Source organism: Eretmochelys imbricata, chromosome 6, assembly GCF_965152235.1.
Source record: "Eretmochelys imbricata isolate rEreImb1 chromosome 6, rEreImb1.hap1, whole genome shotgun sequence".
NCBI lineage: Eukaryota > Metazoa > Chordata > Testudines > Cheloniidae > Eretmochelys > Eretmochelys imbricata.
Window position 1 is genome coordinate 9497711 of NC_135577.1, and position 278606 is coordinate 9776316.

At 55.8% G+C, this 278606-nt stretch overlaps 5 protein-coding genes across 6 annotated transcripts; 2 read left to right on the forward strand and 3 right to left on the reverse strand.

Annotated features, from left to right (window-relative positions):
• Window positions 1-39027: 39027 nt before the first annotated feature.
• On the forward strand, window positions 39028-65371 carry PLEKHG3 (pleckstrin homology and RhoGEF domain containing G3). The gene is made up of 19 exons (XM_077819803.1): window positions 39028-39091; window positions 42375-42739; window positions 43403-43503; window positions 44788-44857; window positions 45949-45995; window positions 46768-46918; window positions 47341-47472; window positions 47890-48072; window positions 48614-48706; window positions 49422-49508; window positions 50609-50642; window positions 51042-51146; window positions 57045-57134; window positions 57591-57629; window positions 58332-58342; window positions 59824-60129; window positions 60705-60785; window positions 62097-63423; window positions 64132-65371. The coding sequence occupies exons 1-19, from the start codon at window positions 39028-39030 to the stop codon at window positions 64926-64928; spliced, it is 4083 nt and encodes a 1360-aa protein (XP_077675929.1). The 3' UTR covers window positions 64929-65371.
• A 5932-nt stretch (window positions 65372-71303) lies between these two features.
• SPTB (spectrin beta, erythrocytic) lies at window positions 71304-203766 on the reverse strand. Of its 2 annotated transcripts, XM_077820756.1 has the most exons (35): window positions 156527-156724; window positions 151172-151323; window positions 149659-149832; window positions 148222-148313; window positions 147589-147669; window positions 147069-147184; window positions 146027-146139; window positions 141540-141727; window positions 140543-140660; window positions 139094-139252; window positions 136839-137141; window positions 136075-136225; window positions 134179-135049; window positions 133497-133634; window positions 127564-128320; window positions 125739-125941; window positions 125467-125557; window positions 117036-117182; window positions 115848-116111; window positions 113609-113824; window positions 112914-113003; window positions 111496-111774; window positions 107601-107731; window positions 104428-104632; window positions 103476-103850; window positions 101607-101851; window positions 100839-100977; window positions 100195-100279; window positions 99288-99484; window positions 98685-98794; window positions 96050-96128; window positions 80304-80566; window positions 77792-77965; window positions 76602-76644; window positions 71304-74752 (listed from the first exon to the last, which is right to left on the reverse strand). In XM_077820756.1, exons 1-35 carry the CDS (start codon window positions 156672-156674, stop codon window positions 74585-74587), a joined length of 7065 nt encoding a protein of 2354 aa, XP_077676882.1. In that variant the 5' UTR covers window positions 156675-156724; the 3' UTR covers window positions 71304-74584. The 2 variants fall into 2 exon arrangements, with proteins under 2 accessions (XP_077676882.1, XP_077676881.1); XM_077820755.1 differs by lacking the exons at window positions 71304-74752; window positions 76602-76644; window positions 77792-77965; window positions 80304-80566 and adding an exon at window positions 203738-203766 and having other exon boundaries at window positions 95761-96128.
• Window positions 203767-214028: 10262 nt separating this feature from the next.
• CHURC1 (churchill domain containing 1) lies at window positions 214029-223442 on the forward strand. Its single transcript, XM_077820760.1, has 4 exons — window positions 214029-214117; window positions 216870-217005; window positions 219557-219627; window positions 223258-223442. Exons 1-4 carry the CDS (start codon window positions 214043-214045, stop codon window positions 223348-223350), a joined length of 375 nt encoding a protein of 124 aa, XP_077676886.1. The 5' UTR covers window positions 214029-214042; the 3' UTR covers window positions 223351-223442.
• Window positions 223443-227799: 4357 nt separating this feature from the next.
• On the reverse strand, window positions 227800-229798 carry GPX2 (glutathione peroxidase 2). The gene is made up of 2 exons (XM_077819804.1): window positions 229577-229798; window positions 227800-228150 (listed from the first exon to the last, which is right to left on the reverse strand). Exons 1-2 carry the CDS (start codon window positions 229796-229798, stop codon window positions 227800-227802), a joined length of 573 nt encoding a protein of 190 aa, XP_077675930.1.
• A 9043-nt stretch (window positions 229799-238841) lies between these two features.
• RAB15 (RAB15, member RAS oncogene family) lies at window positions 238842-261373 on the reverse strand. The gene is made up of 7 exons (XM_077820106.1): window positions 261250-261373; window positions 246491-246551; window positions 245067-245127; window positions 243905-243982; window positions 242379-242468; window positions 242054-242119; window positions 238842-239000 (listed from the first exon to the last, which is right to left on the reverse strand). The coding sequence occupies exons 1-7, from the start codon at window positions 261371-261373 to the stop codon at window positions 238842-238844; spliced, it is 639 nt and encodes a 212-aa protein (XP_077676232.1).
• Window positions 261374-278606: the final 17233 nt, after the last annotated feature.

Sequence of the window (278606 nt, forward strand, 5' to 3'; positions counted from 1 at the left end):
CTGGAAGCCAAGCCCTGGGCGGGAGGCCGCCCACTGCAGCCACAGCTAGGCACTCCCCCAGGCCGCGTCCTGCAGTGGCCCTGTCCCGCTCCCTGCCCGGCTCCGGCTGCCAGAGACCCCCCCATGCACACACACAGGTAAGGCGGGGAGGAGACACGCGTCCTACCCATCACCTTATAATGTGGGGCTGGGGGCACCAGTCATTTATTGTGCAAAATAGCTGGCTGAAGCACAATTAGGATGGCCAACTTTCTAATTACACAAATCCGAACACCCTTGCCCTGCCCCTTCTCTGAGGCCCCACCCCCCAGTCACAACATCTCCCCCTCACTTGCTCTCCCCCGCCCTCACTCACTTTCACTGGGCAAGGGTTGGGGTGTGGGAGGAGGTGTGGGCTCCAGGGTGGGGCTGAGGATGAGGGGTTTGGGGTGCGGGAGGGGGCTCTGCGCTGAAGCCAAGGGGTTTGGAGTGTGGGAGCAGGCTCAGGGTTGGGGTGTGGGGTCCAGGCTCCAGGTGGGAGTTTGGGTGCGGGAAGGGGCTCAGGGCTTGGGTTGGGGTGCAGGCTCCAAAAGGGAAGTTGGATGCGGGAGGGGGCTCAGCACTGGGGCAGGGCATTGGGGTGTGGGATCTGGAAGGGCGTTAGGGTGTGGGATGGGGTTCCAACTTGGGGCTGGGTTTTGGGGTGCGAGCTCCAGCCAGAGCTTACCTCAGGCAGCTCCTGATTAGTGGCACAGTGGGGCTAAGGCAGGCTTCCTGCCTACCTTGGCTCTGCGCGGCTCCTGGAAGCGGCCGTCATGTCCAGCCCAGCTCCTAGGTGCAGGGTGGCAGGTGGCTCCGTGCCAATGGGAGCTGCGGAACTGGCACTCAAGTCAGGGGCAGCACACAGAGTTTTCCTGATGGCCCCTGCACCTAGGGGCCGCAGGTACATGCCAGCAGTTTCTGGGAACCGCGCGGAGCCAAGGCAGGCAGGGAGCCTGCCTTAGCCCTGCTGCACCACTGACCAGACTTTTAACGGTCCGGTCAGCAGTGCTGACCAGAGCCGCCAGGGTCCCTTTTCGATCGGGCGTTCCCCAAGCACAACTGGGTGAGCTCTCCTGGGCAGCCAAGGCTCTAACGGAGGTAATGCAGGGTTTTCCCCAGACACCTCAGTACTATGTGGTTAAGCCCCTTTGTTTTCAGTTTAAACTGATTTTTACCAAAAAATTCTCAGATTTACAACAAATATTAATCATTTTTTTTATTTTCACCCTGCTTTTGTATCATTCAAATATATAAAAAGAATAACTTGTTTGATTAGGAAAATACAATATATGGCATGAGCTATATGTATTACACCAGGGGTCTCAAACGCACAGCCCACGGGGTTATTTTCTGCTGCCCACCAGCTCCCCACGGCACCCCTGCCCCCCTAGCATTTACCTAGAGCACCCTGCCCTGCCCCTGCACCACTCTGAGGCCAGGACCTGGGGGGGGTGGGGGTGAAGGGCAGGGGTCTGTGTGTTGCCCTGGCCAATGGGAGCTTCGGGGAAGGTACCTGGAGGAGAGGCTAGGGCAACACACAGACCTCTATGTCCCCCCTTCCCCCAAGGTCCCAGCTGCTTCCCGGAGCAGTGCAGGGGCAGGGCAGGCGGGTAAGCAGGGATCCTGCCCTGCCCCCGGTGCGCGCCAGGCCAGACCTGCCCCCTGAACTCCTCCTGCAGCCAAACCCCGTGCCCTGAGCCCCCTGCTGCATCCCACATCCCTCCTGCACCCTGACCCCCTGCCACACCCCTCCTGCACCCCAACCCCCTGCCCTGAGCCCCCTGCCACACCCTACACACCTCCTGCACCCCAACCCCCTGCCCTGAGCCCCCTGCCACACCCTACACACCTCCTGCACCCCAACCCCCTGCCCTGAGCCCCCTGCTGCACCCTCCACCCCTCCTCCTGGGGGCAGGGAGGGGGTGGAGTTGGAGTGGGGATTTCAGGGAAGGGATTGGAAGAGGCAGGGCCTCACAGAAGGGGTGGAGTGGGGGTGGTCAGTGGTGCAGCCCTCCGGCTAATGTACTAGTCCTCATGTGGCCCTCGTGGTCATTTGAGTTTAAGACCCCTGTCTTACACTAATACATTAGTCTGTGTGTATATGCAAAGCTGCCTGTTGAAGTAAGGCTATGTATTAGTCCGGAAGCTACAATAAACAAAGAGGCACACATGCACATCTGAACGTACTAATGAATCTCATGTCCACCACGTACACATTTCAAGCTTTTAGCAGATAGCGGTTTAAAGAATTGACACACACTAAAACGGGAAGAAAACAAAGATCTGTATCAGAACATGTTTCAGAACGCAAGCAATTATTCAAAAATTTTAAAAACAAAAACAGGAGAAAAGGATGAAGTTGAGTGTATGCGCTGCAAATAGTGTGGCCCAATTATTAAATGTATTTATAGGCTAATAGTTCTAAATCTCCAGCAGTAAACTGTTTATTCAAATTGTCATAAATATAAAGGGAAGGGTAAACCCCTTTAAAATCTCACCTGGCCAGAGGAAAAATCTTCTCACCTGGAAAGGGTTAAGAAGCTAAAGGTAACCTTGCTGGCACCTGACCAAAATGACCAATGAGGAGACAAGATACTTTCAAAAGCTGGGAGGAGGGAGAGAAACAAAGGGTCTGTGTCTGTCTGTATGCTGCTTTTGCCGGGGATAGAACAGGAATGGAGTCTTAGAACTTTTAGTAAGTAATCTAGCTAGGTATGTGTTAGATTATGATTTCTTGAAATGGCTGAGAAAAGAACTGTGCTGAATAGAATGACTATTCCTGTCTGTGTGTCTTTTTTATAACTTAAGGTTTTGCCTAGAGGGATTCTCTATGTTTTGAATCTAATTACCCTCTAAGGTATCAATCACCTCTGTAAAATCAGGATGGTACCTTTACTTCTATTAAAAGTCTTCTTGTAAGAAAACTGAATGCTTTTTCATTGTTCTAAGATCCAAGGGTTTGGGTCTGTGGTCACCTATGCAAATTGGTGAGGATTTTTACCAAACCTTCCCCAGGAAGTAGGGTGCAAGGGTTGGGAGGATTTTGGGGGGAAAGACATGTCCAAACTACGTTTCCCAGTAAACCCAGTTAAAGTTTGGTGGTGGCAGTGGAAATTCCAAGGACAAAGGGTAAAATTAATTTGTACCTTGGAAGTTTTAACCTAAGCTGGTAAAAGTGAGTTTAGGAGGTTTTCATGCAGGTCCCCACATCTGTACCCTAGAGTTCAGAGTGGGGAAGGAACCTTGACACAAATAAAAAGTTTTATTTGGGGATTAGAGAGAGATTGTTTTCTTAAACTCAGAGGTAGCCTTGGGTTTTGAGTTCTGTTTTAATTCTGCAGCAAATCACATTGATTAACAGAATTCAGAGCATTAAGCTACTGAATACTCTCTTTCCATCCACCAATATAAATCCCGATATTTACCCAAGAAAATCATAAATAGTTTTTTGCACTGATTTTCACCTGTTTTTGTTGTGGTAATAAAGATCGATAAATTCCTGCGGAAAATTAAATAAAATAAATAGGGCTGGTGAAGCAATTAAAAAAATGAATCGTGATTAATTGCACAATTGTGTGATTAGTCACACTGTTAAACAAAAATAGAATACTATTTAAATATTTTGGATGTTTTCTACATTTTCAAATATATTGATTTCAATTACAGCACAGAATACAAAGTGTACAGTGCTCACTTTCTATTTATTTTTGATTACAAGTATTTGTGTAATACCAGCAGGCAGGATTGAACCTGGGACTTCTGGAGCTTAGTGCATGAGCCTCTACCGCAGGGGTCGGCAACCTTTCAGAAGTGGTGTGCCGAGTCTTCATTTATTCACTCTAATTTAAGGTTTCGCGTGCCAGTTAATTCATTTTAACGTTTTTAGAAGGTCTCTCTATATAAGCTTTTATTATATAACTAAACTATTGTATGTAAAGTAAACAAGGTTTTTAAAATGTTTAAGAAGCTTCATTTAAAATTAAATTAAAATGCAGATCTTATCAGTTTAGTGCAGTGGTTCTTAACCTGGGGTGCACACACCTCCTGGGGGTGAGAGATGCCCTTTCAGGAGGTGCGAGACATGCAAGATTTTTTTAGAAGGTAAATCATCAAAAACACAAATTAAGCACAGGCACATAGGTACAACTACTTTGTTTCATCAAGCCTATGTAATTATTATTATACATTTTTTAACGATTACTGTAATATACAAAGTTTTTAAGCTAATGGTAGTGTAATTTTTGATAAGGGCTGCAGAGCTCTGGGCCCAGGCCAGGAGCAGAGTCCTGGGCTGGCTGTCGGTACCCCAAGCCAGCAGGAGGGCTGAGCAGGGCCAGAGGCCCAGACCCCAGCTGGCAGGGGGCCAGGGGCCTGGCAGCTGGAACCCCAGACCATCAGCGAGGTGAGCAAGGCCGGCGGCTGGTATCCCAGGCCAGCAGCAGGCTGAGCAGAGCAGATGGCTGGGACCCCGGCTGGCAAGGGGCTGGCGGCTGGAACCCCAGACTGTCAGCGGGCTGAGCTGGGTGGCGGACAGAACCCCAGACTGGCAGCGGCTCACCCACTGCCGGTCTGGGGTTCCGCCAGCTCCTGCCAGCCGGGGTCCCAGCCGCCAGTCCTGCTCAGCCTGCTGCTGGCCGGGGGTTCACGCAGGCCAGCAGCGGCTGAGCGGGACTGGCGGCCGAGACCCTCTCTGGCAAGGGGCCAGCGGCCGGAGCTCCAGACCATCAGTGGGCTGTGCCAGGCCGGCGGACAGAACCCCAGACTGGGAGCGGGCTGAGCATCTCAGCCCGCTGCAGGTCTGGGGTTCCGGCTGCCGGCTCCTGCCAGCCGGGATCCCGGCCGCCAGCCCTGCTCAGCCTGCTGCCAGCCTGGGGTTCCGTTCACCCAGGCAGGCAGAGGGCTGAGCGGGGCCGGCGGCCGGGACCCCGGCTGGCAGCAGCGTGTCAGTAAAAATCAGGTCACGTGCTGCAGGTTGCCGACCCCTGCTCTACTGCATGAGCTAAAAGGCAACTGGCTGGTAGCTAAGGCTGTAGAGCAAACTCATTGATCTCTCTCTGTAAGTGGTCTAGATGGGACACAACACCCACTCCGAAGGTGTGTGGGTTACATTCGCACTGTAAAAAAAACAAAACAAATAGTATTTTTCAATTCACGTAGTACAAGTACTGTAGTGCAATTTCTTTATCATGAAATATGAACTTACAAATGTAGAATTGTGTACAAAAAAACCTGCATTCAAAAATAAAACAACGTAAAATTTTAGAGCCTGCAAGTCCACTCAGTCCTACTTCTTGTTCAGCCAATCACTCAGACAAACAATTTTGTTTACATTTGTAGAAGATAATGCTGCCCACTTCTTGTTTACAGTGTCACCTGAAAGTGAGAACAGGCATTCACATGGCACTGCTGTAGCTGGCATCGCAAGATATTTATGTGCCGGGTGCTCTAAAGATTCATATGTCCCTTCATGCTTCAACCACCATTCCAGAGGACATGCATCCATACTCATGACGGGTTCTGCTCGATAACAATCCAAGCAGTGCAGATCGATGCATGTTCATTTTCATTATCTGAGTCAGATGCCACCAGCAGAAGGTTTATTTTTATTTTTTTTCTGTGGTTTACGTTCTGTCTTTTCCGCATTGGAGTGTTGCTCTTTTAAGACTTCTGAAAGCATGCTCCACACTTCATCCCTCTCAGATTTTGGAAGGCGCTTCAGATTCTTTAACCTTGGGTCGAGTGCTGTAGCTATGTTTAGAAATCTCACATTGGTACCTTCTTTGCGTTTTGTGAAATCTGCAGTGAAAGTGTTCTTAAAATGAACAACATGTGCTGGGTCATCATCCGAGACTGCTATAACATGAAATATATGGCAGAATGCGGGTAAAATGGAGGGGACACACAATTCTCCTCCAGAGAATTCAGTCACAAACTGAATTAACGCATTATTTTTTTTAACGAGCATTATCAGCATGGAAGCATGCCCTCTAGAATGGTAGCCGAAGCATGAAGGGGCATACGAATGTTTGCATAAATACTTTGCAACGCCAGGTACAAAAGTGACATGTAAATGCCTGTTCTCACTTTCTGGTGACATTGTAAATAAGAAGTGGCCAGCATTATGTCCTGTAAATGTAAACACACTTGTTGGTCTTAGCAATTGGCTGAACAAGAAGTAGGACTGAGTGGACTTTGTTTTGTTTTTATGTAATAAAAAAATCTACATTTGTAAGTTGCACTTTCATGGCAAAGAGATTGCACTACAGTACTAGTATGAGGTGAAGTGAAAAATACTATTTATTTTGTTTATAATTTTTACAGTGCAAATATTGGTAATAAAAAATAATATACACTTTGATTTCAATTACAACACAGAATACAATTATCTATGGAGATGCAGAAAAACATCCAAAATATGTAATAAATATCAATTGGTATTCTATGGTTTAACAGTGCGATTAAAACTGCAATGAATCGCAATTAATTTTTTAATCGCAATTAATTTTTTTTGAGTTAATCGTGTGAGTTAACTGTGCTTAATCGACAGCCCTAAAAATAAACATTGAAAACAAAGGGCCCTAGCTGTGGCCTACAGAGAAGGGACAGCTGTAGCTGCTGCTGCATCACTGCCCCAATTCTGAGAGCCTCTCAACTCTTGCATGGAGCTCTGACGCTTCAGTTCCACTCGTGAAGCTGTGACTCTCCTGAAATAGAAAAGGGGACAAGAGAAACTCTAGCTTGTGATGCTGAGACAGTAGTACAGATCCTGGGAATAAAGTGAGAGAAGTGCCTGGATCCTCTTTCTAAAGATAGCTGAAGAGCAGCGAATGGGCTGGATGTGGAGGGAAAGCTGATGATTTGAGTTGGGTTGAACGAAAACAGTGCAAGCGCAGCCTTCAGCCAAGCGAGGGCTGTGATCTTCACAAGCTCTGCAAGGTTGGGTGGGCATGCTCAGTGGAAGGGCAAGCCCCCTGTAGAGCAAACAGTGTGCTGCCAGACTCACTAGGTAGCACTTAACGCCTGAGCATTAATACTAAAGAGTCCAGAGGTGACATACTAAAGCAATAATGGCTTTATTCAGAAGCTTATTTCCATTAGCTGGTGGAAGTGGTGTGCCCTGTATACTGGCTGTCATGAAACTCTGCCAATGAATAAGGAAAGAGGAACATGACCTTATCAGAATGACACTTGTTAGGTAATCAGTCTTACCAAGGGGAGGACAAATTATCTATTAGTAGGGCTTCCTGCAGCCTGCCACTTCCATGACTTCCTGCAACTGCAATGACTCCTGCAGCAGCTGATGTGGCTGACCCAGGGCTGCCCGAGCAGGGCCATGGAGGCTGGAGAGGCAACGGGCCCCCCGCCCCCGTGGCAGATACACATTAGCCTTTCTGGAGGCTTTTTGTTCTATTTAGACCTTGTTTACTCTTTAGGCCTAAAATCAGGCTCTGAGCCCAGTATAAAATCTCACGCTCTCCTTGTTTGTTTTTGATTCAATAGCATTTGCATTCATGTCACCATTGGCCTGGGCTGTAATTTCCCAAGCATATCCAGTCCCATTAGACTCTGCAGATGCCTTCAATTGTGTCCCACAGATAGTTAGTATCTGGCTGACATTGGACACCTCTCCCATTACTTCCACTAAGTACGTTACTAGACCAAAACATGTTTTTCCTTCCCTTGTAAAGGATTTCCTCTGTTTTAAGGAGAACAGTTTGCCAGGATTGAACCCACAACCTGTGAAACTGAAAGCCTCAGCTCTGTTAGCTCACGAGGAGCAGACTCATAAATCTCTTTGTGGTGAAGCGACTAGAAGGGGCCAGACAGCCACACTGTACAACATGGGTTGCATGTTCATTACCACACAGCTGTTCTGACAAAATCAAAGGGCCACGGCCAGCTGGCATCAATCAGCAGAGCATCAGGATCCTTTGCTCCATAGCTACATCTGGCAGCTACCAGATACAGTCACCATTCTCAGAGTTTAAAATCTTAACTCTGGGTCGATGGTCAATTATCAGTGTATATCTTCCCCCGTACAAGTATTTGTGAAATGTTAATAACCCAGATGTTATATCTAAGGCTAAAACTGGGAAGAATTCCTTTCTTTGTCAGGGCATGTGAAGCATAGACTTTACAGGGAGGCACACTGAGGCGCAGATCCACAAAAGCCCTGCAATGGAAGTTAGGAGCCTAAATACCTCTGTGGATCTGGGCCTGAAACAGGGATGGATAAAGGTATAAAACCCAAAGATAGACAGACTGGACTTCTCCCTGCCACCTGGAATCAATGCCACAGGGCAGGTGTCACCAGCCAAAATTACAAATACAGCAGGGTCAAAATGCACCTCTTCTTCTTGTTAGCTGCATCCCGTGTTGGGTTTTTTGTTTTTCTTTTGGTGTTCCTGTTTCCATTAGCATTTTATGGCAGTTCACTCAGGGGTTAGAGCGGACAAGCGTGACATGAATTTTCCATTGTCGTTTACTGCTGCCAGGCAAGGTCACAGATCGGTGACTCTGAATGTATTGATATTGCTTGTTTTACCTGTTTAACTGGGTAAATTCCTCTAGCAATATTGCAGTGAATGTCCTGGAAAAAAAAAGAACATTCACACCGATGCTTGATTCTCTTGTGGGGAGCCTTCCAAGCTGTTACTGAACCTATTGCTCCAGCACGGTGCTCGGAGGAGCTGTGACCCCAGAGGCGTTGCCCCTGTGCAGGGGAGACAGTGCTGAGGGGGGCCTTAATTTGTAGTAGTCATTAAAGATCCAGCCACATGCCAAATTTAGAGTTTTACAGGTCACATTTTTTAACTAGCGTAGGAGCATTAAGCCAGATGTTTTAGACAGACCCTAAATGTGGGTCATCCTTTATATTCTGCCTCCCTAGGTTCCCTATGCAATTTCAGTTTGATAGCATTCACATCCCGTCCTAAACTGCTGTACATTGTCAGCACTGTTCTGCTCCAGAGATGGCTGCAGTCTTGGGCAAGTCCTTTCCCATTTGTGTGTGTCTCTTTCCCCTCCCACCCGGTCTTGTCTATTTAGTTTGTAAGGTGGCTGGAGCAGGGGCTGTCTCTCACTGTGTCTATGCAGCGCCTAGCACAATTGAGGCCTCTAGGAGCAATAAGAATAGTTCAGAGCTGGCATTTCCATTCTAACCCCCTTCTCAATCACTGATTGCTCTCTGCATTTTTTTCTTTTTCCTCTGAAACCAGCCATGTCTGTTCTCAGCCCAGGAGCACTTTCCATTGACTCCTAGAGGCCACGGCCAGCAGGTAGGCTGTGGTGGTTCCAGCTGGGACGAGCGGGGTTGTACTAGGAGCTGGGACTCTCCTAGCAGAGGGACAGAAGAGGAGCAACAGGAGCTGAGGAAGAAGGCACTGGCCTGTGGGGCATCACATCATGGGATTTTAAGGGCTACATATGCTGGGGTGATCAGTGGACTGTGTATGGACAGTGTAACAAAGCAGGCCTTCTCTCCCTGCCCATAGGCAGTTTTATCATCCAGAATTAAACAAAAAGTTCCTTGGCTCCCCCTGGGCAGCAGTCACCAGGGGATTTTTCCCATTTACCTCTCAGGCTCTCACTTCCTCCCCTCCCAGAAGAGTCTGACAGAATTTCCTGCCAGAATCCAGCAACTTCCTAACCCCAGCACCAACTCTCTCCCATCCCCAGGCCCAGCTAGGTGCTGCTTTTTGAGTCCAATTGGGGTCAGCTGACTCCCTGTTAAAGGACCAGTGTCTCCCTATAAGAGACTGATTTGTGCTTTTGATAATAAAGCTGCCCCAAGGAAGGGAGTTATTGAAGAAAGAGAGCCTGAAATGGAGTTTTTGGGTTACCTAGGAGAGGAAACTGAGGCAGGTGTGCCGGATGTGTCACAGCCTGCTGCAGGAAGGCACGCCAGTGGGGGCTGCTTATGACCGTGAAGCCCGGGGTGGTGGCCAATGATCTGTTACGGTTGGCAGCCTTAGGTTTTGCAGTTACTGGCTTTGCAATGAGCTGACCCTGCCCACTGCAGAAGGAGAGCTTGTCTTGGCTGCGGAGTGGATGCGGGGAAAGGGCCAGGGCTTTGCCCCTTGAGTGTTTTGCACAACTCCTCCCTCCTCTTCTCCTGTCCCCACCTTGTTCCCCTCCCCCACCCCATTCCCTGCCCTTGGACCTTCCCCAGAAGCGAAAGGTACTTGGCCCTGGCTTCACCCTGCTAGTCTTTGGGAGGAGCCGCCAGTGCCTGCGAGTTCCTGTCTGGAGGAGACGCAGCAGCCGCCAGCACAGCGCTCCCGAGCAGGGCCATGCCCTGCATGCCGAGGAGTGCCTGGTGTCTCTGCAGGAGGGGCATGACAGTGCTGCGCCGCAGAGCCCAGGAGGGGGCGCGGTCCTTGGTGCCGAGAATCCCCCGGCCGAGCCCTCACTGGCTCTTCAGAAGGGCACTTCCACTGGACAGCTCTGCCACACGCGGCCCACTGGACGGGCCCAAAGCAAGGGGGCCCTGATCTCAGGACCGAGAGCGCTGCTGTAGGGACGGGGTCAGGGCCCTGGGTGCAGGGCCGTGACCCCCTCCTGGCTGGTCTAGGGCAGCTGATCGCGGGACCAAGGTCACAGCTGTAGGGATGGGGTCAGCTCGGGTGCAGGGTGTGACCCCCTCTGGCTGGTCCAGGAGCCTGGTTCCTCTCCGCACTCCCCCAGCTTGTCAGGCCAGTAAAGTCCCACCTAGTAAAGATGAGACGTGCTGTCCTGGCCCCCCTCTAGAGGGCAGCAAGGCCCTGGGCATCCATGGTCCCTGCCTGTGCCCAGAGCTGGTGCCTCTGTGCAGAGCTGGTGCTGGCCGTGCCAGGCCTCCCTCAGGCCTGCACTGGCCTCAGGCAGCCAGCAGCACAAGCAGCACTGACCCTGCGTCCAGCCATGTCCCCCCCAGTCTCATCCCTGCAGCCAGCACTGCCCCCCCCAGCACCCCTTGCCCCTGCCGCTAGGGCTCTGGGTGCTCCCCCCACCGCACTCTCCTCACTGTAAAGACACAATGGCGTGATTTATCGCTGCACAGAGCCCACGCCTGCTAGCACACGAGGCTGCACACAGTGCCACTGCACGTAACCCCCACAGCTTGGGGGCAGAGACCCCTTGGGAAAAGGTCACTGCTGGTCACTGCAGCTACAAACAGCCTACAGCCCCCTGCCACCACACCCCTACATACCGCTCAGCCAGTGCCCCTCAGCCCCTGCCATCCCGGCGCGCCACCCCCCTCAGCTCAGCCGGTGCCCCTCATCCTCTGACCCCTGCCATCCCAGCCCTGCCACCCCCCTCAGCTCAGCCGGTGCCCCTCATCCTCTGACCCCTGCCATCCCAGCCCTGCCACTCCCCTCAGCTCAGCCGGTGCCCCTCATCCTCTGACCCCTGCCATCCCAGCCCTGCCACCCCCCTCAGCTCAGCCGGTGCCCCTCATCCTCTGACCCCTGCCATCCCAGCCCTGCCACTCCCCTCAGCTCAGCCGGTGCCCCTCATCCTCTGACCCCTGCCATCCCAGCCCTGCCACCCCCCTCAGCTCAGCCGGTGCCCCTCATCCTCTGACCCTTGCCATCCCAGCCCTGCCAGCCGCCTCAGCTCAGCCGGTGCCCTTCAGCCCCTGCCATCCCAGCCCTGCCACCCCCCTCAGCTCAGCCGGTGCCCCTCATCCTCTGACCCTTGCCATCCCAGCCCTGCCAGCCGCCTCAGCTCAGCCGGTGCCCCTCATCCTCTGACCCCTGCCATCCCAGCCCTGCCAGCCGCCTCAGCTCAGCCGGTGCCCCTCAGCCCCTGCCATCCCAGCCCTGCCACCCCCCCTTAGCTCAGCCAGTGCCCCTCAACCCCTGCCCCTGCTATCGCAGCACTACCACCCCTGCCACGGTTCAGCCAGTGTCTCTCAATCCCCACCCACTGCCCCGTTATCCCAGTCCTGAGCTCCCCCCTCAGCTGTCTCATTGCCCCTCAGTCCCAAGGCCCAGCCCCCTGCCACAACAACCCCCCCCCCCCCCAGCTCAGCCATGCCCCTCAGTCCTGACCCACGGCCCCCAGTTATCCTAACCTGGGATTCCCCCTGCCACAGCCCCCAGCCTGCCCAGCTCAGTGCTGTCCTGCAGCCACCCTTGCTCTGTAATAATGGGGGGGGGGGGAAAATCCCTGTGCCTACCGGACGGGCCTATGCTAGTGGCCCTTTCCCTCTGCGATGCCTTGCCCTTCAGCTCTCTAACCCTCCCACCCCTGTGATGCTCCAGGGCCTTCAGCTTGGCTAGAGTACTTCCTGGGGGTGGTACCTGGCTGTCAGGCCCGGGTGGACCCAGCCTGTGGCTTGCCCCCCTCCCACCCACCACATACCATGGCTGGGCTGCAGAGCTTGGGTGCATTCCTCCCAGCAGCAGCAGGGGAGTGGGAGGGTGGGGTTCATGTCCTTGGGACATGGTGGCTTTCCCCAGGGGGCAAGGTGGAGAGATCACAACATATACAGCCCTGTGCAGGGATCAGGGACTGCCAGCTCTCTTGCCCCCCCACCCCCCATGCCTGCTCCCCCAGCCAGGACCTGGGCAGTGCCAGCCGGACCAGCAGGGGGCCAAGCTTCATGCAGCTCCAGGTAGGAGGGGGATGTTAATTTGAACTAATTTGCATAATATTTTCCAAACCGGTACCAGTAACAGGTTGTTATCCCTGGTGGGGGGACACTGTCTAGAGATGACACCAGACAGTGATCTACAAGTTGTGACTGCATTGGAAGGCTGGGAGTTAGGACACCTGGGTTCTATCCCTGGCTCTGAGAGGGCAGTAGGGTCTAGTGGTTAGAGCAGAGCAGCTGGAAGCCAGGACTCCTGGGTTCTATCCCTGGCTCTGGGAGGGCAGTGGTGTCAAATGGTTAGAGCAGAGCAGTTGGAAGCCAGGACTCCTGGGTTCTGTCCCTGGCTCTGGGAGGACAGTGGGATCTAGTGGGTTAGAGCAGAGGTGACAAATGGAATAACCAAACACATAGCTTTAGCATAGTGGTTCGGAGAGGCAGGGGGCATGAAGCTTGATACTGTCATGTTAGAGACCTGGGCTGTCAGCTCTCTGGACCTCTGCTATAATGTGGGGCTGGGGACTGAGCCCTCGGCACTTGGGGAAAAGGTGTGAGCAGAACCCTGGTCTCCTGCCTCGCAGCCCAGTACCCCTTCCCCTAGGAGTGGCGCTGCAGCCCCACTCCAGGGCACTCTCTGCTGCGGTGACTCTCCCCACACATGGCTGGATACACCAGAGGGGGCCCTATCTGTGCGACGGGGGGACCAGTCTCTCCAGGTGTTTGTAACACCCTAGGCACTATACTGGTCATGGGTGGGTAGGGAGCACAACTGGGGGCCCTAACGCTTCTCTATGCTCTGTGCTGCCCCCATCCTGGCTCCCACACCAATGATCCCCATTGTCAGCCTGCCTCCAGCACACTCTCTCCCCTGGCCTGGGCCACCGTCCAGTTGCTGCCGAGCACTGGAGCAACAGGTGCCATTCTAAGCACTGCTCCCCTGTGTCCCAGTTCCCTCAGCCTCTCCTCATGAGCCATGTGCTCCAGCCGCCTAATCATTTTTGTTGCCTCTGCTGGACACTTTCCAATTTTTCCACATCCTTCTTGTAGTGAGGGGCCCAAAACTGGACACAGTACTCCAGATGAGGCCTCACCAATGCCGAATAGCAGGGAATGATCACATCCCTCGATCTGCTGGCAATGCCCCTACTTATACAGCCCAAAATGCGGTTAGCCTTCTTGGCAACAAGGGCACACTGTTGACTCATATCCAGCTTCTCGTCCACTGTAACCCCTAGGTCCTTCTCTGCAGAACTGCTGCCTAACTATTCGGTCCCTAGTCTGTAGCGGTGCGTGGGATTCTTCCGTCCTAAGTGCAGGACTCTGTACTTGTCCTTGTTGAACCTCATCAGATTTCTTTTGGCCCAATCCTCTAATTTGTCTAGGTCCCTCTGTATCCTATCCCTACCCTCCAGGGTATCTACTTCTCCTCCCAGTTTAGTGTCGTCTGCAAACTTGCTGAGGGTGCAGTCCACGCCATCCTCCAGATTATTAATGAAGATATTGAACAAAACCGGCCCCAGGACCGACCCTTGGGGCACTCCGCTTGATACCGGCTGCCAACTAGACATGGAACCATTGATCACTACCCGTTGAGCCTGACGATCTAGCCAGCTTTCTATCCACCTTATAGTCCATTCACCCATCCCGTACTTCTTTATCTTGCTGGCAAGAATACTGTGGGAGACCGTGTCAAAAGCTGTGCTAAAGTCAAGGAATAACACGTCCACTGCTTTCCCCTCATCCCCAGAGCCAGTTATCTCATCATAGAAGGCAACACTTAAGGGACACTGGTTAGGTTTAATATTTTAATATATATTCTTACTTTGTTACTAACTCTGGAGAGAGAGACCCCATCAGGACTCCTCGGTTCTATCCCAGCTCTGAGAGGGGAGTGAGGTCTAGTGGGTTACAGCGTGGAGTGTGGGGGGAAGATACATTTGGGTTCTATATAAAAACATCAGAATGGCCATAGTGGGTCAGACCAAAGGTCCATCTAGCCCCATATCCTGTCTTCCGAAACTGGCCAATGCCAGGTATGTCAGAGGGAATGAACAGAACAAGTAATCATCAAGTGATCCATCCCGACACCCATTCCCAGCTTCTGGCAAACAGAGGCTAGGGACACACAGAACATGATGCTGGATCCCTGCCCACCCTGGCTAATAGCCATTGATTGACCTATCCTCCATTAACTTATCTAGTCCTTATTGGAACCCTGTTATAGTTTTAGCCTTCACAATATCCCCTGGCAAAGAGTTCCACAGGTTGACTGTGAAGAAATTATTTCTTTTGTTCGTTTTAAATCTGCTGCCTATTAATTTCATTGGGTGACCCCTAGTTCTTGTGTTATGTGAAGGAGAACATAACTTTTCCTTATTCAGTTTCTCCACACCATTCATGATTTTATAGACCTCTATCATATCCCCCCTTTAGTGGTCTCTTTTCCAGGCTGAAAAGCCCCAGTCTTTTTAATCTCTCCTCATATGGAAGCCATTCCATGCCCCTAATCATTTCTGTTGCCCTTCTCTGTACCTTTTCCAAATGCGATTATTTTTTTCTGAGATGGGGTGACCAAATCTGCAGGCAGTATTCAACATGTGGGCGTACTATGGATTTATATAGAGGCACTATGATATTTTCTGTTTTATTATCTACCCCTTTTCTAATGATTCCCAATATTCTGTTCGCTTTTTTGACTGCTGCTGCACATTGAACAGATGTTTTCAGAGAACTATCCACAATGACTCCAACATCTTTCTTGATGGGAAACAGTTAATTTAGACCCCATAATTTTGTATGTATAGTTGGGATTATATTTTGCCATGTGCATTACTTTGCATTTATCGACATTGAATTTAATTTGCCATTGTGTAGCCAAGTCACCCAGATTTGTGAGATCCCTTTGTAGGTCTTCACAGTCTGTTCTGGACTTATCTTGAGTAGTTTTGTATCACCTGCAAATTTTGCCTCCTCAACTTTGTCCAGATCATTTATGAATATGTTGAACAGCATTGGTCCCAATACAGACCCCTGGGGGACACCACTATTTACCTCTCTCTATTCTTACCACTTATTCCTATCTTTTAACTGGAGTGCCTGGCAATGCTTTCAGGATCATGTAAGGATCCTTAATTTAATTTAAGGACAAGCCTTTTGTTATCTTAATCACCCTGCCTCTGTTTATAAACAAACTCCCTGCCCCAAGGGTGGAAGCTGGGAGCAGCACAGAACTCGTCACATATCACATTCACGCTGGGTTGCAGTTAAGAGCTCCATCTGGGGCTAAGGCATGTGCGGTGCGAGACCTCAGGTATGAAACTCGGGGGAGGGGGAATAGAGCCCCCCTGACCTTTTAAGTGGTGCCCCTGCCCCCAGGAGTCTGTGCCACAGTGGCTGGATGTGCTGGAATCCACCGTCCGCGGGTGGGGGTGGGTGGCAGGCTGCAGGCCCTGAACAATGGTCCCTTTGAGCCTGGAGCCCGAGGGCCAGCCCTGCAGCACAAAGCGCTCTGTGCCTTCAGAATAGGCCATTCTAGTGGTCCCAGGTGCCAGCCAGCTGGGCACAGAGCGCCAGGGCACAGTGGGTCAGCACATGGTGTGGGGGGCTCTGGATGCTGAACCCCATTCCCATCTTTCCTCCCCATCCCAGCCCCTAGTCCATCCCCCCCCCCCATTACCACCCTGTGGGCACTCAATTCCCACCCCTAGGCCCCCTCCCCCTCCTCCACTCCCATCCCATGGGTCCCCCACCCCTTCCCTTCTACCTCCCCACTGCATCCCCTGGACCAACCCCTCTCCCCTAGATCCTGTCAAACTAACTTGATATCGTTTTTTGATGAGATTGCAAGTTTGGCTGATCAAGGTAATGAGGTTGACATAATCTATCTAGACTTCTGTCAGGTGCATGGCGTGGTGCCTCACGCCATTTTGATTAGAAGATCTAGAGCGATAGAAAATGAACAGCGTCCACATTAAATGGATTAAAACCGACTAACTGATGGGTCTCAAAATGTCAGTGTAAATGGGGGATCACATTGAAAGGGTGCGTTTCCCTAGGGGGTTCTGCAGGGGTCAGTGCTTGACCCTCCTCTATTTACCATTTTTATTGCTGACCCGGACAAAAACGTGAAATCATCACGGATAAAGTTTCTAGACAACACAACAATGGGGGAGGGGTAAATAACGAAGAGGACAGGTTATGGATACACATCAGGCTTGGTAAACTGGGCGTAAGCAACCAATGTGACAAAATGTAAATGAAATGTAAATGTGTACACCTAGGATCAGAGAATGCCGGATGCACTTAGGATGAGGGACTCTACCCTGGGAAGCAGCAACTCTGAAAAGGATTTGCGGGTTGGGGTGGATAATCAGCTGAACGTGAACGCCCAGTGTGACATTGTGGCCAAAAAGGCTAACACGATCCTGGAATGCATAAACACAGGAATCTCGAGCAGGCAGCACTGGGTTAATGGCACCAGGCCCACACCCAGAAGGGGCCTCAGCGCCTGGGCTGTGCCCCTGCCCCCACTCAGGAGTTGCCTCTTCCCCTCAAGGCCCCATCCACTGCCTGCTCCTCTCTACCCCACTCCCCTCCATGCAAGCAGCGGACAGGGCCCTGGGGGGAAAAGGCAGAGCAGGGGTGGGGCCACAATCCAGAGGCCAGGTAGGGGCCACAAAAGGTTAATCTGGTCCTGTGAGTAGGGAGGTAATTTTACCTCTATATTTGGCACTGGTGCAACTGCAGCTGGAATCCTGTGTCCAGCTTTGGTGCACACAATTCAAGAAGGATGTTGATACATTGGAGAGGGGTCAGAGAAGAGCCACAAGAATGATTAAAGGATTAGAAACCTGCCTTAAAGTGAGAGACCCATGGGGCTCAATTTATTTAGCTTAACAAACAGAAGGTTAAGGGGTGACTTGATCACAGTCTGTAAGTAGCTACATGGGGAACAAATATTTCATAAGGAGCTCATTAGACTAGCAGAGAAAGGTCTAATATGATCCAATGGCTAGAAGTTGAAACTAGACAAATTCAGACTGGAAATAAGGCATATTTTTTAACAGTGAGAGTAATTAACCATCGTACCAGTTTACCAAGGGTTGTGGTGGATTCTCCATCACTGGCTATTTTTAAACCAAGATGGGATGTTTTTTTCACAGCTCTGCTGCAGGAATGATTTGGGGGCAGTTCTCTGGCCTGTGTTATGCAGGAGGTCAGACTAGATGATCACAATCGGCCCTTCTGACCCTGGTACTTATATTAGGGCTCCGTGTTTGTCACGGAGGTCGCGGAAGTCACGGATTCCTTGACTTTCCGCGGCCTCCGTGACTTCTGAGGCGGCCAGTGTAGCTGACCACAGGCTCTGGGGTCAGCTGTTCAGGTGGCCCCGGAGTCAGCCACACCGGCCACTGTTGCAGCGGTCCCGGGGGCGGACAGAGCAGCCACTGTACACGGCCCCCTGGCAGCGGTCCCAGGACAGCTGGAACAGCCGCTGACAGTGGCTCTTGGAGCAGCCGCTGTCAGCTGGCCCCAGCCCTGGCCACCCCTCAGCAGCAGGCCCCCAGGGCACCTCCCTCAGCAGCAGCCCCCCCAGATGTCCCCCCAAGCAGCAGCCCCCTGGGGCACCCCCCCCAGCAGTGACCCTCGCCCCCTCCCAAGATTTAGTCAGGAGTATTCATAGTGTAAGTCCCCAGATAGGCCACGGGCTGTGAAGTTTTGTTTATTGCTCGTGACCTGTCCATGACTTGTACCCCTGACTAAATCGTAGCCTTATTTATAATGCGTATGCTTGAGGGGTGAAGTGAAATTCCAGGGGGCTATTCACCCCCGCCCCCTCTTTAAGCAGTCGGGGGTGCGGGGGGCATAGGGGCCATTGTGTGGCTAAGAATGAGTCCCACAGCTGGGGGAGGCAGGAGCTGGGAACATCTGCCCCGTGATGCTAGGAGGAAATGACTGATGCAGACCCCATTGAGGCGGGGGGTGGAGCTGAGTTTGGGGACCACTGCTGTGCCATGGAAGGACGTGTCTTACTATTCTACCCTCACTCCTTTCCTGATCCTGCTCTTTCTCCTCACGCAGGAGCCTTGTACTTGCTGTGAGGAAGACAGGGAGCAGGGTGTGTGACTGGGGAGATGTCAGAAGTGTCTGTATCCCACGGAGTGGGCCACACTCTGTTGGGAAGGCTGGAAGTGATTGCCCTGGGGAGGACAGTGCAACCCATGAGCTTCAGCCCTGCTGCTGGGAGCAGCTCATGACATAGAAAGGCAGCAGGGTCTAGTGGCTGGAACATGGACCTTGAAAGCCCGTCTCATCTGCCCCCTCTTGGTTAACGAGCAGGGTGCTGCTAGGGCCCCTAGGGCAGGCTTTCAGAAGTGCTGTCCCACCGTGTTCCTTGGAGTGGGATTCTCCACTGGGCTCAGCAGAAGATAAGGGTGAAGACCCCATCTGTAAGTCTGTTCCCCCCCAACTTCTAGCAATGCGGAGTCACTGGGTGACCTTGGGCAGTCACTTAATGGTGACTTGCAAAGGGAAAACATCTGTTTGCCTTGTTTTGCAATGCATAGGGAAAGCCTGGACCTTTGTTTGTTTGTTAAACAGAAGGGTGTGTTTCTACCTTTTTCACGCTAGAAATTCATGTCTTGGCTAGTGTGATTTTCTGGGATGACTGGAGAGCTGGGCAGGCTGGGACAGCACAGACACAAGGTGAGTGAAAGCTGGTTAATGGAGGGGGAAGGTGTACATTAATTGCTTCAAACTGTGTGTGGTGAGGTGCTACCACTTATATAACTCAAATACCAGGGACACACTTGGGAGAAAACAGTTCTTGTAACATATTCAACTGCCCTCACTCTTCAAATGCTGAACTGTCCAGAGTCCTCAGAGGAGATCAGACCTGCCATCCCTGGTATTTCTGAGATAAAAAACAAGCAGGGAAAAGCCCATATAAAACCTATCAGGCCCCTTCATCCATCACAGAAGAGCAAAAGCCAGAGCACAACCCCCTTCCTAGAGATTCCTAGATTCACAATGTGCCCTTCTGGCCTTGGATCAGATAGTCTGACCTCCTGGATGTCACAGGCCAGAGAACTGCCCCCAAATAATTCCTAGAGCAGAGCTTTGGGAAAAACATCCAGTCTTGATTTAAACAACAAGGAGTCCAGTGGCACCTTAAAGACTAACAGATTTATTTGGGCATAAGCTTTTGTGGGTAAAAAAACCACTTCTTCAGATGCATAGCTGAGTCTTGATTTAAACATGGTCAGTGATGGAGAATCCACCACAACCCTTGGTAAATTGTTCCAATGGTTAATTATTCTCATTATTAAAAATGTACGCCTTATTTCCAGTCCAAATTTGTCTAGTTTCAGCTTCTATTCACTGGATCATGTTATGCCTTTCTCTGCTAGATTGAAAAGCCCATTATTAAATATTTGTTCCCCATGTAGCTATTTATCAACTATAATCAAGTCTCCCCTTAAACTTATCTTTGTTAAGCTAAATAGACTGAGTTTTTTGAGTCTATGGCAGGTTGTCTAACCCTTTCATCATTCTCGCGGTCCTTCTCTGAGCTGCCTCCAATTTAACAACACCCTTCCTGAATTGTGTACATGAAAACTGGACACAGGATTCCTCCAGTGGTCACCCCAGTGCCAAACAAAATAACCTCTCTACCCCTACCTGAGATTCCCGTGTACACATCCCAGGATCAGATCAACTCTTTTGGCCGCAGCATCGCACTGAGAGCTCACGCTCAGCTGATTATGCACCACGACCCACAAATCTTTTTCACTTCTTAGATTCGTAGTTGTCAAGGCCAGAAGGGGCCCTTCTGATCAGCTCCAGCCTGTGCTATGCTGGGCTCAGGCTAGGCTCTCTCCCAGCCATGCCTGTAGCCAGCCCATATCTTGTAGGTCAGCCAGGACGGGCAGATCTTTTAGAAAAGAGACTGGTTGTGGATGTAGACTCCAGGTGATGGCAAATCCCCCATGCATAGGGAATGTGCCATGGGGGTGGGTGATCCATCTCGCTGTTAAAAATACGCATTTCCAGTTTGATTTCTTCTAAGATGGGTCTCCAGTCTCTGGTGCAAGAGCCTTCTCCACTGCAACCCCTGCCTCCTCATTGCTGTACCTCTCCTCCTCACCTGGGGCACAGACTAGAGGCCCTGATGGTTGTGGTGGTGAGGTGCACGGGGAGATATTCCAGGACAAGCTGGGGCAGCGGCTGTGACTCTTGCCCCTCCTGCTATTCTGTTCCACCCTGCTGCATTGGCCAGGCTCTTCCTGGGCTCCCCCCGGCCTTGGCTAGGAACCAACCCTCCCCTAGCCCAAGCAGCAGGGTGAGAGGCAGCTGGTCTAGTGGGCAGGGACTCAGGATACCTGGGTTCTAGTTGCTGTCCTGCTTGGTAACTGTGGCAGATCCCCCCCCCTTGCCTCAGTTTCCCCGCCTTCCCTGCGTGGATTGTGGCAGGCCAGGGAGGGTCTCCCTCTGGCACAGCGGTACTCTGTTCCCTACTTCCCAGGCCAAAGGGCCCCAGCAGCCCGGCGGAGGAGCGAGCTCCAGGCCTGGCTTTCCGCGGGCGCGGTGGCGCAGCTGCGCGTTAACCACGAGCCTCCGGCGAGCGGGCAGCCGCTCCGGGCTGGGGTGGGGCCGAGGCTGCTCCCCGCCTCCGCCGCCGTCCCTGCCTCCTGCCTGCGAGAGTCCGCGCCGCACTTCCTGCGCTGCTGGGGCTGGCCGCGGCGGGGCGTGGGGACCTCCGAGCGCGGCGCCGGGTTGTAACGGGGTCCTGGTGAGTGGCGGGGCCGGGGCCGCTCCGGAGCGCGGGGGGGGGATCGGGGCCGCCCGGGGGGGGGATCGGGGCCGCCCGGGGGCGCAGGGGCTGTGGGGTCCCAGCTCTGCCCAGCCGGGCTCCGCGCCCTTGGGGAGGTGCCATGGGGCAGGGGCAGGTGGACGCGGTGCAGCGGGACCCCGTCCTCCCGCCTGCTGCCTTTCGAGCCAGGGACTCGAGAGCAGCCGGGCGCCGCCGCTCCCGGGGCCTCCGTGCAGGTGCTGGGGAGCGACAGGGCGGCCACTCCGCCGCCCAGGGCATGTGGGATGCTGCCTGCCCGCCTTCCCCGCCTGCGGGTATAAGAGGCTTTCTCCGCCCACGCAGGATTGGCCTGTGCGCTTATGTATCGCCTTGTGCTCTGCCCGGGTGGCACAGCCGGCTTCCCTCCTGCGCCCACCGGGGAGCCGGCTGGGGGCCCTTCTCTCGGGCCGGCTGCGCCCGCCGGGGAGCGGGCCCCATCTACAAGCCTCTCTCCTTGCCCCCACTCAGATCTCTGAGATGCTGCAGCCAGCGGTTAGCTCCCCGCTCCCGGTGGGGGTGACCGGGCAATCGGGGACTTTTGTCTTGGGGGAGAAGTCCAGGATCCTCCCAGGAAGGGCTGTGGGTGCTGTGTCCTAGCCCTGCCCCGTGGATAATGCAGAGGGTGGGGTTGGGCTGCAGCTCTGGGGACTTCAGGGTTGCAGCGCAGGGGGCTAGGCATGGACAGCGGCCTCCCTGTGGGCACAGGGGTGCAGGGCGTGGGGGGACTGGGGCTGTTGACTGTTCCGGGGTGGATGGGGGGATTTGCAGTGCCTCCATCCCCTGCCGCTCAGGAATGTGATGGTGCCAGGAGAGCGGAGCCTCCCTCCCCCACCCCTTTGTGACAGGCAGGGGGATTCTGGGAAACCCAGAGGGTGAACTTCAGAAACAGACCAAGCCCAGAAACGTGCCTCCGTCCACCCCCTGGCTCACCTGGCGCTGGTCCGGTTCCAGGCTGTGTGTCGCCGGGGGGCTGGCAGCTCCGGCCGGCTACCGTGCTGCTCAGCAGTGAGATCAGAGGTGCTGGCGCTCTGGGCCCTGTCGCTGCCTGGGGGTTCTGGAAGCGTGGAAGGAGGTGGGCTAGGGCTGTGCTCCCAGGACTGATCCTGGGGACCCCAGGGAGAGAGATGCTCCCCACTTACCTTGCAGGAGGCCTGTGAGAGCCCAAGTCCTGAGGAATAGCCAGCCAGCTCTCTTGGTCTGATGGGGAACCACTGAGATCCCCGCTGTACCCGTGACTGGAGGTCTGCTTCCCTGCCATCCCCCCATGGCCTGTGGGGTGCAGCTAGCAGGCTCCACACCCAGCCTTAGGGCCAGGCCCTTGCTTTGAGGTGGACCCAGGGCAGCCTGGATGCATGGCGCGCTGCTGAGATGGCAGCGGTGTGATTGGCATGCACTGTCGCGGTTGGCTGTGGGTTCTGGGCCCCGCTGGATTGGAGTGGCCAGGGCTTGGCTCTCAGTGCTATGAATCCAGGAGAGGGTGCAGGGCTTGTCCCCGCTGCACCACTCCTGGCACAGGCTGGCTCTGGCCATGGAGTCCTGGTAGGAGCCCACCTGGCAGCACCTGTGTTTTGACTGTGTCTGTAAGGCCAGGAAATCGGGGGTGGGGGGTCTTCTCCTCCGATCAACTCCAGGTGCGTATTCCGCTTCCCTCCTGACCTCTGACTGAACTAACTGCCCTGACTTTGCCCTGTTGGCCCCACAGAGCGGCTGGGGCTGTGGGAGTGGCGGTCGGACAGGACGGCCCATCCCGGTCTGGCCTGCGGTGATACCTGTCGGCAGAGCTTGGGCGCAGAGCGGTCACCGCAGCTGGTATTTCCAGAAGGGCTCACTGTGCACTGATGGGCCAGATCTGAAGATAGGTTTGGTGCCCGGGCTCTGAGCCCACCTGGGAACCTGGCCGTCTGTGTGCCTGCTGGGCTGGTGTGTGAATCTGGCTCAGTCTGGCACAGCCTGTGTTGGTGGGGCTGATGGGCGAGGGGCCAGCAGGACTCTCCAAGCCCTGGTGCATGAGCAGGGCTGGTGGCTAGGAAAAGCTCCGTTGTTTTTCTTGTGAACGGAACCCATTGGACGCGGGGTTGCTGGGAGACGCTAGCCCAGAGCCCCCTCCTGGAGCAGAGCTGGCTGGGCGTAGCAGTGGTGTAGACGGGCCCCCTCCCCGGCCCTCCTGGCTCAGGTCTGCCCTTGGCGCAGGGCCCTCTGGCATCTCGGAGCAGTGGAGGATGGAGCGCCTTCCCTTATATGGCTTCCAGCCCTTGCATTTTCTTCCCCCGGCGCTGGGTTTGTGCCTGTAATTGCCGGACCCACGCGGGCTCCAGCTTTCATGCCGCTCGCTCACTCGTAGGCCGGCAGGGCTGGAAACCCAGGCGCAGGGGAGTTGCCACTGCAGCTGTGGGGATGGCTCCCCCTCCGGTCCAAGACCCCCTGCTCCCTGGCTGGGCTCCGGGAGACAGCTGCTTTCCCAAGTGCCGGCTTCCCCTCCCCCACGGCAGGCCAGCCATGGGAAAGCACCTGGGGCGGGCAGCGCCTTGCTCAGAGTTTCCTGTGCAGAATGTCTGATGGGCCGGTGAGAGAGGCTTCTTCCTGCAGGCCAGAGAACTGAGGGCTGGGCCTGCTCCCGCTTGGCTCTGCTCCCTGCCTGCCCTGGGCCCCCTTCCCCTCCCAATGTCCCAGCCCGGCTACTCCCAGGTATTTGTGCCTGCAACCTGGGAATGGATCCCAGGGTGGATCCCACCACTGCTAGCCGACAGGCAGCTGCTGTCCCCGCCAGCACGCCCTCCCCTGGGCAGGTTGCTGTGCTGGAGAAGCACCACTCCTGGTGAAGGCCAGATTGGGCCCTGGCTCTGAAGCCCGTGGGGCTGACAGGGGCTAGGGCTCCCTGGCCCCGTGGTGCTTGGGCACATCGTCTCATTCCCCAGCTGCGGGCCTCTCCTCTGCCTCCGGCCGAGCAGTGACAAATCAGCCCCTGGCCACCTCCGCAGCTGGGAGACGTGCACGCAGGCCCCCAGCTGCCGGAGCCAGCCCCTCGCAGAGACTGCAGGCTCCCCATGAGCTCATCCCGCTGCATGAAAATACCAGCTGTTCCCTCTATGAGAGCAGCCCCCCCACCGCAGCGCCAATCACTGGGAGTTAACTCACTGCAGTCCCCCTACACACTCCCCCTTGGGTCATGCTGAGCCCCAGAGCTGTGGGCTCCCCCCGGCCACCTTGCCCGGCCTTAGCACCCCTCCCCCTTTAGCTGAGCCGGCTTGCTGCCGTGTGCTGAATGGGGCACGCGCGGGCTAGGCTGGCTCAGAGCTGTAGCGTTGATGGGATTCTTTCCAAATCCAGGACGTCCCTGTGTTCAGGGTGCTTGTGTCTGGGTTGTTCAGGGGTTCTGATGCCGCCAGCAGCAGCCCCTCCCTGGCCAGCGCCTGGTAGGGTTTATTTATTGGAGAAATGCATTGGAGCCTGCAGGGCTCTGAGCTGGGTCCTGTTCCTGGCCCTTCTGCTGGCCTGTGGGCTGACCTTGGCCAGCCATTTCCCCTCCCACCCTCTGTCTGTCCAGCTGTTCAGGGCAGGGACTGTCACCGTGTGTCTGTGCAGCACTCGGCCCAACGGGGTCCTGATCTCAGCTGGGGCAGGGCCTGTCTCTTCCTGCGTGCCTGGGTAGCACCTGGCACAGCAGGGTCCTGATCTCAGCTGGGGTCAGAGAATTTCTCACTGCAGTGCCTGGCACAACAGGGCCCTGATCTCAGCTGAGGTTTCTAAGCATTCACACATGTAACTACTACTAATTATGACTGTAAGATTATTGGCTGAAATTTCGCAGGGCCATGGGGAGTCGGGTGCCCGGCTCAATGGGTGATGAAAAGGAGCTGGATCTGGGTGCTTGACTCCCTGAGGCCCCTGTGCCCAGCTTGGCTGTGGCTCTCCCAAGGTGGCAGAAGGCAGGGGCCAGGTGCTGTGAAGGGACTAGTGTTGCTGAGCTGACGCCAGGGTGCTGCGTGCTGGGGCTTGGAGCCCGGTATTGTGAGAGGGGCAAGTGCTGCCTTTAACTGGGCTGAGCTCAAAGGGCAGGGAGTTTTGGTGTGTGGCTGTATAATATCAGAGCACGTCCCTTTAAGTCCTTCAGCCGGTGCCAGGTTTCTCCGGTAATGTTTTCCCACGGCGAGCACGGGAAGTGGGAGAGGCAGGGCTGAGGGTTGTGTCTTTGGTGCTGCCAGGCGGAGGGCTGCAGACCCAGGGCTGGCTTCCCTCTTGCACCGCTGGCTCTTGCAGCCTTGCTGTGCCAGGCCTGGCACCATGGCTTTGCTTCCCTGTTGCTGGTTCTCGGCTTCCCGCTCCAGCCACGTGCCCAGCGCCAGGGCGAGTGCCGGCAGCTGTGCTCCGCCTCCTGTATCTCAGCCTGGTCTCTGAGGCTACCCCATGTTCTGAGGGTCTGGGCTGCCAGGGCAGGAGCTGGGGGGGAACGCACATCCCGGGGTTAATGTGAGCCCTGCACCGGTCCCGGCTGTGATCGGAAAGCCGAGGTGAGCGGCAGGGTGCTGTCTGGGACGGCTGGGCTCCAGAGGGGCCACAGGGAGCTGGGCGGCACATCCCTCCCCCCCTGACTCCAGCCCTAGGATGGGCTCAGGCTGCCCAATTCGAACAGGGCTCTCCTGCCCCTGCAGAGGGACCCAGCAGCGATGGGCCCTCAGGGCTGTTCCCAGGGTGGCTGTGGGTCTTGCAGCGGAGAGCTGGCGGAGTCTCCTTGCTACCTTGGGGTTCCTCTGGCCCTGCAGCATCTGACCACCTCACAGTGGCTTGGCCCTCTGTGGTGAGGGAGGGGCTAGCCTCAGCTTGCAGAGCCAAGGCACCAGGCAGGTGAAGGAACTTGCCCCACGTTGGTAGCAGAGCTGGGAATTGAACTCAGGCATTCGGCATGCCAGTCTCCCTGCTTGATAGACCCCCTGGGCTGGTGGGGTGGCTTCTGCCCTCTGCCCCACGGTGACAGCCTCAAGGAGACACGTGGGCGTTCAGCTGTGTTCACTGAACACTGGCTGCATCTGCGCACTGCTGGGTTCTACAACACAGAGCCTGCTAGTGGGCTCCCAAAGTATTTAAAGGGGTACTGCCCAATTCCTCTTCACCCCCAGCAGTCTGGGAGCATAACATAGTGAAATCTCATTCCATGGGCGAGTTAGTGCTCGAAAGGTGAGGGAGGGGTCAACTGATTCTTAAAAATCTACAGAACCGTGGTTTCAATGGTGTCACCATCTGTGACATGGGGTGGGGGCTTGCTTCTCCCCCGGCTCCCAGCTCCAGGTTCTCTGGTTGGTGGAAATGTTGATGACCCAGTGTTGTCAGAAATGAGTCGAGCTGGGGATCGTTCGAAAGCCCTTTCTCCCATGGACATATGGTATCAAACCTGACAAACCTAGGACAATGATGTAGATCTACAATCGAGAGAATGGTTAATGATCAATGTTGATTTTAGTTATACTTGAACTCAGGGGTGTCTTGATGGTACATAAAAAAGACATTGATCTTTGGTCATTCTAGGGGAGTTGGCCTTGGCATAAACTCGTAGGACTGGAAGGGACGTCAAGAGGTCATCTAGTCCAGTCCCCTGCACTCAAAGCAGGACTAAGTATAGACACGTAGGACTGCAAACGTTTATTCCCCAAAGTCCTCATCAGTGTTATCTCCTTCCAGCACGCTGCTAGTAGACACTTTGTCATGCTGATCCTTGTCCGTGATGCACTCGCACGGCTCCATACAGGGCAGGCTGCTGGCCAAACATCTGCCGGGCAGTGTGCATCTGGTCTTTGCATCCGAGTATTTGGTTGGCTGAAGGATTGATTTGGCAGCACACGAAAGTGGTGTGATCAATCCATCCATGCCGGATAGGGGAGGGTAGTTTTGAATGTGCTTGGCCATCCTGGAGTCATTCCACTGCTTGATCATTTGCCCTCTTGATAAACAAATACATTGTTGGTGGTGATTTTTCTCTGCTTCTTGATAAACATCCATCTGCAAGCTCCATAACGTTGGTCTTCAAATGATAATCTTGGCATACAAACCGCTCCCGTGCACTTATGGTCTCATCGGTTTTTCTCAGCCATTCTGAACACCTCCAGAGCGAGGAGAGAGTCTTCGGAGGCTGAATCAAATGCCTTCCAGGAAGATAATTTGCTCTTTCCAGGCAGCCTTCCAGGAGTGTCACATCCTGAAAGGGCGTGGAAACCTGGCAGTGGGTGGTATTAATGGTCCGATTGATAAGGGCGCATCTCTGAGAGATATCCAGCGATTCTGTTCCCCAGCAACAGGCACAAAACCGGCATCTTGCAGATATTTTGAGTAATGTCTCTCTGAGAGCACTGGAACATCTGTGTCCTGTGTAAAATCGGGAGTTTAGTAGGGCCTTGCTCCATTGCAGGGATGGCAGGCAAGGTATTTGAGTGTCAGCTGCCTCATGAGACCTAGGGAAAAACTCCTCTGAGTAGTGCAAGGCAGCAACTTTATTGCACCATGCAATGGCAAAATTCTTCCAGCAGTTCTTTGGATGCTGAAGCATTTTCCCTGCAAGGTGTGCAGTTAACTCCTCCTTCATGCTGGTACCACACAGTAGCTTCTGCATTGTGACGCTGGAGATGTTTGTGGAGTCAGTGATTTTTGTATTGGACAGGTGCACTGCCATGGAGTCTCTTCTGTCTGGTAATATTTCTAATGGATTCCTCTGTGTATGTGTCGAACATGAGGTGGACTTTGTCATAGATCCAGTATCTTCCTGGTAGCCTCCTAATGAAGTGTACCTTTGCCATGCCATCTGCGATTGCTACCCTGGAAGTCCTCCGCTGCCACAAGGTACAAGATGTGTGTTAGTTTCCTTTTTGCCTGGCACGTATGCATTGTTCTGTCGCATTCAAACATTGATCCTGGTACCATGGAGAACTTGTACTTTCCAAAGTCTCACGTAGATCAGCATCATGCTGAGATCCGGACATGACCAGGAGACGAACAAACAGCAACCTCTCTGCGGTTAGCTCTTTAATAGTTCCTGCCACCTTCACTCTGACTTTTTTCTTTGCATTCAAACGCACCTTTAGGCTTCTTGGTTGGAGCCTGTAGATTGACACAGCCTTGGATAATTCTTTGGGTTTTGAAAGCTTCAAAACCCAAAGTCTCCGCTCTGGCGTCTGTAGCTACCTCATTGCTGAAGACTGCTTTCGTTGTGATATTAATGTGCTTCAGTCCGTCAGACTCGAATGGGTTGCCAGTGCATGTAAGTTCCTCCTGTAGCTTTAAAATTGCCCCTTTGTGGCATCTAATAATCTAGCTGGCGCTTGGTTACTTGTGGGGAAGCTATCCCAGCAGTTCTTACTGTTTTGTTCCAAATTCGATGGAGTTCTAGGGTTGTCAGGAAAAACCGGGAAAGATCATTTGGCTGCTGTGTTATGCCCACCAACCCCCTAGTGACTTCCATTGCTCTGTTTTCATATTCTATGGCTTCGTCTGAACCAAGGGCCCAGAGGGGATCTGCTGACCTTTTGACAGCCCAATTTCCCTTGCTGGAATTCCTCTGCTATGTCATAGTCAGACTTTTCTATACCTCTTGTCTCAGCAAGGAACTACGCAATCTCATCGCAGAATAGTTGGTTACACCTAAAGCAAAAATGTGTTTTGCAAAGTCTTCCAGTGCTTTGAGGTGCAAATTGCAATGAGCAGTCCTGACAGGTTGAATAAAGCGCAGCGAAGACTCAACCATCTTCATGTGTCTCCACGCCATCCTGAAAGTTGGCTTTGTCACTGATTGCTTGATCCGTTCTGTGCTATTGCAGCTTTCCATTGTGTGCAACAGGTCATTGAGAGCTGGATGTGGAGAACTGGTCTTGCAAGTCCTGTCCCCTTTGGGGAGTGACTTCAAACACATTAGATTGCTTTCCAGAGAAGATATCTAGGTAGCATTTTTGAAGGGCAGCGAGTGTTTGCATGCATGCTTCTATAGCATGTCACAACTTTGTCCCTGCAAGAATTTGGTTCACAGTACTGTCACTGTACCAAATCCCCGAGAGCTCAACAAAGGAGCCGATTGCACGTGTCACTGTGACTGATATGTGCGATTTGCCAGGACATAGAATCCACTGTCAATGAAGATCATTGGGGGCATTATTAGCTGTTGGACAGGCCTGTAAAGGCCCATGTCTAGTGTGTCACCACATTTTGATTCAGTTCCGCAGATCTATTTGCTCACGCATTCCAGCAGCACAGGAAACATGCACTTCTTATAAGTAAGGTGCCACGGAGCATTGTGTTTAACCAGGTCCCTCCATGGTGGTATTCTCCATGAGTTCATCAACTAGTCAGTGTTCTTCATCTCCCCGTTGGTAACTAAAGGTGATCAAGACCAAAGTAAAACCAAGGATTTTGTAATACATTACCTTGGGATTGTAATTAATTCACAGTCTGGAACTGTGGGCATACCATTTGTGGATGGAGTCCAGTAATTTCTGTCTGGAAGCTGATCTCTTAACCAGCACCTCATTACAACTCTTTTGGCATAATAAACCAAACTGGATAATCAATATCACTGCTTTGCCATCGTTGGCAAAAAAGAAGCCATTCAACTTAAAGCCCCCCGTCCACTTATAGTTCTCTGTAACGTTAAAAAAATTAACCGGGTCTCCTGTTCTATGCATTAACTGATCACGCAGGACTGTCGGTCGAGGGCCACCATTTACCTTCGCAAGGGCTGCGGGTTTGACAGGCCAGTGCTAAAGTATAATTTAAAAACACCTTGATTTATAAACCTTTTCTGGAATACAGAGCTGCCTCATTGTTCTAGGCTTGTCAGGTTTGGTATCATCGGGCTTGGGGGAGAAAGGGATTTTGAATGATCCCAAACGCGACTCATTTCCAATGACATTGTATCATCAAAATTTCCACCAACCAGACGACCTGGAGCTGCAGGAGGGTGCAGTGAGTCTCTCACACACTCACACACACACACTCACACACACACAGCCATGCCACAGAGGGTGACACCATTGAAATTATGGTTCTGTAGGGTTTTTTTTAAAATTAATCAGATGATGCCTCCCTTACCTTTCTATTGTGAACTTGCCCGTGGAATTACGCATGCCCCTGACTAAGGGGCATTCCCCTGGGTGTGGTGGGAGGAAGCAGAGATCTGTGGCTGTATTGTCCAGCATCTGTCCTTGGTTCTGTCTGAGGCCTGGGTTGGGGAGAGCTGTCTTGGAAAGGAGCAGGGGAGGCTCTAGGGGGTGTATCCCCTGGCTCTCTGGGTTGGAAGGGGAGGCCAGTCTGAGCGACTGTTTCGGGGGCTGTGAAGCAGCAGGGAGGGGGGAGTGTTGACCTGGGAATGTGGCAGGGGAGTTTCACTGGGGATGGGAGACCTGAGAGCATGTCACCTGAGCCGGGAGGGGGAGGTAACAACTCTGCCCGGGAAACTGGACAAAGGCTACAGGAGAGAGCCTGCTGGGGGGGTTTTGGTTTCAGTTTGGTGCTGGGTGAAGGAACGCAGGGAACCCCAGTTCTGGGGTCTAAGCTCCCTGCCCCCGCAGAAGGATTTGCCTGAGGGGTCCTGGTTGTACCCCCAAGCTCTGTTTTAGACTGTGTTCCTATAGTCCAATAAACCTTCCGTTTTACTGGCTGGCTGAGAGTTGCAGTGAATCCCAGGAAGAGGGGTGCAGGCCCCGGACTCCCCCACACTCCGTGACAGCGGCTCTTTCCAGGCCGGGCTGCATTTCAAAGTGGCGCCTCCTGGGTTTAAAGTTAGGTCTAATCTGGTGGTTGAGGAGGTTGCAGGGAGAAAATCTGCCACGTGCTTCCTGGGGGAGCGTTGGCGGGGGTTAGAGTAAGAGGATAAAGGCTCTCACTGCCCCGCTGACAGGGAGGGACGCTCAGGGATGGGCAGCAGGGAGAGTGCCAGTGGGGCTGTACATAGCCGGGGAGGCACGGCTCCTCCAGCGAGTGGCGACGTTCCCCCCCGGCAGGACCATAATCCCAGGCCATTGTGCTGAGCAGATTAGTGCATCTTGGAAGGACAGCAGGGCTGGGGTGGACCTAGCACTTGGTGGGTGGCATTTAGAGGCGAGCCGCAAAGACTGCTGAAGCACAAATCCCCTCCAATGGGAACGGCCCCAGCCCCACTGTGCTGGGTCAGGTGTCAGTAATGGTAATCCATCGTGCTTTTCAGACATTGATCTCAAAACACTTCACAGAGCAGGTCAGTATCTTTATCCCCATTTTACAGATGTTGGAAACTGAAGGGGGCAGGGACTTGCCCAAGGTTACCCAGCAGGCTGGTGGCGGAGTCAGGAATAGAACCCAAGTCTCCCGAGGTCCAGTCCAGGGCTCTAGCCACTGAGCTGCAGAGAGATGCTTTGAATTCCAGTCCCAGCTCCAGTTTGCCTGTCCCCTTCCCTCTGCCACTTCCGCTCTGCAAACCCTGGGGCTGTTGCCTGAGATTCAGCAGGCAGCGTTAGATGCAGGGCTCTGATTTAAGGCTGAGGGGGACAGGTGCACGGCAAAGGCTGTGGCTTTGTTTGGAGAGATCGACAGTGTCTATTAAGTGCAGGAGGGATCAGGGTCTGAAGCTGGGTTCCGACGTGCTACCTCTCCGAGGAGCGTATCCTGGGACTCCCACCCGGGCCGGGGTTCAGCCCGGTTCAGGGGCAGAGTCAAGCTGGGAGTGGAGCCGGGGCAGGGCTGGTTTGGGCTCTGCCCCGGGGGAAGTGGAATTAGCCGGAGGCTGCTGGCACAAGCGTGGAGGCTCACACGGTTGGTCGGCGAAGGGTGAGTGGCAGCAGCAGCGTCCACAAAGATTGGGCCAAAGGGCCCCGTTCCTGAGTCGGCCCCTGCCCTGTGTTTATGGTCTCTCGCTCCAGCCCTGCCGATGGGCAGCGTGCCCTCGCTAGAGCCTCTCGGGAAGCCTCCGGCTGAGGTGCTTTGCCAGGCCCTGCCCTGCTGGGGGGAGCGATGGTGAGAGTGCTGGTGGTGCCGCAGTACCCCATGCCCCCTCCCCGCTCAGAGCAGTGTGACGTCCTGTGCCTTGCACGTGCCAACTCCCCCAGCCCTGCTGCCTCTGCTGGGGCAGGGCAACCGGACCATGTAGCCCAGGTCCAGAGGCAAAGGTCCCTTCTGCCCCTGCCTTGGCTGGGAAGAGTGGTACAACCCCGGGCTGCTGCCAGCATGCCTAGCTCCTAATAGAGAGGGACCCTCGTGGCTGTGGCCTGCGGCAGTTTCTCCTCCAATGGCCAGCAGCAAGATCTTGCTGGACCACCAAACGCCAGCTGGCACCCCTGGGCGTCCCCCGACAGGCGGAGACTCTGGCAGATAGATCGTGCTCCACATGGTGATGGGCTGGCACGGGGAGAGGAATCTGGGTGCTTGAGGGCCACTGGCTTCAGCTGCTGCTCGAGAGGAGAAACCTCTGTCTGTGACGCCCAAAGGAGAGACTAGAATAGCCTGATGGCCAGCAGCGGACGGGGGTAGTCCAGAGTTCAATAGGGATTTGACTAACTGATCGAGGAAGGGATATTGGACCTCCCGCTTCGGGGCTTAGCTGATCGCCGGCTGTGAGACCAGACTGAGCGCTGTGTGGGGAGCAGGTTATTCCGCAGTAGCCACTGCACGGATCCTACGCCTCGTACCTGCTGCTGCCGGCATGCTGGGCTGAATGGACCACAGCCCAGTCTGACAATTCCCCTGTTCCCAGCTGTCTCCGCCACCCAAAGACCCTTTAAAAGGTGTCCAAAGACCCTTTAAAAGGACCTGATTTTTTTGAGGGGTGGGTGCTCAGCATTCTGAGAATCGGGCCCCCCTGAAATCCCTGGCCTGTGCTCCCTGCCGCTCCCTGCCATGCCAATCAGTGAGCAATGCAGAGAATGTGAGACGCCAGCAGAACAGTACTTCTGAATAACACTTTTATCAGCCTCTTCTCCAGGAGGCGAGTGTTGCTCTTTAGCTTCAAAGCCTCTTCCTAGCCACTCGCATGCTGGCTGTGTTAACCGCTTCCCTGCCAAATGGCACTGGGCATGCTTCTTGGATGGGTGACCTCCCACTGTTCTGCTGGCATTGTCCATAGGGGCCATTCTTCCTGCTGGACCAGTGGCTTAGCATGATGGGAGGCAGTGGGGTGGAATGGATGGGTGGGAAGCCAGAACCTGGCTCCGCCGGTGACCTTGGGCAAGTCCATTGGTCTCCCCGTGCCTCGGTTTCCCCCTTCCACCCTTTGTCTATTTAGCTCTTCACCCAGCTCTGGACTGAGGTGGGTACATGCTGTGATGTCTGGAGGTGCTATGCTGCAGGTGAGATGTAAATAAGGTCATTAAAGATCCCACATCACTTCTCACAAGCACAGGACGTAGGCTTCAGTGTCCTAAATAATTACGTTCCACCAGCCTGAGTTCTGAGCCCATGGTGGTGGGTTCACACACTTTGTCTTTGCTCTTTATAAGCAGCACCTACTTGCTATGGCTGGAGGCGCTAAATAATTTTCCAAGCCATTCCCGTTGGAGCATCCTCTGCTCCTTTACTGTAGTGTTGCTCTGTGTTAAGCAGCTGCCACGTTCCACCCCAGAAGTGGTCACATATCAGTGACAGAGACAGTGCTCCCCACGTGCGGCGTGTCTGCCAGGTGGCTCCATTTGCAAAGCACTCTGGGCTGATACAGCTGTGCGTCTGGGGCCGTTTTCATGTTGTGGGCTGCATCTCCGAGGGTACGTCTTCGCCGCAGAGGTAGCGGGAGGCCGCCTAGCTGGAGTGAGAGCAGCCTCACTGCGCAGTAACAGGGGGCTTGCTGTGTCCACACTGACACTCGTGTGGGGTGCTAGGCCCCCTGGGGTTGTATCTGTGGCTCTCTGTGCTGCAGAAAGCTGAGCTGCTCTATGCATTCTTTCCCAGTGAATTGTCCTTTCCGGGCACGTGGGGAGGAATTGTGGGATAGCTTTGGAGGACTAGCCTGGGTTGCAGTGTGGTCATGTTAGCAGCGGATGCGCTGTGTGCTCGAGTGTTCCCTCGTCCCTGGGAGGGGCCAGCTGGCGTGGGGTAACCGCACCAGGCGCTGGAGGGAAGGGGGTTAGTGTGTGGATGGGACTCGAGCTAGGGGCAGTGCTCTTGTGAACTCTGCAGGGACGACAAGCCCCAAGACAGATCTTCTCAGAGGCTGCTTCCTTCCCCCGGCGGCTCCTTTGCTTGGCCACGTGAATGAGAAGCGATATTAGGGTGGTGCTGAGGTTCGCAGATACACCCGGGATCCCTGCGATGTGCCATTTCGGGGCTGTGCTGCACTTCCAGGGACATGGATTGATGTTTCCTGGTTTCCTTCCCATACCCTCCAATTCTGTAATCCCTCTGGCCCGCGCCACGGTTCGGCTCTCCTCCCGCGTCCGTGCCACGGCTCTGATTTGGGGCCTCGCCGCCAGAGGCGAGTCTGACTGAGTTCTGGCCTTGGGGCAGAGAGGTGATGCGCTGGCATGGGCTGTTGGAGGTCAGTCCACCCAAGCCCCAGGCTGAAGATTCCAGGGCAGGGCAGCATGCCCATGGCGTGCTCAGGAGTGCCCGGAGGAATCCGGCACTGTGGGAATGGCGGTACCAGCCATCGTTCCACCCCGGCACTGTGCGTTCCTAGCTAAGGTGGATGCTCATCCGCTCCCGGCTGTCCTGCCTGGGGCTGGGTGCGGCTCCCCGCCCCTTGTGGCTGTCATTTGCATGGAGGGGGGGGGCTCGGTTGTGTGCTGGGGGCTCCCTGCTGCCATCCAGGGAATGCTTGGAGCCTCAGCATGCTACGGGATGTGCGGGCCAGGCCGTGTCACAGCTGGTCCCTCGCAGGAATCCCTGTGATGGTGCAGTAAGCTTGGCAAAGAAAGCTTGCGCCCTTTCCAGAAGTGGCTGCATCTCAGTGCTGGGGTGAGGATCCCTGTATGGTTGCTGGGGCAGATTTTCCTGTTCTTTTCATGCTATACAAAAGGACCGGAGGTTGACTGCGAACATCTAGCTGGCCCTCCCAACCAGTGGGGGGAATCCCCTCCCCACAGCCCCCCGTATGTGGGGCATGCCATGGCGTGGAAGAGCATGGCATGGGTGCACATTGGCAATCCCTGGCTGGCACCCATGTTGCACTAGTTTGTGCCCGGGGCTGGGAAGAGAATCAGTTGGCCTGTGACCAGCTCCTCCCTACCACATACGTCCCTCACCCATCTCGCTGCCTCTGGGCTGCCTGGGATCTGTGGGCGCTGGCAGGGCTCCCACGGAAGCTCAATTCTTGGACCAAAGTGAGGCCATGAAATTGAAGCCCAGGAGAGCTCTCACCCAAGCAGAGCTGGGAAAGGGGCCTGAACTTCCCAGGAGCCTGGGGGTGGAGGGTGAGTTTGCAGATGAGCCTGTCCCTTCTGGAGTGGACACTGCTGTTGAAAGGTCTGGGGTGGGCAGGAGGTGCAGCGCGTGGCTCTGAGACGAGAGCTGTGTGATTTCCATGCTACTCTCCTCAAGGGTTTCTGGAGTGCCCATCGCCACAGCAACCGAGTGCTTCCTGGGGAAACTGAGTCTATGTTGGCAGGTCCCTGCAGGGGCGTGGTCCTCTTCTCCTTTCCTTGGCTATGGGGGCCCTGCTGGATGGAGCTGGCTCCTGACCCACAGCTGCCTTTGCAGAGGACTGAGGCTGTGAACTAGCTGTGGAGGTGTGGGGCAGCTGTTAGATGCCGGAGGGTGGCTGGCTGCTTGCTGTGCTCCAGGAGGTGGGTTATCGAATCCAGAGATACTCTTTCTCTCTCCCCCGCCTTGAACCCCCACTTCCCTGCTTTTTTAGGCAGCTTCCTGACCCCCCAGCTGAGATCAGGGCCCTGTCACTGCGTGGACATCACCTCTGCTCCCAAGAGTTCCCAGTCTGGCTAGGCCAAGGGTGAGAGGGGATACTGAGGCACAGAGAGGGGAGGGGACTTGTCCAAGGCCACCCAGCAGAATGTCAGGAACAGAACCCAGGTGTCCTGGTGCAGTGACCTAACTGCTGGGCCAGGCTGCCGCCTCTGACCATGCCGAGCACTCATGCCATGGGCCTTTGCTGCTGTGTTTTGCGCCAGGGTCATTGTGGGGCAGCTGCTACTCCTTCAGGCTCTCTGGCGCAGACGGGGTTAAACAGGTTGTTTCCAGTCAGGATCCCTGATGCTGGGAAATCCCCTCCCCTGCCTGGCAAAGTGGCTTAGGTGTCTCTGCTGGGCATTGATTAGTGCCAGGCAGATGCTCTCTGCAGCCGCTGGCCAGCTGGCTCCCTTGGCCAAGGGCCCAGCCGGACTAGGGGCTGCTCCCACTGGAGCCAGGGCCACAACCATGGGCAGGTTCCCACAGTGGCCCCTCTGTGACCACTTGCCCTTAGGGAGCGGGAGGAGCGTTCCCCAGCCGGTCTGACCGGTTCCTTTGCCCCAGGGATCTCCCTCCCCACTGGAGAGCTCTGCATGCTCCAGTGCCCCTGGGGCCCATGCCCCACATCCAGGCTCTGATCTCTCACACGTGCCATCCCCCGCCAGGCTCCAGGGGCTCTGCTTATCGCAGGCGCTTGCTGTCCTGCCTGGCTGGCATCTGGAGCTCCCTGGCTATGTTCATATTGAGCCCCGCCATGCACATGGAGAGACGAGTCTAGTTAATGGTCTCCAGGTCCCTAAGAGGGGAGGTGATTTCTGCTAACCAGGGGCTCTTCCCTCTACCAGCCTGGGGCTGGGAGCTGAAGTGACAAATCCAGGGGGGAGATAAGGGGCCCATGTTTAACAGGGAGGGAAATTAACCATCGGAACAGCGGACCCAAGCACAGGAGAGTTGCCGGCACTTGGCGCCTGTAAATCCAGGCTGGATTGCCTCTCTACAGCTCTGCTCCAGCTCAGCCCAGAGCTCTGTGCTGGCCACAGGGATTGCTGGGGAATGCTGGCTGGTTGTATGGCAGGGCAGGCTGGATGGTCAGAGGTGGCCTGCTGATTTACAAAGGCCCAGATTCTCCCCTCTGCCTTAGAGCTGCTGAAAAATGTAGCCGGTTGTTTTACTGCCCGTTTGAGAGGATTTCCCCTCCCCCAGTATCCCCAGCCTCGGCCATTCAGACATCAGGAGCCTGGCTTGAAAATCAGGAGATCTTTAGAAACGGGGGGGGTGTGTTCCCTCTTTCTCCTGAGTGGAGCCTTTCGGGTCACGGTTTCAAAGAGAAAGCCAAGGTTCTCGCAGCCTCCCCTGACTCCGGGAGCTGGGGATTGAAGGAAGGCACCACGGAGGTGCCACCACATAGCGCCAGGCTTGGGATACAATCATGGGAGCTGGCAGACTCCCAAATTTTGCTGTTCCACAGGGTGGCTATTTGTGCCAATAAACTGTGGCCGTGACACCCCCTTTCCTGGAGAGGGGGTCCCCTTGGTGCTGGGAAGGGCTTCTGTTTTCCGTGGGAAAGCTTTGCCAAATGTCACCTCTGCCTCTGTCCCTGGCAGTGCGCCAGGCATCTGGGGCACATGGGGAGCCCCCCAGCTGTGTTCTGCTGTGGGTGGCCCTGTTCTAGCTGTGCCTGCCCCCAGCTCCAAAGGATCACCAGGGCTCTGGCCTGGCATGGCTCACCTTGAAGAGTCGTCTCTGTGCAGCAGCTCCGAGTCCGTGGTCTGTTTGAGGGTGGCGGGGTCGCATGCCGGGGACCCCTGCTGCAGCGGGCACTCACTGGGAGCAGGCTGCTGCCTGCGGCGGGCGTGCTGTGCGCTGGGTCCTCGGTGGGGGTGTGGGCTGCAGGCCACCTTGCTTTGCAGAGGGGGAGCAGAGGCCGGGACCCCCTGGCTGGGCAAGCAGCCTGGCTGGTGCGTGTGGTGGCCCCGAGGGTCTGGGCTGCGCCTGGTACAACACAGGGGAGCAGGCCCCAGCTCGGCCGGTTCTGCAGGTGTGGCTGTAATACCGTTCTATGAGCTCGGTTCTTGCAAACCTTGGCCCAAGAGCGTGGCAGCAGGGCTGTGACCCCCTCTCCCCCCCCCCCAGGGAAATTAACGTGCTCCCTGTGAGCTGCTCGGACCCTGAGATGGGTCAGAAACAGGCCCCCAACACCCCCCCCACACCTTTCCCTCTATCTTGCAAGGTCAGCGCAGCCCTTCCCGCTCCTGGAGGGTCAATGGGGGTCTGGTGCCGCTCTCCCTGAGGCAGGCCCTCCCGGTCCCCTGGTGCCTTTCCCATGTGCTGTGCCCAGGCAGCCAGGTCTGGAATCGCTCCCCACCCCTCTGGGTCCCCTGGCGGCTGCTCTCCGCCCCAGAGCTGGTTACATTTCAGGGCTGTCAGGGGGGGAGGAGCTGTAGGGACATGCTTGCTGGGTCCCTTCGTGGCCTGAGCGCAGGTGGGCAAGGCTGGTGGGCTCTGGCTCAGGCCCGGCTCTCGCTGTGCATGGCTGGCGGCCTAGCGGGTGAGTTCCCCGTGGGCGTGGCGCTGACATGCCGCTCCTATGGAGGGGGCGGTGCCCAGAGCGGCTCCAGGTGAGGTCTGACGACAGCAGCCTCCGCGCCCTGCCCCACTCTCTCTCGGGTCGCTCCCCAGGAAGGCAGTGCGAGCTCCCCCCGGCCAGTCCCCTGGCCCATCCCTGCGTGCTGAGACGGGCATGTTCATCTGGGAGGAGAAGATCAGCCTGCCCTTGCTCCCTGTCCTCATCTCCAAGCTCTGGGGTAAGGGGGGGAGGCCGAGGCCACGCGTCTGGACTTGGGGCTGAGTCCTGGGGGCGCAGCCCTGGCAGGGGGTGGGGGAGGAGGAGATAGCAGGCACAGCGGTGGGGTGTCACTGGCTGCTAAAGGGAGCCTGAGTGTTGCAGGCCTGCAGCCACACGCCTGCCCTGCCCAGCAGTGGGGGGCGGGGCGGGGAGGGAAGGGAGGGTGTGATCCTGGTTACACATGCTGCAAAGAATGCAGAGCCCTGCTGGGTGGGGGGAGGGAATGGCTAATTGCTGGGGGGGTGGGGGCTGAGCAGAGTCCCGCACCCTGGGCCTGAGAGCAGCAGGTCCCCTTCAGCCAGGCTGCAATTTTAGATCGACCCCATGGGGCTCCCTGACCTTCAGGACTTGGTGCTGGACCCCTGTGATAGTGCTGCAGGCCTGGTGCTTTGGTGATGGGCCGGGAGGCGTTTCCGGTGCTGAGCCCCAGTTCTCAGCCGCGTCTAAGCCTTTGGGCTGGTGTGTCTCAGCCTGCCGGCGGCGCTGTCTTCTTCTGGGGCAGCTGGGTAACTTTCCGTCCAGCTGGCTGCGAGGGGATGAGTCAGACACACGCACACCTGGCGGTCGCCATCTCTGTGTGTCGGTGAGATGGCCTGTGGGGCTGCGTGTGATTGTGTGTGAGACTCTGCAGGTGAGACAGTGTCGCTGCGTGTGACTCTGCGTGAGCCTGTCTGTGTGTGTGGGAGAGACTGCCGTGGCGTGTGCCTGTGAGGGGCTGTGGGAGAGACGGTATCTGTGAGCATGCCCGTGGGGCTGTGAGGGCGCCCGTGGGCTGTGTGGGACTCTGCATGTGTCTCTGGGAGGGAAAGGCCTTTTTGCAGAGTCAGAAATTGCTGGCATTCTTTGCTGCTGTGCACATGGGAAATGGCTTGTTGTTTTCAGGCCGGCAGCGCTGTTGGGATCTCTTGGCCTGGCCTATGCAGCCCAAACTGAGAAAGCTGGCCCAGTGAGGACGGACCTGCCCACCCGTGCAGCTGCCCTCTGCGAAAGGGCCCCTGCTTGCTCCCCGGGCGCTTCTTAGGAGGAGGGGCTGGATGTTGGCATGGTTGTCACTCTGTGGCTGGGCGCAGAAGTCGGCTGGCCATGTGGTTAAGTCCTGGGACTTGGAAGGTCTGCGTCCTGCTCTGGCCCTGACCCCGTTCATGACCTTGGTGTCATTTATACCAGAGGTTTTACACTGATCTGGGGACCCAAGTTTTCTGGGTACCTGAGGAGTGGTGCTGGGGACCCCGCTTTTGAGGGGCGTTGGGTACCCACTGCAGCTGGGAGTCGCGAGGCGCGACAGGGCGGGGCTCTGCATTTCCGACAGTCCAGCCCCAGCTGTGCCCAGATGTCACTAGAACTGCTCAGTGTGAATCTCTGTGCCACATTCCCCATGTGGAAAATGGGGATCACTCCCCCGTGAGCCTATCTGCCTCCCCTGACAGCCCGGCAGAGCCAGCCCGGCTGAGAGGGATGGTGGCTTCCGGTCCTGCTAGTGCACTGTCGGCAGCATTCCCACCCTGTGCACGCCTCTCTGCAGCCGGTGAGGTGCACGGGGGTTGCTCAGGCTGCAGAGGGGTCACCGAGGGCAGATCTGACCTGCAGACCCTTCCTTGGAGGTATTTAAACTACTTGGGCCAGAGGCTGCAATTTTCCATGCCCTGAAGCCAGGCAGTGCTGCCCCCTGTGGTCGCAAGCCGGGAGCTGAGCCTTGCTTGGCCAGCCCCATGGCGGGTACTTTCCCAGCTGGAGCTGCCTTCCCCATTGAGAGAGCATTGAGTCCGATGGCCCCGCCATGTGGCATTCAAGCACTGCCTGTCCATGGCAGTGAGCTCTCCTATCTCCCCGTGTCCCACAACAGTAAGGAATAAACCGGCCAGGCCAGGAGCTGGGAGCCATGGTGCCAGGACTGTGGTGTCAGCCCTCTCCTCTAGGGCCTGGCCAGTCTCTCAGGCAGGAAGGGGGCAGTGGATGGTAGCAGGGTCCAGGTGTCCTCATAGACTGCTGCTTTCTAACCTAGCAGGCTCCCTGCCCCTCTCCTGCCGCGCTGCCATGCGCAATGAACGCGTTCACAAAGTGAGTGTCAAGCTTCTGTCACTGCCATCTCTGTCAGTGAACTGAACAGGGCAGGGCACAGCTCAGAGAGACTCAGGCCCGTCGCTTACACCTGGGGCTGCTTCCACCCCTGCCCAACATGGGCTCAGACGCTCAGGAGACTCAGGCAGTGTCGCTGGCTGGGTTGGTCACACCTGGGATAGCTCCCCTCCCCCACAGCGATGGGCTCAGACTCTCTGTGTTGGGCACCCCTGGGGCACGTTTTGGAGGTTTTCTTGACAATCAGAGTAACTGGAGACTGGTTTGATTCTCTTTCAGTGAAAGCGGGGACCCCTGGGAGTGCTGGTGAGGCCGGTTGCACCCCTCCTGGCCAGGGGAACACAGAGCCAGGGGCTCACCCAGGCCGTGGTAGGGAGGGAGTGGCCTGGTCCCAGCCTTTGGGGAGGCAGGGGCCCTGTCCATGTCTGCCAGCTGGCATGTGTGTGTAGAACAAAGGGCCTGTGTCCCCAGGCAAACGCATCTGGGCAGTTCCGGCCTCTGGGGTGGGGGCAAAACCCTGCCCCTACTGACCCAGCCCTTCCCCTTCTGTGAGGGGCAGGGGCCTCGTTCCACGCTAGCCACTGGCCACCTGGAGGGACTGGGTGCCCGGGACCCTGCCTGTGGGGCTCCTGGAGGTGGTTACCTGCCCCGGGGTTCAGTTGCCATGGTGGCCCCGGGCCAGCACTGAGCTGTTTGATGCACACGATGCATAGCCTGGCACTGTGAGCCCTGCCCCCATCCCCTCTGTGCCCCGTCCTGGCTGCAGTGCTGCAGCCTGGCAGTGGGGGCCGTGAGCGTGACCCACGGGCCGTGTCCAGTGGTCACTAGAGCCGGCCCAGGGCCTGTGGTATTGGGCTGCCTGGCAGCTGTGTCTGACAGCCCAGCTGTGGGGAGCATTGGTCAGACGCTGGGCCTCGAGCAGTGCCCTGAGGTGGCCTGGCCCTGGGCTGCACTGGCACCGCCCGGCCGTGGGGGGCTGGGACCAGGTGGGCATGGGGTCGAAGCATGGCTCTGTCCCGGCCATCTGGGTCCAGCCACTCCCCAGCCAAGCTCCCCCCAGCCACTCCTCAGGCTGAGTCTGCAGGTGTGGCGATGGCATGGGGTTGGGAGCAGGAAGGGCTGTGGGGCCCTGCCCGCTCTAACTACACTGCCTCTCCCCCCCCCAGAATCCCCCCGGCTGCCAGCAGTGCCCTGCCCCGGCAGCGATGACAGGATGCCCGTCTGCGCTGCGGCGGGCGGGCACCCCCCGGAGCGCCCAGTGAGCCGGATGCCCATGGAGGGGCAGGACGAGGCCCCCGGCCACGTGCCAGCCCAGGAGGGGGACGCCCTGCGGGTCAACCAGCTGCACAACAGCAACAACAACGCCTCGCCGGGAGGCTGGCTGGGCCGCAAGGGCTCCCGCTCCCTCTCGCCCTTCGGCCCCCGGGCCCCTGCTGGCGCCAAACGCAAGCTGAGCTACCTGGAGCGCGTCGTGCTGGAGCTCGTGGAGTCGGAGCGCACGTACGTGGAGGACCTGCGCAGCATTGTGATGGTGAGCCAGCCCCCGCCCCCCCGCCCCAGCTGGCCAAGAGACACAGGCTGGCCCGCTCTGTGCCTCGCTTCGCAGCAGCACCCCCTGCTGCCCCTGTGCGGCGCCGCATGGCTCCCCCCGACCCCGTCGTCCCTGGAGCTAGGGGCGCCTGGGGTCTCTGGCTCCGCTGTGCTGTCAGCCCCACTGGTACCAGCACCTGGGAGGGGCACAGTGCCGTGCCAGGCTGGCTGGGTCCATGCCCCTAAACGCCCCGTGGGGTAGGGTTCAGGGGGCATCTTTCATCCCCATATTGCTGGTCTGGCTTCTCCAGGGAGGGGTCTGCTAGTGGGGTGGGCTCCCAGCATGCACCGGGGCTGGGGGTGAGGGAAATGGGCAGGGGGTGCTGGCAGGGTCGATGGGCTCTGTGGGGATAAAGCTGCCCGCAGGGAAGCTTGTCCCATTGGCTCTGCCCTGGCAGGCTCCAGGGCGGGCTGGGCTGGTGTGGGGAATGGCGCTGCCTGGGGCAGCAGGACGGGGAGGGGGGACCCGAGCCCTGCTCCCACCACCGACTGGAGCCCGCTTGGCCTGGGGGAAGCTCCCCTGGATGGCTCTGACGGGAGGGGAGGGCTGGGGGGCCTCTCTGCTTGCTGGCCCGCGCCGTGGCTCACTGCGGGTGCCTGGCAGGACTACCTGGGGAAGATCATCGACACCGAGGAGCTGCTGCTGCGGCCGGAGCAGGTCAGCGCGCTCTTTGGGAACATCGAGGATCTCTACGAACTCAACAGGTGAGCCAGGCCCAGAACCGCCCACTCCGACCCGACCCCAGTAATCCTGGCCCCCTCCGTCCCTGCCCCGCACCTGCTCCGTCCTGACCCCAGCCCCTCCATCCCAGCCCTGCCCTCCGGCCCAGCCCCCTTCATTCCTGCCCCTGCCTGCTATGGCCTGAGCCCCTCTAACCTCTGATCTGCTCCAGCCTACTTCCCCTGACCCCCGCCTGCTCCGCCCCTGCCGACTCCATTACCACCCCCACCTCTTCCAGCCCCACCCTACCCCCTCCACTCCCCCTCTCCAAAGGGGATGAGGAGTAAATGCCCCAGGACAGCCTTCCCCTTAGAATTGGAGAAGTCGGGGTTAGTGCTCGGCAGAAAGGAACTGTGGCACCTAGGGAGCCTCCCGGGCTCCGTGCCCCGGCTTCTGCCAGTGCCCCTCAATCCCAACCCACAGCCCCTGTTCTCACAGCCCTGGGCTCTTCTCCCCCCCCGCCCCCCAAGCTCTGCCAGTGCCCCTCAATCCCAACCCGCAGCCCTTGTTCTCACAGCCCTGGGCTCTTCTCCCTCCCACCCCCCAGCTCTGCCAGTGCCCCTCAATCGCAACCCACAGCCCTGGGCTCTTCCCCCCCCCACCACCCCCCAGTTCTGCCAGTGCCCCTCAATCCCCCCCCTGCAGATTTCTGACTTGTGAGCCAGGGATCTCGTTGCCAGTCTCCAGAGGTGAGAGGCTGATGCCACGCGCTCCCCGGCCCTAGGACAGCAGTGTCAGAGGGAGCCGCCCTAGGAGGGCAGAGGAGCGGCTCCGGTCCGTATCCCTCCCCATCTCCCTTGGCTTGACACTGAGGCTGTCCCAGCCGAGAGCCCTTGGGCGGGGTCGGGGGGGGGTCCTGTCCATTGAGCTCTTTGCGCTCTCTGGTCGGGGCCTGCGTGGCACGACTGTCACACCGGCGGTGTGGCTGAGAGCCAGCCAGGCCAGGGCCCCGGGGAGAGGGGGCAGCCAGTGCGTGCGTCTCCTCTCGTAACACCTGCTTTGTTTTCAAACCCTGCTGGCACTGGAAGGGGCCCTGCCCTGCAGGTGGGTACCACGCCGGGCACACTGCATGCTCCGCTGCCTGCCCTCTGCTTGGGGGTTTGTGTGCTGGGAGCGGCGGGGGGCATGCCTTGTATGCATGCAGCACGTGCCTGGCCCGTGGGTCCCCCGGAGAACACGTGTGCTTGGCAGGCCCGGCCCGTGGGTCACCCGGAGCATGCGTGCTCTTGGCGGGCCCTGCATGACTGCCAGTCTCTCTCTCTGCCCAGCGAGCTGCTGCAGGACCTGGACAGCTGTAACAGCGACCCTGTGGCCGTGGCCAGGTGCTTCGTGGACAGGGTAAGGGGGGCTCTGGAGGTGGCACTCAGTGGTGAGCAGCTGGCGAGATGGCCCATGGCATAGCCCTGCGCCAGGCGGACTGGTGTACTCAGGGCTAGCACCCTAGCATGCGAGCGTCTCCCAGCTCACACGCCTGGTCCTGATGGATTTCATGGGATGGCCCCCGCTTGGCCAGGGTGGGGATGGGGGAGCTCATGGTGCCAGCCGAGGGAGGGGGAGGAGGACTGGCTGGGGCACTCTGGGGACGCTTGCAGCACTGAGGCACTTTTGCGGGCTGCTGTTGCCCTGGCAGGTGGAGTAGTGGGAGGGCAGTGCCCAGTGCAAGCACTTGCTGGCAGCTGTGGCCGGGCACAGGGAGGAGTGCAGCTGGGGTCGCCAACTGTCTAATCGTACAAACCCAAACACCCTTGCCCCTCTCCCTGCCCCACCCCTTCTCTGAGGCCCTGCCCCCACCCCTCCATCCCCCCTCCCTCCATCACTCACTGTCCCCTACCCTCGCTGATTTTCACCAGGCTGGAACAGGAGGTTGGGGTGGGGGTGAGGGGTGCGGCCTCCGGGAGGGTGTTTGGATGCAGGAGGGGGCTCAGGGCTGGGGCAGGAGGTTGGGGTGTGGTAATGGGTGCAGGCTCCAGCCGACGCTTACCTTGGGCAGCTCCCGGGAATCGACTGGCATGTCCCTCCGGCTCCTAGGCTCAAGGGCAGCCAGACGGCTCTGTGTGCTGCCCTTGCTTGCAGGCACCGCCCTGGCAGCTCCCATTGGCTGTGCTTCCAAGCCAATGGGAGCTGCGGAGTCAGCACTTGGGGCAGGGGCAGCGCGTGGAGCCCCTGTGCCGAGGGGCTTCTGGGAGCCGTGTGGAGCCAGGACAGGTAGGGAGCCTGCCTTAGCCCCCCTGCGCCGCCGACCGGACTTTGGCCTATTAAAATCTCCCAGATTGATTTCAGAACCACTGGGACATCAATTCCGATTCCGCCGGGAGGGTTGGCAACCCTAGGTGCGACTCCTGGGGCTAGCGTGTGGGCAGAGTGCTGTGGGAGGGGGGCTCACCCTGTAGACCTCACTCACGGTCTCTCTCCCCCCCCACCCCTTGCAGAGCCAGGATTTCGATATCTACACCCAGTACTGCAACAACTACCCCAAGTGAGTGTGCCTGGGGTGGGCACCCAGCCTCTAGCTGGGGCTGTGCCCGGGGCGGGGGATCCCTGCCTGTGGGGAGGTTGCAACCCACGCTGGGGTGGCCTGGCTCTGGCAGCAGATAATGGGATCTTGCCAGTTTTTTGAGGGGGACGAGGTGGAAGTTGAGCTGGGAGGGGCCAGTGTTCCCTCCTGCAGCAGCCTCTCCCAGCATCCCAATCGCAGGTGCCTCAGTCTGTGGCCTGGGAGAAGAAGGGGCTGTGTGCCAGCTCCCCCTCCACGCGAGCTGTGCACAGGAGCAGGGGGGCTGGTTCTGCCCCCGGGCCTATATGTACTTTGCATCCCTCGCTGTTATGTACAGGTGCTGTGCCAGGCCCTAGTCCCATGTGGATGGGGCATCTCCCATCACCGTGGTGTCTGGGTGCTGTGCCAGGCCCCTGCCACGTGTGGGTGGGCATCCCCCATCACCGTGGTGTCTGGATGCTGTGCCAGGCCCCTGCCACGTGTGGGTGGGCATCTCCCATCACCGTGGTGTCTGGGTGCTGTGCCAGGCCCCTGCCACGTGTGGGTGGGCATCTCCCATCACCGTGGTGTCTGGGTGCTGTGCCAGGCCCCTGCCACGTGTGGGTGGGCATCTCCCATCACCGTGGTGTCTGGATGCTGTGCCAGGCCCCTGCCACGTGTGGGTGGGCATCTCCCATCACCGTGGTGTCTGGGTGCTGTGCCAGGCCGCTCCCCCACATGAGTCTCCCCTCACCGCAGTGTCTGGTCCCTGCAGCTCGGTGGCGGCTCTGACCGAGTGCATGAGGAACAATCACCAGGCTAAGTTCTTCCGCGAGCGCCAGGAACAGATTGGCCACATGCTGCCCCTGGGCTCCTACCTGCTCAAGCCAGTCCAGAGGATCCTCAAATACCACCTGCTGCTCCAGGTAAACGGGGGGTGCCTTCCGCCCCCCACTGCACGGGCATTATGGTGCCCCCCCCACTGCACGGGCATTGTGGCTGCACCCCACCTGTCACACGGCCCCCCTGTTCTACTGTGCGCATCAGAGATCACCGCCTCTGCACCTCCTCCCTCACCCGCTGCAGGGCGCCCCCGTCCCCCTCCATCCCCATCGCTGCAGCATCACAGGCCCGTCCCCTCTCCAGGGGCACTGCAATCCCCTTCCTTCCTTCCTTCCTTCCACCCCACGCTGCATCCCCTCCAGCCGCAGTGCCTAAAGGTGCCCTGTGAGCAGCCCCACGGCTGTGTCCCCCAGCTCAGCCCTGCCCATGCCCTGGGGAGGGCGAAGGGAGCGGGGCCTCTGGTGGGAGTGGGGCAGCAACCCCTCACGCTGGGTGGTGTCCCCAGGAGATCGCGAAGCACTTTGACCTGGAGGAGGCCGGCTACGAGGTGGTGGAGGAGGCCATCGACACCATGACTTGCGTGGCCTGGTACATCAACGACATGAAGCGCAGACACGAGCATGCCGTGCGGCTGCAGGTGAGCACCGGTGTGGGTGTGTCCCGCCCCCGGCCGCGTGAAGGCAGCGCCTAGCACCGCGATCCGGGGAACGGCTCCCTCGTACTGGCTGAGAGCCTCGCGTGCTTCCCAAATGTCCCCGTGGGAGGTGGTAGCCAGCCCCTCCCAGTCGCTGCCTCTGACCCGGCCACATCTGGGGACCCTTCGCTCTGGGCCCGGGGTGGGGACGTCTTGGTGCACCCAGGTGATCCTGGCCCCGTGTCCCTGCCCTCACAGAAATGGCCTCCCGGTGCCCTGGAGCTGGGATGTGGCCTGGCTGGGTGCTGTGGTGCCAGGATTGGGGGCAGCGGGGCTGAGACACCCCCTCGCAGATCTGTGGGGTGTGTGGCTGGTTTGACAGAAGCACCACCTGAGGCCGCCTCCCCCCAACCTCCCCAGGAGATCCAGTCCCTGCTGCTGCACTGGATGGGGCCGGATCTGACGACCTTCGGGGAGCTGGTGCTGGAGGGCACCTTCCGGGTGAGCCGGATGCGCAATGAGCGCACCTTCTTCCTCTTCGACCGCACCCTGCTCATCACCAAGAGACGGGGCGACCACTTCGTCTGCAAGAGCCACATCCCGGTAAGCCCCCCGCACCGTGGCTCCGTGGTTCCCCCCAACCCCCGTGGCTCCGTGGTGCCCTACCCTGTCGGCAGCCGGTCCAGCGAGTTGGATGGTGTGGCCTCCTGCCCGTTCCCTGTACCACCCCTCTGTCCTGGGGCTGGGAGCCTCAGGGGGCTGCTGCTGTGGGGACGGGAGCCTCTGGGGGGAGCTAGTGGTGCCGGCAGCATGGGGAGGAGAGCCCTGAGGGGTGGGCAGGGGCGGCCTGGGGTGGGGAACCCCCAGGGGAAAGGGGAGCTGCTGGCAGCACGGGGAGGGGGAGTCCCGGGAGGGGGCTGGCGGTGGGGGGGCTGGCACAGGGAGGGGAGGGGGAGTCCCGGGGGGGGGAACTGGCGGCAGCGGTCCTAGCACGGGGAGGGGAGGAGGAGCCCCGGGGGGCAGGATGGTGGCAGTGGTGCTGGCATGGGGAGGAGAGGGGGAGCCCCAGGGGTACTGGTGTGGCCCAAGCCCAGCCCCTGGGAGGGGAGTCATGCCTGGGTTGCTGATGCCGCTCTCTCCCCAGTGCTCCTCCTTGATGCTGATCGAGAGCACCAGGGACTCGCTGTGCTTCAGCGTCACCCACTACAAGCACAGCAAGCAGCAGTACAGCATCCAGGTGGGCGCCCTGCGGGGCACGGAGGGGCCGGCTGGGAGCCGAGGGAGGCGGGCTGGGAGCCCTGCGGGGCACGGAGGGGCCGGCTGGGAGCCGGGGGGAGGCGGGCTGGGCGCCCTGCGGGGCACGGAGGGGCCGGCTGGGAGCCGGGGGGAGGCGGGCTGGGCGCCCTGCGGGGCACGGAGGGGCGGGCTGGGCGCCCTGCGGGGCACGGAGGGGCCGGCTGGGAGCCGGCGGGGGGCGGGCTGGGCGCCCTGCGGGGCACGGAGGGGCCGGCTGGGAGCCGGCGGGAGGCGGGCTGGGCGCCCTGCGGGGCACGGAGGGGCCGGCTGGGAGCCGGCGGGAGGCGGGCTGGGCGCCCTGCGGGGCACGGAGGGGCCGGCTGGGAGCCGGCGGGAGGCGGGCTGGGCGCCCTGCGGGGCACGGAGGGGCCGGCTGGGAGCCGGCGGGAGGCGGGCTGGGCGCCCTGCGGGGCACGGAGGGGCCGGCTGGGAGCCGGCGGGAGGCGGGCTGGGCGCCCTGCGGGGCACGGAGGGGCCGGCTGGGAGCCGGCGGGAGGCGGGCTGGGCGCCCTGCGGGGCACGGAGGGGCCGGCTGGGAGCCGGCGGGAGGCGGGCTGGGCGCCCTGCGGGGCCAGCCAGTGGTGGTGCAGGGGCTGGGTTCTCCAGGGGTGACGTGTGGTGCCCGGCTCCATGTCATCACATGTCCTTTGCCTCAGGCCAAGAGCGTGGAGGAGAAGCGGGTCTGGACCCACCACATCAAGAGGCTCATCCTGGAGAACCACCACGCCATCATCCCCCAGAAGGTGAAGAGCCCTGGTGCCACCCACCAGCTGCCCCTGGCCCAAGCCCCCATGGTCAGAGCCCCCACCCCACCCATTGAGTCGAGTGCTTAGGCCTGGGGCGCATGCAGACAGGGCCTGAAGCCAAGCCACGGCAGCTGGCTTCTGAGGCCGAGGGCATGTGGTCTGGGCTTCGGGTCAGCCCGACTGTGCCAGAGCACAGGGATCAGCAGCTACCCGGTGTGGGAAGGAGGGATGGGGAACGCAGCCCCTCGACATGCTGGCGGCCGTACGTCACAGATCCACAGGTCCGGCACGCTTGCCCAGCTCTGGAACAGTCCCTGGGAGGAGCCCTTCAGCTCATCAGCCCCCAGAGGGTTGCTCACTGGGGTGAGCCCCTGGCTTCACCGCCTCCTGGGGCCAAACCTCGGAGCCTTCAGCACCCCGCTTCACGTCATGAGCTCCCTGCAGCGAGTCCATCTGGATTGGATACCTAGGGAAGACTTGTACCTCCCAAGGGAGCGATGCACCCCCAACTTAATCAGGAGGGACTGTCAGCCAGCGCTGTAACAGCAGGAGGGTTTATGAGATGTCTGGAACACAGCCTAGAAAGTCCTCAGTTAGACTCTGCTGTAACTTTCCCTTCTCTATGCTATCTGGGTCAGTCCAGAGTCCTCTGACCCCTCCTCAGTCCCAGTACCCCAGCTTCTCCTTCCAGCAGCCCACACTTAACAAGCTCAGTCCTTTGTCCGCGTTCCCAGGCAAACGTTGTCCCCTGGCCCTCCTCCCTAGCCCTTTGTTCCTCAGCTGGTCACACCCGGCTGGCTTCCTGCGGAGAGTGGGCCCTCCATGGTCGGTAGGTGCCGAATGTCCAGGCAATTGGAGTGGCCATTGTCTTCTGGGACTCTCCATGGGAATGGGGGGCCCAGGCCCCGGACAGCCAGGTGTCAGTCTCACCTGGAGCTCTGCACAGAGCGAACAACCTCCCCAGCCACCACCTAGTTAATCATCCAGCACATAGGGGAAACCGAGGCACACACAGTACTCCTACAAAGCATTATGAAGAATTCCCACCGCTACGCTGCCCTCCCTGTTCGCTAACCAACTGATCTCTGCACCCCTAGGCTAAGGAAGCCATCCTGGAAATGGACTCCTCCCGTAAGTGCTCCCTCCAGCTCTCTGTCTGTCTGCGGGGCAGGGGGTGGGGTGTCTGTCTCTGTTCCTCTCTCTGGGGCGGGTCCCGTGGCTGTGTGCATCTCTCTTGGACTGCTGGACCAGGCCGGTGCCCCATTGATGACCCTGGCAGGGGCGCTGTAGGGATCAAACTGGGGGCTTTTGGGTCTAACAGCACCAGTCCCTATGCCTCAGGTCTGGGACCTGGCTCTGTGAGCGCACAGGCTGTGGCAGGCTCGCGTGCCAGGCCTGGGCTAAGCTCCTGGGGCCCATCTCGCCCTGCGCTCACTCTGGCATGCTGCAGGGGCAGGACTCGTTCCCCACCTCCCTGCGCACTCTGGCGCACTGCAGACAAGCTCACCCGCACTCCTCTGCCCCTTTCAGACCCCGCTCGCTACAGATACAGCCCGGAGCGGCTGAAGAAAGCGAAGTCGTGCCAGCCCCTGGACGAGGTGCCCCCGCAGGCACGGCAGGGGCGCCGACAGTCGGGTAAGAAGGGAGGGTGTGTCGAGGGAGGGTGCAGCCAGAAGGGGCCTTGAGTCAGTGATGGTGAAGGGGCACCGGATTGGCGTGGCACATGGCGCCCCCTGGCACTGGCGAGAGTGATGGCCTGCAAGCCGGGCTGTCTGATGGGACGTACGTCTGGGCTGTGCTCGCACAGTGAGTGGGCAGGTGGCTGACTCGCTCCCTGTTGCTCTGTGGGGGTGAGGGCGGGACTGGATCATCCAGGTGCAGGGCGAGCGCCGGACAGTTTGGGGCTGAGTCCTCTCCAGCTGGCTCAGGCCGGTGCCCCCATGGGGGCACCAGAGATGTGGGGGTCTTTATGTCCCAGCCTGCAGCCGGCTCCTGCCCGTCCTTCCCCCTGGGGTCGTTTTAGGGCGAGCTGTCAGCGCTGGCTGTGATGGTGGCTGTTGCGTGGCCTTGCCTGGCGATAGCTGGTCCCTGAGCATCCAGCCCCGGTATCTGTCCAGGATCTGCCCCGTATCCACCCGTCCTTCTCCGGGTCAGATCACGGAGTTGACTGTCCTACTCCGGCCTCAGCATCCTCCTAGCACGCAGGCTGCAGGGCCGGTCGGGAAACGCGCTCAGATTGGTCAGCTGTCCCTGCCGGTGTGCCTGGACTCCCGGCCACCTTGGCTGCTGTCGGGCCCAGGGCAGCCCTGCCTCCTCTGCTAGGCAGGGCATAGCAGGCCAGGCTGCCCTTTGGTAGCTTCCCGTGTCTCGGAGGGGCCTGCAGCTCAGCCCTGGACACTTGCCGCTCTCCTGGGGGCAGTGGCCTTCTAGCAGGGCAGGAGAGAGACCTGGGCTGTGAGCGCTGCTGGGCCTATGCCTAGATCTCCTCCCCTTCCTTGTTCCCCACGTGTGGTGGAGGCGCGGGCATGGCTGTCTAGCTCAAGCCAGACAGAAGTGATGCTGGGGGAGGGGAAGCAACCCCCAGGTATGCTCTCTTCCCCACCTGTCCTGTGAGCCCATGTTCAGGGTGACAGGGGTGTATGTCTGTCAGGCCCCTGGCTGAGCTGCAGGGACCAGGGTCACCTTTCCCCATCTGCCTCCAGCCAAGGGTATGTGTCCCTGCATAAGACAGTAGCTGTCCCCTCTACCGCCATTGGCTGGCTTGAATGGAACCCAGGAGTCCTGAACCCCAGCATTCCATGGCTGTCAGCCTGTAGCTGTGAACCCCCCCAGCAAAGCGTCTGTCCTCCCCACCATCTGTGCTGCTCTGGGATTCACACCCATGGGGCTAGGATCGCCTGGACCCTTCTCTTCAGGGACCCCTGCCCAGCAGCAGGTGTGACTGGTTCCCCCAGGGTGCCACCTGGAACTGGGGTACTACTGAGCCCACCTGACCCACCAGCCTGGGCGCCCTTTACACTGTGCTGCTGTAACAAGCTACAGAGCCCTCCAGCCTGCACTCTCACCAGCACCCATACAGGTAGGGCTGCACCCAGGTGCAGTTACATGCAGATGCTGTGATCAGCCCTGCATGGGAAGGCTCCAGCCAAGGAACTTCCCAACTACTCAGGCACGAACCCTGCTCTGGAGTGTAAACCTAAAATTATATCGTCTTACACTGCATAGGGAACTGTACAGCGTAAGCTCATGAAATTCGCCCCTTCCCTCAATGGGGAGAGGAATATACGACAGCTTTCTGCCCCGAGTTATGATTGCCACGCAGTGATTTTAGACAAAGCAAAACCAAGTTTATTAACTAGAAAAGACAGATTTTAAATGATTATAAGGGATAGCAAACAGATCAAAGCAGATTACCTAGCAAATAAACAAAACACACAAACAAACTAAGCTTAATATACTAAAAAGATTGGATATGAATAGCAGATTCTTACCCTAAGAGATGATACAATCAGGCTGCAGATTCTTAAGGCACAAGTTATACTTGCTGACAGTGTGGAATCCGAAGGTCTTTCATACACAGGCTAAAAATCCCTTTAGCCTGGGTCCAGCATTTCTCCCAGTTCAGTCTTTGTTCCTCAGGTGTTTCCAGGAGTTCTCTTGGGTGGGGAGTCAGTGAAGAACCATGATGATGTCACTCCCCTGCCTTAAATAGCTTTTGCATAGGGCGGGAACCCTTTGTTTCAAAGCTTGGTTCCCACGCCAGTCAGTGGAAAAATACTGACATCCCAAGATGGAATCCAGCACCAGGTGACCTGGTTACATGTCCCTGTAGTGTCACAGTAGCCAAAACTCGGAGGCTGTCCGCAGCGTCCTCAGGAAGGCGCCCAGGTAGGAGACCAGCTTCTCCTAAGGCCTATTGTTTTCCCTAATGGTCCTTCCCCACCCAGCTTTTCAGAATGAAAGTATCTTTGTCTAGTGGGCGTTCCCCAGTTGTAAACACATTTGAAATACGGAAACATAGTCAATATTCCTAACTTCAGATACATGCATACAAATAGGATAATCAAACTCAGTAAATCCTAACCTTTCTAATGACCCCTCACATGACTTATGTTGCATAAAATACATGATGATTATGTCATAATCACGTCATAATAATATCATTGTGAAGAATATGGGGCGCACTGTCACAGCGGGCTGTTCCCAGACTCTGGAGGGTAGAGGGCTGCTGTGGGCTGGGGTCGCTGACTGCACCGGGCAGGTTGTCTTTCCTGGCCCACTGAAGCCGCAGCTCTGGTGCATGCTGCTGAAGTCAGGTGGTGGATGTAGTGCTTGGCACAGACGTGTCGAGCTTGTGGGAGGGGTCCTCGGTCGAATCGCTGCAAACCGTCACTAGTAAATTACATGCAGCCACTTTCAGGCCACAGCGCTGCGATGTAGGAAAGGCCAGAGAGCAGGTTGTCAAGGCAGTCTTAGCTCCACCCCTACAGTCTATAATGACCTGACAACATGGTTTTTCCTCAGGCCCCCTGCCCTGTTCATTGCACGGGTGGGCTGGTGCTCAAGGAATGAGTAGCTGTTCAGTATTTGCTCCTGGACGTTCAGTGTTTGGCCCCAGGCCTGGCTTCCTGCTCACCCCCCATCCCTGCCCCAGACACCGAATTACTCATTTCCTCCTGGGCGCGTGTATGGGGCTCGTCAGACTGGGAACCAGAGAATTTCCCGGACAGCAGTGAATTGCTCTCTATGACCTGCCAGGTGGGGGGCTGCTATTTATCCCCCTCAGACACGTAGGGACTCAGGCACAGAGATTAAGGTCCAAAGTCTCTGTTAATTTGGGTGCCCAAGTTGAGACCCCTGGGTTTGAGTTTATCAGAGCGCATGGCATCAGGTAGCACTGACATGTTCCAAGCCCAGCCCCCAGTGCCTTCAGGTGCAACTCAGCGCCCAGGGCCCCAGTCACAGTCCCAGTAAATGAGGAAGTGGCACGGATCCACAGGTCCAGTGCTCTGGAACGGTCCCTGGGAGGAGCCCTTCAGTGCGTCAGTCCTCTTAAGGTCTCTCACACTCCCTGGGATGAGCCCCTTGGCTTCACCGCCATCTGGGGCTGAATCTCAGAGCCTTCAGCACCCTGACTTAGCACCGCAAGCACCCTGCAGCAAGTCTACCTGGATTGGACCCTGGAGGGAGACTTGCCCCTCCAAAGTGACTCTCAGCCAGCACTGTGAAAGCAGAAGGGTTTATTAGACCTCTGGTACACAGGCAAGGACTTTCTACACTAGCAAAGAGAATGGAAAGTTACAGCAGAGTCCATCTCGGTCTGTTCGGATCCCAGAGCTCTCTCTGACCCCTTCTTAGTCCCCTTCCAGCCAAGAAGCTTCTCTCTCCAGCAGCTCCACACTTAACAACCTCTCTGGCTCCTCCTCTGTCCTTTGTCCTTGTTCCCATGAAAACATTGTCCCCTGGCCCTCCTCCTTAGCCCTTTGTTCTCCAGCTGGTCACACCTGGCTGGCTTCCTGGAGAGGGTGGGCCTTCCACAGTCACTAGTTGCCAAAATCCGGGCAATTGTTTCTGGGACTCTCCGTGGCATGGCCCCCAGGCCCAGACAGCCAGGTGTCAGTCACACCTGGATCTCTGCAAAGAGTAACAATCTTCCCCCCCTCTCCCCCCCACGTAGTCAGTCATGTAGCACATAGGGGAAACTGAGAGAAACACTCTATTCATATGATGAAAAAATGCTCACTTTGTCACAGGAACACAGAATGAGGGACCACCTGGGAAAACGCTGTTTTGAAGTGTTTTGCCCAGCATTACCCAGGAACTCTGGACAATTCTCTAGGGCAACATTCAGCTGCCCAAGCCAGGAGACCTCTTGTCTCTTCCTGCCATCCCCTGCCTCATTCACCTCACCCCTTCCAGCTTCTGGAACCAATGAGGCAGGGTCCTACAGCCTCCTGCACTGCACCCTTCCCTAGAGCAGGGCCCATCCGGTGCGCTGATGAGGCAAGAAAAGCATAGTATTCTTTGACTGTTGTAATGCATACTTGCACAAGAGACAGGGTTAAGGTGATACAGGCAGCCTTAGATCTGGCATTTCCTAATGTGAGTGTTTGACAATGCAACTTCAATGTTCCTTTAACATAGCTCTTTGCATGTAATTCCTTAGTCTGCACAAAAGCAAACTGAAAAAACCAGCAGCTCCATCCTGCAGCATCATCAAATTGACCCCCAGTGGTCGTCAGCAGGGTTGGAACCTTTAGATTCACCCACAGAACTCTGCTGCTTGAGCTCACAGAGTAACTTGCAGCAGTAGAAGGTTGTCATCCTCTGTGTGAACCTTGCCAGTGGGTTTCACAGCTGTTCGCTGGCAGCAGAGGGTGAGATTCAGGACTTCTGGGTTCTGTTCCTGGTGCTGGAGGGCAGATTGCCCGGCTCCCTGAGCGGTGTCCTCTCTTTGCCCCCTCCGTGGTGGCCTTCATTCCCAGTGATGGGAATTCCCCACCGCGGCGGAGCTAGCCTGGTGGACCCCAGACAAACTGAAGCTTGGCCCCACGCACATCCCCTTTACATGCAATCAGACTGCTGCCCGCCTGCCCGGCCAGGAAGGCAAAGTTCAAGGCCCAGAGCCTTGGGCAAACAACGGTGGGTCCAACGGCAAACCATCCCCCGCTTCCACCCGCCAGCCAATCGGATTGGCTGGCCAAAGGCTGGCGTGGCGCCCTGTCTGTCGTGGGCCAGCAGAGCTCAGAGCTCCCTCATGTCTCCTGTTCTGGGATCGAACCTGGAACCAGCCACCCTCTGATTGCTGCCTCTGTGCAGTCCTGGGCCCAGCTAGGCCCCATAAAGGCACCACCTCCCTGTGGCTGCCAGGAGAGCAGGCAGGGTCCCGCCCCCGTGGGGTCGCTGGCTCTGGAGCGGTTCCCCCCTTCCCTGCAGAGCCGGAGGGTGAGAAATGGCCCCATTCTGCTTGTCCCCGCACCAGAGCTGCCTGGCCAGGTCTCTCTCCCCTGCTGTGCTGTGGCCGAGTCGCTGCCAAACACCCGGGGGGTGGGGTGGGGGGTCGCTGCTGGGCTGGCTCCCAGACCCTGCCCCTCTCACTGGGTTATCGCAGATCCAGCCGGCTGTGCACAGCCCCAGCCAGGGCCAGGTTGGTGAAGCCTTGGGGCACTGGGACTGTGGCCTTGGGTGGGCAGGGCAAGCCCCATCTGTAGGACTGCTTTGGGGCTAGCTGTGGGGCAGGAATAGTACGTGGCCAGCTATAGAGCATCCTGGAGGGACACGCTCAGTGCCCTGCATCCAGCGCCACGCCAGATACACAGGTACACAGATACACAGGCTAGCGCAGCCGTAAGTAGGCCAGCCGTGTCTCGGGGGGCGGTGGGCAGGGCCAGGCGGCGGGGTGCAGAGTACACAGGTGGCAGGACTAGTGCAGCCATAGGTAGAAGAGCCATGTCTTGGGGGGGTGGGGTGCAGGATATACAGCCGCTCGGAGAGCTGCATTAGCTCTAACGGCTGCATCTGTCCTGTCCTCAGAGCCCTTCCACCTCCGACGCCGCAGGGAGAAGCTCCCGGATGGACTGCATGGCAGCGTGGGGTTGGGGCGTGCAGGCCGCAGGAAGTCCGGTGCGAGCTCCGCTCTACAGCCTGGGGCACGGGGCCGGAGCGCGGGCCAGGGGATGGGGGCTGTGGTGCTCTGGGCTTGGTGATTCCTAGCACGTGGTACTCTTGGGACCAATCACAGAGGCGCGGCGAGGGGGCCCGGTGAACGCATCTCTCCAGCCCCCTGTGGCGGGTGTGAGGGGCCGTCGGGTGGCAGATGGGCTGCCCTGGGGCCCCGCTTTCCAGGAGCGGGAGGCGGTGGCAGAGGAGCCGCGGCGTTGGAGAGGCGCGTTCCCGGTGCGCTGAGGTTGCGCTGGGATTGGGTGGTGCCCGTGCCCCGCAGGGTGCGGGGCTGGGCAGAAAGCAGACGTCTCCCAGCTGCGACCCTGGGGGGTCCAGGCCTGCCCCACAGCTGTCGGTCGCATGGCCGGGGGGGCAGGGTACAACTGGCAGGCCTCTCACTTGCTGTTTTCCCCACAGAGCCTGCCAAGCAGATTGTCAAGCAGCTGGGTGAGAAAGGTGAGCGAGTCCCTGGGATGCCCCCCCCCCCCCCGCGTGCCCGCTTTGGGCTGGGCAGAGCTCAGAGCCCTCGTTGCTTGGCCGGCTGGCTGGGGCCCAGCAAGCCTGAGCAGACAAACTGCCCCATCTGCCTTTATGTGGTAATTATAATGGAGCCCCTGGCCCCCCTCCCCCCAGCCTCTTGTGGCACTGCCAAGCCATTCCTGTGGCACCAGCTAGCTCACCCTGTGCGGTGCCCTGAGGGGACAGGACTCGATGCTCTCACCCCAGCCTGCTGGCCTCCCCCTGGCTGCGGGGGGGTGGGGGTGGGGAATCCCCACCGCTCCCGGGCATTGAGGGGCCTGCAGGTGCCACACTCTGCCCTTGGAGGCTGAGTCTCTACTGGCACAAAGGGCCCAGCGCATTTGGGCAGCCCCAGTCCGGCCCCCCCCAGGCAGCTGCTCTAACCTGCCCTGCTGACATGTCAGCTCCCAACACCACAAGCCGGGTGTTCGGCAGCCCGCCCAGCCTCCCGCCCTCAGCCCCCTGCAGCTCGTGGGCCTCAAGCCCGTGTCTGCGGGGATGGGGAGTTCTGCCAGGGAGGGGCGGCGTCGGGGTGATGCGCCATTCACCTGCTCTCCTCCCGTTGCTGTGGCCCTGGTGCACGGTGACCCCTTTGCTAATCGCCTGTCTTCTCTCTTCCATGCGCTGGGAATGCGGCAGCAGGACTGAAGGTAAGATCATAGAGCCACAAGGTGAGACAGGACCGCAAGGGTCATCTAGTCTCGCCCCTGCCAAGAAGCAGGATTTGTTGTGTCTAAGCCACCCAAGACAGATGGCTCCAGCCTCCTTTTGAAAACCTCCAGTGAAGGAGCTTCCTCGGCTGCCCTAGGCAGGTCTGTTCCATTGTCCTCCTGTTCTTACCGTTAGGAAGCTTTTCCTGAGATTTAATCTAATCTGCTGCGTTGTAGTTTGAACCCATTTCCTCTTGTCCTGCCTCCGTGTCAAGAGAGAACAACTTTTCTCCATCTTGTTTATGACAGCGTTTCAAGTATTTGAAGACCGTTATCACGTCCCCTCTTAATCTCCTCTTTTCCGAACTACCCATACCCAGTTCCTTCAGGCTTTGCTCTTCTGACTTGCATTCCATCCCTTTGGTCATCTTTGTCGCTCGCTTCTGGGTCCTTTCCAGTTCTCTACATCCTTTCTCTACATTGGTGACCAAAATTGGACACACTACTCCAGCTGAGGCCTAACCAGCGCTGAGGAGACCGGTACTGTCACCTCCGGAGACTTGCATGCTCTGCCTCTGTTAATGCAACCTACACTTGCATTTGCTTTTTTTGCAACAGCATCGCAGTGCTGGCTCATGCTGTGGTTGTGATCCACCACCACTCCCAGATCCTTCTCAGCAGTGCTGCTGCCAGGACAGTTTCCCCCCATTCTGTATCGGTGCATTTGGTTTTTCTTCCCTAAGTGCAGCACCTCACACTTGTCTATGTTGAATTTCATTGTGTTGGCTGTAGCCCAGTTCTCCAATTTATCAAGATCCCTCTGAATTTTAGCTCTGTATTCCGAAGTGTTGGTAACCCCCCCCATCCAGCTTTGTGTCATCTGCAGACGTGGTCAGTGTGCTCTCTGTCCCTACATCCAGGTCAAAAACTACACCGGATCTGGACTAGAGCCCCGTGGAACCCCACTGGAGACCTCCCTCCAATCTGACATCATTCTGTTCAGAGTCACTCTTTGTCTGCCGTAGTTTAACCAATTTGTATCCACTTCACGGTAGTTCTGCCGAGCCCACATTTCTCCAGCTTTCCTAGTAGAATGTCATGTCAACTGTGTCAAAGATCTGGACGCCGCCCCAGCCTGGGGGCAGTGGGAGGGCGTGGAGGGGCTGAAGGTGCCAGCTGGGTAGCAGTGGGCGTTGGGAGTCTTGCCGCGAGGTTCCTGTGCAGGCTGGGTCTCCTTGAACGCTGTATGTACATCGCACGCATGCAGCCCCCCTTTGCCGGTCGCACGCCCGTTCACACCCATGCGCTTGTGCCCCAGCACGCACGGCCTAGTGGCCCCCAGCTTTTTGCAGACGCATGGAGTTGGGACAGGGGCTGGTGGGGGGACACCCCACAATTGGCCCTGTCGGGGCCCTGCCAGCAGCTCTGGCGCCCAGGAATGAGGTGGCCCTAAAGGGAGCCCTTGTTTGTCCCCTGAACAGCACGCCGACAGCGCCGGGGCCCTCCTGGAGGCTGGGGTGCCCTTGCAGCCAACTGAGGGCAAGTGGGGTGCGGAGGAGGAGGAGGAGGAAGCAGCCATGGGGAAGGAGGAAGAGCAGGCCCTGGGGCAGGGCTCGCTGGAGGAGCTGGCTGTGAGTGACAGCAGCGAGAAGGAAGCCGGGCCGGAGGAGGAGGAGGAGGGCCCAGTGGGCGAGGAGCAGGTAGCGGACTTTGCGAGCTTCCTGCTGGCGGCACTGCACGGCTGGCACTGTCGGGCCAACGCTTTGCTTTTCTCCCGGGGCCACACGGTGAGGTGTCTCTCCAACCCCCTCTTGCATGCTGGCCTGGCGCATGGCTCGGGGCTGCCTGCCCCCCGCTCTCCTCTATCTCCACCTGCCGCCCTGCTTGGGGCAGGCTGATCAGCACCCCCGGCTGGATTGGAGCTTGAGCCCGTCTCTGCTATTAACCTTTCACTGACCTGACGGAGTGGCTGCTGTGACTCCCAGCATGCTTTGCACCCACCCCATCTAACCCCACTCATGGCTGGGTCCCGAAGAGGCTGGCTGGCTGGAGTCTCTCCCGAGGGGAAGCCGGTCCAGTTCCCGTGGAGCGTGAAGGTGACGTGCAGACGATCTGAACAGGGCCAGGTCTCCGCTGGGAGCTCTGACATCGGAACCCGTCTGGGGCTGGCCGGCGGATGTCACTCCACAGCTCTGGTGCCGGAGCCAAGACCTCTGGGCTGGAGGCTGCTGGCGCTTGACCGGGTCGGAACTGGGCTGCTCTGGGGCTCTGAGGTTCTCGTCCCTCGGTGCAGGCACGGTGCCACCAGGGCTGTCTGAGTCGCGGCCCAGCAGTGTAATGTGTCCCCTTTGCTGTGTTTCAGGGCAAGGGGACCAAGGGCAGCCAGGAGCCAGGGAGCCCTGAGAACTGCCACAGTGCAGAGACGGCCTCGGCCATCCTGGAGGTGAGTGAGAGACGGCCCCATGGGGATGAATGGGCCACACCTCCCATTATCCTTCACCAAGACCGGGGGGTTGGGCATTCAGACCCGAGGTCAGCGGGACCCCATTGGGCTGAGGGCTGCCCAGAACACCCCATCGGCACAGCTAAGGGGGGGTGGGCTGTTAGGCCGGGCACTGCACAGACACAGTCCTAGCCCCAAAGGGAGACGGGCACCTCCCTGCTCTCCTCTCTGTGCTGCTGAGGTCTCCCAGCAGGGCAGTGATGGAGCCAGGATAGACCGCAGGTGTCCTGAGTCTCGTCTCACTGAGTGCCCTACCCACGCTGCCTTCATACCGGCAACCTTCTGACGGATGAGCATTTGCGCTTCACTATAGCACCTTCCACCTGTGAATTTCACAGCCCTCTGCAAGGGCCTGTTCACCCAGCGCCGCCCTGCCAGGTAGTTAAGACTCTTGTAAATTGGGAAACTGAGGCACAATGAGGTGGGATGATGCAGCGAGAGAGAAGCAGCACCAGGACCCAGTCCTCTTCTTGTCCTCTGCTCTTACCACTGCTCACAGTGGCTCCCTAAACCTGGGGCTAGAACCCAGGAGTTCTGACTCCCAGCTCTGTGTTTTAACCACCAGACCCTATTCCCCTCCCAGAGCCAGGGATAGAACCCAGGAGTCCTGGCTCCCAGCCCCCTGCTCTAACCACCAGAGATGGAACCCGACTCCTAGTGCATCTCTTGCCACGAGCCAACATCCTTTTCACTGGCTGATGGGTGGGAGTTGCCAAATCTGTCTCCAGCCAGCCTGCCCCTGCACCTCTGAAGGAAAAGACCCCTTTTTGGCTTCCTTCAATGGGGCATTGAAGGAAATCAAAAATGGTAATTTGATAACCAGTGAAAAGCAATTAACCCCCTTTTCACCCAATGGGAGATCAGCCTGTGGAACTCCATGCCACAGGAAGGTTGGGGGAGGCCCAGGAGCTGAGCAAGATGAGAAAAAAACATGGGAGACTTCTATTGCGAGCAATATGCAGCGTGAGACAGCAGCGACTGCTCTGAACATTGAGGCATGAGATCTATGTGAGGGCCAATTATCCCCAGCTGCTGCTGCAGGGCTCCTACCTGTGGCACGGGCCGGGGTCAGAGCTGGGGCACCGGACCGGCAACTCCCCTGTGCCTCAGGATCCGCAGGAATCCCGGGCTGCTTCCCGCCCTGGAGGAGAGGAGCCAGTACCCCAGGGACAATGGGTCAGGCACTGGGTCAGGGTGGGCGGGCTGCTGTTTGGGGAAGTACACGCCTTCACTCTCCATGCTGCCCCGCAGGCTGCCCCGGAGCTCAGTGAGCTGAACAAGGAAGAGCGCCCAGAGGAGCCCCCCGAGGTCACGTGCACCCCCAAGCCAGCCCTGCTGGCCCAGCAGAGGGAGATGGAGCAGGAGCGGAGCCTGGCTATGGCGGAGAACACAGAGGACCTCAAACCCCTCAGCAGCGAGGAGGAAGAGGAGGAGGAGGAAGAGGAGGCCAGGGCGAGGAGCATTCTGCCCCCATCCGTGCTGGACCACGCCAGCCTCATTGCCGAGATGTTCACCAGCAGCTTCTCTCGGCGCAGCAGCCTGGCGCTGGAGGAGGGCCGGCCCGGGGGCTTCCTGACGCCCCGGCTGGTCAGCCGGAGCAGCAGCGTGCTGAGCCTGGAGGGCAGCGAGAAGGGGCAGGGCCGCAGCAGCGCCGCCAACTCCCAGGGCCGCGTCTCGCCGCCGGGCTCCACCCGCAGCGGGGCCGCTTCGCCCGGCCCCGCGGAGCCCGAGCGCACCCCCTGCCACAGGAAGGAGTCCACGCTCTCCCACCGCGACCGGCTGCTGCTGGACAAGATCAAGAGCTACTATGAGTGTGCGGAGCACCGCGACGCCGGCTTCAGCATCCGGCGCCGGGAGAGCCTCTCCTACATCCCCAAGGGGCTGGTGAGGAACTCGGTCTGCCGCCTCAACAGCCTCCCGCCGCCGGAGCAGCACGCCGACGCCAGGCGGGGAGCGGGCGGCATGGGGAGCGGCGGTCGGACAGCCGCCTGGGTGCTGGCGGGCGTCCCCACCGCTGGGCCCAGGGCCGAGCCCAGGGCCCCCGTCGCCGAGGAGGAGTTCCGCCCGCCCGCCGAGATGATCAAGGTGTGGGAGGGCATGGAGCAGCTGAGCGCCGGCCAGCCCTGCCTGGAGGGAGGCAGCGGGGAGGGCACAGCTGGCGGCGCCGCCGTGTGGCCCCTGGGCAGGAGCCAGGAGAACGGCTTGGACCTGCATGAGCCGCTGCTCATCCCGGAGGACGACGAGCTGAGCGCCATCGCGGAGGAGTCGGCCGGGCCCTCGCCCGAGAGCCGGTCCCCCACGGAGCGGGCGGGGCCCACCAGGCTGGCCGGCCAGCTGCAGAGGCTGGCGCAGGAACTGGGCCACCCCGCCAAGCCGCCCCCCCGGGTCCCACCACTCTCGGAGGCCGAGCTGAGCGAGTGCCTGAAGAACAAGGTGTACCAGCTGGCACGCCAGTACAGCCTGCGCATCAGGAACCGCCAGCCAGCCGGGCACAGGCGGTTTGCCAAGCTGGAGGAGCTGAGGAGCTGCGCAGCACCCCCGCCATGTGACGGGCACCAGGACGTGAAGAGAAACACAGGTGGGTGCTCCCCAAGCCATGGGGCTGGGCAGGAGGGCTGGCACGGGGCAGGGAAGGCTCCCCGGCCCGTGGGGCCAGACAGGAGGGCTGGCACGGGGCAGGGAAGGTTCCCTGGCCCGTGGGGCTGGGCGGGAGGGCTGGCATGGGGCAGGGAAGGCGGGCTGGCACGGGGCAGGGAAGGCTCCCTGGGCCGTGGGGCTGGGCGGGAGGGCTGGCATGGGGCAGGGAAGGCTCCCTGGGCCGTGGGGCTGGGCGGGAGGGCTGGCATGGGGCAGGGAAGGCGGGCTGGCATGGGGCAGGGAAGACTCCCTGGGCCGTGGGGCGGGGTAGGAGGGCTGGCACAGGGCAGGGAAGGCTCTCTGGGCGGTGGGGCAGGGCAGGCTTCCCGGGCAGTGCGGCCAGGCAGGAGGGCTGGCACAGGGCAGGGAAGGCTCCCTGGGCCGTGGGGCTGGGCGGGAGGGCTGGCATGGGGCAGGGAAGGCGGGCTGGCACGGGGCAGGGAAGGCTCCCTGGGCCGTGGGGCGGGGTAGGAGGGCTGGCACAGGGCAGGGAAGGCTCTCTGGGCGGTGGGGCAGGGCAGGAGGGCTGGCACGGGGCAGAGAAGGCTCCGTGGGCCATGGGGCTGGGTAGGAGAGCTGGCACGGGGCAGGGAAGGCAGGTGCCCCCGGCTCTGGCCCCTCTGCTCACCAGCGTGTGTGATTCCCCCAGGCCCGCAGAAGCCGGCGCTGTCTCTTGCGGCCTTCGAGCAGGTGGTGCTGCCGGAGTACAGCCCCCGCACGCCGCTCTCAGCCGCCGCCTCCTCGCAGGACAAGTCGCCCAAGCACTTCTCCTTCAGCTCCTCCTGCCCCACCTCGCCCGGCACTGGCGCCTTGCCCGGCCCGTCGTCCTGCAGCCCGCTCAGCCCCATCGTGGCGGAGACGTTCCCCTGGCCCGACGTGCGGGAGCTGCGCTCCAGGTACTCCATCGGCACGGTCTTCCCCAGCCCGCGCCGGGCCCCCCCAGTCAACAGGAGCCAGTCGGCACCAGAGAAGATGGCGGCAGAGCTGCCGGGAGGTGTCCCAGGGCAGGAGGGCTGGCGCAGGCCGGAGCAGAGCCCCGGGAGGGGCTGGCGCACCGAGGAGAGCCCAGACGCCAGCGCCCGGCAACGCCAGAGGAACCAGAGCGCTGGCTCGCTGCACATCACCGCAGAGGCCATGTTGGGCGACCAGCGGATCATCGTCCTGGAGAAGGTGCCGTGCGGCGGGGAGCCACCCGCCCCCGAGGAGCCGCCCGATGCCGCCAGCTACGTGCAGATCCGCTCGCCCACCTCGCGGGAGAGGATCTCGCTCAAGGCCGTGGCGGAGCGCTGCAAGGCCTACCAGGAGTCGGACGAGTACCGGCGGCGGGAGGAGGGCCCGGCCCCCGAGCCCAGCCGGGCCGCGGGCTGGGAGCAGGCAGCCACCGGCCAGCACGGCCGCGTGAGGAACCTGCGGGAGAAGTTCCAGACCCTGAACTCTGCCAACTGAGCCGGCTCCGCTTGCGGGGGAGCTCGCGGATGCCTGGCCTGCCCGGCTAATGAAGGGGAGGCCGGACTCGTGTACATAGCAAGCGCCTTCCTCTCCTCCCCCCCGGCAATCCACCCGTCCCGATGGGACTAAACCCCCAGCACCGGCTGGGCCATGGCCAGAGACCCGCTCTCCTCGGGGGCTCTGCGCTGGAGCGTGCACCTGCAGATCCGGGCTGGCAGGAGCAGCGGGCTCCAGCGGTCCCTGCCCGCCGTGGGGCTGATCCGTGGCAGCCCTGCAATGCCCTGCAGGCATGAGGGCCGGTGCTGCCGGCCAGTCCTGGAGGAGGAGGGCGAATTGCTCGCTGCCGTGCTGTGTGGAAGGGAGCGTGGTGTCCCCGGGTGCCCCACGCAGGGCGGCTGTATACAGTAGGGTCCTGTTGGCTGGACACACACTTCAGTGCAATAATCACACCTCTCGCCACCTGCCTGCCTCGTCATGTCTCCTGCAGCCTCTGCGCCGGTCTTCGGGGAGGGGAGGCAGCGCAGCCTGGGGGGCAGGTCCTGTCTCGCTGTGTGTGCAGCACCTGGCGTGCGGGGCCCCTGCGCTCGGCCCCTGCGCTCGGCCATAGTACAGTCACTGCCCCCATGCGCCATGAGACCTGTCGGGCCACCCAGGCTGTGATCAGTGGGCATGCGGTAGGGTGGGTTCAGTGCCACCTCGGGGTGCTGCCAGACATCACTCCAGAGCCACTCCTGTTTGCTGGGGGCCAGCGGGAGGGAGGGAGGGGCAGCTGAGCCCTGTCCTGCGTATGGCAGCAGCTGGCGTAACCCAGGCTAACAGCGGCCTGCCCCGTTCTGCCCTCTTGTGGCTGCATGGCATGGAGAGGTTGGGCTCCCTTGGCCTGGGCCCTGAGTATACGCAGCCCCCCGTGGGGGTCCCACTCCACCCGGAGCACTGAGCCGTCTCCGGCAGCGTGGCACCTGCCGGGATTTCGAAGGCGGAGTAGCGGCAGGGACCTCGGCCTGGCCTGTGCCACTGTGCCAGGTTGCTGGGCTGTCCCCTCCCCCTCCAGCACAGCATGGGGCCTTACGATCCAGGCCCCGAGCTCATCTCTGGGCAGGTGAATGCCCGGCAGCATCCAGGGCCAGGATGGAAGGGCCTCTCCGGCCCCAGGGAGGCCATGCCAGCGGGTCGGGGGGCCCTCTGGCTGCCCGGAGCCTGGGGTGGGTCTAGCTAATGGTGCCACTGCCCCAATCCCCGACCCCGACCTGCCACTGTGGGATGGGGGTTGGCAAAGAACCCGCACCGTGGGCAGCGCGGTTGGGCCCGAGCCTGGGACGGGTGATGGAAGTGGTTCTGTGTTCTTTGGAGGGGGGACACTAGGCACCAGGCCCCGCAGCCCTGTGGTTTGAAGGGTTAATGCATGGAGGGGAGAAGGCAGAAGCAGCTGTAGAGGATGGGGGGGCAGAGCCAGCTGGGCTGAGGGCTCCCCACCCAGGGCAGGTGGCTCCCCAGGAGCCCAGAACCTCCCACAGGCTCCAGCACCTCCCCTGGCTCCCACGGCTCCGATTCCCCAGGCCCTTTTTGGAGGGGAGCCCCTCCTGGGCTGCCCCCTCCCAGCCTGAGTGTCAGGGCCCCCATCCATCTGTCTGTCCAGCCAGGCAAGGGGCAGTGTCCTGGGGCTGATTCGCCCTCCTCTCCCCCACGCTCCCTGCTGCTCAGCACTGTGTGTTGCACCCCGAGGGCTGGGGGCACAGCAGCCCTGGCACGGGGGCGAGGGGGGGAGGTGCGCTCTCCATGGGGCGATGCCCTGGGAGGCACTCACTCAGGCTCTGAGGTTGGCACAGGCTGTGCAGGGCAGCTCTGGCTTCTTCCCCTGCCAGCGCTCCCCACTGGGAGCTGGGGTGGGAGCCCAGGGCTGGGACACCCAGGCAGCGGGGGGCGCTGGGAGCTCCCCTCCTCTAGGGGCCGTCACTCTTGGATAGGGCCTGGGAAGGGTGCGGGGCCAGGGCTTGTCCTGGGAGACCTGATTCTGCACCCCTGGGGAGGGGCCAGTGCCCCTTTGCTCCATGGGTGCCCAGCGAGGTTCCCGCCCTGAGAGGGACACCGTACCCCCTCCAGCTCCCATGGCAGGGAGGCCGAGCACCCCCCACGTGCCCTTAGCCTGATGGCTGGTTGTAGTTGTGCCCCCCTCCACTGGGTGCTTCCTGCGGTGCTCTTGCCCGGGCAGCTCATGGGCCGAGCCCAGCAATGGCAAGGGGGCAGTGCCATCCCCCTCTCAGGCTGCCTTGCTAGGCCGCGTCTCCAGCAGAGCCAGGCCCAAGCTGGGTTGGGGGAGTTCAGCTCAGCGGGCTGCAGCACAACGGGGGCTCCTGCCTCCTCCCCACAGTGTGACACGGGCCCCCTCCACAGCCCTGCCATCGCCCCCCGAGTGCCCGGTGCTGCGCTCTCCTGTGGGGGGTGGAAGTGGGGTAAAGGGGGCAGGGCGGTGCACAGGGCGGTGTGTGGGGAAGGGGGGGCTGGGTATGGGGTAGGGCGGTGTGGCGTGCCTAGTGCTCCCCTGGCCACAGCAATGCAGCATTGTCCTCTGTGCATTATTCCTGGGGGTGTGCCCCCCGCAGCCCCCTGCTTGCCAGTGGCTGACCCAGACATGCCAGGGGCCCAGTAAGGAATATCTGCGGCCCACCCTGCAGCTCCAGGTTTTGTGGGCAGTGGGGCACCCGGAGCTGGGATCACACCTCGCTGCCCATCCCCACCCTGCCATGGGTACTGGATGAGCATAAACCAGCCTGGGCCGAAGGCTGGGCGCTGCCTGCCTGGACTCTACCCAACAAGGGCCTGCCACGGCCTGTGAGCCAGGGCAGGGCCAGCCCCTGAGCTGGGCTAAAGCAGCGAGTCCCATGTGATCTTTGGGTGACTCCCCACTTTGCCCCAACTACACTGCCTGCCGGGGGACCCAGCAATGGAAAATTCAGTGATTCAAAACCACCTACTCCTCTCCCTCAAATATATCGCTGACCACCCGCCTCACACCTCCCTGGTACATCCTTGACCACCCACTGATATATCACTGTACAAACACCCCAGCCCCAAATCTATCACTGTGAAAATGCCCCCAATCGATCATTGTGCAGCTGCCACATGCCCCCAGATACAGCACTGTACGAATGCCCCACTCCCCCATATCACACTGCAAATGCACCCCTAAAACTTCACTGTACAAATGCCACATGCCCCCCAATATCTAACTGTACAAGCCCCCAACCCCCACTATGTTACTGTGCAAACAACCTTGTCCTGATCTATCACTGTGCAAATGCACCCCCAAAACTTCATTGTACAAATGCCCCCACCCTCAATATATCACTGTGAAACCATCCCAATATATCACTGTATACATGCCTCGCACCCCCTCGCTGTATCACTGTGCAAATGTCTCATTCCCTGATACCTCACTGCAAATGCCCCAGCCTCGATATAGCACTGTGCAAATATCCCAATATATCATTATGCAAATGCCACTCCCCAATATTATACAAACACCCCCAATAGATCACTGCAAATACCCACTGCATGCCCCCACTATCACTGTACAAATGCCCCATATCCCTGATATGGCACTGTATTAACACCCCAGACCACCGATATATCACCTTGCAAACACTCTCCAATGTATCACTGTACAACTGCAACATGCCACCCCCCACCGCTATCTCACTGTGCAAACACCGCAGACCCCAAGAGATCCCTGTACAAATGCAGCATTTCCCCCCCACCCCCAGTATAGCACTGTAGCAATGCCCCTCCCGATAGATCACTGTGCAAAGACTGCAAGCTCCCCTGATAGCTTGCACCACAAATGCCACACCCTCCTGATATAGCAGTGTGAAAACGCCCCCTGTATCTCCCCCCCCCCCCATACATCATTGTACGAACATCCATGGCCCCCGGGTATATCACTGTGCAAATGCCACACAGCTCCTCCAATAGATCACTGGACAAATATCCCATGTCCCTGATATATCACGGTGAAAACGCAACCCCCCCCACCCCACATATCATTATACAAACACCCCCAAGAGATCACTGGACAAAGGCCACACTCCTGCTGGTGAGTGTATGCTGAGCCCTGGAGGACAGGAGTCTGTTACAGCACCTCCCTGCACAGCCCTGGCGCTTTACTGGAAACCCCTGGTTCTGTCTCCAGGGTGGCAGCAGCCGGCACCCCCATGACGGCTGCCGGCCCAGTTCTGTCCATGGCAGGGAAGTTATTGCTCATCTTGGCCTTTGTGTTTCAGCCCTTCTGCCTGGAACTGTCACCAATCATCACGCACATGCCTGGCTAGCTAAAGGCCTTCTATGGCGCCCATCACCATTGTATCTGGGTGCCTCGCCGTCTTTAATGAGCATCTCACCTCTGCGGGGCTGCGATCCCCATGGTACAGGTGGGGAGCTGGGACACAGAGACGTCCGGCTTGGTTTCATGGAACTTGCACTGGGGTGTTTAGCTGGCACCAGCCCTGCGGGGTCTGCATGGGCATGGGCACAATTTGCCGGGGCGCTGGCGAAATTACCCCCCTGTGAGCATGTCTGCACCACAAACCAATGTGTGGTGGCCCCCCAACATGGCCCAGAGGAGATGGGGACTCAAGTCCCTGCTTTGTTACAACCTCCCTGTGGAACCGCAGGGCATGGCCATGCTGCAGCTGGAGAGGGGATTGGGGCACAGGTGTGCCTCCCTGTGCCAGCTTTCATCTCACTCGTGGGGTGATGGGGTGGCCCTGGGGACCCTGGCTAGGTACGTGCCGCCAGCCCTTTGCCGCTATTTGAGCACAATGGGGTGGAGCAGATGAAGCTGGCGTTACAGAGCTAGGTCCAAGTGAGCCACCGTAAGCGTATCCGGGCAGTAATCACACCTGCCTGTGTAGTGCAGAAACACCCCACATCACCTGCCCAGGCCACGCCGGCCGGCAGCCTGAGCCAGAGCAGGGAACAGGGCCCAGGTCTTCCAGTACCTCAGCCAGTGCCCTGACCACTGCTCTGCCCTTGCCATGCTGCAGCATCCCCTCACCCCAAACGAGGTGCCAAGTGCCGAGCGCAGAGGCCTGGGTATTAGGGGTGCGGAGCCTGGCAGGGAAGGCAGGCGGGCTGCTTCCAGCCGCTTTCTAACAGGGCCTTAGGGAGCTGCCCCAGGTGAAGCTCTTCGGGCACCTACAGATGCAGAGCTGCACCTAGGGGCTTTTCAAATCCCCACTCGGCACCTCTCGTAAATGTAGGCACCTAAAACCCTTCATAAAATTGGACCAAGAGCCGAAATCCCCTTGGCTTTCCCAGAGACTTGGGCTCCCAAGTCACTTACCTGCTTTGGGAAACATTCCCCTTGGGCCTCTCAAAAGTCCCCTCCTCTGTGCGTTGCTTTCCCCGCCCCGTTTGTTGCTCAGCCCACGCTCCCTTGCCAGCCATCGCACGGGAGGTTGTTATTGCAGATGCTCTTCCGCAGCAGCATGGCTCCCTGCGGCTTCGGCCGGGATCCCCGCTGCTCGGTACGGAAATGGCCTTCCACGGACCCCTGGGAACGTAGGGCGGCTTGGGCCCTCTAGTCCTGCCCCTGTGCTGAGGCAGAATCCCAGCCCAGCCCTGATGGGCGTCTGTCCACCCGGTTTTTAAAACCTCCACAACCTGCCTGGGTAACCTGTCCAGGGCCTAATATGAAACCTGTCTCTTCTGTGCTGCAAATTAACCTCATTCCTTCCCATGGCGGCACGTGAACCCCCGGCTGGGGGAGGCTAGCCCCCTGTCCTGCCCCCTTCTGCCTGAGGCCCCACCCCTACTGGGCTCCCACCACCCCCCGCTCTCGCTCACCAGGGCCAGAGGAACCCTGAGCCCCACCCCATGGCCAGAGGAGCCCTGGCTGGCCTGGCCAAGCCACCCCGTGCACTGGCCCGCCTACCTGAGCCACCCCGAGCCCTGGCCACCCGGAGGAGCTCTGAGCCCCGCCGCGGCCCAGCCCGGGGAGCATTAACGGAGGTTTACGCCTCCATTATGTGCCGCCCATGTTCCTCCTCTTACCCTCGGTGGCCATGGAGACCAGTTGATCCCTGTCCCCTTTGTACCCACCTTTGACATCTCTGAAGCCTGTTCTCAGGTCCCCCCGCAACCTTCTCTTCTCTAGACTAAACACAGCCAGTCCTCAAAGCCTTCCCTCACAGGCCAGGGTTGCTAAACCTCAGACCATCTTTGTCGCTCTCCTCTAGATTCTCAGACTTTGTCCACGTCTCTCCACGCGTGCTGCCCCAGGCAGGGCACAGGCCTCCAGCCAAGGCGGCCCCAGTGCTCTCGCTGACCCTTGCATGAAACCTGCTGGGTAAAATCGAAACAAGATGCCTCAGCCAGAGCGGGGTTTGGCTTATTTATTTCTTAGAAAAACCATTATTAAAATGCTTCTGCAGCACTGTCTGGAGGTTTAGCTCTTGCTATGCACAGTGGAAGTACGTGACAGCGGGTCGAACGCGGTGCCTAGCCAGCGGGAATCAAAGAACCAACTCGAGCAACGCGACCCCCTGCCCCTCGGCGAGCTGCTCTGGCTGTGCGCCCGTCTCCTGCACTCATTGGGGCTCCAGCCCCCCCATGCATGTCTGCCCTGAGCCCGCGCCCCACATCTGCGCGGGAGCGCTGTGCATGCTGGGAGAGCAGCCCTGTGGAGCAGAGATCCCACCAAGATGAATTCAGCCAGAAGGAGGAGAGGGCAGTCATGGTCCAGGTGTCAAATGGCCCCATGCTAGGTAAAACAGATGATTTCTGGGCAAATCCAGTACTCCTGGGGGGAATCGGGTGGGGGGGGCACTCTGATGAGAAACAAAAGGTGTTTGAACCCAGCAACACACGGAAAGGGCTGGAGCCAAGACCTGCTGCATGGAGCCCTTCCAAAGGAGGGAGTGGTGGAGGAAACCACTCAGCCAAGGACAGAAAGCTGCATGGAAACACGGGCCAGGAGAAAATGCATGTGAAACATAGCACACCCCATGGCACTGACTGACCGCAGTGCCTGCCTGTGCCCAGGGCGACTTCCAACGCGGGGACCAGGCCCCACTCTGGGTTTTCAGTCCCAGTGTGTGTAAATATAGCTACACCTCCCCGAGATACACACCTGCAGTTGGTCTAACTCCACATCCTGCAGGGTGGCTCGCCAAGGCTCTTTGGTTCTTGTGGGTGCCACTGAAAACACCCCATTCCCTGCCCCTGCTGCCTCTGCCAGTGACTTGAACTTGGGTGTTTCTTGGCTTAGAAACGGGGCAGCCGAGAGGGACAGCCCCAAAGACGAAAAGACAGGCTTTTGCAGCCTCAAGCTGCAGGGGGCCCCAGCTCAGTACCAGAGCTGCCAGCACTCCCGTACAGATCTCAGCACAGCCTCCAGCCCCACTGCAGGGCAGGATCAAACCCCAGGGGACCGGGCGCAGCCTCATTCGGGGGGTGCCAGGGCTGATAAACACGGGGCTGACGTTGGCGTGAAGTGGGGGATCCTTTCCTGTTCTGCACCCAGGACGTACCGCACGTGCTGCCAGCCAGCCAGCGCCCCCTGCTCCAGTGCCATGTCCCGGTGCTTTGCTGAGCCAGGCTGGGGGGTCCGGAGGAGCTGATGGGAACCGTCCAGCGCTAGTGGGGTGGAGCTGGGCTCCGGCAGGCCTTGCCCAGCGGGCTGTGGTGGAGGCATGAGGCCAGGCCCCGGGGTGGCTGGCTGCAGGGTGTGCCCTCCTCGAGAGCTGTGTACAACAGGGCCGGTGTGGGAGGCTGGCGGTGCTACGGCCCGCTACAGGGCGTGAACCTTGCCTTGGGCACAGCCTCCTGCCAGGGCCATTTCCCAGCTGCTCTGGTGCGACGTTGCCTCCTGCAGCGCCGCCCTGCCCAGTGCTGACAGCACGAGAGCCCTGGGTCAGCCTGCTGGACTCCCACAGCGTCTCGTGTCATCTGTGCGCAGGGCCCAGGGGGGATTAGACACTGCCCTCCCCCGCAGTGCCGGGGCTCTGTGCTTGTCATGACTGGGAAGGCTGCTCACACTGGCTGGGCTGAGTTGCCAGCCACTGACCCCCACGCCAAGCTCTGCTCTGGGGGGAGCCTTCTCGGCCCATGCCACGGACCCCCTAGCTCAGCCGGCCCCTGCTGGGGGCAGGGATCAGGGGTTGGGGGCTGGGAGCGCCTCTTTGGGGGCACGCGGGGGCACCGGCCCTGGAGTTTTCGGGGCACGGTGCCTCAGCACATGGGGTTTGTTTTCCATTATTGCAGGTAAGGCACTTTCAGGACGGGACCCCCGCACCGCACGCACTGGCATGTCCCCCAGAGCCGGTCCTGGCAGTGCATTTGTTGGTGTGTTTCCCTGCCCTCCGCCAGCAGCGCCACCAGCCTGGGTTTAGGAAGCAGAGAGCCTCCCCTGGCCCGACCTCGCTGGGGATGAGGCCTGCAGTGAATTCAGCAGGCGGCAACAGGGCAAGAGTTGGCCGCATCCTGGCACTGCGTGGGAGGCAGGCATCACAGCCCTGTGTCTCTGGGACCCAGGGGAGAAAGCACCTACTCTCTCGCCCAGCCTCCTCCCCTCCAGGGATGTGCCAGTGGGCATTCAGCCCCGTGGCACCGCTTGGCTGGCTGGAACGCAGGGCCCCCCCGCTGCCACACCCTGCAGGGTGTTCCCCAGCCCCCGGGCAGCAGCAAGGACACCGAGGGGAGGGCTGGGGGCTTTGGAGACGTTGGCTTTTAGGGGGCCCGGCCCAGCCCACAGGGGAGAGCACAGGAACCACAAGGTCAGGGACAGAAACGGGACCCAGGCCAAGAACGGCCCGAGCCCAGGCAAAGCCTGAGCCAGTACAACAGAGTCTACACGTGGGAATTGTGAGCTCACACATGCATGGACACACGTGGTCACGTGAAATGCAGACGTGTACACATATAAACAGACTCAGCTGTGCAGACACACACTCAGCTGCAGAATTATAACGATTCTCTTCCTCCCTAATTTAGGGCAAACCTTTGTTCTCGGCTGCGCATGGCTTGCCTGACAACGGGCTCCCTGTGGGGTGTGGCTTGGGAAGGTGTGGGGGGGGGGGGCGGCCGCACGCACACCAGCCCACCTCACGCCCCCTGCTGGAAGGACCGGCAGAGCTGCCCAGGCGCGTGTGACCGTCACCCCCTAGTGGCTGCAGGCAGCCCTGCCACAGCCGCGGCGCCCAGAGATGCGCCTATGTCTTGGGCCGTCATGGCACCTTGTCAGAGAGGCAGGTCGGGAAGCTCGCTGCCTCCATCCTGGCCTGGGCAGCGCGTCCCCAGCACTGCGTGGTCTGGCTCAGATGGGGCCTCCTCCGCCAGACGCCCGTGTGGCTCGCCCCGGCCGTGGGCGATGCAACGCGTGTCCCACAGGACAGGGCCCCGCACCGGCACGCCCAGCACTGGCCTTCAGCAGACGCCACGCCTCGGCCCCCACGGGGCTGGCTCGGTGCTGCGTGGGAGCAGAGCGGGGCGTGGGGCTGTGCCCCGGCCCTGGAGGCGGGGCTGTGGTGTGAGCTCCCGCGGCTGCTGCCGGAGGTGCATGGGGGTGGGGGGGGTGGCGGGGCCCAGCACGCCCGCGGACGCTCCCCCATGCGCAGTTCTTAGGCAGCTGAGTGGGCTGCCCTCAGCCACCTCTCGGGTTATTTCTTTTTGGGAAAGAAGCTGAATCTTTTCTCTTTGTCTTTCTTGGCCAGGATGACGTCCGGGGCGGTGCTGGAGGGCAGAGGCAGGCTCAGCGCCTTGGCTTTCATGCTTTGGGCTTCTATTATTGCTGTGCTGAGGCCCTGCAGCCATGTGTGCATCTCCTCCTGTCGGACAGAGACCAAGAGAGAGCTCCCCTCAGTCACCGCCCAGGGACAGCGGCTTCTGAGCCTCCAGCCCCCCTAGCGCTCGCCCCAAAGAGCCCCACGCCTTACGGGGTCAGGAGTCACCCCTGTGTCTAACCCAGCTTGCCCTCTCACCCAGCATTCCTCCTCCAGGCGGGGGCCAATGCCACCATTGGGCACTGGGCATTATTACCTCAGTCAGCTCAGTGTCTTTCAAAGGTTCATTGGAACCCAAGCACTGGTAAACAGTACGGCTGGAGTGTTCTGAGACGCCCAAGGGAGTTGGGCACCCGACGGCCATTGCATTTCAAAGGGATTTGGGCCACTCATTCCCATGGGCTGTTTTGGACCTCCCAGCCTCTAAGGCCCAGCTTCTCAAAGTATTTAGACACCTAAATCAATGGGAATTGGGCATCTAAAGACCTAGGAGGATCTCACTCAGGGCTCTCTGTGTCCCAAACTCCAGTACTGCCCAATGGGGCAGGGAGCGAAGGAGAACGTCGTATTCTCCTGCAACTGCAGCCCCGTTGGGGTGGGGCAATTAGGGAGGCAGAAGACAGCTACCATTAGGGGGCCAGAATCCCAGGGCTAGTCACCCATATGGCAAGAAGCCCAGCAAAGTGGAAAGATGGGCTGCTGGGCTGATCCGATGCCCCGAGACAGATGCAGGGGAGCAGTCAGACCTATTCAGAAATCGGAATGTCTGTCCCGGGGCAGAGTCCAATGTGGGGAGGTACCAGGAAAGCTGGATCAGCCCAGCTCGATGGAACGGAAAGTTCAGACATGTTTGAACAGTTCCATTCGCAAGACAGTTCCATGTTAGTCTGTGTCTGGCTGAGTTGATGCAGTGCATCATGGGAGTTGTCGTTCAGGTGTCTCATGCTGACGTTTCCCCCTATGGGCTGGGCTCCCAAGCCAGATTATTGCATCTGAAGAAGTGGGTTTTTACCCACAAAAGCTTATGCCCAAATCAATCTGTTAGTCTTTACGGTGCCACCGGACTCCTTGTTGTTTTTGTGGATACAGACTAATACGGCGACCCCCTGATACAAGACCGATTATATATTCCATGATTCACTGTGGTCTGCTGTCTCACTGAGCTGCCACGGTACATTATGGGAAGTGTAGTTTGGCCTGGGAGCGTGTCCCATAGGGGAGAATGAGGGTGTGAGACAGCTGAATTACAGCTCCCACAACGCACCAAGGCAGCTCAGCCAGATGCAGATGAAAGACCCATTTTGGCAGAATTAACACACTCCTCACGGAAAACGGTGAGTCTGTGGTGTCTCCACAGCCCCCAGAGGAATGATGGCGAGACATGCAGGAGGCAGAGGGAGAAAGCAAGCAGCTTCCTCTGCCGCTGGCTCCGCAGCTGTACAGGCAGGAGCTGGGGGAACCAGACACGGCTGGGTTCCAAGTGAAAGTCAGAGGCAGCTCGCATGGAGCAAGCCAGTGCCTCTGCAGAGCCACGCAGCTAGGTCTGGAAATGAGATGGTGATGCAGGGGCCTTTGGTCCCCATGCCACTCACAACCTGACTGACCCTAGCTCTCTGGAGAGACCCATCCTCAGCCCAGCTGTGGGCATGGCGGACTTCTCTCCCAGCATGCTTTGCCCCAGCCTAGGCCTACATCATAGCTACCCTGTAGGACTATATCTCCAGAACACTCTCTCTACTAGTGGCTTCCCCTTTCTTTGTGCCACCCCCAGGCCAGGTAGCTCTCGTGACAGCCTCTGTTCCCATCTATGCAGCCAGGCCTGGACCCCTGCTCACTGAGACGTTCCAGCCTCCCACGTCCTCTCCAGCCCCGAATGGCCCACACAGGCACCTACCTCGTCTTTGCCATGGAAGAGCCACTCACTGCCATTGCCGAGCCTGGAAAGTAGAGGGGAGATTCCTGGTCATTCAGATGCCCCCTTAAATATACCTTAATTAACTGATTTAAAGCCAGCATCTAGTTGCCTCTCCCTTCTCGGGGCTCCAGACGCTGTGCCCCAGGGCTCCTGAACCCGCAGCAGCAGCTCCCCACCCTTCCCAGATCTCCCAGCCCACAGCAGTCCCTGTGCCAGGTGGTCCCTCATCAGGCGGACCCAGCACGTACTTTTGGAAGTAGTTGCCGGGGGGGTGCTCGACCTCAGCTCCACCCTGGGCCCCGCCTCCACTCCACCCCTTCCCTCAAGCCCCCACCACCACCTTGCCTCTTCCCACCCCATTCTGCCCCCTGCCCTGAGCCTGCCCTGCCCTTGCTCCTCCCCCTCCCTCCCACCATCTCCTGCACACCGCTGAACAGCTGATCATTGGTGGGCTAGAGGCACTGCGGGGAGGGGAGGAGCTGATCAGCGGTGCTCCAGCCCCGGAACACCCACGAAGTTGGCGCCTATGTTTGGAAGTCAGTGTTAATTTTAAGGGGCTTATTTCTGAAGTGGCCAAGATGTGGCTGGAGCCCAAGGGGAACTCCCTGCCAGCTGGTCACTGGCTGAACACCAGGACAAAAAGCCACACTTGCTGGCTGCAGAGCGGGGGCGGGCAATGGGGGGGCAGTGGGCACAGAGAAGGCAGGACCATGATCCTGATGGCAGCAAAGGAACAGGCATGAAGGGGTTAAGGTGGTGGAGGGGACTGGGTTTAGGGCTTGGCCAAGCAATTATCATGATCTCAATGTCCTCCGCCCGACACTGCTTGGCTGCTCCCGCCTGCAGGGGTTGGCCTGGAATGCCCCCCATTCTGTGCTGAAACAGCACCTCCCTCTGGGCCCCCTGCCAGATGCACTGGGCACTCTGCTTCATCAAGGTGCTCCCTGCAAACTCCATGACCCCCATGGGATGGCTTAGGTGCTAGCCAATCTTGCCCTTCACGGTTGGTGTGGGTCCCCTTCCCCCACTGAGTGTGCCATGGGTTATTGCGCCCCAGGTCCCAGCCATGGGAGGTTTATGTGCTGTGATGTACCCGGCGCTGACTTGCGGGGGGCTCCCTGGGCAGGCTGGCTGCAGGGTCTGGCCTCGGGGCTCTGTCTGCACCTCACCTCAGCTTGAAGACGTGCTTCTTCTTCTTGTAGCCAGTGGCTACGTGGCAGAGGGCGTTCCTCAGCCGGAAGGGCTCCTCCCCGTGGTAAGGCACTCCCAAGGCTAAGCTCTTGGCATCCTTGTAGAAGGCCAGCTCGCTGCTCTGGAGCACGCAGTACAGCGTGTTCCAGGACCTGTGTGACAGGCGTGAGGACACATGTTACTCCAACTCCACAGCCCAAATGCACCTCACGCACCATCAGAGCCTGGAACCTGAAAGCCCCGGCCCCTGCTACCTGCTGGCTGAGGTGACTTTCCTAGCACCCAGAGGTGACTCGATTGTGGGCTGTCAGGACTTATGTGGGAGGAGATTTCGGAGCACGGGGGGCTGGTGAATCTCAATGAGTTCTAATGACTGGAAGCTGACGCCTGACAAATCCAGACTAGAGGGAAGGCCCAGTTTTTTCACAGGGAGGGGAAACTATCAGCTGACCCAGCCAGGGGCAGGTTCTCCATCACTTGAAGTCTGTACATCCAGCCTGGCTTCTCGTGGTAAAAGCTCCACTCTGGCTCAGCCAGGAATGACAGGGTTAATACATTGTGTGGGGCTCTCTGGTCTGGTCCCTTCCATGTGCCAGGGGTCTTGAGCAGTGGGGCTGAAATGGTTTCTTCATAGATTTCCCATAGAAGAGACCATTGTAGTCATCGCGCCTGACCTCCTGTATAACACAGGCCAGAGAACGCCCCAAAAATAATTCCTAGAGCAGAGTTTGTAGAACAAACATCCCGTGATGGTGAATCCATGACCCTGGGTAAATTGTTCCAATGGTTAATTACTCTCACTGCTAAAACTGTACATCATATTTCCCATCTGACTTTGTCTAGCTTCAACTTCTGGCCATTGGATCCTGTTAGGCCTTTTTCTGGTAGATTGAAGAACCCATTATTAAATGTTTGTTCCCCACTTATAGTCTGTGATCAAGTCACTCCTTAACCTTCTCTTTGGTCAGCTACATAGATTGAGCTCCTTGAGGTTAGCTCTGTAAGGCAGGTTTTCTAACCCTTTAATCATTCTCCAGGCTCTTCTCCGACTCTCTCCAATGTGGCTATGCCATGGGGGAGCACTGGCTCAGGGCAGTCTAAGAAACTGCACTCGCGCCCACAGGGCTGTGTCTGACATCGTCATCCAACATGCAGAATCGGCTAAGGACTGTTGTGCCAGTCAGAGGGGCTGTGGTTCATGGTGTGGCACCAGGCATCGGGCTGCGGTGGTAATTCTGTACTGAAGTGTAAGGTCTGCGGCCTTTTTCTTTAGTAAGCAGCAGCAGCCATGAGCTAAGAAGCAGAAAGTCACATCATCCCCTTTCATCTAAATTGTGTAAGATCAGGCTGTTAAGAAGATTCCTGTCCTAATAGCACCCACCATCACCAGCTAAAGAAAGGGACCTTCAGATCTTTAAAGAAAACTTTGTTCAACAGTGTTCTGTCCAGCAAGAAACCACTTATCAGCAGTTGTAGTTGTGAGATCTATAAGTCTATTGTTTTGCCTTCATGGTCCCCCCTTCTCTATTGTTTACCTGTTGGGTCTCTGTCTGGTTCTTTGATTGTTTTTGTCTGTTGCATAACTAATTTTGCAAGATTTAAATCAACTAAGATGGTTGGGTCTGATTGGGCTAGGATCGGTGGAAAATACTGGTTTGTAGGACTTTCGTTTAAAATGATTGGGTAAGGTACAGCTAAGCAGGACTCAAGTTTCACTCACTGTATAAACTGGGGTCCAAAGGGAAGTTCTTTGAAACCTAACTCTAGGACACAGTCCAGGATCAGAGCTTCCAGACCCAACACCCTGCCAACCATAAGCATGCAGAAGCTGGAGTTTCTGGACGACCTGACCCTGACTGGCCAGCAGGAAAAGTTCGTCTGCCTTATTGGGAGTGGTGAGCATTGTATGCTTAGGGTGTGCATTCCGTTTTGGTGGTTGGTAATAAATAAAGGATAAGGATATTACTGCGTAAGGCTCTTCCACTCTTTCCACAGAAGAGTACGCCCTGAGCCATAGGAACTGGGTACGGGGTGGTGCCTTTCGCCTGGAGCCCTAAGAACTGGGTACAGGTTGGGTGCCTAATTCAACTGGGTTACGCCTTGAGCCCATGGAAGGGTAAAGGTGGGTGCCGTAGAGTGCGCGGGTAACAGATTTATGGAGTCGTGGGAGGTCGAAGAGTGGCTCAGGGGTCGGGTCGGCTCCTGGGCAGCGTGGCATGCAGTGGCCTTCTTAGGAGGGTGGAGGGGAGCCTTCACCCATGGGTCCCACCCACAGAATCTGTATTTCCCGGCAGGCAGCCTCCATGCTGCTCCAAGAGGCCCTGTGCTGGGGTTGCCCCCCAGCCCAGCGTGCCTGCAACCTCTCCCCACCTGGTCTTGCTGGGGAGCTGCCAATGCCTCTATGGGCCGGGCACAGCTGACCCCCGCCGAGCCAGAGCCATTCCCTATGGGACACGTCCTACAAGCCGAGTGCCCGCCTTTCCCTTGTACCTGTTTGACGCCTTCTTGTTAGGAGCCTCCAGGTCGTGTTTGCGGCCCAGGTAGCCCTCCATGTGGAGGCTGTGCGAGCGGTCCAGCTGTGCGGGCAGTGTGGTGGTCTCGTCAAGCTCACTCACAGGCGTCTGGAGGACTTTGAACAGCGGGTCCATGGTGGAGGGCTCCTCGTTGTCTGCTTTTGTCTTCATCTCGGGCTGCTTGGCCGCAGTTGGCTCCACCGGGGCCTGGGCTGGGTCTGCTTTCTCCTCGTCCACCTGCTGTGATCACGGACACAGCGTGTTACCCGAGAGCGGGGTGGGTCATGAATGCTGCTGGCCACGCTGCCCCTTGTCTGCTCGAGGAGAACTGACACCCGCTAGCAGAGCGGGGAGATGTTTGTGGGGAGGAATCTTTTATCCGACACAAGCCGCAGAGCTGGCCACACGGAAATGTTTCACGGACTCCTGTCAGTGTCGTTGGCTTGGGGCAAAACCAACCGTCAGCCGAATTCCGGAAAATCGGAACGGCTTCATGTTGACCGTTGGAAAGGCAACGGCTTGACTTCTTTCCTGTTCAGAAAGGACCTTGCCTTTCCCACGTCCCTGTCCTTTTATTTTAAAAGTTGTCACAGTCGTCACGGTGACAGGTTTATGTGACCCCACCCTTTTTTTCCCCCTTTTCCAATTTGACAAAAATTTTGAAAAATGTCAGGTCAGCCCCAAACAAACGTTTTCTTCCATTTTTCAGACTTGTCCGTGAACCGAAAAATCCACTATTCACCCAGCTATCGTGCATGGGGGGAGCACAGGCCAGGGGTGAGAGCAGGATGCGTCTGCTCCTTTATTTCTATCCCGGCCACCGTCTTACTGTGGGAGCTTGGTCAGCTCTGCCCTGTGTGTGCGCTCATGCCCACCTAGGTGACTCTGTGCTCCAAGTCCCATTTTGGGTGTAGGAGCCGAAACCCTGTTGACTTTCAGTGAGGCGTTGGCTCCTAAGTGCACAGGTCCCCTTTGGAAAAGGAGAGGCTCACTTTTAACAACGTGCTTCTGTTTCCCTCAGGAGTCGAATGGGGATCTCGCCCCAGAGGAGCTGGGGGTTGGCAGTTGCAAGTGTGACTGAAGGGAGGGGTGCAAGGCCTGTGGAAATGCGTGGCTGGGAGGTGCTAGATATACATGTAAGCGTGATGTGTTCGGCTGACTTAGTGCTTGGAAACTTGCAAAGTATATGCAGACTCTGCAACACCAAGCCGAGATCTGTCTACTTCTCTTCTCTTTCAGGCACCACCTGGCTTAGTCCCACACTAATGCTGTTGCAGACTCAGTGTCGACTCCCTCCTCTGATTGGCCAGTGCAGCCTCTCGTACCCACTCGTTACAGTTGCACAGATTCCTAGAGTCCAAGGCCAGAACGGCCCATTGTGATCAGCTCCTCGGACCTCCTGGATAACCCAGGCCAGAGACCTGCCCCCAAATCATTCCCAGAGCAGAGCCTTAGAAAACCATCCAATCGTGATTTAAACATGAACAGACACTACCGCGACCCTGGATAAATTGTTCCAATGGGTAATTACTCTCACTGCTCGACATTTACACCGTATTTCCCAGCTGAATTTCTCTAGCTTCAACTTCCAGCTACTGGATCGTGTTATGCCTTTGTCTGCTAGATTGAAGAGCTCACTATTAACTACTTGTTCCTAAGTGGATACTTAGGATTGTGATCAAATCACCCCTTAACCTTCTCTTTGTGAAGCTAGACAGTTTGAGTTCCTTGAGTCAAAGGCAGGTTTTCTAATCCTTTAATACAGTGGTCCCCAAACTTTTGAGGGTCATGCTCCCCCCCGTCTGTGCCCCCCTGCCTCCCTGGGGCCAGGGTGAGGAGCGGGGCCATGGCTCCGGGGGGGGGAGGGGAGATGGACACGGATGGGGTAAGGAGGCCAAGGCTGGTGGGTGGGAATGGGGCTGGAAGTGGGGCTGTGGCCAGGGCCTGAGCCTGGGGGCTGGAGCAGAGCTGCAGCTGGACTGCAGTGTGGCCCAGCAGCCAGGCCCACAACCAGGAGCAGCTCACTCCTGGCCTCGGCCCTGGGCCAGGAATTGAGCTGTGGCCAGTGGCTGAGGCTGGGGGTTGGCGCGAGTCCAGGAACAGAGCCGCACTGAGGATAGGGCCAGTACGGGGCCCAGAAGCAGGGGATGAGGCAGGGGGTGGAACCAAAGTAGAGCTGGGGCTGGGAAGCACTCACTCCCTGCCCCCTATGGGGGCTGGCCCGGGCCCCACTGTGCCCCCCCCACCAATGTTCCTCCACACACCCCCCAAGAGGGCACACCCCACAGTTTGGGGACCTCTGCTTTAATCTGAGAAGGATCAGCTCTTCTCTGACCCCTCCAATGTATCAACATCCTTCTTGAATTGTGGGCACCAGAACTGGAGACAGGAGTCCAGCTGCGGTCACACCAGAGCCATATACAGAGGTACAGTAACCAATCTGCTCCTAATTGAGTTTCCCCTGTCTGTGCATCCCAGGATCGCATTAGCCCTTTTGGCCGCAGCGTCGCACTGGGAGCTCACGGTCAGCTGATTACCGACCACCACCCCTAGATCTGTTTCAGTCACTGCTCCCCAGGATAGAGTCCCCCATCCCGGAGGTGTGGCCGACACGCTTTGTTCTTAGGAATATATCTTTACATTTGGCTGTACAGACAAACCAGCACTTTGTCTCATACGGTCCCCTCCTGGTTGGGAGGAGCTCTCTGTAACTAGCCGCAAAGCTGCCCCCTTAGCCTCTGTGATAAATGAAGGGTGGTGGGGGGAGCTTCCTTTTATAGACACCCAGCCAGGCCTGTAGCTGTTTCCATCTTGTCACACTGACTCAACAGCTATTCTAGGCTTCAGAGTGACACTCGGCCAGAGTGGGTGGGGGAATATCTTGTATGGGACCAACTCCTCTCAGTGAGAGAGACCAGCTTTGGAGCTTACACAGAGCTCTTCAGAAGAGGAAGTTGGTCCCATAAAAGATATCACCTCACCCACCTTGTCTCTCTCATATCCTGGAACCAGCAACACAGCAAACCCCGACCGACAGACAGTCCTGGACTCTTACTATAGAGATAAGCTAAAAAGCCAGACTCGGAATGCAATGCTTTGATGGACCCACACCAACCTTTTTTTTTAATAAACTTGGTTTTGCAGGAAATGTCACAATGTGTTGGCTTTCATGCCGATCCAGAACGAGAACCATTTTCGAAAGGCTGGAATTCCCATAGGAGGGAAATTCCAAGTTTGGCCGCGCTCTCAGAGTAGCCAGATTAGGGGCTCGGCACCTAGTGGCATGTCGCTGGTTGAGAAGCCATCGCAGCATGATCAAGGGCCCTCAGCTCTGACTGCCAGGCCCCGACCGCTCCATCGCTATGGGACAATGACTGCTACACAGAAGCCTCGCAGAGGGAAGGGGCTGGACAGGACTTTCCCAGCTGGAGCACGTGGGTGAAAAGGGACAGAGGCTGTATTTAAGAGAATGGGCTCAGTGGGCTTCACTGAGCATGGGGAGGGGGGTATGGCCACTGCCACATGCCAGGAGACTGAGCTGGAGAGAGAGAGCAGGCAGGACACGCCGACCACACACCTCAGACTCACAGACAGGCTGAGCTCCAGTCTGTTTGTTAGTTTGCAAAGCTCTGTAGCTCTAGTGCTTTGTTCAGAGTCAAGTGGCCAGTTTATCAACCCCTTGGCTCAGCCCATGTCCCTGGCTGGCCTGCCACGCCGGCCCTGCAGGGCTCCCACAGCCAGCTGGGCACTGGGACGTGAACCTAAACAACTGAGGAGCTGGTTCTGGGGCCCAGCTGGCCAGGCTGTGTTGCCCTGTGTGCCCAGGAAGGGTAGCAGACATGGGGCCACCCCTGGGAGTGGGCCCAAGAGACCCAGAGCTAGGACAATGACCCGGCTATGCCCAGAGGGCTGGGATGCGCCAGCTCGTCGGGACCCCCGTTGGCATGACCGTGGCAAAGAGGCGTCGTGCTTTCATATTCAGCTGCAGCTAACTCCCTTACAACCCTTCCCAAGTCCACATGCTTCCTGCCCTCGGCGGGCAACAAGCCCCAATGTCAGCGTACAGCCCCAGGGACCCACGTAATCTCAGTGGGAATAACCCCCAGCTCTTTGGTTCCCGGCGCCTACTCCTAGAGCTAGACAAGGACTTCCTCTGCTGCTGGCAATGAACAGCCGATATCTGTTCACCTCCCCCACTCCTCACGCAGCAATGGCTGTGAACGGGATCACCGATGCAGCGCTGAACAAGAGATTGTGGAGGTGTGAACTCTGCCATTCATCTCAGGGAGGGGTTAACTTGCATGCCCAGTGATGGTCTTTTAAGGGCTTGTCCACAGGGGGCATTGTACCAGTGTGACTGTAGGGATTTCAGTTCACACCTTGTCTCCTGGAATGGACACGTAGCCCGGTACAAGGGGGCTTATGGCTTCATAGAGTTCAGAGCAGGAAGGGATCATTAGGCCTTCCTGTCTGACGTCCTGTGTAGCCCAGGCCATCGATTTCCACCCAGTGAGCCCTAGAACGTTGTTACATTTCAGGATCTAACCTATTGTGAGCTGCAGGCAGAGACCAGGAGGACTGAGATGCCACCAATGCCCGAGGCCCCTGCAATGGCAGGGAATGGATTAGGCGATCCAGGCCCAGCTGATCCCAGAGGTGACCTCTGCCCCATGCTGCGGAGGAGGGAGAACCCCCCCACCCCAAGGTCCCCGCTGGTCTGACCCGGTGAAAATTCCTTCCCAGCCCCCATCTGGTCCCCAAGCACACGGGAAGAGCCAGGCAGCTAAGAAAGGACTCTCTGATCCCCCCCATGGCTGGGGTCTCATCTCCAGCTGTGGCCAATCCCGGGTGCTTCAGGCCAGTTGTGCATCATGGAAAAACTACTTCCTGTCCTGATCCCTGGGACCTTTGGAAGCAGATTAAGCTAAACTGTAAAGATGCACTTTGATTACAGCCCAGCCTGTCCCCTGGGGCATTACAGTGATTACACGGGTAAAACATTAACGCCTAGCCACACCCTCCGCGTCACCACTGTAACTTCCCCACGACTAGCAGGGTGGGGGGGAATTGGTGTGTGGGCCTGTGGGTGTGGTGCTGTGTCACACAGCGACACAATTTGCCATGCGGGAAGGCTCATTTTGGGGCCATGCGTGGGTGGCAGTCAGGAGCTGCCTGCAGTTATTTCCCCCCGAACCAAAAAAGAGCCCAGCTGAGCCTGTTCACAGCTCACAAGGGGGAGCCAGGCCCCAGGAGGCCAGAGGGGCTCAGTGCGGGATGATGGACTGCACTGTAGGGTGAGCAGTGTCCCGCTCTGGGTATGTGTGGGCAGAGCTTGGACTAGCATCTCCGCCCCCTTTCTGCCTCCCCTCTGGCCCCATGTGCTCTCTCTCTCTAAGCAGCCTCCTCTGACAGTCTGGGGATGGTGAGATGTTTTTCTTTCCAGTCGCGAATTAATGCACTGAGCTGATCAGGCTCTAGGGCTATTAGCCATGGGGGCTTCTTAACAGGTTCAGGCCACGTTCACCAGCACGCCCAAAGCCCCGTTAGAGACTTAAAGGAAGCGTCTGGATTATGCAAGCACCCGACACCTCCCACGCCACGGCTCCTTCACCCGGGAAGAGGGCGGTGAGCCCTGTGCACTGTATTGCGGGTATAGCCCCAGGACATCACAGCTGTTTATTGCTGTAAGGGGTCGCCGTCGCAATCGATCCGGGGCCTCGCTAAGGAGACGTGCGCGTTGAACATGCAGGGAACCTTGAATGAGCTTCCTTTGAGGGTGCAAGAAGACTGGGCCTCACAGAGACATCTCCAGAGCACCTGCTCTCTGTTGCACGGCCTGGACGAAGGGGGTGGGCGGGGTGAAAAGGTGGGTGTTAAAGACCCAGAAAACAGGCCTTGGAGAGACTGGGTTAAGCTGCCGGAGACAGTTTGGTCCGTGGGTCTGAAAGGAGGGGTTGTGTGTGTGACCCTTGCAGGAAGCAGATGCTGAGAGAGAGAGAGACAGCAGCTTTTTGGGCACAGGGCTGGTGTGTCTGGCTGGAGATTTTGACACAGGCATGTGCTGGACGTTCCCACTCCTGTCCAGGGAAGCAGGACTCTCTGTATATTACTGTAAATAAGCAGCTGACTCCCTGACTCTGGGCTGCCCATTCCTCAGCCAAATGCCGCCGCCCCACCCTCCCCTCCACACACACCAGGCCCCCAGTTTCAGCTCTTTGTGCTGAAGGGCTGGCCTATGGAGCAACATGCTCACCCCATTGCTGTGCATGGCACTTTGCAATTAGCTGCGACTGGCAAAGCGCACTCAGCTGGAGGGGACCATTTTCAAACAGGCCCAAGTGACTTAGGAGCCCAAGTCCCATTGTCAAAAGTGCCGCAGGAAGGTCGGGTCAGCTTGTCAAGGGGGTTTAGGTGCCTAGCACCACAGCTGGGATGTTTTGGAAGTGCCGACATGGGTTTGGTGCCTAATTCTCATTGAAAGTCCATGGAGCCGGGTGCCTGACTCACTTAGACACTGTTGTGAATCCACTAGGCACCATCTGCAGCTGTAGGCACCTAAATCCCTTTGTAAATATGCCCTTGGTGCCAGCGGCCTGAGTTTGGAAATAGGAATAAAGCCCGTGCTGCTGAACAGCTGCTCCAAAGGTGCTGCCTGCCCGGGATTTCCCTGGGTAGGGCCCTGGCCCCAGACAAACTGCTCTGCCCCTCACAGGAACAGGATTTGCTACATGGGATCAAGTCCTGCCTCCTGCCCCTGACAACAGCCTATACTTGACTCTTTAAAGAAATGAGAACCCTTCCCAGAATGCAGCTTGGCCAATGCACCATGCAGCATGGCGGTGATGCAGTCCTTCCGGATCCTGGCCCGTGACACGCACTCCCCCTGCAAAGCATGCGGACACTGGGGGTGGGTCCTCGGCTGGCATCACTGCCAGTGCGGCTTATGGCCCCTAGAAATAGCCAGCTGTGTCACAGCTGGAGTCCTGGGCTCCCCTGCGGTGCTCGGGCTGGGCGTGTATTGCGGTTAAAGGAGCCCGCTTTTCATTTCACGGCATAGTCCTCATTTACGGGCAGGGGACCGGACCAGGGGAATGGGCCAGGAGCCAGCCTGCCCTCTCTAGTGTGTCGTGTGGGTGAGGAGGGCTGGGGGAATGCTGTCTTGAGTCTGTTGCTGCCCGGGGGCTGCTATCGCACTGGAACTGCTGCCCAGTGGGGCTCAGGCGGGTGCCAGGGAGCAGCAGGGCTCTCCGCGTAGCTGGGAGTCCCGGGGAGAAGGTACGGAGCCGTGAGGTAGGTGGGGGGATGCTCAGCAGCCGCACAACGCTTGCTGGCAAGCATGTCCGGTGCCCTGGGCTTTGCCACATTGGGATGCGCCTCCTGCTCGGAGGGGATACGTGGAAACCTGCTGCCCGTCACACAGCTTGACGTCTGACCAGGGACGCGGCCGGAGGCGGCCTGGGGGTCCGGACCGGTTGGGGAACCCTCCACATGGGGCTGAACCCAGCCACGGTGGTACCCACCAGATGTTGCTGCCAACTGATGACTCCTTGGCAGTCAGTGAGAAAGGATGGGGGGGAGGGAGGTCTCAGTTCTGCTCCAGCTGAACGGGGTCTCAGGGGCTGCTGGTCCAGCAGAGTGAGCTGTGTCCCCCTTGTGCCAGGCTGGAGGTCACAGCAAAGTGTTTGGTCTGCGGGGGGGGGGGGGGGCGGCGGCGATCTGGCACCTTTCCCCAGCACTGAATGAACTTAAAACCCAGCGGCCATCAGGGCGGGGATGGCAGATCTCTGTTTTGACAAGCTGAGCCCACGTGCCTAAGTCACTTTGAAAAACAGGCTTTAGGGACTTTGAAAAATCATCCACCCAAGCTCTCAGGAGGGTTAACTCTTGACAGAGGCGAGATAAACAGGGCCAACCTGGTGCTAGCGACTGCTCAGCCCGGAGGGACCTCTGCCCCAGGAAGCAAGTCAGCTGTGATTGATTTTTATTTATGCAAATAGAGGACAAAGGGTTCCCCCGGGGCGCTAGGCACCATCTGCAAGCAACACTAGGAACAGCCACACAGCTAGGGGCAGGTAGCGTGGGGGGGACTCGCCCCCTGGGCCGCCTGCAAGGGGCCTGGCTCTCTAGCGCGTGCATCTTCCCGGGCCGACGTGAGCTTTCCCCAAGGTGGCTGCTCTGTACGATGACGCCACTGGACTGTGTCCGATCAGGGAGGGGGCAGAGTCACCTCCACCGGCCACGGCACTGGGCTGGTGGGAAAAATGTTCCTTGGCATTTTCCGAAGGGCCCAGGCTGGAATTTAGGGCTCCGAGCTGCTGGCTGATTAGATTGTAGCTTGTATGAGAAGAAACAAAGTCCACCATGGCGATTAGGGTGAGAACCGATCAGCTGCATCGAACGGAGCAAGCTTTCCAGCAGGGCGGGACCTGCCTAGCTGAGCTCTAATGCACGGCGCTTAGCAAGGCAGGCCCTGGTTTGGCCACGTGTTGGCCCTGTCCCCGCGAGCTGTCTGGGGCCAAAGTCCACCCTGGTGTAAAAAGGGGAACTCTGCCTCCCCCAGTTCTGCTGCTGCCCATTGCACTCGCTGGGGCGGGACAGCAATGGGGCGACCCACCATCGCAGAACACCGCTGGCCTGGCAGGGAAAGGGCCAGCTCCCTATGGAACAGGCACAAGAGGTGCTCAGGAGGACCCCACATTCCCAGCCAGCCAGGGCACTTGGGGGGGCCACGCCCCCAGGGCCTAGCAGAGCTGGGGATGGAGGACAGCCCGATGCCTAGGCGCTGCCCCAGCTGCAGCTCAGAGAATGCGCCTAGGCTGGGGTTGGGGTAAAGGGGGAAGAAGTTGTACCGACAGGCCCGAGGGATAGGGTGGGGAGGGGGTTTACACCCACAGGGTGTTGGGGTGTGCGTGTTGCAGGCTGCAGATCCCACAGCGTAGTCCAGGCCACAGGGGTTCCCAGACCGGGCATGTGAACAGGTGTCGAGGGGGTGTTGTCACCCTGACATAAGGCTAAATGGGGGTGGGGGGGGACACTTTGGGGAGTCTGTCTGCACAGCTCCAACATGGTGAGGTGGTTACTGTGAAACAACTGCTGTGTCGCGGGCTCCACCACCTGAGCGGGGAAACTGAGGCAGGGAACTTCAGTTCTGGGTCTGGGTTATTGCTTTAGGCTAGAGCTGGGCATTTCTTGCATTGCTAAGTGATGGGTGACGGTGGCTTAGAAACCTGTGGGCAGCGTGTGGGTATACGTGTGTTAGTCACACCTAGCGCATGCCCTTGGAGCGTTAACCTGGTATCCCAGAGGGCCCACACGGCTGCAGTGCTGGGCGAGGTGTGTTCAAGTGATGAGGAAGCTGAGGGTCAGCCTGGGGCACTGGGTAGCTGGACCATGAAGATGCACCTCTCAGGAGCAGGTACTAGAGAGCGTATCTGTGCCCCGAGCGTGGGGCTAGGACCACAACTCAGCTGCTGGAGGCTTCTGTATGTGGGACCCAAGAGTTGGATCCCTTCCATCCCAAGACGGGGCCCTCAGCTAGTTCTGTGATGGGGGCCTGCGGTTCCCAGTATGGTGTGGCTGGGAGTGCCTGGGCTGGGTGGCCTTGGGTCACATGGGCTTGCCAAGGAGCTTGTGTCATTTCTGCTTAGACCAACCCCCGCGGCGTGTCTGGGACCCTGCCTGTACACGCCGTGTGGGGCTCTGGCCTAGAGCTGCTTTCAGCGTGGGCTCTTTCGGGGTGCAGGAGCTGGGCTGAGCCGAGGTGTTTCTGCTGGAGTCAGTGGGAGGAGGCTGGTGGCAGGACATTCGCAGTGCGTTTGCGGGGTGGGGTGTCATCTTTGGCTCTGGAACTCATGAGCCCTAGAGGGGACCCTGCTTTGGAAGGCACCTCCTGGGGACAGGCAACGTGATGGGGCTCCAACGAGGGTGACGGGGAGCCATCTAGTGTGGGCTGAGAGCAGGTCTTTGCAGGGACACCCTTCTGGCTCCTAGCTATGGCTGGTGTGCTGATGGCTGGGCTTGCAGCACAAGGGGGCAGCTCCAGGCGGGGATCAGGGCTCCGTCGCCCCAGGGCTGGTCTGTGACCTGCCGGCTTGTTCTCCAGACTCTCAGCCCTCACAGAAGGAAGAAAAGGCCCCTAGCTCTCAGTGCAGTGAGGAACATTTCCAAAACAGAACCCAATGTGACCGATGCAGCGATGCTGCCTGAGTCTGCAGAGAGCCTGAGCCCGTGACTCCCGGAGGGAGCTGCCCTGGGCATGACTGACACAGTATTAGCTCAAAGGACCCATGCTGCTTAAGGGATACCTTGCTCCAGGGTTGGGTGGTAGAAGCAACTTTCCTCAGGGTGGGGGTAGCATTCCTCGGGAGGGAGGGTACCCTGCTCCAGGGTGGGCCTCAAAGGCCAGAGGGTCACTGCACCTGCCCCAGAGGGGCTCTGAGTGGGTGGGAAGTACGGGCACGCTGCCTAGGGAACAAGGGCCCGGCCTGGAGACAATGTCGCTGGCTACATGGGGCCCGGCCTCTTGGATACGCTGCAGCCAGGGGCTGTTCAGGGAGCGTCCTTCATACAAACCGTGGCCCGGCCGGCTTTGCAGCCTTCGCTCACCCCGGGCCAGGGGGCCAGCACAGGGCGAGGGGAAGGAGGAGGCAGAGCAGGCCCCGCGCATGGCACGGGGCTATGGGAGAAGCCATGGCAGATGGAGAGGCTCTAGCACCCCCTGCAGCCAGTGCTAGCTCAGCAGGGCCCAGAGCGTGACACAAGGCCTGCATGACAGCAGCAAGCACACGGGAGCCTTTAATTCCCGGGAGAGCGAGTGTGCCCGGGACCCTGAAGCAGACGGGGGAGCAGGGGCAATGTCTCAGGGCAGGGCAGCTGTCGGGAGCCGGGCAAGGTGTGCGGGGGGGAAGATTTTAGCAGGGCCGGAGCGGAGGAACGCAGGGAACCGGGGGTGAAGTGGTGCAGAGAGCCACACCTGGTCTGCTGGAAATGGAGGCAGAGGAAGAGACCAGCACACTGCAGCCAGCAGAATAGGGAGCCGGAGCTGGGTTGGAGTCTATTCCAATCACGCAAAGAAACGCCCTCTGCAAGCGGATGAGCTGGAGGAGATGAGGGGGACAGGGGAGTCCCCGAGGTGCAGCAAGCTAGCCCCCGGGAAGGGGGTTAGCTAAGGCCAGAGCTGGAGAGAAGATGTCCAAGGAGGAGAAGGCAGGCAGGCAAGGAGAGCTAAGAACTGGGCTTGGCGCAAGAGGAGGAAGAAGATGCAGTGAAAGGAAGAGCAGGCTGATAGGCAGGAGCAGCGTCAGCTGGTGCTGGAGGCAGCACCGAGGCCAAGCAGCACCAAGAGCCTTTGGCAGCTGATCCAAAGGTTGCCGAGCCGCTGATGAGCCGTCCGTGTCTCCCACTCACGCTGGGCGTGCACCGGAGAGCGCCAGTTCGGGGGGTCTCCACGGGGCCTGCCTCGGACGGGGCACCATTCTTCCAAAGAAAACAATGGCAAGAGGTTAGAATTCCTGCAGGGGAACGAGCCGGAGTCTAAGCCCACCGCGTGGGGTGTCGGGAGAAAAATTACCCCGTGTTCCTCTCCTCTGCTTCGCAGCTGCTGCTCTGGAGTTGAGAGGCTCCCTGCATTTCGCCTGGCTGCGTCTCTGGAACCCGCCGGTCCAATGGTTTGTTGTACTAGGAGAGCTCGTAGGAACACCCAGCCGAATGCCGCCGGGCGGGGGAGGTCACTAACAGGCGTTGGGGGAAGTGACCTAATGTGCAGTGAGGTCCTGTCACCCCTGTGAGCCTCAGCTCCGGAGTCACAGCTCCAGGCACCAGGAGTCACAGCTCCAGCAGGGCTGGGCAGCCTGGAAACCTGAGCCCTGGAGGTGCTGGGAAAAGTGAGCTGGTGTGTCACGGATTCTCCTCGAGCTCTGCCTGGAGAGAGGAGGGCAACAGAGTATCTCATCTCCATCAGCACGGGACCCTGTGGTGCTGGGGGTGTCGCAGAACCCGAGAATCTCAGGGTTGGAAGGGACCTCGGGAGGTCGTCTAGTCCAACCCCCTGCTCAAAGCAGGACCAACCCCAACTAAATCATCCCAGCCAGGGCTTTGTCAAGCTGGGCCTTAAAAACCATGAAGGATGGAGATTCCACCACCTCCCTAGGGAACCCATTCCAGTGCTTCACCATCCTCCTAGTGAAATAGTGTTTCCTAATATCCAACCTAACCTCCCCCACTGCAACTTGAGACCATTACTCCTTGTTCTGTCACCTGGTACCACTGAGAACAGTCTAGATCCATCCTCTTTGGAACCCCCTTTCAGGTAATTGAAAGCAGCTATCAAATCCCCCCCCCTCACTCTTCTCTTCTGCAGACTAAATAACCCCAGTTCCCTCAGCCTCTCCTCGTAAGTCATGTGCCCCAGCCCCCTAATAATTTTCATTGCCCTCCCCTGGACTCTCTCCAGTCTGTCTATGGGTCAGATCCTCCGCTGGTGTAGCTGGTCAGAGCATCTCGCGACACCAGGGGAGCTACAGAGAATTGGCACCACGGGCTGCCCCATGCCTGAGCAGCTAAGGCACAGCCAATGGCCAGCGCACAAGGAGGGGGCAGGACCTGACCAGAATGCACCTCCAGGAGACCTGAAAGCCCCAACTGCCCAGTCCGGGATCTATCGAGGTAGCTCTCAGGCCTCCTGGCGGTGGGTGGGTTTAGCTGCTCACCCTCCATGAGAGGCAGGGAACGCTATCCCCAATGACAGCTGGGCGCTGAGGCCCAGGGGTGGTTGATTTGCCCAAGGTCACCCTTCAGGCCAGTAGCAGAGCCGGGACTTGGAGCCAGTTCTCCTGAGCCCCTGGCCAGTTCCCTGTTTCCTAGGCCATCCTTCCTGGCCTGCCTCCCCCGCATGCACCTGAGACTCTGCGGTGGGGCTGCCAGGTAAGCCAATCTCCTGTCCACACTGGGAGGAGGTCTGGCCTGAATCAGTGCCGAAGCCTCCTGTGAAGGTGACAGCGCAGACCTATACATTGAGGAGGCCACAGCCCAGCTGCCTGGAGCAGGATTCCCAGGCCATGAGCAGGAGCAGGGACCCTTCTTTGGGTGCTGGTGGGGAACCTAAAACACCTCTGCTGAGAGCAATCTTCCATGCGGGGCTAAGGCGGGTGTCTGCCATTTGGAGGGAGGCATAGTTGCTGGAACAGGCCTTCTCCAGAGTGCCCCAGATCCCCAGCATAGGGGGAAGAACCGGAGCGGAACAGCTACGGGCAAGTGCTTCTCACAGTTACAGAGCCCCGGCTTCCCAAGCAGGCTCTCGTGGGAGGGCCCAGCTAGCGTGCGCGTGGGTGAATGGCTCCCCCGGGGGGAGGGGAGCAGGTGCAATGAGGGAAGCCAGGGGCACTTGCTATGAGGTGGGTCCTGCTGCAACCCAGTTGCAAACGGGCGTAGAGCAGATAGGAGGTCAGACTAGAGGAGCACAGTTAGTCTCTGCACGCCCACAGGGAACCGACGGCCACATGAGGCTCCCCGCTCCCTTCACTGTTCCAGCCCCAGTTGTGTCCACGTCCTCCTTATGTTTCACGCACCCCCAGAACGAGCCTGGGTTGCCTAGCTCCTCCCGCTGCCCCGTGGGCACTGGCCTGTGAGCCATGCAGTTTGGAAAGGGGGTGGCTGGTTTCCAGACTGCCCAGAGCACTGAAACACAGGCCAGGTCCAGATGGGGAAGAGCTGGCCTGGCAAACCCCCTAGCGGAGACCCCGTTCACACTGGCAACAAAAGGTTTCGTGCCGGTTCCCTGAGCAAAGGGCGCTGCAGGGGCAGCATTATGCCTACGTTACTGTGCAGGCTCCGGGGCTTCAGCCAGGAGAGAAACGCCACCAACCAATCACCCCTTGTCACGGACATTTCAACAGCCAGGTCCAGCCAGCGATCCGCTCGGGGGGGGTGAAAAATCCACCCCCCTGCGCGAGGTCGTTACACCATCCACCTCGCTCCTGCCACTCAGTGAACTCCAGCAACGGGAGAGCCCCTCCTGTCGCCGGAGCCAGCGTCCGCACGGACGCGCGTTTCTAGCGAAGGAAGGGCCTAAGACAGCAAACCAGCTTCTAGGGAATAGCCAGTGGCTTTTTAATGAGCTGCCCGCGATCCCGCAGTGAGCCAGGAGTGGAACCCAGCAGACCTGAGTTGTAGGCCCCTCCGCTAGCTGTTATTCTCTGTGTTCCTGTAGCTTTAACCTCTTCGCTTGTCCTGGCCAGTTTCAATGTGAATAGACACTGAGCTGAGCATGGGGGCCGGCCTTCTCCCTCCCTGGGGTTCCCCCGGCGTATGGCCAGAGAGCAAGCAGCGCCCACCCAGCCTGCATTCGCCAGGTGACGCAAGGCAGCGAGCCCAGTTTTGTCAGCCTGATGGGGTGGAACAGTGCAGGCTGTACAAATGACCCTTCCCTACCAGCAGCTGTCACTGCGCCCCCTTTCCCTGCTCTACAGACCCGCCTTTCTTCCCCCTGGTGCTCCTGGAACCGCTGGAGTTTGGCAGACACGGCATTTTCCGCAGGGGCGCTGTTTCACCGCACGTGCCGGCAGCGTGGGGAGCGAGGGGTCTCCTAGTGCACCCTTCCAGACCAGCTTACACATATGGCCCTTCCCGGGGAGGAAACACCGGGTGCTTAGAGGGCGGAGAAAGGCAGGACAAGAACCCATGGCTGGAGCAGAAGCCAGATGCATTCCACAAGGCCCTGATGTTTATCCTGTAGGGACAAGCTACCCTGGGAAGGGGGGATTGAAGACATCAAGAGATGGAGAATCCAGACTGAGGCCTTTCTGGAAGATCTGCTTTGGCCAAACACAAGTGACTGGGCTCAACACAGGGGTAACGGAGCAGAACTCTCTGGCCTGGGCTACACAGGAGGTCAGGCAAGACGATCCAATGGTCCTGCCTGCCCTTAACATCTCTGGAGCTAAGCTCTGTCTACATTGCAGAAAAACACCCATGGTAACGAGTCTCAGAGCCTGGGTCTGCTGACTCGGGCTCACACTACTGGGCTAAAAATAGCACTTTGCGTGGCCTGGAGCCCTCTCCGGTGAGGGGTCAGGTCTCAGAGCCAAGCCCGAGCCCAAACCTCTAGGCTGATATTTTTAGCCCCACAGCACAAGCCCAGCAAGCCTGAGTCAGCTGAACGGGGTTCCGAGACTTTCAGCCGCGAGTCTTTCTTTGCAGCACACATGTACCTTCAACCTCCACTCGAGGAGGGCAATGGTGGGCAAGTGAACCCTTCCCCCAACCAAATGAGGGACAGATGTATCAGATGGGACAGATCCACCTCGAGACGAGTGAACCTGGCAAACTACGTCCTTTGCTCGTTGGGGAAATTCTTGCTGGGTTAAAAAAAGAGCATTTTCTGGGGGTGGAAAAATAGAATGTGTGAACCTGTGTATATTTTTGTGGCAAACAGTAAATTATTTATAATGTGAACATTTATTAAGCTAATTAAACAAACAATGGATGAATGCGTGGTACAAAAACCTTTCCACCTGCTTCACTGATAGCAGAGGAAAGAACTAGGGGGACGAACAAACACAAAGCAAATAAGAAAACAGGAGGCTTTTGTCAGAGGGAAACATTGGCACATTGTTAACAGGCTTCGGCAGAGAGGCAACAATTTGCAAAGAGCTTTATAAAAAATCCCGGGGAATTATGCAGCTGGGGGTGGGTCCAGGAAGGAGAAAACTAAAATTGGTAACTGACCAGTGATGAGTCTTCTGTAGCAGGTTCAGAGAGGTCCTGTGAAATTACCCCTGTTTTCTTCTCTTTTTCTTCCTGAGACCTATGGCAAATAACACTCCCTTTAAAAAGAGGGAACTTTAGTATTTTCTTTCACATAAGAGGCCCATAATTTGCTGTTGTAAATGGTTTGCCCAGAATCACCATTGTTATTCTGAATCCGATGCTTTTGTGACTGGGAGTTTCTCAAGCTAAGGGAGTCGCAAATGGCTGTTCCGGATCTGGCCTCTTCAGCTCTCTCCTGGGGCATGTAGATTTACAAACAATGGAACCAAGAAGCACAGCCAGTGTGGCCAAGCGTCTGCTGCAGGCACTGTGCTGGTTCTACAATGCAAAGTGGCCGCTAAATTCTGTATCCCCAAAACACCCCACCCCTGCAGCCTCAAGAGTTTCCCACTCAGCTTACAAATGCTAGATGAGTCACTTCGCCCACAAGGCCCGGCTTGACAAAGCCCTGGCTGGGATGATTTAGTGGGTGTTGGTCCTGCTTTGAGCAGGGAGTTGGACTAGATGACCTCCTGAGGTCTCTTCCAACCCTAATTTTCTAGGATTCTAGGAAATGCAGCTGCCTCTGGGGTGGAACGTGGCAGCTGTTTAATGGAGGACATCAAAACTCAAGAACAGTTTAAGTAGTTAAAAAAAAAAAAGAAAGGAATCTCTTCTGCCATTGACGCTGTTCAGAGACCTGAGCCAGCTGGCTAGAATTACCCAGGCTGGGTTTTAGCAAGGGCATTGGGGCTGCAAACCCCCAGTGCTGCCCCCTTCCATGCCCCTGACCCTGGGCACCACTCCCTGCCCCCTGGCACCAGTCCTCCCTTCTGTCCCCCCTGGCACCACCCCTCTTTCACACCCTCCTGCCCCCTGAACGCGCCCCCTGGCACAGCCCCCTTCCATACCCCTGACCCCCGGCACTAGTCCCCCTTCCACGCCCCTGGCACCATCCCCCCCCAGCACCCCTACCTCCCATACCCCTGACTGCCAGCACTGCCCCTTCCACGCCCCTGACCCCCGGCACTGTCCTCCCCCTGCTGCCAGCACCGCCCCCCTTCCACACCCCTTACCACTCCCCCTGGCTCCCAGTGCCACCCCCTGAAGCCGACCCCCCTTCTGTCCCCACCTCCTGGTGCCACCCCCTCTCCCAACCCCCACACTCCTGACACTGCCCCCCTGCTCCCCTTTCCTCCCTCTGGACCCTGGTGCCGACTCTCGGGTGACCTGATAGCAAGTGTGATAAATCAGGACGGGGGGATAAGCACCTATATAAGACAAAGCCTCAAATATCGGGACTGTCCCTATAAAATTGGGACATCTGGTCACCCTGGCTGATCCCCACCTTCCACACTCCAAAGCCCAGCTCTCACCATCCAAATCCCCAGTGCTGATCCTTCTACCCCAAATTCCAACACTGGCCCCCCTTCAACCCTCCAAAGACCAACACTGGTGCCCCTTTCTCTGCCCAAACCCCACACTGACCCTCTTTCTCCCCCCTGTCCCCAAGGAACCGACCAACAAACCCCGCTGGCGCAGATCAAGCTAACCCCAAGGCAATGGAGAATATCCCCCCCATCCAAGTCCCACATGTCCCCGCAAGCTGAGTTCTGACCCCAAGAAGGGAGAAGAGCCAGCAACCCCCTGGAGTCCGCTGGGGACTTCGCTATTGCCATCGATTTGACACAGGAGATGCCCAGATACCAGGGTGAGGGGAAGCCAGGCAGACTCCTGAGACAGACGGGGCTGGCATCCAGAGAGGAGCCTGAGGGAGGCCGGCGCCTGACTCCAGCCTGACTTCTGAAATGGGCCCAGAAGAAGGTGCTGCTGTGGGGCCGGACCCTGCGGGATGCCACCTCCTCCGGCCCCGATCCAGCGAAAGCTCCAAAGCAAGTGCGGGGCGTTAACGGATGGACAGACCCATTGAAGTCAAGGGCAAAATTCCCGTTGACCTGAGTCACTTGGAACAACTTTACCCGGCAGCTGGACTTGGCAGCTTGGGGAAAACACAAGATATGGCCTGAAGGAACAGAGCAGGGCCCCACAGCTTGGTAGGGGCCAGCACCAAATGCTCCAATGGCACCAGGCCTAGCTGCAGGTTTGCAATCAGTGATCTGCCGGTGGGGCAGCAGGGCTGCACTTCCAGAGCCGGTGACCGAGTGACGCTCTCATCTCCCTGGGCTCTAAGTCACTCTCAGCCTGACTGGCACCTGCATCCTGAAACGCAATGTCCCTGGCAATCCAGCTCAGCCTGGAAACACCCCTTTGGGCTGCACTCCCCAGCATCAGTCTTCGGAAAGGGACTTTTCCATTTAACTAGCACTGGCCGCGAGCTGCAAATGCTCCCAAGTCAGGTGCTACGAAGTGAACCCGTCCCGAGCGTTTCAACCCTGGCTTTGATTCCATGGCTAGAACCCACAAGGCATGGGCACGAGCACGCTGGGATCCCCTGCTGGCAGCTGACTACTAACTCACTAGCCCATCCTCCTTAGTCTGTGGTACCTCCAGGACCTGGTGAGACTCCCGCTGCCTCGTTGGGTGCAGAATCACCCCCCAAAAGGCCCGAAGGGAAGGTCGCAGGTGCAGTGAAACGCGTGAGCTTGTCACTTACTCCAGTGCTTCCAAAGCCCCTGGGTCAAAGTCGTACTGGGGGTCGACGGTCCAGGTTGCCGTGCGCTGCGTGGACTCCGCTTGGAGCTTCCGCTTCCCTAGCAACTCCAGCTGGAAAAGGATTCAGTGGGGAGGATTATTTAAAGGCTGGCAGATCTGCAAACGGCAGAAGGTCCAAGTACTTGGCAGGGAGCTGTGGGCGAAGGGCGGGAATGCCGGGAAGGGAGAGCAGGGGGTTAGGGGGAGGCCGGATGCGGCGCTACCACCAGTGACAGTGCAGTACAAAAGGGTGTCTGGGGGAGATTCCCCCGCTGTGAGACCCACCAGGCAGGGGGACGGTCTCTGGAGGGAAGTGGGGAAGCCCTGTTCTTTGGATCATTGATAACTGGAGTGGCTAAAGCACCCAGGAATGTGCCCAGCTATGCACCAGCCGGGCAAGGGATCCGCCCTGCCTTCCCTGTGCAGCTTCTGCCCGTGGGGGCGGCTCTCTGCCCCCCTCTAGTCGCAGCTCACAGGAGCCTGCTCCTGGCATCCTAGCTGCTGAGGTTCCCCGGTTCGATCCCCGTTGCTGATGCCCGCCCACCTAGGCCCGGGGCACGCTCACCGTGGTCAGCCTCTGCAGGGCGGCGAAGCGCTCCTCCCACGTGGCGGTGGATTTCTCAAAGGCGTTGTGCCTTTTCAGCAGCTTCTCGACGCTGTCCACGGTCTGTCCATAGTCGCCGCTGGCCAGGTACGGCTCCTTGGCGATCAGCCAGGCCTCGGCCACCGAGGCGTCCCTGGAGAACTGGCACACTTCCAGCACTGCCGCGGAGAGCAGAGCGGCGCGTTACATGCCCGCGGCAGGCGGGGGTGGGGGAGCAGGGCCAGTCTCCGCGCTGGAGCTGGCTGGCTCCCCCAAGGAGGAGGACGCTAGTGTCCTGCTCGTTAATACCCTGGAGCACACAGCGCTCTGCAGAGATCAGGGCATGAGCATCGCCCCCCTCAGGGACTGGGGAAAAGGGAGACCCAGAGTGGTTCAGGCCAACCCTCCTGCACCCCAGCGGGGAGTTTTCAGGAGCTGGGAGTCCAGGGTTTTGGGACATCCCTCCCCCAACAAGTGCAACTGCCCCCTCAGCAGAGGCAGGTGGGTCCCTGCAAACCTCACCCTGAGCAGGCTGAGGCTCCTACGCCAGGCCCCAATGCTGACCGCTGAGGCCGATGTAGGCTCCCCGCACCCAGTCCCAGTGCACGCTAGGGGGATGGGGTCCCGTGTTGCGCTGGGGAAAGCACAGCATGCCACACCCATCTCAGCGGGGCAGTATGTTTCCTCCCACCCCCTTCCCCTGGGAGCCGCCTGTCCATGGTTTGTTGCTGCAGACCACAGGCCGGATTTTCCAGAGCTCCCATTTCACAGAGCTCAGGGTCCTGGGGCCAGGCGGGTGCTAATCACTTGGAGGTCTGGGTGAAGTCCCAGCAACTTCCTGGTGCCCATCGACCCTCCCCCACCACCGACATGCCCGTGTGTCACTCACACAGGCGGAGCCAGTCCCAGCGCCTGTCCCACGTCTCCATCATCTCACGCCTCTTCTCCGTCAGCTGCAGCAGCTTCTCCTTGATCTGGAAGGGGAGAGAGGAGAGAAATAACCACGGCGTTTTCCACTCCCGGCTCCGGCGGGGGTCTCTGTAACTGGCTCTACAGGTCTGCCTCGCGCTGCTCCGGAGGGCCCTCAGGCGGGAAACCTCCATCGGATGTTCCTGTACACGGCGCACCCAGGACACGCTGGGCACTTTGCAGGCTCTGAACGAGGAATGACACCTCCGGCCGTGGGGTCGGAAGTTGGGGGAGGGGCTCAGTCTTGACAGAAAGAAAAAAAAAATTCATTTTGAATGTCAATTTTCCACGGAAAAGGTTGCGGTTTTAATGAAAAAAAAAAACCCACCCGGAAAACCAGAATATTTCAATTCAGCAATGCTGCCGCGGTGCCTCCTGGGAGTTGTAGTTTGGGTGCGCCGCGCTCCCCCCGTGCATGGCGGGCTGGGCTCACCAGCCAGACTCCCTCTCCCGTGAGGGATCCCAGTGGGAGGCGTGGCCGCAGGGCACCCTGCAGGATGGAGTTAGGCTGGGCTGCCCCGCCCATGGAGGCCAAACGAGAGCGTGGGGCCCCGCGCGCCTCACCTCGGCACCGGCTTGGTGTCTGCGCTGCAGCAGCCTCTTCCCCAGGTCGACGCAGCTGGCCAAGCTCTTCTGCCTGGTTTCAATCTCGGACTTGATCCCCTGGTGGTATTTCAGCAGCAGCTCCACGGACGAGACATCTCTGCATAGGGTGACCATGCGTCCCGTTTGGGCCGGGACAGTCCCTTTTTTAAGCCCTCTCCCGGCCGTCCCGACTTTTTGGGCAAAAGTGGCCAGTTGGCAACAGCAAACGGGACAAATGACCATTTTTGCCCCGCCCCAAAAGGTGGGGTGCGGAGGAACACATGAGGGGGGCGAGGGATGATACCAGCCCCACTCAGGGTGGGAAGGCAGGGCTCGGTCAGAGGGCAGGCAGGGCTCGGGTGAGCAGCGACGCCAGCCCTGCGTGGGGGGGGAGTGGCGGGAGGGGCCGGGCTCAGGCGAGTGACATGGGCCAGCCCTGTGTGGGGAGATGGGTTCGAGAGAGCGGTTTGGGCCAGCCCCACGCATGGAGCGGGGGGAAGGGCTCAGGCTAGCCCCACATGGTGTCCCTTTTGGAAATATGATCACCCTGTCTCTACAGAAGGGGAGACTTGCGAAGTACAAGGCTGCTTCTCAGTCTCTGATGAGTGTCAGGTGAGCATTTAAAAGCTGGGAATAGAGACTCCACCGTGGCATGTCGGACCCTGTGTGGGGCTTATTCAGGGTCCACGTGTGGGGAGGGGGTGAGTCAGGGCGGGCCAGGGCCATTCCCTCTCAATGGCGATTTACCTGGGCTTCTCCTGAGTTTCGATCTGCCGGGTGATGCTCTCCATCCAAGACAGGAGGTCCCTGACCATACTGAAGAAGCGGAATTTCTCGGCTGTGTCCACCAGCTGTGCCCGCCGCCCGCTGCAGGCATCCAGCAGGGACTTCCAGGCCCTCACCACCTCCTGCTCGTGCCTCTGGATTGCGTCAGCTTTTTCCCCTGCATAGGCTGTCTGCAGCCGCGCTGCTACCTCCCGGAACTGCTGGACCTGCCGGAGAGAGCATGGGGAAATGTGGCCAAGGGGGGGAAAGCCGAGCCGTGGGTTCCATGACTCCTGGGCCCCACTCTACCACCCACCTCTAGTTCTAGACCGGGGAGTCCCATCACAATTCCCGTCTGTCAGACAGGGCTGATCCCAACCACTGGTTGACACAGAGACAAGGAAGTGGTAAATAACAACAAGGATGGGTCACTTGGTAAGCTGGGCACATGCAAACAACATGTATTTTAATATGGCCAAATGCAAGGTTCTATATCTAGGAACAAGGAATGCAGCCCCCAACTACAGCATGGGGGGCTGAACCGGGAAAGTGGGGCCTCTGAAAGTGACTTGGGGATCACACTGGACAAGCAACTCAACATGAGCTGCCAGGGTGATGCCATACCTGGGAGGATTAACGTGAGAATATTGAGTAGGACCAGGCAGGTGGTATTGTGTCTGTGTATGGCACCGGTCCTGGAGACTGAGCCCACTCTGCTCCAAGGATGTTGAAAAACAGGGAAGGGCTCAGAAAAGAGCTACGGGGCGATGTGAGGTCTGGGAACCGGCCGTGCAGCACGAGACTGAAGGGGCTCAATCTGGTTAATTTATTCAGGAGAAGGATGAGAGGTGACTCGATCCTGCTCTATCAGGCCAGGCAGGAGATTTTTGCTAGCAGGGGGCTCTGTAATCTCGTCCAGCCGTTCTCAGATTTCATTGCACCGCGACCCCTCCTTCTGACAACAAAAATTACTACACAACCCCAAGAGAGGGGACCAAAGCCTGAGCCTGCCCAAGCCTGGCTACCCCTGGCGGGGGTGGGGGAGGCAAACCCAAAGCCTAAGGGCTTGAACCCCGTGTGGGAGGACCTGTAACCTGAGATCCACGGCCCAGGGCTGAAGCTGAAGACTGAGCCCCGCCACCAAGGGCTGAAGCCCTCGGGCTTCACTTCAGCCCCGGGCCCCAGCAAATCTAACACCAGCCGTGGTGACCTCATTAAACCAGGGTCGCGACCCACTTGAGGTCCCGGCCCGCAGTTTGAGAACCGCTGATCTGACACCGTCAAAGCGAGAGCCGTGGCTGGGAGCTGACATCAGCAACATTCCAGTTTGAAATGAGAGGCAGATGTTTAGCAGGGAACAGATCGCCCGGGGCATGGCGAGTTCTCCAACCCTGGTACGGCATCTATAAATCCAGGCTGGATCGTCCCTCTCAAAGCTCTGCTCCAGCTCAGCCCGGAGTTCTGGGCTGGTGGCAGGGATCCCTGGGGGAGGCTCTCTGGCTGGTTTACAGGAGCTCAGAGTGGCCTCGTCTGGCCCTGTAATCCATGCATCACCTACGAGCCATGTTCCGCGGCTGGTGGCCTACGTGTGCAAAAGCAGAGCATGGCCTAGCGAAACCCAAGCAGGGGCAGACACGGCACCCCATTTCCCCCAGCTAGCCACACCACAGGGAAAACACTCCCCAGCGAGCCATGGTGCTCCTGTGACGGGACGACCGGGAGCAAGGAGCAGCTGGCAATAAGGCAGCCCAGGGGCATCGCCGGCAGGTGCTCTATCGCGGCAGAGATGAGTCTGATCCCAGACCCCCGGTGCTCTAGGAGCCCCAAGGTCCTGCAGTGGGGGAGCCGTACCTGCCCCTCCAGCAGGTGGATGTCGCGCTCGAAGGCCGTGTGCATGCGGTGGAAGGACTCGGCAGTGTGGGCATCCTGACCCAGCTCCACAGGCAGCTCCCGCTGCTTCTCCTGGATGAGCCCCAGGATCTCGGTGCCATCGTAGAAGTACTTGCGCAGCTCGTAGGAGGTGGCCAGCAGCTGCACGCGCGTGTCAATGAGCTCCAGCAGGTCTGCCCAGCTCTCGTTCAGCCCGTCCTTCCACTCAGCCATGGTGGCGGCCTCCGAGTGGCCGGCGTCAATCAGCTGCTCGATGACCAGGTTCACGTTGTCCACGCGCTCCTGCCCCACGCTGCCCGTCTCCCGCGCAAAGTCCCGGAACTTCTCCCGCAGCAGCTGGCAGAGAAACAATCCTCACCAGGGGCGCTCTCCTCCCAGTGGCGGATTAGCCACTGGGCGAACGGGGCCGTGCCCAGGGGCTCCGGCCCACTGGGGGCCCGGAAGAATGGGCACCCCCGCACTCCGATCCACTCCCCCCACCCGGCGCTCCTGCAGGGGAGTGGGGGAAGCCCCCGCGCCCTGACCCCATTTCCCCGGTAGGAGCACTGGGATGTGGGTGGTGGGGCCCCTTCTTGCTCTGGCCCAGTGCCCCACAGAATGGTAATCCACCTCTGTCTCCTCTGTACCGCCCACCTCACTGTGGGCATGCTCCTCTGTACAGCCCTCCCACCCCTATCCTGGGTACGCTGCTCTGTACACACCCCCCCTTGCCCTGGGAGCGTTCCTCTTCCCTCTGCCCCCATGGCTAGGCTGCCCTACAGCTCTGTTTCCAGAAAGATCCCCTCGCCCCGCCGGGCTACAGAAAGCTCCAGCCTCACGATGCACTGCTGCTGTGGAAACATCAGGCAGGCGTCCCAGGCCGGGGCAGCCGTGCTCTCAGCCCTGCCAGTCCTTGGCCGGCACGCTAACTCACAGTGACATGGTCGTAATCCTGCCCCAACTCCTGGGAGGAGGCAGCCATGTCGCGCTCCGCAATCCACTGCTCCAGGTCGTCCACCTCCCGCTTCAGCTGGAACAGGTGGTACATGTTCTCCAGCTTGTGCCGGCGCTCCTCTGCCAGGTCCTTCAGCCCCGCATACTGCTTATCCACCCGCCCCTGCAGCCGGATGATCTGCTCCCTGGGAGGTACAGACAGTAGGCGGGTCAGCGACCATGATGGCCGGGAGCCCCGTGGTTCGGAAGATGCTGGCATTCCCCGTTGGAATCCAAATTTCCCGCAACACAAAATGTTAAAATAAAAAGTGCTTGGGGGAAAGTGAACTGTCCCAATTTCAACCTTTAGAAACAACATCTCTTATACAGTAACTTACAATACAATCTCAAACTAACCGAGCACTCGGGATGGCCCGTTCCAATAGGATCAAACCGGAATGTTCCCATTCTTTTTCAAAAGGAAATGTCATCGAAATAGACACATTCACAGAGAAAGTTTCAGCATTGTCCACACCAGTGGCTCTCAAGCTTTCCAGACTATTATACCCCTTTCAGGAGTCTGATTTCTCTTGTTTACCCCCAAGTTTCACCTCACTTAAAAGCTACTTGCTTGCAAAACCAGACATAAAAATACAAAAGTGTCACAGCACATTATTACTGACAAATTGCTGACTTTCTCATTACTACCATACGGTCATAAAATAAATCGATTGGAATATACATATTGCACTTACATGTCAGTGTATAGCATACAGAGCAATATAAACACATTATTGTCTGTATGCAATGTTAGTTTGCACTGACTTCGCTAGGGCTTTTTATGTAGCTAGCTATAACACTAGGCAAATATTTAGATGAGTTGATGTACTCCCTGGAAGGCCTCTGCGTACCCCCAGGGGTACACGCACCCCTGGTTGAGAACCACTGGTGCACACGACAGAGACTTCCCTGCTGCCCAGGATGACATCAGCTAAACTGACTGAAGCCCCTGTCTCCCAGCTTAGCTGTACCGACACTGGAGGTTTTGCTGGCTAGGGGCTGAGACTTTTTCCACTCTTAGCTGACATAGCTATGCTGGCAAATCTTCCTAGTGTAAATTAAGCCTCAGTTTCAACAAAATAGCAGGGCAGGGTCTGTCTTTTCCTTCTATGTCTGCCCAGCGCCTGGGCCCTGGCAGGGGTCCTCGGTGATACGATAATACAAATTAATAATAATTTCCCGAGGAAAAACCGTGTCTGTTGGAGAATTTGTAACCAGCTGTATTCAGGACAGTCAGAGTCAGTGTGGCCCAGGGGGCACGGCACTGGGTTGGGAGTCAGGAGACCTGGGTTCATAGATCCCACCTTCTAAAGGACCATGTGATCATCTCCTCTGACCTCCCGTATAACACAGGCCAGAGACCGGCCTTGAATTAATTCCTGACTGAACCAGAGCAGAGCTTGTAGACCAATATCCCATCTTGATTTAAACATTGGGAGTGATGGAGAATCCACCACCACCTTTGTTCCAATGGTTATTACTCTCACTGTTAAAAACTGACACCTTATTTCCAGTCTGAATTTGTCCAGCTTCAACTTCCAGCCACTGGATCATGGTAGGCCTTTCTCTGCTAGATTGAAGAGCCCATTGTTAAATATTTGTTCCCCACATCTGTACGTATAGACTGGGATCAGGTCACCCCTTAAATGACCTTCCCTTTGTTAAGCTTAATAGATTGAGCTCCTTGAGGGTTAAATTCCTAGATCAACCACTGACCTGCTGGGTGACTCTGGGCAAGTCCATTCCCCTCTCAGTGACTCTATTTCCCCTCCCACCCCGGTCTGTTTAGAATGTGAGATCTTTGGGGCAGGGCCTGTCTCTCGCTGTGTGTCTGTGCTGCGCCCGGCCCCCATGGGGCCCTGATGTCACCTGGGGCCTCTACATGCTACTGTAATGCCAACAATAAGTCTGGCATTCCCAGCAAACAGCATCATTAAAGGGAAACTTGCTAGAACATTTATTAACCCCCAACGTGCCAGCCAAACCTCTGTTTCAGAGCTACATGACATGCTAGTTACCCTGCATCCTGTCTAGAAGCTGAAGGCCCACGGATCCCAAGGAGAGTTGCTGGTCACTCTGCATAGGAAGGTTCCCTTTATAAACAAAAAGAAAAGGAGTACTTGTGGCACCTTAGAGACTAACCAATTTATTTGAGCATGAGCTTTCGTGAGCTACAGCTGTAGCTAACGAAAGCTCATGCTCAAATAAACTGGTTAGTCTCTAAGGTGCCACAAGTACTCCTTTTCTTTTTGCGAATACAGACTAACACGGCTGTTACTCTGAAACCTTTATAAACAGGTCCTATGAGGTGAGTCAATGTGTGATGTGTCAATGTTTTAATGAATGGTTCATCAGCTGTTGCAGATTGTTACAGAACCCAGCAGGCAGTTCACAACCACGGTTTATACCCATAGTTTATAAGACCTTCTGACATGGCCTATAGTCACCTGCCACACATCCTGCTCACGGCCTGAGTATCTATTAACCCTTTACAAATGGAACCTTAATATGACGTGGGACGGATTTGCTCTTAGCCCAAGTGGTAGAGGCCAGGAGCCAAAGGCCCTGGATTGGGCATCTCTGAGTGGAACAGGAGACCTGCCATCTGGCTGTCTCTCTGTCCATCTGTGCAGCCGGACAGTCCCGTATAGACACTGAGGGAACGTGTAATTCCAAGCTCCGGTAGATTTACTCTCACTAGCTTTGATCAAGATAGCCCGCTAAATATAGCAATATGGCGGTGGTAGCATGGGTGGCGGGAGGGGCTAGCTGCCCCTAGTGCTATCCCGTCCAAGACCCAAGGTGCCTACATGGGCGACTCGCCCATCCCACTGCTGTGCTGCTCTCTGGAGGGTGCTAGCTCGAACAGGGGTAGTGTATGTATGTCTGCCCTGGCTGGTAGTTACCCATCTAGCTGCAATGTAGACGTACTCCGAACCTACTCAGCAGAGCCAACAGGGCTGGTGCTAGTCCCTGCACATTTATGGGCCCAAGGAGCTGGAATTGAAGCAGCTACCAAGAGCTGGCAGGCAGGCCGCTCCCCACCCCAGTGTCCCTAGATGGGTGGTTCGATGCTCCGGTAGTAAGGGGTTCCCGTGCCTGGCTCATACGTACCCCTCCGGATGGCCCACAGAGAGCAGCGTCTGCGCCCTGCCAGCCAGCTGCTTGATGCTTTTGCCATAGTCGTCCATGGTGCGCTGCTGGCGAAGATGTCTCTTCAGCATAACGATGCTGCTCTCTTCATCCTGCAACCAGACATGGTTAGCACCGGGGCGGGCTGCCAGAGCCCACGCACACCTGGGCAAACATTCCCGTTCTGATGCTCCACTGCCCTCCACTGGCCAGACATCGGGGCAGAACGTGGGCGACAAAGCCGGGAACTGGGCCCTCGCTTGTTCAAAGGGGCGCCTGCCATTCTGGCCTCTATGCAAACTAGTGCCAAGCGCAGGATTCCTGCCATGCTGCCTTGTCCCAGCCATTTCCAATCAGGGGGTTTGTAAGCTCCCTTTGGGGTGCTCTTGCTAAGAGTGTGTGTGTCTTGCTGCACTCGGGAAGCCACATGCAGTACATGGCCATAGCAACCAGTGCTGCCAAACTGCACAATAGTTATGGATTTTTCTTAAATCCCCAGCTCCTGGAGTCACATGATTACCCGGCTTTCAGGAGAACGTTTCCTAGCACCCGTGGTTATGGAGAAAAGCTGGAAATCGTGAGCCCAGTGTGACCCTCACAGCTTAGAAACCAGAAGGCAACTAAAATAATAACAACAACGCCCACTTTCATTATCACTAGATCTCAAAGTGCTGTACAAAGAAGGTTGGCATCATTATTTCCATTGCAGAGGGGAAACTGAGGCACAGAAAGGAGACGTCACCCTGCAGCAGAGCAAGGAATAGAAAGAACCTAGATCTCCTGAGTCCCCACCCAGCACGCGGGCCACTAAGACACCCTGCTTCCCTCGGCCAACATTTAGTATTTATTTTAAATCTCATGATATCGGGGGGCCTGGCTCATGATTGGGGTTGGCTGACACTGAACCATTCTTATTGTTCTGACAAAGCCCATGAACAAAGGTGCGTATTGTGGAGCACCATCTACTGGCACCTGATTTACTAAGTACCTAGTTACGCAGCTACAGACTTCTGTGTGTTACAACGCGCCCCTGGAACAGCCATGTGGTCTCAGGTGGGCCACACCCAGGCTGGGCATTTTTCAATTGCAGTGACACACAAACCACCCCACAATATTCAGCAAGGACAAAATCAGCCTGCTGTATGTAATGACAGGGCCTGGCTCTGAGGGAAATGGCTTAGATCTCCAGGCGGAGATCCTCACCCCTGCTCTGGCCTCTTTCCACCAGGTGAAAGGACGGAAGCAGTGCAAATGGACTCTTAAAGCTCTGGCTCAGGGAGGGTTCTCTCGGTGGGCAGGATAGAACCTGGGACCTCTGAAGCTTAGTGTATGAGCCTCTACTGCCTGAGCTAAAAGCCACGTGGCTCTTAGCTAAGGCTGTAGCAGACTCACAAATCTCTAGCTAGATTAGATGCCTCTAGACAGGGACAGAGCGCCATGCCCAGCAGGCCTGGGTTACACAGGCTGTCCTCTGAAGAACTCCCTCACAGGCCCTGGTATAGGAGGCATGCCAGGGGTGTGGCTGGGGCACACAGCGATGTGAGGGAAGCCCAGGGAGACTGCTGTAACTTAAACAGGGCCCTAGGGCTAAGTTACACCCTAGCCTCTGTGGCCCAGAAGATCAGGAGGTCAGAAATGTGACTTAAAGTCACCTTTGTGCAGCCTGCTCCTGAACCGAGTGTTCTTTGCTGATGGTTAGATTCAGAGATGTGAGAAGGGGGATTCCCGCCCCCATCTTGAAAACCGATTTGTGTGTAAAAATTTGTTTTAAAACTGAGGCCGATGTTTAGGGGAAGGTCGTGGTATTTGGTGCTTTTCCTCAAGCCTGAGCTCCTGGAGTCACGTGATTATGGGAGACTCTCGGCTTTCATTTAAAATCACAGGACTTTTTTAAGCCAAACTCGGGCGTTTGGAACGCGCGGAACTGGCAGTACATAGCCAGATGTGTCCATTGCTGAAGAGCGGAAAGCTATGTACACAAGGCAGGAGCACACCCATCTCAGATGCACATTCACATGCATGCAGAAAGAGGCCTCGGAGTGCCCTGACTAGGGAAGGCATGAAGCCATGAGCACAGCAGAGCCATGTGGAATTTTACTCCTGGGGGACTTCTGCACTACCGTGCACGTGCAGGATTGTTTTTCCCCCCGCAGAAAATACGTTCTGGCCGAGAAGTGCTGCAGTTCCCCCTTTCACCCACCAGAGGCTGCTGTGGCGCCTGAACAGCAAGAAGTAATGAAAGCAGCGGGCTGCTCTGGCACACAGCGGCCTCTGGTGGGCAAAAGATGGAACTGCAGCACTTCTTGGGCAGACTATACTTTCTGGGGGGAAAGAAATTGCGGGCAGTGGTGCAGAATCCCCCCAGGAGCGGCACTGGGGAGCAAACGTGGCTCAGCAGCACAACGCACGGGGCCACACGGAGCCTCTGCAACCAAGCACAGCAGGAGCCTCCGGAGTCACAGCACACCCAATCCCAGACCGGAGCAGCCTCCCGGTGCCGGCATGGTGTCGACATTTGTAGGAGGAGGCCTGGGGACGGTGCTGGGCCGTTCAATGGACACCACGTGCAAACACAACTGACGACACAGCCCAGGGGGTTTGAGCCATAAATGGATCTGGCGGCTACAGCGTCTTCTGTGCTGCAGAGCATCCACCGTTGGTCTGGGCCCGGCTCGTCCTGCCACTGGGGCATGCACTGGGTGGTATTGCAGAGAGGGGGGCCACAGAGTTCCAGAGAGTTCAAGGCCAGAAGGGACCGTCTCGTCTGACCTCGTGCACTGCCTAGGGCACTATAGTTCATCCAGACACCCCTGGATTGAGCCCGACGTCAGTTAAACTGCAGCTTTTCAGCCCTAAACAGACTAAACTACTGTTGCAGGCACTAATCCCCTTGCCCCAGGAGAGGCTGAGGTGCCAGGCAGTTCACTCCCATGCCTGCCCCACTGCAGGTCCCTGCCTCTGTGACCTGAGGAAAATTCCTTCCCATCCCCAAGTCTGAGGATCAGTTTGACCTAGAGCAAGACATGCCAGCCAGGCAGCGAGAAAGAGGATTCACTGGAATACCTGAGAGCACCGTCTACCCCATGCAGAGCCACTGTCCCACAAGGGCTCTTGGGGATGGTCTGCACTGCAGCTGGGAGGTGTTATTGCAGCATGGGAGCTAGAGGAAACAGGGGTGATGGAATGGGGGGGTCAGGAGGACGTCCCCCCCCCCCTTTACTGGCTGTAAGGGTGAGCGATGGAGGGGAAAGGGGGAGGAAAGGAGGTGGAGAGGAGTGAGCAGGAGGCAATGTCATGGGGGGGGAAGAGGCAGCGTGGGGGCAGGAATTCAGGGGACGGGGCAGCGCGGGGGTGGGGGCCTCAGGGGAAAGGACAGCGTGCGGGTTGGGGCTCGGGAAGAAGGGGTAGCAGGAAGCGGGTCCTCAGGGAAAACATACAGGGGGACGGGGCCTCAGTTTGGACACCACTGGCCCCCGCACTTTTAGGGACCTTCTGCTGCTCCTGAGAGGAAAGCTCCTGTAGGGAACCAATAATGGTGACGCTGCGGCAGCCTGGCCTAGCCCCACCTGCCCAGGCCCTGCGTACCCACGCAAGCAGCTGCCATGTTCTGCTTTCTCTTCAGCTCATGTAAATCTTTCGCCTTTTCCTGAAGGCTCACTGCTCCCAAGACAGCAGCTAGCTTGCGTCTACATGTGCTCCACGCACCCCGCTCCTGACTGCAGTACAGACGTACCCGGAGAAACACCTGGGGCCAAACTTAGCGCTGGGCAGAGCTGGGTGACCCCCGGTTTGCTGGCCATCGCCCAGACCCCAGTTCACTGACCGCAGCGGGACCTGCTTTCTGCGTGTTTTATTGCTAAGCGCCAGCTGTTCTCACCTGTGGCTTCTCATCAGCCACCACATAGAGCTCTTGCTCGCTGATCCAGGCCTCCGCCTCGCCGGCGTCCAGGTAGTACTGCTGGGCCTCGTTCGCTTGCTGCAGCCGCTGCCACCTCCTCCCCGTCTCCTCCTGCAAAGCGCTCCACGACTCCTTCAGCAGCCACCGCTGCTCCTCCACGGCGCTGCAGTCCCCCTCGGCTGCTGCCACCATGTGCTCAGCCCTGCACAGGACGTCCTCCACCCGCGGGGCATGGCCCGCGATCTCCTTCTGCAGTGTCTAGTGGGGGAGAGCCCGCGTCACCCCCCAGAAACACGCCCGCTGCCCCGCGGGCATCGCGAAGGCCCAGCGGAGGGGACGGCAGGAGTTCTGCCTTCACATGGGCATGCTAGCTGCTTCCCAGCTAACCACCCCGATGCAGGGGCAGAAGTGGCTTTTTCCTGTTCGGCTGGTGCGCGGGCAATGAACGTGTCCGGCTAGTGCCCAGGCACTGGGAAAATATTGGTTTAAGTCTCGTCATTTTTTCCTGCATTTGTACAGCACCTAGCGCAACGGGGGCCTGGTCCTAGGCTCAATGATAATACAGCTAATCAATAATAATATCAAAATACCCACAGAGACAGAGGCCCCGGAGAGTCACCACAACTAAGGGGTGGGAGGGGCTGATACCGGCCTGTGTGTGTGAAGGGGTACATGCCAAGGAGCGGGAGGATGGTGCTGAAGCGTATGGCTAGTGACGGGGTCACACTCGGCAGGGAAGGGATGAGCCAGGTGGCCTCTAGCTCCGACCACGGCCATGGTCTGTAGCAATGGGACAGTCACCGTAACCATCTGACTTCAGCGTCATTGACAAGCTCCGGGCCTGCGCCCCGGCACGCGGGAGGAAAGAGATGTAGGTGCCCTCTGGCTCTCCCGTGCTGGTGACCCACAGCATGGGCAGCAGCACAGTGGGGACGGCAGCCCTTCTGGGCAGGAAGGGGGCAGAGCCAAGGGAAGAAACGCCTCCCACCCCTAGGTGCCCACATCGCTCTGTGATGTAACAACCCCACAGGGTAGCACAGGGCCAGAGGGATGCACCAGCACGCCACATCACGCAGCTGCTCTGTGATCACTTTGTGGCCCCCCACAGCCCCAGCATGGCTGCGATCCTCCCGTGCTGCTTAGGGGGTCTGGGCGCCCAGCTGCCATTCGTTTTAATGGAAAATGAGTGTCCAAATCTCCTAGGGCTGAAAGCCTCAGTTTATGCAGCTCATCAAGGTACGTGTTACCAGACTCCTAGGGGATGTATCTGGGGCCAGCTTCTAGCCACGTCCTGTACCTGCAGCACCCTGAATGCCTCTGAAAAGGCCCATTTAACCTTTTGCTGCCCGGCTTTGATCTTGGTGCGGGGACGAACAGCCAGTGACAGACAGACTCACCTGATTCTTCTTCATCAGAAGCTGCACAGTCTGGAGGTTGGTGCCGTGGTCAGTGGATTTGGCCAGGGGCAGCCTCTCCTGCACCCAGAGCTGCAAGAGGGAAGCAGAGGAGAATGGAGAGGCTGTGGCCGAGGGGCAGGGAGGACGGCAGGAGGCCACGGCATGGCATGTGGTGCAGTGGGCTGGCGATCTGACAGCGTGGCAACCTGCCCACTCAAGCCCTCTGCCCAGCCAGTCAGACTCCACTCAAGCTTCAGCACCAGCCGCTTGCACCCTGGCCCCCAGACTCTGCCCTGCCAGGGCTCACTCTAGCAATGAGTCCTGGGCATCCCGACCCACTGAACCCCCTGTCAGAGCGGTGACCCAGTTCCCAGGAGCTGGTCTGGGACCTTCCTTCACACTACTCACTACTGAGCAGCAACCAAAGGAGACAGAATGGAAGCTCTGCATGGCAGGGACTGTCCCTTTGTTCTGTCTCTGTACAGCACCTAGCACATCAGAGGCCTGGTCCATGGATACAGCGCCTAGGAGTTACCGTAATACACCTAATAAATTATGTACAAGGCCTTGCTGTGTCACCCAGGGCATGGAGCAGATGCTCGCAAGGGGCTGGGAGGCTTGTGCGAAAGGCCCATTGGGAAGGCAAGGAGCACCAGGAGCCGTAGATGGTGCATGTGGGCTTTCAGGGAGCTCACTGTTTCGTCTGCAAGATCCCGGTTGAGCTGGTACTTGGCTCTGGACGACTCCAGCTCCTTCCTCCTCTTCCCCAAGGGCTCCAGGAGATTGAGGAACCTTCTCTCGATGCTCTGCTGCTTGCTGTCGGCCTCGTGCACGTCCCCTGTGGGTGGAGGGGCCTGTGACAGCAGCTCTTCCATCTCTCTCTTCCGTGTGCTCACTTGCTCATCGAGTCTCTGAAAACAAAGGGTTGATGTTCGTCACTGCCAGCCAGGCGATGGCACACAGCCACGGCCGCAGAAACAGCCACTGGCTAATCAACAGATGTTTGGATAAAGCACGTTGATGCTGCTCAAAGAATGCCAGACCCCCAAACCTCTCCTCCTTTCCCCTCCCCTCCCCAGAGCCTTCCTTTCCCTACTTATGTACGTCTTTTCCTATTTCGTTACTGTGACCCCCACCCCAACGTGTTACATCTCTGCAGTATTGACTAGGTTTGTATTGTCCTGTCTTGCAGCTTTGACAAGGTGTGAAATTGCATAATTCTGTTGGAGATCCCATGAAGCATGCGGTATTCGGAAACTAGGCAAGCTGTAAATCAGTCACCTTTTCGTACTTCTCAGTTTGTTTCCTCGTAAAAATCAAATAATCACCAAACAACCTGTTTTTGGGGTTTTTTTGTTTGTTTGTTTTTTACAGAAAGTTGGGTTTTTGACTAAACTAAATTTTTTGCGAAAAGTGTTTGCTTTCTACAGAAAACATTGATTTTTCAATGAAAAAACAGAATGCCTTGAAAACTGAAATATATCCATTCAGAGAGCCAGCTGCAGTGCCTTATGAGAACTGTAGTTTATTTTCTTCATGCCCATTTTCCTCTATGGACCAGGCTGTCTGGCCAGACCACATCTCCCATGATGCATCACTGCCAGGGATTTCCATGATGTAACCGTTTCATGCTCTATGATGGGACACCATGATGCACCATGGGAGATGTAGTCCAACATGCAGCCTGGCTTATAGAGGATATCGGAGCACGAGGCGCCTAGACTCAGCTCCCATGAGACACCGAAGCTGCGGTTCCCAATTGAAGATTTCAGACTTTGATTTTTCATCAAAAAATTGAACTTTAATGTGGGAAAGCTTTTGACAAAGACTTTTTATTTCCTTTTCAAAGAATTTTCTGTGGAAAAAAGCCCGTTTTCCAGCCAGTTCTCCCAGAGATGCTCTTCATGGCTATCATTTTCCACTGAATGCATCCGATGAAGTGAGCTGTAGCTCACAAAAGCTTATGCTCAAATAAATTTGTTAGTCTCTAAGGTGCCACAAGTACTCCTTTTCTTTTTGCGAATACAGACTAACATGGCTGCTACTCTGAAACCTGTCTTCATGGCTCCTAATTCCAAACATGACCCAGGCTAACCCAGTGCAACTACCCATCCCCTGCTAGTGGCTGGACCATGGATAGGTTTATGAGTCTATTTGTCCCTCTGAGGTGACGGATCTGGCCTGACAGTGCCGGCTCTTGCTTTTAGATCCATAGGTTCAATCCCAGAGAAGACCTTGCCCTGGAGGCAGCATGATACACACATGCTGAATGTTTCTACAGGGTTAGATTGAATTAAAAACAAAATAGAAAAGAGTTTTAAAATGACCAGTCCCTGCGGGATTCATCCCCTTGGAGGAAGGCTGTTCGGATTACCCAGGAGGGAGGGATTGCAAGGGACCCAGGGGACTGAACTAGAGCCCTCTCAACTAAAGTATGAGCGGCTGCAGCTTGAGCTAGAGACCCGAGCCTCTGTAACAGTGACTGCCAGCTCATATGCTCTGTGGATTGGCACAGATGAGGCTAGTAACAGTCTCTGGTGAATCTGAGCTGCTGGAATCGGTGAAGCTCAGGACAGGCTGCCCCAGCCAGTGGCAGTGTCCAAGCTAGCCTAACGCCATGTGGCTGTCTGTCCCCTGCTAACGGCTAGACATCTATGGAAGTTACAAATGCTTCTTTCCCTGAGAGGATGAGCGTCTCCTCTGCCAGCTGAGAAGAGCGTGGGTAGAGCAAGCTGCTGCCAGAGAATCCCTTTCCCCCGCTTCGTCTCTGCAGCCCCAGCCCCTGCAAACCACAGGGGCAAGAGACAGGAAGGGATGACTGCAGACTGATCCGTCCCCTAGTACTGCCAGTCTCCAATGCGCCCAACTCCCCAGCAGGACATCACTCCACCCCCAGCCCCACAGTGCCAGTACTCATGGGAGTTCACCATCTACCATCAGCTTCTTCAGCAGCCTGTTGGTGCTTGTCAGGTCGGTGCCCTGCTCGTCCGACTGCAGCTGCGTCTCCATCTCGCCTATCCACTTGTCCAGGTCAGAAAAGCTCTGCGCGTACAGATCTGAGCGGTTTGCATCGAAGAGGTGCTGAGCCTTCTCCTCTGTCATCGACTGGAGCTTGTCCCAGAGCTGGTGCAGCTCTGTCAGCCGCTGCGAGACCACCGCACCGAACTGGGGCTTCTCCCGGCTCAGCTGCCGCCCCTCCTGGAGAGAGGTCAGGGGAAAAGAGAATCATAGCAATGTGGGGTTGGAAGGGACTTGCAGCAGTTCTCTAGTCCAGCCTGGGCGCTGAGGTGGAACCAGGCAAACCTAGACCATCCCTGACAGGCGTCCATCCAACCTTTTCTTAAAAATCTGCGGTGACGGAGATTCCACACCCTCCCCAGGGAACCTGTTCCAAGTTTTTCCTAATATCCAACCCCATCTCCCTTGCTGCAAACTAAGCTAATTCCGTCTTGTCCTGCCCTCAGTGGACAGGGAGAACAATCGATCACGGCCCTGCTTGTAACATCATTGTACATATTTGATGACTGTTATCCGGTCCCCCCTCAGCCTCCTCCTCTCTAGACTAAGCCAGCCGGGGCCTTAATGCCTTCCCTCACGGGCCAGGCTTGCTAAACCTCTGGTCCTTTTTTGTTGCTCTCCTCACGACCCTCTCCACTTTGTCCACATCTTGCCTAAAGTGTGGTGCCCCCAACGGGACACAGTGTCCAGCTGAGACCCCACTAGTGTCTGGCAATCACCTCCCCTGTCATATCACTCATGTTAAGGGGGGGGCTTTGGATTGGACCACAGTGGCTGGGGAGAGGGGGGGTAGTAATGAAATCCTGTGAACCCAAGGACCCAGCAGAAGGGCAGTGTAGGACCCACTCCTTTCTTCCTGCCCCACCGCTACCTTAGTCTTGCCGCCCGCTACAGCCTCACCCAGTCCTGAGACAGCTCTTTAGCACGTGCTTCAAGCAAAGCATCTGCTGAAAGCCCCATTGACGCGGATGGGAGTGGGGGCCTACCTCAGCCCATGAGCTGCCCGGCCTGCGCTAGCCTCCGGGTACGCGCTGAGCGCCAGGTGCCTGAGGCGCGGCAAGGCCTGGGAAGATGCTCCCCCAGCCCCCGCGGGAGGTCACCTACCTCATCCACCTTCTCCAGCCAGCCTTGGTGAGAGGCCAGCTCGGCCATGAAGGCCTGGTGCTTCAGCCACTTGCTGTGCAGGTTCCGGGCTTCGTCATAAGACGCGTCCTGAGCCGTCAGTATCTTCTCGTCGATCCAGAGGGTGAGCTGCAAAGGCAGGGAAGGGAGCACACGTCACAGCGCCAGCCCCACCACTGCGCTTCTCTGAGGAGCCTCTGGGATTCAGGCACCTCTGGAAATCCCAGCCTGAAATCTCTGTCTGCCCCCTCCTCCACATCAGCAGAACGGTGAGTGATGCTGGCACAGGAGAGTAAGCCTGAGGAATGGGGACACGGATGCACTAAAACATAGGCAGCCCCACACCCTCCCAAGGAGCCTGCCTTGCTGCTCTTACTACGCTGCAGTGGCCAGAGGCTCAGCCCTTAGAGCACAGGACAGAGCGTCTGCAACATGACCACAGCCTGCCCCAGCCTTGCTTCTAAGTCACGCTAACAGCCACAAACCCACCCTTAGCCTCCGTCAGCTCCCTCCTCAAACCCCTTCTCCACCACCTGCTGCTGGGCGCTATCACCCCGCCGAGTGTCCTGTCCTGACGCAAGAGCAGCTAGCCCCAAGTGAGACACGTTCACACACCGATGAAGCTAATCCTAACCCTCAGTGCCAAAAAAAAAAAAAAAAAAAAAGATTCTGTCCTCAAACCAACATCCTCTAGATTCTGTGTTGAAAAGCAAGTCAATAAAAGGGAAGATTGAGGAGTCTAATTTTGCTTGAAGCTTGCCTCGAATTAGTAACAGTGAATGGCAGACCTTTTAAGTTGATGGAAGATGAACTCCTTAACTCCCTCCTTCAAGGTTTCGGCAATAAAAACTGCCAATAAATGATGAAAATATCTGAGACAAAGTCACTGCCCTTCCAGAGTATGATACGAACATAAGCAGGAAGTCAAGGGCAAGCTGATTTCTTTGAAAGTTCATTGTGCTACTGTCAAGGCTGATTCCACACTCTTGCACTTTGAGTGCAGAAGGTGGGGGCCCGCAAGAATTTAAAAAATGGATACTGGCCACTCCAGGCTTGTATTAAACTCCCAAGGTTACAGCTTCTCTCTGACCTTGGATGGGTAGATCCTGCCACCACCCAAGTGCAAAAACCCCTTTTGGAACCCAGGAAGGCGCACTTGGGAATTCCTCCGTGTGGGGTACCCTCAAGCCCTTTCACCCCCACTCCGGGGAAGAGCTGAGAAAGAAAACAAAGGAAATCAGCTGTTGCCACCAGCTAATTAAACAACATCTGCACAAACCTCTTAGGACACAAAAATTCAGTCCTGTTCTTAAAAAAGGTAAATTTTATTAAAAACAAAAAGAAAGAAAATACACCTGGAATTTAGGCTTTTTGCTAGGTTTTAAACAAATAATTACAAGGATTAAGCATCAAGATAGCTTGAAGTTACACGCAAAACAAAAGCACTTGCGGTTAGCACAGAGGAGTCCACAAGCCATAAAGAAATAAAAGAGATAAACCTAATCACATCTTCCTCGACATTTCCTGATCTACTTACAGATCTGGGGTTTCAAATGAGTAGTGTCTAGGCATGAGCTGGTGATTTTCATACCTGGCACAAGCTTTTACTGCATAGCTCCAGCCCTGTCCCTGCTCTCCAGGAGAACAACACAGACAGACAAAGGGGAAGTTTTTCCCCAATTTTAAAAAGTACTAGCCTTCCCATTGGCTCTTTTGGCCAGGTGCCCTCTCACTTCCTTTTACCTATGTATAGGAGTGAGACTTTTAACCCTTTACAGGTAAAGCAAGTAGAGAACAGCTACTAAAAGGGATTTTATAGCTAACTGGCTGGCTGGGTGTCCATAAAAGGGAGCTCTCCCCCCACCTTCATTTATCACAGCTACTCATCTTGCCAGGTCTGCATTAGGAGTTAGTATACAGCAGACTGCAGTTTCCACGGTATGCATCCGATGAAGTGAGCTGTAGCTCACGAAAGCTCATGCTCAAATAAATTGGTTAGTCTCTAAGGTGCCACAAGTACTCCTTTTCTTTTTGCCGACAGAAAATGATCCTCCACACACTTGCTATGAAGCAGATCAATTAGCAGCACACTTCTGAACACCTGAAGGTGACCATATTCGAAGGCAGAAGCTGGTCTGGGATGGCTCTGTAGCATTAGGGGGAGGGATAGCTCAGTGGTTTGAGCATTGGCCTGCTAAACCCAGGGTTGTGAGTTCAATCCTTGAGGGGGCCATTTAGGGATGCGGGGCAAAAATTGGGGCTTGGTCCTGCTTTGAGCAGGGGGTTGGACTAGATGACTTCCTGAGGTCCCTTCCAACCCTGATATTCTATGATTACCACTGATAACGCAGCTAATGGGGCCAAATTTGTCAAGGGTATAATTGAAGAAGAGGAAAAAAGATGAACCTGATGATGAGAGTGAAAAAGAGGGGGACAACAATGAGGACTTTTGTGGAAAAGAGACGCCAGGAGATGCTAGACAACAAGGCCAGCTTCAGGTGACTGAAAAGACAGAATTCAACATGGCAGTTGCCGGTGGAGTTGTTCTACAAGGAGTTAACTATTCTGCTCATACCTTGCAACTTGCTGGTGAGGATGCTATGAAAGAACAGCTCTGTGAACCATATAGTTGGAAAAGCACGTTTGGTTTGCAAGACTTAGGAACCCAAAAATTATGGTGATTAAGAAAAAGCTTAATTTAAATAAGCCAATCCTGGATTGTCCAACTAGATGGCATTCCATGTGCAAAATGCCTGAAAGACTCTTAGAACTCGTGGAGTTTTGCAAGCATATGGTGGCCACTTCTTCAAACCAAGCCCTTGATATGAGTGATGAGAAATGGAAGGCAGTTAAAAAATACTATGGCTGCACTAATGCCTGCTAAATTAACCACAAAAAAGGCACTTCAGCCAGCACAACTTGCTCTGGGAGATTTCTACAGAGCCGGGCTAAAATGCCAACTCGACACAAAGGTGTCTTCTTCACCTTTTACTGAAACACTATTGGCCTCTATGAAGAACTGTGAGAAAATGGTGTCGGACAATGATGCATTTCGATGCTGCATTTACCTGGACCTCAGGTACAAACTGCTTCTCTCAGAGGAGGATAAGGACAGAGCTAAAATTCATCTAACTAAATGTGGGCTAATTGGGAGGTACTAGTCTGTCCAAAATGAGGAACTGACTGATTTTCAGTCAGCCGTGTCTGGACATCAGAAGACGACCTTCAGCTCCTCCTCAAAGCACGAAAGAAGTCCAAGAAGCAAATTTTTGAGGGAAAAAGGCAAAAAACATATTAATCCCTTCCTGGACTCTTTCATTGATGAGCTCTGTCTCACTACAGATAGTCTTCACTACTGGGACCAACAGAAAACGAGACCTGAACTGTATCAATTGGCTAACAACGTGATTGCTGTTCCTGCTACGCAAGTCAGCATAGAAAGGGCATTTTCGGGGCTGAAATTCATTTTGTCACCCAGCAGTCAGACCTGACTGACAGAGTTCTGGAGGATGTTGTGCTAGTGTGTGCAAATAACTTGTTTAAAAAATAAATACTGTTTCTGTACTGAAAGAAATATTGATCATTGAATTCTTTTGCTAGGAGTTAGAATGCAAGCAGAAGTGTGACATTGATCTGCTGGAAATGTATCTGAACTGACTCAAACAGGTTCAAAGTGGTTGAACTGGTTACAGAACCATCATGCTAAGTTAGTGTCTGAACTGGAACTGAACTGGAGACTTAGGAAACACAGATGAATCCGAACTGGAACTGAACCAAAACTTTTAATGGTTCAACTCCCTGGCTGAGACCACTGTCCATTGTTCTGACCAGCTGGGTCTCACTGTCTGGCTATAGACAGCTGTTGTCGCTTGTCTCACACTTAAATTGTAAACCCCTTGGGACAGGGGCTGTCTTTTTGTTCTGGGTCCCAGAACGCAACTGGGTCCTGGTCCGTGACAAGGGCTATGAATACAAAGAAAAATAAAACATGTAGTGACATCATATTGTAGATTATGTGGGGGTAGTTCAACAGGGTTTAGACCACTGTTTGCCACAGGGTGAGGTGTAGCCCATTGAGGGGCGGGAGGACTAGATGAGGGGTGTGAACAGAGTTCTTTATTGTTCTCCAGAGTCTCAGCTTTCCTTAAAAGTCAGTCTCTAGCTATTATGGTTGTGAAGAAAACCTTGAAAATGTGATCCAAGTGTGACCGATGCAATGACATCTGCCTGCGTTTGTAGAGAGCCTGAGCCCATCACTCTGGGAAGGGAGAGCTGCCCCAAGTGTGACCAATGCAGCAACGCTGCCTGAGACTGAAGTGAGCCAGAGACAGGGTCATAGACACAAGCTACGTCTTGTCAGGAATAATTCTAAAGCCCTAAGATCCACATGTAAACTGCTCACAAGGAAATGGACAACTTCCTCTTCCTTACACAGATCTGCCTTTCTTGTGGCTAATAAGAATAAAAGGGGCAAAAGAGACTGAAATGTGAAGATTAGAGTTAGAATTCCCACCTCCAGGGATTTGTTTGGAAACAATGGAAATGGCAGTAAATTCCCATGGTTCAAATGAAATCTTTGTGAAGCCTGCTCAAATGAAGGGAGAGTCCATCCCTGCTCATCCATGGTGCAAACCTTCCCCAATGAGCAACCAAAGCAATGTTCTGAACAGAGCTGTGCAGGGGACGGACATTGTGTTTCACCAAGGTGATGTTGGCATTTGGCTTTGTTCTGATTAGGAACCAAACCTGTCAATTTCAAAATTCTCAGCCAACACCCCCACACCAAAAACCCCATTTCCAGCAATTCAAACATTTTGTTTTGATTTTGCCTTCATTTTACATGAGAAGATATGAGATAGAACATAAGCTGGGGTCTGGATGAGCTCTCTTCTGCCACCTATTAATGAACTGGAGGAAGAAACCTCCAGGAGCAGGCTGCATTTGCATAGATACACCTCCTTTGCCAAGTTGAGCAACACACAGACCGAATTTGCTAACATGATACTTTTTGGCTGTTTTAGGTTAAAGTTCACTTAAGTCCTGGATGAAGGGTAATTAAATGTTGTTATCCTTATTAGATTACTAAAAGGCAGCAGAACTGTACTTAACATGCCCCAGTGGAGGCAGACACCATCACTCTCAAAGCATGGGGTAGTGAAGTAAATCCTGGTGAAAGACCAAGGACAGGGACCAATGTTGCTACTTGGTGGGGTAGGCTCCATGTAAAGAGTCCTAGATGTCATTTGGCTTCTCCCTCCAGTAATTAAAGACAGAGCTGATCAGACTCAATATTCTCTCTGCTCAGTAATCAATAGAGCTGAAATCAATTATAAGCTGGTCGGGGTTGGGGGGGATGAGCCTTAGACCTAGAGAGGAGAAAATGCTCTCATGGAAGTCAACACAGAGGAGAGGGTTGGGCAGTGGGGTTCCCCACTACCCAGCGAAGTCACCAAGAACTGGGTGAGGTGGTGGAGTCTCAGCACACGGCGTTGCAGCTTATGGCAGCGCGGTAAGAGAGGCAGCAGCAGGAACAAAGCCTGTGATAGCTGGGCTAGGCGGCCGTGGCACTGTAGGACCAGACCAGACCAAGGATGCAGCACAGCAGAGACAGTGGCAGCAAAGCCGCTGGTGGAAGCATCACTCGCCGAACCACCCCCAGGGCTGTGGTAATCCCCCCGCCCGCAGCGCAGCCCTACACTCTGGGACTCCACTGACCTCTGACAACAGGCCATGAGTGGGGTGGAGCGGAGGGCAAGGGGGAGTGGTATGTTAAAGCAATGTTCCTCTGCTGGACTTTCACACCACAAGGTGGGAAACTGAGGCAAAAGGCTATTGTCCAAGATACTGCGAGGCAGTGGTGTACACCCTTTTCCAGTCACGCCCTCCCCTTACCTGTAACAGAAGCTGTCTGTGCCCCCCAACCCCCATTACTGCAACTCCACAGTGGAGCTTGGGCTGAAGGTGGAGTTGGGGGCAGAACTGGGGAAGGGGGAGGAGTCGGGGCTAGAGGCGGAGCTGATCTGCGGATGGAGAGGGAATAAGGGCAGAGGTAAGGTGACCAGGTGTCCAGTATTCGACTGGAACACCCGGTCGAAAAGGGATCCTGGAGGCTCCCGTCAGCACTACTGACCGGACCGTTGACTGTCCGGTTGGCGGCACCGTGCAGCAGGGCTGCCAGGCTCTCTGCTAGCCTCCACACCGCACGGCTCCTGGGAAGCAGCTGGCATGTCCCTCCTCCAGCTCCTATGTGGAGGGGCAGCCAGGAGCCTCCGTACACTGCCCCTGCCCCAAGCGCTGCCCCCGCAGCTCGTAGTACTAGGATTTTATGGTTGTATTTTATATAATTCAGAATGAAGGATAAAGAATAATAATGTAGCATGTATTAAATGTATTGATGTGTGATATGATTTGACGATATTCTGCCAGCCACCCTTTCTGAACGCAGAAAGGAATGATTACAGCATGATGGTGCAAAACTCATTGGTCCCAAGGAAGGAAAATCACAATATAAACAGGGGGCTTTGCCATGAAATTTTGGGTTTGTCCTGCCAAAACTTCCCTGGAGCATCGTGTCGTGACCGACAGAACCTGGCTCCTCTCTACCCGCGATCAACCTAACTGGCCACTAGGTTGCTCCAGACTGGTAACTAAAACATCGACTGGCAGGACAGTGTGTGTGTGTGTGTGATTGAATGCATATGCTAATTGTTGTATCTCCAATAAATGCGGCATATTGCCTTTTCCCCTAGAAAAAAGATCCCATATGCTTCTTATAAGCATAACAAGCTCCTGTTGGCCAGGAAGCATGGCCAATGGGAGCTGCGTGGTCGGCGCCTGCAGACGGGGCAGCCCGCCGAGTCACCAGGCCGTGCTTCCGTGTAGGAGCTGGAGAGGAGACATGCCGCTGCTTACGGAAGTTGCTTGAGGTAAGCGCACCTGGAGCCTGCACCCCTGACCCCCTCCTCGGCCCCAACCCCCTGCCTCAGCCCCAGCCCAGATCCCGCTCCCGCCCTCCGAGCCCCTCTATTCCAGCCCGGAGCACCCTCCTGCACCCCAAACCCCTCATCTCCAGCCCCGCACCCCCAGCTGGAGCCCTAACTCTCCCCTATGCACCCCAACCCTCTGCCCCAGCCCTGAGCCCCCTCCCACCCTCCAAACCCCTCAGTCCCAGCCCGGAGCACCCTCCTACACCCCAAACTTCTCATCCCCAGCCCCACCCCAGAGTCTGCACCCTCAGCTGGAGCCCTCAGCCCCCGACCCCAACCCCCTGCCCCAGCCTGGAGTCCCCTCCCACACCCTGAACCCCTCATTTCTGGCCCCACCCCAGAACCCACACCTTCACCCCAGAGCCCGTACCTCCTCCCACACTCTAACCCCCGTCTCAGCCTGGAGCCCCCTCCCATACTCCAAACCCCTCAGCTCCACCCCCCGAGCCCAGAGCCCCCTCCTACATCCCAAATCCCTCATCCCTGGCCCCACATCAGAACCTGCACCCCCAATCGGAGCCCTCACCCCCACACATCTCCAAACCGGAGCCCCCTCCCAAAACCTGAACCCCTTGTTTCTGGCCCCACCCCAGAACCCACACCCTCAGCCCAGAACCCGTACCTCCTCCCACAGCCCAACCCCCTGCCTCAGCCCAGAGCCCCTTCCCAGGCCTGGAGGTGGAGCAGGACTGGAGGCTAAATGGAGTTGCAGGAGGAGCAAGGCAAGGGTGGAGCTGGTCGCTCCCTCCCCACCAGCCACTTGGGGGCTGGCCAGCCCTGCAGCGGGCCCCCACCCCAACGTTCCTCTGTGCCCCCCTAGTTTGAGGACCACTGCTGTGGAGTGAATGTTTTTCTTTTCGATGTGGTGTTTTCCCAAAGTAATGCTGTGTTTCCTCTCCCTTAAAAAAAAAATATTCGGTGGTTATACGGACTCAGTGCTTGTGAGTGGGGAAGGTTTATAGAGGTGCCTGGAGGGTGGTGATTAGTTTTCCCAGATTCCTGGGCAGGGGCTCGAAATGGCTTGGTTTGGTAAAGTTAAGAGGAACCCCTAGATATTGGCCCCAGACGTTATCGCTGCCGATCCCTCCTGGCAGAAGGGTGACAGGAATATAAAAGATAAGGCACAGCAACAAAAAATCAAAACAGGACATCATGGAAAGTAGGCGAAATGTTTCATTGTGACAATGACTCAGTAGGACATTTCGGAACTCTGCCCCGCCCCGGTTTTTCTCCAAAATGAAATTCTGGCAAAAGCAATGTGATGTCACGAAGCGTTTTGACTCGGGCTGAAACAGTGGGAAGAGGTTCCCTCGAGGTTTTCCCGCCCAGCTCTATTTCTGACTGTCGCGCCCAGGGGAAGCAGGGAGTGTCATGGACCGGGAGAACATCTCTCCTGGCCAGCAGTAAGGGCTTGCCCAGCAACCTACCTCCTGGCAGTTTTGCAAGAAGCTCTGCAGGTCGTGATTGTCCTTCAGCAGAACCAGCACTTCCTTTGATTTAGCCACATTCGTCCTGGCCCTGGAAAGGAGAGAGGGACAAGGAGGCTGATCATTGCTGCAGCAGCTTATCTCGTTTGACACCCACTATCAGACCGCTACCACCAGGGAGACAGCTATCTGCCAGCGGTGGGATTGGACAGCTTAACTAGCGGCTAGCGTTCCCGGGGGCCCCCTTGCTGATAGGATGCGGTTCAGTTTACCTCTCTTGTATGAGCTGGGCCTTTTCGTTAATTTTGTCAGCGTAAATATTCCTGTCCGCCACCAGCTTCTCACCACGTTCCACCGGCTCCGTTATTTTCTCCTTGTTGGCCTCCATGGTGGCCAGGAAATCCTCGTATTTCCGCAGGGTAGCTTCCGATGCTTCCAAGGTGTTCGGGGGCTCCATGTGAGCCAGGGTGTACTCCTGGAGTGGAGGGTGGGTCGGGGGCGGGGGGGAGATGTGATTTAGCAGGGTCTGTAGCACCCACCCTTCCCCCCTCCCCACGCAGCTCCAGCCACGCCTGGGACATGCTGTGTTCCAGGAAGGCCGCTGCATTGACAAGACTAAGACTAGCATGCTTAGAATGCAGGGTGCTGGCCATCTCCAGCCATTCCTTGCTCTAGCGTCTGGGTAGGGTGTCCGTGGTGCTCTTGATCCACGTGTAACTCTCCAGGGCATGGCACAGGGCTTTTTGCACTGGCCTGATGTATGCAAATGGACCAGTAGCATGGGAGCATCTGCCACTGAGCTTTCCTGCCAGGCAAAAGCGGGCTGGGGAAGGAGGCAATAGGCCAAAATCATCCCTGGTGGTGCAGCCTAGGGAGTTACCCCAAGGATGGATTCACTGTGTGCCCAAATCACAGCACAGTGCTTACCAGTGTGCTGGGATCTCTGCAGGGGAGGTGATCAGAACGGGCCATGAAATCAAGGGGTCTCTGCTATTGTATCAGTGCAGAAGGGTATTGCCTTGGGACACAGGTGATGCAGCATTCTACCTCGGGTCTTTGTGCCCCAGCGCCATTGTGCCTTGGCACCTCCCAGCCTTTACTGCGTTTATCCTCAACCCCCCTCTGTGCCCTAGGGCAGTTATCCCTCTTGTACAAATGGGAATGGGGCACAGAGCAGCTAAGGCCCAGATTGTTAAAGGTACTGAGGTGCTGCTGCACTGAATTTAGACTCCTAAGTGCCTAATTCCCTTTTGAAGATGAGACAGGCTCCTAAACCAGCTGGGCACAATACCTTTAAAGGTCTAAGTCTAAGGGAGGTACCCCAGGCTGCATGGGGAATCTGGGAGAGAACAAAGAATTGAAACCAGGTCTCCCGATCCCCAGACCTGTGTCCTAACCACTGGTCCATTCCACCTCACTAGGGCTTACTTGTCTCAGAATCCCTGATTAGCCAAACCAAGTCATCGGGCTCCTCCGTGCAGGGTGTGACTGAACGGACTGGGCTATGTAGATCTGACGGGCCCTCTGAACTCTGCCAACCAGCTGATGCAGAGAACATTGCTCTCTTGGGGCTCTGTGTAACACAGACAGACCCCGGTCGCTGGGATCAAACCTGGGACCTCTGAAGCTTAGTGCATGAGCCTCTACTGCCTGAGCTAAAAGCCACGTGGCTCTTAGGTAAGGCTGTAGCAGACTCACCAATCTCTGGGTGGGCTCGGTGCCGCTAGAGGGGGACGGAGCACAACGCCCAGCAGGCCTGGGTTACATCAGCAGAGGGGAAGTGATGTTTGATCTTCACAGATCAAGTCTATTAAATATGATGAAACAATTATAAACACCACCTCACTTGGTAGCCTAGTGCAAGGAAGCCCGAGTGGCAATTCAGAAGCAGCAGGGCCTAGTGGCTAGGGACTCGGGAGATTTGGCTTCCACTCCCGGCTCCACCGTCTACCCTTGGGCAAGTACCATCCTCCTTCTGTGCCTCATTTTCCTCTTCTGTCTATTCAGTGAGCCCTGCAGGGCAGCGGGCTCCCAGTGCACTGAGACAGTGATGCACATCATCATCATCATAACAGACAGATGCAGCCACTTCCCTACCTGATTGCTCAGGATGGCTTCGGCTTGCTTGGCATCCTTGAGGAACTCCTGGAAGCCCAGGCACTGGGCAAGGAACTTCCCCCGGCTGTCCCACATCTTGCACAGGGCGCTCCAGCCCATCTCCATGCCCTGCAGCCGTTGCTGCAGCTGCAGATACTCTGGGTCCGTTTGCCCGTGTGTCACCCTTTCGCCCATCTCCTTGATGCTATGGTAGTCACCCTCGTGCCGGTTGATATCCTCCTTGACGGCGGCGTGCTCCTGCCGGGACTGCTCCGCCTCGGCCAGGGAGCTGGGCACCTCTTCCGAAGCCACGGCCTGCTGCGCCTTGAACAGCCAGACCTGGAAGTCATCCAGGTCTTGCAGGAACTTCTGCAGCTTGCTGGCCTCCCCGAGCGAGGCCTCCTGACTCTGCAGCGTCCTCTGCAGCTCCTGCCAGAGGCCACTGATGGCGGTCAACCGGCTGTAGATGTCGGAGGCCAGGTCAGGGAGCTCCTCGGCCAGCCGCTGGGCCTCCTCCTGCAGCACCCCCAGCCGGGTCTGGATGGCGGCCAAGTCGCGTTCAATGCCGTACAGCTTCCTCTGGATGGCGATCATGCCTGCTAGGTCTCTGCTCATGTCCTGGGTGGATTTGATCACTTTGGTTTTGTCCAAGATCCATTTGCGGGTCTCCTCGCAGTCCACGCAGTAATTGTGCAGGCTCAGCGCCAGGTCCACCGCTTTCCGCCGCTGCCCCACCTTCTCCTGGAAGACGTGCCACCTGCAGAGAACACAGCAGAAGCCCCTGGTTCACGAGTGAGCCCCGCCCTCTGTGAGAGCGCCAAGGAGCAAAGACAGGGAGAGAAGGGATTCAGACGCTCTCCGGCTGGAGCAGGCAGTGTCTGCAAACCCAGACTCTGTAGGAACTCGATTCGTACTGGGTGTGCGTTGGCAGTCTTGGCAGGGATGGCACCAGCCCCAGAGACTCCCCAACCCTACTCTGCTGGGCCAGGGCTGTCCCCAAAGTGGGGCAGTGCTGGCTGGGAAGAAAGCATGGCCAGGGATTGCAGGGGTACCCACCCACAGGCTGCTATGAAGCCAGGCCACCCACGCTCCTGATTTGAAAGGGCAACGCCAGACCCTGACAGAGAGTCTGGCAGCCCCCCACCCCATCCCAGCTGGCCATGCCTCCAAGGCCTTCCTGCCCTTCCTCTCAGCCTGTGAGGATCCTGAGCTGGGGGAGTTGAGGGAGAAGACAGGGCTGAAATGGAGAACCCTGAAAAGGGCTGATTTGCAGAGTGGGAGAGTTCAGCCCTGTGTGAAATCACTTCAGTCCCTTCTCAGGTTGGGCTCTCAAAAACAGAGGCATCAAAATCCGGATGGTTGGTTGTCTGCTAACGGCCAGGAAAATGGAGGCGGGGCTCGCTGAGATACACTGTCCTGCCCCAAATCAACTCTGGGTTATTACACATGCTGTCCTTCATCTGCATCAGTCACCGGGCTCGGCCCCATGCAAAGCACACGAGATGAAGGTGACCACTCACACGTTCCTGGAATGCTAGATGTTTTAGTACCTACAGGAACGGAGTGAGCCACCCCTGCTGGCGTGATGGTGCACGCGAGGTCACACCGCACAGGGAGGCCATTTTTAAGAGCCAGAGGGGGCAGAATGGCACTCCCCCATCCAATACCAGACAAAGCCACGTCCGGTCTTGTCCCAGTTCCGAAAGGGGGACAAACCTTTCAAAAAGGTTTAATACTGGACGAGTTGCCTCTCTAATCGAAATGTGCCAGCACTGGGCGGGTCCTGGTGAGCCAAGTCCCCCTGGAGGACGAGGCATTTGCACTGCAGCAGCTCTGCCGTTGCTCAGACCTGGTTCTGACCTGAGTGAGTTGTGCGGATCAGAGTTTGTGAGCACACAGGAAAATGCCACAAAGTCTGAGCTCATGCAGCTGTTGTAAACGCTGGCGCTGAGTGACACAGAAAGGTATTCTGTACTTAATCTAGTGGAGGAAGGTAGAAAAACCAGTGGCTGGTAGTTAAAGCAAGACAGATTCTAATTAGAAATAAGGCACCGATGTTCACCAGGGAGGGTGGCTACCCATGGGAACAAACTCCCAAGGGAAGGGGTGGATTCTCCATCGCTGATGTCTTCATATCCGACCAGAGGCCTTTTAAGAAGACATGTTAGCCAGACACCAGTGACTGGAGTCAATACAGGGGCAACGGGATGAAATTCTCCGGCCTATGCTGTGCAGGAGGTCAGAGCCGGCGATCAAATGGTCACTTCTGGCTCTGAACTCTATGTGCCCAGGCCCTGTTTGACTGGGCGGCGTGCTGGGAATCGCGGCCCTTGGGCGGTAAGAGTTCTGCAAGCGTAGGTCAGGCTGGGGACAGCTTTCAGAAGTGACTGGGTCCCACTGGCTTCAGTGAGATTGAAGCTCCTAAATCACTTCTGCAAATGGGGGTTTGAAAATGTTCCCTGACCCCTCTCTTGCCTGGGGCTGGCTGTGTCAGGAACTGGAAACATTTGGATTCTCAAGAAGGGAGATTATTATTTAAAATCAGAAACTCTGTTGGTGTCACATGAAAGCAGCCTCTGAGTGGTGTCTCTCTCTGGTGCTGGGCATTGAGAGCATCATATAAATATAAAGTTTACACATGAGAATGGTCACACTGGATCAGACCCATGGTCCATCTAGCCCAGTACTCTGTCTTCCAACAGTGGCCAATGTCAAATGCTTTAGAGGGAATGAACAGAACAGGTAATGATCAAGTGGTCCATCCCCTGTTGCTCTTCCCAGCTTCTGGCAACAGAGGCTAGGGACACCATCCCTGCCCATCCTGGCTAATAGCCATTGATGGACCTATCCTCCATGAACTTATCTAGTTCTTTTTTGAACCCTGTTATAGTCTTGGCCTTCACAACATCCTCTGGCAAGGAGTTCCACAGGTTGACTGTGCACTGTGTGAAGAAATACTTCTTTTTGTTTGTTTTAAACCTGCTGCCTATTAATTTCATTTGGTGACTTCTAATTCTTGTGTTATGAGAAGGAGTAATTTACTCTTCCTTATTTACTTTTCCCACACCAGTCTCCTCCCTTAGTCGTCTCTTTTCCAAGTTGAAAAATCACAATCTTATTAATCTCTCCTCATACGGAAGCCGTTCCATACCCCTAATAATTTTTCTTAAATTATTTCAATTTCAATTTTTTCAAAAATAATTGCCCTTTTCTGAACCTTTTCCAATTCCAGTATATCTTTTTTCAGATGGGGTGACCACATCTGCACACAGTGTGATGTTACACCCCATATTCTTCATAGAAATATTGTAATGATATTAATATGGCATAACTAAGATATGTTTTATGCAAGATGAGTCATGGGAGGTATAATTGAAAAGGTTATGATTTTCTGAATGTGTTTATCCAATTTGTATGCATGTATCATTTCTATATCCAAAGTTAGGAATACTGTCTATGTAACCATTACAACTGTTTGGGTATGTGGTTGAGAAACGTGCACCAGACAGTAAGCAATCAGCCTTAATGGGCCATTAGGAAAAGACAATGAGTATTCAAAGATGTGGATCCCCCAGCTTCCCAGGAGTTCCTTCCTCTGGAACTTGCAAATAAACCTTGTCTCATGGGTGCCCTGACACTGCAAGGTCATGTGATAATGTCACCTGGTACACCTGGACACTGCTGGTAATTTTCCTCTGGAAACAAAGGCTTCCCGCCTATTTAAGGCTGGGAAGGAAGGCATTCAGGATTCTCCTCCACTGCCTGCCCAGGAAGGAAGACTGCTAAAAACATCTTGTCATAAATATAAAGGGAAGGGTAAACAGCTTCAAATCCCTCCTGGCCAGGGGAAAAACCCTTTCACCTGTAAAGGGTTAAGAAGCTAAGATAACCTCGCTGGCACCTGACCAAAATGACCAATGAGGAGACAAGATACTTTCAAAGCTTGGGGGGAACAAAGGGTCTCTCTGTCTGTGTGATGTTTTTGGGGAACAGAGCAGGAATGCAGGTCAGAACTCCTGTAAAGAGTTAGTAAGCAATCTAGTTAGATATGCGTTAGATTCTGTTTTGTTTAAATGGATAATAAATAAGTTGTGCTGAATGGAATGTATATTCCTGTTTTTGTGTCTTTTGTAACTTAAGGGTTTTGCCTAGAGGGATTCTCTATGTTTTGAATCTGATTACCCTGTAAGGTATTTACCATCCTGATTTTACAGAGGTGATTCTTTTACTTTCTTTAATTAAAATTCTTCTTTTAAGAACCTGATTGCTTTTCATTGTTCTTAAGATCCAAGGCTTTGGGTCTGTGTTCACCTATGCAAATTGGTGAGGATTTTTATCAAGCCTTCCCCAGGAAAGGGGGTGCAGTGTTTGAGGGGATATTTTGGAGGGGAGACGTTTCCAAGTGGGCACTTCCCCTGTTCTTTGTGTAACACTTTGTTGGTGGCAGCTTTTAACCTAAGCTGGTAAAGATAAGCTTAGGGGGTCTTTCATGCAGGTCCCCACATCTGTACCCTAGAGTTCAGAGTGGGGAAGGAACCTTGACACACCTGAAGGGAAAGGCAGGGGTGAGTCCAGGCTGAGAACAGGGATCTAGCCCGTAAAGAGACATAACTGGAACTCTGAGCTGCAGAAACTCTACCAACCTGCCTAAACAACATTTAGGGTGAGAAATTACTATGTGTAACCTGTTTCTTTAGTGTATTAAGCTTACTTGCTCAGTAATCTGCTTTGTTCTGTTTGCTATCCCTTAAAATCACTTAAAATTTACATTTTGTAGTTAATAATAAACTTATTTCTTATTTATAACATAACTCAGTTTGTGCAATTCATATGGGGGGGAGGGGGAGAAGAAGCTGTGCATATCTCTTTCCACATTGAGGCAGAGGGCAGATTTTTCTATACAGCACAAGACAATATTATTTTGGGTTTACTCCCCAGAGGGGGTGTGCACATGAGTGCTGGGTAAATCCCCAAGCCGATTCCTCCCACACAGAGCTGATCTCTGTGTCCATTGGCAGCTGCATGTGTCCCTACCTGTGTGTGTGTGCTGGAGAAGGCTTGAGGGCCTGGCACAGCTAGGACAGGGTGAGGAAACCCAGGCTGGTGGAATGGGCGGAACCAGTGGGACTCCAGCACATCAGGTGTCATCACAGATTGGGGGGGTCCAACCCGTCACACACAGTATTCAAGATGTGGGCCCACCATGGATTTATATGGGGTTATATAGCAAGTGATCCATCCACTGGTGTCCAGTCCCACTGACTGGCAGTCAGAGGCTACGGACATTCAGAGCATAAGGTAGCATCCCTGACCACTTTGGCTAATAGCCATTGATGGACCTATCCTCCACGAACTTCTCTCATTCTTTTTTTAACCCTGTTATACTTTTGGCCTTCACAACATCCCCTGGCAAGAGGTTCCACAGGTTGATCGTGTGTTGTGTGAAGAAGTACTTCCTTTTGTTTGTTTTAAACCTGCTGCCTGTTAATTTCATTGGGTGACCTCTAGTTCTTGTGTTACGTGAAGGGGTAAATAACACTTCCTTATTCACTTTCCCCAAACCCGTCATGATTTTATAGACCTCCCTTAGTTGTCTCTTTAACAAAAGTCCCCGTCTTTTTAATCTCTCCTCCTCTGGAAACTGTTCCATACCCCTCATCATTCCCCTCCCCCCTTCTCTGTACCTTTTCCGATTCTAATATATCTTCTTTGGTCCTGGGGATCCTAGCAAAGGGTTAATGCAGCCAGCATCAGGATGGGACGCCCACTGTGGTTTTAGCATGAGCACACACTGAATATCCAGCTCCTGGGGACAGGATCACTGTGAAGCATCCAGACGTCTGTGTCCCAGACAGGCAGGCCCGGGACACAGCTAGTGTGGCTCTCCACGCTGGCAGTACCGCTCTCTGGGCAGCAGAGGGGTGGGGCAGTACCTGGTGTTCAGACGCTCCTGGCACTGCCTGATGCGGCCGCTGCGCGGGTGCCCGCTCTCGACGAGGCTGGTGGCTGCGCGGTTGATGCCATCAATCTGGGAGGCTGGTGTGCTCATCTCCCGATCCAGGATGTCAAACCTGCAATCACACAGGCAGCAATTCGCAGGGCAGCGCCGGGACTGCCCAACTCCGCAGCAGCTGTGCCTAAGGTCCCCTCCCTGGCTGAGCGGGGCACAGGCCCAGGGCACAAGGCATTCTCCGCTGCCTTCCCTCTGGTGCCACGCGCATCCTGGGGAAAGTGCCCAGAGCCCTGCGCCAGCACCGGCAGATGGAGCAGCAGTGCTAACGCTGACGATGACATGCAAGGTTCGTGAACAGAGCTGGGGTGGGCTAGGAATGGGGCTGGGGCCGTAGAACACAAAGCAAGGCTCCGTGCCCGCTGCTGAGCACAGAAAGAAGGGAGCCAAGGGGGCTAGGAGCCACACACCTCCTTCCAAACCCTGGGCACTGCCGGAAGGGGCAAAGCATGATGCGCTAGAATAAAGAGAGGCTGCCCCTGAAGGGACCATCTGTGCTTCACAACCAGGTCCTACATGTATCTAGCTAGGTCAGGGTCGGGATTAGGGTCGGGCGGCAGAGGGAGGGGGTCCCTGGCTGTCCCCGATGGTGGTAGCCCAGGTACCTGTGCTGCACTACGTCCAAGTCCTCTAGCGTGTCTGGGATCTCCATCTGCTCCAGCCACTTCTCCTTCTCACTCATCCAGAGCTCGCAGGCGTCCGTCTCGCTGAAGATCGTGTAGAGGTCCAGGGCATCCTGCAGCTTCTGCCTGCGCAGCTCAGCCAGGGACACCACCTCGGCGTAGAGGGCCTGGATGGCCTGCAGTCGGTTTTGGAACTCCGGTGCGCCCCGCAGCTCGGCCGGGAAGCTCTGGGCCTGCTGGCTCAGGCTGTCCATCACTCTCTTGTTGTCCGCCACCTCGTCCAGGAGGTCTCGGTGCTTTCTGACAAGGGCCTGCGTGGAGGACTCATCATGGCCCACCTCGTCGCTGGACACCAGGCGATGGGCATCCTGCAGCCAGGCCTTCAGGTCGTCCGCATCCACCTGGAACTGGAAGAAGCTCTCGGCATCCTGCAGGTTCTTCTTGCGGAACGAGGCCAGCTCCTGGAGCTGCGCCCACAGCGCCTTCACCTCCTCCGTCCTGCCTTGGATCCTGGAGGAGCCAAAGTGCTTCTGGGCCACCATGTCTCCCCCATCCTGGATGGTCTGACGCAGGCGGGTGCCTAGGCCCTGCAGCTCGTCCTCAAAGGCCTTGTGCTTCCGCTGCAGGATGAGGAGGCTGGTCAGGTCTTTCCCGTAATCCAAGGAGGAATAGATTTGCTCCTTCTCTTTGATCCAGCTCTCCGCCTCGTCCAGCTCCCAGAAGAACTTCCACAGGCGCTTGGACTGCTCCAGGCGAGCCTTCCTCTCGGCGGCCATCGCCAGCAGCTCCTGGTGGCACAGCTGCAGGTGGCTGACGCGGTTCCGGATCACCTGGGGGTCGCACGGCCGATAGCCTGCGCGGGGGAGGGGACAGAATTGCAGGCAGCTTTAAAGAATGAAAATCCATCACCGAGGAGGCCTCTTCTCTAGATCTCAACAGCCATCCCGTCCCTCCTGCCGCCCGGGCGGGGCAGAGCTCTCTCGAGGTAAGGCACAGACAGCCGCCCCTCCCTACCAATTGTCATCCCCATGTCACAGCAGGGGCCAGAGAGACTAAGGCTGTGACTACACAGCAGCGGGGAGGGGCCATTCCCAGCGCTGGGAGAGGTACTTGTGGCGACCCTTGCCTGCCCTACCCATAGCGGGGGGCCAGGGTGGTGGAGTGGTGGCAGCCGGCTTCAGCAGTGTTACTGACCATGCTCAGTCTGTGTGAGCATGCTCAGTACAAGCCAAGCAGCAAATCTGGGGGGGAGACCCTGCCTGCCTCCCCCACCCTGCATCCGCTCCAAGCCACACTGCTGTTTTTAGGTGCTAGCTTGAGCAAAATTGGCGCGATGATGGCCACCCGCCCCCCCCCCCGGCAGGGCCAGCACGCCCTGACGGCCACCCCCCACAGCCCGCCCGCAGGGCTAGCGCGCCCTGATGGCTGGCCTCCTGCAGGGCTAGGGTGCCGATAGCCGCCACCTGCAGGGCCAGTGCACTGACAGAGCTGGGAATCCCACCTCCCAGCTACAGTGTAGACACACCCTAAGTGCCGTGCAAAGCCAGGTGCTGAACCCAGTCTCCCTAGTTCCAGGCCCTCTCCCATTCGCCGTGCTCCCTCTGGCCAAGCGAGTTTTCGATGCACTGGCCTGCCCTGGGGAAGTAAGAACACAGCCGGCTTTCGGCCCTGGGACCTGCACCTCCTCACCAGAGACAAAAGCCGAGGCACCCAGGGAAAGGCAGCACAAGCCGAGGGCTGGCATGGGGCAGGGTTGAGGAGAAGTGAGAGTGTGATGACAGGCCCGCAGAGGGGTCCCTTTGATGGGCTCTCTCTCAGCCTCGCCCTCCGCAGCCGGCCCCACAGGCATGAGATGCGTCGCTCACCGCTTCCACCTACCGTCGCCGTTGGCAAACGCAAGGGCCGCCGCGCTCACGGTGTGCACCTTCTCCGCCTGGAGAGCCATGTCAGCTTCCAGCAGCTTGTGCTTCTGCAGCAGGTCCTCCGCTTCCAGTAGGTGCTTGCCGAACTCGGGCGACAAGAGCCGCGCCTACGCAGAGCAGGGCGAGAGGGCAGGGCTAATCATTTACCCTGGTTTTGATGACACGAAAGAGAAGCTACGTTTCCTTTCCCCGGCCCTCGCCTGCAGCATGCTGTGCCCATGCCACGGGGCCTGCTTGGCTGTTGTGGTTCCCAGATCCCTGCTCTAGAGACTTGGGCTCTGCTCCCTGTTCTTTCACTGACTTGCTGTGTGCCCTTGGGCACTGAACCCCCGGATGCTTCAGTTTCCCCCAAGGGGGCGATAATAGTCCTGCCCCTAGCTCATAAGGTGCTGGGGATGAGGAGTTTGGGGTGCGGGAGGGGGCTCAGAGCTAGGGCAGAGGGTTAGAGTGTGAGGAGATGAGGGCTCTGGCTGGGGGTGCAGGCTCTGGGGTGGGGCCTGGAATGAGCAGTTTGGGGTGCACGCTGCCCCGGAGCTGCAGTGGGAAGAGAGGACTCCCCCACAGTCCTCTCTAGCCGCAGCAGCTTGGGGCCGGGTGAGAGGCATCTCTCCCTGGCAGCAGCAGCTCCGTCGCGCAGCTTACAAGGAACTTAGGCCACTGGCCCCCATGGGTAGCAGGCTCCACTCCCGCCCTTGGCGTTGCTCAGCCCCCCGGCCTCACCTTCATCTCGTCCATCCATTTGATGCCGTGCAGCATGTCCTGGAAGAGCTGCTGCAGCGTCAGGTTCATCTCGAGCCGCTGGCGCCGGGCGTGGAGCAGCTCCAGCAGGTAGTCCCACAGCCGCAGGATGTTGTCCTTCCGGGCCTTGATGCGCTTGATGTCGTGGTAGTTCTCCGCCTCCAGCTCCTGGGCCACCTCCTCGATGGCCTGCACCCGCTCCTTGTAGGCTGCCGTGTCCGTCTCGATGGCCTCATGCTTCTTCTTGGCAGCCTCCACCGCTGGCAGGTCGCAGCCGAAATTATCCTGTCCAGAAACAGCCCTGGTCAGACGCAGCCCCCCCTTGCAGCCGTGCCACAGAGAGCGGGGCGTGGGCTTCCCAACGCCATTAATGGGAACGGAGTCTCCAAACCCCACCGGTCGGGAGTCCAGCTGCCTGCACCTCTATCCAGCAGGAGCGTGAATAGGCACCAAACGTGCCTCCAGGCCCCATCCTTGCCCTTACGTACCCGTGTGCAGCGCAGAGAGCAAGGGGCCCGTGCTCCAAGGGGGAGTGGGGTCTGGGTGGAACCCACGGGGGAGGATGTGTCACCTGCACAGCTGGGCAGACAACGGACTTCTCCTTTTGCCAGCAATTCTGAAAACTCGGCCAGGCGTGGGGGAGGGAATTGTTTTAGGCTGCACCGAAAATTATGTTTTTTCTCAACGCTTCATTTCGATTTGGACTATTTTTAAACATGGTTTTGTTGTTTTTAAATATAAATTAAAGAAAATATGAAGACCAAAGGTCGTTTAGAATCAGAAAATCAAAAAGTTTCAATTCTTCCAGATTTTTTTTTAAATGTGTTGAGAATGTGGCAAAACCGCCATGCCGTGGTGAAACGTTTCCACCCGCCAAATCTGCATTTTTCTCCCGAAAGGGCTTTGTACAAAATAATTGCCTGGCTCTAGATCCAGGTCCCTCCCCGGGCTGGATCCACCGGGGAGATGAGCTGTTCCAGCCCAGTTACAGAGCTTTATCTCCCACTGTAGCTGTGCTTGCGGTTCGTCTCGGAGGACCCTGGGCCAGTCCCGGCTGGGACACGCCAGCCCTTCGCGGAGCCGGGCACTGCTCGCAGGACAAAGGGTGGAGGCAGGGTCGTGAGGAGAAGTGGGGTAAAGCGACGCTCTGCTTGGAAGAGCAGCTCTGCACAGACGGCCTCCGGAGCTCTGTGCTCACTGCCACGCAGTCGCTGCAGGTCACAGCACCCCCCCTCCCCACCTTCCCCCGCAGGGTGCTGCAAATCAGCAAAACCCTACCGCCTTCAGCCGCAGGTCTGGCCTACTGTGTAGGGTCGCCAACTGTCTAATGGCACAAACCCAAACACCCTTGCCCTGCCCCTGCCCCGCCCCTTCCTCAGGGCTCCACCCATGCCACGCCCCTTCTCTGAGGCCCCACTCCTGCTCACTCCAGCCCCCCCATCCCTCCCTTGCTCACTCTTCCCCACCCTCACTCTCTTTCACCAGGCTGAGGCAGGGGGTTGAGGTGCGGGAGGGGGGTGCGGGCTCTGGGCTGGGGCCAAGGGATTTGGAGTGTAGGAGTTGGCTCCGGGTTGAGCCTGGGGCAGGGGGTTGGGGTGCAGGACGGGGTGCAGGCTCTGGGAGGGAGTTTGGGTGCAGGAGGGGGTGAGGGGTCGGGGTCTGGGAGGGAGTTTGGTGTGGGAGGGGGCTACAGGCTGAGTTTGGAGTGCAGGAGGGGGTGCAGGGTCAGGCTCTGGCAGGGATTTTGGGTGAGGGGTGCAGGCTCTGGGCTGGGGCAGGGGGTTGGGGTGTGGGAGGAGGTGAGGGGGGCGGCACTTACCTTGGGCGGTTCCTGAAAACGACTGGCACATCCCTCTGGCAGCGGCTCCTAGTGGCAGGACCAGGGAGTCTCTGTGCGCCACCCCTGCCCGCAGGCACCGTCCCCCGCAGCTCCCATTGGCAGCAATTCCCAGTCAGTGGAAGCTGTGGAGTTGGTGCTTGGGGCGGGGGCAGTGCGCAGAGACCCCCCTCCCCCTCAGGCCGCAGGGTTGGTGCTGGCTGCTTCCGGGAGTGGCACGGGGCCAGGGAGGGCAGGGAGCCTGCCTTCGTCCCACTGTGCTGCCGGACTGTTAGTGCCCAAAATCTCCCAGTCTGGCTGCAGTAGCCTCTGGGAGACAGGGCCTGATTCTGGGAGACTCCCGGTGAAACTGGGAGGGTTGGCATGCTGTGTCTCCTCACCCACAGCCCGCGCCCCATACCTGGGCCAGCAGGCGCTGGTTTTCGCTCAGCCACGTCTCCCGCATGGCCGCCTTGCGGTCGAAGCGCCTGGCCAGCTGTTCCAGCTTCTCCTGCCGAATAAGCTCGTTCCTCAGGGCCAGCTCCCGCTCGTGCTCCGCCTTCTCCAGCCATTCCCAGGCCTGCCCAGAGGCATCACAGGAAAGAGTGAGGCGCCACCGGGCATGCGAAACCAGCTGGCAGGCCCAGAAAGGGCTAATAACGGTCCCTACAGACAGCCCATTGCAGCACCAGCCAGAAAGCGTTCTGCTCCCCTTCTGGCTGTCTCCCCCAATGGCCTTTGGCCCCACGGGCCTCTTGCTGCTTCAGCAAAGTGCCAGCCGGCCCCGGGGGGGTGAGATCTCCCCTCCCTTGTAGCCGCACTGAAATCTATACTGTATCTCTGTATTTACATGGGAAACGATCGCTGAGTCCTAAGGAAATCCAGGGAAGCACATGCGTAATGTTAAGCGCCTGTTTAAGTCCCCCTGGCTTCAATGTGAGCTTGCAGCGTGCGTCCTGAGCAGGGGGCTAAGTGCTCTGCTGCATGCAATGCCAACTGGCCCTTCCCCTTGGGTGTATGGTGACAACCGGGGGCAATGGGCGAGCTGCAAAACGGGCATCCAAAGCGGAGTATAGCCAAAGAGTGTGGTCAGCAAGTGAGGACAATGTGGGGGGGAGGCCCCCCACCCATTCTGGACTGCGTCTCAGGGCCTGTCTACGCTGCAATCAGAGCTCACGTGTAGCTTGGATCTAGCTAGCTTGGGTGCAGACAGCAGGGAAGCAGCATGGGCTGTGTGTCCCCACCCAGGCCAGCCTATACTGCCACTCCTCTGCTGCTATTTGCTAGATCAAAGCTGGCTGGGTACATAGGTGCCAACTTCTCCTGGCACCGGTGGGTGCTCGACCCTCCTGGCTCCGGCCCTGCCCCAGCTCCATCCTGCCCCACCCCCATTCCTACTCCTTCCCCAAAGTCCCTGCCCCAACTCCGCCCCCTCCCTGCCCCTATTTGACTCCTTCCCCAAATCCCCACCCCTGTCCCGCCTCTTCCCCGCCTCCTCCCCTGAGTGCGCTGCGTTCCTGCTCCTCCCCCTCCCTCCCACAGCTTGTTACACTGCGAAACAGCTGTTTTGCGGTGGCAAGTGCTGGGAGGAGAAGCAGGGACGTGGCGCTTAGGGGAGAGGCGGAGGCGGAGGTGAGGTGAGCTGGTGGGGCGGGGCGGGGATCTTGGCTGCCGGTGAGTGCAGAGCACCCACCAATTTTTCCCCATGGGTGCTCCAGCTCTGGAGCAGCCACGGAGTCGGTGCCCATGGCTGGAGAACGTCACCACGAGGTGCAGTCACTCCTCTGATTGCAGTGCAGCCGTCCCTTAAGTGACCACGAACCCCCACCCTAAACCCCCGATGCTGGTGGGAAGCAGGAGTGCCAGGTACCCGGTTGATGTCGGACACGAGTCTCCCTTCATGAGGGGTGTACGCTTTCTGATTGTTAGCTCGCATCCGGGACTGGATGGTGAAGAGCAGAACCTCGAGATTCCCCTTCTCCTGGAACCTGCGTGGTGAAAGGGAGAGATTATGGACAACGGGCGGACCAAGCCAGTCCCTTTCATGCCATCACTGAGGGACAGCATGTTCCAAATTCATGCCCCTGTCAGCTCAGTCCCCACAGCGCTTATGGCATCTGGTGTCAGTAACAGGCGGGCTGATCAGGGCTCAGGGCCAGGCAAGCCAGAAGGCAGACCATCTGGGTGATTATGGGGTGAACTTACATGTGTTTCCACAGGAGATAGCTAATGTACCACTGTGCGAGGCATTGGTAGGGCCTCCTCTGGAATAGTGTGACCAGTTCTGGTCACCCAGACTCAAGAAAGATGAATGCAAACTGGATCAGGTGCAGAGAAGAGGTGGTAACACCTGGAGTGGAGACTCAAGCCCAGCCAGCCCCACAGCACAGGAGCTGCAGGAGCCATCACTGTGGGGTGAGTGCGGGCAAGACCCAAACCCTGACACCCCTGGAGGGCAGGATGTGACCAAAACCACCCCACAGCCTCCACCCCCAGACTATTTTACTGGGTCATGACAGGCCATAAAAAGTTACAAACAGATCCCGAGCCCATAAAGGTTGAGAACCACTGCTTTGGACTTCGTTTCAGTAAAGAATCATTATTAAGAGAGGCAGCGTGGTCTAGTGGGCAGGGCACTGGCATGGGAGTCAAGTAGGGCTGGGTTTGATTCCCAGCTCTGCCACCAACCTGTGCTGCAACCTTGGGGGGGTCATGGCCACTCAGTGCCTCAGTTTCCCCACCTGGACCATGCAGATAAGGCTACCTCCTTTGTACAGCTCATTGAGCGGGATGGATGAAGAACACTTTAAAGACAGCAGTGATGGCAAGTACAGCAGAGCTGGCTGCGTAACCCAGGAGCTGCTTACTTGGGGGGCTTTTCCACGGTGCGGTAGGTGCTGAAACACTGCAGCTGCTGCTGCACCCCCATCAGGGAGTTGGCAAACTTGCGGCTGTTGAGAACGGTGATGGTTTGCTCGATCCAGGTTAGTAAGTCAGAGGCCAGCCCTCCGTACCTCTCAATCATCCTCTCCGTCTCCATCAAGTGGTCCATCACCTTCGAAAAGCAGAGGAGAACAATGAACACTGGCAGCGTCTGTGCTCCTGCATGAAGGGACCCTCTCTGGGTGCATGTGCCCAGGGAGGGTACACAGGGGAGCCACCGGGCCATGCTGCTACCACTGGCCCCCCAACATCCCAGGCCAGAGCCCTGACCACCAGGCCGGGCTGGGCTAGGGCTGGGCCTCCCACATCCCAGGCCAGAGCCCTGACCACCAGGCTGTGCTGGGCCAGGGCTGGGCCCCCCACATCGCAGGCCAGAGCCCTGACCACCAGGCTGTGCTGGGCCAGGGCTGGGCCCCCCACATCGCAGGCCAGAGCCCTGACCACCAGGCTGTGCTGGGCCAGGGCTGGGCCCCCCACATCGCAGGCCAGAGCCCTGACCACCAGGCTGTGCTGGGCCAGGGCTGGGCCCCCCACATCGCAGGCCAGAGCCCTGACCACCAGGCTGTGCTGGGCCAGGGCTGGGCCCCCCACATTGCAGGCCAGAGCCCTGACCACCAGGGCCTGCTGGGCTGGGCTGGGGCTGTCTCTCTCTCTCTTTCTCGCTCCCTTTCGTTTTCTCGTGGCCCTTGCCGAAGGGGCTAGCTGTTGTGCTGCTGTAGAATATAAACAAATGCCGAACCTGGGATCTTTTTCACAAAAGGGAATTGGTGTTTCCTGGCCAGGCCCCATCCTAACCCCTTGGCTTCCAAAGCCGGGAGAAGAGACTGAGTTAGGGCCCTGGGGGCTTCGAGACAAGGGGGATGGAAAGTGCTGTTGGCGGGTGTGACGTTATTGACATGAACTGTGACCGAAGAGATCATTGTTGCAACCAAGGTCATATAGTGGCACCAAATCTTGTACAAAGGAGGTCCCCTAAGGTGTCTATGACAAGGTTATGATGTGATGGTTATGATTATGCATGTATCATTTTTGTATTTAAAGTTATAAGTATTGGCTCTATGCTGTCTGTATTTCAAACTTGTGCTATGTTTCTGAGTGACATCCCAGACAAGTTGGCATCAGCAGTGCCTAGCCAACTTGATGGCCCACTAAGGACCATCAGCGATACAATCGACCCATTGAGAGAAGGCAGACACACTTTATGACTCAGCAAGGCATGCAGGGACATGCCTATGAACAGAACTCTAAGGTTTTTCCATGCCATGTGCTGGGTGGCTTGTATTTGGAACAAAGGAAGCACAAGCCATGTGGCAAAAGGACTATAAAAGGCAGCTGCATCTCCTCCATCTTGTCGTCAATCCTGCTTCTTACCTCTGGAGGAACTTTGCTATACTGAAGCTCTGCAGGAAGGACTGAATGACCCATCCCAGCTGTGGATGTTCTCCAGGGACTTGATTTGAACCTGCAGTTTATTCTATCACTGCTACAAGCCTGAACCAAGAACTCTGCCATTACTGTATGTAATTGATTCCATTTCACCAATTCTAGCTCTCATCTGTATTTCTTTCTTTTTATGAATAAACCTTTAGATTTTAGATTCTAAAGGATTGGCAACAACGTGATTTGTGGGTAAGATCCGACTTGTATATTGACCTGGGTCTGGGACTTGGTCCTTTGGGATTGGGAGAACCATTTTTCTTTTTCTGCGGTATTGGTTTGCATAACTATTCATCCCCATAAGGAGCGGTGCTGGTGGTGATACAAGGGAACTGGGGTATCTGAGGGAATTGCTTGTATGACTTCTGGTTAGCCAGTGGGGTAAAACCGAAGTCCTCTCTGTTTGGCTGGTTTGGTGTGCCTTAGTAATAAAGGACACCCAGCTTTGGGCTGTGACTGCCCTGCTCTAAGCAATTTGTCCTGAACTGCTACTCTCAGTTGTGTCCTGCCAAAGGCAGCATCATTACAGCGGGGGGGGCGGGGCTGGGCCTTAAAGAGGAACATGCTGTTTCACAGATTCATAGGCCTTAAAGGTCAGTAGGGCCCATTCAGGGCATCCAGTCTGAGCTTCTGCAGACGAGGCCCGGGAGCATCTCCCAGTGATCCCTGGGCCAGCCCAGAACTCAGGGTTGAGCCAGAGAGGGGCTTTCAGAGAGACAATCCAGCCTGGATTTACAGACACCAAGTGATGGAGAACCCAGTACCCCGTCACATCCCATCCCATCCCTGGGTCTGATTTTCCATTGCTTAACTCCCCTCCCTGTTAAGAATTTGCACTTTCTTTCTAGCCTGGATTTATCTAGATTCCACACCCTGCTATGGGCTCGCCTTCTGCCTTTCTGCCTCCTGCTAGCGCGAGGAGCCTCTGCTGGCTTATCCAAGAGGAGATTAAGAGGCAGCTGGTTCATGCCCTATAAGTACCAATTTGTACAACCCTTAGAAGACGCAAGAGCTCGTGTGTACCACACTTTGGAATACACTGCTTTATATCAACATCTTGGGCTAGACCTTCAGCTGGCGTGCACCCACTGACTCCAAAGGAGCTAATTCACACCAGCTGGGGACCTGGCCCTTTGAATTAAGGACTACACCAAAGAATGGACCGTGACATGTCTCTGATCTAAATCGGAGCAGGCCCGGGAGATCCCTGTGGAGGAGGTGCTGTGATACAGCTCTCCAGAGCTATGTTTTGGTAGGGTCTGCTTGGTTTTCATTGCTTGTGCATATTTTATATGTTTTCTGTGAACTTACATAATGGCTTTCAGCTCAGTGAAGCCTGAAAAGAAGAAATGGAAGGTCATGGCACAAGAGAAGGCTCAAACCAAATGTGAAATTGCGGAACTGTTAACTATGGTTTGTAAGTAACCTGTCCTTTAAATCAGCTTCTCTACCCAATGACTGGAAGACAGCTAATGTAACGCCAATATTTAAAAAGGGCTCTAGAGGTGATCCCGGCAATTACAGACTAACGTCAGTACCAGGCAAATTAGTTGAAACAATAGTAAAGAATAAAATTGTCAGACACATAGAAGAACATAAATTGTTGGGCAAAAGTCAACATGGTTTCTGTAAAGGGAGATCATGTCTTACTAATCTTTTAGAGTTCTTGGAAGGGGTCAAAAAACATGTGGACAAGGGTGATCCAGTTGACATAGTGACCTTACATTTCCAGAAAGCCTTTGACAAGGTCCCTCACCAAAGACTCTTACGAAAATTAAGTTGTCTTGGGATAAGAGGGAAGATCCTTTCATGGATTGAGAACTGGTTAAAAGACAGGGAACAAAGGGTAGGAATAAATGGTAAATTTTCAGAATTTTCAGAGGGGTAACTAGTGGTGTTCCCCAAGGGTCAGTCCTAGGACCAATCCAATTTAACTTATTCATAAATGATCTGGAGAAAGGGGTAAACAGTGAGGGGGCAAAGTCTGTAGACGATACTAAACTGCTCAAGATAGTTAAGACCAAAGCAGACTGTGAAGAACTTCAAAAAGATCTCACCAAACTAAGTGATTGGGCAACAAAATGGCAAATGAAATTTAATGTGGATAAATGTAAAGTAATGCACATCAGAAAAAATAACCCCAACTATACATACAATATGATGGGGGCTAATTTAGCTACAACAAATCAGGAAAGAGATCTTGGAGTCATCGTGGATAGTTCTCTGAAGACGTCCACGCAGTGTGCAGCGGCAGTCAAAAAAGCGAACAGGACGTTAGGAATCATTAAGAAAGGGATAGAGAATAAGACGGAGAATATCTTATTGCCCCCTTATATAAATCCATGGTATGCCCACATCTTGAATACTGTGTACAGATGTGGTCTCCTCATCTCAAAAAAGATACACTGGCATTAGAAAAGGTTCAGAGAAGGGCAACTAAAATGATTAGGGGTTTGGATCAGGTCCCGTATGAGGAGAGATTAAAGAGGCTAGGACTTTTCAGCTTGGAAAAGAGGAGACTAAGGGGGGTTATGATAGAGGTATATGGAGAAAGTGAATAAGGAAAAGTTATTTACTTGTTCCCATAATATAAGAACTAGGGGCCACCAAATGAAATTAATGGGCAGCAGGCTTAACACAAAGAAAAGGAAGTTCTTCATACAGTGCACAATCAGCCTGTGGAACTCCTTGCCTGAGGAGGTTGTGAAGGCCAGGACTATAACAGGGTTTAAAAGAGAACTGGATAAATTCATGGAGGTTAAGTCCATTAATGGCTATTAGCCAGGATGGGTAAGGAATGGTGTCCCTAGCCTCCGATTGTCAGAGGGTGGAGATGGATGGCAGGAGAAAGATCACTTGATCATTACCTCTGGGGCACCTGGCATTGGCCACTGTCGGCAGACAGGATACTGGGCTGGATGGACCTTTGGTCTGACCCAGTATGGCCGTTCTTATGTAAGGGCTCCGAGCTCACCTTGCCAACCCGTTTCCCTTCCACCGCCAGAACCTTCATCTTGGAGAAGTAGTGGTAAAACGCCACCACATAGGTGATGATGGATTTCTCATCGGGGTTCTCCGTGAAAACATCTGCACAGCAGAGAAGGCGAGAAAGCAGTGAAGGACTCTGGGACAAAAGTGCTGGCTTGAAATCGTGAGCAGTAGCCTTGTGATGCACCGATACCGAGCCCTAACACTAAACCGTCATCCCCAGTCGTGTGTGCCTGAGCATCCCGCTGGGATGGAGTCCCCACATGCGATGGCAGATGCAAAGTGAGTTAAAACAACCCTGAGAACATTCCATGGCACAGCATCTGAAAGCGGCCCATTTTCAAAAGCAAAACCTCTCTCGAAAACACCGCTGCAAGGTCTCCTTTCCCTGAAACCCAGGGTTGTGGTAAACGTGAAATTCCTGCCATTGTTCTGATAAAAGATTTCACCAAAAGTGATCCTTTCTGGGAAGCCCATTGACTTCGTCTTGGGTTTACACTTGTTCTAAAAAGGCCAAGCAGGAAACTTACAGCGCACCGGCAGGCTGCAGCTTTTAAAAGAAGCACTCATGCGCCCTGTGCAGAACATTCATACAAAGATTACAAACAAATAATGGCTCCCGGCTCTTGTCTACCACGTGTCCTCTGTAGAGCCCAAAGCGCCTTCCAAAGGCGGGCAGAGCATCAGCCCCATTTTTTTACAAATGGGGAAACCGAGGCACAGCGGGGCCATGACTTGCCCCAGGTCACCCACCAGTCCCAGGAATAGAACCCAACGACCCAGTCCAGTGTTCTACCCACTAGGCCATACTTCCTCCCTAGCATCACAGAAACTTGCAGATGGGGGACGGTGCGCTTGACACATAACTAAGGCATTGTTTCATTTTTAAGGTGGCCTTTAATATTTGGCGCTAAGCTGTGCCATGCAGCTCCGACCCTGTGCGAGGGCAGGGTGAGACAGAGCCGAGTGCATTGCAGTAACCTCGGGGGGGCGGGAGGGGGTGTACGTGGGAGCCAGGGGGCCCTTACCTTCCGGGTCGAGGAGCTGGGTGATGCCCAGCTGCCGCTCTGCCACGCTGAAGGCATGCTCCAAGTTGTGCCGGGCGTTCGAATGCTCCAGGTTCTTAAAGTCGATCAAGTCGGACCTGATAGTGCAGAGGAACTTTAAGGTCTGCACTAGGTGTGCGGAATGAAACGATGTGTGGCAAGGCACTTTCAAAGCTGACAGCCTGGCAGCTCTCTGGGTCCTTCTCCAGCCCCCAGCACTGCAGTATCTGGGCGCCTCACAGTCCCTAACACATCTCCTCGGCAGCAGGGCAGGGCCATTATCCCCAGGGGGCAGAAGGGAAACTGAGGAACGGGGCCTAAGTGACTTGCTCGAGGTCACCCAGCAAATGTGGGGCAAAGCAGGGAACTGAATCCAGGTCTCTCAAGTCCCAGTGCAGTGCACAAACCACTGGGCCATCCTAGCCCCGGAGCCCACCCTAATGACGGGGAAAGGGGTTGGTGAGGGGAGAGCAGCTAGCTAGGGTGGTGATGGGGCTCTTACCTGTGCTTGTGGATCAGGGCATTGAAGGCCAGGCCGTCCTTCCAGCTGGAGGTGAAGTTGGTCACATTAACGTGGGGATAGCTGCATGACAAAGAGGAAACACGGAGTCACCCTCCAGCCCAAGCACTGAGCTGGGTGTGGCTACTAAAAGGCAGGTCTAGATGGGTGTTGGCCTGCCCCCCTGTGCTGTATGGAAGCACAGGCTGTGGGAAGCAGGGCCAGAGTGCTGTCTCAAATACGTGCATGGAAATGCAGAAGAACCTACCAAAAGCAAAGGGGAGCCAGGAGCCTGAATCCCAGAGGGGGCCACGTGGGAGATCCCAGCCTTACCATGTTTTTCAGCACTAGACCCAGATACCATGTACTTCTTACGCTGCCAGGAACTTCTTGCAAGGCCAGATGCGCTTAGCAAGCCAGAGGGCCACTAGACCATTCGAGAGATGTATACCCCCCCTGCTGGTGCCAATGGGATTCGTGTGCCCATTAGATTGTAGGAACTCCAGATGCTGCTCTGATTCAGCAGCCTGAACTGGAAAATGCTGGATCCCGTAAGCCAGACTCGTGTGGCCGGTCTGCTTCTGTTGATGCTCGGATGGGGACGTTTGTTAGCTCCTAGCATCAGCTGGCTCGTACCCCGCGGTCTTCATCTGACACCAGAGCAGCAGCGCTTCCTTGGCAGAGCGCGTCTCGCGGCCTTCCGGAGTCTGCACGATGATGTCTTCGATCTGAGAGAAGAACAAAAAGCATTCCAGAATGAACCCGAGCCTACCGCCGGGATACGGCACAGGGGCTTCCCCCAAGGCAGGAGCTGTCTAGCCGTCTTAGGTTCATATATGCCCAGCTACTCGGGAGGTCCTGGGATTTGAAATCGCCAGGAAAGGCCGGCAGAGGCAGAAGACTTTTGTGTCCCGAGCACCCCAGGGCTGGGAAGCCAGCTCTCCCTGCTGCCCGGCACCCCTTACAGGCAGGACTTTCTGTCTGCCTCCCGCCCACGCTCCCTGCTCCTCAAGGGCTCTACCAGGGCTCTGCCCCGGGAGCAGCTCAGCAAGCAGACGGCGACTCAGCCTGGCCCCCTACACCAGCCCCACACCAAGTGCAGTGTACACCCCTGCTGTGCCGGCCCGGGGGCAGCCCTGGGCAGCAATTTCCTAACAAAACAATTGGAATTTTTTGTCAAAAAAATGCTGATCCAGCAAAACTGAACCATCTTGCAGGGACGGGCTGGAGGGAGGCGACGAATTTCTCAACTCAAAAACACATTTAAGAAAAGAAAAACAAATCGGGAAATAGCTTGGGTCCCATTTCGACATTTGAGAGGTTTCGGATTTGTGGCTCGAAAGGACGTTTTGTTTGGAAACTCAGAGCTAGTGACAGTGCACAAAACCTTTCTGTTTCACTGAAAACAGTCCAGATGGAAACAAAACGTGTTGACGGTTTTGGTTCAGGGCCATTTTTTGGCTTTTCGGTTTGTGAAAATTGTCAAAATTTGGACTCTTTGCCCCGATTTGGGATGGCAAAAATTACTGAAATCTCAAAAGGTTTCACAGGATGGGAGACGAGGTTCCCTCCCAGCAGCGGCACCGGAACAGGGAAGGCCTGTCTCCCCACTCCCCCCCCCACTTTTTACCAGTCGAAAGGGCGAGCGGGGGGGGGCGCGATGAGTGACTAGGAGGCGGGGCCTTGTGGGAAGGGGCAGAGCAAGGGTGGGGCCTCAGGGGGAAGGGGCGGCACAGGAGCGGGGCCTCAGGGGTACGGGGCAACACGAGGGTGGGGCCATGTTTCAGGTGCCAGTGGCCCCCCCACTTTTAGGAAGCTTCCACAGCTCCTGCCTCCCAGCTGCCCTCCCTCCCACTCATGTCCATCTACAAGGGACGGGCATGGGGAGGCAGTTCTGCGAAGGCCGCTTCCCTCTCTGAAACGGGGAGCTGGCACAAGGGAGTAAACGAGTGCCTAGCGCCCCTCATTCTGTGCCCCCGGCTCCCTGCACACAGCACAGCCTGGCCGCCAAAAGCTATAGCCGGGGATGTGCCCATGGCCCTGCTCCCCAGCTGGGCTCAGAGCTAGGCCTACCTGGAAGCGGAGGATGATGGTCCAGATGAGGCCCAGCACCAGTCGGTGGTTGCCGTCCACAATGTCGTGGGAGCCCATGTTCTCCAGGTGCACGTGCTTCTCCTTGAGGAACTGCAGCGCCTTGTCCACGTTCTCCAGGCAGTGGATGCGCATCCGCCCCTTGGTGGGCTTGGGCTGGGGGACGACAGATGATGAGCCAGTCACCCAGGGCGCATGCAGCCACCAGGCCTGGTGCAACAGTGCCCCCCAGCCGGCTGGAGCGGGCAGACGCCAGTGTGATACAGAGCCTAGAAACTAACCTGGGTGGGCAGAGGAAACAGGCTGGCGCAGCCCTCCCTGCTCCGTTCCCATCAGAACTCACCCTTCCCAGGTGGCTTGGAGAATGTATTGCACCCACGCGTCACTGCTGGCCTCGGTCACCCCCTTCCCTGCAGCCTGGAGCCCTCCCCTGCCGTCCTCATATGCACCTCAGACTTTGAACAAAGGGATTCAGCCCAGATCTATAGGGGCTTCTGCCTATGGACAGTGGGCCTGATCCTGGGCTGAGGAGATGCGGCCAGCCACACTGCTGGTGCAAAGCAACACCCGCCCCAGTCCTGAGGGAGGATCCTGGATGGGGCAGAGCACTCACCTCAATCCCCCCGCCAGCTCAGATGGTGACGTATGGGAGGGGCCTGCGCCTGGACTCCTCTGCCCTCTGGCTATTCCCACCAGGGACAAATACTGGCGGCCGGAGTTGGCTCAAGCAGCCTTTGGGGCCAACCCAGCATGGAGCCACATGTGGGGCCGTGCAAGGGGCCATTCCGCCACCTTCCTCCGTAGCTGCAGCAGGGACTCTGGCCCAGAGAGCAAGCCCGGCGCTGGAAGCTGCAGCGGGGCCAGGGGTGGGCACACACAGCCCAGGAGAGAATGTTTTCCAGGGCACGTTCACACGCACCGACCACCTGCACTCCTGCTCGTCACTCCTTGGCTGCTCTGCTCAGGCTGCTCGCAAGGGGCCAGCTTGAGGGTGGCTTTTGTGGGGCAGGCATTTGTCCATGGATCCCGGGTGGAGAATCCTCCCCACCCATCTCTCAGAGGCCATGGAATGCTCCTCCACTGACAGATGGAGCCGCTGGTCATTTCCACCCAGGCCTAGATTCCCACAGACAGGGACTCCCATGATGCACTGCCTCCCCACCCCAAAACGGGAGACGAAGGTGCATCCTCGGAATGAAGTCCCACCGCAGAGCCTGGAACATAGGAGAGAAGGGGAGTGTGGGGCACCTGGACTACAACTCCCACATGGCACTGCGGCGGTGTTTCCGAATCCAAATATTTCTGCTTGTGGTTTTCCACCAAGATGTCGAAGTTCTCCGCAGCAAAGCAAAGCATTTCCAGACCGGCTCTGCTGCGCCCTCTGAGACGGCCACCTTTCAACACTGCCTCTTTCGACAACAGAGGAAAGGCTCGGCACAGTAGGTGCGACCTGTGTCACAAGGCCCAGCAGAGGGGAAGAAGGAACGGAACTCACCAGGGGCTCTCCCGAAAGCACTTCCAAGAGCTTGATCAGCATCCGCCCGTCTCGGAGGTCCATGTACAGATCGGAAATGCGGCAGGTCATGCGAGCGAGGTGTGAGTTCACCCACTTGGTGAAGGTTTTCTTCTGCACGGCTTCCCGCTCATCTGCAATGGGAGAAAGGCCCACCGCCCCACTGCAGAGTCCTGCACCAGCACCCCAGAACAGGGAGCAGAGAAACAACTGCCCCGAGCCCCGCGGACCTGGGCCCTGGGTCAGGCATGCATTCCCATTCAGGAGAGCACATAGGCATGCGCTTAGCTTGAAGAACATGCTCAAAACCTATGCATGGAGCTTGTGCTTCAATGCTTCCCTGAACTGGGGCCATGATACACTACACTTCATAGATTCCTACATTCCAAGGCCAGAAGGGACCATTGTGATAATCTCATCGGACCTCCTGGATAACACAGGCCAGAGACCTGCCCCCAAATAATCCCTAGAGCAGAGCTTTTAACAAAACATCCAGTCTTGATTTAAACATTGCCAGTAACGGAGAATCCACCACAACCCTGGATAAATTGTTCCAGTAAATTACCCTCACTGTTAAACATTTACCTTATTTCCAGACTGAATTTGTCTCGTTTCAACTTCCAGCCACTGAATCATGTTAGGCCTTTGTTTGGTAAATTGAAGAGCCCATTACCACATTTCTGTTCCTCGTTTAGTTACTTACAGGCAGCGATCAAGTAACTGCTTAACCTTAGCAAGGAAATTTTTGATTTTTTGGAGAAATTCAAATACCAAAAAATGCTGGCTAAAAACCAAAACATTCCAATTTTGTAAATGCAGCATGCTGCTTCCCAGGAGCAGTTGTTCAGGTACCCTGTCGTCCAGGCTACCTGCTCAGACTACATCTCCCAAGATGCAAGCTGGTCCCCCCTCATGGAGAAGGAAAGTGATGCATCATGGGAGTCACTGGCCATGGTGCATTATGGGAGATGTAGTCCAGCTGGGAGCCCAGCCCACAGAAGAGAATGGGGACATGAGGCACCCGAACTACAAATCCTACAAGGCACCGTTGCAACATTTCTGCATTAAAATATCTCAGGTTTTCAGCATTCAGTTTTTTGATGAAAAATGAACACTCTCCTTAGAAAATAGAACTTTTTGCAAAAAAAACCACTTTAGTCCAAAACACAACTTTCCATGAAAAAAGCAAAAAGAAAAGGAGGACTTGTGGCACCTTAGCGACTAACAAATTTATTTGAGCATAAGCTTTTGTGAGCTACAGCTCACTTCATCGGATGCATTTAGTGGAAAATACAGTGGGGAGATTTATATACACAGAGAACATGAACAAATGGGTGTTACCATACACACTGTAACAAGAGTGATCAGGTAAGGTGAGCTATTACCAGCAGGAGAGCGGGGGGAGGGGGGGGGGGACCTTTTGTAGTGATAATCAAGGTGGGCCATTTCCAGCAGTTGACAAGAACATGTGAGGAACAGTTGCGGGGGGGGGAATAAAAATGGGGAAAAAGTTTTACTTTATGCAATGACCCATCCACTCCCAGTCTCTATTCAAGCCTAAATTAATTGTATCCAGTTTGCAAATTAATTCCAATTCAGCAGTCTCTCGTTGGAGTTTGTTTTTGAAGTTTTTTTGTTGAAGAATTGCCACTTTTAGGTTTGTAATCAAGTGACCAAAGAGATTGAAGTGTTCTCCGACTGGTTTTTGAATGTTATAATTCTTGATGTCTGATTTGTGTCCATTTATTCTTTTACGTAGAGACTGTCCAGTTGACCAATGTACCTGGCGGAGGGCCATTGCTGGCACATGATGGAAAAATTCCCATCTGCCCCAGTGTTTGTAGAGTGCCTAATGCAATGGGACTGCAGTGCTGCCTGTGGCAATTCAAGTTATTATTAGTAATATTAAACACGGTTAAGAATCCCCCCGGTGGGCCCAGCACCCCGGTGGGCCCAGCACCTGGTGCAGCGCAGGGCTGCTTCCTGCACTGGGTATGGTTTCTCTGACGCTCCATCGAGGCTGCAGCTTAGCCAGCCAGAACCTCATGGCGAGCGTGTACCTGTGTCTCTACCCCCCTTCCTCTCCATGCACCCCGCTGCATTTGCACTGTGCCCAGCTCTGGGGTGTGCCAGGGAGCTCTTTCTGGCTGCGGTGGGGAAGTGCATTTTGCCTTTGCAGCTGGCCGCGCTCTTTCCACCTTCAACAGTCTCATTGCTCCTTAGCGACAGCGATGGGCTGCAGCACAAAGCCAGGAGGGGGGAGTGAGTAATAACAGCACAGAGAGGCCGCTTTCTTTTCCCTTCCATTACTATTTTGATTAGCGCAGGGCTCGAGGTGGCCTCGGGGACCAAGCCTCCACTCCACTGGCTGCTGCACGAACAGACTGAAAGACAAGCGGGCAGCCAGCCTTGCTGGCAGGCTCACTCCATCCTTTCCTGCTAAGAAAATGCTGTTGGGGGAGGGGTTTTCCCCTCCTCCAGCTGACCCCACACATTAAAACGAAAGTGCCAGCAGGGCCCAGGGCCGTGGTGACCAACGCCACACGCACAGAGGGCTGCCCGCGTGTCTTTCAGTCTGTTCGTGCAGCAGCCAGTGGAGTGGAGGCTTGGTCCCCGAGGCCACCTCGAGCCCTGCGCTAATCAAAATGCATGTGATGTGGCGTTCTCCCCTAAGCAAATGGGGAAACTGAGGCAGGGCACTGCAAAGCCGGAATGGGGTGCGTGGGAGGGGGGCGCCCTGTTACAGGCTGCTTCTCCTGAGCCACAGCGGCAAACGGGAGCCTGGTACATAGGAAGAACAAAATTAAACTATTTTATATATTTTATATATTATTTTATATAATAATTCATCAGTTTAAAGAATTTCCACCATGAATGGGTGTGAAGGCAGGGGGTGGGGGGTAGGAGGGTAGTGGGAGCCCTGAGCTGGGAAAAGCGTAATGGAAGTGGTTCTCTTCAGCCACCATCAAGACTTCAGGGTGTCAGGCTCCCTCCAGGCTGGGCCAGGAAACCAGCGCACTGGTCATTTCCCACATGTGAATTGCAGCTGGATGCAGGCGGCTCCTGACGCACCTTGTCTAATTGCTCTGCAGAGGGAGACGTGTTGTGTTGGATACTCCCCTCCACAGGCTTTGCGCCGCTTGTGCGGGCCTGGCAGGGGGCTGCTGCGTGGTGATGAGGTGGCAGACAGGCACTCCGCCACACCAATTCTCCACACGCGCAGAGCCCCCTACAGGCATCCTGCCAGTGGCGTAGCTTAGAGCACCCCCTTAGCTGCTCTAAACTCTGGGGCCGGGCAGCGCAGGAGCAGAGCGCTATGGCTGACTGCCTGATGACTCTCCGCCCTCCTCTGAGCCCTGGAAGAGTGGACAATTCCCTGCACAGAACTGAGGCCTTAGATTTGGGATGCAGTTTGTCATCAAGGCTCTGCATCTCTCCCTGAGACAGCAACAGCAGGGTGCAAAGGGATTCCAGGAGACACAGATGCCTGACCCGGGCTCCTAGTAGCTGAGGGAGGGGAGAAATGCTTTTCTGAGACTCTGTTTATAAATGTACAGTGAACACCATTCTTGGCTCTGTTGCTGGCCTGCTGGGTAACCTTGGGCAAGTCCCTTGCCTGCTTTGTGCCTCAGTTTCACCATTTGAGAAAGAGGGATAATGATCCCAACCTCCTTTGTCAGGTGCTTTGAGATCTACTGATGAGACGTGCTAGATAAAGGCTAGGTTCATTATTAACGAGGCCCCCTGCAAGTCTCTGCATTGTTCGCCCAGTGGAGGTGCCCTGGACAGCTCAGCCAAGGCGCCCAGGGAAAGCCGAAGGTCACAACAAAGGGCAGACAGCATTTTTCCATTGCGGCTGGTTTTCAACAGACGCCTGGGATCTTTGACTGAACGGTTTCCGAAAAGCGTCAGCTCCCTGCCGAAAATGGCCAGGGTTTGTCCAGCAAACAGAAGCACCAAAATCAAAATGATTTGGGCCCAGAATTTGGGGGTTTCTGATGAAAGGTTGACATTTTCAGTGGAGAGGGAAAAAAGGAACAAAAACTTTGTCGTTTCTCACCAGCTTTACCCCCGACTCCCATTCCCTGCCAGGTCTGCTGGGCAGGCACCAGGCAAGGGAGGGGTTCAATGGCTGGAGGGCAAAGGCAGCTAGGAGGAAGAAGTAAAGAGTGGCTGAGGGGTGGGGGAAATATTGGGAAATATTGGGAGGGGGATCTAGCTGTGTCCACAGGGGAGGGGAGGGGAGGGCTGGGCCAAGTCTTCATCTGGAAGATATAAAGGCCCAGAAAGGACAGAAGAACATTGTAGGGTTTTGGCTTGTCTGGTGGTCAGCCCCAGTCCCGACTGGCCAGCCCTGATCTGGGATCTTCTCCGAACAGTTCTGTGTCTATCTGGCCATGTGTCTGAGTTCACAGGCGCTGACTTGTATTTTTGCCGGTGAGTTCTCCACCCCTGCTCCACCCTGAGGCCCCGCCCTCTCAATCCTGTCTCCTGAAGCCCCGCCCTCGCTCCGCATCTGTCCACCCCGCTCCGCCCCCTTCCCTCCAAGAGCCTCCCGCCACCTGCCAAACAGCTGATTGGTGGGGCTGCTGAACAGCTGTGGCTGGTGGGTGCCGAGCCCCCACTTTTTTTTTTGCAGCACCCAGAGTTGGCGCCTATGTCTGTGTTACTCCTCAGCCCCAGAGACCCAGGCAGATTCTTTGAGCCTTACAGACAGCTACATGCCACCCCAGTAAGTTTCCAGCACCCTTAGGGCAGAGTTTAGTTCAAACAGCCAGTGACTGACCATCCAACCCCAGGGGTGGCATGTGCTCCACTTATTGAAGAGCTCCTAGACCAGGGCTGGCCTTACCATGAGGCGAGCTGAGGCAGCCACCTCAGGTGCCAGACTGTTGGGGGGTGCCACTAGGACCCAGAGTTTCAAAGTTTTGGCCCAAGCTAGGGGGCATGGGGGCGTCATTGGAGCTCTCCGCCTCAGGTGCCAAAATGTTGTGGGCCGGCCCTGTCCCAGGCCCCCAGAGTTCTTCTACCCAAGGGAAACCCTGACTGTCCCCTGTGCTGGGCTCAGGGGATCTGTTCTACTGCACCCCGCCCAGACCCCGTCCGCTGCGTTATTGGGGACCCGACTCAGCAAAGCATCCTCTCGCCAGCAAATCACGTGCTTAGTTTTTAAGTCAATGGGACTACTCAAAGTTAAGCCCATGCATAAGTGTTTTCCTGAATCAGGGCCTCCGAAGGTTCAGCAAAGAAGAGGCCCAGAAGGGCTCCATCCAGGAGGTGCTGCGCCCCCGAGGGGAGACGGTGCTACCCAGCGCCCTGAGGAGTTAAGCGTGGTACCTGCCAGAGCTTTGATGCGGGATCTCTCGAAGAGCCTTGCAGAGCTGTTATCATTGTCCAGCTCATCGTCCGAGGCTTCCCAGCGCGCGTTGATCCGGCTGTACTGCTGCTGAATCTCCAAGTGATCATAGTCAGGGGTGGAGGTCATGTTCTGGGCCTGCCACAGCTGCTCTGGCTTCGGTTACGGGGAAAGGGCCCCTGCAGGAAAGCACATGGGAGCGTCAGCATCTCCCTGGGACACTCGGGGGAAACTGACGAGCCGCCTCCCACACACCCGGCTCATTCAGGGGAGATGCGCCGTGATGGCCCCTGGCACCAGGTTCTGCCCTAAGCTCTGGCACTTCATGAAACATTGCAGCAGCCCCAGCAGTAGGACAGCCCGGCCAAGCTGAAGGCACTTGAGCCACCGTGCCCAGAAGGTGGAGACGTAAGTCACAAGAAGCCCCATCTGCTTGGGTCTTGCATCAGGACTCATGCCAATAACCTGTCACTGAACTGAGTGAAAGTGACACAGCAGTGCCTGTCCAGCTGGAGAAATGAGTGTTAGGAATATTATCTGGACACTAAGACCTTGATTCAGAAAAGCGCTTGAAAACATACTCGGGGTTGCTGATCCTCACTGTATATTTAGGCCACAACTTCAGGAATCCTGTGATAAGGCAAGAATTTCACCTTTAACTTTTTTTAAAGTATATTTCTAGCTCTCCTGGTTGCAGAGAAAAGCTGTAAAACATGACCTAAAGAATTACTTTTGGTTAAAATCTCCAGATTTTGTAAACCCGTCTCACACTATTCTAGGCCTGATTCGTGATTTTTGAAAGCTTCAGGTTGGCAACCCAGTTGCTTCACTTCAGATAAGTGCTTAAATTCCACTAATTTTAATAAGACAAGCATAGGTTTGATTTTAAGCCTGTGCTTAAATGCTCTCTTGAATCCGGGCCTACATCACCGTAGCAATACAGCTAAAGGAGTAGTGGTAAACACCGTGCCACCTTCGAAACACCACTGGCATTTGTACATCACTGTGTTATCCCAGCTGGCCAGAAAGCCTGGCCTCAGGGAAATTGTTTTGTCCTGAATCAGGAGGAAAAGTTGACATATCAAAACAATGGAAAGTTCCAAAAAACGTTTGGTGTGAAATGTTTCGTGTCTGCGCTTCGGATCAGCATATTTTGGCTTGGTTCTGTGAGAATCAGCGCCCACTGAGCTGCCACAGTGCCTCATGGGAGATGTAGTCCAGCCAGGCCCATAGAGGAGAGTGAAGGCATGAGGCACCGAACTACAACTCCCATGAGGCCACACAGGAGGTCAGGCAGACATAGATTAATGTCGAAGTGACCCAAACTGAAACATTTTCTTTAGGTTTCCTTTTTCCCCAGTGGGAAAAAAAAATAAAAAATTTTAGGTAAAATTTGAAAAGATTCCCCCCCAAATTGGTAAAAATCCATAAACATTTGGTAAAATTCCATACATTTTTTATGGAAAGTGCATTTCCCATGGAAAAAACATTTTGTGGAACATTCCCGACCAGGTTGGCAGCTCCCTCAGAAAGTCCCTGTGAAACAGAAAGAGAGTTACGGGAAACAGCTTTCATTTTTTACAGAAGCCAAGACAGTGCTGGTGTGACTGTCCCAGTCCTGCGCCCTCCCTGAAGCCTGGCTAGATACCTGCAGAATGGGCAGTTGTCCTACACCAAAAAGTCACTCGATCACTTGTTACCTTCCCTAACAAGCCTGCCCTGGCCAAAGGCGTTTTGTTTGCAAAGACAAGGACTAATCTCTTTCTCTTGTAGGAAACCCAAAGGGGGAAGAGGCCAGGGAGAGGGGTCATCCCATAGCGGGCAACTGGCAGGGTGTCCCACCCCCAGGAGATCCAGGGATGCCCTTTGCTTTCCATGGAAGTGCAGCCTCCATGTCCACTGTTTAATAGCGTGCAGCAACGCTTCAAAGGAAGGGAGTAAAGACCAATCCCAGGTACAGTGGCTGCACCTAAAAACGAACCATCAAGTGCAAGGCCACCTCCCTGCCGGTGTCAGATGGTCACGCATGGGGCAGGACTGCCAGGTGGCAACGCACACTTTGACTCTCCAAAACACACTGCGGTGCCAGTGGAACGGAAGCAGAAATCGCACCATTTGGGTGGAGATTTTGAACATGTCAAACTGGCTGCCACGTCTGGCCAGGCTAGATTTTGATTAACACTGGAAGACGGCCCAGTTCTCGCTGCCGACAAAACCCCAAGCCAGGAGCTGCAAAAACAAGCAGCCTAACTTTAGAGAGCAAGGGCTACTGTATCCACAGCCCCAAACTGGGCCCGGCAGCCCAGCGAGAGCTCTGGACAAGGATGCAGGAGGCCTGGATTCGAGTCCCCTATCTCTGCCACTGCCTTTCTGGGTGAGCCTGCGCAAGTCATTTCTCTACCTCCCCCTGCCTCAGTTTCCCCATCTACCCAGAGGAGATAATGATACTTGGTAAAGTGCTTTGAGAGCAAGTGAAGACAAGAGCTAGGTGAGAGTTGACGCAGGGTCTCCCATGTCCCTGAAGAGTTTCCCAACCACTGGGCTAGGTGGGGGTGGGATGAGATGCCACGCTGCCCCTGAGAAACCTTCCCCATCCAAATGTGATCGCAACTGCTCTGTTCCTATGCAAAGGTCTCATTTCAACAAATCAGCATTTTCCAATGGAAAAAACACTTTGTTGAAAAAATCCTTCCTGGCTCCACTCCCTGCCCGCCGTGTACAGGGACGCGCAAGGGCAAAGAACGGGAGAGCTGCTACCCAAGGAGCAGTCTCTCTCCAGGGCACCCCGCCCAAGGAAAGCGCCTGGCATGTGTCTATCATGGCCCCTTCGGGCAGACAGTGGACAGACTGACGGAGTTGGTTGGTCAAGCTCTGTCCATTAAAGACGGTGGAGTTGTGCCAGCAGAGAGCTCAGCCGGAGGGGTTTGAATGGGGAGTGCCTGCGAAGAGTCTATGTTTAATCTGCTAAGGAGGATTTGGTGTCTCATGCAGCTTGGAAAGAGCTCGTCTGGCGCTGGCTCATTGGGAACGTGGCCAAGCCTCCGGGGGCACATCTGAGCTGCCGTCTCTGGTGTTACGGGAAAAGATGAATATATCAGCCTCCCAGACAGGAAGCCGCCAGGGACCACGGTTCCCACTATGTATGGATCCACTACCCCAGACCTCAGGGTCCCCTGGGTGCAATGCCCATTTCATAGCTGCGACCAGGCTCTGCCCTGCCTGTTTGCCCAGAGTCCCCTGTGTTGTTCTCTGGGGTTAGGCACGTCCGTGCTGCTGTTTTGTTTCCCCTCCAAAGAGGAGATCCTGCCTGAGCTGTCCCAGCTCTGCGCTCCCACCCCTGGCCAGAGCAGCCTGAGTGCTGTGGCAGGGGACGCAGGTGGCTTGCTGAAGGATGTGCACATGGAAAGGAGGCAGGGCTGATGGGGGATGCCCAGATGCTCGGGTTTCAGTACAGGCTGGGGCTGACTTTTGATGGGCAACAGATGGCTCGGAACAGATGGCTTAGTGCCTTTGGGGCGCCTGTGGCCCCAACCTGCTGCCAGTTCCCTGGATGGCCAACCCCAGCAGAACGCTCTGGGGCAGTCCCCGCCAGGTTCCCCTGCTCACAGCACCCAGCTCAGGGCAGCCCACGCTCCTGTGCTAACTGGACGGCTCCCGGGACTGTGGGGGGAGAGGGCAGTTTCCACTGTTCAGACATGGGTCAGAAGAGGCCAAAGCTTGTTCGCGTCTAGCTGAATGGATTTTCCCCCTCCTGCCAGCTGCCATGGTGCCCACAGGCCTGGGGCAGCATCCGAGTCCCCATACACCTAGGAACCCCTTCAAATGCCCCTTCCCACCCACCCCTGCTTCTGCCTCTTCCCCTCACTCATCTTGCGCTGATTTAAGTTGTGGCATTTCCACTGCCAGTGATGCGCGGCAGGGAACACGTTGCGTGACTGCAAAGTGCCGCTGGACTTTACTGCACTGTATAGAAATACTTACTCCCAGGCAGTGGGCCCCTGGGGGACAGGTGCCACATCCAACTGAACCCCAGCCAGGGTTGATAATGGGCCTGACAAAGAACAACCACAACAGCTAGTCCATCACTGATGGCAGTGTTACGCCATGAAATCAGACCCTGCGCCAGGACGGGCCCGTTCAGCCTCGTCATCATGAGGAAAACGAAGCAGGGTCCTTTCCTTGTCACTAACCCCAGGGAAGTCCTAGTGTAGACACAGGCAGCTGGGAGTCTTCCCATGAGTTAGCAGAGGGAGGTAAGACCCTGGGCTCTCCCATAGGCCCCCTGGGCTTGCTGTGGTGTGGGAAAGCTCAGATACCCCTCGCCTTTCGCTGGGTCTGCCCCTGGTGTCGATTACCTTGTGTTAGCGAACATACCGTCGTTATTCCTAGGCAAGGGCGAGGCGAGAAGAGGTTTGCCGGTACAGCTGTATGGGGGGAGTTCTACCGGCAAACCCACCCGGGCACAGCTTACCCTGGGAAAAGGGGGAGCGCGCCGGAGTAGTTCCTACCAGTTCCCTGAGCCAAATAAGTGCACCCGCAAAAGCACTTTTCTGTCAGTGTAACTGTGTCTGCATCAGGGCTTTAGCCCTGCATGGCATCCCCCAGGACCGACACTGCTATGCCAGGGTGACAGAGACTCCGGCACATGTCCTGTCCCGGCGGTTCCTTGCCCAATGGTTTTCACCATAAATCGCGGCTAACGGAGGGTTCGCTGAGCTGAGGAAGAGCCGGGCTGAAACGGAGCGGAAGGATCTCGCGGGGGGACGAGGGTTGGCTAAGCAGGTCTGGATTTAAGGGGCTTTCTGAGGTTCAGCCTATCACTAGTTACGAGGCAAACTGCCGTGGCCTATAGATCTGTTTTCTATGCGGGACCATTCCCTGGCCCCACCCGCCTGCCCCATGTGCAGCCATTGATAGCAACGGGGCTTGAGTGGCTGCTTTAGAATAGACATTTAGCTGGTGTAACACACACAATGCACAATACTATTAATTATTAGCATTACAATAGCACCTAGGGGCCCCAAGGCAGATCAGGGCCCTGTTGTAGCAGGTGCTGCACAGAAACACAGCAAAAGACAGGCCCTGCCCCAGCTGAGATCCAGGCCCCCTTGTGCTGAGCGCTGCACAGATACACAGGGAGAGACAGCCCTGCTCCAGCTGAGATCAGGGCCCCATGGGGCCAGGCGCTGCCCAGACACACAGCAAGGGAGAGGCCCTGCCCCAGGTGAGATTACATAGACACACAGGGAGAGACATGCCCTGCCCCAGCTGAGATCAGAGCCCCGTGGTGCCAGGCGCTGCACAGACACACAGGGAGAGACAGGCCCTGCCCCAGCTGAGATCAGGGCCCCGTGGAGCCAGGCGCTGCACAGACACACAGGGAGAGACAGGCCCTGCCCCAGCTGAGATCAGGGCCCCGTGGTGCAGGGCGCTGCAGAGACACACAGGGAGAGACAGGCCCTGCCCCAGCTGAGATCAGAGCCCCGTGGTGCAGGGCGCTGCCCAGACACACAGGGAGAGACAGGCCCTGCCCCAGCTGAGATCAGGGCCCCGTGGTGCAGGGCGCTGCCCAGACACACAGGGAGAGACAGGCCCTGCCCCAGCTGAGATCAGAGCCCCGTGGTGCAGGGTGCTGCACAGACATACAGGGAGAGACAGGCCCTGCCCCAGCTGAGATCAGGGCCCCGTGGTGCCAGGCTGCACAGACACACAGGGAGAGACAGTCTCTGCTCTGAAGAGTTTGCAGTCTAAATACACAGGGAAAGGAAACGTCTAAGTCACAGAGCAGATCGGTGGCACAGCCAGGAACCATACCTAGGTCCCCAGACTCCCAGCCCAGGGGCCTGCCGATGAGAACACTGACTCACTGACTGCACTGTGGGACGTTCCATTTCCTTAACCCCATGCAGCTGGGCTCCCCCATGGGCCCAGACCTGCACTGCTGTAAGCATGGCCGGATCCCAATAGACATGCAGCAAAGTTTTAATGGACGCTTCCCTGTGATGGGGTTTCTTTTGGGAAGGAAGCACACCTGCCTGGCTCACTGGGCAAATCCCTCCTTCCTGGGAGCAGCAGCCTCACCTCCTTTCCAGGAGGTGTTTGCCTCTCCCATGCTGGCCTGGCTGCCGGCTGCGACGCGAGGGAATGCCGAGACAGCACACAGCTGACCCCGGAGCGCGGCATGGTGCCACGATCTCGCTCCCGTTCCATGTGAGGCATAGGGGAAGGGAAGGATGAGCGGGCCCTCTTACGCAGAACGCCTGTGGGGCGTGCTTCGTGAAAGCCACCTGCTCTAGCTCCCTGATCTGCATTCCCGATACCTTCCCCCTGCCCGCTCGGAAGGGCCCTAAGAGCTTGTCTACACTTCAGTTTGTTGTGGGTCAACCTGAGGTGTTTTGTGTTAAACTACCCTGCGCCCACAAACAAAATATCTCCTTGCCGCTCACCTGCCCAGATGATGGTCTGAAACCAGAGCAACCATGGGAATTATATACATGCATCTGAAGAAGTGGGTATTCACCCACGAAAGTTTATGCTCCAATACGTCTGTTAGTCTGTAAGGTGCCACAGGACTCTTTGTCGCTTTCATGGGAATTATAGAGGCTGATCCTGAGTCTCCATAATTCCATGACCTTCTGGTAGGAACGTATCCCACAATGCACAGCACGAACAGTCCCCGAATGCATACAGACCAGCCGCTGAGCAATGCACCATGGGATGTCTGCTTAGTGCTCATTCTGAAAGAGGGGAGGCAGCATGAAACTTGATGGCGGGAGAGCAATGCAGCATGTACAAACTGATTGTTGTGGATCACTTAACGTGGGGGGGAAGGGGGGAGGGGAGACCTTGCACCAAGTTAGAAGTGCAGACTTGCCTGCTTTGCCAGTTAACGTACTGAAGGGCAGCTAGGAGGGAGAAGGGCCGATTGCAGATGGCACTGGCTGCGGAAGAGCCTTCTCGGTGCAATCGAAGACTCAGGTCGGGAACCCAAGCTCTCCTCCGGTTCCCTTTTGGAAGCTGGCAGGCTGTTGAAAGCTGAAGCGGAGAGCGAAAGAACCATTTGCGGGTGTCGTGCTGGAGGTGGCCTGGCACAGAGCTCCCAAGGCGTGGCCTGACGACATTATCATCCGGCGCACTGAGCAGCGCAAGTGGCGGTATCACCCGGAGCAGCTGGAGCCAACCCGCCGCTAGTCTGAGCGCACAAAGCAAGCTCCCCAGGAGGCCTCCTTCTCGGCCTGGAATTAGGAAGAGCGCTTCCCAGCGTGCCTGGTGTAGAAATTCCCCTCTAAAAGTAGCATGGCTCCAAATAGCTTGGCACGGGCGATATCAGCCCCAGCTGTCCTGGGCAGGGGGAGGTGCCGCATGCCCATGCGGGTCAGTTGAAAGATTTAGGTCTGAACGGTTACTATCTATAACTGTCTGGAAGCAATCGTCCATTCAGAACGGGTCGGGTCTCTAGCAGCACCAGTGTTCATGGGCCCAGCGAGCCCCACCCGGGAGATTCAGGAAGATTAAAGTTATTCTTGCTAGAAAGAAAAGACATTCCAGGGGGAGAGAATCTCACCATCTGGGGAAACAGCTGATGTCAAAGAATGTTTAGACTCCCAGCAGACAGAGGAACTGCAGGGGAAAGGGAGTCTGGCATTTTAATTTCCACTCAGCAAAGCCCTGTTTTCCAGCTTTGGCCACCAAGTATTTCCTAGTGTGGAGGGCAGAGGGGGAGCAATACTTCATAGATCTTACGGGCAGAAAGGACCAGTGTGATCATATAGTTTGGCCTCCCCCATAGCACAGAACCATCCCACACCTCTTCTCCACTACAAGTCCCAGGCCCGGGTGAGACCACGTCTGCAATACTGAGTCCAGTTCTGGTCCCCCACAGTTGAGGCAGATGAATTCCGACAGGACGCGGTGCAGAGAAGAAGCTAGTAGGGTGATCAGGGGAATGGAGGGCCGACGTTATGGACGGAGACTGGAAGAACTGGACTTGTTTCACCTGGCAAGTGCGGGGGGAGAGGATCTGATTGCTGGGGGACACCAGGGAGGGTGAAGAGCTATTAAAGATAACAGACAAAGTTGGAACAAGTAGAAATGGTGATAGACTGTCCAGCAGTGATCTGGGGCTGGGAATGAGAAAAGGTTTCCACCCATCAGAGGAGGGAGGTCCAAGAACAGACTCCTAAGAGGAGCAGTGGGGGCAAAGACCCTGAAGATGGGGCTGGAGTGGTTTATTTATAGGATTTTAGGGCAGGGTGACCTGCAACAGCTGAGATGGGACTCAATGACCCAGGAGGGCGCCTATGTCTGGTCGCACGAACACTCCTGCCAATCAGCGGTGACTGGGTGTAGCAGTTACTTAGCCTTGGCTGGAGAACAAAACACAGGGACAGCCGCTGCTCTTTGTCTCCCCATCAGACCTGCCAGAGCTCTGAGCCACCCGAGGAATTAGACACAGACAGCCCCTGCCACTCGCTGTGCCACGCACGCCTGGCACAGATATGCTAGCGTACAAGGCCAACAGCCACGCAGGACAAGGCACCGGAGGAGCACAGCTCAGAGCTGATCCACACCGAGCACCGAGCCTTAGCTGGCAATGTGAAACGTCAGTGCCAACCAATCCAGCTTCTCCTGTGGTTCAGGTCCTCAGCCGGCACAAATCGGCAAGAGGCACCCCATGGAGCAACACTAATTCACACCAACTGGGACCATTGTCTCCAATGCAGCTGCACTGATTTATACCAGCTGGGGACCTGGCCCCACTGGCTCCAACAGAGCTATGGCCAATTGGCACCAGCTGGAGATCTGCCTAATTAACTCCAATGGAGCGAGGGCCGACAGGCTGCAGCTGGAGATCTGGTCCCCCGGCTCCAATGGAGCTTTCATTGACCGACACCAGCTGGGGATGTGTCCCTGCACCCAGGTCCCTTCTGCCGGTCTCTGGAGCGCTGTCTGAGGGATGTTACAGAACCCCAGGCCCTTTTCTAACGGAGTCAGGGATGGCCCCGGTCTCACTGGCCATGCCATGCATAGGCTATTGCTTTAAGGACAGCGACCATGCCCGTGTCTTTGGCACAGGTTGGGGGGGCACTGGCAGGCTGTCCAGCACCCCATTCAGTAACCAGGGGAGTATCACCGGCTTCCTCTGGGAGCTGGGGCCGTATTATACCAATGGAACTGCCATCTGGGGAGCCCTAAAACTACGAAGACGTCTAGCTGGGCCTTGCTGAGACTTCTCGGAGGCCTTCGACTTGGCTCCACAGGACATTTTAATTAAAAAAACTAGAACAATATAAAGTGACCACGGCCCACATTAAATGTACTAAACCTGGCTGAGAGGTCTTAACATGTCACTGTAAATGGGCAAGCATCATCGAATGGGGGTGTCTCTAATGGAGACCAGCTGAGATCAGTTCCTTGCCCTTTGCTGTTTAGTAGTTTTATCAGTGACCTGGAAGTGAACCTGATCACTGACGAAGTTTGCAGATGAGGCAAAGATACGGGGAGGGGTAAATAATGAAGAGGACAGGTCACTGATACAGAGAGATCGGGAGCACTTGGTAAACTGAGCTCAGGCAAACAATGTATGTTTCAATGCGGCTAAATGCAAATGTGTGCACCTAGGAACAAAGAATATACGTCATTCTTACAGGCTGGGGCACTCTACCCTGGGAAGCCGGGACTGAAAAAGACTTGTGGGTTGTGGGGGGATAATCAGCTGATCATGAGCTCCTAGTGTTACTCTGTGGCCAAAACAGCTAATGTGATCCTGGGATGTATAAACAGGGGAATCTCGAGTAGGAGCAGAGAGGTTATTGTACCTCTGTATTTGACACGGGTGTGACCGTTCCTGGAATCCTGTGTTCAGTTCTAGTGCCTACAACTCAAGAAGGATGTTGATAAATTGGAGAGGGGTCAGAGAAGAGCCACGAGAATGATCAAAGGGGTAGAAAACATGCCTTGTAGTGAGAGACGTAAAGTGCTCTAGAGCAGGTTAAAGGGGTGACTTGATCCCAGTCTATATGTACCTACATGGGGAACCAGTATTTAATAATGGGCTCTTCAGTCTAGCAGAGAAAGGTCTAACAGGATCTCATGGCTGGACGTTACAGCTAGACACATTCAGCCTGGAAGGAAGGGGAACATTTTTGACAGTGAGAGTAACGAGCCATTGGAACCATTTACCAAGGGTTGTGGTAGATTCTCCATCACTGACCATTTTTAAAATCAAGACTGGCTTTGTTTTCTACAAGCTCCGCTGCAGGAAGGATTTGGGGGCTGGTCTCTGGCCTGTGTTCGGAGGCCAGACTAGATGATCACTGTTGTCCCTTTTTGGCCTTGAAATTGAAGAATCCCAACTCCCGCCCCCCTGCTCTAGACGCCGGAGAGCTCTACTGCTGATGGCCAGAAACAGGTTTTAAGAAGGAGAAAAAACAAGTGAAAGCCAACCCCAGTTCCAAACAATCCAGCTGAAAACCTCCATAGTCCTTTATCTGGGACTGGCAGAGCTGTACGGCGCCCCTGGGTTATCTCCCAGCCCGTTCCACCCACACCTATGGGAATGCCCTAATCAGAAATACCACGGCTGGCACTTGGCTCAGTACCACTTTGGAGCTTAGAAGCAGCAGCACTGGCTTAGGCTGCAGCCCTGCAGGCTGCTCGGTGCAAGCAGAGTCCAGGTGGGTGGGAGCGGAGCCTGGAGGGGGGGACACACTGTGTGAGTGTGATTCACGTCACATTAAAGTTAATTTCTACAGCATGGATTCACCAAGGGCAAGTCATGCCTGACTAATCTAATTGCCTTCTATGACGAGATAACTGGCTCTGGGGATGAGGGGAAAGCAGTGGACGTGTTGTTCCTTGACTTTAGCAAAGCTTTTGACACGGTCTCCCACAGTATTCTTGCCAGCAAGTTAAAGAAGTATGGGCTGGATGGATGCACTACAAGGTGGGTAGGAAGTTGGCTAGATTGTCGGGCTCAACGGGTAGTGATCAATGGCTCCATGTCTAGTTGGCAGCCGGTATCAAGTGGAGTGCCCCAGGGGTCGGTCCTGGGGCCGGTTTTGTTCAATATCTTCATAAATGATCTGGAGGATGGTGTGGATTGCACCCTCAGCAAGTTTGCGGATGACACTAAACTGGGAGGAGTGGTAGATACGGTGGCAGGTAGGGATAGGATACAGAGGGACCTAGACAAATTGGAGGATTGGGCCAAAAGAAATCTGATGAGGTTCAACAAGGACAAGTGCAGAGTCCTGCACTTAGGACGGAAGAATCCCATGCACCGCTATAGACTAAGGACCGAATGGGTAGGCAGCAGTTCTGCAGAAAAGGACCTAGGGGTGACAGTGGACGAGAAGTTGGATATGAGTCAACAGTGTGCCCTTGTTGCCAAGAAGGCCAATGGCATTTTGGGATGTATAAGTAGAGGCATTGCCAGCAGATTGAGGGACGTGATCGTTCCCCTCTATTCGACATTGGTGAGGCCTCATCTGGAGTACTGTGTCCAGTTTTGGGCCCCACACTACAAGAAGGATGTGGAAAAATTGGAAAGAGTCCAGCGGAGGGCAACAAAAATGATTAGGGGACTGGAACACATGACTTATGAGGAGAGGCTGAGGGAACTGGGGATGTTTAGTCTGTGAAAGAGAAGAATGAGGGGGGATTTGATAGCTGCTTTCAACTACCTGAAAGGGGGTTCCAAAGAGGATGGCTCTAGACTGTTCTCAGTGGTAGCAGATGACAGAACAAGGAGTAATGGTCTCAAGTTGTAGTGGGGGAAATTTAGGTTGGATATTAGGAAAAACTTTTTCAGTAGGAGGGTGGTGAAACACTGGAATGCGTTACCTAGGGAGGTGGTGGAATCTCCTTCCCTAGAAGTTTTTAAGGTCAGGCTTGACAAATCCCTGGCTGGGATGATTTAATTGGGGATCGGTCCTGCTTTGAGGAGGGGGTTGGACTAGATGATCTCCTGAGGTCCCTTCCAACCCTGATATTCTATGATTCTATGACAGCAAAAATGCCCGTCAGTTGAAAGCTGCTCAATCGTTTCACTGGTGGGATAACTTGACTGCCTTGCTGGGAGCTACACGGTAGACCCTGCTGCCTCGTACACGTAAGACCCCACATGGCAGCCCACTACCTAGGTCTGTTTGCCATTCCAGACACTTCTTCTTCGTCGATTTATGCAGCCCACTGCACAAGCCTCAAGGTACTTTGCAGCATTACAAAGTGTATGAATATTACAGGCAAAGACCCTCCCCTCCCAGTGCAAATGCAGTCTGACTTCTGCCAGATCTAGTACTCAAAAGTCAGGGACCGGCAAGAGTTAAAGGTGCTTCTTCTGAACATATCGCTTATCCGAGACATTACTGCTTCGAATGGGAGCTGCACTCCACCCTGAACACTTAACATCAAACACCGGAATAGAAAATCATTATAATCCCCAGCTCTTACACAGCTCTTTCCATCAGCACATCTCCAAGCGCTTTATCCCCATTTTTACACATAGGAAACTGAGGCACAAAGAGGCAAAGCCTAAGGTCACTCAACAGCTGAGCTGGGAATAGAATCCAGATGTCCTGAGGCCCAAACCAGTGCTCTTTCCACTAGGATACACTCCCTCCCATACATAGGAGCATAGGAATTACCAGCCTGGATCAGACCCTAGCCCCATCCAGTCCCTTGTCCATATTTCTGACAGTGGCTAGTGCCAAATGCTTCAGAAGAAAGTGTAAGACCATGGCAGTAGCAGCTGTGGGATAATCTGCCCCCAGCAATAGGTTTCATCCTGATCCCTAATAGTAAGAGGGATAACTTCATGTGGCTGTGAGTTCCGCAGGCTAATCACACTGTTTGGAAAAGTATTTCCTTTTACCAGTTTTGCATTTTCCATCTTTTAATGTCATTGAATGCCCCCTTGTCCTTGTGTTAGGAGACAGAGAAAAGAAGCTCTCATCTCCCACCCATTCAGTGTTTTATATCCTTTCATCATGTCTCCTCTTACCTGTCTCTTCTCTAAAATAGCAATCCCAACCTTTTCAAACTCTCTTCCTCGGAGCGTTTTTCCAGGCCCTTGGTCAGTCCCATCATCACTGTTCCCTCTAAGCTGTGCGCATGTGCGCACACACACAGATCCCAAACACCGATCCCAAACACTGATCCCAAACACAGATCCCAAACACACAGATCTGAAACACAGATCCCAAACACAGATCCCAAACACAGATCCCAAACACCAATCCCAAACACTGATCCCAAACACCGATCCCAAACACAAACACAGATCTGAAACACTGATCCCAAACACCGATCCCAAACACAGATCCCAAACACTGATCCCAAACACTGATCCCAAACACAAACACAGATCTGAAACACAGATCCCAAACACCGATCCCAAACACTGATCCCAAACACTGATCCCAAACACAGATCCCAAACACAAACACAGATCTGAAACACTGATCCCAAACACTGATCCCAAACACCGATCCCAAACACTGATCCCAAACACAGATCCCAAACACAGATCCCAAACACTGATCCCAAACACAGATCCCAAACACAAACACAGAGCTGAAACACTGATCCCAAACACAGATCCCAAACACAGATCCCAAACACCGATCCCAAACACAGATCCCAAACACAGATCCCAAACACAGATCCCAAACACAAACACAGATCTGAAACACCGATCCCAAACACTGATCCCAAACACTGATCCCAAACACAGATCCCAAACACAGACACAGATCTGAAACACTGATCCCAAACACAGATCCCAAACACACACACAGATCTGAAACACTGATCCCAAACACAGATCCCAAACACAAACACAGATCTGAAACACAGATCCCAAACACCGATCCCAAACACTGATCCCAAACACAAACACAGATCTGAAACACCGATCCCAAACACTGATCCCAAACACAGATCCCAAACACAGACACAGATCTGAAACACTGATCCCAAACACAGATCCCAAACACACACACAGATCTGAAACACTGATCCCAAACACAGATCCCAAACACAAACACAGATCTGAAACACAGATCCCACAGATCCCAAACACAGATCCCAAACACACAGATCTGAAACACAGATCCCAAACACAGATCCCAAACACTGATCCCAAACACAGATCCCAAACACAGACACAGATCTGAAACACTGATCCCAAACACAGATCCCAAACACAAACACAGATCCCAAACACCGATCCCAAACACAAACACAGATCTGAAACACTGATCCCAAACACAGATCCCAAACACAAACACAGATCTGAAACACTGATCCCAAACACCGATCCCAAACACAAACACAGATCTGAAACACTGATCCCAAACACAGATCCCAAACACACACACAGATCTGAAACACTGATCCCAAACACCGATCCCAAACACAAACACAGATCTGAAACACAGATCCCAAACACAAACACAGATCTGAAACACTGATCCCAAACACAGATCCCAAACACAAACACAGATCTGAAACACAGATCCCAAACACAGATCCCAAACACAAACACAGATCTGAAACACTGATCCCACAGATCCCAAACACAAACACAGATCTGAAACACTGATCCCAAACACAGATCCCAAACACAAACACAGATCTGAAACACAGATCCCACAGATCCCAAACACAGATCCCAAACACACAGATCTGAAACACAGATCCCAAACACAGATCCCAAACACAAACACAGATCTGAAACACAGATCCCAAACACTGATCCCAAACACAGATCCCAAACACAAACACAGATCTGAAACACAGATCCCAAACACCGATCCTAAACACAGATCACAAACACAGATCCGAAACTCCGAAACACAGATCCGAAACACCGCACGCACAAAAATTTGCACAGAAGCACAGTTTGCACAGAAGATATTTTTTGCGCACACGGCCTGTCAGAAATTTGCACACACACGGCCTGTCAAAAATTAGAGGGAACATTGCCCATCACCCTGCTCTGATCTCAAGGCACGGACGTGCAGTGAAGCTGAATTTATGTTGCCGAAGTTGAATTTCTTGACTTCTGAGTACTTGATTTTGCCACCTTGTCAGGGAGTCCCTGGGCGATGCTCTGGAACTGCTCCCCATGAAGCCAGTCAGGACTCTGGGGAAGTCTCCTTTCTGTGAGCAGCCTGTATTCAGGACACAAAACTCACACAGCTTCCACCTTCCTGGGTCTGACCTTGGAGCATTCAGCATCCTGTGCCCCTCCGTGCGCTTCCCACAGTGAGTCCACTCAGGCAGGCTCCTGGAGAAGCCAGAGGGTCCTGCACCCCAACTTCGCAGTCAGACGGGACTCTCAGCCAGCCAGTAAAACAGAGGTTTATTAGACGACAGGAACATAGTCTAAAACAGAGCTTCTAGGTGCAGAGAACAGGACCCCTCAGCTGGGTCCATTTTGGGGGGCAGTGAGCCAGACAACCACGTCTGCCCTTCACTCTATGTCTCCAACCAGCCCAAACTGAAACTCCCTCCAGCCCCTCCTCCCCTGGGCTTTGTTCCTTTCCCGGGCCAGGAGGTCACCTGATTCCTTTGTTCTCCAACCCTTTAGCTCTCACCTTGCAGGGGGGAAGGGCCAGGCCATCAGTTGCCAGGAAACAGGGTGTTGGCCATTGTCTGTGTCCAGACCCCTGCACACACCTGCCCTCTAGGGCTCTGCAATGATCATATACCCTTACCCCACCACCTAGATACTTAAGAACTGCCTAGGGGAAACTGAGGCACCCCCACACTATTCAGAGGAAACATTAAGAACAGTCCCACTTCGTCACACCCACCACCTAGATACTTAAGAACTGCATAGGGGAAACTGAGGGCCCCCCCACACTATTCAGAGGAAACATTAAGAACAGTCCCACTTTGTCACACACCTTAATTTTATATTTAATTTCCCTAACATTTTAAAGAGACATAGTTCACATGACATGTAGTCTCTACTGAGCATGTGCAAGCAGTGATTTTTAAGAGGCTCAAAGCTGACCAAGTTTGGGGTGCATTTTCACGAAGACGGCATATGTCTGACACCAGGGTTTCCCCTTTGCCAAATTTCAAGCCCCTTCTCCAAAGCATGGGGGTGCTAGGGCTTCTCAACAAAAGGGTTGTAAGAAATTAAGTAAAACAATGTATTTCCCCCTAATCTCATTCTTGGAAACAACTGAACTGCTTTAGCTGAAACTTCCCCCAAAACATCAGATCCCTGACCGTCATAGCCACACTGGCAAAAGTCCTGGTTTAGAACACTCATGCCATTATTTCATTAGGGGAACTGCTATAAACTGGCAAATGCACTTTTTGCTGGTATAAATTGCATCTCTACGATACCCTTTACGGGCATAGACCAGACCTTCTTTACACAGCTATAATCTTAAAAGCTCTCGAACTGAACCTTCCATCCAGGGCTCAGATCCACAGATGCCTACTTTTATGCTGAGCACTGAAGTCCTTAACACTTTTAAAATTCAGGCTAGAAATAAAGAGCAAATTTTTAGCAGCGCCGCTAATTAACTATTGGCCCAGCAGATCTAGGCATGTGGTGGAGTCCGTCAGACTGGATTCTCTTTCTAAAAGCTCTGCTCTGGTTCGGCCCTGGTGAGGGGCTCTGTTCTGGAGGAGGTTCCCTTAGAGCGTCATTATCGTCCCTTGTGGCCTTGAAATGCAGGACTCACCAAATGGGCTAGTGCTGCTCTTTGTTTTCTTTGCTGGCCAGCTGGCCTTTGGCTTCTTTTTGGCTTCATGCTTGGTCTCGCCTGGCGATGTGCGTGCAGTCTGCAGTCAGAGCAACACATTCAGACATGATGTGGTGGACCCTCAAGTGCTCCCTAGAGCTCGAATTAGACCTGCTTTGGCTGCCTTCAGAGGTCTGTGGATAATCTGACCTTGCAGCCATGCCAATGGCCGAATAGTTGATCACGTAGATGGCAAAACGAAAGAAAAGTCGCAGCCTAATTGAGCTCCAGACTCTTGTTGAAAAGGTCCCTGAACCAAGGTGTCTCGGGTGTTCTTATAAGATGGCCACATTGCGGGACTGGAGTGGACTGGAGCTCTCCAGGCTGCGGCACCAAGGCCTGTGCAAAATCACTTCGCGTGGACGAGCCGCAGAGCCTGCCGCAGCCCCCTGGATGTCACAATGGCCTGCAGAGCAGGGAGCAGTTGTGGCACCTCTTCTCATCCGTGACCTACAGGGGAAAGTAAAATCGGGGGGGGGGGGGTTAGGGTGTTTAATTGAGCTTCCATTGCCTTTCAAGGCAGCGTGGCTGTTGGAAATGAGGAGGAGGAGCAGCGCCATGTGGCCAGTTCCGCCGCAGTTTGAGCAACACGGGGCCGTTGTGAAGGTAATCCTCAGAGCACGGGTGGATGGTGCAGTGAGGCAGCAACATGTGCCTGAGGCTGCAGGCAGCCTGGGACGCCACCCCCCGGGGTCTTGCTGCCATCATTAGGCTCCAGAGTGGGTGCTATTAACTTTTTCGGTGCTGACTGTTTTCGGAGCAACGTCCCGCATTGTCGATGGGGAGATGTCGGGGAGCTAGTTGCTGTGAAGTTGTTGCTGGGGTAAGCAGTGAGGGACTCTGGCCCTCCCACCCCCAACAAAGTCCCCTCCATCTCACTTCAGCGGGGGGTGAGGGCAAGAAGACATGCACCCTTCCCCAGGCCTGGAAAGCCCAGTGTAGTGTGCGCCTCTCCCTCTGAACTATGGGGGAGGAATGGGGGAGACAGCTACGACAGAGACCCTTTCCCTGCCTGTCCCATTGAAAGGCAGCCACCTCTGGGGCAGAACATGGCAGCTGTTTAATACGATACCATCCATTTAAATCCCACACATCTGTCTGAGAATGTTTCCCCGGCTGCTGTTCCAGGTGGCAGCAAATGTTCCTAAAATGTGTGAGAGATCAGCAGGAAGCAGGTAGGGCACGGGTAGCTGGTTTGCTCTGCCCATCTGGCAGCGCTCTGTGGTGTTGGTTTCCCCTCTGGTTTGTGTGGGTCTTTCATGTGGCAATGGGGGAGGGAAAATCACTTTTTTAAAGACCCAGGAAAAATGTGATTGGAACCCCGGGCCCAGCTCCTGACTCCAGCTCAGACTCTGTAACTGACTATATTTGACCTTCAGAGTGGCCCTTAGCAGCTCCCAGCGAGATGCCGTGGCCATCTGGAAGGCAACTAGGGATCCAGGTGAAACTGCCAGGGAAAGGGAGGCTGGCAGCAGGTATTTACCAGTGCTGGGACTGGGCCAGGACCGTTGGGTTCACACGCTTACTCCTTAGGAGAGGACCACAGGATTTTGAACGACAAGTGCAGAGGGCCTCGCTGTCCATCTGACCCAAGAGACAGCAGCCCCAACCCCACCCTGGGGCATTGGATTTCCCCTGGATTCCTCCCTCTAAATACCGGTCAGGGCTGGCCCCGCTGAAGGGCGTGCATTTGGATCGGAGTTGGTCTGGTGCAGCGTGCTTGTTGTCAGGCCACATGCTGTTCTCTCTTGGCAGCTATCAGCTGTTAGTGCATGCCCGCTATCTGCTGTCGTTGCAAACACCCCCTGCTAGCCTGGCACGCGTGACGCTTTCCGTTCTTGTCGTGTCCACGAACGCTGCTGGCCTTGCAGCCAGGGCTGGCTCCAGGCACCAGCTTTCCAAGCAGGTGCTTGGGGCGGCATTCAGAACGGGGCGGCCATCCGTGTCCCGTGGCGGCAATTCAGCGGCAGCACCAGCGGTATTGCGGCGGTGGCAATGCGGGGGCGACTGCTTGGGGGGGCAAAATTGGTAGAGCCGCCCCTGCTGCCAGCAGGTGCCTTGTAGCATCCTTGCGTGCGGTCATGCTGTGCACGCCAGGTACACGGGGGTGTGTACGCACCTGACCGCTGTGGGAGTGTGTCCACACCCCAGGCATTTAGCCTAGCCATGCTAGTAGCTAACCTAATGCAGCGGGACCTGGTGTTGTAGGGTATGTGCCTTCACACTGTCCACTCCCCACCCGTATTGCCGCCCGGGCGCTGCCCATCCCCGTGCCCACCTGCTGTCACAGCAGGCACCCATGGAAGCTCAGTGCCATCACCGGGCGCTTTGTGACTACTCGCTCTCCACGGGCATTCAGTGCACATGCAGAGACTCCTCTTTCTCGCTGCCTGGCTGGTGCGTCTTGCTCCGAATGGTCAGGGTCACGCTGATCACCAAATCAGCTGGGACCTATGGCGGGTGTTTCTCCTTCCTCTGCAGCATGGGAAGCGGTTCGCCTGCGGGGATTGGCTGGCCCACTCTCATCTAATGAGTTCCCCGTCATTGCCTGGGCGGCACCTCGGTCTCTCCTGGTCTCTGCAGGCGGCTCGCAACAGGCTAGACACCTGAGGGCTGAAATGCTTCAAGGCGTTGGGTAGCTGGGTGATGTGGGTGGCCTGTACCAGATCGGAGTGGAAGGATCTGATGGTCCCTTCTGGCCTTAAACTGCAGAAACTCCTTGGGCTGGTAGCAGGAGAAATGTGATATTGGACCAAACTTCTGCAGCTCTGTGATGGGGCCGATCGTCAGTGCGTGGAGATTGTCCTAGTTCCAGCTGATGATCTGCCCCTGGGGGAACAGGTGACCCACGGCTCCCTGTGTGCTAGGCTGCCCCCTCTGAGCCACAGATACTCTGAATCTATTACAGCTTCCCCAGAGGGGAAGTGAGTCTGTCGCGCCAGCTGTCCTGCCTTGTGCCTTGTGGGGTGGGTTCTATTCCCAACTCTGTGAGCCTAGACAAATTGCTTCCCTTCTGTGCCTCAGTTTCTCTCGCTCTCTGTTGCGACTGTAAGCTCTTTGGGGTGGGGACTGTCCCTTGTTGTGGGCATAGCACTCAGCCTAACAGTTGCCTGATATCAGTTGGCTAAGCGCTACTATAATACAAATTAGAAACAACGACCGAGGGGCTTATCTGTTCTCCTTTGGCAAGGCTAGAGTTTAGACGAGCCCTGTCGCAGAACAGGCCTCTGGAGAAGAATAATAGTGTTGAATGTCGTTACTGCAGGGGATCAAATCGAGTTGACAGCATTCATTTAAATAGTGGCTACTCTCAAACCTTTTAAGTCCTTTTCCATCGCAGTTCTTGAGCAATCACATCTGACAGAGAAGGGCTATGGGCAAGGACCTTTGTGTAGTGACGGATTCTCTTGGTTCCTGCGCTAATAAAGCAACCAGGCCCTGACTCCCTATGGGATGGTTCAGAAGAGGGCAGCATTAGCTCCAGGGGTTGGCGGGGTGGGCAGCCACCCTTGAGCCTGGCCTCCACCTTTGCCCCACCCTGTCACTTGCAAGCCAAGCAAAACATGAGGAGACTTTCCCCGGCCCTCCTGAGCTTGTCAGTTGCTCTGATGGTACAAGGAGCAGAGCACAATCCAGGGAGTGGGGAGTGAACTTGTGGCTTCTTGATCCACACACTAAACCACGCAGCTCCGGTAGGCAAGACTGTAGCCGCCCCATCAGTTGCTAGCCATGGCCCAGCCATGACTAGTGGACACAGCTTGCTGCCTGAAGGGGCTTACCTGGGGCAGCCCATTTCGCCCTGATTAGCTCTTCCCTGTGCATCCCGACAAGCCTGCATTCCGGAGCCATGAGCGTGCACACGTCTCTGGGGGAGTGTGGGGCTCTCAGCAATGCATGCAGTCAGTGGGGGTTCTCCCGTGGCCTGGACTCCGACCGCATGGGCCGAGATCATCTAGAGGAGTGATGCTTTTCCTGTCAAACCCGTGGAAACCGTGGGCTGATTTGATAGCCATGTTTCCACAGGGAAAGCCATGACAAGGGGACACGTCTCCCCAGTGATTTAGACTATCATAGAATCATAGAAGATTAGGGTTGGAAGAGACCTCAGGAAGTCATCGAATCCAATCCCCTGCTCAGAGCAGGACCAATCCCCAATTAAATCATCCCAGCCAGGGCTTTGTCAAGCCTGACCTTAAAAACCTCTAAGGATGGAGATTCCACCACCTCCAGTGCTGGAATGGTAACCCATTCCAGTGCTTCACAACCCTCCTAGTGAAGTAGTGTTTCCTAATATCCAACCTAGACCTCCCCCACTGCCACTTGAGACCATCGCTCCTTGTTCTGTCATCTGCCACCACTGAGAACTGCCGAGCTCCATCCTCTTTGGAACCCCCCTTCAGGTAGTTAAAGGCTGCTAGCAAATCTCCCCTCACTCTTCTCTTCTGCAGACTAAATAATCCCAGTTCTCTCAGCCTCTCCTCGTAAGTCGTGTGCCCCAGCCCCCTAATCACTTTCGTTGCCCACTGCTGGACTCTCTCCAATTTGTCCCCATCCCTTCTGTAGTGGGGGGCCCAAAACTGGACCCAATACTCCAGATGTGGCCTCACCAGTGCCGAATAGAGGGGAATAATCACTTCCCTCGATCTGCTGGCAATGCTCCTACTAATGCAGCCCAATACATAGGTGCCGACTCCGTGGGTGCACCGGGGCTGGAGCACGCACAGGGGAAAAATGGTGGGTGCTGAGCACCCACTGGCAGCCCACATTAGCTCCCCTCCCGCCCACCAGCAGGCCCCCCGGATCAGCACCTCCCCCTCCCTCCTCACACCTCCCGCCTGCCGCAATCAGCTCTTTCGCTGCACCTCCTCCTCCCACCCTGAGCACACCGCATCCCTGCTCCTCCACCTTCCCACCCAGCCGCTGCCAAACAGCTGTTTGGTGGAGTTAGCAAACTCTGGGAGTGGGGGGAGGAGCGGGAATGTGGTGCACTCAGGGGAGGAGGTGGGGAAGAGGCGGGGTCGGGGTGGGGATTTGGGGAAGGTGTTGGAAAAGGGGCAGGAAGGGGGCGGAGTTGGGGCGGGAACTTTGGGGAAGGGGTTGGAATGGGGGCGGGGAAGGGGGGAAGAGGTGGGGAAGGGGCGGAGTGGGGGCGAGGCTGGAGGCAGAGTGCGGGGGGTCAAGCACTCACGGAGAAGAGGGGAACTTGTACCTATGGCCCAATATGCCATTAGCCTTCTTGCAACAAGGGCCCACTGCTGACTTATATCCAGCTTCTCATCCACTGCTATCCCCAGGTCCTTTTCTGCAGAACTGCTGCTTAGCCAGTCAGTCCCCAGCCTGTAGCGGTGAATGGGATTCTTCCGTCCTAAGTGCAGGACTCTGCACTTGTCTTTGTTGAACTTCATCAGATTTCTTTTGGCCCAATCCTTTAATTTGTCTAGGGCCCTCTGTATCCTATACCTACCCTCCAGCCTATCTACCTCTTCCCCCCAGCTTAGTGTCATCTGCAAACTTGCTGAGGGTGCAATTTATCCCATCATCTAGATCATTAATAAAGATGTTGAACAAAACAAGCCCCAGGACCGACCCCTGGAGCACCCCACTTGATTCCGGCTGCCAACTAGACATTGAGCCATTGATCACTACCCGTTGAGCCTGACAATCTAGCCACCTTATCGTCCATTCATTCAGCCCATACTTCTTTAACTTTGATAGACAGTATCAAAAGCTTTGCTAAAATCAAGGAATAACACGTCCACTGTTTTCCCATCATCCACAGAGCCAGTTATCTCATCATAGAAGGCAATCAGGTTGGTCAGACATGATTTGCCCTTAGTGAATCCATGTTGACTGTTCCTGATCACCTTCCTCTCCTCCAAGTGCTTCAAAATGGTTTCCTTGAGGACCTGCTCCATGATTTTTCCAGGGACTGAGGTGAGGCTGAGCGATCTGTAGTTCCCTGGGTTCTCCTTCTTCCCTTTTTTAAAGAATAGGCCTCCCCACTCCCTGTAGGGTCCGTTGCTTGCACAGATGCCAAACCTAGGCTCTGAAGGGGTGAGAGAATGGGCCGCCTGGCTGCTTGTCAGCCTCTGTTGCGTTGGCTGTGGGGGGGGAAAGCCTGCAGCAGCTCCGCTTTCTCCTGCTGCCCTTTCACCCTCTCTTGGATTTCTTTAGAGTGGGTAATTCAGTGATAAAAAGAACAGGAGGACTTGTGGCACCTTAGAGACTAACAAATTTATTTGAGCATAAGCTTTCGTGAGCTATAGCTCACTTCATCGGATGCATTCAGTGGAAAATACAGTGGGGAGATTTATATACACAGAGAGCATGAAACAATGGGTGTTACCATACACACTAACGAGAGTGATCAGGTAAGGTGAGCTATTACTAGCAGGAGAGCGGGGGGGGGGGGGGAAGGGGGAAGGGGAGAGAGGATCTTTTGTAGTGACAAGAACATGTGAGGAACAGTTGGGGGGGGAGAATAAAAATGGGGAAAAAGTTTTACTTTATGTAATGACCCATCCACTCCCAGTCTCTATTCAAGCCTAAGTTAATTGTATCCAGTTTGCAAATTAATTCCAATTCAGCAGTCTCTCCTTGGAGTCTGTTTTTGAAGCTTTTTTGTTGAAGAATTGCCACTTTTAGGTTTGTAATCAAGTGACCAAAGAGATTGAAGTGTTCTCCGACTGGTTTTTGAATGTTATAATTCTTGACGTCTGATTTGTGTCCATTTATTCTTTTACGTAGAGACTGTCCAGTTTGGCCAATGTACATGGCAGAGGGGCATTGCTGGCACATGATGGCATCTATCACATTGGTAGATGTGCAGGTGAACGAGCCTCTGATAGTGTGGCTGATGTGATTAGGCCCTATGACGGTGTCCCCTGAATAGATATGTGGACACAGTTGGCGACGGGCTTTGTTGCAAGGATAGGTTCCTGGGTTAGTGGTTTTGTTGTGTGATGTGTGGTTGCTGGTGAGTATTTGCTTCAGGATGGGGGGCTGTCTATAAGCAAGGACTGGCCTGTCTCCCAATATCTGTGAGAGTGATGAGTCGTCCTTCAGGATAGGTTGTAGATCCTTGATGATGCACTGGAGAGGTTTTAGTTGGGGGCTGAAGGTGGTGGCTAGTGGCGTTCTGTTAGTTTCCTTGTTGGCCCTGGGCTGTAGTAGGTAACTTCTGGGTACTCTTCTGGCTCTGTCCATCTGTGATGACTTTTACTTCATTCTTCGGCAAAGAGCGGCATCAGCTAGCAGGGGGTTAATAGAGGACTTGTACTGGTTACAGCCAACTCCAGCATCGTGCAAACCTAGGAGTGGTGTGCCACCTGAATTTGCCATGGGAAAAATCAGAGAATTTATCTATAATATTTATCTGGCCCCCATCATGACAGTAGCCCAGGCCCACTTAAGTGCTAATATGTTTAACCTCACGCATCCCAGCGAAGGGGTATGATCCACATTTTACAGATGAGGATAAGAGAGGCCAAGTGACTTGCCCAAGGTCACACAGAAAGTCTGTAGCAGAGCAGGGATTTGAACAGAGGTCACCAGCTAGCACCCTAACCACACGGCCATCCTTTCTTTCCTCCTGCATTGCTGATGAAGGGGACAACTGAGGAGCAAGTCCAATGGTGCAACCCCCCGCCCTGCCTGGGTTTTGTTCAGCGGCCCGTGGGAGCCCTGCAGCTCAAGAGGCAGAGGAAGCAGGACCCGTCCTCGGGAAAGCTACTGGAGTGGGGAACAAAGTGGGGGCATTTTGCAGTGACTCAACAAAGTTCTGCGTTTTCTGTGTGCGCTGGTTCAGAGCCCCCTTCTGCAGGTCTGGGAAAGCAAAGCGCTCGCAGCGTTCGAAACAGAAACAGCTGGGAAATTGGCGTGGCACCTCGCGGGACAGCCCAAGATTTCAAACACTGGCTTCAGCCTCAGATCGAGACAAAAAGGCAAATTCTTGGAATTTTTGCCAGATGAAATATTCTGAAATATTTCATTACGGCCTTATCAAAGCGTGTTGTTTTCCCCTGAGACTTTTAGATTACATCCTGTTACACTGTGGTTTCTACTATGCCAGTCTAACCATTTTGATGTTATAAGACAGTACAATGATCATGTATCGTTATTTGTATCAATATCGCATCTCGGAACCACAATCATGGCCGCATTGTGCTCGGCACTACAGAGACCCAGGACAAGGAGATGGTCTCTGACCACAGAGCTTCCCAACTTATTTAATATAACAGAAGCGGTGAAATGCTAAAGCTGGAACACGAGGTTTTGATGATCTCCTGTGAGGGCGCCGATGAAATCGATATGTTCTCACAAAGCATGGCAGTTTTGTCTAAGCAGCATTTTCTGTCGGAAGTTTTCCCACCAGCTCTCATTTTCACTGGATATGCGATAAGACTGGCCCTCGTAGCAAGGGACTTTGTCCAACAGTGAAACCCATGGCGTGCTGCTTTTGGAAACATCTCGCCAGGCTTTCCGAGTATTTGTATCCTACTGCTTCCCACGGATGTTCAGAGTGTTTCTGCCTTGCATCACAACAGAGTCACTGTTCTATAATGTGACACCAGCCTGAGCGACCAGCCATAATGAGTCCGAGAGACTCATTTGCTTTACGAGCTCCGTCTGCCATCCCTGCAGCGCAGGCTGGGTAGGAACTGCAGCCAGCCCGCAGCCACCTCGCTCATAGGCCTCAGCAGTACAAGGCAGGTTCCACATGCTCGCTCACACAGGCTCACCATTCTCTGTGGGCCTACACAGTGCCGGGGTGTCGGAACGGGAGGGAGGGGCAGGGGGCCATGGCTATGCCCTCCCACTTTTTCCCAGCCGTAAGGGGGCGAGCAACCGGGATGAGGGGCAGGAGAGGAGCGAGCAGGGGGTGGGGCTTTGGGAGGAAGAAGAGGCAGTGTGAGGACAGGGCCTTGGGGAGAAGGGGCAGCACGGGGAGGCAGGGCCACGGTTCAGATGCTGGTGTCCACCCCTTTCAGGGAACTTCCGCCGCTCCTGTTCAGTGCCAGATGGATAAAATCCCACTGATCCATAAGATGCGGTGACTCGCTGACTCCGAGAGGCGGATTTGTTCTGAATTCTAAGACAGGACCGTTTAGTCCAACCTGAGGCAGACCCACGGAACTCAGCGACTTTGAGCATCCAGCGCTGCTTGAGTTCTCATTATGCGAGATTTTAAACCCGACCTTGCCAACCAGCTGCCATGTAAACAGCTAATTTGCCGCAGCACCTCCACCTCTTCCCTCCAGCGAAAGAGAAGGGCCCCAGGAAGTGCCAGGCCCTCACCGCAGACAGACGCTGCCTTGGGGGCCAGTCACCCCAGAACGGCAGCACGCAAGACAGGCAGCTTCCATGACTGGTTTTCCAAGCATACCGCTACTCGCAGAAAAGCTGCTGCCGAAATGAACCCCGTCCGGGGCTGCCACTGACTGAGAGCCCACCGTGCCCCATGTCACAGCTGGGCAAAGGAGGCGTCTCAGAAGGGCAGACCCAGCATTGAAACAATCTCCCGCGTGCCCCGTCTGCCTGATAATGATAAACAAGTTCGGGGCACTAGTTACAGCGTGGCTGCCCGCCACAACATGGTCGAAGTTTATAAGCTTTAAGGCCAGAAGGGCCCATTCTGATCATCCTGTCCCACCTCCTGAATAGCCCTGTCCAGGCGTCCTCACCCAGTGATCCCTGCACTGAGGCCAGAACTGCGGGCATAGCAGAGCTGTTAAGGAAGCTGCCAGATCATGGAGAATCTGCTCCATCCTGGGGTCAGCTGTTCCGATGGCTAATTCCCCTGCCTGTTAACATACGAGCCTTACCTCCAGCTGGAATTTGTCTAGCTGCCAACCATTGGCTCTCGTGCGGCCTTGGTCTGCTTGAACCTTCTGCTGTCAGACATCTCCCCTCTTTACCTTCTCGTGGATTCTTTGGCTGTGACTACACTAAGTCTTTGCTCCTGGGGGAGTTTTGCGCCACTGTGCATGAGCAGAATTCCTGTCCCCCGCAGATTTCTTTGCTTCCCTTTAGAAAAATGACTTTCTGACAAGAAAGCAAAGGGATGCTGTAAGAGCGGCCATGCACCCCTCCCTAGCAGCGCAGGTGCATTGTTTCAGGCACCTGGAGCAGTCGGCAGAAAGGTAAATCACCGCAGGGCTGGGGACATCCCAGCCAGTGGCTTTTACCCGTGCCAGGATTAGCTGCTAGTCTCAGCTGAGCTGGAGGCAGGAGAGGACAGGGCTTCCTCTTCCTCTGCAAGGAGTGGCTGGGGCTATGTCAGACCCACCCCCAGAAACTTCCCCAGGGTGCAGGAAGCTCAGCAGTCTCCCCTCCTTCCAGCCCCTATCACTCCTCAACGCAGGGGGAGGGGTCACTCTGTACAAGTAGCTGCTCCCCCATCCGCCAAAGCCCCGTTCATCCAGACCTCCCATACCCGGACCCCTCCGCCAAACCTCACTCTCTACACCCAGACCTCCCAGCCCTCCACACCCAAACCCCACCCCACTGAACCTCAACCCCTGCATCTGGAGCCCCCATTGCAATCAGACCCCCTGCCTCCAGACCCCCACCTCTGCACCCAGACCACCCCCACTGAGCTCCCTGCACTCAACCCCCCACCCTGACAAGCCCCACCCCCTGCACCACCCTGAGCCCCCACATCCAGACCCCCACCCCACTCCCCCCCAACTAGCTGCACCCAGACCCCACACCCCACTTCCCCAGCACCCCGACCTCGCTGCTGAGACCCCCCCCCACTGAGTCCCAACCACCTTCACCTGAAAGTCCCTGTAGAGTGTCCCATTGCCCCTGCACCTGGAACCCCCCCAACGAGCCCCCGTGTGCCCAGATCCCCCCACACCCCACTGAGCTGCCTGCACCCAGAGTGTCCCACACGGAACCCTCTCACCCCGCACTGAGGCCCTTCACACTTGGATCCTGCCTAGCTGAGCCTGTCTGCCTGACAGCTGGTGCACCTGGCGCAGAGGGGCAGGGCCCCAGAGTATTTCTAGGGCAGGTCCAGCTCTTGTGCTCTGTCAGGGCCGGGTTCAGCCTCACCACTGAGTCCATGTCTCAGGGGAGGGGAGGGGCTGCAGGGTGATCTCCCACTTTCATGCAGCCGGTGGCCTGTGCTCCCACTGCCTTGCTGGAGCCTCCGCATCTAGTTATTAACAAATAAAACGTGCAGATTTTTGAAGAATTTTAAAATATCATGGGCAGAATTTTTAATTTTTTGGTGCAGAATTCCCTCAGGAGTAACACTACCGCAGCCATGCCTCTGGAGCACCAGAGAGTAGACACTTCCTATGCTGCCATCATTGTAGTTAATCCACCTCTGAGAGACAGATCGATGGGCGGGGCCTTGGCGGGAAGTGATGCACCGGGCCTTGTGGGGAAGAGGCTGAGCAGGGATGGGGCCTCAGGTGGAGTGGCAAGTGGGGCCTCAGGGGAAGAAGCTGAGCAGTGGCTGGGCCTCAAGTGGAGGGGTGGGCGGGCCTCAGGAGGGAAGAAGCGAAGTGGGAGCAGGGGCGAGGCCTTGGGGTGAAGCACGGGCAGAGCGGGGAATGGGATGTCCCATTGTGGGTCCGGGGGCTGGGCCCACAAAAGATTCATCGGGCCCTGAAGGTGCTGAGCACCCACTATTTTTTCAGTGGGTGCTTGAAGCCCAGAGCACCCACAGAGTCGGTGCCAGTGGCTCCTGAAAGCCAGTAGCAGTCGGAGTAAGCAACACAGCATCTACACTGATGCTGCATCGACCTAATCACTAAATCGGCGTAGAGGGGCACTGACGTCAGTGGGAGATTTAAGTGAAGACACTTCCACAGCTAGGTCGACACAAGGCAGGTTACGTCGACCTAACCCTGTAGTGTAGCCCTGGCCTAAGTTACACCCTTGACTACGCAGGGATTTAGCCAGGTTAGATGGTACCTAATGACTTCCAAGTGCAATGGGAGTTGGGTGCCCAGCTCCCTGTGTCTACGGATGAGGTGTTCAAAACTACTCACGTGACTTGGGGGTACAGGCACCAACTCCCTGGGTGCTCTGGGGCTGGAGCACCCATGGAGAAAAGATAGTGGGTGCTCAGCATCCACCAGCCACCTGCTGATCAGCTCCTCGTGAGGCCCAGCCAACCAGCTGTTTGGGGGCGGGCGGGAGGCACTGGGGGAGGGGGCAGAGCGGGGGCGGGAAGAGGTGGAGCGAGGGCGGAGTGTGCTCAGGAGAGCGGGGCGGAGCAGGGGTGGGAAGCGGCAGGGTCTATCCTACAGACTTATCGCTACAGCGCAGGGGTGTGGAAAATCCACACAGTTCTACTGACTGAACTCCGGGTGTGGACCACGCTGTGTCGACGGGAGAGCTTCCTCCATCGACACAGCTACCGCTGCTCGGGGAGGTGGATTAGCTACACTGAGGGGAGACGCTCTTCCGTCAGCATAGGTAGCATCTTCACTAAGTGTCACTGCGCCATAGCTGCACCAATGCAGCTGCATCCCTGTAGGGGTAGACAAGCCCTGAGAGGCCCCACGATGATGCTGTCACATGTCTCTGGCCCCTGTCCTCACGCAGCACTTCACAAATTGTCTATTCTGTATGTCGGTATCACTCCACCCAGCACCGCCATGCAGCCCCCTCTGGGAGGGGACCCAGCAACGGCTGAATAGAGCATAGCAGGAGGGAGGAGAGAAAGGGTCTGGCGTCCAGGGAGATCACAGGAGACACGAAGTAACTCGGCCCTTTCCCTAAGGACGAGTGCCATGGGATCTGCAATGACCACGAGTGGCCAGCAGCTCCGCTTTCTCTCTGGCTGGCACTGCCTGCAGCACAGCGCCCAAGAAGGGCAGCCTCAGAGCAAACACCACGTCCTGTGCACCAGGGCCTTTCCCTGAAGGGCTCCCGTCCAAGCACGGAGCTCCGCTGGTGGGATGTCCCACAATCACAGCTCCAGATGGCACGCCAGCCCCGGCTCATCCCCTGCCTGCACTGCCCCCTAGCCTGCCAGGGCCAAGCGAACCTATTGCAAGGTGGGAACACACAGCTCTCCCCCAGTCTAAAGAGGCCGTAAGGATTTCTCACGGCAAATCCCCAGGCCACGCTCTATTCCATACAGAGCAGCAACATCCACGAGCCCCGGGAGCGAGGCTGGTGGTTTCCTATTGTCTGTGTTAATCTCAGCACGTGGCAGAGAGCAGAGCCCGGCACGCAGGGAACCTCCCCAGATGCTCTGTGGGTCTGAGCCTGTCTCTGGGAATGCCCCTGGCTGCTGCTGCATGCGGAATTGCGGGGATGGCAGGCGGAGCTGGCCCCAGCCATCCCTGGCCAAAGCCCAGGCCTGCAGGCTTGGCGAGAGAAACAGCTAGCAGATGTCAGTGGGCAGCAGGATGCAGCCGGCTATGAAACGGGAAGCTATGATGGCCGGGCAAACCTATCTCACCTAACATGCTGTGAACAGGGTGGCCCTTGAACGGGGTTCAAGCTGATGTTGTGTCACAGATGGTGTGTGTGACCTAGGGCAAGTCACCTAGCCTCGTTGTGCCTCAGTTTCCCTCTGTAATGTGGGGATAATAGCGCTGCCCTGCTGCACAGGAGGGTGTGAGGGTAAATGCCTTAGAGATTGTCAGGTGCCCAGATGCTATGGAGATGGGGCAGATGAATGCCTGAGAACGGTTGTGGGGTTGGAAGTTGGCCTCAGATGGGTGAGACAGGCAGAGAACAGGTTAAAGGAGAGCAGAGAGCAGTTGGAATTGCTCATTTCTGAGCATAAATTTGATCCAGTCGGTATTACTGAAACCCAGTGGGATGATTCCCATGACTGGGAAAGATAGTCAGGGGTTCTAACCTATTTAGGAAGGATCAAATGGGCAAAAGAGGAGGAGTGGCCGCATAGGTGCTGACTCCGTGGGTGCACCGGGGCTGGAGCACACACAGGGGAAAAATGGTGGGTGCTGAGCACCCACTGGCAGCCTGCATTAGCTCCCCTCCCGCCCACCAGCAGGCCCCACAGATCAGCACCTCCCCCTCCCTCCTCACACCTCGCGCCCGCCGCAATTAGCTCTTTCGCTGCATGCAGGAGGATGGGGAAAAGGGGGGAGGATCGAGGATGCGGCACGCTCGGGGGAGGGTGCGGAACTAAGCAGGAAGAGGTGGGGTGGAGCAGGGGTGGGAAGAGGCGGGGCGGGGATGGAGCAGGGGTGGGAAGAGGTGGGGCAGAGGTAGAACAGGGGTGGGAAGAGGCGGGTGGGGATGGGGCTTTGGGGGAAGGGATGGAGTCGGGGCAGGGCAGGGGTGGAACAAGGATAAGAAGAGGCGGGGTGGGGCCTTAGGGGAAGGGTTGTCATGGGGGCAGGGCGTGGGGGCAGGGCCAAGGATCGAGCACCCCTAGCCACTTTGGAAAGTTGGCGCCTGTGAGTGGCACTCTATGTCGAAAATGACATTCCCTCTTTCCGAGTCACTGATGACTCAGAACAAAGTGATCTGGAATGCTTATGGATCAATGTCCTAACAGATAAAGCACAAGATGGGGTATTAGCTCCTGTCTGCTACAGTCCACCAAATCGCACTATGGAACTGCATGACTGGCTCCTTACATACCTATGTACAATGTGCACAGGAAAAAAAGGGTGATGCGGGGGGTGGGGGGGGCTTCCAATCGGAGTGCCATAGGCTGGACAGCTCTTGCTGCAGTGCTAAAATGTCCTTGGAATTTAAAACCTTTATAGGATGACAATCTCCCAACTCAAAAAGTGTTGCACCGAACTCGGGTAATCACATATTAGACTTTGTTTTGACAGATAAAGAGGAGCTATTCACAGAACGAAAAATTAATGGCGGTTTAGGTACAAGTGATCATGATTAGACCACATCTGTGATGTGCAAACAGAATAAGGTCCAGACCAGTTCTATATTATATACAGTTGGCGCTTTAAAAGGGCCAATTTGACAAAGCTGAAAACAGTTACAGCCAAATCAACTGGGAGGAAGAATTTAATTAGAAAAATGTGACTGATAATTGGGAACTGTTTAAGAACACTTTACTATATACCCCAAAAACCACAATTGAGGAAGATGACCATACTGGTTAAAAAAAACAACCTGGTTTATAAAAATAGTATATAACAAATGGAAGAAAGCGCAAAGAGGGGAAGTTGATGGCAGTGAATATAAATCAGAAGTTAGGAATTCTAGAAAATTGATAAGGGAAGCAAAGGGACAAGCTGAACCAGCCTCTGTACCAGATGACTACATGGTAGCTAATGTAATGCCAATTTTTTAAAAAAAGCTGCAGAGGTGGTCCTGGCAAATTACAAGCTGGTAAGTGTAACTTCAGTACCAAGCAAACTGGTTGAAACTATAGTAAAGAGGAGAATTATCAGACACACAGATGAACATTATATGTTGGGGAAAAGTCAACACAGCTTTTGTAAAGGGAAATCATGCATCACCAATCTACTGGATACAATTTTGCAAACTGGATACAATTAACTTTGGCTTGAATAGAGACTGGGAGTGGATGGGTCATTACACAAAGTAAAACTATTTCCCCATGTTTATTCCCCCCCTCCACCCACCACTGTTCCTCAGACATTCTTGTCAACTGCTGGAAATGGTCCACCTTGATTATCACTACAAAAGGTTCCCCCCCTCCCACCCACCCCCGTTCTCCTGCTGGTATTAGCTCACCTTAAGTGATCACTCTCTTGTTACCGTGTGTATGGTAACACCCATTGTTTCATGTTCTCTATGTATATAAATGTCCCCACTGTATTTTCCACAGTATGCATCCGATGAAGTGAGCTGTAGCTCACGAAAGCTTATGCTCAAATAAATTTGTTAGTCTCTAAGGTGCCACAAGTCCTCCTTTTCTTTTCACCAATCTACTAGAATTCTGTGAGGGAGTCAAGAAAACTGTGGACAAAGGCGATCCAGTGGATATAGTGTACTTGGACTTTCAGAAAGCCTTCGACAAGGTCCTACGCCTAACATTCTTAAGCAAACCAAGCAGTCATGGAATAGGAGGGAGGGTCCTCTCATGGGTCAGTAACTGGTTAAAAGACAGGAAACAAAGAGGAAGAATAAATGGTCAGTTTTCACACAAGAGAGAGGTAAATAGTGGGGTCCCCCAACACTCTGTACTGGGACCTGTGCTGTTCAACGTATTCATCAGTGATCTGGAAAAAAGGGTAAACAGCGAGGTGGCAAAATTTGTAGACGATACAAAACTACTCAAGATAGTTAAGCCCAAAGCAGACTGCGAACAGTTACAAAGGGATATTACAAAACTGACTGACTGGGCAACAAAATGGCAGCTGAAATTCAGTGTTGATAAGTGCAAAGTAATGCACATTTGAAAACATAATCCCAACTATGCATACCAAATGATGGGGTCTAAATTAACTGTTACCATTCAAGAAAGATTTTGGAGTCACTGTGGATAGTTCTCTGAAAACATCCACTCAATGTGCAGCGGCAGTCAAAAATCCTAACAGAATGTTAGGAACCATTAAGAAAGGGGTAGATAATAAGACAGAAAATATCATAATGCCACTATGTAAATCCCTTGAATACTGCTTTTAGTTCTGGTCACCTCAGTTAAAAAAAAGATATATTAGGACTGGAAAGAAAAGGGTGACAATAATGATTGGGGTATGGAACAGCTTCCATATTAGGAGAGATAAAGAAGAGGGGACTGTTCCACTTGGAAAAGAGACGGCTAAGGGGAGATATTATAGAGGTCTATAAAATCACGACTGGTATGGAGAAAGTGAATAAGGAAGTCTTACCCTTTCATATAACACAAGAACTAGGGGTCATCCAATGAAATTAATAGGCAGCAGGTTTAAACAAACGAAAGGAAGTATTTCTTCACCCAACACACAGTCAACCTGTGAAACTTGTTGCCAGGGGATGTCATGAAGGCCAAAACTACAACTGAGTTCAAAAAAGAATGAGATCAGTTCATGGAGGATAGGTCCGTCAATGGCTATTGGCCAAGATGGTCAGGGACACAACCCCAGGCTCTGGGTGTCCTTAAACTTCTGACTGCCAGAGGCTGGGACTGGATGACAGGGAACAAAGCACTGGATAAATTGCCCTGTTTTGTTTATTCCTTATGAAGCATCTGGCACTGGCCACTGTCAGAAAGCAGGATACGGGGCTAGATGGACCATTGGTTTGACCCAGTAGGGCCGTTCTTTCGTTATGTTTAGAAATTTATGGCCATCAGAGTTAAGGACAATAAAAAGGAATTTTTTAAGGTAATAGGAACAAAAATAATCCTAACAATGGTATTGATCCATTACTAGATGGAAATAGTAGAATCATAAATTATAATGCAGAAAAGGCAGAAGTGTTCAATAAATATCTGTATTTGGGGAAAAACCATCATATGATGATGATGACATTTTTTCCATTCCACGAGTATCTCAGGAGGACGTTAAACAGTGGCTATGAAAGCTAGACATCTTGAAATCAGCAGTTATCAGCAGATAACTTGCACCCAAGAGTTGTTGGCTGAGGAGCTGTAAGTGTTGATTTTCAATAAGTTTTGTAATGCTGGGGAGGTTCTAGAAGTCTGGAAGAAAGCTAATGTTCTGCTGATGCTTAAAAAGGGTAAATAGCACGATCCAGGTAATTATAGGTCTTCCAGCCAGACATCAATTCTGGGGAAGATAACGGAGCGGCTGATATGGGCCTTGATTAATAGAGAATTAAAGGAAAGTAATGTAATAATGCCAGTGAGCATGGATGTATGGAAGACAGAACCTGCCAAACTAACGTGATGTCTTTTTTCGATGAGATTACAAGTTTGGTTGATAAAGGTAACAGTACTGAGGTAATACACTTAGACTTCGGTAAGGCATTTGACTTGGTACCACGTAACATTTTGATGAAAAAACTAAAATGATAAAAATTAACATGAGACAAGGTGGGTGAGGTAATATTATCTGTTATAGGATCAACTTCTTTTGGTGAGAGAAAAGCTTTTGAGCCATACAGAGCTCTTCTTCAGGTTTAGGGGTCATGGTGGATAATCAGCTGAACATGAACTCCTGCAATGCTGTGGCCAAAAGGGCTAATGTGATCTTGGATGCATAAACTGGGGAATCTTGAGTAGGAGTAGAGAACCTCTGTATTTGACTCTGGTGCGACCACTGCTGGAATCCTGTGTCCAGTTCTGGTGTCTGCAATTCCAGGAGGATGTTGATAAATTGGAGAGGGTTCAGAGAAGAGCCATGAGAATGATTAATGGATTAGAGAGAAAACCTGCCTTACAGCAATAGACGCAAGGAGCTCCATCTATTAGCTTAACAAAGAGAAAGTTAAGGGCTGACATGATCACAGGCTATAAGTACCCACACGGAGAAGAAATATTTGATAATCTAGCAGGGAAAGGTCTAACATGATCCAGTGTCTGGAAGCTGAAGTTAAACAAATTCAGACTGGAAATAAGGTGTACATTTTTAACAGTGAAGGTGAACAGTGAACCTTTGGAACAATTGACCAAGTGTCGTGGTGGATTCTCTATCGATGACCATATTTAAATCACAACTGAATGTTTTTCTAAAAGCTCTGCTCTAGGGATTATTTGGGGGCAGTTCTCTGGCCTGTGTTAGACAGGAGGTCAGACTAGATGATCACACTGGGCCCTTCTGACCTTGGAATCTACGAAATTGCAAAACAAACCAGCTAGCAAAAACGTGAGAATTTGTGTCAGTGTCTCCTCCCCTGGCCATGCCATTGTACGCTGGGTGTCTTGAAGAGTGAGATCCCACAGGTGTGTTGGCACAATGCCCAGCACAGTGAGGCTCTGATGCCAATCAGGACTGTGGGTATAACTGATAGAAACACCCAGGGGACGTAGGTGTCCCCGCCCCCTTGAAAGCCAATGGACCTGCACAGTGGCCAATGGGGAGTGTCTGCAATTAGCCCCCAGCCCAGTCCCACGGTTACAAGATACACTCAGCCTGGTTTTGTCTGTGCTCAGCCTTCGGCTGGGGAACCATAAGTGTCTCTTGGCTCCACAGCTGCTGGGGGGTCTTATTTTGGGAGCTGGCAGCCTCAGCCAGTGCCCTGTCCTCGACACAAGCCTGAGCCAGCAGAGACGCTCTGACAGGGAGGAGAAACGAAGGGTAACTTAGCCCCAGCAAAGTCATGTTCCCCACAGCCACAGCTCTGCCCACCTCCCCCAGAACCACGTTCGGAGCGGCTGGAGGCCCAAGTGACGCAGAGATGCGACAGTGCTGGGGCCTGGGAGCGGGGCAAGGACAGGCTCTGGGAAGCCAATGACAGCTTTTGGCTGCCACTGTCTCCACTCCCTCCGCCCCGCGGAGGCCGGAGACGGTCCAGGGCAGGAGCTGCCGCCCGCTGCTCTCCACAACGCAAGCCTGGGGGCCCACAGGGCCAGCACTTTGCCCAATGCCCTGGCCTGCCCAGCGCGGTCAACTGGCTGGACTCCAGCTTTCCAGACTCAAGGAAGTTACAGGAAAGGAAACACACGCACACACCACCACCCCGCCCCGCCGCATTGCAGACCCTTCCATGGGCTTGGTCTGGGTCTGATCCACACTGAGTCAGCCAGGCCTCAAACAGAGGGGGGCGGAAATCGGGGAATGCAGAGTTGAGGCAGGAAACAATGAGAGGTCATGTAGCAGGCAGGCCCCACGGGAAACCAGCTCCTACTGGGAATGGATGAGACACACACACACACACAAGTGTGTCAGGTTTCAGAGTAACATCCGATGAAGTGAGCTGTAGCTCACGAAAGCTCATGCTCAAATAAATTGGTTAGTCTCTAAGGTGCCACAAGTCCTCCTGTTCTTTTTACACAAGTGTGTCTCTCTCTCACACACTCACACACACACACACGAGTGTCTCTCTCATATACACACCCCCCCAAATGTCTCTCTCTCTCACACACACACACAAGCCTCACACACGAGTGTCTCTCTCACACACACATACATGAGTCACACACGAGTGTCACACACACACGAGTCTCTGACATACACATGAGAGAATCTCTCTCTCACACACACACACATACATGAGAGTCATACACACACATGAGAGAGTCTCACACACATGTAACCAGGATCTTGCCAGAACATGGGGTGTGGGAGGGTGTTGGGGGAGGTGCAGGGTAAGGATGGGCACACACATGTGCTAGCTTACTGCTGGGTTCTGGCTCTCACGGGGTATTGCCCCCCCACTCCCTGCTACAGGCTGCCCCGGGTGTGAGCATTCGGGGCTGGGTCTGTGGGCCGGGGGCGCTGCCGAGCGGGGCGGGGTCAGGCGCTCAGGCCGGCAGCCCTGCCTACGCGCGTGGCTCACGCTGGCTGCTGCAGGAGCAGGGTCAAAAGGTGGGCAGCTTCTCACAGCTCTTCCCACGCCTCCCTCCCCGCAGGCTGGCACACACTGTCCAGGGGAAGGGGGGGACGGTGGCAACAGAGGCTGTGCTCTCCAGAGCAGGGCACACTAGGTGAGACAGACCCTGCTGGTAAAGGGCTCGAGATCCCAGCCGCTGCTCTCCCCATAATGACCGGGCTGGATTTCACCTGCTCCCCGTCTCCACGGGGGGCACTCCCTGCAGCACGCCCAGCTCCCCACTTGCAGTGCCAGAGAAGGGGTACCCCTTGGCAATGGTGTAACCGGGAGAGTCACGCTTACGCCCATGGCTGGGTCAGAGACATGGGACTTATTCCGGGCACTCCTGGCTGCACTCCCCCCCGTGCCGCATTGGGAACGACGGTCCCCATGGCACAGCCCATCCCAAGGACAGAAAATGCTTGTTAATCTCTGTCCGCTGCCCCTGCCCAGTGACGCTAGCCCCCAGGGCTGGCAGTGGTGAGGGAGCACCAGGCATGGCGATCCTCACTGCCGGCACGTGGACACATGCATCCCGTCGGCACGGGCCCAACGGGGTGCTGCGCTTCCACGCGGCAGCCTCAAGGTCGGCCCGAGGGCCGGCAGGAACAAGCGATAAGCGTGAGTGTGAGCTGACGGGCAGTGCCACTCCTTCTCCAGCTGCCACCTGGGTGGGGGCAGCAAATCACCACGCCAGGAGAGGCGAGTGGTGAAGAGCCACTCCCCGTTTAGTGCTGCTGGAAGTTGCACGGTCCACAGCAGAGAAGAGCCCTGTTGTAACAGGCAGAGCCTGTATCTGTGTCCTCAGGCTCAGCACCCTGCCTACGGATAAGGGGAGCAAGGGGCTGCTGCATCGTTCAACAACTGGGATGCGTCTCCACCGATGTAAGTAGCATCGGCGGCTCCCCCGAGAGGGCAGACGTGGCCGTCCTGCACGCACTGACTCTGTCCTAGCGCTCTAGGAATGAACCAGGCTTCCGGGTGTCCTGCTCTCCCTGTGCCCAAGGGGACTCGATCCACCTGCCAGCCCATCCCCACAATCCTCAAGCCTCTGCCCAGACAGCAGCCCAGCCCAGAAGCACAGGACAGCAGAGTCCGTGGGATCTAGCTTTCTTCTTTGGGAGGGTGCTGTGAGGACGCAAATAAAGAAACAAACCTTTTCCAGACTTCCCAGAAGCCAACGCCCAAAGGTGTCCTGGCCGTCTAGCCAACACTGGGCACATCCTGAGAGCAGGGACCAGCTGCAGTGAGCCTCCCATGTCAATTAATCCACAGGACGTAAGCACACACTGACATGCCACAGGCTAAAAATGGATCTCAGTGACATAAACCAGAGTATAATCTCTGCTCCCTTCAGAGAAGTGTCCCCATGCCACAGCCCTCCCCTGCCTTGCCAAGCCTCGCCGGTCAGGGCTCAGCATGCAGGCTCCCCCCAGAATACAATCCTCTTTAAAAACATCTGATTTTCTCCCCCAAACAATCCACGAGGTTGTCTTCCTTTGCCTTCCAGATTTCAGAGCCTCAAGGGGCCAGCTTTTCAAATTTTTCTCTGCAACCACATGGTCTAGAGCAGGGGTGGGCAAACTTTTTGACCCGAGAGCGACATCTGGGTATGGAAATTGTATGGCGGGCCATGAATGCTCACGAAATGGGGAGTTGGGGTGTGGGAGGGGGTGAAGGCTCCGGCTGGAGGTGCAGGCTCTGGGGTAGGGCCAGAAATGAGGAGTTCAAGATGTGGGAGGAGGCTCTGGGCTGGAGCAGGTGGTTGGGATGCGGGCTCTGGGTGGGGTTGGGGATGAGGGGGTGGGGGTGCAGGAGCGTGGGAGGGGGATCAGGGCTGGGGGAGGGGGTTGGGGTGCAGGAGTGGGCCAGGGGTACAGGCTCCAGGTGGCGCTTACCTCAAGCAGCTCCCGGAAGCAGCAGCATGTCTCCCCTCCAGCTCCTATGCAGAGGCGCGGCCAGGCAGCTCTGTGCGCTGCCCCGTCTGCAGGTGCAGCCTCTGAAGCTCCCATTGGCTACAGTTCCCAGCCAATGGGAGCTGCAGAGGCAGCGCTTGGGGTGGGGCAGCATGCGGAGCCCCCTGGCTGCCCCTATGTGTAGGAGCTGGAGGGGGGACATGCTACTGCTTCCGGGAGCCACGCAGAGCGAAGCAAGCCCCTGAGCCAACTCCCCAGCTGGAGCGCCAGAGCGGGGAAAGCCCTGGACCCTGCTCCACAATGGGAGCTCGAGGGTTGGATTAAAATGTCTGAAGGGCCGGACATGGCCCCCGGGCCGTAGTTTACCCACCCCTGGTCTAGAAACTTACCGTTTTCAAAGGATGAAAGATTCTTACCTGACTCCAGCAGCTGGTGCTTTATGACAGTGCCAGATATTGTGAGAGGCATGGAAAAAAACCTATGTGAGCTGGCAGCACTGCAGCCCACTCTTAAACTTGCCTTTTCCAAGGCAGTGGTTCAGGCACAAGCCCAGGACTTGAGACCTCATTTCAAGTCCCTACTCTGCCACAAACTTCCTGTGTAACCTTGGTCAGGTCACTTAGCCTCTCTGTGCCTCAGTTTCCCATCTGTATTACCCTTATTATTAGTGTAATTAGTGTATTACCATAGCACTTAGGAGCCCAGGCCTGAGCCAGGACCCCACTGTGCCAGGTGCTGGACAAACAAGATGGGCCCTGCTCCCAGGCGCTTACAATCTATGTGAAATCCGGTCAAAGGGTCTACTCACTGCAAGTGCGCATCCCCATAGCCAGAGGTGGCACAGCAGGGTATCCCTGGATGGTCCCCCTGCCCACAGTCACTCCATCACTGCAGTGGTCTCTCTTCCTGCCACTTGGCCCTCCGGTCTGGTCATGCTTTAGTCCACAACTTCCGGGGTAACAGAGAGTCCAACCCAGCTATAGTCCTGGGGTCTTGCAGCAGGTCTTCCCTCCATCTCTGGGCTCTGTGGTCCTCACAACCTTTATCTCAGGGGCTTCATCCCACCTTCCTTGGTGGCTGGGAGGGGAATGCAGGCCCTTCCTCTACTCTGGGCTGGCAACTAAGGTCTGCTCCCTCAGACTCCTTGCTGACCCTCTGGACCCCCTCCCACCTCTGCTGCAAACTTCCTGGCTTTATCCCCACCCAGCTCCTCCCCAGCTGGGCTCCACCCTCAGTGAAGCCTGGACTTAACAGGCCTCTCAGGCCCCCATTAACCCCTTCAGGGCCTGTGTGGGTACACCTCCCCTCCCCAGGTGTTGTGAGGTGTGACCAAGAGGGAGGTTTCCACGGTATGCATCCGATGAAGTGAGCTGTAGCTCACGAAAGCTCATGCTCAAATAAATTGGTTAGTCTCTAAGGTGCCACAAGTACTCCTTTTCTTCAAGAGGGAGTTGTTTGTAACGTTTTAATGATGCTGATGCTTGCCTCAGTTTCCTCCTACGCCTTGCATGGCTACCCAGGGTCGGGCGGAAAGGATTAGAACTGCTCTCAGGGCAGAACAAGAGACAGAGGCGGGTGGTGTCACCTCCCTGTCTGGCCCGTTAAAGAAGACAAATCAAGACCCTGACAAAGAGACACCCCAAGGCCTGAGCAATTCACTGAAACCCTGCGCAGGTGGGATGTGAGAACTGAGCTGGAGAACAAGGGGGAAAGGAGTCAGGTGATGGGGAAAGGGGCTGCCCCTGGGAACTCAGGGTCTCTCCTGTGTGAACAAAGGGACAAGAGAGGGAGCCAGAGATGGAGTCCTGGCTTGCCAGGGTACTGGTTTGGGGAAAGGGCTAATGGCTATGACTCAAGGATTGCCTTGTTATGCAAAGGCTGCCGGTGTCACTGTAAATACATACTCAGGGGAGCATTGCACCTGAAGGGACACAGTACACGCCTCCTGCAGAGAGCTGGTGGGGTTGGATTCGGGAGCCCCTGAGAGAGTCAGGGATTGCTGGTGCTGATGGCCCAGTGTTGGAGGGGTGGAGGCCATGGGCCTGCCCCTGCGGAGCTGCGTGGGACCTGGTACACTAAAGGGTCACTCCCAGGGGATGGGTGACTGGCTGGAGCATAGACCAGATCCTGTGACTCCGTGACACAAGGCTAAATCTGTTAACACAGACATTCCAGCAATGGGGGCCACATAAACACCTATGCTAGATAGACCTGCCTGATAGATAGGAACATAGTAAGATAGTAACAGGCTAAAACAACAAGAACCAGAAATCATGCTGGTGCCTGAGACCATGCCAAGGAAATACTTTAAACTTTGGGGAACTGCACAAAGCTTCAGAGCACCAGAGCGACTGGAGAATCTGGCCTATTTTCAACACAGAAGTGACACGCGGAGGGTGGGAAATCAAGGCAGGGTCTGAGAGATGGTGTCAGGGGATGGAGGGGCAGAGTATGACATGTGACTGCTGTTTCCGTTTGGAGCATTGCCAGCTCATTGGGTATGTGTCTTAATGCGGCGCATGAGGTGTAAGGGCAGGAATTCTCCATGGTAATCGACACTTGGGGGCTGGCTGAACAGCAAGGTATCCAGCCTAGTAACCAGAGAGCCGGCACTTATGGGCAGATCAGACTCACTGCAACCAACGGAACAGACCCTTGCTCAGAAAAAGTCACAGAGCTTTCATGTCTAGACATAAGTTGAGACACCTGCTTCTGAGAACAACAACGGAAAGAGCGCCCCTCCATTAGGTATCGCAGGAGTCTGTGCCCACCCAGTCACTGAGCCACTTGGGTGACTTCCATCAAGCTAATCTCAGATGATTATATAGGAAAACCAAATTTCCTGGTCACCCAATTTACTAAAGGGCGATCAAAAACATGGTCAACACAGAGCTCATGCTGTGTTTGATCACTGTGAATTTTCAGACCACCCCAGAGGGTGCACGGAAACATACACTGTCACTCCTGTGTCCCCTCCATCTCTCACAGTGCTGGGTCTGGGGGAGGGGGGGTCTCCTTTTAATTAACGGGTGTCAATTGATGAGATGAGAGGCTGCCCCGTGAAAACAACATTATAGGAATCAAGAAGCAAATCCCCCATCATTCGCTCAGGGCCACCCCAGGATCAGGGAGTGTCTTGAAATCCTTTTGAAGATTATCATGCTGGAGAGTGCTACGCGTTATTATTTAGATTTGCTGAAGGGGGAGATAAACCATCTGTAGCAAGGGAAAAGGCAGGTCGGTTTGGACAAAACTCTGCATGTTCACTTTAGCATCTAACTTCTAAAGCCTCTAAGAATTTGAGGGTCAATGCATCTTAGGGTGACCAGACAGCAAGTGTGAAAAATTGGGACAGGAGGTGGGGCACAATAGGTGCCTATATAAGAAAATGACACAAAAATCGGGACTGTCCCTATAAAATCAGGACATCTGGTCACCCTAATGCATCTGATGCCATCTTTCTACTTTCTGCAGCTTCGCTGACTTCTTTCAGAACCAGAGAAGCTCTGGGGAAGTTAGGCCCGGAGGAGAGGGGAAGTTTGCACAGGAACAATCTCCATGCTGTAGCAGGACCCAATTTCCAGAATCTCTGTTTCATTTCAAAACAAAGTCAGTCTTTAGCCGTTATGGTTTTGAAAACAAATATCTCCGAAAGGTGTCGGGAGGCAACCAGCCCCAAGTCCGCAGAGAGCCTGGGACCATTGCTTGCAGAGGTGTGAACTGCCCCGTTCTTCGGGGTGAGGGGATGTCATCACTGTCAACCAGAGCACGGCGCCTGTCAGAAAGGAAGGGAAGGGGCTGCAGCTCTGCCCAGCTCACTCCGTGCCACGGCTCCTGGGTGCCAAACGTGCATGGCCTTCAGGACGTGCCAGCACTGGAGGTTTTTTTTGCCAATCAGGGAGCCCGGGCAGGGCTCATCCCAGTTCCAGAGAGAGGGAGCCCAGCAGCAACACAACCCTGTCCTGACTCATGTGAGTGGGGCCCCTTTTGTGGGCAGAGCTCAGAAGAGCCCTACCACCACCTTCCTCTCCCGCCTCTGACTGGGGCTAGGGACTGGCTTGCTGCTTGGTTGGACATCTGGGGTCAGAGAATTAACTTTGTTCCTCTCACAGCAGCCCCCAGAGGCTCCAGTCAGGATTGGAAGGAAACTCAGGTATCTGGCCTTGTAATTAAAGAGCCAGCAGGCAGATCTGACTCCCGGCCACAGCTGGGCCACCCAGAAATAGACAGGCCCTACACCCGAAGAGCTGACGTCACACTGCAAGGTGGGATTGTGAGGTGTACAACACCGTGGGACAAGCTGAGACAAGAGGGCCAGTAATAGAAATACTGGGTCACCTCTCAGCTAAGGCTATGGCGACGCTCATGGCGGCGTGCAGAGCCCACGCTGCAGGGAAAGGGTCCGGCAAGGGTAGGCAGTGGGGAAAGGCTCCAGCAGTGGGGAGCTGACGGAGCCTTTGTTTGCTCCCTCCCAGCCAGTGCCGGAGCCTTTCACTGCGGTGGGGAAACACCCTGGCAGTGGAGAGGCACTGGGCCACCATGCTGCTAAAAGTATGAGTGTAGCTGGGGGCAGCACTGCTTTGGCACGTAGAGAGCCAAAGTGTAGACGTAGCCTTCGTGTGCAAATTGGAGGCTTCCTAGTGTTTTGCTTTCAGTAATCAGAGATATTAACGAGGCAGCAACAGGCCACCTGCCGAGGCTGTGGGCGGGGTGCTTCTTCGAAAGGTTTAGTGGCAGGGTCAATGCAGATGGGACCCCTGGGAGGCCCAGAAGCTGGGGTAGGGCAAACAATAATCCTAGCTCTCTCTTACACAGCACTTGCTGTCAGGGGATCTCATCCTAGCATTCTGCCTCTTTTACAGATGGAGAAACTGAGGCAAGGGGAGATGAAGTGACTTGCTCAAGGCCACCCCACAGGGCAGTGACAGAACTGGGACTAGAACCCAGGTCTCCTGAACCCCAACCCCATGCTATATCCACTAGGCGACCCTGCCTGCCTTAGGCAAGGGTACTAGCTGAGAGGGGCTCGGCATTATGGACAGGCTATGGCCGTCCAGGCTTTCAGATCATGGCAAAGAGCGTAACCAAAGAGCCAAGCCAGAACGGGAGTAGAGTGATGCCAGGCCAGCCTGGGACACTTGCTGAGGGAGCAGAAGGAGAACAGCTCGTGACAGCACAACACACACAGCCATTGCCACCACCGCTGAGGCGCTAGGCCACCCGGCTCTCTTTCTCTCTCACCGTGTGCGGGCAGCGCCTCGCTGCCCCAGCCGCAGCCCAGGCCCCCATTGGACAAGGCGCTGCAGACACAGAACAAAAGGGGGCCTTTGCCTCAAAAAGCTCATTGTCTCCATAGGTGACCCGGTCCCCATCATCACAGTGTCCGAGCAGCTCCCAGTCTCTGTGTGCTTCTCTTCACACACCTCCATGAGGGGGAACAGAGGGACAAAGAGACAAGCTGACATCACACAGGGAGTTTGCAGAGGAGCAGGAAGCAAAATCCAGGTGGTCCCATGTCCAAGCTGAGTGCCCCTAGCTACGGGGCCACCCAGCCTCTCTCACAAAGCCTACAAAACCGCTGCACACGGAGCGGACCCCCCCATGCCAGCTCTGCCCAGACATTCTGAAGCCTTAACTCAGGGAGGACACAATGTCAGATATTTTCTTTTCAAGCTCTGAAGCTAGGCAGCCCTCTCAGGCACAGACAATGCGCAGGGCAGGCCCTAAAAAGCACAGGGGACTCCATCGGCACATTTTGACAACGTCCAGAAGAGTGAAAGAGCGGACCACTCACTTGGATCATACACTTAGCAATGAAAATGCATCAAGAGGACAACCCCCATCAAACTCAGTGTCAGGACAGCTGTCCGAAGCCAAGCCATGGCATCAAGCCTTCCACCTGAGGGTTTGCATGTCGTATTTCTGTACATTAACCACAGAAAAGAAGCCAATGTTGGGGCTGGGATCAGAGGTGCTCAGGGACTGAGATGTGATCACTTTGTGAAATGGGGGCCGAGTTAGCATTGCTTCAGGAAACAGAACTTTTGAATTCCTAATTCTGTGGCCTGTCGATGCTACGTCATGATACCCGGCTGCATTCAATGAACAGACTGGGGGGCAGAGAGGGGTGCTCTCTGGCTCACACCTGCACATGCAGGAAGGTGCAACCCGAGGTGCTACTACGTTTAAAATGACCAAAGAAATGACAGGGGGCAGCCAGCCAGCCCCTCCTGGCTCTTGTCAGTTTCAGGCCCCACAGTGGCAGCAGACACAGCTTGGGAGACAAAACCCCAGGGGTGTGAATGGAATGGGGAAGAGAACTCGGGCTGGTGGGAGGACTAAATGGTACAGGAAGGATGGGCCAAGGCTAGCTGGACTAGTGGGGAAGCCAGGCTCAGCTGGGTGAAGGCAGCTTTCTCTGCCCAGGGCTCTGACCAGGCACTGCACACGCAACCCAGGCAGTTTCACTCACTTTCAAAGTGCAAGAAACTAGCCTGAGAGCACCAGACACCAGCACTGCCATCACGGGGTCCACCAAACGGCCCCCGCCACACCACAGCCCTGGGGGAAGTGCCACTTCTAAGGCCAGGAGGACGCTTCCCCTCGGTCGCTGGCCTTCCCCAGGGAAAGGCAGAAGTTCCCATCACTTGAGACTCATGAAAGATGGGAGCAAGCACCGGGATACACTCCAAAAGGAACCGTCCTGTGCTGGCAGGGAGCTGCATGCTGACTCCTGCTAGAGGTGCCAGCAGTGGGGGCTGGCTTGGGCTCTAGGCACGTGAACCCAGACCCACTCATCAGACAATGGCAGTGGCTCCTTAACAACAACACAGGCTAGATTCAAGCCAGAGACCCCCAGAGGAAACGCTCCATCACCCGCTCCCCCATCCAATTTATCCAGCTTGTCCTTATGCTGCAACTACCGACATGGGATCTGGACCGGCTGGCTGTTCACAATACAAAGTAACATCATCAAACAATGGACAAACTAGAGCACAAATGATAAACTGCAGCACGAGCAATGCAAAACACAAAGTGCCATCACCCTGGCATCCAGACGCTTGCCTCCAGCCACTTTTCCTCTCCTTGTTTATTTGTTTGCCCTATGGTAGGGCCCAGGAGCCCTGGTCATGGACTTGGGCCCCAATGCTGTAGGTTTTGAACAAACACAGGACAAACTGGGTAGTCCCTGCCTCAAAGGACTTGCAATCTAAATAATGACAGGTAATCCCTTGGGGGCAAGGGATTTAGGGCATGCTCAGGCAGGAGCACACACACAGACCCGAACTTTGCTCTTTCTGTACCAGATCTTTCCAGAGACGCTGACACTTGGGGATCTCCTGGGAGAGAATCCCTGACCCCAGGACACAGAGAAACACCGTGGATTGGCTTTTTAGCGCCCCAGTAGAGCAAGGAGAAAGGGACCCTCATCCAGCTCCCCCCAGGAGTCCCTCCGGCGGCGCTGGGGGGACCAGCCAGGAGGGGCATGGAGAGACTGAAACAACCCCACACCCGCACACCTTCCAGAGGCTTGCCAGGAAACTGTCTCCAAGTCCACGCTATAAATAGGCTTCTCCAAGGCGCATCACTCCACGCAGCGCCCGGGCTCCATGCGGCACAGCAGCCCCGCCAGCACAGAGGGCTGGGTCGGTGTCCAGAGAGGGATGTGTGTGTTGGGGAGGGGTCTCTCCCAGTTCTGTCCCTTCTCTCTGCGCCCCTGCAACCTCCTCCCTTGCACCGTCCCCCCACCCTGCGTGCGCCCTGGATCCAGAGCCCTTCCCCTCCCTGCGCTCCGGATCCGGACACTTTCTCCCTCCGTGCGCCCCGGATCCGGACCCCTACCCCTCCCTGCGCTCCGGATCCGGACACTTTCTCCCTCCGTGCGCCCCGGATCCGGATCCCTTCCCCTCCGTGCGCCCCGGATCCGGACACTTTCTCCCTCCGTGCGCCCCGGGTCCGGACCCCTTCCCCTCCGTGCGCCCCGGATCCGGACACTTTCTCCCTCCGTGCGCCCCGGATCCGGACACTTTCTCCCTCCGTGCGCCCCGGATCCGGACCCCTTCCCCTCCGTGCGCCCCGGATCCGGACCCCTTCCCCTCCGTGCGCCCCAGCCCCATCCCCGAGCAACTCACGGCCGGCGCGGACTCACCTGTCCAGGGCAGGGGCAGGGGCAGCGGCAGCAGCGCGGAGTGCCGGGCAGCGGCGAGGCGGAGGCGCGGCGGGGCTGGGGCAGCGCTGGGAGCGCCGAGCGGAGCCGCCCAGCCCAGCGATATAAATAACATTATCTGGGCGAGCAGGGACATTCCTGCAAGGACAGCGCTGCTGCCCGGCCCAGATAGTCCCGCTGCCTCCAGGGGAGGGCGGGGGAGGAGGCGCCCGCCCCGCAATGCAGCACAGCGGGCCCCCAGGCCAGCGCCAGCAGCGGGCACCGGGCGATGCCCAGCAGCGGCGCCGGAGCCAGCAGGCCCGCACCAGGGCTCGGCCACACCCAGCGCGGTGCGGCGGGGCTGGCCCTGCGTGGGGTGGGGGGAGACGATGCTGGTGCCGCCGCTGCCTGCAGGCTGGGTGGAATCAGGGCCCGCCTCTGCGCTCTGCCCTGGCAGCACCCTGCTGGGCATCCCAGCCACCCAGGTGGGCCACAGCCAGGAGTCAGGTCCTGCACCAGCCTGGCCGAGGGGGCAAGAGCTGGGGAAGGGGGAAGGGGGCAGGGGGATCCCACCTAGGGAACCTCACCCCCAGCTTGGCGGGCACAGGGGAGCTGGCATGGCCAAGTGGCACCTGGCAGCTGAGCCACCTCTGGGTACTAGGAGTGAGGGGGTTTAATCAACCTCCGCTTGGCCACTGCATCCAGGCCTTCCGCAGGTGAGTCTGCATGCCAGCTTCCCTGGCTCTGACTGGAGGCTGTGTGGGGGGGAGATTGGCCACCAGGAGGATGCATCCATTTGCCCAAGACTTTTACCAAAACATACCTCTTTGAGCCTAAAATGAGCCTGTGTCTCTTTAAATCCAGGCTGACCCTGACCCGGGCATTCCCACATTGGCTGTAGTTGCAAGAAGAGAACTGGGTCCTGTGCCTCCAGCCCTGCCTGCCTGTGGAAGGGCTGAACTAACCCATACAACACAGGCTGGAAGTGAGAGCTTGAGTCCAAGCACTTGAAAAGCTTCCCAAGGGCCAGACATCTGGGACAGCTGCAAATCTGAAAACATTTGGGGACAGGGTCCATGGATAACTAGGGCCAGGATTTTCAAAAGGCACCAAGATCCAGATGCTCAGAAAAGCCCAGCAAGTCACGTGCTGAGCCCTTCTGATCACCTTTCCCCCCAGTAGTGGGTGCTGAGCCCTTGGAAATCTGGCCCTGAGCTGGATGAAAAATTTGGCCCTATATGCCTGTGCAGTGTCTAGCACCCAGGGGCCGGAGCTTGGATAAGGCCTGGGGGTGCTGTATGAATAACTGTCGATTCCACTTTGCTCACCCGCTGTTAAAGGACTGGGCCATTCGCTGCCAGCTTAGGCATGCAAGGGTGCAATACAAAGTAACATCATCAAACAATGGACAAACTAGAGCACAAATGATAAACTGCAGCGCGAGTGACGCAAAACACTGAGCCTGGGGACAGTTCAGATAATGGCCTATCTCAGCTAAACCATAGCAGGGCCAAGCAAGCGGAGTGTGGAGGGATTCCCCCGACACCCAACTGCAAATGCTCAGTATGGGAGGGTCCACTTTAGCGTCGGGTATCTCTAATAACAGTGACTCCACAACCACCCTCCGCAGCTGGTTTGTTGATAAAGCCTTGGTAGATTGTCCCAGCTCCCTTCATGGCTCTTCCCCTTAGAGACCTGGGACCGGATCCTCAGCTGGCATAAACCGGTGTCGCTCTGCTGGCTCTTCGCAGCAGCATTCACTTCATTTGCTGCTCCTTTGATTGGCACCCACTCTAGGGGCCCACGGGTCTTGAACCCAGGGCCTGGGCAGCCCTCACCCTCCAGCACCACCCAGCGCAATTGAAAGTGAGAGACTAGCATAACTCTGCCTCCTCCCAGAGGCCCCACCCACTAGGGGATGATGACTGGCCCCTCTGATTGACCCAACTGTCCTATTTCAGCCAGAAGGAGGCACCGGAAGTTGACTGAACAATTGGGCGACTTTCTGACCTGCACCTGACCTGTGCCTTGATCCCTGGTTCCTGAGTCCGGCTCTGACACCTGGCCTGGTTCCTGATTCTGGCTCTGACCACTAGGCTAGACAGCCCATGTCCCAGTTCTGACACCAGTGGAGCATCTCGTCGATGAAGATTTTTTCTAATGTAACCCTGGCGGTCACTAATATCACACCTGAATTGTCCCTGTGACTACAATAACCCATTACTGCCAGGATAACTTTCCCCTGCCCTCCTGAAACCATCCTGTTACCTACCTCTAGAGAGTGGTCATCACATCCCTCCCTCTGAGCCGTTGTCCCTTTCTCAGTGACAGTCGTCCAGGAGGAAAAACCAGGCCAGAATGTAACTATCCGCGTTATTTTATTTCAACCGCTGGGTCAAACTGCCCCTAAGAAACAAGCACTGTGACTAACTACATAGACGGGAGTTTAAAAACCCAGTGTTTTAATTTGCTTGATTTGATTTTGTTTAATTAACATCTGGCAGCAGCTGTGTATTATTGGCACCGACAGCAGCCAGGCAGCGCCTCTGGCTCTGGTGCTGCCATTGCTCCGGGGGGGGGACAGTGCAACCGAGTAAAATGCAAATGGCATGTGGGGGAAAGGTCATTAAAATGAAGCAAGTTCTCCGGAGGAAACCTTCACAGTGAGGGAAACTGTCAGATCACTGAAGCAGAGGGAACCAACATCCTGCGATGCTCAGAGACGGGAAGGCAACTCGTATTCGGGAGGGAAAGGCCTGTCCCATAACACATGGAGACCAAAGCCTCTGGACAGCACCGCCCTGCTTGCAGTTAGCCTGGCAATGGTTTCCATGCCAAGCAACAACAGAAGGGGATGGAACGCTTGCAGCTGAGCATGTGTTGACGTAGCTCATTAACAGCACCCAGGCACCCCGTGAGGGGGCCAACGCTCCTTAGCAGAGCAGGGCAAACAACCGATTCTTCTGTTTGCTGGCAATTCCAAAACCTGGCGGGTGGGGGAAATGTTTTGGGTCAAACCAAAACCAATTTTTTTTTTAAATGTGCAGCCAATGTAGCTGGTACCACTCAAAAGAGAGATCTCGGAGTCGGTGTGGATAGTTCTCTGAAAACATCCACTCCATGTGCAGCGGCAGGAGTCAAAAAAGCGAACACTGTTAGGAACCGTTAGGAAAGGGATAAATCAGGGATGGGCAATAATTTTCGCAGGGGGGCCACTCCACGAATTTTGGTAAGTCGTCACGGGCCGCGCATTTCTACTGTATTAATGGAGAGGGTGCAGGGTCTGGGAGGGAGTTTGGTGCAGTAGGGGGCTCGGACTGGGGCAGGGGATTGGGGTTCAGGAGGGGGTGCAGAAGGGGGTTCTGACCTAGGGGAGAGGTTTGGGGTGCAGGAGAGGGTTCAGGGTCTGGGAGGGAGTTTGGGTGTAGGAGGACGTTCTGACCTGGGGCAGGGGGTTGGGGTACAGGAGGGGGTGCGAGGTGTAGGCGCTGGCTGGGAGGTGCTTACCACAGATGGCTCCCGGCCAGTGGTGCAGCAGGGCTCAGGCAGGCTGCTTGCACGCCGTGGCCCTATGCTGTTCCCGGAAGTGGCTGCGGCCGGCTGCTGCTGTCATGTCCCTGTGAGCTCCTTGGGGGGAAGGGGACAGTGGGTCTCCATACGCTGCCCATGCCCGCAAGCACCACCCCTGCATTTCTGGCCAATGGGAGCTGTGAGGACAGTGCTGGGGGCGGGGGCAATGTGCGGAGCTGCCTCCCCCTGCCAGGAGCACGCAGAGACATGCCAGCAGCAACCAGCTGCTTCCGGTATCGGTGTGGGGCCACGGCAGCCAGGCAGCCTGCCTGAGTGCCCCACTGCACCGTGGGACTTTTAGTGGCCCGGACTCAGAGATCACGAAGGGGCAGAGGAGGCCGGACAGAAATGTTAGTCATGGCGGGCTGGACAGAAATGTTAGGCGGACCAGATCCGACCCACAGGATGTATTTTGCCCGCCCCTGGGATAGATAATAAAATATCATAATGCAGCTATATAAATCTGTGATACGCCCACACCTTGAATATGGGTTCCATCTCAAAAAAAATATATTGGAATTGGAAAAGGTACAAATGATTAGGGGTATTTTTCCCGCCCCTGGGATAGATAATAAAACAGTAAATATCATAATGCAGCTATATAAATCTGTGATACGCCCACACCTTGAAAATGGGTCCCATCTCAAAAAAAATATATTGGAATTGGAAAAGGTACAAATGATTAGGGGTATGGAACACAGCTTCCATATGAGGAAAGATTAATAAGGCTGGGACTGTTCAACTTGAAAAAGAGACAGCTAAGTGGGGGATATCATAGAGGTCTATAAAGTCATAACTGGTGTGCAGAAAATAAATAAGGAAATGTTATTTACCCCTTCACATAACACAAGATCCATGGGTCACCCAATGAAATGAATAGGCAGCAGGTTTAAAACAAACAAAAGGAAGTATTTCTTCACACAACGCACAGTCAACCTGTGGAACTCATTGCCAGGGGATGTTATGAAGGCCAAAACTATAGCAGGGTTCAAAAAAGAACTAGATTAGTTCATGGGGGATAGGTCCATCAATGGCTATTAGCCAAGAAAGATGATCAGGGATGCAACACATGCTGTTCACCTCTGACTGCCAGAAGCTGGGCATGAGCGACAGGGGATGGATCACTTGATGGTTACCTGTTCTGTTCATTCCCTCTGGGGCACCTGGCACTGGCCCCTATCGGAAGCCAGGATACTGGGCTAGATGGATCATTGGTTTGACCTAGTATGGCCATTCTTATGCTCCTATGTTCTTATGCAGCTAACCGAAAATTGTTTTGAGTCAAACAAAACATTTCATTTCAATTTTGGTCATTTTTACATGTTTTTGATGGTTTTAAAATACAATTAAAGGAGGTTTTGAAACTTCAGACTCAGAATGTTTCATTTTGAAAATGTCAAAACAAGAGTTCCAATTTTTTCAGCCTTTTCTTGTTCAGGATTTTTTTCGACTGAAACAAACGGGCGAAGCTGATGTGAATTCCCAGAACGTGTCAGTGTCGCGCAGTCTGCATGTTTTGCTGGAAAAAAAGTTTTGGATGAAAAATGTTGCCTGGCACTGCTAGCCATTAGGGCAGCCAGCTCTCTTCAAACCAGAGTCCTCAATGGAATAGCTCCCCTGAGGAAGCATTAGGGAACACGGGAGGGCTGAAATGTAATTAGGAGGAGCCCTCTCATTCTCTCATCTCTGAGCATCAAATTGTCGCCTGTACGTTTCTAAAAACACACTGTCAGAGACAGTAATGACAGGGTAGGGATGCCACTGACTTCACCATGGTCTTCCTAGAAACCCTATCAAAGGGCATCCTGACTGACCATGCACTGGTCATCACATCTTGCTGCAGCCAGGAGCTGGTACTAGTGTGTGGAGAGGTCAAGTACACATGACCTCTGTCCCACAAGCTTAACTCTGCCCCCTGAGGCTGGCAAAAGTGATTTAGCCATAATTGGGGGTTCTGTTTTGGAGGGGTTTATTCATTTCATTTGGGGAAGGTCAGCAGGTTCTGAGTTCTGTGTAGATGTCCAAATATATGGGGAGGTTTTTTTTTTTGGGGGGGGGCAGCTTTCTCTTTGATTCTGTAACAAGAAAATATTTATCAGGTCCGTCCCAAAATTCTTGCCTAAACAGGATGTATTTCAATTTGTATTCCATATATAAAAATAACCAACATGTTAGCTGAAGCTTTGTATCCTTGTTATCAAACGCCTGGTTTAGCATTCATTGCCTTCGTTCCCCAGTGTGTTTTCACAGTATTGTTTCAAACAGCCCTACGTTAATGTGCACTAGGGAACCTTTAGTGCACACCATCAGGATCTACACACAGAAACTAATGCACAGCACCTTGTGCTTTAAAAATCACACCCCTGTAGTCCGCATTACTGCTCCATGGAGACAAGTCCGTGGAGACAAATCCTACACACCAGGGAGCAGGACATTATCTATGGAAACAAAGTGCAGTGGGGAAGGCGTGAAATTGAATAGCCATTTGGTGTTTTTCTGACATTTATAGGCTAAACACCAATTCCATTTTTTTGGTGTCTGGGCTGTCTTATCAGTGTTTCTTGGTCAAAATCACAAGCCCTAGCTATAATAGCAGACATGAGGAATGACAAAGTAAATGTGCCATCTGATGAGTCGTTTATTCTCTCATTGCTCTGCGTGCCCTTCACGGCGTAAGAGACAGCTGTACGGACTGGTGCAGAGATTAATTATGGTCAGTTGCCCCAGCCCACACTGCAACCTGAGAGGTGCATGTGCAGCCAAAGGGATCACGAACCCCTCATTTCTGTGCAGAGTTACATGGATTGTGCAAACAGAGGAGCACAAAGCTTTCTTCTTGCCATAGGGATTTGAAGCATATATCATAGTGCATTACAGGGCAGATTTCGATCAGATCTCTGGACCGAGTTCCTCTGGGCCATGTCCACTGGCTCCTCACATGGCTTTGAGGGGCACTGGGTGCTGCCAGGGGTTCTCTGCTCAGTTTCCTCCTCTGGCTCCCTCATGATTAACCTCATTTGAGGCCTGGGTCTAGTGCAGGGGTGGGCAATAATTTTCATAGGAGAGCCACTCCATGAATTTTGGTAAGTCGTCATGGGCCACACATTTCTACTATATTAATGGAGGGGGAGCGGGAGGGAGCTCCAGGCTGGTTCAAAGTGTTGGGGTAAAGGAGAGGATGAGGAGTGTGGGCTCTGGGAGGGAGTTTGATGCAGGAGGGAGCTCTGGTCTGGGGCAGGGGATTGGGGTGCAGGAGGGGGCTCTGACCTACAGCAGAGGCTTGGGATGCGGGAGGGGGTGCGAGGTGCAGGCTCTGGCTGGGAGGCAATTACCACCAGTGGCTCCAGGTTGATGGCGCAGCAGGGCTCAGGCAGGCTGCTTGCACGCCGTGGCCCCATGCCACTCCCAGAAGTGGCTGCGGCTGGCTGCTGCTGTCACGTCTCTGCACGCCCCTTGAGGAAAGGGGGACAGTGGGTCTCTGTGCGCTGCCTGCACCCGCAAGCACTGCCTCTGCAGCTCCCATTGGCTGGTTTTCTGGCCAATGGGAGCTGTGACGATGGTGCTGGGGGTGGGCAGGGGAACGCAGGGGAACGCAGAGATGTGCCAAGAGCAGCTGGCCACTTCTGCAACCACGTGGGGCCACGGTAGGCAGGCACTACCTGGACTTTTAGCAGCTTGGACTTGGAGATTGCGACGGGGCAAAGGAGGCCAGACAGAAATTTTAGTCACGGTGGGCCAGACAGAAATGTTAGGCGGGCTGGATTTGGCCTGGGGGCCGGATTTTGCCCACCCCGGTCTAGTGGTTTCCTGCCCTTTAGCTGAGAGGCCAGGCCTTTAGTCTTGAGTGGGCTGAGCCCTGTCTTTCCCAGTCCTAAGAGAAAAGAACAAGGAGTACTTGTGGCACCTTAGAGACTAACAATTTTATATGAGCATAAGCTTTCGTGGGTTAAAACCCACTTCATCGGATGCATGCAGTGGAAAATACAGTAGGAAGATATGTATACACAGAGAACATGAAACAATGGGTGTTGCCGTACCCACTGTAACGAGAGGGATCAGGTAAGGTGAGCTATTATCAGCAGGAGAAAAAAAAACAGTAAACCTTTTGTAGCGATAATCAGGATGGCTCATTTCCAACAGTTGACAAGAAGGGGTGAGTAACAGTAGGGGGAAAAATAAGCATGGGGAAATAGTTTTACTTTGTGTAATGACCCATCCACTCCCAGTCTTTATTCAAGCCTAATTTAATGGTGTCCGGTTTGCAAATTAATTCCAATTCAGCAGTTTCTCGTTGGAGTCTGTTTTTGAAGTTTTTTTGTTCTAATATTGCGACTTTTAGGTCTGTAATTGAGTGACCAGGCAGATTGAAGTGTTCTCCGACTGGTTTTTGAATGTTATAATTCTTGATGTCTGGTTTGTTTCCATTTATTCTTCTACATAGATGTAGAAGCCCTCTACACCAACATTCCACACAAAGATGGACTACAAGCCGTCAGGAACAGTATCCTCGATAATGTCATGGCAAACCTGTTGGCTGAACTTTGTGACTTTGTCCTCACCCATAACTATTTCACATTTGGGGACAATGTATACCTTCAAATCAGCGGCACTGCTATGGGTACCCGCATGGCCCCACAGTATGCCAACATTTTTATGGCTGACTTAGAACAATGCTTCCTCAGCTCTCGTCCCCTAATGCCCCTACTCTACTTGTGCTACATTGATGACATCTTCATCATCTGGACCCATGGAAAAGAAGCCCTTGAGGAATTCCACCACGATTTCAACAATTTCCATCCCACCATTAACCTCAGCATGGACCAGTCCACACAAGAAATCCACATCCTGGACACTATGGTGCTAATAAGTGATGGTCACATAAACACCACCCTATACCGGAAACCTACTGACTGCTATACTTACTTACATGCCTCCAGCTTTCATCCAGACCACACCACATGATCCATTGCCTACAGCCAAGCTCTAAGATACAACCGCATTTGCTCCAACCCCTCAGACAGAGATAAACCCCTACAAGATCTCTGTCAAGTGTTCTTACAACTATAATACCCACCTGCTGAAGTGAAGAAACAGATTGACAGAGCCAGAAGAGTACCCAGAAGTCACCTAATACAGGACAGGCCCAACAAAGAAAGTAACAGAAAGCCACTAGCCGTCACCTTCAACCCCCAGCTAAAACCTCTCCAGCGCATCATCAAGGATCTACAACCTATCCTGAAGGACGATCCCTCACTCTCACAGATATTGGGAGACAGGCCAGTCCTTGCCTACAGACAGCCCTGCAACCTGAAGCAAATACTCACCAGCAACCACACACCACACAACAAAAACACTAACCCAGGAACCTATCCTTCCAACAAAGCCCATTACCAACTCTGTCCACATATCTATTCAGGGGACACCGTCACAGGACCTAATCACATCAGCCACACTATCAGAGGCTCGTTCACCTGCACATCTACCAATGTGATATATGCCATCATGTGCCAGCAATGCCCCTCTGCCATGTACATTGGCCAAACTGGACAGTCTCTACGTAAAAGAATAAATGGACACAAATCAGACATCAAGGATGATAACATTCAAAAACCAGTTGGAGAACACTTCAATCTCCCTGGTCACTCGATTACAGACCTAAAAGTCGCAAGACTACAACAAAAAAAACTTCAAAAACAGACTCCAATGAGAAACTGCTGAATTGGAATTAATTTGCAATATGGATACAATTAATTTAGGGTTGAATAAAGACTGGGAGTGGATGGGTCATTACACAAAGTAAAACTATTTCCCCATGTTTATTTTTCCCCCTACTGTTACTCAAACCTTCTTACCAACTGTTGGAAATGAGCCATCCTGATTATCACTACAAAAGGGTTTTTGTTTTTTTTCCCTCTGCTGACAATAGCTCACCTTAACTGATCACTCTCGTTATAGTGGGTATGGCAACACCCATTGTTTCATGTTCTCTGTGTATATATATCTTCCTACTGTATTTTCCACTGCATGCATCCGATGAAGTGGGTTTTAGCCCACGAAAGCTTATGCTCAAATAAATTTATTAGTCTCTAAGGTGCCACAAGTCCTCCTCGTTCTTTTTGCTGATACAGACTAACATGGCTACCACTCTGAAACCTTTCCCAGTCCTCTGACTCTAGGGGAGTGGGCTTGCCACGCCTTTGCTGCTGAGACTTCTACTGGAAGAGGAGCTGGGGCGGCTGTTAAAAAACAAAAACAGGGATCGGGGCAGGGAAGGGGTTATGGGTCACTGGTGCTGGCGGGGCAGAGCCCCTCCTGCAGCAGCTCTCCGCACATGTTAAACACGCACAGAGACACACACCTGAAAGCCCTGCTTCAGCCTACCTACCCCACCCACCTGCCTGAAGCCACTCTCCCCTTGCCCCACCCTGGCCTGGCCCCACAGGCCACACCCCACTGCCCACAGGCCACGCCTCCTTCCCAACAGACCCCGCCCCCTGACCCTGCAGGCCGCGCCCCACTGCCATAGGCCACGCCCCCTCATCCATAGGCAACGCCCCACTCCTCCAGACCCCGCCCTGCTCTCCTCAGACCCCACCCTCGGCCCTGACTGACCCCGCAGAGCCCAGCGCCGACCCTTCGGGCCACGCCCACCCCTCAGGCCACGCCCACCCAGCCCCACGGCTCCTCCCCGGCCCCGCCCCTAAACCCTCCCAGGGCTGGCAGCTCTCGCGAGACGCGATGCTCCCGGAAGCCGGAAGTGGCGGCGGCGGCGTCATGTGCGGGGGCTGCGTGGAGACCGAGTACCCGTCCCGGGTGAGCGGGGCCGGGGCTTGTCTCCCCCCTCGCCCCGGTTCCCTGAGCGGGGCTGGGAGCCCGGACTCCTGGGTTCTCTCCCCAGCTCTGGGCGCGGGCTGGGAGCCCGGACTCCTGGGTTCTCTCCCCAGCTCTGGGCGCGGGTTGGGGTCTGGTGGGCTGGAGCTGGGCTGGGAGCCCGGATTCCTGGGTTCTCTCCCCAGCTCTGGGCGCGGGGTGGGGGCTGGTGGGCTGGAGCTGGGCTGGGAGCCCGGACTCCTGGGTTCTGTTTCTGACTTGATACCTAGGGTGAATCATGCCCATCTCCCTCTGTAAAGTGCGCTCCTCTTCCCCTACCCCCCCCCCTCCGCACCTCCTGACCTTCTGCCACAGCAGTGTCTATCCTCAGGCCAGGGTGGGCTAGAGGCTGCCCTGGGTACCTTTGACACCCAGGGGTGCTTCTGGAAAAATTTGTATTGTGGGGATGCTGAGAGCCATTGAACCGAATTGTAAGCCCTGTATGTGATGGAAACCACTTCAAACCAGGGGGTGCGGCAGCAGCCCCCGCACCCCTAGTTCCAGCACCTCTGGATGCATCCTGTGTGCAGCCCAGGGGGTAGTCCTGCTCCCTGCTGGGTTTTAAGAGTGCATAGCATGGGGCAAAGGCAACGTGAAGCTGCCTAAGAGATAGGAAATAATACTGCAGACAATGCAGTGCTGTTACATAAACCAGCCATGCCCCTGCCTCTGAGATAGTGTTACCTTGAAAAAGATAGAGCAGAAAGAACAGGGTACTGAGATGGTAACAAAAACAATGGGGGCACAGAAAGACTGCTCTGTGAGAAGAGACTGAAAAGATGGGACAGTTTATTGTGTTCCCTTTTATTTAACTCCTCTCTAGAGATATCCAAAAATATTAATGATGAGAAGGCAAGTCAGGCTCTTCTTTGTAGTAACACAAGAACAAAGGTTTCAGAGTAGCAGCCGTGTTAGTCTGTATTCGCAAAAAGAAAAGGAGGACTTGTGGCACCTTAGAGACTAACAAATTTATTTGAGCATAAGCTTTCGTGAGCTACAGCTCACTTCATCAGATGCATAAGCTCACGAAAGCTTATGCTCAAATAAATTTGTTAGTCTCTAAGGTGCCACAAGTCCTCCTTTTCTTTTTACAAGAACAAAGGAACAACCAATGGAGTTGAAATACAATACATTTAAAATTATAAAAGGAAATAATTATGCTTTATCGAAACCTGTGGAACTCATTGCCACAAAGTGTTGCTGAGACCAAGAGCTTAGAGGAATTCAAAGAACTAGGCACATTGATAAGGAGCTCATACGCAGTAACAGTAGAACCTCAGCGTTCCGGACTGACCAGTCAACCGTGCATGTCATTCGGAGCCAGAAGTATGCAATCAGGCAGCAGCAGAGACCAAGAGAAAGCAATACTGTGTTCAATGTAAACGACTAAAAATATAAAGGGAAAGCAGCATTTTTCTTCTGCATAGGAAGGATTCAAAGTTGTATTAAGTCCGTGATCACTTGTCAACTTTTGAAAAAACAGTCCTAATGTTTTGTTCAGGGTTACGAACATTTCAGAGTTACGAACAGCCTCCCTTCCTGAGGTGTTTGTAACTCTGAGGTTCTCCTGTACACTGACTGACTTTTTTTAAAGGGCATAACAACAGTAAGACTAACTAGTTCCTATGTTGCATAGTGCTTTCCAGCCATAGATCTCAAAGCAGGTCAGTATCATTACCCCAATTTTACAGTTGGGGAAACTGAGGCACAGAGATTGACATGACCTGCCCATGAGGGATATAAGCCCTCATGTTTCAAGGCATAAGTCGGTCACTAACTGACTGGGTTATCATGAAACTCCACTCAGGGGAAGGTTATTCCTGAATTGGCTACTGCTGGCTTCCTTGCAGTTGTCTCTGAACTGTGTGTTACTGGACTAGATTCCCCGCTGACTCTGGGATGACATTTCATATGTTTTTGTTTACCTCTGTGTTCCTACCTCTCCTCACTCCCTTCAGTTATTCCAGGCTCATTGAATCTACCAATCTAGTACTGGGCACAGACTCTAAAGCAGTTCCCATCAGAGCGAGATCCCTGTGACAGTCAGGGAGGGAAGCAGAATCAGCCAGCAGTATTTGCTTGCCAGGAACGTTTGTGTATATGTGATTTGTTGGACATGGTGGCTCCAAGACCCCCTGGTGTGATGACAGGTTTCAGAGTAGCAGCCGTGTTAGTCTGTGTCCACAAAAAGAACACCATAGAGATGGCTCCATGTTACGGGGGCATTCTGAAGTACCGATGGCTTTCTTGCTCAGTTGATGCCTTCCTGCTCTTGGCTCTGAACACTCTCTCCTGCAGGGATCACTGCAACACCTTTTTTCCCCCAAAAAACACTTTTTTTAGGTACATTAAAAAAAAAGTAAACCATTCACTTTTACACAAGCTGGCTGGTCCCAGGTCATTGCCTCCAGAGTACCAAATTTTGCTAAGACTGCAGTATTGTCACCCTTCCCTTTGTTCCTGCTCAGGGGCCTGCAGGGAAACTCTGTTGTGTCAATTTGCCCCCCAAACTCCCGCATACTTGTAAGTCTACTTTCTGGAGCAGGGGGGCACGCCCTACAGTTTGGGGACCACTTCCCTAACCCTTGCGTGTGCTGTCAATAAATACAATGTTGGGACAAATTGAAGCGGGAGGGGTGGGTGTTTGGCAATAACATAGAAACGGAGGTGGATAATTTTCCTCTCAATTTTGTAGGGGAACACCTGCCTGGAGAACGGATCTTTCCTGCTCAACTACGTGGGGTGTGTGGAGTGCAACAAGAGGGACTTTGTGCTGATTGCAAACAGAGCAACGGAGGAGGAGGATGGAGAAGAAATCATCACTTATGACCGTAAGGAGGTCCCCTTGTTTGTCTCATCAATTGTGTGCGCACAGCCACAGGCTTTAGGAACCTGAGCTGCAGAGGGGTGAGGTGTCATGTTTTTTTATTATTATGCCTATTGTGGGGAGAGAGAGAGTTTAGCACTTGATTTGAAAAAGTTACCAGACCTCTCTTGGCCAGAGGGTAGTAGGAGAGCTGTCTGGGGCTCCCTAAAGAAATCTAAGTCAGTGACCCAGGTCCCCAGCTGCGGGGAAGGAGAAAGTTGCTGAAATTTCTACTTTGCTGCTATCCTGTGACCTTCCTCGTGGGCTCCACTTTCACTTAAGTCCCTGGCTGGAAAGTGTCTAAGGCCTTGTCAAAAGTTGTACGGCTTAAATTATCCCAGTGGGGTTCCTATACCAGTTGCTGGGGGTTAAAGACAAATTCAAAATTATCAATAACGCCCACATTTCTAACCATGACCAACAGAGGAGCCATTGGAATAAACTTCCAAGGGGTGGCTGCTCCCTCTTAAAGGCTTCAGATCCAGGCTGGAGGCCTTTCTGGAACATCTGCTTTAGCCAAACGCAATTTACTGGGCTCAGTCCAGAGAGAACTGAGTGAAATTCTCTGTCCTGGGCTATACAGGCGGTCCGATGAGATGATCTAATGGTCCCACCTGGCCTTAATCTAGGAATCTATGAATAAGGGCAAAACCCTCTAGTGTGGATGCAGATATACAGGTACAAAGGTGTTTATACCAGTGTACCGTGTCTCTACAGGAAGGGGAAGGATCTATTCTGGTATAACTGTCAACATGAGGGGTTGTATCAGTATAACTATGTTGGTTAAAAAAAAAAAATCACATCCCCTAGCCAGCATAGTTACAGCAGCACAAAACCTGTGTGATCTGGCTAAAGCCAGGTCAGCATGTGCTTCACTGTTCTCAGAATCCAGGCCTGAGGCTGGAGCTCCCCTCCCCACTCCAGTGCTGGAGGAGTCTCTGCTACTGTACGCTCCATCACCCCCCAACCTCCCTGCTGCACTGCTGCTGAGACTCCAGAATCTCTCCCCTGCCTCCGTTTGTGTGTCATCCTCACCTGTGATTAGCTCCAGTGTCTGCCTCTGCTGCTGCCCACTGCTCCCAAGAAGCCTCTACCTGAAATTGATGTGATTCTGTGATCAGCTTCACTGATACTCACAGGGTTGTGAACAGCTGCTGTGAAACTGACCAGAGTCTTGTGAATGTCAGTCTACTGCCAACTGAGGGGCAAACTCAGGGAAGCAGCTCTGTATCTGTTCACATTTTGCAACCATGCCAGGTTAATGTTTTGTTTTTAGAGCCTAAATTCTCCAGCAATTGATAGCTTAGCTCTCCCTAATCACCAAAGTAAACCTCCTGCTTGCCTCGTGTGTGTCGATTTTTTTTTAAGCCAGGTAAAATGTGAGGAAAGAGAACTGAAGGGATGTGAAGAGAGAGAATGGGGTTGTTTTTGGTTGTCAGTATCACTGTCTCTCTTTAAAAAATGCAGGAAAGGGTTCTCAGTTTGGCATTTATTAGTGTATGTTACATTTACACTGTTTGGAGTGAATGGACAATTCCATCTGCATTGGTGCTCGTGGAAGGCCCTATATTGACCTCCCTCTGGATTCTAAAATCCAGTGGCAATCCTGACTTCTCTCTCATCCCCTGCCTGGACCCCGACCACCAGGGAACCATCTGCAGGACTAAGAGAGTCATTTGCCCTCGCCCATTCAGTGCCTTGGCCTCCCTGCTGAGACTGAAGTGCAAATGGGTTTTGCAAGGTGGGAGCTTAGCTTATGCCCCTCAACTCATTTCACAGAGGCCTACAAATAGCCACAAGCTGGAAGCAATTTCTGCAGGATTTGAATGGCCAAGTTAATGACTTTAGTGGTTCTCCAGCTAATTGCAGCGTCAGAGCCATAGTTGTGCTCAAGCTTGCATAGATTAAATAAATGTGCTTTGTAGGATGGCACAGGAGATGAGTTGGGAATGGTTAAAGGTGGCATGTTTCCATTAGTCCCCTGAGTTTATACAGTGCATTTCCCCAGTGATTACAGGTTTTGGTGTAGGTGACCCAATGAGCGTGCTGCTTTGGGGAATATCAAGGAGTGAAAGGTCTCCTTTTCTGTTCAGCATCCAGGCTCCGGTGGTTAGAAAAATTGACTACTTTTGAACTATTTGCCCTGCTCCCAGCTAAAAATGGGCCTGGCCCGTACAATGAAGGTGAAACCTTATGTAGTAAAACAATTTCTCCAGGCATTTGTGGGGCTACAAAATACAAGTTTTTTATTGCTTTGGTAAATTCACAAATGTATTAGAAAACTGGGGTGGATCTAGCCGGGGGGATCCAAAGATATTTGGCTTTGCCTCTAAGACGACCGCTGCCCTCTTGGACCAGGAGGGCTTTTTGTCACTGACCCAGGATAGCAGGTCCTTGATCTCAGATCAGTGCAATTTTCAGTCAAAAGAAATAAGACTTTCCCTGCCCCCAGGTTGTGGTAAGTGAGGTCTCCCTCCAAGCAGGCGATCCTTGTGAATCTCTGGTTTTCGTTCCAGATGTGTGTAAGAATTGTCATCACATGATAGCCAGGCACGAATATACATTCAGCGTGGTGGACGATTACCAGGTATGTTGTCTTGCACGCTGTCATGGAGTCCCAGGATCAGTGCTACGCCCCCAGCTTTGGAACCAGCCCTTCAGCGTGCTGGACCCCCAAGGGGGTCTCACTCTTTCTTCAGGGTGGGCCAGTTGGCTTCACCGCCACCTTTGCAGCTCCAGCCCTCCTGCTTCACCCCCTGAGCTCTGCCCAGTGAGTCAAGCTGAGCCAGAGCCCTGGGAGAGACTTGTCCCCTCTTCAGGGACCATGCACCTCAGCAGTATTTGCGGTGACACTCAGTGTTGTCCAAACAACCGGGTTCAGTTGTCAGCTGTTACACAGCACAGGAGGGCCGTAGGTGAGCACAGAGAAACGAAGGGTAAAGCATGGCCCAAGTCCATCCTGCTCAGCCCAGAGCCCAGCCAAGCTGTGGTGAACCCCTTTCAGGCTCTGTCTCAGTCTGACCTCCGTGGTCTGTTCCCAGGTGAGAGCCCCAACCCCTTCCCACAGCCAACTCCTAACCCCACCTCCTGCCTTCCTGATCTTTTGTTCTCCAGCTGGAGGGTTTGCTCAGCCTCCCTGCTGAGAGGTGGGAGAATCCATCCTCCTCTGGGGCGCAGGTTGCTAAGTGTCCGTGTCCCATTGTCCTCTTGGATTCTTCACTGATATGGAGTGAGCCTCAGCCAGACCTTTTTAACGACCCATTCAGGCTCAGACAGCTAAATGCCATTCATGCTTCTGTCTCTTAACCTGCCCTGAGAGCAAACAGTCCTGTTTCCCTACTGCATTGCCATGCAAGATATAGGGGAAACCGAGGCACACACAGGGGGCATAAAAAGTCACCGAAAATTCCCACTTCATCACACATGCATGTACACAGATCAAAAATACACACACCTTTATTCCCTCAAACGAACACCCCGAGATCTGGAAAGCCCTGGGAGTGATGTCACAGAAGCACAAGGAACCCCAGGATCGCAGCGGCCGGAGCAGACAGTTCCGCTTTGTGGGTTTCCATCTGGAGGTGCTCTTGGTTTGTAGGGTTCTGCAGGCTACTGTTGCTACGGTACATGTGAGCTTGTGCCCTGTGCAGCCCACGTGCTGCTTCAGCTAGGAAGCTAGGGGAGGGATTCAAGTCACTGCCCAACCTGCTGTGCTTTTGTAGGGCCAGCTTCACTGTAAAATGTGGCTTGACTTTCCAGCTGTGGATTCCAAGCTGCCACAGCTGCATTTCCACCCGCTGGGCATGGTGCCCAAGTTAGGTGATGGGTGCATGCCGCTGATTAGCATCTCTCCAGCTCCCGACACTTTGGGCTAATCTGGCACCGTCGGATCAGGCAAGGGGACATCCGTGCAATGCGAGGGTTGAGATTCTGTATGCTCAAATGGAGCCTGGCTCCCGTGCATGGATGTAGCATTTAGCACAGTGATTCTCAAACCTTTTCATTGGTGACCCCTTTCACACAGCGAGCCTCTGAGTGCGACCCCCCCTTATACATTACAAACACGTTTTTTGTAATTAACACTATTATTAATGCTGGAGGAGAAAGGGAGTTTAGGGGTGGAGGCTGACAGCTCGTAACCCCCCCGCCCCATGTAATAACCTCACGGCCCCCTGACGGATCCGGACCCCCGGTTTGAGAACCCGTGATTTAGCATGAGTGCCTACAACCCTAGCTTTCAGGTGGCGTTTTGAAAAGCACCTCAATTTCGGAATCCACATTTCATCGCAAGCCAGTGGGATCAGGGAGGGGGTCGCAGTTTTCAAAAGCACTTAAACGACATTGACTTTTAATAGGACTTGGGGTCCTAACTCCCTTAGGCTCCGTAGAGAATTCCAGCCTGAGTGCTTTGGGACCCGATGCCATGGGGTGCAGGGCTGAGTACCTTCCACCCCGCAAGAAGCGCTGCAGAACTGAGGGTGCGCAGGCCCCAGAGGAATCGGTGTTTGAAAGCAGACACACAGCAAGGCCATGGGACAATTGCTGGAAGAACCACCGCTGTTAATTTCTTCTGCACGGGAAGGTCCTCAGGGGTCTGCAGCCCCGGTCCAGTCTAGGAGGCAGAGCCAGACCCCCGAGCCTCTGGCAGGATGGGTGTGGCCTGACCCCTGTCCTCTCTAGTTGTGTTCTCCCTCTACCTCGGCAGCGGGTTTTATTAGACCTGCCTGCAGAGCAGTAGGTGAGATGACAAGGCCGGTGGAAGCAGATGGGGAGGAGGTGGTAGTGGAAGAGGGGGCTTCGCGGGCAGACCCTGGCTCGCACCTGGACAGTCAGCAGGGCTTCGGAGCAACAAGGGGAGCCATATTACAGAGTTTCGCGGTGGATTGGCATGGAAGACAGGCGTTGGGCACAGTCCACCAACCGGGGCTGCGGGACCATTCCGAGACGCTCTGAGATGCAGGCATGCGTTAGCCGCCCCTTCAGGCTGCCCGCTCAGGGGGCAGAGCAGGGGAAGGCTGATAGGGCCGCTCTGGGTCTGAGGTTCCTGAACTGATGCCTCCGCAAGCTGAAGTTCAGCGCATTTCTGTTCCAAACCTGCAGTTGCTGGAGTGTGCTCCCATTGTGGGTGCCATTTGCCCTTTGTAACCTCCAGAGGGAGCTAGCGGGCTTGGAGGGGCGTGGTTTCAGTGGCCGCTCCCTGGAGGCTGCTGCCAGCTGCAGCCCTTGCACTGCCAGGCCCTGATGCAATGCTGTGGGGTACCTGGAGGCCTCTCTAAAGCTGATCCCTGCTCCGCTTTCTGAGAGGCTGGGCTGCTGGTCCATCTTAGGAGCTTCCGTCTGATATCGGCCCTGGTCAGCGCTGGGCAGTCCCAATGTCTGTGTGTGGGAGCCCTGGGGAGAAACCAGAGGGCCCTGAAGGGTCTGGTCGCCAGGAAGGTCTTTCAGAGCTTGCGCTCACTCAGGGCCAGGAGCCCAGTCCGTCTCTCTGGGTCTTGTGCACAGCAAAGATGAGTGATAGTGGGGAGGCAGGTTTCCTACTGCCACAGCTATGCTCTCTGCAGGCCAGTCTGGGCACAGGACTTTCCTTGATCTCTCAGGCCAGCCTGCATGAGTCCCTTTCCGGCATGACTCTCGGTTGGGTGCCCTGCTGTGCCGCATTGGAAGAGACTGAACGCTGTGTCACCATGTGGCAGTGTTGGCATCTGCGCCCCCTTGTGGCCCACTGTGGCATTGCTCATCTGGGCTCAGTTTCCCTCCAGGTCTTCACTGGTCAGCAGCCATCTCCAGCATGGTCTGGTGCCATGGCTGCTCAGCCCTCCATCAAAGCTCTTCCCCTGCAGAGGTAGCCAAGTTACAAAACAAATACAAGGAACTCAGAAAGGAGGGTCAGCTGGGGCTGGACCCCCATTCTACTCAGGGTCCCTTTTCTCGTTAACACTTGCCTGGGCTCCCAGCTTCAGACCCAGCCCCCCTTCCCTCAGGGAGGCCCTGACCTGCACCTGGTGAGAGCTGGAGATCTGCTTTCCCCGCCCCCAGAGCTGGGCTCTCCCCCTTTTAGCTCCTCCCTCCAGGCCTGAATCTTGGCCAGGGTGTAGGTGCATACCCCATCTCACGCCCACCCCCGGGACAACGGAGTGTCACAGCCTGGATTCCCAGCCCTGCATATGGAAGCGAGCACCCCCTTGCCCCCGCGTGAGCGCCCTCTGTCTTGTTGCAGGAGTACACCATGCTGTGCCTGCTGTGTGGCAGGGCCGAGGACTCCATCAGCATCCTGCCCGATGACCCTCGCCAGGCGGCCCCCTTGTTCTGAAGCTGCCGCCATGGGTTTGCGTCCAGCCTCGCCAGGCTGTTGGCAAAGCGATGGCGGGTTACAGTCATTAAACACGTGCCCTCTGTTGTGAACGTGAGTCGCCCCACGGTCCGGCACACCGCTCCTCCCCAGGCATCAGAGAGGCTCAGGACCCTGGCCCCCGCCTGGAGGAATGAGCGGGGAGGGAGGTGTAAGCCAGGCTGCCTGAAGAACTGGTACTGTGGTGGGGAGCATGCTGAGGGGGAGGGAGTGGGACAGTCCTTGGCATAAACCAAGGTAACAGCTGCTGTCCTGTCCACGGTGCCTGGTCTGGGATCCCGCCCCCACCCCCTGGAAGGTAATTTTACAGCCAGCGCGCAGGGGCACTGCGTGGATCTATAGTTTGTAATGAAATTAGAGCTGGCTGATATAGTAGCAGAGCCCCCCGAGGTGCACTCTAGGGTGCCCCCCAAAGGAGTCTGGAGGCTGGTACACCTGCTCTCCACCCAGCTGTCCCTGTCTCAGCTGTTCCGCAGTCACTCGGATTCCTCCCCCACGCCGTGGTCCAGGACCATGCAAACCGGGCCCAGGTTAGAGCCGTATCAGGAAACTTGCTGTGGCCAGGCTGCTTGAGCTAACAAGCAAGACTTGTTGCCTAGGACCTATAGTCTCCCTCTGAATGGAAGGGGAAAGTGGCTCCAGATCTCCTGGCCAGCCTTTGCTGAGGGGCATCCCATGCTGCTGGCCCTCCCGGGGGTGACCGGCTGCAGTGTGGTGTTCTCCTTCAGGAGAAGAGCACAGCAGACAAGTTGTTCGTGTGCACAGGTGGGCAATAAACTGGGAGTGCTCTGGGGCAGCGGTGGTGTCTTCCTAGCTGTCTGTCCCGCGTCTAGCATGGTGGGGCCCCGATCATGGCTGGTGCTGCTCCAGGCTCACGGAACGCCCAGCCCTTGGGGAGTGGGGATTTCTCCAGGCTCATCCCAGCAGAGACCTGCTCTCCTTTATAACCCGCTCCTCCGCTCTGGTGGGGCCCTCTGGTGAGTCAGCCCTTCTGCTGCCTATTGTCCCACTCACCAGTGGGGCAAAGAGCGGGGCCTGTCGATTGCAGTGTTTGCTGGCTGTAGCCTTGCCAACCCGGGGTGCTATGGAAACATCTGCTGGGAGACCAGCGGCCCGGTGCAGAATCCGGATCGCTTCCCACGAAGCCCCAGAGGTTTGCTCCTAGGCCAGGTTCCGGGCTAGACTGAGTGGAATTCCTGGGAGGGTTTGCACGAGGCAGTCGTTCATGACAGGATGGCGCGGGGCTTGCTGGGCTGTTTCCTGTGCCCCCTGGCAGAGGAAAAGGGGCTGTGCTGAGGGAAGTCCCCATACCTGTTCCAGCCTGGGGGGCAGTGAAGTGGGTGATGTGTCACCAAAGGAAGCCACGTGGATTAGACCCAGCTGGCTCCCTGCCGCTGTGGTGACAGCCATGCCGCACCCCTGCAGAGGAAGTGAAGGCACGGCAGTGCAGAGTCGCCTCTGGCCCCGCACCCTGAGGGGCAGCCAAGGCCGGGTGTTTCTGTGCTGCCCAACGGGAGGGCCCTGCATGCGCTCTGCCAGTGCAACTGGGTGCTTTTGCTTGGCTTTAATACGGAGCGCCTTGCTGGTGCTTTTCCTCCAGGCTCTGTACGGAGGAGTCTCAAGAAGCATCACACACACACACACCCCGTTACAGCTGGGACAGCTGAGGTGACAAGCAGGAAAGTGACTTGTCAAAGGTCACCCAGGAGCAGCGCCAGGGATCGCCTGGAGAGGGGTCAGAAGAGAGACCAAGGAGGCTCTGAGGGCTGCAGCCCTGCCTGACTGCGAGTGACTGAAGGAGCCTGGGTGGCCTAGTTTCTCCAGGTGGCTACCTGGGGAGGAGATTTCTGCTGGAGGCCTCTGTCGCCTACCAGACACCGTCAGCGCAAGATCCAGGGCCCGGGAGCTGATGCCAGACATTCAGACTAGAAAAAAGGGCAGAATTTTAAGAGGAAGGGGAATTGACTATTGGAGCGACTAGTTCTCCAGCCCTTGGCATCCGTAAAGCCAGCCTGCGTTGCATGTCTGAGCAATGGACTCTGGCTGGGCTGGGCTGGCTGCAGGGAGCTTGGGTCTCTATTACACAGGGGGACAGATTGGGGGAGGTGAGGTCTGACCTTTAATATGACTGACCCCAGGTCTGCTGCAGCCTGGTGCTCTCACCACTAGGCCGTGCTGCCCGGGAGCACTGTGATGGGAGGCAAGTTGTTAAAACCCCTGACCTCATTGGGAAAATCTCAGTTTCTGATCTGGGGAGCTGCCCAGGAACCCCGATTTCTGCCAGCAGGAAGAGCAGCCCCCTCTGCCTGCAGGACAGAGCCTCTTCCCATGGGAGCAGGTGGGCTCAGCAGCTACAAGCCTGCCTTCCCCTCAGCTAGTGCCCCCTGACAGGGGGAAGGCAGGCTTGTAGCTGCTGAGCCCACCGGCACAATTCAATCCCCCGCTGCAAGCTCCTTTCCTGAAACAGAGGCTGGGCCCTGGCCAGACTTGCCCCTAGGGGTGTCACTATTATGATAGCACCCAGAGGCCCCTGTTGTGCTAGGTGCTGCACGTACACAGTGGGAGGTGCTGTTTTCCCCAAAGGGCTCACGCTGAAGGCAAAGGGGGGGGAAACTGAGGCACTGAGCAGGGCTGTCACTCTGCAGCAGAGCTGGGGGTAGAACCCAGGTCTCCTGAATGCTATCCCAGTTCTCTAGCCACTAGACCATGCCACAGCTCCCAGCGAGATGCTCTCATGACTCCCATCCTAGGCATGGAGCCACCTTGGCTGCTGTGGGCTGTGGCTGGAGGCAGGGCGGGGGGGGTGGTGTGTGGCAGCAGGGACACAAGTTGAGTTGCCTTAGCTTGTGCCAGGAGCCACCCAGGCCCCTGATTTGGGCAGGGAATCTGCGCCTCAGGCTTTCTGTGGCGTCGCTGTGTGGTCACATCTGGGGCAGCTCCCTCCCAGCAATGGGCTCAGGCTCTCTGCAGCCTCAGGCAGCATCAGTCCCACTCGGGGCGTGTTTTTTGAGGCTCTGCACACACAGCAGGGCTGGGGCTGTAATTCTGCATTGACCTGGGGAGTGGAGCAAGAAACGAATCCCTGGGCTGGGGCGGGCGAAGGGGGCCCGGCAATAGGCTCATTCGGATACGGGCAGTTCCCCCCATCCCTGAGAAGGCCAAATGGGCCCCGTGGGTGACAGGGCAGCTCCAGGACTGATGCCCCCCTGTGAGGGCTTGTGGCCTGGAAAGCGGCTGCTCCTGATGCTCCTGGAAGGCAGGTCCTCAGCTGTCGAGACTGGCAGAGGAATGAAGAGCCCATGGGAGGAGGTAACTTCCTGGTCCCTTCCAGTGGGGGTGAGGGGAGAAGGCAGACAGACTTCCCCCCACAGAGGTCATTGCTGCAGTGCTTTCCATGGAGGCCAGGAAACAGTAGGAGGCAGCAGGGCAGACCCCTCCCCGCCACTTCCCAAGCCACTTGTCAGGGGGCTTCCTGGATTGGGGCACAGCGCCCCCGCCCAGCCTGATGCTTTGCAGAGGGGCTGGGTTTGCTGTCGGGGACCCCCCACCATCCCCTACAGCTGGGGCTGTTCCCAGAGCAGCACACAGGAGTTGGGTTTGCCATGGGACACGGCCCCCAGGGCATGGCAGAGGGGCGGGCTGCTCTGGGGCATGGCAAAGGGGCGGGTTGCTACGGGGTATGGCCCCCATTGCAGACGGGTGGGTTGCGCAGCACCCTGCGGTCTTTGCCGTCTCCGGGCCCCTGCTCACAAAGAGCTGTGAACCTGCTTTGCCACGAGGGGCACGTGCCCTCTCAGCCATTTTAATGGGCGAGGCCCTTTTAGGCAGGAGGAATATTGACACTCACTCCCTGCTGGCCTCGGTGATGGGCAGCCCTGTGCCCAGCTCACTGCCCTGGGCACCCACCACGCTGTGCCGGGCTCCCTCCAATACAGCCCCCATGGGAACTCAGTCCCCCCCCACACACACATCCGCTACCTCCACAGCAGCGAGGGCTCAGGTCCCTCAGCCATCACGGTGGAGGCTGGGACAAGACCCAGGGCCGAAGTGCCCTTGCTGTCTCCGCGCGTCACCCGGGAAGGCTGGGCCTCCCTGCTCGGGCCAGGGGGAGGCAGTTGACACTGTTGTTCTTGTGCCAGGCTTTGCAGCAGGGAGCAGGGGTAGAAAATACGCAGAGACCCAGCTCCCTTCAGGCTTGTTTATTGGACGGTGCCCAGTGCCGCGGGCCGAGCGTTCGGTGCCTTTACCCCCTTCGGGCCCCCTCCCCGTGTGGTTTAGAAGGGGGCCGTCACCCGGTAAAGCGCTGACGCCGGCTGCAGCGGGCTGAGACTTAGGGCGTGGCCACTGCGCCGATGGGCACCGCGCCCCTCCAGCAGGGGGCGCTGCCGCTGGACTCCCATTACTGCCCCCCTATTTGGCTAGCTTGAGGAGGCGCTGGATGTCGGGCTCGATGGCAATGGTCTGGAACTTGGGGCTGTAGCGTTTGAAGGGCTCCCCCTCGGGCCCCACCAGGAACTTCTCGAAGTTCCAGGAGAGGTCGTCGCGGCGCAGCGGGCTCCACACGACGAACTTGGGGTCGCCCATGAAGGCGGAGGGCTCGTCGGCCGGGGCGGGCAGGTGGGCCTTCAGGTAGGCGAAGACGGGGTGCACGTCCTGCCCGTTCACCTGGCATTTCTGGAAGAGGGTGAAGTTGGGCTCGAAGCCGGCCCCAGGGCGCACGTACTTCAGGCTGTTGAGGATCTCCTCGTTGGTGCAGTTCTCCTGCCGGGGAGAGGACAGGGCGTGTCAGGCCGACGGAGTCAAGGGATGGACTGGAGCCCAGCCCTGGCCCGCCGCCTCCCGCTGCTCCTTAGTGACTCATGGATGGTCCCAGCCCCCACCGCGCTGGCCCTGCCTGTTCTGCCACTCAGTCATTATTTGCCTTCCGACAAGCACACTGTGAGGAATGCAGGGTGTGACCAAGATCCCCGCCCTGCTGCCCGTTGTGTCCCGAGCTGCATAGACCCCAGCTGAGATCGGGGTGGGGGCATTGTCCTGGCACTGCTTAGACCCTGGCGGAGATCACTTCCCCCCCCATTGTGCGAGGTGCTGCACAGACCCGGAGCAAGAGATAGTCCCTGCCCCAGGGAGCCCACAGTCTGAATAGACAAGACAGGCAAAGGGGAAATTGAGGCACGGGGCAGGGAAGTGACTTGCTGAAGGTCACCCAATAAAGCTGTGGAAGGGCTGGGAAGAGAACCCAGGTGTCCTGTGTCCCTGTTCATTGACCTCCCCACTGGGCCACCATGTGGGAGCAGGGAAAACATCCTGACCAGCAGCTGGATTGTATGGTCCCAGCAGCAAAGAAGGTTCTCCAGGCAAGAACCCTGCCCTGGCCCCTGGAAGGGACCCAGCCACTCTGCTCTGTCTCTAGCTCCTCTCCATGCTGGTCTGGTTGGGGCAGCCTGGGCCCTGCCCACCAGGCTGCAGCCAGGTGAGATATTCGCACGCTGGGGCCCATCTCCGCCACCTCTAGGGTGGAGCTGCTCCAATGCCCCCCTCTGGGCAGTGCTCTGACTGCCACTAAGAGGTCATCAAGGAGGCTTTACGTGGGCAGGAGGGCACCTTGCCAGGACAGCAGGAGGCCGGCTGTAGCAGGGAGCCCAACTTCAGGCAGGAGCATGCAAAACACATGCTCCATTCAGCACGGACCCACCTGGGCCATTGGGTTTTACAGGTGCAGCTGAGGCCAGCATCAGCTAGTTAAATCATACCCGCCTGTGCCATGCAGGAGGGCACTGGCAGCAAAATCAAAGGGCGGGGTGCCCCTGCCCCACACCCTGGTGCAAGGCAGAGTGTCACTGATGTAAGGGACAGGGCATTGGGCAGCTGATCCCTTGGGTCACTGCCTGGCTCTGAAACTGATCTCTGGGCTGGACTGGGGGCACCGTTCCCATGTCGCCGTGCTGCTGCGTGGCCATCCCAGAAAGGCTGTGCCCCCCCCCCACGCAATTCCTACCCCAGCCGCCACGTCTCTTGTTCCCAGCCCCTGGCTGGCGGGAGCTCTCCAAGCACTGAGCCAGCACCCGCTGCATTCTCAGCACGCTGGAGTGGGATGATCCTGCAGGGCCTGCAACCTCCAGGGCTCTTTGGTGAGGCAGAGGACATGGGGGGGGGGGGGGGTGTTGTGTGTGCAGGTGCCGCATACCTGGTAGCCAAACTGGTTGCAAGGGAAGCCCAGCACGACCAGCCGCTGCGGGTACCGGGCCTGCAGCTGGTTCAGCTGGGTGTAGTCCCGCACCGTCGTGCCTCAGAGGGATGCCACGTTCTCAATCAAAACCACCCGGCCCCGGAAGTTGTTGAAATCCACTTTCTCCCCGTGGATGTTGGTGGCGCTGAGGTCGTAGAAGGACTTGGCGATGTGAGCCATGGCTGCAGCTGCACAGTGAGCCTTGCCCGCTGGCAGGTGCTGGCTTAAGGCTCGCCCCACGCACCACGTGATCAGCCGCTCCAAAGGTCTCTCCATTCCTGGCACGCTTCAAAGGAAATCAGAGAGCTCACCTGTTAGTGAGCCAGCTCTTTCCAGCCTCAGAACAAAGCAGCAGGTCAGGCCTGCACAGGTCTTGTTGCAAAGCCGGCTAGCGCAGGAAGGAAATTCAGGGCAACCTGATACTCCTGCTAGCTCTCAGTAATTCAAGTCAGTCAGCTCCTCTAGCAAAGATATTGCCCTGGGGACATGCAACTGAGAGGGAAGAATCAGACAGTGACTGGTAGTATGTGCCTTCCACTGGCCCCTAGACATCCTCAGATCAGGGCCCTGTTGTGCCAGGCGCTGCAGATACACAGCGAGAGACAGGCCCTGCCCCAGCTGAGATCAGGGCCCCATTGAGCTGGGCACTGCACAGATGCACAGCGAGAGACAGGCCCACGTCAGCAGCCCCTGCCACAAGTGTTCAAAAATCAGGAATTTGTTTAAAACTTCATGAGATTTAAAACATAACAAGACAACATTTTGGTTTCCTTTCCTTTTTCCTTCTTCTATCTGGGTCCGTGGAAAATTTGCTGACCAAGGTTTTCCATCAGACAAAGCGAATCTGACAAAATGAAAACATTCTGCGGTAACGCCGAGTTCAGTGCCATTGTGTTTAGAACAGAATTGACAGAGCATTTTGATTTTCTCAGAATGGAACCTTTCACTTTTTCATTTTGAAATGACTTTGCTTCAAAATTTGGTGTATTGTGATTTTTCATTTCATTTTATAGTATAACAAAATCATTAAACCCTCTTGTAATGTAAAGATATATAAACAAACTTTTTAAAATGCTTTTAAAAGTCGTCAGAATCGGGGCTGGGCCTCAGGTTCCCTGTCTGGCCCCGCTGCTGCCTTAGGAGGCGAAGGTTCGGCTGCTCTGCACAACACCGCTGGGGAATCCAGGAATCTCCCCCACCGCTGGCACCAGGTCAAATTTCCCCCTTCCCAGGGCTTGGCTTTGCTGGTAACGCCCAATTGAGGGCACAAAGCTAAGCTCTGCTGCCCGTGGCGTTTTCTCTACAGACCTGCCCTGGCTCGCTAGTTCACTGCCAGCCCAGCGCTAACAGTCATGGGAAAGAGAAACAGCACCTTGAGTTGGATTTGCACTTTCCTGCTCTCAGGCCAGACCAGGCCAGGGTGGGAGGGGGTGACCTGCAAAGGCCTCGGGAAGGTTCTAGTCCTGACTGTGCCACTGACCTACTGGGTGACCTTGACTAAGTCACTTAATCCACCCGGTGCCTGTCTCATGAAATGGGGCTGCTCCTTCCCCACCTCCCAGGGGGCGCAGGGGTAACTCTGTGACTGAGGGTGACGCACTCAGATACTCTGTGGACGGGGGCCTGGCAAGGCAGTGGATAGATGGGGCTTGTGCCAGGCTTGCATCTGGATAAGGTATTCAGAAGGCCTTAAATAACAGACAGGGGCTGCTGCATGGGCTACACACTGGAAACTCAGCTGGTGTCTTTGCAATGAGCTGCCGAAAGTCCAGCAGGTGAGAAGGGGGCGGGGGAGGGCCCTCCACTCAGACAGGGGAGAAGGGTTGTCTTGAAATTTCACCCGTGCCGATTTGATTCCAATGGACACAGGGAAGAAAGGAAGTGTTCGTGCAAATGCATGCTTTGCCTTGAGATATGCGCACTCTTGCTGGGCAAGGCAGAGACCCGAGGAGCCCACCGGGGAAACCAGACTGTATGTTCTTGGTCTGTAGCAGTGAGCAAATCAAATGAGCATGTGTAATGCTTTGCATCTGTCGCTCTCAAAGCAAGGCAGTATCATTACCCCCATGGGGAAACTAAGGCACGAGGCAGGGCCTTACCCAGAAGGCCAGTGACAGAGCTGGGGCTTGAACCCAGGGCTCCTGAGGCCCAGTCCAGTGTTCTAGCTACTCACTACGCTGCCTCCTAGCGGTAAATTGAAGCTCAATCCTCTCAGGGGTGGGGGGTGGCCCCATCCTTGTCAGAGCCCCACTGGTGTGTGTGTGTATCCATCCGCCCAGGCTGGCTGGGCGCGGCACCCACAGCAGGTTCTGAGGCTGGCGGGCAGGCGGGCCTCTCAGAGGGCAGGGAGCAGCCCCTGGCAGACCCAGCCCCGGCCCTTGGCGGCTCTCCGAGGCACCTGAGCAGGCTCCTTCCCACAGTGGATCCCTTCGCCACAGGCAGCACCCGTAAGTAATAGCTGGGTAGGGAATTGGTGGGGGCAGGGCAAGGCAGGGCCCTGCAACTCGAGACACCTCAGTCCTGCCACCTCCGTGCCTCCATTTCCCCTCCCACCCACCGTCTACGGAGGCTGTAAGCTCTGAGGGGCAGGGCCCGTCTCTCACTGGGTGTCTGTGCTCGGCCCCAGGCCCAGTGTCTACATGCTCCTGGAACAGTAGTGGGGGTATTGATGGTAAATGGGGCAGGATGTAACTGTTTAGAACAGGCCCCCTGCCCTCCCTCCCCCACCGCCGCCTAGCTTCTTCTGGACTCCTCCCGCCGTGCAGCACAGTCGCAGAGAGCCTGACCATCCCAGTGGGGGGCCCTGAGTGGTGCCATTACTGGGCACGCGGCCCATCTACTGTGGGCTTCCCACAGCCCCCTTGCTGCCCCTGGCCCAGCAGTGCACAGATGCCACAGTGAGGGGCACAGCCTCATGGCAGAAGACAGAGATTAGATTAGACTAGACAGCATGGGAGCTGAGCCCCTGGCACGCTCCTCTCCATGCCCCTCTCCTCAGCCCCTTATCAAGTCTCCACACATCTGACCTCTTCTAGCTTCAGGGCTCAGATGTGGGGGAGAAAAAGCTGAGGGCCCTTCCCAGAGCCACCCACCCACTGAGCCAGCTCACATTAGCCAATGCCGCTGATCAAAACGTGAGCAGGTTTTCTCGGGGCTCTCCCCGTGGGGCTGGAACAGGGCCACACTCAGCTGACTGGGGAGGGCATATAACCCTTCAGCCAGGTGGTGTCGGCAGCAACAGGACAGGGTCAGTATCTAGGGCTTCCTCTTCACAATACAAAACAGAACCGGCTCCAACCCCACCCCCTGATCTGGGAAAACTTACCAGGGGCCTTTGCCTCAGTTTCCCACCTCCTGGTGTGAAAGTCCAAACAAACGTCCCTTTAACAGGCTGTTCCCTTCTAACTCTGCGGCATCCCATGCACCCCGAGCAACACCCCCCACCCTGCTACCGCCCCCTCTGCAACGGGCTCACTGCCGCTGCAATCTCTGCCACGGGCAGCTCTGCCACTGTTGGTACTTGCTGCTCACTGCTACTTCCACAATGCCGTGTTTCTGAGACCCCCCAGCTCTTCGTGATTTCAGCTCTCGCTGGCTAGCGAGGAATCTCTCTGCGGGGCTGCCCTTTCGTCGCCTTTCGCTACAACGTCACCCCCTCACCATGACTCAGCCAGAGCCCCTGCACTTACTCATCAGAGATCTCAGCTCTACCCATCACTGCACAGAACCAAGGACTCTCACTTGAGTCCAATCAGCTCGGTCTTTAAGCACTGGAAAGGGGAGGGTCAAATTGCAGCTCAGCCTACGTCTACACGACAGTGGAACCCGTGGGGCTGGTTTGTGCCAGTTGACTCAGGCTCAGGGCATACAGTGTAGCATTGGGGTGGGTCCCAGGCTCTGGGACCTCACGAAGCAGCAAGATCTCTGGCCATCAGCTCTACACTTCAATTAAACAGCCCCTGAGGCTGAACCAGCTGTCACAGGCCAGCCCCAGGTATTTGCCAGCCCTGTAGTTGTACCCTGAAGCTCAAACCAGAAGACAAACACCCAAGTAGAAACCCAACAGCCCACGCATTCATCTTCAGTGGCACTTGGCATCCCTACTGCTGGCTTTGCATGAGAGGTTCAGCTTAGGGTGACCTCCCAGGCAATGCTAGGCACAGTTCTGCTGTCCTTTCCTCATACACTAATCAACCACATTTTGTTACCCCTGGGCTCAGTAAAGTGATTTATAACCCCAAACCAGCCAACACCAATCATTTCCTAACGCAGCTCTGCCCGCTGACTGCCGAGGGAGAGTGGGCGTGTCTATGCAAATCCCCCCGGGGTTGCTGGATGTCAGGGGAGAGCTCAGCCACACCCTGAGCAGCTAACCAGTGAATGGGAGAGACATACACAATCCTCACAGTGCTGGGAGGGTGAAGCTCACCCCCCACGGGAGATAGATGGGGGCCAGCTCACACCTCTCCAAGCTGCAGGGCTGACCAGAGGATGGAGGTTTTTCTTGTGGCTACCTCAGCTGGAGCCGGACTGTAAACGAACAAGCTCAGATGCTGGCACCGCAGCCAGCAGCTTGAGCGAAAGTCTGGGCCAGCGCGTGGCCGGGGACTGGCTGGGCCTGAGGCTGGCCCAGCTCCCTCCGTCGCCCCAGTGCTGTCCTGCCAGGCTTGCCTCCTGCCTCAGCTTCTGCTGCCATGGGCAACAACACCCCGGGGGGAGGTTCGTGTGGTACCAGCCCCCCCAACACACACACACACGCTGCCAGGAGTGGGCTCTGCTCCTGCTGCCAAGGCAGAGGGTCCAGCAAAGGGTTTTTTTTCCTCTAAGAGCCAGACTAGACTAGGCCCGGGGTGCTGGTGGGAGCTGCAGCTCACAGCCAGCCAGGGAAGGACAGCTGGGTGAGCCAGGGTGCCAGCAGGCCACCCCTGTGGCTGCCCAGGGCTCCACCCGTGTGCCAGGCAGGTGTACAAGGAGCTCAGCTCATTTCCCGCAAGTGGATGTCAGCGCATGTGCTCTCAGCGGGGCCAGTGCCCGGAGCTCTGTCCTGCTGTCACCTCCGGGGCCGGGGAACCACAAAACCTGCTGCAGCAGCTGCAAGTGGTGCCTACGCCCGGCTCCTGGGAGCTCTCACTTACACGCCGTAGGAGACCCAGGGTCAAGGCTTGCTTGGGAGCCAAAATTCCAGCTCCGCCCTGAGTTTCAGCACAAACAATTGCCCCTGCGTGCTCAGCCCATCTGACACCCCACCCTCAAGGAAAGGGAACACCCTTGGGTGCTTGTCCTGGCCCCCCCCCCAAGGGAATGCCTCCTAGGTGCTCAGCTCCTCCCGCCCCAGGCGGAAGCAGCTGGAATTACTGACAGTGGGATCCGATTGCCGGCCCACCGGGTCCTCGTGCAGCTGCCTGGAACCAGAGCCGCCCCTGGGGCAGGGGAGAAACCAGAGCCCACGCTGACAAGGGTTTGACGTCTGACTTTATCTTCTGGCTGCTGCTAGTGCCCATGGACAGCTGCCCCAGGCCAGTGCGGACACAGAACAGTGCGTTACCGTCTGTAGCATCCAAGCCTGGGGTCAGTCCTGGCTTTGCCCAGGCGGGGCGGGGCAGGAGGGGAGGAAAGGCTCTTAGCCTGCACTTGCAGAACATCTCACAAGACGGGGTGGCTCCAGGCCAGACTCCCGCCTGCGTTACCGACCCTCTGTGCCACCCTGCTGGGCAGAGCTGGCGGGTGCGGACAGACAGCTCACAGCTACTGCAGAACCACGGCAGCTCTGTCCCCACCCCCATCCATCTGCCAGCTGGCCATGGGCTGGCAAGGAACAGCTCAGCGCACCGCCTCGCAGGGATATGCCTTACAGGGCAGCTGCGGTGCCCCAGGGCGCCCTGGGGCCAGGAGAGACATGCATATCAGGGCCTGCACTGTCCACCCAGCCCCAGAGAGCAGCTGGCGCCAGCGAGAGGCAGCAGCAGCATCTGGCCATCCGGGTGCCCACCTGGGCCAGGCCCTGAAACTCACTACAGTCCCATTCCTCCTCTCAGGGCTCCGCCTCCAGGTGGCAAGACCCCAGAGAGAAGTGGCAGGAATGAGGCAGCCCCCTCCCCGCTTTGAAATCACCTTTATTTTGTAAACATTTGTGTCTAAAATAATGAACTCCAGGAATAGGTCACAGGAGGCCCCCCGGGCGGGCAGAGGGCGCCGCGGGCGGAAGGGGGACACATACAGCCGAGGACTCACGGGGGCAGCTTTGTGTTTTCAAACAGGACTTCAGGACGGGATGCACAGACAGTCGCTGCTGGAGACAAAGATCCATGGCTAACAGGACATGGGGCAGGCAGGACGCCCGGCTCAGGGGGCCTTGCAGTATCCATGCACCGGAGGAAGCCTGGAGGAGTTGGATCGAGGAGCTGGGAGCATTTCTCTAGGAATCTGACTGCCCATAGCGCAATTTTACTGCCACCCGGCATCGGGGTAACTCACAGCGCTCTGCACTGAGCCAGCTCAGCAACACAGCAGCTACAGAGAGGTTTAGACCATCGCCTCTCGGTCCAGCACCAGCAACAGGACCTACCCAGGCAATGCCTAAGAGAAGCAGGCCCGCCGCCCCCCAGAGCCAAGGCTTCCTGCGTGGGGCCGTCAGTGCTGCTTTCGCGGATACATGGAGCCCCCCAGAAGCCATGCAGCTAGGGGAGAGCGAGCCGGAGCCTAATGACCTCAGGCAGCAGCAGCTCCCAGCTCGGTTCAGAGCGCAGCCTTGAGGCTGAGTGCGGAAATACACGGGTGGATTCCTAGATCCCTGCCGGATGGGGCGACCCCAGCAGGAAGGAAGGATCTGACGGGCACCCTCTCCCCCTCCCCCAGCAGCATGCTCTGCCCCCCTCCACTGCCCATTGGCAGGGGCACGGAGTGAGCCTTCGCCCGCAGCATTCTCCCCTTTGCAGCGCTCTGCGAGCCCCTGCTCCCCCCTTGTTTCAGATGAGGGCTCCGGGGCGCCTTGCCAGCAGCGAGCGGCCCAGGGAGGGGCAGGAGAGCTGAGCCGATCGCATCCCAGCCCTCTGCAGGGCTCCTGAACCTGCACTGCTGCCCCACGTCCCCACTGGGTTTTACGGAGAGCGCCCCCTTGTGGTGGGACAATAGGGTGGACTGCAGCAGGCAGCGCTCTCCCGGGCCTGCCCTGCCCTGCCCAGGGCCTCAGATGACCAGGGATGGTGGGGGAGGGCCATAGCCAAGGCCTCTGATTCGCCCAGCAGCCCTCCTCGAGCAGGGCATGTGGAAGACACTCAATCCTGCCCATACATCTGACACCACCTTTGGTGTAGTGGATAACTGCCAGCATGGGCACAGAAAGGGTTAATACTTGCAAAGTGAGACCCCCACCCCCATCCCTCCTGAGGCTCCCACAATCCCCTGCTTCTCGGACACCAGAAGGGGGAAGGGGTGGAAAATAAAGAGCAGTTTATGGGGGGGGGGACACAAACCCATTTCCCGGCTGGTTAAGTGGTGTCTGCCGGCTCTGAAGAGCCTCCGAAGAAATAGACAGAGGGGCAGAGTGCAAAGCAAGCAGGGTCTGTCTGCCAGCCGGGCACTGGCTGGCAAGGAGCAGCGCCAGCAGGGATATGCCTTACAGCTCAGCTCCCAGTGGCATGGACAGGACAGCCCCCGTTTCACTGCCCTGCGTGTAAATGCAGGCCACCCTGCGGAAGCTCCTGGACGCAGGCTGGGAACTGGACTCAGAACCATGCAGTACAGAGGCTCAGTCTGGCAAGGACCAGAGATGCTCTCTCACCCCCTGGCTGGGCCAGGCCCAGTCCCACAGGGGAAGATGGCGGATCAGACTCAAGAATCTGGGAACATGCCAAGTGTACCAGGCCTTGGGCCGGCCAGGCAAGAGCCAGGAACAGGATGGGTTGACCCAGCACTGGCTCTAGATCTCTGCCACGTTCTGGATGGCCGGCAGGGCGGGCAATAAACAGGTGGCAGACAGCTCCTCCGGGATCCAGCCAACTGGACTCGTGGCCTGAGTGACTCGTGACGTGACTCTCCTCGGCCAGTCCAGAGCGGAGGAAGGCCTCGGTGTACGTCCTCCCAAGGGGTTCACCTCTACCCGGGCCTGTGGGGGACACGGCCAAACAAACCTCCGGAGATCATTAGCCCCCCGGCCAGGCTAACGATCCCAGGGTCTGGCATCTTGCTGCCTCCCAGCCCAGGCAAGCCGAGACAAGCCAAGGGACACCTTCCACTAGCTGCCAGAGCTCTCGGGAGTCTTTGGGCAGTACAGCAGTGACCCCATTAGGGCCCAGGATGGCCTCAGAGCCCACACTGGCACTGAGCAGCTGGGGACAGGCCCGTGGGGTTACATGCCATGCCTCCTCTCTCCCCCTCACTCACCGGCCTCGGGGAGCCCAGCAGCTGGCCACAAGGCCCCTATACCGAGCATGGGCACCTAGAGGAGTGGCCCCATTCGCAGGGGCACTGGCCAGCCGCAGCTCCCGCCGAGAGCCGGAAGGGATCAGCCCCTTGGGAAAGCCAGCCACTTCCCTGGGGCTCCCGGATTCCTGTTTGGGCACCAGACGGCAGGAAGCCGAGCAGGTGCGGAGAGTTTGGCGGAGGTTATTGCTCCCAGGCAGCCCCAGGGCCACCCACCGCACGGACAGTCGCTGCTCCCAGCCGGGAGCCTTCAGGCTGGCGACACTGGGGACACTGGCAGAAGGAGGCAGAGTGTTTGCGACAGCCAGAGCCGCATGTCCACAAAGCCCCTCTATGAAGCCGCAGCCGTGGATGCCCCACCTGAAGAAGGGCACGTTGGCAGTGGACGGGCAGGAGAGGTGATTCCCAGAGTCTCTCTGCCCATGTTACGTGTGGGGCCAGGCCTGCCACTGGCTGCCCAGCAGTCCCGGCCGCTTCACTCTGCAGCAAAATGGAGTCCTTGCGAGCACAAGGAAGCGATCCCTGGATAGTGCAGCCAGAGCCGAAGCCCAGCCGGCGCCTGTGGGTGCCTCCTAGGAAGGCTGCACGCGAGGCTGATCCTGCTCCGGTTGAGGGTGGGGGGGACACCACAAATGCACCGGGACATCTGGCACACACAGCACGTCAGGAGGAACCTACAGAGCACGGCAGACTCAGGGGACAGCAAAGGAGACACACCAGGGAGCCCGAGGAGAGTCCGGCAGCGCAGGGAGCGGAGCAGGCCGGCGGCAGCGTAGGGAGACCCGGGCAGCAGAGGGGCCCTTCAGCACCAGCAGGCTTTGGGAGAGTTCTCCACCCCCTCGGGTTTGCACTCCTCCTCCTCCAGCTCAGCCAAGTTCAGTTCGTCCGCTGCATAGGAGCGCAGCCCGTCCAGCTCCTTCCTGTGAGCCTGCAGGACCAGCTCCGTCAGCCGGGTGAAGGACTGCGGGAGAGAGCCCAGCGTTAGGTGCTCTGGCCAGGCTGGCAGCACCCCCTCACCCTGCCCTCCTCCAGCCCATGCTACTGTAAGGTGCCAGACAATAAGGCTGGCACCTGGGGGATTCGGATGCTGGTCTCCCCATCTTCCCTCCAGGACCTCCAGCTGGCTCTTGGTGCTATTGTGATGCAAACAATGGAGAGTTCCTGACATTCACCATTGTGTTCTCCTTTCATCCCACTCTTCCACATCCTCCTTCCTGCCCCTCCACCCATCCTGGCTCTGATCAGGGAATGCGGGCAGAACTTACTCCACGCTATCTACAGGGCGAATAGTAAGACGGCTCAGAGGAATGGAAAACAAGGCAATACCCTGACTTATCAATGGATTCCATCACTGGTTGGTGAACGTGGGAACGAGGCAGCTGATAGCCTGGCCAAAGCTGAAAGTTCAGGAACTCAGGTTGGACTGAGAGTTGAAGACATTGACACCCTATCAAGGGAAATGTTGGCTGAAATTAATGGTCAAAAGATGACAGATCCGCTGACTAATATCAGAGCATCTCAGAAAATCGCATCCTCGAGCATGAGATTGTGGACAGGAATGAAAATCGATAGAGATGGGACCACGATATATCCACTCTGCAAGAAGTGTTGGGAGCAGACTTTAATACCTGCCCACGCTTTGGAATGTAGCATAAACTCTGGCGAGTCAAGCGTAACAGTATAATACAAGGCAAGCCAAAAAAGACTTTGAAGAGGAATTAGCAAAAGATACAAAAACTAACAGTAAATTGTTTTTAAGTACATCAGGAGCAGGAAGCCTGCTAAACAGTCAGTGTGGCCACTGGATGATGGAGGTGCTAAAGGAACACTCAAGGAAGACAAGGTGATTGCAGAGAAGTTAAATGAATTCTTTGCATCGGTCTTCATGGCTCAGGATGTGAGGGAGATTCCCATCCCTGAGCCATTCTTTTTAGGTGACAAATCTGAGAAACTGTCCCAGATTGAGGTGTCATTAGAGGAAGTTTTGGAACAAAATGATAAACTAAACAGTAGTGAGTCACCAGGACCAGATGGTATTCACCCAAGAGCTCTGAAGAAACTCAGACATGAAATTGCAGAACGACTAAGTGTGGTATGTAACCTACCACTTAAATCAGCCTCTGTGCCAGATGACTGGAAGGTAATTAATGTAACAGCAATTTTTAAAAAGGCCTACAGAGGCAATCCCAGCAATTATAGACTGGTAAGGCTAACCTCAGTACCGGGCAAATTGGTTGAAACTATAATAAAGAACAGAATTATCAGACACAGAGATTAACACGATTTGTTGGGGAAGAGTCAACATGGCTTTTGTAAGGAAAATCATGCCTCACCAATCTATTAGGGTTCTTTGAGGGAGGCAACAAGCAGGTGGATAAGGGGGATCCAGTGGATATAGTGTACTTGGACTTTCAGAAAGCCTTTTGACAAGGTTCCTCACCAAAGGCTCTTAAGCAAAGTAAGCTGTCAGGGGATAAGAGGGAGCGTCCTCTCATGGATCAGTAACTGGTTAAAAGATAGGAAGTAAAGGGTAGGAATAAATGGTCATTTTCAGAATGGAGAGAGGTAAATAGTGGGGTCCCCCAAGGATCTGTACTGGGACCTGTGCTGTTCAACATATTCACAAATGATCGAGTAAAGGGAGTAAACAGGGAGATGGCAAGGTTTGCAGATGATACAAAAATACTCAAGATAGTTATGTTCAAAGCCGATTATGAAGAGTTACAAAGGGATCTCACAAAACTGGGTGACTGGGCAACAAAATTGCAGATGAAATTTGATAAATGCAAAGTAATGCACATTGGAAAGCAGAATGCCAACTATACATATAAAATGATGGGATGTAAATTAGCTGTTACCACTCAAGAAAGACCTTGGAGTCATTGTCTAAAAATAATCTGCTCAATGTGCAGCAGCAGTCAAAAGAGCTAACAATGGTAGGAACCATTAGGAAAGGGATAGATGATAAGACAGACAATATCATAATGTCAGTATATACATCCATGGTACGCCCACACCTGCAATACTGTGTGCAGTTCTGGTCACCCCATCTCAAAAAACGCATATTAGAAATGGAAAAGGTGCAGAGAAGGGCAACAAAAATGATTAGGGGTATGGAGCAGCTTCTGTGTGAGGAGAGATTAATAAGACTGGGACTTTTCAGCTTAGAAAAGAGACGACTAAGGGGGGGAAGATGACAGAGGTCTATAAAATCACAAGTGGGATGGAGAAAGTGAATAGGGACGTGTTATTTACCCCTTCACATAACACAAGAAGAACCAGAGGCACCCAATGAAATGAATAGGCAGCAGGTTTAAAACAAACAAAAGGAAGCATTTCTTCACACAACGTACAGTCAACCTGTGGAACTCGTTGCCCAGGGATGTTGTCAAGACCAAAAGTATAACTGGGTTCAAAACGGAACGAGATAAGTTCATGGAAGTTATCTCCATCAATAGCTATTAGCCAAGATGGTCAGGGATGCAACCCCATGCTCTGGGTGTCCCTAAACCTCTGACTGCCAGAAGCTGGGACTGGATGACTGGGGATGGATGACTCGATAATTGCCCTGTTCTGTTAATTCTCTCTGGGGCACCTGGCACAAGCCACTGTTGGAAGACAGGAGACTGGGTGAGACGGTCCACTGGTCTGACACAGGATGGCCGTTCTGATGTTCTTACTGTAAGAAAAGTGAAGCTATTTAGGGTTGGACACCTTGGATCAAGCTGTTACCAAGGACCTTGTATACATTGCCAAATTCATTCCAGATTCCTGGCCTGAGACAACGATGGCGGGACAAGACAATAACAACTCTGGGAGAACAGCCGGTTTCTGACCCGGGCCAAAGAAGAACTCCGGGGAGACTGGTGGGGCCAGCTGAGGGATCAGCTCAAAATCCAGTCTGGAGAGAGCAGGGGAAGCCACCAGCTCTGGGCTCTTTTCCAAGCTCTGCACGTCTGATGGCAAGGAAAGAAGCCCCCCGCCCCCCATCTCAGAACGCTGCTGGGCTCTCACCTCCTTGATGTTGAAGTTGGTGCGGGCACTTGTTTCGTAGAAGTCCATGCCGTACTCCTCAGCCAGCTGGAAGGCAAGAGAGTCTCTTAGACAGTCACCGAGCAGGGCACCGATTGCCAACCTCAGTGAAGACAAGTCCACCCTCCCCCTCCAGACATGCATGCTCACTTCTGAGTGCTGGGAGCACGCGAGCAGCTGGAGGCCGACCGGGGGTAGGGTGGGGCCGGGAAGACAGAGTCTGTGGGGTGTGGCCCCCACAAAGAGCAAAGGCAAGGGCACCCATTGAGGGGAGCAGGACATGCTCTGCACTGTGAGGCCCGCTCACCTGCAGGCCTTGTTCCCTGCCCACTTGTCTCTTCTGCTCCTCGTCCGCTTTGTTCCCAATGAGGATCTTCTGGACCCCGTCCGGTGCATACTGGGGGGGAAGGGAAAAATTGTTAGCCCAACACAGCATGCACTGGGGCACTCTCCAGCTCTCCCATAGCTCCACCACAGGGCCCCGGGGCTCCCAGCATGCACTGGGGCACTGCCTGGCCCCCTCCTGAAGCTCCACAGATACACAGGGAATGACCCCAGGGCTCCCAGCATCCACTGGGCCACTGCCTAGCGCCCCCCACCCCCCAGCACCACCACACCACAGAGAATGACCCCAGGGCTCCCAGCCATACCCTGCCACCCCCAACCCCACTGCAGGGATCAATCCCGGGGCTCCCAGCATGCACTAGTGCACTGCCCAGTGCCGCCGCCTCCCTCCAGCTCCGCCGCACCGCAGGGAGCGACCCCAGGCTCCCAGCAGCGACAGGCCAAGATGTCCAGGAGCGACAAGTGACCCAGGGGCCCAGCTAAGACCCCTTGAAGGGGCCAGACCCAGAGGGCAGCGCTCAGCACCGTCCGACAGCTGAGCCCTTCTAAGGGGTCTCCACTGGGCACCCAGGATCACCTGTTGCTCACGATGGCCTTGGCCACAGTGGCTCAACCCCCAGTAGCATTTGCTGGGAGCAATGCCCACTTGGCAGGGCACAGGCCAGGCAGCAGGCCTGCTCCGAGTCCCCAGGCCCTGGCCTGCTGCAGGGAGGGCATTTCAAGGGGTCAGGTCTTCAATCAATGGCCCCGGCTGCTGCAGGGGGATCCAGCCCCCATGGGGGCCCGTTCTGGATGCACTGTGGCTGAGTTACTGCCCCGGGGCTATTGGCACAGGTGCCCTGCACCCTATCCCCAGGGGGAGTGCCTGAGCCGTTCCCACTGGGTGACGAGGTAGCTAATACAAACCAGCCGGTCTACAAACCCATTGCCACAGGCCCCACAGTTTCCATAGGGCTGATCTGTACCCTGCACCCACACCCCCTCCCAACTCTCCTGCCACATGTGCCCTGATGCTCGCTGCTCTCACAAGCCTGCCTTGCACGTTGGCTGCAACCCACGTGCCACTGCAGATCCACTGCACACACTGGCAGAGTCCCCTGCTGCCCATCCCGCACACTGCAGGCCATCGCCAACCCACTCCACGCACTGGCAGAGCCCCATGACCCCTGCTGTCCCCCGGCCCTGCCCGCTGCAGACTTGTTCACTGCCCCAGGGGGTCCCTTCCAGCAGAGCCTACTTGCAGCCAGACTCCAGTTGTTAGTTTCCCAGAGGAAACAGTCTCTTCGCTCCAAGCTTATTCTGAGCTCCATCACTGCCCTGCTGGCGGCCTTGCTGCGTCTCACTGCTCAGGGCTCAGCCCCAACACAGGCCGCCCGCTCAGCCCGTCCAGACCAGGACACTGCCTCAGGCAGCAGGGACCCCCTCCCCACATGCACTCAGGAGCCAGAGGCCACCAGGCAAGACAAGTGGCTCTGAGCCGACTCCCACCTCATCCACGTCGCTGGCCCATTTCATGATGTGTTGGTAGGAGCGCTCGCTGCTGATGTCATAGACCAAGAATATCCCCTGCAACGAGATCCAGCACACAGGGGATGGGGTGAGGGAGCAGAGGATAGTCTTACCCACAGTGCACTGGGGCAGAGAAGAGGCCACCCTCCCTCATAACATGTGTTCCTGTGCACCTGCCCTCCGGGAGGCACCAGGACATGGGTGGGGACCTCTGGTCCCCAGCCCTCCGAGAGGCACCAGGGCGTGGGCAGGGACCCCCGTTCCCCGGGAGGCAGTGGGGCGTAGGCAGGGACTCCTGGTGGCCCCCTAGGACAGGCCACAATTAGCCTTAAGGGAACCCAGCATGGCCTAGTCGGTAGGGCCTGAGACTCTGGACACCTGGGTTCCATCCCCAGCTCTGCCAGCACCCTGCTGGGTGACCCTGGGCGGATCCCTTCCCCGTCCCTGCGTCTCAGTGTCTCCTCCCATCCTTTGTCTATTGAGTTCTTTGGGGCAGGGTTGGCTCGGAGGGTGGGGAGGATCCTGCCCTAGCCCCATCAGCCTAGCCCTGGTGCAGAAACCTTGAAGGGCAGAGATTCTCACAAGCCTGCTCCCGGTGGCACCCTGAGAACCCCATATACACAGTGCCATTTGCCCACCCGACTCCCTCAGTCTCTGGCAGAGCAGATCTTGCCCTCGGCTCCTTGGGCAGCGAAAGCTGGGGGCCCAAACACTGGCCTGGAATGGTGCCAGAGGGTCATCAGGAATCTGCCGGGTCGCGTGACCCACTGAGCAGCAGGTCTTATGGGTCCCACTGACTGCCCCCCACCGGGGCCCCCTGCCCCTTATCCTTACCATGCCGCTCAGAGCAGCATGTCTGGCAGCCACGCTGCGCGGCCGGAGCCAGACATGCTACGGCACTGCCCTGCAGGAGCACGCAGCTCTGCTGCCCAGAGCACTGCCCGCGCGGCGGTGTACCTGCAGGGGAGGGGGGACAGCAGGGGAGGGGCTGGAGGCTAGCCTCCCCGGCCAGGAGCTCAAGGGCCAGGCAAGACGGTCCGGCGGGCCAGATGTGGCCCCTAGTTTGCCCACGTCTGGCCTAGAGAGAGACGTGTGCCGCCCACCCCCGGTATCGCCGTCACAGCCAGGGCGGTGGCATTACCTGGGCTCGTCTGTAGTACTGCTTCGTTATCGTCTGGTACCGCTCCTGGCCCGCTGTGTCCCTGCAGCAGAGCAGAGGTCGGGTCAGTTGCAGGCGTTCCCTGGGCGCCATGACCCCTGATGGGGACACAGCGCCTCCTACTGCCGCAGGGTGGGAGCAAGAGCCACAGAACAGACAGTGCCACGGGGAGGGGAGGGGGGAGAGCAGCTGCAAACCCAAGGTGGGCACAAGCCGTGGGGCAGGTGACTCATGGGGCACCAGTGGGGGCTGGTCATTGGTGCCAAATGGAGCCAAGCCCCACGTCGGTGCTGCAGCTGCGAATTCCAGGGGAGGGGCAGCAGTGCCAAGTACCTTCCGAGGGTCTCGGATGGGCGCACACAGCAGGGCTCATCCCAGACGCCCCAAACACACACACTCTCCACCTTCGATGGGAGAGGATCCGAGTGCTCTGTCCAGGTGCCATTAGCTACTGTGTCACCTGGCTATTCGGCGGGTGGGTGGGCAGTGCCAGGATGGACACGGGACAGCTGTGGCCACTGACACCTCTGCCAGGGAGCGCTGCAGCCAGCAGCTCCCATCTCTGGCTCTGTCCTTCCCCAGACCCTCTCTGTGAACTGGCAGGGTCTGTCGGCAGGAAGGCGGGCAGGCCTGCGACCCAGCACTCTACAGAGACAGCACAGAGAGTGCCCTGGGACCGATCTGCTGCCCTCCGGCTGGCTGGTGCGCTGGGGCCTGCAGCTCAGAGCCAGGCCCTTTAAGGAAGCTGCATGGGCTCTGCAGGCTGAGGCCAATGGCCCACTCAGTTTTGTAGCCTGCTTCCAGCACTGGCCAGCAGCGGGAGGGTTGCGACCCATGGACAAGCATGCAGCAGCTGGTTTGTGGTGGTGGAGTTTTCCTAGCCCCAGCTGCAGTGGTCTGTCTGCGGCCTCCACTGCCCAAATGAGAGATTTCTGTCTACGGGGCACCTTTGGTCCCAGAGCAGTTCACACACTACATACACAACATCCATCACCATTGCAATGCTGCCACCTCTGCAGAGGGACATGGCAGCTGAAGAACTGAGCACAGCATCGCTACAGGACAGCCGAGGGTGGGAAGCGAACTGGAATGCCGCAACTGATGGAGACTGGGCAGCGAGATTCAGGGAGACACACCCGCAATGGAATTGGGCCAGGAAACGCAGACCAATGTGCCTGCTCTTGCAGAGATTGCCAGGGTATCTTTAACAACCCCAGGGGCACTGGGGGAGAAGAGCACCCCCTTCTGACTGCCACCCCTCCCTGCAGCAGCTACATGTTCTGTAGAGGTCTTGAAACAAAGTAGTGGCCCAGCTGGACCTCAGCTGGTGAGCTTCAGCAGGGTCCCGGCCCTGGATCACCGCACCCTTGCCCAACACCCCTCCGGCCCTCGGCTTCAGCACTCACCAGATCTGTATTCGCACTTTGATACCATCCACTTCTATGGTTTTCATCTTGAAGTCGACCCCTGGGGCGAGAGGCGAGAAGAGAGGCGTTATGGGGAGCGGCGCTGCCATGCTGCTAGCAAGCGTACTGCAGGAGCCGCGGCACGGGGCCTGCCTGACACGGGGAGGTGTCCCAGCCAATTGGCAGCCACGCCCTCTCGGCACGCGCGTGTGGCACGGAGAGCAGAGACGTCCCTGGGCCCACGCGTCCCATGTCACCCGGGCTGTGCTAGACTAGTGACTGCGTTGGGATGCTCTACCCAGAATCTCCCCCCCACCCACCCCCACCGAGGGCTAGAAAGGTGCCTTGGTATAACTGCAGTCAGTGGGAGCCACGCCTGCTGGACACAGCCCAGTGTCTCTCTCCAGCTCACGGCCAGTCTGGGACACCGGGGCGAGGGCCAGGGCATGGACAGGAGAGCGGACCGGACACTGCTCAGCTCCAGCAGCGCATTCCCCTTGGGGGCAGCATGTGCAGTGGTTAGAGGAGGGCAGGGGGATGAAGGTCTTGTGATGCCCTGGACTTCAGCTCACTTCCTGCCCAGCCTCCTCCCCACTTCCCAAGGGTCCTCGTGCCCCTGAGCCATACAATCCCACAATCCCCACTGGCATCTGTGCATCCCGCATCACCAGGACTCCAACCCCAAGCTCCCGCAGCCCCCCAGGATCTGTTGGATTTCAGCCAGGAGTTCGCAAACCACCCCCCATTATTGGGCGTTAGAGGAGGATTCTGGGATGTGGGTGGGACAGGCTCCAGTTCCCTGCATGCAGTCTGGGTAAGCCAGGGCCCCGGCCCCAGCCTGGCTGCTCCTCACACTAGGCAACAGCATCATCTTCAACTGTCCTGCGGGGAGCAGGCCGGCGTTCTGGAGACGCTGGCACAGGCAGGCTTAGAGCGCTGCTTCACAGGGGCCCCCTGTCGCACGGGACAGTACTCTGGGCTTTGTGTTTGCAGCTTTCCATAAACGGGCTTCAGGAATTCAGTGATGGAGGGGAGCATCGCCTACTCAACTCGGCCAGCCCCCTGCTCTCTGAAGTTAGCATTAAGCTTCCAAGCATGGCTAGTTGATGAGGCACCGTCCCTGACACGCATGTCTCCTCAGCACTTCCTAGCCCACTTATTCAGAGAGGGAGAGAGGCTCAGGTCGGTCTCTTTCATAGAATCACAGAATATCAGGGTTGGGAGAGACCTCAGGAGGTCATCTAGTCCAACGCCCTGCTCAAAGCAGGACCAATCCCCAACTAAATCATCCCAGCCAGGGCTTTGTCAAGCCTGGCCTTAAAAACCTCTAAGGATGGAGATCCCACCACCTCCCTAGGTCACCCATTCCAGTGCTTCCCCACCCTCCTAGTGAAATAGTGTTTCCTAATATCCAACCTAGACCTCCCCCACTGCAACTTGAGACCATTGCTCCTTGTTCTGTCATCTGCCACCACTGAGAACAGCCAAGCTCCATCCTCTTTGGAACCCCCTTCAGATAGTTGAAAGCTGCTATCAAATCCCCCCTCACTCTTCTCTTCTGCAGACTGAATCATAGAATAACAGAGTTGGAAGGGACCTCTGGAGGCCATATAGTCCAACCCCCTGCCCAGAGCAGGACCAATCCCAACTAAATTATCTCAGCCAGGGCTTTGTCAAGCCTGACCTTAAAAACTTCTAAGGAAGGAGATTCCACCTCCTAGGTAACCTCCCTAGGTAACGCATTCCAGTGTTTCACCACCCTCCTAGTGAAAAAGTTTTTCCTAATATCCAACCTAAATCTCCCCCACTGCAACTTGATAACCCCAGTTCCCTCAGCCTCTCCTCCTAAGTCATGTGCCCCAGGCCCCTAATCATTTTCGTTGCCCTCCACTGGACTCTCTCCAATCTGTCCACACCCCTTCTGTAGTGGGGGGGCCAAAACTGGACACAATACTCCAGGTGTGGACTCACCAGTGCCGAGTAGAGGGGAATAATCACTTCCCTCGATCTGCTGGCAATGCTCCTACTAATGCAGCCCAATATGCCGTTGGCCTGCTTTACGGTGGTTGTACAGAGCCTAGCACAATGGGGGTCCAACAATAACAACCACCTCTGACTTTTTGCTGAAAGCATCATGTCTACATTTGTTGCACGAAGGGGGCCACGCCCAGCTCGGAAATGAGCTACCTGCTACCAGCAGCAGCTCTCCACAAAGCTGCTTCAAGAGAGGGGATTGTGGAGAATCGCCACTGTGCTCCGGGTGAAGTCTCTCGGGAACCCCCTTGCCAGATCAGCTAAGGTCTTCCAGAAAACCCCTCTATCTCAGCTCCAGATCTGACCTGCCGATTACAAAGCAGACAGGACCTTTGGGATTTTAAAGTGGACGCGACGTTAGGCTTATAACAAACCCTGCTGCGGGTTTTGCAGCAGATAGCATGGCTCCACAACCCATTAAAACCAGAATACTTCAAAAGATATTAAGGTTGCCGAGTCAAGCTCTCAAGAGGCAGGAATTGCCTCGACCTCCTCAACGTGTCCCCTTCCCCATAAGCAGCATTATGACACACACAATCACACACTTGTTTCTGTCAGAGTTTGAACCCAGAACTTTCGCCTTCACAGCACAAGAGGCCAACATCTGTGCTAAAAGAGTAGCAGGTTTCACAGACCTGTGCTAACTGGTGGCTACACAGACTTATCGGGGGGGGGAGGGATAGCTCAGTGGTTTGAGCATTGGCCTGCTAAACCCAGGGTTGTGAGTTCAATCCTTGAGGGGGCCATTTAGGGATGGGGCAAAAATTGGGGATTGGTCCTGCTTTGAGCAGGGGGTTGGACTAGATGATCTCCTGAGGTCCCTTCCAACCCTGATATTCTATGATTCTATGATCTCTGTGGGCCAGCCACCAGCACATCACGCAACACCCGCTTTGCCAGTGGGCTACACACAGCAGTGGCATATTGGGAATCCAAATTCCTTTCCTTTGGGCCGGCAGCGGGGCCTAGCAATCAGAGCCGTGGTTCCTAACAGCACAGCCAAGCACATAGGTTCGGCAGGTGCTTTCTGAGAGGCAGTGCAGCTAAGACTCTGGTCCTATTTCCAGTTCTGCCAGAAGTGACCTTATGCAAATGTAAGTCACCCGAAAGACATGGGAAGATACTTGCCTGCCTCGGAGAGTCAGGATATGAAGCCTACTAATAAGGGCTGTGAAATGCACAGCAGCATGAGCAACAGGCAGCAGAAGAGGGGCTCAGACTTGTGACATCCCGACTCGGAGTCCAGTGCAGCTTCTCTAGACTCGAGAGTATGTTGATGCAGGAGGCAGGCTGGCTGGCCGGCCGGCCCAGGCAGCTCATACAGGTTTGGGAGCATGTGCCATGCAACTGGAGTCGGCAGAGTGTTAAGAGCAAGCACAAGTTCTCCTGTGTCTGGGCAAGTGGCAGTTCCCATGGCTCAGCACTGGGGCCAGATCTGAACAGATTGTCACAGAGAAGGTGAAGAGCCCTTCTGATCCCAGGACTCGAAAAGATTTCGGGTCCCGGCTCCAAACCAGGGAAGTGCTAAAACCAGGAACAGTTGGGAAAGAATTTGGACACCGGCCACGCTCGCTGTTCCTTCCTAACTTTGCTCTCAGGTAAGGCCGCACCCTTTGTGCTGAGACTTTCCAGTAAAATCCAGCCTGCAGCAGACACCAAGCCTCGGCCCGAACGGGAACAGTTTTGCAAAGCGTTAAGCAACTGTCTTTATGGAAAGTGCTGGGCATCACTGCCCGGGCCCATGTCAATGTCCATGTGTTCCTTAGAATCCCGAACGATAACGCACAGAGCTGCCCACAACGCAGGCTCCTCCCTAGGGCAGAGCGGCCCATTTGCCTCACCCTGGACTAGCCTAGCTTCTTCCAGGCTGAGGCTGACACCCCCCCCCCCCCCACAGCCAGTAAACAGAACCAGGAAACACCCCAACTCTTAAAGTGATAGCTTGCACCTCTAACCCAGTCCTCAATACACCACTGTTTGGAGACATAAAATAAACTGAACAAGAGGTTATTCGTTCTGTTGGAAACTCAGTGTTTTTAGTTCCCTCCGGGATTGTTTCCCTCCACACACACCTTAAATGTAACCACATTTACAAATGCACATTTCCTTTGCTTTTTGCTACAAGATGCCATAGCTGCCGAGCCCGGCTACCTCTCCCACAAATCAGAGCTCAACATCCCAAGAGCTCCTCAGGAAGCCAAAAATAGCCGCAGCCACTGTTTCCGATCACAATAGCTTCGTCATGTCTCATCCATCACCCCCCAAAGATGTGCAGATGATGGACCTGCAATAGCCAGCCTGCGTTATGTGCTGGTAGATCAGGGAACCCATGCTCTGCGCAGTCACCTGGAGCAGTATGCAGGGTGCCTCCCATGCCTGGCACCAGGACACCGGCCTGCCAGATTGGCTGATAGCTTTCCAGAGAGCAAGGCCAGAAGGGCCCATTCTGACTATCGAGTCTGACTTCCTGCCCGAGATGCCCACCCAGGGATCCCTGGACTCCTGGCTGAGCCAGAGCCCCAAGATCAATGCAGCAAAGCAGCCTCTGAGTGGGATGCTGCCAGTTGCTTAGGCCCAACATTCAGCAGCTTAAAGGGATTTTTACAGACCCTAGTAGAATGATTCCTCTGCTTTGTTTGAGTTCAGTGAAGGTGCAAATCCAACCCGAGGCCTCTCGACACACAAATCGTACCCAGTTGAATTAGTTCAATCAGAGTTAACCCAGGTATGGACACTTAAAATTGGCTCACATCAATCTAGCTTCATTTGGAATTTACCCAGGGCAGCTAGAATATCGGCCAGCCTTAGAGTTGGGCAGGAAACCTGTGGTCCACCCACTTCGGTACCCTACGAATCTGCCCCACACGGCTGCATGTGGACGGAGGCTTGTGCGAGCGACATCCCGCTCACTGCAGCCCAACAGAGGCGCATCCCCTCCTGAGCCCAGTGCCAGCTCCTGCCCATCCCAGAGACGGGGCTGCGCCTGGCCACACCTCCCCTAGGGCAGGCAGGCCAGACCCAGCTGTGCCGTGCCGTGTAGCTAGAGACTGCAGCAGTGGGGTGTCTTTTGCAGCTTGGGTTTCAAGTAAGCCCCTTCAGTTCAGGCTCGCTGCTGCGGCAGGACTGGCCCCACCCAGACAGAGGCCTGGGGTCCTTCCAAAGCTAGTTTTTGTGCATTTCTAAGCCTGGCAGGAAGTTGAGAGACCTCCGTCATTCCCAGGAGTTTACGGGTACACACGGCAGCTGTATGAGCAGAGATCCATATCCACGATACAATATTTGACAATGTCTTAACGTTCAGTGTCGTGTTGGATTCTCCGTCGCCGACTGTCTTTAAAGCAAGACTGGATGGTTTTCTCACAGCTCTGCACTAGGAATGATTTGGGGGCAGGTTTCTGGCCTGGGTCACGCAGGAGGTCAGACGAGATCATCACACTGGTCCCTTCTGGCCTTGGACTCGAGGAATCTCTTATGAGCTGCCTGCCTGGCAGAACCGGCAGCTCCGCTTCTCAGGCCAGCAGGACTTGCTGCCACCAGGGCAAAGCCCATCTGTGCAGGAGACAGAGCGTCCTCTGGGGCCGGTCCCAGCCTGGGGATCAAACTCCCTTAGGAACTAAGCTCTGTCCTAACCTTCCCCACCCTTGCTCCAAGGGCCAGGCACGCTTCTAGGAACAATCTCTTCTAATGTTTTGGAAAACCAGACCAAAACAAGCCACTCCCTGCACTCTCTTCTGGTGGGGAGGAGAGGAGAGAACCACGACAGAAGTTAGTCACATTGCTGAGGCCTTACAACGGGAAGGCACTCAGATAGGACGGTGAGGAGCACAGCATAAGAGCTAATCTAGAACAGACAGCAAGGGAGTGCTAGATGTCTCCATGAGAACAAGCTCATACCAGGAGCAACAGCACAGGCCTCCGTGATCAGCATGAGCCTGGGCCTAGATAGCTCATTTCTCCTCTGTACATTTCAGGACGTGTTCCTGGGGAAGGAAGGGGCGATTCCTGCCATTCACCAGTGGGACACCCATCCCATAGCGCATTGCTGTCTCCAGCCCTGCCTTTCCAGGGGCCTGACCATTCACAAGGCCTCACTTCTCAAGCCAGCGTGCTTGTTTAGCAGGACCCGTCACCCTAGGGAATTCCATGTAGTACGACTGACTCCTTCCGACCATGCTCACAGAGATGTTGCCACCAGACCCCCAGCCATCTGTCTTCAGCTGGAGGCCTTTCCCAGCTGACTAGCTACACCACCCACCTTGCCAGGTCTCATCCTTCGACCCCGGAGGGGCTAACCAGCACAGCCCAAGGCGGCGGTGCTACGGGGCACAATCCCCATCAGTGGCACTATCTAGGGACTCAGGCGGTGCTCTGGCGGCAGTTACGCCAGAGCAACAGTCCCAGGAGAGAACTTTCAGCCAGCTGGTGCCAGGGGCTGCTCCATGCTTCTGAAGCACTGCCCGGCCACACGCCAGCAAGGGCTTGACAGGAGTCCCAGAGCCCTCTGCAAAGCAGCGGGGATTAACGCCACTGCAGACCATTTTACAGCTGGGTCTGATCCCTTGTATTGCGACGCTGCCCAGGAGACGGCCCTTGGTGTGCCAGGTGCTGTACAGCTGCAGAACAATGGGGCTGCCCCGCAGAGCTGGCAGGCGAAGCCAGAGGGAGGTGGAGCAAGTGCCCAGGCAGGTTGCCGGCCCAGCCAGCCTTCCCCTGGGTCTGACCAGTGGCCTCATCTTCCTCTCCTGGCAGCGTCCATGCCAGTCTAGTGCTCTGCCCCTGCCTGCTGCGGGCCCAGAGGTCGCAGGGTCCTTTCAGTCCTGCGCACGGCCTCGTATCCTCCCCGCGATCTCCCGGGAAGATGGCACACCCTGGCAGAGGCGCAGCTGCTCGTGCTCCACCTGGGGGAGGGCCAAGGCTGGGCGATCCAAGGGGCAGCGTTACAGCCCTGTCGGAGTGAGGGGCACAAGCTGCTTTTGGGGGGGCAAAAGTCACTGTGGCAAACCGCAGCTACCCGCGTGCCAGTCACACGGGTCCCTTTAGTACCAGCACTGCCCAGGCACACGGCTGAGGCACTCAGCAAGGAGCCCGTGACCCCGTCACGAAGTGGGCGCCCAGTGAGAGGAGGGTTACCGTCACAGACAGACCCCGCCCAACTGCAGGGATCCTTTGAACCGCAGCGGCCTGCAGGCCACGTGCAAGCCGTGGACAAACCTCCTAGGAAGGGGCTGTGAGGGTCGGACGCTCGAGCTGGGCACGCTGGCCCCATGGCACCTGTTGGGAGGGGCTTTGCGACCCCCCCAGGCTGAGCCAGCAGTGCAGAGACTGTGCCTGTAATGGCGGCACGTCTGTGTGTGGACAGCACCCCCCCACAGGGGGCCACAAGAGCCTGCCTCACAAACCCACATGCCCCCCTAACCTCCGCTCCCCCAAACCCATCCTCTCCTTCATTTCTCAAGGCCCCAGTCACTTCCCACAAGTCATCTAAGCCTTCCCCCCTATATCTGCCCCTCCAAGGTGCCCATACCTCTCTGTCCCTGTAATGCCTCCCTGATACCCCTTCTCCTACATCCTATTCACACCTCTACCTCCTGCCCCCTCAAATCCCTCTTGGTCCCAGGTGCCCTCCCTTACATACATATCAACCTCCTGCACTTCCTCCCTTCCCACCATCCCCAAATGCCCCCACTTACACCCCCCCACCCTCCAGCCCCTCCCACCCCTATACGCACACCGATACCCCTGCTATCCTCACCACCCCATATACCAGTCTCCCCTACACTCCCCTGCTTGTGGTTTTCCATAAAGCCCCATCACCCGAATTCAGATGACTCAGCCAGACTCTTCCTTCCTGAGGAATGCCGAGTTTCCAGACAGGGGAGAGGTCTGGTCCTTTAGAGCTGGGGTTTCCTGACACAGAGAAAGCTCCGTCAAACAGATCGGTGTCCGAAAGCCCAGGGGTGTTAAGCCAGTATCATGGTTGGAGGCCTGTGCCCCTGATTCTGAAGGCCTGGGGGGTCCTTTCGTGCGATACATCAGTGACACAAGCCACATGGAGCTCACTGCATCTCTCTCACGGGCTGAGTCAAACCCTGCTGGTCACTTCGCCTCACCCCCACTCCTTCCAGGGAGTGCAGATAGTCAATGTTCTCCAAGGAGCCATCCCCTCTGGGGGGAGGCCACCACAGGGGGTACACACCACGGGGACGGGGACGGGGCGGGGGGGGGGGGGATGGGACACTCACAATTATTCACAGCAGCAGAACGATGGTGATCGGAATCCTGGGATCTGTCCCTAGCACTGTGCGGGGAGCGTGTTTAGTGGGTAGAGGTAGGATAACCAACGCACCTCTATCGGAGTGGCAATGTGACGGAGGGGATAAGACTTGGGTCTACCATAATATGGACTTGGATCCCTACCATTCTGGATCTCTCGCAGCCTATCTAAGGTAAAAACAGCCAAAACTGAAGTCAGTGATAAATCCCAGAGATGTATTAATGAGAGCAAGCCAAGGCCCACAAAAGTCCACAATAACCGGACTTATTAGACTCTATTCTCTTCAAAAATAGCCAGTTAAACCTACGTGGAGACTCATGCACTATCTCGAAAAACTGTCGGACAAGCTGCGTTTAGACTAGAGGAACCTAAGGGAGCATTAGACCAATGTCAACAGCAAGCAAAGCAACTTTAGTGACCTGTAATTCAAAAATGGGAGGTGTGAATGCTTAAAATGCTGGCCATAAAACCCCCGACGCTCACATTTTCCCTCTGTCTTCAGGATAAATCTGGCAAGTCAGACTTACAGGTGCTGGAGAGACAGCATGGTCCAATGAATTGAGCACTGGGCTAGGACTCAGGACACCTGGGCTCCATTTCCAGTTCTGCTACCGACCTGCTGAGTGACCATAGCACCCTTTGTCTCGACCAGTTAGACTGCAAGCTCTTTGGGGCAGGGACTGTGATGTTGTATATATTTGTGTAGCACCCAGCAGAATGGGGCCACTAGGCGGTACTGAGGCCAGTAGGCAGTACTGCAATATAAATAATCGATACAGACCAAAAGTGCTGTAAGGCTTGCTCCAGCACGCAAGGGTTAGGTGATCCCAGAATTAAAGATGCCCGTGCAACTGCAAAGAGAACCCCGCTCAGCCAGTGAATGGGGCAGCTAAGGGCAGGCGGAATCTTTGGAGCGTTTAGCTGTCAGACTCAAGACTCTATTGTGCCCCTGCAAAAGGAGTTTTTTCAAGAGCTTAATAACTTGGCCAAAAATAGACCAATTTTCACCAGGATGGCAAAAGGCTCCGCAACATCAGGGCAAGCCCCCTGCCAAATCACAAGTCCCTGTCCGAAAGCAAGGAGGCGCTAGCGCTTCTCAATGAAATGATTTTTTAAAAACATGGGCAAAACAATATGTTTTTCCTAGCCTCATTCTCGGAAATGGCTGAATGATTTTTGCTGAAACTTTCCAAAGAGATTCAGCCTGAGGCAGACACCCAGTGTGGGAAGTTTCAGCACAAACAGTTAAAGGTTGGCAAAGTTGTAAGCAATTGAAAAAAGGGTCTTATAATGGAAAGTGTCAGGCAACCTTAATTATGGGTGGAGCTGATAGATGATTATTGTAACACTCACTGCCTGATTTACAGAGCTCCTAAGATAGTTTGTGAAGCTTTCAAAACCTCTCCTTGAGCCATCCATACTCAACCCCCCAGCCACCTCCCTTTGCTCTGGGAAGCAGAAAGTTGACACCCTGCCTGGTGGATCTGGATTAAGGTATCTGTGCCCCTGACAGAGTGATAGCGTATCAATGCCAGCAAATGCTCAGCATCAGCTATGGAGCGAGAAATTAGAGGAGTGTGGAAAACAAGCCATATGACAGTAGAAACCGGAAGCGTGGGAGGAGAGAAGGGGTTCATTATTAGGGGTATTGCAGTAGTGCCTGGAGCATCTAAATGCAGATCAGGTTCCCACTGTGCTGGGCATTGCACAGAGTGCAGAAACAGTCCCTGCCCCAAAGAGCTCACAGTCTAAACAGACACCAGGTGGAAAGGGAAACTGAGGCATGGAGATGGGAAGGTCTTTGCTCCAGGTCACCCAACAGAGCCATGGCAAAGCTGGAAATATATAGTCAGGAGTTCTGTTCCTGGTTCTAGCTGCCCTATGCTTTAATCCAACTGGTAGGAGAACTTCTACAGCCAGCATGTGCAGGGGGGATAGGTCTGAATTGCTGCAGAGGTGCCGCATCCATCCCCTTGCTTCACAGACGCTGGGGTGGGGGTGGGGAGAACAGAATTGCCTGCTCCTAACATACTCCTAACACTTGCAGCTCTGAACTAAGACAATGACTATAATTCAACCTCATGCTTCAGGGCTTCCACCAGTCATCTGCACAGGTCAGGAAGAAATTCCTCCTCCGCCTTCTTCCCTTCCTCCCCAATGCACAATTGGCCAGATGTATTCTGGGGTTCCCCCCAACACCTTCCGAGCATCAAGAATTGACCACAGCCAGAGACAGCACACTGAATACGGCAGTCTGGTGCTCTGACATGGACCAGAGAATCCTCTTTCTTAACTGGCTGGTTCTTGCTCACATGCTCTGAGGTATGCTGATCACCAGATCTGGGGTCAGGCAGGAATGTTCCCCCTTGGGAGGGGGGGTCTCCTTCCTCTGCAGCATTGGGCACAAGTTGTCTGCTGCAATCAGCTGGGCGTGGCCCCCCCATCCATTCCCTGCCATTGCAGGAGACTTGGGCGATGGTGGCCTCTCGGTCCCTCTTGGTCTCTGCCTGGGGCTCAAACAGGCTAGCCTCCTGAGGACTGAAATGCCTCAGTCTAACAAGTCTTGGGGCTCAACACTGGGATGAAATGCTACACGGGAGGTCAGTCTAGAGATGAATAACTCCCTTCTCGCCTTACACTCGGGAACTAGCGGCCGTACTGCAGGGGGCAGGCCATTCCACCTGGGAAGAAGAAACTGCTGCAGGGAAGAAAGTAACTGGCACAACCCAATGCAGCTTTGCATTTCTATGCGTTCAACCAGTCAGTTTCCTGGAACTCTGAACATTTCCAGCTGCCCTGCCCTGAGTGGGCACGGGGGGGGGGGTGGGGGGGAGGGCAGAGCTGCCACTCCAGGCAGCTTGATTCACCGGAGGCATCTGACCTCCTGTACACGGCCAGTGTACTGCTCTTGGGCACAGCACATCAGGTTCCCTTTGCTTCTCTGGAAGCTTGCAGGAGGAGAGCACCCACTGCAGAGGAACCAAGGGCTTTGGATGGAGTGAGCAGAATTTTGTAGAGCTGTGTTTCTAGTCATGTTCAATTAGTCTGGTCAGCTGATCACAGCTCCTGCCTATTTCTCTCCTAGTGTATATTCATGGATTGGGGAGCCAGCCACCAGGAAGGGAAAGCTTCCCTTGCACCTTTTGTCAGGGAAGGCTCACAACCCTGGGTACAGGAGAGCGTGCTGGTACCAGTACCCTGGACGACCGTACTGAATGCCAGGTTGCAAGTGACACTATCCAAGGAAAAGAGCAGAAAGCAAATAATACCACCTAGTTCTTGTACAGCAAGCAGGTCAGTATTATTATCCCCATTGTACGGATGGGAAAACTGAGGCACGGAGCAGGGAAGTGACTTGCCCGTGGTCATCCAGCGGGTCAGTGGCAAGCTGGTCTCCTGAGTCCCAGTCCACTAGGTGGCACTGCCCAGCGGTGCAGTGCTGGAGGAGCTCCGGGAGCCAGAAGGTAAGTAAGAAAGAGCGGTCAGATCAGACCAATCAGAGCTAGCAGAATCTGAGCCTTTCCCCTCTGCAGGAAGCCAATTTATTAAGCCAGAAGCTTGCAGCGCACATCAAAGGCGTTACCCTGGCTTGTGGGAAGGGGCTGGCCCAGGCCTAGAGCACGCCCCTAACCCTCTCCTCATCCCTGCAGAGGCTCAGGAAAGGAGGCAGCAGAAAGCAGGCTCAGGGACACGCCCCAGGGAACGGAGGGGTTTCTCAAGCCACTGCCCAGCACTTTCTGCCCACTCCTGACCAGATCCGGAAAACGTCCGTCCCGTCACTGGGCAAGGGGCGCTGCAGCCCAGTGGGGGATCCTAACCTCATGCTGCAGCCCACTGGAACCGGCTCAGCGCCCGCCTGCACCCACTCTCGAGCCCCAGCAGCCTGTGGCCCTGAAGCATGGGGGTTGCTGTTCCCTACACGAAATGATCCCATCTAACGTAGCCATGGAAGTTTTTACGGGGCACGCTCGCGGCCAGCCCTTTGGGGCCCTGCTATGCTCTTGGTCTCAGTGGCAGCAGGTACCACAGGGCAATCATTTCCGCTCTAGCTCAGCTGTTCTCCTTGGGGCATTTCCAAGCCGTCCCAGTCTCTTTACACAGGAACCGTTCCAAGGCCCGGAGCCTTTTCCTGAGGGAGGGAAGGTGTTGGGAGGGGAACCAGCAGCCATGCCCTGGGAGCCCCAAAGATTCAGTTGCTAAGGAGCTCTTTTCTTTTCCGATGGCCCAGCTGATTGAATGGAGCAGAGCACTCAGTCCCTGCCACATCTGTTGCCCTTGGGGCAGGATTCACGGAAGGAGAGTGAAGGATCCCCCAGCACAAAACAGGGCAGCGCAGAACAAGGACCTTCCAGTTAACTGCTGAGTTAAGAGCTCACTGATGGGAGGACGAGACACTAAAGGCCGAAAACAGCCCCTCCGTGGCATGTCCCTGGGAGCAAGCTCCCTGGCAAAAGATGGCAGCCTGCATGGTGGATTTATAGAATAATGGACTTTAAATAGCACCTTCCACCCAGTCCACACACACACCGGTCACTGACATGCAGCCAGGTCTCAGGCAGAGCACAGCGACTTCTCCACAACCGCACAGCCACACTACGCCCCGGTTTGGGAAGGGGAGAAACCCAATTTGGAATCCGGCCCCGGCACCCAGCCTGATCACCCTAGCACCACACGCCAGAGGGCCTCTCCTGAGCATGGCGCGGCCAGGGCCTCTGTTTTACTCTTCTCCAGAGCCCCTCATGCCAGAGGTGAAGGCAGGTTTGGAAGCGATTAAGAGGGACTAGCTAGAACAGCACATCCAGGAGCTCCAGCAGCAGGGCTTGCAGCCCCCAGCCCCCTTAGGAGCCACCGGACCGGGGTACGCAGGATTCCTCCCCCGCCCCCTGACATTAGGCCAAGGGCCTGCAAGATTTTTGCCCCGCTCCCCGTGCCCAGGAGGAGCCCAGAGCAATGATCGCATCAACCACACTGGGAAGCTTTCTGGCAGATGCGAGGGGCCCCTTTGTGGGTAGAGAGCACCCAGAAAACCTTGCTGAGGTTCCCCCGGTGCCCCCCAGGGGCTACTCACAGTGGGCAATGGGTGACAGGGCCCCCAGCAGCAGCCCCTCACCCAAGAGCTGGGAGAGCTTCTATGGAAAGGATCAGGGTTCCCAACCCAGCCTCACCGATTTCCCCCTCCACCCCATGACTCTCAGCCTGGCCCCATCGATTCCCTCCTCCGCGGTTCCCAGCCTGGCCCCACACATTCCCTCCCCCCCCGCCGGCCGGGGCCCATCGATTCCCCTCCCCCGCAGCTTCTCTCATCCCGGGCCCATCGATCCCCCTCCCCCGCCCGCACTCGGGGCAGCGCGGAGATGAACAAAGAGCCGGAACCGAGCGCTCAGCCACAGCCGCCCCCACGGGTCCCTCGGCCAGGCGCCCTCGCAGGGACCCAACGCGCTGCCGCGACGCTGCACAACGGGCAGGCTCCCAGTGCGCCCCCCCCTCCAGACCTGGTCCCCCACCCCCACGCCCAGCCCCCCACCGGCACCAGTGCGCCCCTCCCTCCAGACCTGGTCCCCCACCCCCACGCCCAGCCCCCCACCAGCACCAGTGCGCCCCTCCCTCCAGACCTGGTCCCCCACCCCCACCCCCACGCCCAGCCCCCCACCAGCACCAGTGCGCCCCTCCCTCCAGACCTGGTCCCCCACCCCCACGCCCAGCCCCCCGGCACCAGTGCGCCCGCTCCCTCCAGATCTGGTCCCCCACCCCCACGCCCAGCCCCCTGGCATCAGTGCACCCCTCCCTCCAGACCTGGTCCCCTACCCCCACGCCCAGCCCCCCGGCACCAGTGCATCCCTCCCCGCAGACCTGGTCCCCCACCCCCACGCCCAGCCCCCCGGCACCAGTGCGCCCGCTCCCTCCAGATCTGGTCCCCTACCCCCACGCCCAGCCCCCTGGCATCAGTGCACCCCACCCTCCAGACCTGGTCCCCTACCCCCACGCCCAGCCCCTCGGCACCAGTGCATCCCTCCCCCCAAGACCTGGTCCCCTGCCCTCATACCCAGCCCTCCCAGCATCAGTACGCCCGCTCCCTCCAGACCTGGTCCCCTACCCCCATGCCCAGCCCCCCCGATCAGTGCACCCCTACCCCCAACGCCCACAGCCCCATGCCCAGCCCCCCCCCCCGGCACCAGTACACCCCTCGGACCTGGTCCCCTACTCCCATGCCCAGCCCCCCCCGGCACCAGTACACCCCTCGGACCTGGTCCCCTACCCCCATGCCCAGCCCCCCCCCCATCAGTGCGCCCCCTGCCCCCAACGCCCACAGCCCCCTGCCCAGCCCCCCCGGCACCAGAGCACCTGCCCAGCGCCCCGGAATCAGCGTGCCGGCGCCCCGGCGCTGGGGAAGATGCGCCAGGAGCCAAGCGCCCGGCCGCGGAAGCCCCCCGAGGCCCGGCGCGGCCCGTACCGATGGTGGAGATGTGCGAGGGGTGGAACTCGTTGTCGGTGAAGCGGCAGAGCAGGCAGGTCTTGCCCACGCCCGAGTCCCCGAGCAGCAGCAGCCGGAACAGCACGTCGTACTGCTTGGCCATGGCGGGGAGCCGGGGCGGGCTGCGGGCTGCGGGCTCAGCCCCGCGCCGCGCCTGCCGCTGCCATCGCCGCCCGCCCGCCGCGTCCGGCCGGGCTGCAGCCGCCGGGACCGCGCCGCCGCAGAGCCAGGGCCGGCCCCTTCCCCGCCAGGGGACCGCGACCCGGGCTGCCGGAGCGGGCAGGGGGGACTGACTCAGAAACACCTGCCTGAGCCCATCGCTGGGGTGCGGGAAACTGGCCCCCCGTGTGACCCCCGCAACCACGCTGCCTGAGTCTGCAGAGAGCCTGAGCCCATCGCTGGGGTGCGGAAAACTGCCCCCGCAGTGTGACCCCCGCAACCACGCTGCCTGAGTCTGCAGAGAGCCTGAGCCCATCACTGGGGTGCGGGAAACTGCCCCACCCCCGTGTGACCCCCGCAACCACACTGCCTGAGTCTGCAGAGAGCCTGAGCCCATCGCTGGGGTGCGGGAAACTGGCCCCCCCCAGTGTGACCCCCGCAACCACACTGCCTGAGTCTGCAGAGAGCCTGAGCCCATCGCTGGGGTGCGGGAAACTGCCCCCCGCAGTGTGACCCCCGCAACCAGGCTGCCTGAGTCTGCAGAGAGCCTGAGCCCATCGCTGGGGTGCGGAAAACTGCCCCCGCAGTGTGACCCCCGCAACCACGCTGCCTGAGTCTGCAGAGAGCCTGAGCCCATCGCTGGGGTGCGGGAAACTGGCCCCCCCCAGTGTGACCCCCGCAACCACACTGCCTGAGTCTGCAGAGAGCCTGAGCCCATCGCTGGGGTGCGGGAAACTGCCCCACCCCCGTGTGACTCCCGCAACCACACTGCCTGAGTCTGCAGAGAGCCTGAGCCCATCGCTGGGGTGCGGGAAACTGCCCCCCGCAGTGTGACCCCCGCAACCACGCTGCCTGAGTCTGCAGAGAGCCTGAGCCCATCGCTGGGGTGCGGGAAACTGCCCCCCGCAGTGTGACCCCCGCAACCACGCTGCCTGAGTCTGCAGAGAGCCTGAGCCCATCGCTGGGGTGCGGGAAACTGCCCCCCGCAGTGTGACCCCCGCAACCACGCTGCCTGAGTCTGCAGAGAGCCTGAGCCCATCGCTGGGGTGCGGGAAACTGGCCCCCCGTGTGACCCCCGCAACCACACTGCCTGAGTCTGCAGAGAGCCTGAGCCCATCGCTGGGGTGCGGGAAACTGCCCCCCGCAGTGTGACCCCCGCAACCACGCTGCCTGAGTCTGCAGAGAGCCTGAGCCCATCGCTGGGGTGCGGGAAACTGGCCCCCCGTGTGACCCCCGCAACCACACTGCCTGAGTCTGCAGAGAGCCTGAGCCCATCGCTGGGGTGCGGAAAACTGCCCCCGCAGTGTGACCCCCGCAACCACGCTGCCTGAGTCTGCAGAGAGCCTGAGCCCATCCCTGGGGTGCGGGAAACTGCCCCCCGCAGTGTGACCCCCGCAACCAGGCTGCCTGAGTCTGCAGAGAGCCTGAGCCCATCGCTGGGGTGCGGGAAACTGCCCCACCCCAGTGTGACCCCCGCAACCAGGCTGCCTGAGTCTGCAGAGAGCCTGAGCCCATTGCTGGGGTGAGGGAAACTGCCCCCCCGTGTAACCCCCGCAACCACACTGCCTGAGTCTGCAGAGAGCCTGAGCCCATCGCTGGGGTGCGGGAAACTGCCCCCTACAGTGTGACCCCCGCAACCATGCTGCCTGAGTCTGCAGAGAGCCTGAGCCCATCGCTGGGGTGCGGGAAACTGCCCCACCCCCGTGTGACCCCCGCAACCACGCTGCCTGAGTCTGCAGAGAGCCTGAGCCCATCGCTGGGGTGCGGGAAACTGCCCCCTACAGTGTGACCCCCGCAACCACGCTGCCTGAGTCTGCAGAGAGCCTGAGCCCATCGCTGGGGTGCGGGAAACTGGCCCCCCGTGTGATCCCCGCAACCACACTGCCTGAGTCTGCAGAGAGCCTGAGCCCATCGCTGGGGTGCGGAAAACTGCCCCCGCAGTGTGACCCCCGCAACCACGCTGCCTGAGTCTGCAGAGAGCCTGAGCCCATCGCTGGGGTGCGGGAAACTGCCCCACCCCAGTGTGACCCCCGCAACCACACTGCCTGAGTCTGCAGAGAGCCTGAGCCCATCGCTGGGGTGAGGGAAACTGCCCCCCCCGTGTAACCCCCACAACCACGCTGCCTGAGTCTGCAGAGAGCCTGAGCCCATCGCTGGGGTGCGGGAAACTGCCCCCTACAGTGTGACCCCCGCAACCACACTGTCTGAGTCTGCAGAGAGCCTGAGCCCATCGCTGGGGTGCGGGAAACTGGCCCCCGCAGTGTGACCCCCGCAACCACGCTGCCTGAGTCTGTAGAGAGCCTGAGCCCATCGCTGGGGTGTGGGAAACTGGCCCCCCGTGTGACCCCCGCAACCACACTGCCTGAGTCTGCAGAGAGCCTGAGCCCATCGCTGGGGTGCGGGAAACTGCCCCACCCCAGTGTGACCCCCGCAACCACGCTGCCTGAGTCTGCAGAGAGCCTGAGCCCATCGCTGGGGTGCGGGAAACTGGCCCCCCGTGTGACCCCCGCAACCACACTGCCTGAGTCTGCAGAGAGCCTGAGCCCATCGCTGGGGTGCGGGAAACTGCCCCCCCATGTGACCCCCGCAACCACGCTGCCTGAGGCTGCAGAGAGCCTGAGCCCATCAATGGGGAGGGGGGAGCTGCCGTTGGTGTGACCGAGCCAGCCACACTGCCTGAGTCTGCAGAGAGCCCATCCCAGAGGCCATCGTTGAGGGGGGAAAGGGGAGGTGCCCCTATTAGCTCTGGAACCCACTGCCACCACCCCAGGAGAGGACGTGTGACACAGTCCGGCTGCCATCAGCCCAGCGTGACTGTGCTGGGGTCAGCTGGTTCCCCAGCACAGAGCCCCATGCTCAGATGGGCGGAGCCAAGCCCTCCCCTTCCAGGACAGGCGTCTCCTACAGGCAGCCAGGGAAGCAGTGACACAGGGAGGTGGGCAGGCAGCACCAGATGGCTTTTGTGAGAGTGACCCCTGCCATTACCACCCCAAGCAGAGGTGGGGTTGGGTGGGGCCATAGTGTGAGGGCAGAGCCGTGTTGGAGTATGCCTGCAGCCCTGGGCTGTGGTAATCCTGCCCTGCCGGCAGCTCCATCTCCCAGCCCCAGAGTGAGGGACAAGTTGGCCAAGTCACGCTGTGGGTACGGTCCTGCAGTTGCAGATCTAAGCTCTGCACAGAGGAAAGGTGTGGAGGAAAGTCTGTAGGACATCCCTGTATGTCTTTGGTGCCTGGCTTTGTGGGAGCTGCGATGCAAGTTGCACCCTGGTGGGTATGGGACCATGCTGGCCTGAAGGAGAAAGCTTGGTGGAGTGAGCTTTCAAATACCTCCGTGCCCTGGAGAATCAGGTGCGAAGGCAGAGAGCAGGGGCTCAGCCCTTTGCCCTGGTTCTGTTCCACGTTCTAACACTGCGTTGGTTGCCATAGGGTCTGAGCGCAGGGCAGCTAAGCTGTGTGAGTGCAGTGTGAGCAGCTCTGGGATTCGTGGGGGGAATGAGGCTACAGAATGACATTTACTAGCCATGGGTCTCTGGTGAGACCAGATTAACCCAAAGAGTCCTGGCATAGAGGGAGCACCCAGCTAAGGGAAATATGGACCTTCTGGGTGACCTCCGGTAAGTGTCTTCCCCTCTCATCCCTTGTCTGTTTAGACTATGAGCTGTTCAAGGCAGGGCCTGTCTCTCGCTGTGTGTCTGTGCAGCGCCCCGCCCCACGGGGCCCTGATCTCAGCTGGGGCAGGGCCTGTCTCTCGCTGTGTGTCTGGGCAGCACCCGGCACAACGGGTTTCTCAGTGCTACACAACACACCTGTATCCTAGTTTCATTTCTCTGCCTTCAGCCACAGGAATAGGACTGGCAATTCAGAGTAATTCCCTTCACGCTCAGACTGCTTTGAGTATGGCCGGCTGCAATTCCTATTGCTCAAACCACAGGTAATATTCATCCCATCCCCTTTATTGGCGTCATTCGCTGCTCTCCCCTCTCTTGCCATCATTCAAGCCTAGCAGAGACCCCTCAGCAAGCCAATACTTCTACTGGTGTGGTGAATTTCCCATCTCTGAGACACCAACTCTGCCAGTGGGTCTTAGTTCCACGGGCAGTGAAATTCCACCCCGCAGTTCTCCCTGAGAAAAACAGCAGTATACCACGCACTGCAATAACAATGCTGCGGGTCTATGGCAGTAGCAAGCTATAGGAATAATGACATAAAAAGCCCTACATTGAAAGAACATTCAGGTTGCAAAGTGGAGCCCTTGAAAATTGGGAGATGCCCATGCAGCTGTAACTCTGCCCCTGTGCATTATGCTCCAGCCTCCTTCTGTGCCTGGGCAACTGCCTTGTATCCTCCTGATTCAGTGTGTGGCCCCTGCATTGTTTACTGCCCCATCCAAACACAGAACTATGCATTTCCTCCTGGGCATTCCTGTGGTGCTCTCAGCGTTGTGTCTGAGAGCTTCTCAAACATTAATGAACTGTCTGGTTGAAGACATTATCCTCCTTATGCACACAGGAAACTGAGGCACACAGAGATTAAGGCCACCATTGCCAAGTGCCCACTAGTTTTGGGTGCCCAATCAGGGCCTGATCTTCCATAGTACTTAGCGTTATACAGCCATTTATATGTTCAAAATACAGCTCCCAGTCACTACAGTTACAGCTGTGAGTGCTCAGTGTCACAGATTTACAGACTGTTCTGTGTCCTCGCCTTTATATGGGCTTCTCCGGTTATGTTATGCCCAGTGCAATATTTGCACCTGCCACTAGAGGGGGATGGAGAGACAGACTTTATCAGTAGCTGTGATAGCTATTTGTTGACAGTGGAGGCATATAGAGACTCAGGGATCCTGGGATCCAATCCAGGGTCTGGAGAGGGGTGTCTAGTTGCTACAGACTCTTCTGCCCCACTTTCCTACCTGTTCCCTTCTGTTCCAATCTCCACACCCCAGCTCCTGCTACTGTCTCCCCACCCCCACACCTAGCCTCTCCGTGCTACAACTCCTTCCCCTCTTATATCCTCTCCTCACCCCCTGGCTGCAGCCCCCCTCTGCTCCTGCCTTTGTTCCCCCTCCCCTGTGGTCTGCAATTCTTCTCCCCTGTCTCCCACAGGAGCAGCAATTGTAGGGACAGTCCTGCAGACCTTGGTTGGGAGGGACTCTGCTGAGATTTTAGCTGCCCAACTCTAACAAGTCTCTACTGAGCATGTGCAAACTGAGATTTTTTAAAAAGTTGATAATTGTGTCAACTTTAGGTGGATTTTTGCCAGAACAGCAAGGCCATCAGGGCCACCCCTCTGCCAAATTTCAAGCCTCTGCTGCAAAACATGAAAGTTCTAGCGCTTCTCAATGAAACAGTTATAAGAATTTTTTAACATGGGCAAAACAGGGGTATCATTTGCTATGGGGTATGGGGGGCAGTCGCTCCCGCAAGACCTTGGTTCCCTCCTTGACTCTTCATAGGTGTACATGCTCCACTTTCTGATGCCCCTGCTCCCAACTTTGCAGATGATAATATAATCACAGATAATGTTCTCTGTGCTGGCACAACTTTGCCTGCCCCAGAATTTTTCTGAAATGATGCTTGGAGGCAAAAGAATGTATTTTCCCCTCATGTTATTCTCTGAAGCAGCTGAAGCATTTTATCTGAAACAAAAAACAATAAAAGCCACTCCAAAATAAACAAACAAAAAAGGTCATTTGTGCATTGAACGATGCAGAGGGCCTGTGGGGAAAAAGAAATCCGTGATCACATAATTATAGCCCACCAGTCCCTGGGGGGCACAAAGGAACGTTTGGGGGCATGCCTGGGGCCTGGGCCAGCCCCCGTGGGGTCTGGAGAGGGCGAGCCGGCCCCAAGCCCACCCCCAAGCCCACCCCCAGCTGTGGCCCCAGCCTCAGCCCTGTCTGCATCCCCCCCTCCCGTAGCCACAGCCCCAGCTCGGGGGGGCGGCACAGACAGGGGTAAGGAGGGTGCAAGGTAAAAAGTTTAGAGACCACTGTTCTAGACTGTCTCATAATGCAGACAGCTGAATTCAGTTTGCATAAAGCAACCCCTATTATTCTAACATTTCCTAACTTTTGAGTGCTGGACTTTGCAACTTGAATATTCTTTTAACTAACTTAATTGTTCATAATTGCCTAGGTGGATTTAAAAACATTCTGTGATGGGTGATCCATAAACCTCCATCCCTTGCATTATTAAGGTTTGAATTCTGGGCTTCAAGCACAGGCCTCTACCACCTGAACTGAAGGATCATCTACAAATTCAATCCTTGAGGGGGCCATTTAGGGATCTGGGGCAAAAATTGGGGCTTGGTCCTGCTTTGAGCAGAGGGTTGGACTAGATGACCTCCTGAGGTCCCTTCCAACCCTGAGATTCTATGATTCTATGAATAGGTGGCAGCAGATGTAGGTTGTTATCTGCAGAGCATCCACAAGAGGAAAACGCGTAACACATTGAAATGGTGAATAGCCTCATTTTCCAGACAACGTAGCCACGTGCTTAGATTTGGCAGCTTCTTTCTGACAGCATGGCTGAGGCTTGGGCTGGCCCACATCAGAGAGCAGACTTCTATTCCAACCTTGCGAAACTTCTCAGTGGGATAGCTAGCTTGGCTCAGTTACAAGGGTTGTGAAGGACACAGAACTCGGACAGCAGTCAGGAGACATGAGGCATAAACTCATAGTCTGCTGGTTCCCAACCTAGTGCACTTTCCCCTCAGCCAGGAAGGTGTATTACCCCAGTTCTCAAAGGGGGGACTGGAGCACAGACAGGTGTCCACTTGGAGCTACGTGGGGTCACACGTAGGAGGCAGACTCTGGAAAGGACCCAGGAATACGGACTTCCAACCAGACACGCTGCAGTAACCCCATGGTGAATTGCTGTGTCAGGCAGCTGCTGTGGGACACTGCTATTAGCCAGGGTAGGAGAAAGGTGGGCATTTTGGCTCATCCAACTCTAGGTTGGCAGGTCCTGTTTCTATTCTGTGGGCATGCAGCACGTGGCACAATGAGCCCCAACGCAGATCAGGTGCTGCTGTATTACATAGAATAAATAGTCACTCAGATTCACAGGAGCATAGGCCCTGCCAGCTGGATCAGACCCCAGGCCCATCCAGTCCAGGATCCCATCCCTGACAGTGGCCAGAACCAGGTGCTTTAGACAAAGGGGTAGGACCCCCAAAGTAGCAGCTGTGGGATAATCTGCTCCCCACACAGGTCTCATCCTGGTGTCTCACAGCGCTAGGCTCATGTCCTGAAGCAAGAGGGCTCATATCCATGCCAGCATCATCTATTCCAATGCTGGATAGTCTCGTTCTGCATAGAAACGTCCAGTCCCTTTTTGAATCTGGCTCAGCTCTTGGCCCTCATGCATTGTGGCAAGGAGTTCCGCAGGCCGATCGCCTGCTGGGAGAGAATGGATTTCCTTGTAGTGATTTTCAGTTTGCCACCTTTTTCTTCCATTGATCACCCCCTTGTCCTTGAGCCAGGAGACACCAATCACTTTGTTCCCTCCCCTGCTGGAGGCAGCTCTGACTGACTGCAACGAGGCAGCAGGAGGCACCATTGCCCTTGGAGCACAGTGCATGCTGCATGTTAGCTCAGGCCTGCCGCTGCCTATCGAACAGCACTGAGCAGGCTCCGTTCCTGCATGATGTGAGGGCACGGCCATGGAGATCTGCCATAGCAACTGATGGGAAGCGGAGAGAGCACACACAGAAATGCTGTGTGATCTCCCAGCGCCGGGGCTGTGCGCTAGGAAAAAGGGATCCCATTGACAAGCAGCCCCCTTCCCCCCCCCCCCCACACACACTCCATGCAGGCATTAGCACCTGTTACCTGCCAGACTATGTTGCCTTTGCCAACTGCATATGGATTTATTTCGCCAATGTTCACCCGCAAAAAGACACCTTTCTGTGTACAGACTGCAGGATTCTCCCTCGGGGCTTGCCTAGAGGAGGAAACTGACTGGTGACCCAGGCCTTGGCTAGGCTCTGCCTACTGGGAAGAGAGGCAGAGGCAAAGCAACACACTGGACAGACCCTTAAATTTTAAACTTTATAGAGGAAACCCCCAGAAATTTGGCAGGAAGAAAAATAGAACAGAAATAATCAAATAATAATAGATAAGAAATAATGGGAAGTAACATCAAGTGCTTGCTTAGGAAAATACTAAACTGTAAAATACCATCCCAGTAAAAGGAGATTTTCCACCCCCTGCTGCATCACCCCAAGAAGGGCTCAAGTCCCTGTCCCCTGGCTGTGAAGTCCAGTTTCACCCCTGCCGGCCCGTTTTCGCCTCCCTCTGGCTCGCCACGCTGCTTTGCTTCACTGCTGCGATGATTGCTGCTTTTTCAAGCAGCTGCCCGCAACAACGACAACTTCTCCCCTGCAGGGCCACCCCCGTTCCACAGGTGCCCGTGTTCCAGGGGTGACCCTCCCTTGTCACACGCTCTGTGCCCTCGCGGCCGGGCTCCTGGCACACGGCCCTTCGCGGTCCAGCTTCCTCAGCAAATCCCCTTTTCACTCAGCACCATCTCTTCGTCTCTAGTCGCCTTCTCACAGCCCCTTCGGGTGGATTTCCAGCCCCTGCCCTCTCCGTGGGCATCTCTCTCCCCAGGTGGTTGTCTGCCAGCTGCAGCAGGGGCCAGGGCCAGGGTTACTACGTGACCCCATGAGGGAGAAAACAAGCACGGGTTGAAGGGGCAGCTGGGGCTGGGGCTTCCGCCCTCCTGTCCACAATAGGACCAGCCAGTGTCCACTCCCAGCCATTCATTGTGGGCAGGCTCTGCCCCCAGCCAGAGTGTGGACTGCTCCAGTGAGGGATGGGGGCAGACAGCCACGGCCTCCTGGGGCTCCGCAGGAGCTCAGCAAGGGTTGGGCAGTGCAGCTGTCACTCTTACTCAGGCGAGCAGTCCCACTGCTATGTGAGTACCTGCTCCCCGGCCTGATCTACCCCTTGGGCTGGAAACTCAGAGCACCAGCAGTCACTGGGGACATGTGCTCTGATTTGACCTGCTCCATCCTCCGGGACAGGCACTGACATGGATCAGGGCTAGACGAGCTTTTACGTCAATGGCTGCTCAAGAACCCATCTCCTGGCACCAAGAGGGAAGTGGGTGATAGCATCAAGTCCCCGCCCGCCCCCCGGCCGCTCTCAGAATGGGAAAGGGTACTGAGCCGGGAGCCTGTAGGCCAGTCTCCGCGCTCTTACTGACTGGGTTAAGAACTGTGCATTTCACTCCTCTGACTGCTGAGCAGGGCCTTGTACCCCAGCACAGGAGTCGGCAAACAGATCCTGTTAGAAGGCTATTACCCTAGATGTTCATTAGCACTAGAGGGGAACAAAACACACACTTTGCCAGTGAGTCACACAACAACTAGTTTCAGAGTAGCAGCCGTGTTAGTCTGTATTCGCAAAAAGAAAAGGAGGACTTGTGGCACCTTAGAGACTAACCAATTTATTTGAGCATAAGCTTTCGTGAGCTACAGCTCACTTCATCGGATGCAACTATTTGTTTGACAACAATAGAATGACAGAGCTCAGGCTTCCTGGGTTCTATTCTTAGCTCTGGGAGGGGATTGGGGTCTTTTGAGTTGGAGGAAGTCAGGACTCCTGGGTTTTCTGCCCAGTGCTCAAAGAGGAGTGGGCTCTATGGTTAGAGTTAGGACTTCCGGCTAGTGATTCCTTGTGTTTTACATATTGCTCATTTCTCTGTGAAGATGGGTATGCATTTTATAGACAGCCTAGCCAAGCACACAGTCCTGGCAAATTCATTCTGAAAGGCAGTGCATCTAAGTGAATGGAACTTGGGTCTGCCATGTAAAAGACTTGGGTTCTAAAAAATCTGACATGTTCAGTCTTGAGAAAAGAAAACTGAGCGGGGGGGACCTGATAACACTCTTCAGATATGTTAAGGGCTGTTATAAATAGGACAGTGATCAATTGTTCTCCAGGAGGATAGGACAAGAAGTAATTTGGTTTAATCTGCAGCAAGGGAGATTTAAGTTAGGTATTAGAAAAAACTTTCTATCTATAAGGATAGTTCAGCTCTGGAATAGGCTTTCAAGGGGGGTTGTGGAATGCTGTCATTGGAGGCTTTTAAGAACAGGTTGGACAGAAGCCAGCCAGGGATGGTCTAGCTTTCCTTGGTCCTGCCTCAGCCAGAGGGCTGGACTTGATGACCTCTTGATGTTCCTTCCAGTCCAGCACAGCAGGGCCCTGATCTCAGCTAGGGCAAGAGCTATCTCTTGCTGTGTGTCTGTGCAGTGCCCGGCACAACAGGTCTCTGATCTAAGCTGGAGTCTGCATAGCACCTGGCACAATGGGGATTGGGGGTCCTGATCCTGGTTGGGGGGGTCTGCACCAGTGCCCAGCATGCAGGCTATGAGCTATGGGGAAGGAGGCAACCCTGGGGGCCATGCTAGGGGTGTGACGTTTCTTGGGGTACTCAGGACTGTGAATCACCTTGTTACCCCTGTCACGGATCCACAGGTCTGGTGCTCTCATCTGGCTCTGGAACAGTCCCTGGGAGGAGCCCTTCAGTGCATCAGCCCCTGCAGGGTCATACTCGCTCGCTGGGGTGAGCCCCTACTTTTACCGCCTCCTGGGGCCGAACCTCGGAGCCTTCAGTATCCTGCTTCACGCCGTGAGCTCCCTGCAGTGAGTCCTCCTGGATTGGACACTTGGGGAAGACTTGTACCCCCCCAAGGGAGTGATGCACCCCCAACTTAATGAGGAACTGTCAGCCAGCGCTGTAAAGCAGAAGGGTTTATGAGATGTCTGGAACACAGCCTAGAAAGTCCTCAGGTTAGCATAGAGAATGGAATGTTATAGCAAAGTCCATCTGGGTCAGTCCAAAGCTCAGGGCTCTCTCTCTGACCTGCCTTGAGTCCTGGTCCAGAAGAGTGTGTCCTGCTTCCAGTGACCCACACTTAACAATCCCCCAAGGGCCCCTCCTCCATCCTTGGTTCTAGTTCCCTGGCAAACCTGGCCCTTTGTTCTCCAGCTGGCCAAACCTGCTGGCTTCCTGCAGAGGGGGTCCATTGTCCATGGTTGTTAGTTGCTAGGTACCAAATGGCCGAGCCATTGTCTGGGCCCAGGCCCCATCAAGCTAAGCGACAGTCACACCCGTATCTCTGGGCCTCTGCAAAGAGCAAACAGTCTTTTCTCCCCACCTAGTGAACCATGCAGCACATAGGGGAAACTGATACACAGTAGTCATATAAAATATTATGAAAAATCCCACTTTGTTAAACCCCCCCTCGCCTCCAGCATTCGGGAGACTTGCTTGTGCTTAACGGGGCGTCGGCTCCCTGACCCCACCAGGCTGTGAGCCACCCACACACTCTCCTCTGGGCTCTGCCAGCCTTTACTCTGCCTTGTGGGTTAACAATGGGGCACCCCAGTCCCTGAGCCCCGTGAAGCGTTCCCCTGTAGTGCCAAGCCTCATGTCCACTGACACTCACAGGAATAGCAGCACTGCTGTCCCCAAGGGAGCAGCATGCTCCCCAGCTTGTCTGGTTCTGCTCAGGACCGGCTCCTTGGTAAATATCGCAGCCCTGAGATGTATTTATAGTAGGGCTGTCAAGAGATTAAAAAAATTAATCAAGATTAATTGCGCAATTAAAAAAAATTAATCATGATTAATCGCACTGTTAAACAATAATAGAATACCATTTATTTAAATATTTTGGGATGTTTTCTACATTTTCAGATATATTGATTTCAATTACAACACAGAATACAAAGTGTACAGTGCTCACTCTATATTTATTTTGATTACAAGTATTTGCACTGTAAAAAAACAAAAGAAATAGTATTTTTCAATTCACCTAATATAAGTACTGTAGTGCAATCTCTTTATCACGAAAGTTGAACTTAAAAATATAGAATTATGTACAAAAAACCTGCATTCAAAAATAAAACAATCTAAAATTTTAGAGCCAGCAAGTCCACTCAGTCCTACTTCTTGTTCATCCAGTCGCTCAGACAAACAAGTTTGTTTACATTGGCAGGAGATAATGCTGCCCGCTTCTTGTTTACAATGTCACCTGAAAGTGAGAATAGGCATTCACATGGCACTGTTGTAGCCGGCGTCTCAAGATATTTACGTGCCAGATGCGCTAAAGATTCATATGTCCCTTCATGCTTCAACCACCATTCCACGTGACATTCCTCCATGCTGATGATGGGTTCTGCTCGATAACAATCCAAAGCAGTGTGGACTTACGCATGTTCACTTTCATTATCTGAGCCAGATGCCACCAAGAGAAGGTTGATTTTCTTTTTTGGTGGTTTGGGTTCTGCAGTTTCTGCATCAGAATGTTGCTCTTTTAAGACATCTGAAAGCATGCTCCATGCTTCATCCCTCTCAGATTTTGGAAGACACTTCGGATTCTTAAGCCTTGGGTCGAGTGCTGTATCTATCTTTAGAAATCTCACATTGGTACCTTCTTTGCATTTTGTCAAATCTGCAAATCTTTTTCTTAAAATGAACAATGTGCTGGGCTATCACCCGAGACTGCTATAATATGAAATATATGGCAGAATGCGGGTAAAACAGCAGGGGACATACAATTCTCCCCCAAGGAATTCAGTCACAAATTTAATTAACACATTATTTTTTTATCGAGCGTCATCAGTGTGGAAGCATGTTCTCTGGAATGGTGGCTGAACCATGAAGGGGCATACAAATGTTTAGCATATCTGGCACGTAAATACCTTGCAATGCTGGCTACAAAAGTGCCATGTGAACGTCTGTTCTCATAGAATCATAGAATAACAGAGTTGGAAAGGACCTCTAAAGGCCATCTAGTCCAACCCCCTGCCCAGAGCAGGACCAATCCCAAATAAATCATCCCAGCCAGGGCTTTGTCAAGCCTGACCTTAAAAACTTCTAAGGAAGGGGATTCCACCACCTCCCTAGGTAACGCATTCCAGTGTTTCACCAACCTCCTAGTGAAAAAGTTTTTCCTAATATCCAACCTAAATCTCCCCCACTGCAACTTGAGACCATTACTCCTTGTCCTGTCATCTGCTATCACTAAGAATAGTCTAGATCCATCCTCTTTGGATCCACCTTTCAGGTAGTTAAAAGCAGCTATCAAATCCGCCCTCATTCTTCTCTTCCGTAGACTAAACAAGCCCAGTTCCCTCAGCCTCTCCTCATAAGTCATGTGTTCCAGACCCCTAATCATTTTTGTTGCCCTTCGCTGGACTCTCTCCAATTTGTCTACATCCTTCTTGTAGTGTGGGGCCCAAAACTGGACACAGTACTCCAGATGAGGCCTCACCAGTGTTGAATAGAGGGGAACGATCACGTCCCTCGATCTGCTGGCAATGCCCCTACTTATACACCCCAAAATGCCATTGGCCTTCTTGGCAACAAGGGCACACTGTTGACTCATATCCAGCTTCTCATCCACTGTCACCCCTAGGTCCTTCTCTGCAGAACTGCTGCCTAGCCATTCAGTCCCTAGTCTGTAGCAGTCCATTGGATTCTTCCATCCTAAGTGCAGGACTCTCTACTTGTCCTTGTTGAACCTCATCAGATTTCTTTTGGCCCAATCCTCCAATTTGTCCAGGTCCCTCTGTATCCTATCCCTACCTGCCACCGTATCTACCACTCCTCCTAGTTTACTGTCATCTGCAAACTTGCTGAGGGTCCAATCCACACCATCCTCCAGATCATTAATGAAGATATTGAACAAAACTGGCCCCAGGACCGACCCTTGGGGCACTCCGCTAGATACCGGCTGCCAACTAGACATGGAGCCATTGATCACTACCCGTTGAGCCCGACAATCTAGTCAGCTTTCTACCCACCTTGTAGTGCATCCATCCAGCCCATACTTCTTTAACTTGCTGACAAGAATACTGTGGGAGACTGTGTCAAAAGCTTTGCTAAAGTCGAGGAATAACACGTCCACTGCTTTCCCTTCATCCACAGAACCAGTTACCTCATCATAGAAGGCAATTAGATTAGTCAGGCATGACTTTCCCTTGGTGAATCCATGCTGACTGTTCCTGATCACTTTCCTCTCATCTAAGTGCTTCAGAATTGATTCCTTGAGGACATGCTCCATGATTTTTCCGGGGACTGAGGTGAGGCTGATCGGCCTGTAGTTCCCAGGATCCTCCTTCTTCCCTTTTTTAAAGATTGGCACTACATTAGCCTTTTTCCAGTCTTCCGGGACTTCCCCTGATCACCATGAGTTTTCAAAGATAATGGCCAATGGCTCTGCAATCACATCCGCCAATTCCTTTAGCACTCTCGGATGCAACGCATCCGGCCCCCTGGACTTGTGCACATCCAGTTTTTCTAAATAGTCCCGAACCACTTCTTCCTTCACAGAGGGCTGGTCACCCCTCCCCATGCTGTGCTGCCCAGTGCAGTAGTCTGGAAGCTGACCTTGTTCATGAAGACAGAGGCAAAAAAAGCATTGAGTACATTAGCTTTTTCCACATCCTCTGTCACTAGGTTGCCTCCCTCATTCAGTAAGGGGCCCACACTTTCCTTGGCTTTCTTCTTATTGCCAACGTACCTGAAGAAACCCTTCTTGTTACTCTTAACATCCCTCGCTAGCTGCAAGTCCAGGTGTGATTTAGCCTTCTTGATTTCATTCCTACATGCCCGAGCAATATTTATATACTCATCTCTGGTCATTTGTCCAATCTTCCACTTCTTGTAAGCCTCTTTTTTGTGTTTAAGATCAGCAAGGATTTCACTGTTAAGCCAAGCTGGTTGCCTGCCATATTTACTATTCTTTCTACACATCAGGATGGTTTGTCCCTGTAACCTCAATAAGGATTCTTTAAAATACAGCCAGCTCTCCCGGATTTCTTTCCCCCTCATGTTATTCTCCCAGGGGATCTTGCCCATCAGTTCCCTGAGAGAGTCAAAGTCTGCTTTTCTGAAGTCCAGGGTCCGTATTCTGCTGCTTTCCTTTCTTCCTTGTGTCAGGATCCGGAACTCAACTATCTCGTGGTCACTGCCTCCCAGGTTCCCATCCACTTTTGCTTCCCCTACTAATTCTTCCCTGTTTGTGAGCAGCAGGTCAAGAAGAGCTCCGCCCCTAGTTGGTTCCTCCAGCACTTGCACCAGGAAATTGTCCCCTACAGTTACCAAAAACTTCCTGGACTGTCTGTGCACCGCTGTATTGCTCTCCCAGCAGATATCAGGATGATATCCGATGAAGTGAGCTATAGCTCACGAAAGCTCATGCTCAAATAAATTGGTTAGTCTCTAAGGTGCCACAAGTACTCCTTTTCTTTTTGCGAATACAGACTAACACGGCTGTTACTCTGAAACCTGTCAGGATGATTGAAGTCGCCCATGAGAACCAGGGCATGCGATCTAGTAGCTTCTGCGAGTTGCCGGAAGAAAGCCTCGTCCACCTCATCCCCCTGGTCCTGTGGTCTATAGCAGACTCCCACCATGACATCACCCTTGTTGCTCACGCTTCTAAATTTAATCCAGAGACTCTCAGGTTTTTCTGCAGTTTCATGCTTGAGCTCTGAGCAGTCATACTGCTCCCTTACATACAGTGCAACTCCCCCACCTTTTCTGGCCTCCCTGTCCTTCCTGAACAGTTTATACCCATCCATGACAGTACTCCAGTCATGCGAGTTATCCCACCAAGTCTCTGTTATTCCAATCACATCATAATTCCCTGACTTTGCCAGGACCTCCAGTTCTCCCTGCTTGTTTCCCAGGCTTTGTGCATTTGTATATAGGCACTTTCAGGTGACATTGTAAATAAGAAGAGGGCAGCATTATCTCCTGTAAATGTAAACACACTTGTTTGTCTTAGCGATTGGCTGAACAAGAAGTAGGACTGGGTTGACTTGTAGGCTCTTAAATTGTTTTGTTTTTGAGTGCAGTTATGTAACAAAAAAAATCTACATTTGTAAGTTTCACTTTCACGACAAAGAGATCGCACTACAGAACTTGTATGAGGTGAATTGAAAAATACTATTTCTTTTGTTTATAATTTTTGCAGTGCAAATATTTGTAATAAAAATAATATACGCTTTGATTTTAATTACAACACAGAATACAATATATATGAAAATGTAGAAAAGCATGCAAAATATTTACTAAATTACAATTGGTATTCTATTGTTTAACAGTGCGATTAAAACTGCGATTAATCATGATTAATTTTGTTAATTGTGATTAATTATTTTGAGTTAATCGCGTGAGTTAACTGTGATTAATCAACAGCCTTAATTTATAGTGAAAACAAAGGGAAGTTTATTTATTTCGTGTGTGCATAGTCCTCTAGCCAAGCGATGGCATCATCAGTGGCGGGATGCAGCTCGTCTGGGCCACCGCTGAACCGAGTCAGCAGGCATTCCTCGACAATGTGCGTCATCGGCTGCATGGTGTCACAGCTGCACAAAGGGCTGTCCCGAAGGCCCCAGCGACACTGGTTGGCTGCACAGAGATCTTGCCCGGTCCAGAACCTGTTCAACTGGCGTCGGGGTATGTCAAAACCAGGCGGGCAAGTTTATTACCAAGATTCAAGAGATGCTGGGTAAGGATCATGGAAACAAAGGACCATGGAAACAAAAGGTTACATATAAACCAAATCCCTAACATGCTTTCTAGGGACTAAGGTTTATCTCACCCAAAGCCTTCAGCAGCATCTTCAGCCAAGGCTGGTTGTGATCCCGTTTACTTCCTTGCCTTCTAGTTGTATCCCCGAAGTTCATTGTCTGACCTTCGAGACAGTATAACCCCTAGTGGGGAGGGATAGCTCAGTGGTTTGAGCCTTGGCCTGCTAAACCCAGGGTTGTGAGTTCAATCCTTGAGGGGGCTATTTAGGGATCTGGGGAAAAAATTGGGGATTGGTCCTGCTTTGAGCAGGGGGTTGGACTAGATGACCTCCTAAGGTCCCTTCCAACCCTGATATTCTAGGGCTTGTTCCTCCTCTGGGCTCTTCCCTGTTGACTTCACATCTCTCTGTTGACTTCGTATGCGAGTGTGCCTACAGTGTTAGCTCAGGGATGTAGTCTACATCCCGAGGGAGAGAGAGGTCAATACATAGGTCAATACACAGGAAACCTCCTGCTGTGAGACACACCTAAGAACGTATTTGCAGAATACACACAGAACACCTTACTAGCTGTACATGCTTTTCACAAGGGTAACAGTCACCAGTGGGACCCAGGCTTTC

Excerpts from the sequence above, each read along its gene's own strand:
- PLEKHG3 (XM_077819803.1), top strand. The coding sequence starts at position 39,028 with ATGTTCATCTGGGAGGAGAAGATCAGCCTGCCCTTGCTCCCTGTCCTC. Across the intron at positions 43,504-44,787 it reads GATCTCTACGAACTCAACAG|CGAGCTGCTGCAGGACCTGG; the intron begins GTGAGCCAGGCC and ends CTCTCTGCCCAG. Across the intron at positions 60,786-62,096 it reads CGGCCTCGGCCATCCTGGAG|GCTGCCCCGGAGCTCAGTGA; the intron begins GTGAGTGAGAGA and ends GCTGCCCCGCAG.
- SPTB (XM_077820756.1), bottom strand. The coding sequence starts at position 156,674 with ATGACCTCCACCCCTGACTATGATCACTTGGAGATTCAGCAGCAGTAC. Across the intron at positions 147,670-148,221 it reads TGTCAGATGAAGACCGCGGG|CTATCCCCACGTTAATGTGA; the intron begins GTACGAGCCAGC and ends TTTGTCATGCAG. Across the intron at positions 113,004-113,608 it reads GGGATCTTGCAGACGAAACA|CTCTGGGTGCAGGAGAGGCT; the intron begins GTGAGCTCCCTG and ends TCCCTCTTGCAG.
- CHURC1 (XM_077820760.1), top strand. The coding sequence starts at position 214,043 with ATGCTCCCGGAAGCCGGAAGTGGCGGCGGCGGCGTCATGTGCGGGGGC. Across the intron at positions 214,118-216,869 it reads AGACCGAGTACCCGTCCCGG|GGGAACACCTGCCTGGAGAA; the intron begins GTGAGCGGGGCC and ends TCAATTTTGTAG. Across the intron at positions 219,628-223,257 it reads GCGTGGTGGACGATTACCAG|GAGTACACCATGCTGTGCCT; the intron begins GTATGTTGTCTT and ends GTCTTGTTGCAG.
- RAB15 (XM_077820106.1), bottom strand. The coding sequence starts at position 261,373 with ATGGCCAAGCAGTACGACGTGCTGTTCCGGCTGCTGCTGCTCGGGGAC. Across the intron at positions 242,469-243,904 it reads GGGCCAGCGACGTGGATGAG|TATGCACCGGACGGGGTCCA; the intron begins GTGGGAGTCGGC and ends CTTCCCCCCCAG. Across the intron at positions 242,120-242,378 it reads GCAGGGAACAAGGCCTGCAG|CTGGCTGAGGAGTACGGCAT; the intron begins GTGAGCGGGCCT and ends CTTGCCTTCCAG.